At 41.5% G+C, this 288,358-nt stretch overlaps 7 protein-coding genes, 3 long non-coding RNA genes and 1 pseudogene across 20 annotated transcripts in view; 5 read left to right on the forward strand and 6 right to left on the reverse strand.

The window, feature by feature from the left end:
- Positions 1–3,209: 3,209 nt before the first annotated feature.
- Positions 3,210–107,922, reverse strand: LOC109431185 (ubiquinone biosynthesis monooxygenase COQ6, mitochondrial). Of its 2 annotated transcripts, XM_062844151.1 has the most exons (7): positions 107,178–107,922; positions 40,090–40,371; positions 39,831–40,024; positions 39,488–39,770; positions 23,994–38,984; positions 8,665–8,768; positions 3,210–8,264 (listed from the first exon to the last, which is right to left on the reverse strand). In XM_062844151.1, exons 1-5 carry the CDS (start codon positions 107,808–107,810, stop codon positions 38,955–38,957), a joined length of 1,422 nt encoding a protein of 473 aa, XP_062700135.1. In that variant the 5' UTR covers positions 107,811–107,922; the 3' UTR covers positions 3,210–8,264; positions 8,665–8,768; positions 23,994–38,954. The 2 variants fall into 2 exon arrangements, with proteins under 2 accessions (XP_062700135.1, XP_019562944.3); XM_019707399.3 differs by lacking the exon at positions 8,665–8,768.
- Positions 9,005–10,396, reverse strand: LOC109412261 (uncharacterized). The gene has a single exon (XM_019685912.3). It carries the CDS (start codon positions 10,264–10,266, stop codon positions 9,877–9,879), a length of 390 nt encoding a protein of 129 aa, XP_019541457.1. The 5' UTR covers positions 10,267–10,396; the 3' UTR covers positions 9,005–9,876.
- On the forward strand, positions 50,347–81,663 carry LOC109431184 (transient receptor potential channel pyrexia). The gene is made up of 6 exons (XM_029854863.2): positions 50,347–55,890; positions 77,349–77,433; positions 77,505–78,049; positions 78,105–79,311; positions 79,371–80,009; positions 81,271–81,663. The coding sequence occupies exons 2-6, from the start codon at positions 77,407–77,409 to the stop codon at positions 81,622–81,624; spliced, it is 2,772 nt and encodes a 923-aa protein (XP_029710723.2). The 5' UTR covers positions 50,347–55,890; positions 77,349–77,406; the 3' UTR covers positions 81,625–81,663.
- On the reverse strand, positions 88,939–95,419 carry LOC134284826 (uncharacterized). Its single transcript, XM_062844150.1, has 2 exons — positions 93,918–95,419; positions 88,939–93,175 (listed from the first exon to the last, which is right to left on the reverse strand). Exon 2 carries the CDS (start codon positions 93,166–93,168, stop codon positions 91,714–91,716), a length of 1,455 nt encoding a protein of 484 aa, XP_062700134.1. The 5' UTR covers positions 93,169–93,175; positions 93,918–95,419; the 3' UTR covers positions 88,939–91,713.
- Positions 107,923–108,710: 788 nt separating the features above from the next.
- Positions 108,711–110,355, forward strand: LOC109411990 (heat shock protein 83-like; annotated as a pseudogene).
- Positions 110,356–126,798: 16,443 nt separating this feature from the next.
- On the reverse strand, positions 126,799–128,907 carry LOC115262637 (uncharacterized). The gene is made up of 3 exons (XR_003895376.2): positions 128,470–128,907; positions 127,786–128,410; positions 126,799–127,672 (listed from the first exon to the last, which is right to left on the reverse strand). It is a non-coding gene; the product is annotated as an uncharacterized LOC115262637 (long non-coding RNA).
- A 6,512-nt stretch (positions 128,908–135,419) lies between these two features.
- LOC109412269 (NKAP family protein CG6066) lies at positions 135,420–136,989 on the forward strand. The gene has a single exon (XM_019685919.3). It carries the CDS (start codon positions 135,553–135,555, stop codon positions 136,849–136,851), a length of 1,299 nt encoding a protein of 432 aa, XP_019541464.3. The 5' UTR covers positions 135,420–135,552; the 3' UTR covers positions 136,852–136,989.
- A 9,705-nt stretch (positions 136,990–146,694) lies between these two features.
- LOC134288087 (uncharacterized protein K02A2.6-like) lies at positions 146,695–150,957 on the reverse strand. The gene has a single exon (XM_062851810.1). The coding sequence runs from the start codon at positions 150,955–150,957 to the stop codon at positions 146,695–146,697; it is 4,263 nt and encodes a 1,420-aa protein (XP_062707794.1).
- A 9,827-nt stretch (positions 150,958–160,784) lies between these two features.
- LOC134284817 (uncharacterized) lies at positions 160,785–164,203 on the reverse strand. Its single transcript, XR_009995953.1, has 4 exons — positions 163,869–164,203; positions 161,507–163,784; positions 161,354–161,436; positions 160,785–161,283 (listed from the first exon to the last, which is right to left on the reverse strand). It is a non-coding gene; the product is annotated as an uncharacterized LOC134284817 (long non-coding RNA).
- Positions 164,204–168,706: 4,503 nt separating this feature from the next.
- LOC109412265 (nuclear factor of activated T-cells 5) overlaps positions 168,707–288,358 on the forward strand; it is a 379,626-nt gene continuing 259,974 nt past the window's right edge. For 6 of the 10 annotated variants that reach the window (XM_029855644.2, XM_029855641.2, XM_062844139.1 and 3 more), the window contains exons 1-2: positions 236,960–238,752; positions 256,053–256,452. In XM_029855644.2, coding sequence (XP_029711504.2) covers positions 238,206–238,752; positions 256,053–256,452 — 947 coding nt within the window. In that variant the 5' untranslated portion in view covers positions 236,960–238,205. Of the gene's footprint in view, positions 168,915–203,625; positions 204,548–236,954; positions 238,753–256,052; positions 256,453–288,358 lie in introns of those variants that run through there. The other 4 variants (XM_062844140.1, XM_062844137.1, XM_062844136.1 and 1 more) reach the window with 4 other exon arrangements.
- The window catches only part of LOC134284831 (uncharacterized), an 18,999-nt gene continuing 17,970 nt past the window's right edge, over positions 287,330–288,358 (forward strand). The window contains exon 1 of the long non-coding RNA XR_009995959.1: positions 287,330–288,358. This exon is cut by the window's right edge and continues 14,554 nt beyond it. This is a non-coding gene — a long non-coding RNA (uncharacterized LOC134284831).

Below are 288,358 nucleotides of genomic sequence, written 5' to 3' on the forward strand. Positions count from 1 at the left end.
GTTCGGAGTATCGATGAATCACAGAAGAAAAATGACGTTTATTGCAGGATCAAAATCAGCCTTGGTTGGTTGGTTGACAAATTTGTTAGGTAACAGATGAATCCATTGATGGTACGGAGTTCATCGCCTGGCTTTTGTTGGGGATTGAACATTGCTTATAGCTATCACGAGCCTTGGATGTCCTTTGAATTTTGCAACTTGCTTGACGGCACTCGTTATCAATTACTGTTGACATTTGAGAATGAACCCATGGAACGCGGTGTTCATCTCTGAAGATGTTGAACTTTACATATTTTAATAGAAGATTCACTTCATATTCACTTATAACTTAAGTCTTTGAATGGAAATAAACTGATCACATGATGATTTCATCAACTGGAAACAATAATCACAACTTTCGCTCTCATGAATCGTCCATTGCTTGAGAATGAAACCCATTGGAGGCGGGAATTCATCTCACTAGAGCGGTACTTTGAAACTTTAATTCCAGGCTGGGAAGCCTTTTCACTCAAACTGATTCCAAATAGTAGAGTTGATTGCGCCTTCGCTGCTCGATGAACTTTGGATTTCTACTGGTGCACCGGAATGAATCCCATTTGACGCGGGAGTTCACTTCAAGGGAAAATTTTCCCGGTCACTTTAACGTTGAGAATTTTTAGATTTTGCCGCTGCATACGTTACTGAACGAGAATGAACCCCATTGGACGCGGGAATTCATCTCTTCTCACGGGTACATTTGTCTGCACTGTGTTGCCAAACTCGGATGAGTTGTTGGGCGCGCTCGGCAATGAACCCCATTGGGTGCGGGAATTCATTCCGGCGATGGAATGCCGAAGGTGTACGAAAATGAAACCCATTGGACGCGGGAATTCATTTCGACAGCCAAAACTGATCTGCATCGATGTTGCCATGTTCGGATGAACTTTTGGTTGGTTTGATTGAGTGAACTCCATTTGACGCGGAAATTCATCTCGACACTAGCTCTCGGTTGAGAAGCTCAGCATTCACTGCAGAGAATGAACCCCATTGGGTGCGGGAATTCATCTCGTTTCATGTTGCTCGGCCACTAGAAAATCTGCTCGAATCGAGATTCTGATCATGTTTTCGAATTCTTTTGCACGATGCTGACCGGTTGAAGGGAATGAATCCCTCTTTTATCTCTATCGCGCGAGAATGAATCCTTCGATTGACGTTGGAATTCATCTCGGACAGTTGACTAGAATATCACACATTTTGTTCGTAGAATTGGTTGACTATTCGATGGATAGATTGTAACGATGAATGCTAGCGATTCAGCGAGAGTGAAATGCCATTGACGTTGGAATTCATCTCGTGCACGCTTTGAATTGACTACTGGTGAACTCGTTGCCTTTTCGATTGTAGAGATAAGGTCCCTTTAACGATCCAATTGACTTTTATATCGGTTACATTCATTCTGCCGAAATTTTCCGGACAGATGATGAACTTTTCCTCGTTCTAACGATGAATCATGTTGATCAAAATCAGGAACTCTCTCACTTTCTCGGAAAACAGCCTCCACAAACGCATCAAAGCCCTTTGGTCGGCTGGTCGAAACTCATTTTGTCACATTTTCACTTTTCCTCAGGGGGGTGCAAAGCTCCTCATCTCATCGGGGGGAAAAACTCTCCTCGTTCTCGCATTTCTCACTGTTCATTCTCACTTCACTGCTCCTAAATCTCGATGCCCACAAGTAGGGGGATTTTCCTATCTCTGCTCTCCAGGGGACATTTTCCTCGCCAAAACTTGTCATCATCGGGAATTCCACTCAAAAGAGGGACGAACGATGCCAAATCGGGTGACGCAGCCATCAGCACGTAGCCAGTAAGGTAGTACGGATGATGCCACGGTTGAAAAATCGGAAAAAATCTCACAAACACCATGGAGCCAAAGCCTACTTCGTGGAAAAGGGATGACCGGATGGACCGCCGTCGTCAGCCTACGAGCGGCGTCGAAAACCCTCGGATCGTTCAATCGATCGTGTTACCCAAGATATCAAGGAAACCCAGTCTCTCACGGGAGACGCGTGAATCAGACACTATTCATTAGTGAACGTGCACAATAGCCCATCTGAAAATAAAAGAAAGAACCCGCTTCCCACATGGTTATGCAAAAACAAAAGGGGCGTTACCGGATATTTGTGTCTCGCTTTCGGGCGTTCGCCGCGAAGTCTCTTCGGAAGTATTCGTGCCTATTCGTGTGGTCAGTATGTTCGGAAACTGCGCTGAACCGATCCCGTTTGGGGTGCGTTTAGGTCTTCTTGCGGTGCGTGCGTGCGTGCGTGGATGACATCCATCATCAGTGTGATAAAAGGGATGCAACAGAAGACGGAATGTTTTCGTGCAAGGTCTGCCCGGGCCGGCCTCGGCCTTCGTGGGGTTGGGATGTGAACCAAGTATGAAGAAGTAGTAGCAATAGTAGTAGTAGCAGCGGTCTAGAGGGTGTTCGCAAATCTCTGCGCCAAACCGGAAGGAAGATAGAAGCGGCTGATGTGTAGGGTCACGGCCACGTCCTCGCAGTGCGATGCGACGACCGGCTTACTTGGATGAATCACAGATGCTTGCGGGCGTATGTGAATGGTTGTTGTGTATGTGGTCTACTTGCTTTTACGTAAGGCATGCTCCAACTTTATACGATATTAATATATAATATACACTTGTTTGCGCAAATGTGAATGTGCACTAAATGGCATTACAATACTTCAGAACAGTATAAATGTTATGAATGGGGGTTACAATTTCAAGCTTCGATCAAAATCACATAATAGCATTGGGAAAAGAACAATAGCACTTCTTCTCAGCGTATTAAAATCACATCACTATACATTTTCCTCTAGGTTTTCCGCTCGTTTTGAGCAATAGGAATAAACAATTCAATAAACATTCATAAAAACATACATTTCCTAGAACTTTTTAGTTCAAAGTCACAATACAATACAATGCAATCATTTCGCTTTATAATACAATGAAATTTGTTACACTTTTCAAAAGCATTTTACAAAAGAAAACAGTACACTAGAAAATCACAAATTCAACTTTCAACTTTGGCTGGCAGCAACTCAGCTGTTAAGAAACACACTAACACTAGTGTAAAAGGTAAACATAAACATCATTCAATGTCAACTTCTAGAAACACTGGGACAAATCACAAGGGTAAAACGGTACAAACTGTCAACTTTGTTACAATTTTCCATCTTTTTTCTCAAAGCTGGGATATTCACAGAACACCGAGCACAATCATAACAATAACATTTGAGCGTGTTTTCTACAATTTCGCTACTCCGGATTTGCTGGATGCCCATGGGACACCGAGCGAGAGTAGCCGCATCAGTTCCACCGCAAATTTCCTATCCATGCTGGGCGTTGCAGAGCAACACCGAGCGAAATTTGCCTTCCACTTTCAGTGTATTTTCACACATATTTTAGTTGCTCTCTTCGCATAACTTTTTGTTTTCATGAAGCCGAAAACTTTAAATTTGTTCGTATCTTTAATAACATTCAAACTTTTTCAAATCACATATACATTCCAGTAAGCTTTTTGGTTCGCTTCAAGCGCAGCACAATTCAGCTTCTTATCAGACATTTTTCCTTCTTGTCACATTAGATTTTCTCTTCATGGGGTTGGTTTTCCACCTTTTGCAGGTTTTTTTTTTCTTTGGTTGCAAGCACAATAGAATATAGGCGTATTACATCGATCGGTGTCAAGGGGTGTTAGTTATGCGATAGAAATATGAACAAACTACTACAAGTCAGTCACTCTTAGGTGCTAGAATCTTCGATTTCGTACACAGTTGCACTTGGGGGGAGAAATGAAGTTACATTTTTTTTTGTTTCAGTGCTCTTAACACACAAAAGCATTTCTAGATGAAGAATAATAACTTTTTTCCGAGTAGAATATACACAATAGAGGTTAAGCATAACACTTTCTAGTATAGAAATGGAACCACTTATGTGTGTAAATGTATAAATGTATATAATATAAAATAATGTTACATAAAAGCCCAAAACATAGCCTTAGTTCAAGCGGGTTGTACAAATATTCCGTACTTCTAGATCTTAAGATGTAATTTCACAGCCAGTATACAGTAAAACCAATAACGGATAACCACTTCAAACACTATAGTAGTAAAATTAGAGTGTAGTAACAATTGCCGTTCACTTTTTTATGTCTGCGAAAAGATAAATTATGTGTTTAATTATAAAACAAACCCCGCTGCTCGACAAACGTCAACGCAGCGGTTAACTTCTACCACAAAGTAAATCACTAAAACGCACTACTAGGTGAATTATTAGATCGGTTTAAAAAGACGTAAACAGTAGGAATAAAAGTTACAAAAAAATAGAGTAAACAAATTAGCATAGCTACCACCACATGCTCTCCCAAAAACTCTTCCGGTACTGGGTACTTTCTTCCGCATCGCAGTAGGCGATATTCGCTTTTCGCTCCGCACACTTAGGTTACAAATATCCCCGCGTAGGTATATTAGAAGCACGCATACGACGCATTTGCCTGAGAACGTCACAAACAAAGAAGCCAGATGTTTCTGCTGAAGGTGGTGGTGGTGTTGGTGGGTTGGTGGGCTGGGGGTTGAAGGTGGACCGCCAAAAAGGCCTAACACGCACACGCACGGATCTACCGAGGGTCACACAATTTCGAAAAACCTCCACACGATTTCGGTCGATTTGCTATGTAGGTACCTAATTACACACACGTGATTCGTTCTGCAAAAGACTAAAACTCTGGTTGTCGGGGGAAATATTTCAACACTGGTTTACCGCTAATAGGTGCTCCAAATTTAGAGTGTACCGTCGGGAACGTCGTCGCCCTTGGCAACTGCGCAATTTATGTGGCGGCATGGCCTGCCTTGTGTCGACGCAAATTCTAGTTTTTTTTTTGTTTCGTTTATCAACTTCTAGAGCTGCAAAGTAGGAAAATTCTGGTTGTCGGGAGAAAAAATGCAAATTGCTTACGTTCGTTCAAGGATGAAACGCGTAGCGCCAAACAATGTGTAGCTGCGATGCGTCAAAATTCTGGTTGGCCCCAAGTCTGGTTGGTCGCTCGAAATCGCCATTTCCAATTGTTTACTTTTCTGCAAAAATTCGCAAATTCTGGTTGTACGAACTAATTCGGGTTAGCTTACGGTTCGGTGGCCTAGATGATTGTCGCTCGCTTCCCCGATCGATGGAATCGAATCCGATGCGGGGCTAATGAGAAAAAAAGACAAACGCACAAGTCGACTGGTTGGGCACAACTGCAAAAGAAAACGGAGATTCTGGTTGCGAAGGTATCTGTTGTCAAGGTTACCGCTAATTCCGTCGTCGTCGTTGAATCACACACGATGCCTACTGCGTCGTAGCGAGCTCGCTGATTGCTGATCTCGTTTCGTACTGTGTCTCTCTCTTCTTCTTTTGTCTCCCTGTGTCTTTTGTTACCTCTCTCTTCCTCTCTTGTTCCTATCTCAGTGATAGCTGTTCCTTATTTTTGATGGTGGGGGGATGTTTGTTATCGTTTGCGTAAGATTGCGCATTAGAGGCAGCAGATGAGTAGTAAAAATAAGAGAAAAACAAAAGAAAAACACAGAAACTCGGCTGGTTATGAGAGCCGGACCGGAGTTGGGAAAGAAAAGCGCCGGGGTTCTTAGACGAGAGGGGTCTCTTCCGGGCGGTCGTGTTTGCGCCATCCGATTGATCTCCGATCGCGTCCAGTTCCGGTTACGGACTAGGAGTTATGGGCCCAGGTCTTCTCCGGATTCTATCGTCCCGATAGTGTTCGTTCGGTTCGGTTCGGTTCGATTTGGTTTGGGGATAGATTGTGTCAGAGAAAGAAAGCAAAACAAAAACATAGAAACTCGGCTTCCGTCGGGGTGGACAGCCGGACCGTCGTCGGTTCGAGAGACTGGAAAGATGCAAACTCGGGTTTGGCGAGAATAGTATGGTACGCTTTCGATTACCGAGTTCCAAGAGTGGTGTTGGTTCGCAACAATGCGCGTCAACAGTGTCTCTGTCTCGCTCTTTCCGCGCGGAAGTGTTCCGTCGTCATCCAGGTAGAAAGGAGGGAATCCAAGCGGTCCCGGTCCAAGATCATAGGAAGAATAGGATGAAACAAAGTGCGAGAAAAAAAGTAGAAACAGAGAAACTCGGCCACCGTGGCCGGACCGGGAAAGAATCGGATCCGATTGGTCACGTCTCTCGGTCGTTCGTTCGTTCGCTTGCTCGCTCGTGGCAGCGCCCTGTTTCCGGGGGTTCTATTGCCGTACACACACGGACATCATCGCGGGACGTCCGGAAGGGGTGAGGAACACAAAAGAACAGAAACAATAAACAGAGAAACTCGGCTGAGCGTAGCCGGACCGTGTTTTGGTGCGCTGCAATAAGATGAAAACTCGTGGTTTTGCAAGTCGATTTTAGGATCTTTTACCGCCATGTTGGTCTTTGATGAGGGAATCGATCGCCTACTGGGTTTTCCGTGAGGTTACGATGCTCTACGTAGATAGATGGATAGAATGGATAGAACAGTCTCGAAGCCAAGCTCAAGAAGTTGCTGCAAATAGTCGAAAAGTTCTGGTTGTTTGTTATGATAAAGCAGGGCAAAGCCTGGCATGCCAGCTAATCAAGCCTAGCAAACGGAGACGGGGCCTTAACTTTCGATTTCAGTGCCTGTAATGGTACAAACTGGGTTTCGCCTTCTTCGAGTCGTTGAGGGGTACTAACTCTCTAACAAATTCAGCCTTAACTAGCTTGAAGCTCAATTTCCCGTTTCTGTAAGAAAACAAATGCGTGCGTTTGGAGTGTAAACGTATGTTGCACTTTACCTCATATCGTCTTCTGCGCGAGTTACTAAAATGAAAGTAAATTTCTCTTCCTGTGTCTTTCGCATGACGGCCTGCTTTGATCGGACGAACAGAGCACGTCCAGACACGTTCACAGCTCAGGGCCTACTTCGGTTGAGTGGGGGAGCCGTTATTGGAAGACATGCATCGCTATGGATGCTCTCGCGCGCTCTCTAGCTTCACTTATCCATGTGCCCCGTACTCCTCCTCCTACATGATTCGCTTCTAGAAATTCCGAAAAACTCTGGTTGCAAATTGAAAAAAATCAACGCTAGTTACCGCTATGCGTTTCAGTTTCAATCGACGCTTTCAAGCGTTTCGATTTCCTTTCTCCTACTCTGCTGCACCGCCAGCTGACCTCATTTACTTTGCTTCTCTTTCTCTCTCTTTGCTACGTTGTTTGTGTTACTTCTTCACCTAAAGCCCACTTCTTTACACATTCTCTGCGCTGCGCTGCTGTTGAAAGTGCATTGTTGAAAACGCAAACCTGCCTGCTGTGAAGACTGTGGTGTGCGTGTTGCATAAGCGCGCTGTGTTGTTTATGTGCCTTGGCTCTTCCGCGGCTACATGGAAAATAGAAAATCAGGTTAGAAAAAACGCCTGGGCGTCTCGGCGGTCAAATCCCCGCCGAGAGCCACTTTCCATCTCTCTATCGCACACGTATAATCGACGTGTGTTCGCATAATACAAAAAAATACCGTATACAAATCTTAAAAATGCATGCTGTCACGTACTCACTACACTGAAAACACTAGAGGAATCTATACACTCTACACGCTCCTGTCAGTGACTTGCGTCCTAGTAGGCTGAGCACTCGCGGTCGTTGCCTTGACGCTGTCGCCGCTTGCTGCCGTAGTTCGTTTCAGCTCGGGCCCTTCGAGACGTGGAACTTGAGGGTTTCGCTTGTGGATCCGTGTGTTGGTGTGACGCTTGCACCGCCATGACGCGCTGCACGCTCGACTCGACGGAAGACTCCCGAAGGAGCCGGGTCCTTCCGCAACGGAGAGGGCGCGACAGTTGGCCAGTTTGGCAGCCAGGTTCATTTGTCACAACTCGGCATCGGAAAACACCAGCTCGACTCACATACAGCACTAGCAGCGGCGGTCAGCAGCCCGAAGGCAGGTCTCCCACTAACTCTGACTCATTTGCTTGTTCGCTCTCGTTCGCTCATCGTTCTCGCTCTCTCATCGCGATCTCATTCTCGAGTACTCGAGTACGTGTACACCCCGCGCTGCTCGGACGATCGGACGACGATGACCATGACGGATGAAGCCAGATGATCTTCTCCGAACCCACACCGGGGATTGTCACAGTGTTACTCATTTTCTTTCTCACAACAAGGATTGTGATAACGCTTGGTGACGCTTCTCTAGGTACGCCCCCTTCAGAACTCTGCGACGAGAGTTCTATCTGAAAGCTGTAAATAGATACACATCACCAATTAGTTGTGCCTTACATGCTACGGTAAATGATAAAACAGGAAGTTTTCAAATTTTTACGCAACAAGTTAATAGTTTATTTACACAAAATTTCTCGGTATCTTTCGTTTTCGGATTGCGAACAAAAACCAAAACACAGAAAACAAAAAATATAGAAATCTATACTTTTTTAGACAATTTTTTACAATGCAAGAAAATCAAGTGTACTTCAAAAGAGGGTTAAAAACTACTCGCGCGATTCAATATGAATCAAAAACTAGTTTGCAACACGCTCCGAGAGGAACGCATTCTACCGAAAGAGGGTTTTTTGTTTTGCTTTCTTGCTTACTTAAGAGTTAGAGTGTAAATGAAAATAATAAAAAGTGACACACTACGAACCAAAATCAAGATTAGGTTTCAGTTTCCAGACGACATCCAGCCGATTGAGAGCATGGCCCCGATGGTCGGATGGTCGGAAAGGTGCATCACTGTCTCATTTGGTACTGGAAATGAAAAACTTGATTAAAGATACACTGTCTTACTCTAGGTTTGTATGTATAAAAATGGTTGAGTTTTTTGATTTTTCATGTTTTCTTCCCTAGCTCCTAACAGTACGTTCATTTTCGTCTCTCGTTTCGTACATTATACAGTTTGTTTCCTACTACGAGACTCGTCGGAGGATGACGACGAAAAAAACTAAAATACATAAATTTTGTACAACTCAGCTTTTTACAAAAAATATTCGAAACTTTTATCCATCACATCGAAACTTGTCTCATCACAACGTAGCTCTCGGTATCATTGCTCTTTCACTTATTCGCTCATCAGTCCATCATCATCATCAAAGTATGCCACGACGATTGCATCGGGTGGAATTTTCTTGATTCGAAACAAAGACCTATCCTATCGCCACTCACCTTGACGCGCGCTCAACGTGAAACCTTTCCCCCCGTCGCAGCCCAAAGCAACCCGAGCGCGAGCACCACTCTAAATTCAAATCGCGCGACCGACGGTGGCTACTTGGATCGATTGGGTGGGGAGAACCCAAGGCGAAACGAAAACATTGCACTCGAACCCCGTTCGTTCGTTTTTTTTTTTCGCTGTCGCTTGTTTGGTTCACTACTGTTTCGGGAAGGGAAAGTTACGTGTGTACCCGTTGTTCTCGAAACCGAGAGCTGCTCGGTCACACAGACACGAACACACAGCAAGCGATCACGAGTATCTCCATGACATCACATTGGCCGACGCCATTGCGTTTCATGTTGGACTCGTGTTCGCGCATGACTACTGTGATGTGAGCGTGTGTGTGAGTGAGAAATCGGATCGAGTCAGCAGCGAGTGTGATGAAAATTTTCAATTTCAAAATGGCGACCGACGTTTTTTCGCAACTTGTGTGTTTGGGTTTTTCGGGCGATGGGAATACGTTTCACGGTGACGCTTGCGGCAAAGTTTGGCTCCCTAGCACTCTTGATTGCACGTTTGAAAAGTTTTATATCTACCGAGATCGACAGTTTGTTCCCTACTCGAAAAAAAAACCAAGAAGGAAGTTTCTAGTTCCGATTGATTGTAGGAAAGTTAAGTTCATGCTCTGGGACTGGCCCCCGTTACGTCTTATCGGCTCAGGGGAGTCTTGATACTGTTCAGTTCCGTTATGAAATTATTGATTCCGTTAAAGTCTTCGCTCCAGATGGCGTTGGACGCGTTACGGGCTTTTTCTTCCTCTTCCTCCTCCAGGTCACAGTACATCCGCGGGGGTTCGGCTAACCGGGATCGGATCCGGGCCCACTTAATGGCCCTATCTTCCTGCTTCCGGATTTTCTCACGCCGTAGACATTCTTCGGCGTGAGAAAGCGCTCCGGTAAGCATGGCCAACACTCGCAGGTCCTGTCCGCGGGTTTCACGCTTGACGACGAATTTCTTGTTCTTGATCTTACGGATCCAATCGTCTAGATTGTCTGATTTATCAAACCGGGACGCGATTCGGTGTTTGGTAGCCACCATTTTTTCATTCAACTAACTTTTACAAGACTCTAAGCTACGAATATTTGCGTTTTCTTCGCATTAAACTGCCTAGGCCTTTCTGTCTCCTGTGTGTTCTAGGTTCTAGGTCCTAATACTGCTGCTGCTTCGTACACACCTGCTTTAGGACTCTCGCACTGCAGTGTTCGAACCGTGAAAAACGAAAACGATCGGACGAAATAACTTTGATCAGCTTCCACACTATTTGCACTTTCCATAAATGGAAATTACTGACTTGAACTTTTTTGCAACTAAAGCAACTACAGACTACACACTTCAGAATTTGCCAGAGACTCTAAAAACAGTACCACTCTCAACGACGGCGAAAACCTTTCTGATCGAACGCAGCAGGCCGCGGTCGGTAGCTAGCCTCCGACGAAACGGTGAGCCATCGAACTAGAGCGGGGCACCAGTCGAGGCCACCACACTCACACCAGCGCTGTAACGTACGCTTATATACCACGTAGCGTACCTGCACTCGCCGCGGCAGTGTGAGTGTGTTCGTCGCGTAGTTCCGCATTCACCCTTCGCACTCGCACCGCCTGCTTGGACCCGGGTACGGCCAACGGCGACGATTTGTGTCGTGTGAAAGTTGATTGCAGAACAGAATCAAATCCACAATTTTTACTCGAAAATTTTCTGGAAATGTTTTGTTTCTGCATAGAATCGAAACAAATTTCGCTTGCCAGTTGAGTGTTTTTTCGAAAATTCGGAATCAAACAGTGGAAAATTGAGGCCACCAATTAATACGTAATTTCATGCAAGGGGAAACGGCTTACCAACACAAACTCTGCTCTATCGGGATTTATCACTGCTGCAAAGCTCGTTCAAACAAAAAGAGAAGCCCCCTACCAAACAGGAAGAAGACATCGCATTTTTCAGCTCAAAAGATGAAAAATCGTTCTTCTTTGGAAATCTGAAACGTAGCAAGCGTCGGTGCCCAATATGGCGTTGAATTTCGTTGAGGAAATCGCCCTCCTCAAATTCGTTCCATTCGAATTGAACATCGTTCGCATTGTTCTGATCGTGAATTTGAAATTTCGACATTCGGAAATTATCTCACAAAAGCGTCGCACCGAAATTGACGCATTTGTTTTTGCTTCGACCGCACGGCCTGCGGTTCGATAAGGTTACCCAACAAGCGGAGGCACTACCACCTCTACAGGAACGCAATCATTTTACGTTCCCTGTGTCCCATTCGTATCATCATCGTAGCAGGCGACTTTCGTATACGATATGTAAACGTTTCAACTAGAATTCTAGAAACCCTCCCGTGAGAAGTAATCACCTGAGTGGTACGTTATCTTTATGGGAATTCCAAGCTATTCAACCGCCTATCGGAAACTTTACCGCGACGTCATTCGTCTCTGATGACGAAAGTCACGCTTCCGACTCTGTTTAGCAAGCAAACAACATTGAAAAGTTCGCTAAACTCCTGTCTAAACATGGAGGAACGCGTCCTTGCATTAGCGGAATCGTTCAAATCCCCCTAAAGTAGAAGTCTCTGCCTCTGGACAGAAAAAAAAAACACATCATCAGCATCGCAGTAGCCCTCGCCACCACCTCCACCGCCAGGTAGATGATGCACGCGTCTTTGAACCTCGCCAAGGCCTACTGCTTTGTGTGCTCGCGATCGATCTAATCACGTTCGTCGATTGATTCAAACAACGAAAATCATCGCCATCATAGCAAGCGAGCGCGCTCGCTCACTTCACAACAAAGTGGTGCATTAAAAGTGGCTTGCTGCTGCAATCGCTCGCTCGGTGTGATTGAAATGTCACAGTCACACAATGATGAACGAAGAAAAAAAACTGCGATGGTGTACGTGTTGCCGGCGAACGACACGACCGCGTGCTACCAATACACCGACACACCGGACGGACAAGTCCACGAACAGATAAAAAAAAATGCCAAAATAAGTAAATGGTCGACCGTCGCGTTCACGATGGCTGTGCTGTGAAGGGGAAATGTTATCGTTTGCTTTATGAATGCGACAAAATTAAAACGTTTCAAATCGTAGGAACCAGTTTTGCATTGTTCCCATTAATTTGAGCAAAAGAAAGAATAATGCAACCAAGGAAGGGGCCGATTCAAAACGAGTTCACAGCCTACTTTGACCGTGAAGGTTGCATTCGGCAAATTTGGGATCGAAACGAGTCTGGACACGTTCGAGGGAAAAAAATGCGTCATCTCCCCCTGTTCATGTGCGAAAAGTCTCACGATTCTCCCTATTCAAAGACACAGCATTACATCTTATTGCATTTTTCCTTGATCTAGCGGGAAATTCCCATCACTCGCAGAAACCAAGAGACATCTGCTCGAACATTCCGGAAGACAACAACAACAACAACAACAACAACAACAACAGCACAATTCCATGATCATCAAACAAAACAGAGAAGTCTAATGCGCAATAATTCGTCCCCTGCTGCATCCATAAGCAACATGTCTTCGCGTTGGTCTCTCGCCGGTCCGAACTTCTTTTCTTGCTTGGTCTTGCTGCTGTGGTCTTGTTTTCCGATAACCTTGAGGAGAATCGAGAAAATTTGAGATTCATTGCGCGATACGACGAAATTGGCTGTTTTGGAACAACAAATCATATTTTTTGGTCGTTTCATCAAAAACAGCAACAACAACTGTTCTGATCGGATCGATCACCGATCGATCGAGCGAACGATTGAAAATGTTGTTTCTTCAGGTGTACTCGCAGCGGCAGCTACTTGTTTGTTACCAAGCCGCGAAACTTTCAAAATATCCACCGATCCAAGCAATCGAGCCCACAGAAACTAGCCGTAGCCGTGTTTAAAGCACGTAAGCAGTAACAGAAGAAAGAAAAAATATGACAACGTCTACTAAACGTTGCTTTATTGGAAGTTGGTTGAAGGAAAACCGAGGTAGGCCGTGTGGTGGACGGCCGCAGCAGCTTACTGCGATCACATGAATACATACATAGAAGACACCATGAATGTTGTTATTCTTTTGAATTGCTCACGTACGCACTTCGGCTTTGGTGCTTGTTGGCTGTTCACCTAGCTGTTCACCCGCACCAACCGAGCGGTTTGGAGCGATGGAAGACGCAAAAGGTGTATGTCCAAATATGCTGGAAATGCACGTTTTAGCTGATAAAATGGATGGACAACTCTTGGTGCCACATCGGTTTCCTGTCTTCAATGGAAATAGTAGCTAATGCGATGTTAAAACTAGTTGGCTCTGTAAGAGTAGCTAGTTGACTCTTGATTAGAAATTCTTGACGAAAAATAAAAATCAACTGAGCAACATTTACGTGAAAAACCACATGATTTCTAATTAAAAAAACACGAAAATATTGTGATTTTCAAATAACTCAACGTAATATGTACAGATAGGTAGATAATTGGTTAAATAAGTAAAAAAAAAATCCACAGCTCAGGTGAGATTTGAACTCACGACCCTTATATCCTATTTTTCACACAAGAGTAGTCAACAAATGAAAATTGTAAACAATGCATTGCGGAGCTTTACCTTGAAATTATTCGTGAAAGAGTACTTGGCATATTTGATGAACAATAGTGAATTGTTTCATCACACTCTTATTTTATTTCACTCACAAAATTCTTAAAATATTCAATTTTCCTCACAATGTAGTAAATAAATCAAATTTTATGGCAATGAAATGTAGTTTTTGTTATCAATAGGACTTTTCGCCATTATACTTATATTTTGTTTTACTCAAAAGCAACGGAAATACCCAGTTTTTCACACAAAATGGCTGTTCTCATTCAAATCAAAATTTTAAGCGATGACATGTATTTTTTGGACTTGAATTATTTTCAGCAGTTTACTGAACTTACTTTAGAAATGATACTGATGATGTTTGCATTACACTCATATTTTATTCCACTTAAAAACTCACACAAGTAGTTTATTTTTCACACTAAGCAGTCAATAAATAAAAAAAAGTAATGCGTAGTAGTTTTTGTTTCGAAACTGTTCGTCAGAAAGTACTGGATATGTTTGTGAAAAAAGAAATGATGTCCCAATCTCCTCGACGAATCCTTTCGCGAATTTTTGGAAGATTTTCTGAAGAAATCCTCAAATAAATTTTCTGAAGGATTACCTGAAGGAATATCTCGAGAAGCACCAGAATAATCCTCTGTAAAGATCCCTATAAAATTCTCTTGAGATATTTTTCAAAGAATTTCCAAGAAATTTTATGTAGAAATTCGTAGGGAATATTTCCGGAGCAGTTTATGAATGCACTTCTGAAATAATTCATGCAAATATTCCAAAAGATATCCGTTGGGAAATTCTTGAGAATTTTCTAGAAAAAGTACCGTCTTACCCCGCTGGTTCGACACGTTTTAATACGACACTTTTTAATTCGTACCCCGCTTATTCGACATACGTCGAATTAAAAAGTGTTCAAATGTCACAGCGATGTACACTGTTAATTCAAAACAGTTTGATATTGCGTTTATACTCGCACCCGCAGCAGCTCCTCTTGCAGCCGCTAATTCCGGAAGTTCTTAGCTGGTGCTATTCGACACCCAAACCGCCTGGAGACCAACCGGAACTATCATATAAAGAACGAGCTTTTTATTCGTACCACCGCCTTTTCAGTTGACAGGTTCGTGTATGCCACTGTTTACAACTGCCAAACAAAGGCGCAAACACTGAACTGTCATTTTCATAGGAGAACTGTCAAAGGCCCCCGAAATCAGCTGATTTTCAACGTCATCTGAGTAGGCCTGTATCTGTTAAAAATATGTTTCAAAACAAATCCGGAAATCAAAACAAAAACAAAAATAGAGTTGCCAAATTTCAATGAGCATGCTGTTGTAGGGTGACCAGTTTGTCGAATTGAAAGTTTACCCCGGTTATTCGACAACAGTCGGTGTCGGTAATTCCAAAAATAATCTCTGCATGAATTTCTGCAAGGAATCTCTAAAGAAATTCGTACTGAATTCCCTGAATGAAATCATTGAGAATTTCTGGCAAGAATTTCCGGAAGCATTTCTACACATTACAGTTGAACATTTGGAATGGAACAAGTGGAGAAATACACGTGAACCCAAGGGGTTGGTCATTCAGCACACTTCATTTGTGCCGTGATTTTTGAGCGTGTGCCAATATGTGCCTAAACTGTGCCGGTTGTTTTTCAGTGTGTGCCGAAGTGTGCCGAACGTGCCGGAGGTGTGCCGAATGTGCCCAGTGGAATATTTTCTTAGAATGTTTTTGCGCTAATTATAATCCTGTCTATTTTTGGCGAATGTTATTGGTCTAGTCGGTGTTTACCGACCAAATTCCACCCAGAACACTTGTCTAGAATCTGTATGAAGGGATTTTTTTCAATCGTAAGTATAATGACAGTTTGATTCCATACCGCAAAGTTGGATTTCTATGTTGTGCCCATGTGTGCCGGATTGTGCCGAGATGTGCCGGCATGTGTGCCGAGATGTGCCGGCATGTGTGCCGGGCACAATGTGCCGAGTGACCAACCCCTTGCGTGAACCTTGGGGGAGTTCGTGAATACCTGTACGAATAGGGTCCTAAAATTGAAGACGAAATCTCGCTTTCATCGAGTAATACGATCAAGCACTGTATTCTAATCGGAAGTGTACTTTACTCGAAATCAAAACACGAAGGAATAATGAGAAAATTCATAATAAGTAAAATGATTAATAGTACTAGTTTGACATTTGAGGTCAACCTTGACGTGATGAAACTCGACATTTTCGTACTGGTGTTTCAAGAATATTTCTATCTGACATACACGGTGAAAAAAAAATCACCCAAAGTATATAACACTAGAGGCGGGACAAAAGATTTAAACATTAAAAATTCTGTATTTTCAACCACGGCCAATAAAAATGTCAAAAAATAAGTAAATATGCACTCTTGGATAAAATTTTGTGGTTTAAACCAAGAATCCAGATTGAGCTTTGGGAGCCTATTGTTGAAGGAATATTTGGAAGAGTTCAGAAGGAACCACTGGAGGAATTTCCGAAATAATCCTTAGAAGATTTTCTGAAGGAATCTCTGGAAAAATATTGAAGGGATTTCTTGAAAAAGTTCCAGAATTCAGCTGAATTCCAGATTTTTTTTTCAAAGAAATCCCTGTAGAAATTTCTAAATGTATACATAGAAGATTTTTTGTAGGAATTTTCTGGAAAAAGATGAAAAAATGTCAGAATAGTATTTGAAGGAATTTTTGCAGACATTTCTGACACATTTCTGAATTTTGGAAGTATTTCTGTATTTTTTCTTTATATTCTGAAGAAATCACTGCAAGAATTTTCGGATGAGTAATTTCTACTAAAATGTCTAGAAAAGCTTTTGAAGCAATCCACGGTAGAATTTCTGAAGCAATCTGCGAAACATTTAATAAAGAAATCTGTGGTGGATATCCTAAAACAATTCATGTACGAATTTGAAAAGAAATCCATGACTGAAGTTCTAGGAGATTTTTCTGGAGGAATTTCAGCAGGATTTTCGGAATGAATTCCTGAAATAATCTGATAGAAAGAAGGAATTCTCAAGATTTCCATCAGTAATCACCGGAAACACTTCAAATGAACCTTTGGAGGTTTTTAAGGAATCTTTGAAGAATCTCTGGAATATATGTGAGATTGTTTTCTGTTGCACAGGAGCTATTAGTTATGTAATTCCAACCCAATGCTAGAATAACTGAACAACTAATCGTGTGCAACCAAAAACTTGCGCTGTCGTGACAGTTTTTTGACATACACGCTGCTCGGAGAGGAATCTCTAGAGGAATTTGTGTAAGAAGCTCTCGAGGAATGTCTATTATAGTAATTTGTGGAAACATTTCTGAAGCAATCCATCGAATGTTCTTTCCAAAGCATCCCTCGAGAAATATAACTTCTAGGTATCGCTGAAGAACTATTTGAAAAAATCCGTGATGCGATATCTGAAGATTTCCCTTAAGAACCACTCGAGGAAATTCTTGAGGAACCCCAGGATTTTCTAGTGAAGAAATAATATTTCTGAAGAAATCCCTGGGAAACTTCATAAAACCATCTGGAGAAATTTCAGAAAAATTCTCTGGAGAATGTTTTGAAGAAATTTCAAAGAATTCCTCGAGAGATACATATACCTTAGGTATGCCTGAAAAACTATTTAAAAGAATCCGTAAAGAGAACTCTAGAAAAAAACTTGGGAAATTTTCTAAAAGAATCGCTGAAGAAATTTTTGGGGAATCCTTGGATATTCTAGTAAAGAAATATCAGAAGACATACCTAGAAAAGTTCATAAAAACATCTGGAGAAATTTCTGAAAAATTCCCTGAGGAATTTACAGAAGGAATCCATGAAGATTTTCTAAAAAAAAAGCTTCTAATGTAAGGTTTTCAGAAGATTTTTTTCGAGAAATTTCCGGAGAAATCTTTAGAAGAATTGCTGTAAAAATCCCTAGAGGAATTCATAAAGAAATTCATGAAAACATTCCGAAGTGATGCAGGGTTTATCAACATATTCGTTTCAGTAAGGCTGACACAAATATCGATTTTCTCTTATGTCATGAAGTTTATAAATTGTTATTTGGGCTTACTCGAAGAATTTACGAAGGAATTGAGATATTCAAAACAATAACCATAGAAATTTTGAAAACGGATGAATCAATTTGTAAAGGAATTCTTTAAGGGATTCTTAAAGAAAAACTATAAGAAATTCATGTTAATTTAGAAATTCCCAAAGATATTGCCGATTGCCTAATCAGTTTCGAAAGGAGTTATCAAGAAATTCTACTAGCAATTCCTGAAGAAATTCCTGAAGAAATTACGATACATTTTCAAAAATATTGACCAAATTCGATCTCAACATGAATTGTCGAAATATATTCCAAAGGAGTTGCCGAAGAGTTGCCAGAATTCACAAACAATTTCTCCAAGAAACATTCCGAAGAAGTTTGGGAAGGTATTTCCAAAAGAATTGCATGTGGAGTTTCCTTACCGAGCGATTTTTCAACGACCATACCAGAGAAGTTCTTAAAGGAATTGTTGGAGAAATCATTAAATGAATTCCTGAACAAATTTTATAAAAGAATTATTCTAAAAGGAATTGTCGAAGTAAATGCCAAGCCAATTTTGAAGGAATGTTCAAAAGGATTCTGAAACAGTTCCGAAAGAATTGCCGAATTTTTGTTCAAAGAAATCCCCAAAGGAAATCTTTTGAAATTTCCGAAGTAATAACCGAAGAGCCGAAGAAGTTTTCAAAGTAATAATCGAAGATGTTTCCGAAAGATTTGTCTGCGAAATTTCCAAAGAAATTGCTGATGAAATTCCCATAGAAATTTTCAAAGGAAGTTACATCGGAATTGCCGAAGGTATTCTAAAAGAATCTGTTGTTAAAATTCCTAAAATAAAAAAAAAACTGAAGAAATTGTGAAAAGAATTCATAGGAATTAAAGAAGAGATTCATAAAATAGTTGCCGAAGGAGTTTTCCAACGTGTTTTGTAACAAATTCCAAACATATTACATCTCTGACATTCGACGAGAAATTTGCATTTTCGTTTCTATTACCTATTAATGAAAACTGTTACGCAGTATTGGAATACCAAAACTACGTTTTGTTAGTTGCCCGACGTTTCGACAAGGGATTGGAGTCTTCTTCAATAGATTTCTTGAAGATTTTTGACCAGGAAATAATTGCAAAAATCTGTTGTTTTCTCTTGACTTGTGTATAATTTCTAGCAGTCAGATTACAATCTAGAGATTGCATTAGGGAAATTAAATAGAAATTAGTCTAGGTTTTGACTAGGAGCTTTCATTTTTGTGGCACTCTTTCGGAATTTTCGCTAGTAATTCCCTTGATAATCTTTGGAACACTCTCAGAAATATCTATGATTGATATCTAGGCTTATAGTAAAAACGAAATAGCACTGCTTATACAAATCACAGGAGATAAGGATGAATTTGCCCCTGCACTAACCGGAGGAAAAAGGTATTTTAAGGCGACAGGATGCATTTCGTAATTTTTTGGTTTTTGATTTTTTGTTAAATAACGGGGAAAACAAAAAAAAAGGTTACCATGCTCATTTCTGTAGAGAAATGATCAACGACTCTTCTCTTTTTTTTCCTGGTGGAAATTTCGTTTAAAAATGGTTTCTGGAAAACGGGTTAACATTTTCCACCAGGAAAAAAATCAGGAGAAGCCTTGATTCACTCAGAGTTTATTCCAGCAATTTCTGCAATAGTACTTCTAGGTTTTTTTTCAACAGGTAATCGCGAAATCATTCCCCGACTTTCTCGCGGGAATTGGATCCGGAATTTACTCAAAACGGTTCATCTAAGGATTTCTACCAGAGAGATTGGGATTTCCCAAGGAGTTTCTCACGGTATTTCTGGAGAACTTTTTAGCAGTTATGTTTTCCACAGATTCCTCCGGTATTGCTCCAGAAGTTTTACGCGGGAATTCTCCCGGAGTTTCTTTCAGTGCTCCTTCCGTGATTTCAACCAAAGTTTCTCATGGTACTTAACCGGAAGTTTATCCTGGGGTTTCTTCCATTCTAGTTCTCTCGGAGTTTCTCCAGTTTTTCTAAGAGGATCTCTATGAACTTCTTTATGAGTTTCCAAGTGGTTTTTCCATGTTTGTTTTTCGGAGTTCTTGGACTTTTTCCAGAGTTCTGTTCCTGATTTCTTTATGACATGTTTACCTATTTTCCCTGGTTTCCAAAGCTCCTCCCAGTTTTTTCATGAAGTTTCTTGCTGAATTTTATCCGGATATCATCTGGATTTCAGTTCTGGATGATTCTTGGACTTTCTCACGGAATTATCCCTAGAATCCCATGGAATAAAATTTTAATTTTTTACCCACCGATTTTTCGAACCCTCTAAGCAGAATACCCTCTTCGAATGAGTGTAATCAGTTATTGTACCATTTAATTCCGCCCCCTTTTGCTTATCCTTTGACAGATACGCGTATTTCAACTACCACTTGTAATCTTTTTCAGTGTCAGTTATCCACTTCCACAATTGGGATCTCATCTGCAATCTACAATTTCCTTTGGTATCTGGGAACCCATCAAGGATCTGAAATCTCATCTGGATTCTTTTCTGGGAACTCATCGGAAATCTAGGATCCCATCTGGGATCAGGGATCCTCATCCTGATTCTGGGATCTTATGTATGATTTAACCGGGAATCTGCATGTCATATAGAAATAGCATCTGCAATCTGAAACTTCATTTAGAATCTGGAAGCTCACCTCTAATTAGGAAATTAATCTGGAATCCTATCTGAAACCTGGAATACTATCTGGTATTAGAGATCCAATCCGTAATCTCGTTTAAAATCTGGTATCCATTTTGGGATTTGAGATCCACTCTGGGATCTCATTTGAAAAAGGTCGATTTTTGTGTGACATAATTTGTGTATCACCCCTTATAACAGATCTCATCGGTAATGTATGATTTCATCTGAAATCAGGAATCTCATCTGGAATCTTGGAAACACATCTGGAATCTGAGAACTCATCTGCCTATTGCGATATCTTCTAAAATTTGGAATCTTATCTTTAATTAGGGCCCATTCATAAACCACGTAGACTTTGGGGGGGGGGGGGGTCTGGCCAAAGTCTACGCTCCATACAAATTTCAAAATTTTTGTATGGACGAAAGTCTACGAGGGGGGGGGTCTGAGATGGCCAAAATTTGGTCTACGTGGTTTATGAACAGCGCCTTAGGGATCTAGTCTGGAAACCAAATTTGAATCTGAGATCTCACTTGGGATCTACTGGCATCTCATCTGAAATCAGGTTTACAATCTGGTATTCAAGATCAAATTTGATATCTCATCTGCTCCAGCGTGCACAGCTTTTTCTTTTTTCTCACTCACTCTCGTAAACAAACACGAGAATGAGAAAGATAAAAGAGGGGGAATTTCGCCTCCTCTTTTATCTCGCTCTTTCTTGTGAATGAGCGAGAAGAAAGAAAAAGCTGCTCACGCTAGTGCTCATCTGGAATCTGATAACTAGTCTGAAAGCTAGAAACTCATCTGTGTTCCGAGATCCATCAATAGATCTCTTCAGGAATTTGTGGTTTCATAATTGTTCTTGAAAATCTTGGATTTTATTATAAATCGATCCTGGAGTTTTCCTTCGTTCAACGGCAAAAAAAAAAATCTCGAATTCTGGGATTTTTTTCGAATAATTTGTCACAGTCAGGCATCAAATGTTCCCTCACTCACGGGAGTAACGATCTATCACACAGCGATATTATCTGGATGAATCAGTCCGTGATATTTTATTTGCACCCATAGACGATTGAAAAGGCTCTCGATCACGATCAATTCGATCAATTCTGACTATACATGTCAATGATTGCTCCTCCGTGATTGATCTGAACTGGTATCAATTGCACTGAGATCCAACTGAATAAGGGGCTGGGACATTCCACTTATTCTCAAAGTGCAATTTTAGCAGCTCATGCATATTTGATCAATAACGGTGCCGGCCAAGTCCTTATAGTCAGCTGGGAAGGGAAAGGAATGTTAGAGTGAACTGGTTGTTGCTACTAGCGACAGACTACTACTACACAGCGATATTATCTGGATAAATCAGTCCGTGATATTTTATTTGCACCCATAGACGATTGAAAAGGCTCTCACTCACAAATCGCTTGTTCTCGCAGGAGAAAATGGTTGCTCAATCTGCACCAATCCACGTTTTCACCCGGTTGACGTTTGAGCGGTGCCGTGTTATCTAGATGGCCATGAAAACAAGTACATTTTATGTAAACACGGTACCACTAAACGTCAAATAACTGATCTCGTACATCACTGGAGACGTTATGTGACTCGCAGACGGAGTGAAAAATTGGATTTTTTTTTGTTTATCCGCGAGTTGTGCACGGAGAGAAAGAGAATTATCGTGAGTGCTGGAGTGAGAGACATTTATTTTTCATCCCATCCAATAACAAATCATGATCGCGGAGATGGATAAAGCTGTGGAATTTCATTACGCGAATGAAAAACTCGATACCTGGTCATAGTTTTCCTCATTCGAAATTCCTGACGATATCAACCCAAAAAAGCGTAGTCCTATGTCAAAAATCCTTAAAAAAAAAAAGAAAAAATAATGGACAGAATTCTGCCTACAATATTTCCAACATCTTCCAATAATTTCCAAGAGTTAGGCTATCAGTTTCGGTATCGCCACTTAAACATTACCGAGCCATCTTTGTTGATTAATTTCAGGTTTTGGATGAACGAAAAAACCGGCAAAATTAATTTGCGTGATGAATTTCCAGATTTTACCATGTAAATCGATCCAAATTTCAAAAACCTCAATGTAGTGAAAGTACTTTATCAAAAATTTCATTTGCTCTTCTTTAACAGATAAGAATTTTAGAACTTTAGAAAACAATTTTACAAAAAAAAAAAAACGCCGAGGGCTAAGGACCTCCTCGTAGATTATTATTATTAGCTTTAACTTTTTATAAAATTCGTAAAAATAGGGTTTTTAATACAAATTTGCGTTTTCCGAAAAGCTGGCTCTGCTCAGTATTCTTAATCTTGTAAGAGATATTAAAAAAATTGTTCAATTTTCCAACCTGGAATCCGACGAAAAAAAAAACAAAGTAAAACAATCTAAGAACACGTAAGAAACAAGAAAACTAACGTTTGCCAACACGAAGCCTTTACAAAATGATTCTTTTAACACAGCAACCCAGTGGACTTATCCCACTACACGTCCCAGCAATCCTTCAGTTGGTCTCCCACCAAAGCAGAGCCTACTACTAGCTCTTCACACCACTCCACCACCCGGCCTCTCATGCAATCCTCCTGACCAATAACAGGCGACGACGAGATCGCGACGAGGCCGTTATTGTTGCGGCATTTGGAATCAAATGGTATATAACTACAACTGCGTAGTTGTAGTAGTGTAAGCAGGGAGCGGTGTGTACCAATGTGTTAGTGCAAGCGGTGATAATAATTAGCACAGCTGCAGCGCAAAAGCCCCATCCCTTCCCGCCTCTGTGTGCCTGTGCCTGGCCTCTGCCTGTCTGCGTGCCTGCCTGTTTGCATACGTGCCACCGCAAACGGGTAGGTACAGTCGATTTTTTCAATAACATTACGAAATCGCGAAGCTTCGGAAAAAAATCTCCGATTTCGGAATGAAGTTGAAAAAGATAAAATTGCTGAAACCGGAATTACGTCTTCTGTTAAAATGGATTCATTTCCGATAAATTGATTGTAGTTCTGTATCGAAACATCTTCAATTCCTAAGCGCTACTGGAAATTTCCATGAACATAATTGTTTAGATCTAAAAACCATATTGCGCTGCAAAAATGGTGAGTTCGTTTCAATAAATCTAAAAATAAAACCTGTTTTTCAACTCTTAAGTAAACAAGAAAGTTTCAGTAAACAGTTGATAAAAGTTCTAAAAATAGACAAACGGTAATAATGCGTCATTTAATGGCGATTCAAGGCTTTTTCCTCTGAAAATTTTCTAGAAAAATCGCAATCTTAAATAATTTCTCCACCTTTTTTTTGGAAATTGCGCATTAGATTTTTTTTTCAACAAAAGCCTACTATTGCTGAAATCTAATCATAACAACATTTTTTCTTCGCAATCTTCTGCGTTTTTTTCGCATCCAGAAAACGAAAACAACAAAAAACCAGCTCTTCCATTATCCGATACGGTACGTGCCCATGCAGAGACACACACGCTCACAGAAACCAAAGAGAGATTCGTTTTGCGAGGTACTTACTTGGGCTACCTTCGGGGCCAGCGCGCTTCGGCGGCGCCCGGGTTCGACACCGCCGCCACCTGAGTTCGACACTAGGACTGCTGTTGGAAGTAGATGAGTTTCCCCGCATTCGCAACAGGATCCGGTCTTGGTTGGTTGGTCGGTCGATCGAACTGCGTACTAGGTAGGTACGTGCCAGCTGCGAGCATTACAAACACACGCGAGCTCTCGTTGCACTACACAATCAATGAATGGCGATCGGAGTTTGCCGTTCGGTACCCTTTATATAGACTTTCGTATATAATGTACGACGCAATAATGAAAATGAACGAACGAGCTCACCAATACACGCATGGCGCGAGCACGCAACGGCGCACACTTGGATCGAAGACGTGCTCGATGCGAGGTCGTGTGCAAAAAAAGCATGTGCTCACGCGCACGTATGCAAGCGTGCACAGCGGAGAACGAGCTGATCGCTTCCTGGTATGAATGCGAACGAAGGGGGGATGTAGCGGCGATGGCACCAATACAGAGACACTAGGACATAAAAGCGATGCTGCGACAAAGGGAAAGCAAAACAGGGCATGTTTTGAATGATTGTGAAACTCAAGTTCTGAAATTTTGATTGAATTTTCCATGAGAATCGTCTTGGAAACGTTTGTTTCGACATTTCGAAGTTATTTTCTAACTCAGGATTTGATTATTCCAAGAAATTCATTGTCAAAATCCTTAAAACAATAATACTGTTCATGAGTATTAGCCTAAAACAAAGCTAACAACTGAACAACGTAATTCAATGGACCATTAAAAACTTCCAGAAGCTTCCATCGCTTCAGATTGAGCTCAGATAAAATGTCAGCTGAATATGGTTGGGGAAAACTGCTTAATTTTTTCCACCCAACAACAGGTTATCGATTGCAGTCTTCCGTTGCACCAACCAAACAGCTGATGATATCCGTTGATGGTTGTGGTGGAAAGGAAAACAACAACAAAACCAGAAACCACAAGAGTATGGGTAAAATGCTGGTTGGGTAATGGTATACATGGCGGCGATGAAAAACGTCGCGTCTGTTTCTCGAGACTGTGATGGTGATTCTTATCTTTTGTGGATTCTGGAATTGATGGGCGATTTCACTGTTCTTGAAATTTAGAAAAAAAAACTTTAAATTTTGAGGACATAAAGCGTAGAATTCCATTTCATGAAATTCTGTCCAAAAAACAAAATTACACAATGAATTTTGACGATCATGTTTCTGCGTTCTTTATAAAACATGTTGAAGCTTGATTGTTGAAGCTAGTCTTGAAAGTGAGGCACTTGTATGCAACATTGTATGGTGTTATAAAGCATCTTTTTATAGCAAAAGCTGGCTCTATAGCAAGCACGTTGATTTTTTCCAGGCGATTCAGAATCTAACTCATCATCAGTTTAAGTATAAGTCAGAAATTATTAACATTATCCAGAACATATTTTAAGAAATATTATGGAACGAGCTCACCAAAATTCAGTTAGATTTTTTCGTAAGGTTCTCTAGAATCTAAAACTATGAACCTTTTTGGTAAACAAGTAGGCATTTGCCACGAATGCATCATGTTTTCCATAAACATATTTGAAAATAACATGGAACAAGCTCACAAAACTTTCACAGCACTCCCATCAGCAAAGTTGCAAGCAGGAGAGCGGAGATCCAGTGACCAAAGGCATAGGAGTGCGATCCATCCAGGTGACGTGACAGCTGAATCATGCCAGCGGTAGTGCACACCATCTTGATTTATCGAAGGTCCTATTCGGATTACCATTTTAGAATTCCGGACATATTCTCCATACTATATATGCACATATTGTATGATTTCAGAGCCCAAAACTCCACTAAACAATCGCCATCTTGTATTTGGAGCCGCAATCCTGGATATTTTGGTCGTCACAACTGGACTCCTGACATCTTCCCCATACAAAATATACCCATATTGCATGATTTTAAAGCCTAAAATACATGTAGCCGCCATCTTGGATACACTGGTCACCATTTTTTAACTCTGGACATCTTCCCCATACCAAATATACACTTATTGTGTGGTTTTAGGGCCTAAAATACCATTAAACAGCCACCATCTTGAATTTGGAGCCACCATGTTAGATTTTAGACCGCCATCTTGGCCAGGGCCAGGCCGTGACCAGAATACACTATTTTTGGACTGCGGGCATCATATCCATATCAAATTTACCGATATTGCTTGGTTTTACAGCCTGAAACGCCATTAAACAATCGCAATCTTGACTTTGGAACCGCCATCTTGGCTTTTAGACCGCCATCTTGGATATCCTAGTCACCGTTTCTGGAGTCCACACATCTTCCCCATACTAAATATACCCATATTGAATGGTTTAAAGGCCTAAAACGCAATTAAACAGCCACCGTCTTGACTTTGGAGCCGCCATCTTGGATTTTAGACCACCATCTTGGATATTTTGGTCGCCATTTTTGGACTCCAGACATCAGAGCCTAAAAAAACATTGTACAGCCGCCACCTTGAATTTGCATACGCCATATTGGATTTTGAATCGCCATCTTGATGTTCTGGTCGCCATTTTTGGACTCCGGACATATTCCTCGTACCAAAAATACCGATATTGCATGGTTTTTGGGCCTAAAACTTTATTAAACTGTCACCATCTTGACTTTGGAGCCGCCATCTTGGATTCGGAGCCGCCAATCTGGATATTTTGGTCGTCATATCTTGACTCCAGACATATTCCCCATACCAAATATACCCATATTGCATGGTTTTAGGGCATAATACTCCATTAAGCAGCCGTCATCTTGAATTTGGAGCCGCCATCTTGGATTTTAGACCGCCATCTTGGATATTCTGATCACCATTTTTGGACTCCGGACATCTTTCTCATACTAAATTTACTGATATTGCACGGTTTTAGGGCCTAATACTCCATTAAACAGACGCCATATTGCATTTTGAGCCGCCATATTGGATTTTAGGCCACCATCTTAGATATTTCCTTCTTTGAGCTCCAGACTTTTTTCCCATACCAAATACTCCCATATTGCATGGTTTTAGGGCCAAAAACTCCATCAAACAGACGCCATCTTGAATTTAAAGCCGCCATATTGGATTTTAGGCCACCATCTTGGATATTTCCTTTTTTGAACTCCAGACTTCCTATCCGTACCAAATAAACCCATATTGCATGGTTTAAAAGCCTAAAGCGCCAAAAAACAGCCGCCATCTTGAATTTGAAGCCGCCATCTTGGATTTAAGACTGCCATTTTGGATATTCTGGTCACCGTTTTAGGACTCCAGACTTCTTTCACATACCAAATACACCCATATTGCATGGTTTTAGGGCCTAAAACCCCATCAAACAGACGCCATCTTGAATTTGGAGCCGCCATCTTGGATTTTAGACTGCCAATTTGGATATTCCGGTCGCCATTTTGAACTGCGGACATATTCTCCATACCAAACATACCCATATTGCATGGTTTTAGAGCATGAAAGTCCATCACACAGACGCCATCTTGAATTTGGAGCCACCATCTTGTGTATTAGGCTGCAATCTTGAATTTTGAGCCGACATCGTGGAACTTCCCGTCCGCAGTGTTGATTTTCGCACAAAATTCGTCAACCATGCTAAAGTTTACAAAAATCACCGCAGTTTGATGTGTCGCATGATGGGGCTTGGTTCAGTTTTATATACGGTCCGGTTCTAACGATGCTGGTCCGGATCACTGAAATGACCATAACTCCGGAACGCCTTGATCGAGCCGGACCATTTTGCGGTAAAATTCCGGTTCGATTCGTGCTAAAATCAGAAAAAATGGCCAATTGGAAGTGCCCTCAAAGTGCGTGAACTTTTTTTGCGCACAGACATACATACACACATACATACATACACACATACATACATACACACAGACATCATCTCAGTTCGTCGAACTGAGTTAATTGGTATATGTGACTTGACCATCAGAGCCTTCAATCGAATATTCGTTTTTTGAGTGAACATATAGCCTTTCAGTACCCTTAGATGTACGAGAAAGGCAAAAAAGCTTGAAAACTTCACCAGAACAGGTGAAGAATAAGTGAGCAATTTTCAGAAAATAAGAAGCGAGTCCACCAATTTTTCAAATGTGCAATAAACCTTCCCAAATATCACCCATCCATATGTCAAAATCGAAGAAATTTACGATGTTTCAAGCAAAGCTAGAACTTTCTTTCAGAATTTTTTTAAAATATGTAATATAAAACTGGATCTGGCCAATATTTCTGAATTAAATGACTACCGAATTTCGGTAAAGATTTAACGGAGACTCTTCTTTTTGTTTGTGACTTCACGGGCCCACAATCATTTGGCAAGTCGAGAAAATTTCACAACTGGAACGGAAATCGCACCCGCCGTTTCCGAATAAACAGTCCAAATCCTTATCCTCTAGAATAACCAGAGACTAGCTTTTTAAGTGGATTTCTTGCTTGAAACTAAGATTAAATTTTTCAAGAAGCAAAAATGTATGAACTATGAACTTCAGAGTACATTTGAAATAATATGGAACGAACTCACCAACTTTTAAACATGTATTATATGAGCCATTCCATTAAAAAATAGACTGCAAAATAAAAGTCACAGACAAACAGACGTAGCACCTTGAACGATTTTCATGAAAATCCATCGCCCAGTTTACACTACCATCACCTGGTGGAAAAGTTGCACGAATCACTGTGTTGTGCCATATCGTCAACAGAAGGCGCTAGTGTGAAACGTCAAACACATAGAAAAACGATACGCGCGCCTCTGGTTGTGAAAGTCTCAACTATGAAAATTAAAAATAATCGTTGAAAGCATGGTCGATGGAAATTTTGCAAGTGTTACGTCTGTTTGTCTGTGTAAAAGTGCTCCGATATTGCTCAAATGCAGTAGAAATGATCTTAACCAAAAATAATGACTCATATTTATTTTGTTTTGCCTTTAGGGTGGCCATTTAAAAATAGGGTGGTCCAAAAACACGACATTTCTCTTTTTTTCAATTTTCAAACCGTCATAACTTGTTCTAAATTCTAGTAAACTTAAACATTATAAATGATCAAAATATCAGTTTTTTATGGTTTTCATGTTAGACCACAACGACTATATTTTTATTTTTTTAACGAAAGTTTAACTATTTTTACATGACATTTCTGAGCTGCATTTTTTGAAAATTTCAAGTTTTGTGCTCATATTCATATGGAATGACCATGCGTCTCCATCACTTAAAAAAAGCCGTTTATTTTTTTAAATTTTATTATTCATTTATATTTACTTATATACAGCCATGGGCTACTGGTTAAACTTCAGTTAGTAAAAAAATCCAGCAAGTTCGCCTGCTGCAGAGTGATAATCTTCCATGAATTCCTTCAGGCATTCCTTTTGCATTCCTCCATAAATTTCTTCTGATTTTCCTACGAAAGTTTCTTCTCAGATTCCGCTTAGAGTTCTTTCTGAGATTTATTCAGGAGCTCCTTCTGGAATTGCTCCAGGAGTGCGTTCATAGATAGATCTAAGAGTTTTTTCTAAGATTTCTCCAGAGGTTCCTTCGATGGGCCCAAGGATGAGGTCCTACTGAAATTACCCTAATAGTTTCTTCTGGTGCCCTTCAGGAATTAAGTAAGGTAATTTTCAAGAAGTTTCTTCCTAGATGCATCCGAAAAGTTGGTAAAAGATGCGTCAAGAAGTTCCTTATAAATTCCTTTTCTGAGAATTCCTCCAGCAATTCCTTCTGGAAATTCATCAAAAGTTTCCTCTGTGATTTTTCACGGAGTTCTTTCTGAGTTTCCTCAAGGAAATTCTTGAAGTCTTTAGCGGGTTCCTCCAGAAACTCCTTAGAGAATTTCCTCAGGAGTTTCATCTGGAATTCTTCCAATATTTTGCAAGATTGACCAGGAGTTCCTTTGAGATTTTTTAACCTTCTTCGTGCATTAGCGTGGAGTTTCTTCTTCTAGTGTAATCTTCGGAGAAAGAATCCTAGAAGAAAGTATGAGAGACTTTCATGAAGGAATTGGAGAAATCCCGACAAGATTTTTAAGAAATTCTTGGCAGAATCCAGAAACATCTCCTGGATTAATCCAAGAAAAAACTCTTGAAGACACCTCAGAAGAAACTCCATGAGGAATCACAGAAAAGAACTCCTGGATAAATCCAGGTAGGTATTCGTAGAAGAAGCCCCGAATAAACTCCTGAAGAAATCTCGGAATTTTCAAAAGGAGGTAACTTAGAAGAAACTCTCTGAAAAATCCCAGAAGACTCTTGAAGAAATCTTTACAAAAAAGGTGTGAATTCCAGAAGGAACTACTGGAAGAATGATTCCAGAAGGGAAAACTTAGAAAAATCCCAGAAGGAGGTATTCGTAAAGTAACTCCTGAAAAAATCCTCGAAGGAGCTTCTGGAGGAGTCCAAGAAAGACTACAAGAAACTCCTTGAGAAATCTCAGAAAAAAATCATTGAAAAATCACAGAAGAAACTGTTCAAGTACTTCCATAAGGAACTGCTGGAGGAATTCCCAAAAAAAGAAATCCTAAAAGAAACTTCTTGACGAATCCAAGCGGGAACTTTTTGAAGATTCCCAGAATTAATTACTGGAGTAACACCAGAAAAAAAACTGTTGGAGTAATTTCAGTAGGAACTTCGAAGGAACCTCTGGAGAAATCTTTCTTCCAACAAAGTTGTTCCTAATAATAAGGTCCTTTTTCCAATGTATGTACATATATGGGTTGTCCATATTTTTTTAAAGACATTGGAAATCATTTTTTTATTTGCATTAATCACTATGTACATTTTGAGCAAGCTTTTGCTGACTACAGTGTTATGTAGTTTTAAAACTGAACGATCTAGAGATTTTTTTCAGTTTCAATTTCTCATTAAAGTATCACACAAGAAACATTTATAAAGCATTTGAAAAACAAAAAAAATGCTTGAAATTTTGCCCGGAACATAATCATAATAACATGGAACGAACGCACCAGCTCTTTTAAATTTGTTAAAGCAGCAACCATGTGTCAAAATTATAGATGTCGTAGAAATTTATTTAAACATCAGGAAAGCTTGATTTTTTTTCCAGAACGTTATTAAAATAATAGTATGGAACGAACTCACCAAATTAAAAAAAAAAAATGTTTACAATAATCTAGCCGAAATATTTGAAAGAACAAACGACAAGAACCGTGTAAAGAAATTTCTAAAGCAAATCCTCCTTATGAAAACTACAAACTTCTGATAAAACTTCTATGGATGATCTCGGAAAGATTTCTACCAGATACTCATAACCCGACTAGAACTTTCTAACAAAAATGTAACATTTTTCTAACGAATCCTGATATTTATAATTTATTGTGTTTTACTTCTGTTAGAAACATTTGGTGTACATAAATATTATTACACAAATATATCACATTAGGGAATCGCGCTACTTGGGCGGTGGCTTCTATATTCGTCTGTTTTCCACTATAACTCAGTCAAATTTGAACCAATTGACACAACTTTTGAAATGTGGTGAGATAGGTATAGTATCTACCCGTGTACAACATTTCAAGTCAATTGGTTCAAAATTGACTGAGTTATAGTGGAAAACAGACGAATATAGAAGCCACCGCCCATGTGGCGCGATACCCTATGTAATAAAATCTGATTTTAACTCATTGTAATATATTTAAGCTTCGATTTTTTGGCATTGAGATAGCATTGTTACAAAGTTGTATCAAATTATTATAGAAACTAGTTATTTCGAAGCTTAGATTTATATCACGTTTTGTTATAATTTCGATCTGTTCATAACACAATAAGTTATTTTCTTGATTACACCAGAGTACTTTTTGTTACAATTTTAGTTATTTTAACATCATGCTGCATTTAGTTTATAACAAAATAAGTTATTGAATTTTTTATACCATCGTAACACAACATGTTACAAACTTGATATAATTTTCTAGTCGGGAAGTAATGGGGAAAATTAAGAAAAATCTGAGAAATGAATTGTGATAATGTTACTGAAACTGTTGTTGGATAGATTTTAACAAATTTTTCAAGAGATACAATACGATGATCGTCTGAAGGGATCCCTGGGATATTTTTTAACCCTCCTTTGGCATTAGGGTCATTTTTGAACCAAACTGTACACTGCGTCAGCGAGCTGCTGTCAACGTGATGCAAAAGGATGTCTTAACCTTCCTTCAACGAATATTTGAAGAGATTTTATGAGGTTTCTGAAAAGAAATCGACGTGATTCCTGTTAGTCATAACAAAAAAAAATCGTGAGATTTGTGAAAGGAGGAACGACGAGATTCCTGAAGATCTCCCATATGGCCCCTGTGAGATCCCAGGAATGAATTTTCAGAAATTTCCTAATAAGGAATTTTCAAGAGATTTCTAATCAGATTCGAAAACAAATGTAAGGATATTTTTTGCAGTGAGTTCTATGAAGTTGAAGTGAAGTTGAAGTGAAGGATCCAAGGCGAAATCCTTGGTGATTTCCAAAAGGAAACCAATAAGATTCCTGGTGGATTTAAGAAAGGAATCCGACAAAATTCTCAGAGGCGTTTCAGGAGGTTTAGGAGGCTGTGTTGACTCTCAGGTAAACTCCAGGAGAGTTTCAGACGCGCTTTCAAGGCTCTCGATGAGCTTCAGAGGTGTTTCAAGACATTGTTGGATTCAGAAGGGGTTTAGGGGGCTCCATTGGTTCTCGATGAGTATCAGGGACTCTCAGAGACATTTTAATGCCTTTGAGGGCGTTTTAAAGATTTCCGAGAGGTTTTAGGGGACTTCACAGGTGACTTTTAGGAGGACTTTCAGAGGCGTTTCGAGGCGTCTCAGGAAGTCTCAGTAGGGTTTGTGGGGCTTCATAGGCTCTCGTCTCGATGAGCTCCAGGGGGTTTCAGGAGGTCTAAGAGATATTACAATGCCTTTCATAGCGTTATAGGATGTTTCGTAGGCGCTTTAGGGGGCTTCACAGACTCTCGGGTGAGCTTCAGGGAGGACGCAAGGCGGCTTAGGGCATTTCAGGATGATTCAAAGGAGCTTTATGGGGCTACACAGCCGTTCGATGAGCTTCAGGAATATTTTGGGGTGGGTTCAGAGGCGTTTCAGGATGTCTCAGAGGAATTTAGGCGGTTTCGTAGGCTCTTGATGAGTTTCAGGGGTCTCAGAGACGTTTCAATGCCTATGAGGATGATTCAGAGGGGTTTTGGGGATTTCACAGGGTCTCAGGTGCGGTTCAGGAGAGTTTCAAAGGCGTTTCTGGGCATTTCAAATGGTTGTAGAGGGCTTTATAGGCTCTTGATGAGCTTCATGGGCCTCAGAAGATTTCAGAGACAGTTCAATGCCTTTCAGGACGTTTAGAGGGTTTCACATACTCTCAGGTGACCTTCAGGGGTGGGTGGTTCAGGGGGAGGTTCAGGGCTTTTCAAAGCGTTTCAGGATGTTTCAGAGAGGCTTAAGGGGTTTTACACGCTCTCGATGAACTTCAAGCATATTTCAGGGAGAGTTCAAAGCATAGTTCAAAGGCGATTCAAGGGTTTTATAGGCTCTCCATGAGCTATAGGGGGTATCATGGGAGTCTCACCCAATAAACATTATTGCAGTACAAAGGCTGAATAAACCACTCTTAAGCTTGGTTTTAAAAATTTTGGCTGAATAAGCTGTTATTCAGCTATCATTGTTACTTGGGTAGCGACCTTTCAAAGCTTTTCAGGGCGATACAAGACATTCAGAAAGATTTTATGCGGATTTCAGATGCGTTATAATGCGTTTCGTGGCGTTTCAAGAGCTTCCAGATGGATTTTAGGGGCTTCACAGACTCCCAGATGAGTTTCAGGGGCATTTTAGGAGGGTTTTAAGAGGGTAGCAGAGACGTTTCAAGGCGTTTCAGATGGGTTTTAGGGAGCTTGATAGGCTCTCGATTTTCTGCGATGAGCATCAGAGGCGTTAGAGAGGCGTTTCAGGTCATTTCAGGAAAAGTACCATGAATATCAGTGGGCATCACAGGTTCTCAAGCGAGCTTTAGGACATTTTAGGAGATTTCAGATGACTTTAAGGGCATTTTATACTGATTGCATTTGCATTTGCATTGCATTTATATGCATTCAGAGTGCAGCGAATTCCGATTCGACGTGGAAAGTAATCACGAGATCTAAGAAGAAAATGATGTTATAGTTATATTTAATTGTATTTGGAATGACCCGACACGAATGCACTTTGAGTGTAAAGTGTCTTTAATAAATAATAATAATAATAATAATAATTACATGAGGGAGTTCTTTGAAATCCTCTACCAAAGATTGAACTTACCACTTGACAGCACATAGATGCAAGAGGATGTGTAAGCATGAATTTCATCCATAATGCTCCAGTAGATCACTGTTTACGCTCGTAGATTCAAAGGCCTAAGCTCAAGAGTGTTCTTGGATACTCTTGGGCGATCAATGAACTCAAAGCTAGATAAAATATAGATGTATGAGTCTAGGTATAAGACATATTTATTATGCAGCGGGTGGTCACTAGCTATGCATGTAGATCTGATGAATTATGCTCGAGAAAGTTTTTGTAGACCCTTAAATGTCCCCAAATTCTCCTTATTCCTTATCTCTGAACACACCCTGAACGCCCATTAATTGCCCTTGTTGCTTCCTCTAAACCGACCTTGTTTCTAATCTTAACTATTCGAACTGCTCCGTAGTACTCCATAGAATTCCGATGATACCCCGTTTGGCATATGAAATGTTTGATTTGCAGACGTTTAGCCGAAAGACATTTTGACCGAATGGACGTTTGGCCGAATAAAGTTTGGCCTAACACTAAAGAGTAGAGTGCCATTGCATAATGCAGATCAATAACCTTAATGTCAGGGTTATTAACGCCATTATCCCGATATATTCAATAAAAATATTTGCATGTTGTCGCGAATGACAGAATAACTTGAAAGAAAGCCTTATTTGACAAAGAAGGATAAACATACGACTAAAAATATTGGCAGGTATCAATATAATTTTAATGACACTTAACCTTCTTCATACATTAGCAGATGATCACCCCGCTAACGTAGTGCTTGCTCAGCGTACTTCTCTGGGTCCCTATGCCAAACATCCAAATGAACATCCTGCCCTGCCTCTTGGCAGTGCTGTGAATTATCACGACAATCACGTGGAAATCGTTAGATTTGATTTCTGCAATCACCCTTTCCAAGTGATATAAACCAGGAAGCATATCACAGCAAACTGATAGGCATTTTGTGGTTTTCAACACACATCCATGCCTCTTTCCGGAGTGTATTTCAGGCGGGGTGCGAGAGAATCGCCCTACATGACGGGCAAAATGGGAGCGTTTGCAGTAGACAAAGCGCATTGCGTGGCGCGCTATGTGTGTGTATGTACGTTCTAACTTAACTATGTTAATCAATATGCATTGTTTCGCATATCGTTGTGCGTAACGTAGCTTCCTGTAGCAAAAGGTGGAGATGAGAGTAATCAGTCATGACAATCATATTCATGTCAGTGGTGATGGTCGCAAAACGAAGGTTGCGGCTGACGTGTGTGGGAATCATAGTTTAGTGTCTTTGCTGTTAGCGAATGTAAAACGAGTGTGAATCAGAAATATCAATGACAAAGTGATACAAGTTTGGTTTTTGTCAGCATTGATGTTGCTAGTACCGTGCACGGTATACAACAACACAAGGCATGATATTTACCTATGTAAACATCAATTTTGAACGTAAACATGTGACGTCATCCTTATCGTCCTTCTACGAAGATCAAATTGATGTAGAGTACTAGCACCGACGAAACTAGATCGTTTTGTTCACGCCCGTAAACGATTTGAACTACGTCATCAAAAAACTGTCAGTTTTCCGGAACATATCCCGAGCAAAGGCAAATAACAAAACGATAACAAGTTCTGTTACCTGGTTATCATTCCTTTGATAATAAAATTTGTTATCATCTGGGTTGAATAAAGAGCCAACATAATAAAATTATAACACGGATTTACTCCATGAATACCAATATGATAAGAAATTACGTTATCATTGAGTTCAAGTTGATAACTAGATGTGTTATACAATATTTTATTCCATATTACATTTAGTTATCAACATGAAAAAAGACAGGTGATTGATAACACAATTAGTTATCATTCAGAGCTACTTTATCGCCCAAAATAATAAAAATCTACTTTATCGACACAGTTAGCAGTTGAAAAAAGTTTCTTTTAATGTATAACGCCTGTTTTCAACTATTGCACCCAGTGGGTCTCGCACCCTGATCGAGTGATTACCGGTCGCAGCCGATAGCCCCTATACCAACGGGACTCAGCGAGAGGGAGAGTGCTTGAAGGCTATGCTTTCGTACTGCAGTCGCATTGAAGGTGGAAAGCGGAATCTATTTATAGATTCGAGCTCTATCAGACCCTCAGTTTTGGGAAAGCTTAAGCAAATTTGAAATGTGCGTTTGGAAACTGATAACATATTTTGTTATCATTTAGTATTTTTATGTTATCGCGATAGACCAAAATTATTGATAACTAGATTTGTTATCATCTGGTTATCATCAATTGGAAAAGATGATAACAAAAATAACCAAATGATAACACCGATAACACCAGTTTATTATCTACGATTAAAACGGCTACGCAGGCTTTTGATTTGGAAAAACGAGGTTTATTATTTGCCCGACGTTTCGACACTGTGGTTTTGTGTCATCTTAAGAAGTACGCAAATCCGTTGCAAAACATAAGACCAAAAACGAAAAATTAATTACCCCTGAAGATGACACAAAAAACCCAGTGTCGAAACGTCGGGCAAATAATACACCTCGTTTTCCCAAATTAAAAGACTGCGTAGCCGTTTAAATCGTAGATTAAAATCCTCAGTCGATCCTCCAGAAGACAGTTTATTATCAAAGTGATATCACTTTGTTATCCGCCTTTGCTCGGGTAGTGCTCTATCCCAAGGAACAATCACTCATTTAACCAACACTGTAACGACTTTTTTATTCCACATTTAATTGAATAACAGTTTAACATTATTTCATCACAGCTTGTAAGCAGGCGTTGTTCAAACAAAAGTGGAGAAGTTATTGAGCAATCTTTTCTGCAAGCGCGATAGAGGCTTTACAGTAGGAAGTAATCTGCGTTATATCAGCCTCATATTAAACTTGTATTCAGCTATAATAACCTGCTGCGAAAACAGAAACAAATTGAAGTGCGAGGTGCACTCATAGTTCAATCATGTTTATTTGTCGCATCTAAACGCATTTATAACACACAAGCTGTTCTAAAAATGTCTCAACTTGGGATTTGAACTCGTGATCTGCCAATCACCCGTCGCATGCCTTACCGACTACGCCATCCTGGAATTGGCAAGATGCTCGCTGAGAGTGATACATCTTCACAAAGTTGTGAAAGAAAAATCTTCAGATTTTTGAAAGGTTGTAAACATTTATTGAAAAAAGTTGTGAAGATGATTACAACTTTGAAATTGCTACGAAAATTAGCAAATGTTTCGAATATTTCGCATTGATGTGCAACAAACATCAATACATATTTAATAATGAGGAACGTTCCAATACTGCTCTATTATAATCACTTTGATCTGTTGTTTAATCGAAAAGTGATAAGCGAACAAATAAATCATAAATCTGTTTATATAGCTTACTGTTAAACCATTATTGAACGTTCCCACAATAGCTGAAGTAATAAACATCAAAAGCATTTTTCAATTTATGTAGACCACAATAATCAGCTTTCGGCAACTGTGGAACATAAGCTTTTTAACGCGTAGAAAAAAGTTCTTCTTCAGCTTATGTTAAAGCTAGTAAGAGCAAATCGAACAAACAAAAACGGCTAACGTTTGTTAAGCTTATAATTAAGTTGATGTTCACATACGTGCCAAATGTTGCATTTTGGCTTATTTACTATGTAAATAGCATCATTTCAGCTTATTATTCAGCATTTGGTTTTGTTCAGCTGCGAATGTTGTAAACCAGCAATTGTTCAACATGCATGCTTATTTATGACTTTGAATTGTTCCTTGGGATGATAATCCATGGCACGGTTTTTAAGAGTTCTGACGACATTGCTTAAGAGTACAGTGTCTGTTTGCCGAATGGTTATCTGCTTATATTCTGGAGGTTACGTTATTTGGCCTCCGGAAAACACAGAAGAACCCTTAAAATGGTCAATTCTCAAATCTCGACATAGAACACCCAAGTTTTCCTAAATCAATTGTTCTTCCTACCTGTGAATGTATTCATGTGTTGGACTGACAACAGACCGTAAATAATCAAGTCGAGCTACATTTTAAGTCGCATGGGCTCAGGCGGAGATCAACAGAACCATTATAAAACCAAAATAAAATCATTGGCTTTTTTACTGCCTTCAAAACCGCTTCAAAATAAATTTGGCTTTAAATTGTTACTTGACGAAGGACAATTGTTCTCATATTTTCCTAATAAAGTGGACCTTTTTTTAATATGGTACATAGTTACAAATATACTTCCATAAGACTAGCATTCACTGGGTTTAAGACTATAGTTAGTTAATATCCGAACATCCTAATACTAGAAGTTCAGCTACACACTTCAAATTTATTCACTGATACCTTCCTCGCAAAAAAGTTTGCACTTAGGGCCAATTTCTTCACCTCGGCTTAACTCGTAAGCCAGGCTTACCCATATAGTTAAACCTGGTTTAGCGCCTAAGCCAGGGTGAAGAAATCGGCCCTTATTGTCCTCGCAAATCACCAAACAAGATTATCAACCTTACCTCTTATTCGTCATCCATCCACAGTCCATCGACGACAGTCAGTCCGTCTCATGTGTCTCCGTTACTCATTTAGCCACCTACCTTACTCTTTTTCGGTTCTGCGGTGACGGCTGACAACGCTGATGGGATGGCGGCGCGGTGGTGAACTCTGTCACAAGCGCGCGCCCGCGGAACGACATCTCGCGGGATTAAGACATGGCATAATTCATCAAGAATTTCTACATGATGGAAAAAAAGAAAAGGAAAGCATGTAAATGGCGCGGTTTGATTTATCTTACTCGCACATATAATATGCAACTCTGTGGTGCCACATTGAGAGGGCATGCCACGAGGCGGAGATGAAATATGGAATCAATTCGCAGAAGTGTTCTTTAAAAAATAATAAAAATAAAGATAAAAAATGTAAATGCACTAAAAGAAGTAATTACTCATAGCGTATAATAAAAAAATATCAACAACATAATTGAAAATAAGGACAATGAACAGTACTTATTTAAACAGGAATATTGAAAGAAAATACATTTAGTTTAGTTAGTTTAATAAACAAGGAAATCAAATAAATAAAATAACAAAAAAAAATAAAAAAATAAAAAGATGAAAACTGACAGAACAAAAAAAAGTTTGAGAAAAAAACAAAATCATAAGAACTTTTTCTTATTCATAGCGTAGCGCCCCAACTGGGATGAAGCCTACATTAACAAAAACTAATTTATTGACGTACCTTCACCGGCGGGAGCGAATTGGTGATCGTTAGCCCGATGCTTCGAAGGCCCACGATCGGTGGGAAATCCGTGGTATACAACCTCTGCAGGCCGTGCGTTGTCAGGATGACCGGAACGTTGTGCCGAAGGCGTTCCTGTTCGTACTTGACCAGCTGTGCGATGTTGTTCAGGCCCAGCCCGCTGTAGTTGGACTCTGCCAGGACATCCGTTAGGCACTGGACGTCTCCGAAGCCCAGGTTGACACCCTGACCGGCCAGAGGGTGTACGCGATGGGCGGCGTCACTGTAACCAGGCGGAGTTATGAAACTTCGAAACATACAAACATGCATTTTCAGTAGTTACCCGATCAAGCAAACGCCATGTCCGACGTAGGTGCTGGTGTGACCCAATCCCAGAGGGAATGCCGCGCGGGATTTCTCGACCACGGCTTCCACCAGCGGCGGTGGTTCCAGACGTTGTCCCGTGGACGACGAAATCAACGAGTTGACGTTCTTCAGGACATCCTCGATGATGTTGTTCCGTGGATAAGTTTTGGTCTAAACACACAAAGTTCACCATCAATTTCAAATTCCTAAATCCTCTAAATAACATGAACGCATACCAAGGCTTCATTAAGTGCCGCCACAAAAGCGTGATCATCCAGGTGCAGCAAGCGTTTCGCCTCCGAAACGCTGGTGGACCACACCAGGGAGCTCATCTCGTCGTTCAGGGGTAGCAGAGCAACAGGTCCTGTCGGAAGGAATCGTTGCCATGCTGTGACATTGTTGGTAGATGGGCCAGCAAGCTTTAGGGTTGCCACGACTCCCATCTGGTCGTAGGCCAGGGTGAAGTTATCCACGCCCATCGTTCGCCGGACGAGGGAGTTGTATCCATCGGCACCGACCTGTAAATTGTATTCAAACGAGAAACAATGCGAACATGAGCGGAAATCTATGAAAACTTTCGGTAATTGAGTTAATTTGAAAATGTATTGACCGGACATAGTAAAATACACTCATATTGCCATATAATTGCCTGTCTAATGATTTCCTAAGTGATGTATGTTGGCAACAAACACTCTCCAATAAATATCACAAAGTCGAGTTTCAGTAGTAAAACAATGCTAAAATCACGAAATGAAGGGTGCGAGACAAATATTCTGTTGAATGCTAATTGCAGTAGCAGTTGCTTATCATGGTAACAGTAGGATTACCCAATCTAACAGAATAAATAGCTTCACGGAGGATGCGAAATTCCGAGGTACACCGTCTGACTGAAATCAAGATATAGGGCACAACTCTAACCAACAGGTCATTCAGGACATCGTTTCCAATCCATAGAATAACAAATTTTATATATAGTTGCTAGGCTATCAATTTTTTTTCCTTTTAAATTAGAATAACAAATTAAATAGTACCAAAAAATACATGTATGATTACCCCAAAGCTGAAGTGCATGAAGGGCAGACCACTTAATAGTTGTTAAAACCAAAAAACAAAATGAAAATAAAACGAATTTTGAGTAAGTAAGTAAGCCAGTTAGTCATTCTTCAAAAAACATCAATTATTCAATACGTTATGGGCTCAGTTTCGCCCACCGAAGAATCATAAGCCAATCAAATCGGAGAAATTGAAGAGCCTGACCGATACCAACTGAGACGTAGAAAAAAATGGATAATCTGAAACCTGAAGCGCCGTTGAAGTTCGTTCGAAAATCGAATCCGGGTGCAAGAATAACCCCCAGTGCGAAAAAGGCTGAAATAGTTCAATTCTCGGGAGACGGGCTCGACACCTGGAAGTTCCGTGTGGAGACCCAGCAGTGTTCGGAACAACATTACGGTTGATCTACCAGCGAATGCGGTGTCCAAAGATTTCCGGGAGAAGGACGACAGAGCGGAGGCGTTGCAGCTTACATTCATTGCCAATAGTCACCTGAAATACGTCCGGAAAATAAAAACGGGTCAACCCTAGGGACAACCCGACAGAAAAGACCATGTGCGGCAGCAGAAGGACTGCACAGTGGGAAAAATTGAACCCGAAACACGACTAAATTCATTTTCTCTGCTGGGTAACGGGTTCTGCCAACGGCTGAGACCATTTTCGCTTGGAAAAAGTGTGCTGAATCGATTGGTGGGGGTCTCATTGGCCGGCGGCCTCACCCTGGCCAGCTAGAGGGCCGGAATCAACCCGAGTTCCTTACGGAAAGCAAAATCATTGTCATCCAAGAATACTTTCGCACCCGATATTTATTCGGAAGCCTTAAATCAGAAGTCAACCGCACTCCGGATAATATCAGTTGCATATTATGGTCCAATTGTGGCTCCGGAACAATCCGGGACAACCCGGAACATTAGGGTGGGGCTAATTTAAATCTCTCTGGGATATGATTTCTCAAATGGAAATCGATCTACTAGTCGAAATAAGTAAGCTGTACAAAAATGAGTGATTTTGGTTGATCTTTAGAGGTGGCGCAAAGGGTTTCAGGGAATTTTGTTTCTAGAGCAAACCTTTAAAAACATTTCAAACTAAATTTTCAAACATAATTTTTCTAGACTAAATTGGTGATTTTAAAACCCAGTTGGGCCAAATTTGTGCTCAAAATTGTGATATCTCTATTGGTTTCTGAGATATTTGAAAAAAAAATGCGTACCTATTTTGGTATTTTTTGGGTTAGATACCAAAATATGACTTTCCTGTTTCCTCCTGTGATGCCTTCAGATTTCTAAATGAGTGCTTCCAGAATCTTTGAAACCTGGAAGTGGCCCTTCCAGATTCCTTTTAGGATGCTTCCAGAGTTCTTCTGGGATGGTTGAAGACTAATTTCAAGAATTTTTCTAGAATTCCAGATAGATTTTGGAAGCATACTAGATGGATTCTGGAAGCAACCCAGACCGTTTCTGGAAACATCTCATAAGGAATTTGTAGGCATCCTTGAAGCAACTTGAAAGCATCCCAGAAGGTTTCTGGAAGAATACCTGAAAGATTTTTGAAGCATTGAAAACGAAATTTGAAGAAGGCATTTTAATGGATTTTTGAAGCATCCCTGACGAATTTTAGAAGCACCCCAGAAGGAATCTATAAGTATTCCAGGAATAGTTCGGGTGCATCCCAGAAGAACTCTGGAAGGATCCCAGAATCTGAAAGTATCACAAAAAATCTGCAAGCAATTCTGAAGGCATCCCAGAACGATTCTGGAAGCTTCCCATTAGGAATTTGAAAACATCCCAGAAAGATTCCGAAAGCAATCCAGAGGAACTCTTGAAGCATTCATAAAAGAGTCAGAAGAATCCTGGAAGCATGATTCTCGAAGTATCCCTGATAGTATGTAATAGTAGGATTCTGGCAACATACCTGAAGGACTTTGGAAGCATCCCAGGAAGGTTTTGGAAGCTTCCCATGCACAGTGTTTTATTTTGCCGATTTCGTGCGCTTTTTTAATAACGTTTCAACCGATGATTTTAGCGATATAGTTTCTTCGGAGAAGTTTCTACATTTGACAAGGTGCATCTTTTGACATAATGAGTTGAATGATCAATCCACCTATAAGTGAGATGAAAAAAATATTTTTTCAAAAAATGCAGATAGACGTTTGATGTCTTCGGCAAAGTTGTGCAAAATGCAATTTTGAACAACTTTGTCGAAGACGCCATAATGCTGAATCTCATACTTTACGAGATATATTGCGTTGTATGTGCATGACCCCTAGAAATCATATATTTCATCATAACTTTTTAACGGGATTTTTTAGATTTTTTGGGTCTTCTACAAAGTTGTTTGGAATGTAAAAATACATGTTTTTGCTGAACATCAAAAAACGCTAGCTTTTGAAATAACAAAGTTATTCACAAATTACTGATTTTTATAGGGTAAATTTGAACTCGTCTAACTGCTTTCGGCGCAAAATGGCGCAGAGAACAGTTTTGAATAATGAAACAACTATATTTCTACTACATCAAAATGGCCTAAACTTTTGTATACAAGTGTATTCTTTATGTGTTATGGTAAATAAACGAACAATTATCAAATATTGAAATTATTAAATAACTTCTTCATTTAACGAGATAGAATGTCGCAATGTTCAGCAAAATTGTGTATTTTGATATGCTCAAAAACTTTCTAGAACATGAAAAAATTGTAGAAAATCTTGGTAAAAAGCTATGATTATTTTAACGAATTATATAAAAAACATATTTAAAAATCACTCTGAAATTGATTTTTATTATAACTTTCAATCCATATTTTTTACATTATTTGCATGTTCTGCAAAGTTGTTGAGCATATCAAAATACACAACTTTGCTGAACATTGCGACATTCTATCTTGTTAAATGAAGAAGTTATTAAATAATTTCAATATTTGATAATTGTTCGTTTATTTACCATAACACATAAAGAATACACTTGTATACAAAAGTTTGAGCCATTTTGATATAGTAGAAATATAGTTGTTTCATTATTCGAAACGGTTCTCTGCGCCATTTTGCGCCGAAAGCAGTTAGACGAGTTCAAAGTTACCCTATAAAAATCAGTAATTTGTGAATAACTTTGTTATTTCAAAAGCTAGCGTTTTTTGATGTTCAGCAAAAACATGTACTTTTACATTCCAAACAACTTTGTAGAAGACCCAAAAAATCTAAAAAATCCCGTTAAAAAGTTATGATGAAATATATGATTTCTAGGGGTCATGCACATACAACGCAATATATCTCGTAAAGTATGAGATTCAGCATTATGGCGTCTTCGACAAAGTTGTCCAAAATTGCATTTTGCACAACTTTGCCGAAGACATCAAACGTCTATCTGCATTTTTTGAAAACATATTTTTTTCATCTCACTTATAGGTGGATTGATCATTCAACTCGTTATGTCAAAAGATGCACCTTGTCTAATGTAGAAACTTCTCCGAAGAAACTATATCACTAAAATCATCAGTTGAAACGTTATGAAAAAAGCGCACGAAATCGGCAAAATAAAACACTGTGCCATGACGAGTTTGAAAGCAACCCAGAAAAAAATTTTGGAAGCAGCCAAGAACAATTCTGAAAGCATCTCAGTAAAAATCTGGTGGCATCCCAGGAAGAATCTGGAAGAATCCCGGGATTCTTGAAGCAACCCAGAAGGATTCTGGAAGAATACCTAAAGTATTCTGGAAGCATTCCAGAAAGCTTTTGGAAGCATCTTAGAACGAATCTGCAAACATCCTATAAGGAATCTAGAAGTATTCCAAATTCCAAAAGAAATCTGGAAGCATCCCAGAAGAATTTGGAAAGCATCCTAGAAGGAATTTGGAAGAATCGCAGAAAAACTCAGGAAGCATCCTTAAAAAACTGGAAGCATCCCAGAAAGATTCTAGAAGCAACCTAGAAGATATCTGGAAGCAACTCAGAAAGATTCTGGAAGTATCCCAGAAGGATTCTGGAGTTATCCTAGAAGGAATCTGGAAGCATCCCATAAGAAATCTGAAATAATTCCAGAAAAATTTTGGAAACAAGCCAGACAGAACCTGAGAGTATCTCTGAAGAACTTGGGAAGCATCTTTAAAAAAAAATCTGGAAGCATCGTAGAAGTTTTCTGGCAGTATCCCAGAAGTATGTTAGAAGCATCCTTGATGGATTATTAAAGCATGCCAGAAGAAATCTGGCAGTATCCTAGAAGAATTTTTGAAGGACATTCTAGAAGAATTCGAGAACCATCTCGAAAGAAATCTGAAAGCATCCCTGAAAGATTCTGCGAGCAACCTCGAAGAATTAGAAAGCAACCCAGAAAGAATCTGGAAGCATCCCAGACTGTTTCAGGAAATATCCCTGAAGGATTATGTAAGTATCCCTGGTAGATTCTAGAACCATATCTGAAGAAATCTGCAAGCATCCCAGAAGGAATCTGGTAACATCCAAGAAAAACTCGGGAAGTGTTTCAAAAGAAATCTTAAAGCATCCCATAGAGATTCTGGAGGCAACCCAGAAGAATTCTGAAAGAAACTCAGAAGAAGCACAGAAGAATTCTGGAAGCATCCGAGATGGAATCTGAAAGTGTCATGGAACAATTCTGGAAGTATCCCTCATGGATTCTAGAAGCATCTCAGAAGGATTCTTGTAATATTTCCGAAAATCTAGGAAATGTTCCAAAAGGAATCTGGAAGCACCCCAGATGGAATCTGGAAGTATCCCATAAGAACTTGGGAAGCATCCTGAAGGAAAACTGAAAGCATCCCAGAAGCGTTCTGGAAGCAACCCAAAAGGATTCTGGAAGCATCGTAAAAGGAATATGGAAGCATCTCAAAAGTATTTTGGAAGTAACCCAGAAGGATTCTTGACCCAACCTAGAAGAATTCTGGAAGCATCCCTGAGGGATTCCGGAAGCATTCCGGATTGCCGTTTAGTGGTCACCAATATAGTTTTGTCCAACCTGAATTGATTGTGAATTCTGTATTTTATTAAGCTGCAGCATTGTAGCTATACAAAGTATAGGTATTCAGAGGAACTCGGAATTATCAGTGGTCACATCTTACCTTTTAACTGGCTAGTATTATCCAGAGAGTAAAAAATTCGAAGATTCAAAATGAAAATTGACATTCTCATTTTTTAATTCGTGCTTCACCACATTCATTGTCAGCTGAATACCTCTCTATTTTCATTCATACTTTCAATATAGGTATGAATGTAATGTAAACATCTATTAGAGTAAGTCTTCTGTATACCCGCTTATACGGATGTTCTGGTAGGGTGGGGCTTATTTTAAAAAATCTCTCCAGGATATGATTTCCCAACTGGAAAGTGATCTATGTACTAGTCAAAATAAGAAAGCTGTACAAAAATGAGCGATTTCGAATGATATTTAGGGGTGCTAAGGGTTTAAGTGAATTTTTTGCTAGAGCAAACCTTCAAAAAACGTTTCAAATTTAATTTTCAAACAAAATTTTTCTAGACTTAAGCGGTGATTTTAGAACCCAGTTGGGCCAAAATTGTGTTCAAAATTGCGTGATAATTGGTTTCCGAGATATTTGAAAAAAATGTCATATTTTGGTATCTAATTTTTGGGTTACGACATTTTTTTCAAATATCTCAGAAACCAATAGAGATATCGCAATTTTGAGCACGAATTTGGCCCAATTGGGTTCTAAAATCACCGATTTAGTCTAGAAAAATTATGTTTGAAAATTTAGTTTGAAATGTTTTTAAAGGTTTGCTCTAGAAAAAAAAAACCCTTAAACCCTTTGCGCCACCCCTAAAGATCAACCAAAATTACTCATTTTTGTACAGCTTACTTATTTCGACTAGTAGATCGATTTCCAGTTGGAAAATCATATCCCAGAGAGATTTTTTTTAAATTAGCCCCACCCTAATGTTCCGGGTTGTCCCGGATTGATCCGGAGCCACAATTGGACCATAATATGCAACTGATATTATCCGGAGTGCGGTTGACTTCTGATTTGCGGCTTCCGAATAAATATCGGGTGCGAAAGTATGGATGACAATGAGTTTGCTTTCCGTAAGGAGCTCGGGTTGATTCCGGCCCTCTAGCTGGCCAGGGTGAGGCCGCCGGCCAATGAGACCCCCACCAATCGATTCAGCACACTTTTTCCAAGCGAAAATGGTCTCAGCCGTTGGCAGAACCCGTTACCCAGCTGAGAAAATGAATTTAGTCGTGTTTCGGGTTTAATTTTTCCCACTGTGGACTGTCATGAAGAAGACGACCAAGATGCTGAGGAAATCATATTTAAAAAATCGACTGGTGAACTGAGTGTATGGAATCAAGAGCATCAGCACTCCCATCACAACTTGATAGGAGTAACTTTCAGACTAAGACTACTCTAAGGATTAGTGGTCAGCAGAGATGGCATTTCGCCGTAGCCATTCTATTGGGCGTCGGTTTATCGACCACACCGAGAAGTCAGTTTTTTTCGTCTTCGGTGGTGAGTCGACTAAGTGCTGATGTGTACCGGTGCGCGTTTGCCTAGGATCGAGTGTGGCTCACTCTTTGTTACAAATAAAAAAAAAATAGAACAATTATTGACGCACGTTGGGTGCCATATTACGAGCAAACAATAATGGAACCCTACAAATGTGCTATACAATATTACATCACAATCTGACACAACACAGCACAAAACATAATTATGCCCTATTATCCAGATGGACAATATCTTCCGATCGATGACGAGGTTTCATTAATTGAGTTGGGTCCATCGGTTATCCCGGAATTGTGTTTTATTTGGCAGTTCATTCAATGCTGCATTCATATTTAGCTTGATTTATCTAGGAATACTAATCTTAATTGAGCCACCCCGAATCGAGTTTTGCAAGACGGCTGCATTTTGATGTCCGTGTTAGGGAACTTGTGGCGCTCTCTCATGTTTTCACCCAGCAGTCATCGAATCAGTACAATGGTGGCACTGCGGCAAGAACTTTCCAACGTTTCACTGCAGTGCACTCTCTGGCGCAAAAACCTCACTGGGGTGCGCACTGTGGTGATTTTTGCACATTCGCTAGAGAGAATTTAAAAGCGCTCTCAGCACACTGTTACTAATTGTGTGGTCCAGTGTCGATTCCGCCCACACAATGATTTACGATATTTGGTGGCTGGGCAATGACGGTTCAGAAGATTGCAATGTTTTAGGGGCGTTTTAGGGAGTTTCAACGATTTTAAGTAACGATTTAGGGGGTTTTGGCCTTTTGAGGGAATTTCAGCAGAGTTTTTTCAAGATATCAAGGGGGCTTCAGAGCGTTTCTATAGGTTTGAGGGGCGTTCCAGGGAGTTGAATGAGTGTCCCAGGAACGTTTTAAGGTCTTTCTGGGAGCTTTTGGAGCATGTTAGAGGCGTTTTAACCCTTCGGTACCGGAGGGATGAGCATAGATGACCACTAGGCCAGCGGCATCATGGTCGCATTTTTTTTTTCCGCAGTCAAGTTCGCAGATTGTGAACAATCCTCGGTACCCATTACGTAATTTATGTTTAGTCCTTTTCCTGTCAGATCGGTGTAACACGCTAAATATAATATACACAAAAGGTAATACAAAAATTGGAAATGTTATAAGTTCGTTGTTGGAAAATGATCGTTTAAGCTAAGAAATGATCGTGTCAAAATTTGAAGTCCGTATCTTAAGGCTAAGTGGTCCCTCGAAGGGTCTAAAGTTCAAGTTAAAGTTTTCGACTAAAAAAATACACTATTTTACTATGTGCTTAGAATTGCGATATCTCCACTCGTTTAATTTGCAAAATAGGGTAAGTTTCCTTCGGGATCTAAAATAATGGTCAACAAAGCAGATTTTTTGGTTGTTTTTTGACAATAACTCAAAAACGAATAGATATCGCAATTCCAAGCACGAAAAAAAATTCATGTTTTTTAAGTCCCATAGAATTTTTGACAACTTTTAGGTACTCTAATCAAACTGCTCAGAAGAACAGAACTTCATATCTACACTTATACCGAAAGGATTCATATTCATTATGCAGAGTAACGTTGCTTAACTTGCCAGCTGTGATCGCTGGACCTATGAGACTGACAGATATGGTCATATTCTTATGGGGCGTTCGGAGTCAAACAAACTGTACTGAAGTTTATGATATCTACAGCCGGTATAGTAGATATTTGAACTATAAACTGTAACATCACATATCCAACCATAATCTAAAACCCCCTTGGAATTGTACGAACTGTTACAAAGTTCTTTTAACACTCGCGGCCCCGTGATCGAAAATTAGTTGTAACTAAATATTCAAATGACTATATCTCAGCGATGGATCAACCGATTTTCAATTTTTTTTATGGATCTCTTGTCCAAATCCTAAAGTTTTACATTACTGAACAGAAATCATTCTAGGGATGTTCAAATTTCCTATAGAAAAGTACAACCGATACAATTTTTTTGTCGACGTGCTCATTTGGTTGTAAACGTTCTAAATATTTCAATAAACATCATAAATCTTAGTGATTCAAATGAATATAGTATAAGATAACTGAATGCACACCGTAAGTCTAAAGTATAAAAAATGAACATCCCTTGCGCTTTCGGCATAGTGACTAGTTGGAATTCAATATTCAATTGGCTTTATCTCAGCGATGACTCAATCGGTTTTCAAAATTCTTTTACCAATCTTTTGTCCGAATCTTAAAGTTTCAAATAATTTCATAGAAATTATTTTAGGGGTGTTCAAATTTACTTTATAACAGTACAATCTCTACAGATGTTATTCTGCATGCTTTTTTGATTGTGAACTTTCAATATCTTTCAATAAACATCATAAATCTGCGTTGTTTACATGAATATAGATAACAGATAACTGAATGCATGTCGAAATTCCATCAAAAAATGTTTTTGAACATCCCTAGTGCTCCCGGCGCAATGAATAGTTGCAATTAAATGTTCAACTTGATGTTCAATTGGCTGTATCTCATCGATGGCTCAACCGATTTCCAAAATTCTTTCGCCAGTATCTTGTCCGAATCTTCAAACATCCAACAATGGACTAAAACTTATTCTAGGGGTGTTCAAATTTCTTTAAGAACAGTGCATTCGATATTACACTGAAACCTCCATTTAAGTCGATGCATGGATGATCGAAAATAATGTTTACCGTACAAACAGTGACAAAACTAAAGACTTTTATATTTTTTAACACTTCGCATGACAAAGGAGATCTGTCAAAAAATATAAAACTGTATAGTTTAGTCATTGCCTGCACGGTAAAAAATATTTTCGATCAGCCATGCATCGACTTAAATGGAGGTTTCAGTGTATTTTTTTTATATGTTTACCTAATTGTAAACGTTCTAAATGTTTTCTTACACATAATTGAATTGTGAGATTAAAATGAGAATATTTTTTAGATAAAATGTGTTGAACATCCTTAGCGCTCTAGGTAATCTAAAACTAGTTGTAACTATAGTTTTAATCAGCTGTATCTCTGCGGTTGCTTTACTGATTTTTAAAATTTGATTACCGATATGTTGTTCAATTATTCAAGTTTCAAAACTATTTTGCCAATCTTTTGTTTAAATCTTCATGTTTTTACTACTGAACGCTATGCGGCTGCACTAATAGGAAAATATTTCAACAAACAATATATTTTTTTTATTTCAAACATATGTTAGCTGAGTCAAATATTTTTCAAAAACCAATATAATAATATATATTAATCATTTGAATACAAAATTTAATTTCATTGGGTTCCGATAATCATGAGATGTAGCAGTTTATTGAACGGTAATGTCATTTGAATTATTTTACTGGAAACGATTTAACTTCGAGTTGAGTCAACCAATCAAGCTCAAAAATGTACCAATTATAGCTAACTAGTGTTCCCCAACTAGCAGTCAAAATTTGAGAATTTTCGATGCACTATATAAAATGTTACAGCTTGTTTAACATTTTTAAGTCACTTATTTAAATGTGTGTGCTCATGCAAATCTGCAACTAGCGTCATCTGGTGGCCGAAACTAGTAATTCAACTGAAAGCTCTTGATCTACCACACAACTTTTCCGAAGACACCATGTTTCTTGAAAATCAGGTTCCTGAGATATGCGGAATTTAAAATTTGTTTGCACTCTAGCGCCGCCTAGCGGTGGAATTGAGAATCCACCCGAAGACGTTAACACTCCAAGTAATAGAGATTCTGACACATATGAGATTGCAATTTCGTCATCTATTTGTCTGTGGTTTCTATGATATCAAAGACAAGTAGGCGTAACACTGACAATATTTCCATCCCGTATACATCCGGATCCTTATTGAAAATTGGCAAAAACATGCTAAATTAAGTCATTAGTTAGATAATGTTAAACAAGCTGTAACTTTTTATTAAGATCACCGAAAATTCTCAAATTTGTCCTGCAAGTTCCTTTACTAGTTAGCTATAAATCGTAAAAAAATAGGCTTAATTGGTTAACTCTACCGGAAGTTGAAATGTCTTCAGTAAAATATTTATAATTTCAGTGCAGTTCATAAAACTAGATATAGTAGTTGGGATAAGTGAACCAAATTTAATGAAATTTTGGTAATTTATGACTAATAAGTTGGTCTTTGATTACCATTTGGCTTACCTCAAATATGTCAAAAGAGAAAAAAGTGACAGCTTGTTAAACACATTTTTAGAAGTTCCAATCATTTGCAAGCTATTGTAAATTTGTTGTTAGCGCAGCCTAGTGACAAAGTTTTGCATCAAATGGTAAACAAACTGTAAGTCCTTAATTTACATTACATTTTGGCAAAGGAACCATCTTTATAAGTAAACAGCAACCTAAGATATTCAAAAACTAAAATTTGAAAGCATCGCCTATTGGTTGAATTTCAAATCAAACATTCCATGATTTGCACAACATATTAGTAAAAAAAATCTAAAATCGGATGAGCCATCGCTGAAATACATTCAAAATTTTGTAACAGTTCAATTTCAATTCCGGGAGCTCTAGGGATGTTCAACATCTTTTCTGTGAGGTTCATTGAATTACGTTAATTTATGATGTTTACGGAAGTATTTGGAACGCTCACAATGCAGAAAAATCATTCTAAAAATTCGTACTGTTGCATTGCTTTGGAAGAAATTCGAACACCCCTAAAATATTATTTGTTCAATTGTTCGGAATGTAAATACTTTGACAACATACATATTAGTAAAAAAATTTTACAAAATCGGTTATGCCATTATGCAGAGATACAGCTGATTGAAAATATAGTTTCAAATAATTTCTGATCGCTGTGTCTGGAGCGCTAGAAATGTTCAAAATATTGTATCTAATACAAATCTCACTTGAACTACACAGATCAAGGGGTTGTTAAACATCTTCTTCTATAAGTTTCACTACATGTTTTTCTTAGTCTTATACTATTTACATTTGAAGCATGTTGAAATTTTAAAACGCTCATAATATAGAAATAATGGTCGAGAAAAAAATCATATCAGGTGCATCGATTGAACGATCGCTGAAATATATTCAAAGTTTTGTAACAGCTTCATTTCAATCGTAATTCCGGGTGCACTAGGGATGCTTACCCTTTTTTTTGTGAGCTTCAATACACTGAAAGACAGCTTGCGGTTGAAATTACTATTTTGCAGGGTCAATTTAAATACACAACGCCACTAAATCTGTGCAGACTGAATTTAGTTTTATTTCAACAGATTAATGTTTTCATTTTTACCATGGACCCGATTTACAATTAAAAAAAGTTTGTGTTGGCAACCGGATTCGAACCAAGAACCTTGAGATCACCAGGCCCGCACGCTACCACTACGCTATCAACCCGGTTGAAATGCACACAAGGAGCGTTTGTAAGTCGATGATCACGTTTAACCGTGGTAAATTTGAAAACATTTTTATGGTGGTAATTACCGCAAGCCGTTTGTCAGTGTAGATGTAATCGGGAATCCAATGCTGTTCTTGTTTGAGCCACTTAGATTTATGATATTTAGGGAAATATTTGGAACGCTCACAATGAAGAAAACATGGTTGAACAAAATTCGTGAATATTGGGACAACATATTAGTAAAAAAAGAAAAAATAGTTAATCCATCGGGAACAAAACTATAGGAAAACGTTAAAAAAAATATATAATACACACTTTAAAAAATAAGAATTTACACGTGACGAAAACCATCAACGAATGTAAACATTTCACGACTGAATGGCAAATATGACTCAATTTTACATCCATCCTGTAAGTTTAAGTTGGCTGCACAAGATGTCAACAAACCTGTCTGACCAGGTACGTAAAAATAGTTTCACATGTATCATCTTCAGGGTACGAAAAACGGATCACGCCGAAAAACAAACGCTTTGTCCTAAGCGGTGCATGTTGGTAACAAAGGCGCTCCGCAACAAACGCATGTCAGGCAATGAGAGTAATAAAACAAACATCGCTTGCCGTGCGTGTGCTGATATTCCGGCTTTTCTGCTGAAATTTTCGACCCACATTATCGAAATCATAAGCATTTGGACGAAACAAGACTCTTGCAAACCTAAGAGTTGAGTTTTAGTTGTAAAACAATGCGAAAATCACGATGTGAATAGAACGAGACAAATATTCCTACCGTTTTTGTTGTGAACAAACTCGGGAGCGATTTTGTCATTATCTGCTAACGAAAAAACAAAGCGTTGTTGCCGTGTCTTCTTTGTTGCCTATTTTTCGCTTGCGGTGGCATATTCTGCGTACACTGATCATCTTACTTTCAAATCGGTGATATGGCCGAAAGGTGTAGTCCGTGCCTCTCATTCAGCGGACCAGTGTTCGAATCCCGTTCAATATTTAACTTTGATTTGTTTTACCTGTCGATTCAGTTCTTGCGATTGCTAGACGCTAAAAACAATCAAGTTTTATTTTGGGGTGTCCTCAAAGACGTAAATTTACATGTTTTGACCTCTAAATTTGTGTCTTTGAAGACGCTCGTATATGTCAGGTTCAGGACACCTAAAATTACATGATTTCTTTTAGGTGTGTAACACTTGAAAAACTTCAAGCCTTTATCGGTTAAGAGGGTTTTCTTGGACGCTGCAGGGGGATTTAAAAAAAATAAAGAAGCATTTCAGGGGTATTATGTAAGCATTTACGTGGCGTGTAGGGGGTTTCGGAAGCGATTCTGGAGTTTTCACGGGGCCTCAGGATCGTTCCAAAGGGTCTCAGAAGAATTTCGCTTCCGTTTCAAGAGGCTTTAGAGCAATTTAGAAAGATTTCAGGATGCTTCAAGTGCTTACATGGCTATTGTTTCATAAGAAAGATTCAGGGCAATTGTGGCGCTGCCTGACCCTGGAGCTAATTAACACCCAATGTAACCCCTGGAACTTCCCTGGAACGTCCTTGAGACGCCCTCTAAACCGTCTCTAAAATTCCCTAGTTCCCTCCTCAAACGTTCCCAAAAACCTCTTGTAACCTCTTAAAACATCCCTAAAAACCACTTGAAACCTTCTGAAACGACCCCCGAACCCCTGAGACGTTCTGCAACATCCCAAAAACCATCTAAAACCCCCTAAGTAAAACACCCCATCTTGATGATCTAAAACATCGCTAAAGCTCCAAAAAAACTATTGTATCTCAAGTTTGACAACATTATTTTTATAGTGTAAATGATGATTTCGATGATTGTTACGCAAGCGCAAATAGATGCGCAATCGGACGCGCAGGTGTTCTGGGAACACTGCCGTCATTCTATAAATGAAAATAAACGAACCGAGCAGGTTCTCTTTAGTGTTCGTACTTTCAACCAGTAAACACGCGTAGTGCTCATTATCAGAAGAAAACCCCCCCGAGTGTTAATATTACCTTTAAAGTAAAACATAGTTCGGAAGTAGTCCGGTAGTCCGGTGGTTGAGTGGTTCGAGGAACGAGCTGGCCCATCCCGCCAATTTAGGACCGGATACTCAGAATTGTGCAAAAACGTCGTCTGCAACCCCCTGAAACGCCACTAAAATCTTAAGAAATTCCCATGGATTTATTCACATCCTGTAAAGGTTATCAAAAAAGTTTTTTTAACCATCCCAACCAACATTTTTTAGACTCTACTAGGAGAGGTTCTTAGAACCATCATAAAACCAAAATAAAAGTAATAAGATTTTATTTTATTTAGGTTTGCAAACCCTCCCCAAGACTAATTGGTAGTAGGTACAAGCTAAAAGTTACATTTCATTGATTGATTTGTCTTTATTATAGAGACTTTCAGCCCTTGGCTGGTTCGACTCTAAAAAAAGTTACACTGTTGTAGGAAACAGTGACACTTTAGTCCATAATTCTTTTCTTTTCGGTCAAACGACAGTCGGTCAAATGACCCGGAACCTAAGAAACAATGTAATGAAAACGTTTCGCACATTATCGCCTTGTGATTCAATATGTTCATTTCCCTAGTAGTTTTGTTCGGATAAGTCACATCAACAACGTTCAACTAAGATCGATTGAAATAACCTGTAATTTCATTGCAGCCTGAATAACATAATTCAAAAAAAAATTCTTAAACCCTCGTCTAAACGATGCTCGAAATGCTGCAACTGGATTGTTTCACTTCTTCCGAAACAGAAACGCTACTCCATATCGCACAGGTAAGTGAGTGAATCCAAAAGCATCGCATACCATGCGTCTCCATTTGACTCGCTCGTTCTGTCTGAGTCAAATACGGTGAATTTCAAATCCGAAAAAGAAACCCCCAAAGTGCTCTCTTTCATAATTGGCTCCATCCTAGCGAATGAGTGTGCGAGAATCAATGCTCACAGAAGAGCAGCAGGGACTTCAGCCAGGTGATCTTTCTCCGGCGGTCCGGACGTTCAGTTTTCCACACGCCGGCGAGCACGGATCAGTTTCCGAGCAAATTTCCACCGATCAACACCGATCTCGAGCGCGCGCGCCCAAAGCACCACACTTGTGGAAAAATCAGAAAAACCATAACCATAAACTAATTAACACTTCGTATAGGAAGATCGTGTATGGGGAATTTCCCAACCTTCGGTTAGTTTGGAAAAAAAAGTGCGTGCTTGATCCAGCTGTTGGGATCACGTGACCTCACGCGCCGCCTTGGATTACTATTGGAGTGATTTGGCGTTACCGTCTTGGGAAAGTGATCGTACGCATTCATCCAAGTACACCGCGAGAACCAGTGATTACCGGATTTCCATGCAATAATGCTTAGAAACGTTACGAATGATGCATACGTTTTTATGCAGAATTCCCATTGTCGTTCCCAGAATTTATTAGGATTTCCTGTGGACTTTCCACCGAATCAGTTTCTGAATGTTGTTTCAAAAAATTCGCGTAACAAAGGTGTGACAGGTGTTGTAGCATACTCCAGCCGTTAGTCATCGTTCGTTTTAAGACGAGTCCTGCGTCGTCACTTTCGGGTTGCGTCGATCGTCCGATCCAAGTGTGCCTTGTTGAAGAAAAAGCGCGATCGAGAGAAGATTCGCGTGCGATGCGAAGGGAGGTGTGCGCATTGTTGTTTGTTTGAATTATATTGAGAATAATGTTCTAATTTTCACCCCCGGTTTCGTTCGTACTGTGCGCCGTGAGATGTGAGAATATCCAGTCCAGTTGTTGAAGGTGCGGTACGGTACGGTCGGAAAGGTGGATGAGTGGGTGGCGTCGCACCACCCCGCCGCGCACTGGTGTGATGTTCAGGTGTTGACGTACTAAGCGTCCGGATCACACAAGTGGCCTACTAAGATGAAGATGATGAGCACATAGAAAGAGGAGCGAGTGGATAAGAAGCGTGTGCGGAGAAAGAATTTCTGCGAACATCAGCGTTGCATCAACTCGGCGGTGGTGTCAGTAGTGGCGGTGTTCGTCGGAACATCGCCATCCGTCATCGCTCGGAGTGTTCGGAGACGGCTGGCGGTGGCAGAGGTCTAAGTAACTGAGACGGCATTTGAGACACGACGACAACGGAGGATTATATCGGATCAAAAATGATCCTCTAGATAATTTGGAGTTCAAATGGTGTACACGAAAAAATCTTGTTTCTTAGAAAGTTAATGTCATACTCACTCTCCATTATGTAACGATAGAATGATTTATTATTTCGTAGGTAGACTTCGAGTACACTTCTTCAAGTCGCAAAATGTGCATTGCTTTGAGCGATCATAATCACCATAATCTGAAAAGTAAATCTTTTCTAAATTAGTAACAATGGTGAACGTCCGTCGAAATAGTAGTTTCGTGTCCTTTGTTCCTTGTGTGTACCGAACCACACGCTTCAGTGCTTGTCAGTGTTGAGTAGCAGGGTTTTTCTGGAAACGGCCTAGGCATTCAACCGGAAATCTGGCCGTACGCACAGCATGTGGTACATCAACGATCTTAACAGTTCCCGGTGTGGTTCATCGATGCATTGTCATTCGGTGACAAACCTCTCTTCATCGATATTCTGACCAGATTGCAGTCGCTAATCCCGAAACATATCATCAGTCGATCAATGCCTGTGGCTTGTGAAAGATGCATCACTCCAGCTTTATAATCGTTGGCAATCTTGATTCCTAGGAAGTGACGAAGTTCTCCTCAGTCAGACATCTTGAAAAACTTGGCGAGTTCTGGTTTCAGCTTGTGAATCGAATATAAATTTCGACCTGCAACCAACAGATCGGCCACGAACATGACAACAATCAGCTCATCATTGTGGTCCGGCTTTGTGAATGTTGCGTAACTCACAGGATCAATCCGTTCCCAGCCATCTTAATAACAATAAACTATATTCACACCCCACAAGCTTGGTATAGGCAATACTAATGCTTCGATCTAGTAACCCAAATGATAGCTGAATAACAGTTTATGCAGCCATTCTTTTAAAACTAGCTTAAAATCAGTTTATTCAGCTGTTGAACGACATCCATTTTTGGTGGGAAATCCTATTCTGTCAAGCTCGCCGTTGAAGCGCTTATTCCAGCATCAAGGTGATTGTTTAAAACCGTATAAGTAGTTGAGCAACCGGTATGCTTGGCCAGGCTTTGCTTGAACACCAGCCGGAACATCCATGTAGACGGTTCCTTTGAGACGGGATCATGCAGGAAAGCAGTGCATACGTCCATTTGATGAAAATGAGACTTGCGGTCATCCCCGACAGCTTGAACAACTCGAATCGTTGCCAACCTTACCACAGATGCCTCGAAATGTCGTCCTGGCTTCCGAAGCCTTTCGTTCTAAACGGCCGGCCGTTTTCGTTCTCCTTCAACCAGAATCTCGTGATAGGTTTGTGGGATATCTCTGTGTAAAGTGAACCGCCAGAAGCTGCTCCGTAACCCACAATGTGATCAATAAACTTCCCGGAAAAAGTGCACTTTCATTGGCTGCGCCTCACTAACGTTTATTCGCCGGACTCGCAGTGTTCTGGATGACGAGAAATCTTATCAGGCATTCCTGGAGGAATTCCAAGATAATGACCCCAAAAGTTTGTCCAAACATTTCTCCTGGAATTACTCTAGGAATGCACGATGGCATTCTTTAGAAATTCCTGCTAGGATTTCTGAAGAAATCCCTCCATAGATTCCTTCAGGAATCCGGCTGAAAGTTTCCCCAGTAATTCGTCAGGGAATTCTCCAAGGATGTCTCCATGAACTCCTCCAGAATTCTCGTTATAATTCCTTCTGTGATTTCTCCAAGGATACTTCCAGAAATTTGCTTTAGGAATTCCTTCAAGAATACCTGTTGGCATTCTCCAGGAATTATTCTTGTGACACCTCAATGGTTTTCTTCATGGATTCCTTCAAGAATTTTTCTGGCATTTCTGAATTCCTGCAGAAGTTCCTTCTGTGATTTTTATAGGGACTTTTTCAAAGGATTCCTCTTTTATAGTGCAGTAACTCCTCCTAAGATTCCTTCAGGGATTATTCCAAGGATTCTTCGATGAATTCCTCAGAGATTACCTCAAACAACTCTTGCAGAGATTCCTCCAGGCAGGGATGTTTTCGATCACCTGGCAATCGTTTGACTCATTTGTCCATAACTCAGTTCAGAAATCTAATATTGAATTGTGATGTTCGGCAAAGTTGTAGATTAGTTTTTTCCTACAATTATCACCAAGGATGCCATATTGTAACTTTTATATATACGAAGCTAGAGCGCTAGTACTACCTACTCATACTAAACGATCGAAAAATCCAATCGTTTAGTATGAGTAGCTGGTACTAATACTTTGACGACGTAAATATTAGAGTTAGAATATAGCGTCCTTGGTGATAATTGTAGGAAAAACACTAATCTACAACTTTGCCGAACACAACATTCCAATATATGGCTTCTGAGCTGAGTTATGAACAAATGAGTTAAACGATTGCCAAGTGATCGAAAACATCCTTGCCTCCAGGTACTCATGATGGGATTCAATCTAACAATTCCTGCTGTAATGTTTCATGATTTCTCCAAAACTTCGTCCAGTAATTTTTCGAAGGATTTTTATTTCAGGAATACACATTCTTCCAGGTATTCATCGTAGAAAATCCTCTTGATTTATTTAAGGAACTCTTAGACTGATACTGGAATTCAAATTCATCCCGATTTCTTTTCTCTTTCAGGGTTCCCCACACACTTAGAAAAAATGACGGATTACGGTAAAATTTTACCGTAATCTCAACAGCTGAACGTACGGTAAAAAGTTCGGTGATTTTTCAAACCACCGAACGTACTGCGAATCTCAGGAAAACGCATCTGTCAAAATTACCAGAACATTCGGTACTTTTTACAAATTTACCGTAAAAATCGCAGAACGTTCGGTATGTTTGTTTACAAATGAATTCTCAATATCACTGAACGTACGGTAAATTTTACAAATTTACGGCGATTTTATGCGAGCACAAAAAAAAACAATATTTTCATAAAAAAACGTCGATGACGTCGATACATGACCTTCTGATCAGGAACCACACTTGCTGCCACTGTACAAGAGAGTCTTGCTTGGAGATGAGGCGCAAATTCAAATAGAACTGATGCTCGAAGCTGCTGGCGTGGCTGTCAAACGCATTTTACAGTAGTATGGTAAAATCACCATCACCGATCTGTTCGGTAAAATATTCACAGGTCTCCTGTAAATTTTTCTGATTTCAACGATTCTTCGGTGATTTCTTAGATTTCGCCGATTTTCTCCTGCAATTTCATCGATTTCGCCGTAATACTGTAGTTTGCTTGTTTACAGTCCAGTTTCGGTGATTTTTTTCACCGAATACTGTAATTTATTCTAAGTGTGCATGTAGTAACTACACGGAATTTACCAAGTACTACTGAAGGATAAAATGACACATATTGACCATTTTACTGGCACTATTACCAGATTTGCTGGTATGTCTGAAACATACTGGAAAAACTTGTAATTAGAAGGCACGAAATGTTGCTAAGGCGCTGTGCATAAACAGACTCAATTTTGGCAATTCCAACAGCATTTAGGAAGCAATTTCAACAAAAAATCCCAAAGAAATCTCAATAGGACTCCGATTAAGAATACTTAGAGAAACTTGAAGAAGGAATTTTGAAGCACATCCTCTGCTACAAATCCATCCTGACTTCTCCAAGGACACCTATAGACATAACTACAGTCTTTTTTCGCATGATTCCTCTTGGAATGCCTACAGAAATCCTTACTAGGATTGCTTCAGAAACTTCTTCTAGGATTTCTTCAAGAATAGTTGCTGGTGTTTCTCAAGCATTCCCAGCTGAGATTTCTCCAACAATTCTCTTGTAAGTCCCACAAGGTTTTCTGGAGGACTCCCAACAAGAAGCCTGAGGAATCCCAACAAGACTTCCAGGTGGATTCTACACGACATTCCAGAATAAATCGCAGCAGCATTTCTAGAGCAATCCCAGCATTAATTTCAAAAATAATCTTAAAGTGAAAATCCCCTGGACTTGTGCCAGCAGATGAATAGGATCGCGAATCGTAGGTACCCTTTACTCCGCAGGTTGGATTTCTAACGTTGAATAGTAGCAAAGATATCCGATAGTAGGTACAATAGTAACACAATTTTATCGCGAACAGCCTTCTACAAAATAAACCCATTCGAACCAGCCTTCCATCGCCGTCGGCCGTGCCTGTTATGCTTTGGTTTCCAGACACACGCTGAGCTGCTCTGCTGTTGCTAGTGCACTGCTAACCAGCCGTATGGCCATGCACGGAGTGCGAATTTTGTTGTTTTTGGCGAAATTCCTTGCATGCGCCGGGTCTTCCAATTAGAGAACCAGACCAGAACCGCCAACAGTACGTGGCCAACTTGGATGGCCACTTGTGGCGGTTTGCTGTTGCTTTCGTTGTTTTTTTTTTTTTTGTGTTTATAAATCGCCGAATGGCATCAGCGCCTACTTTCTCTCTAGCGTAGCCTGCTGGATGTGATGATGAAGGGATTCGTGCGCGAAAATGATAGACGCTGATGAAACGAAATAAAGGCAACAAATAAGAAAAGTGCCGGCGCGGCGGGTGAGTGGGTGGACGAATGAAAACAGAGGAAACACACGTCCCATATCAACTCTGACCGATTTAAGCGCTTTAAGATGTTATAATGATCTTGATCGCGTGTTGTTATTCGACCGCGGAGTGGCCGTTTTGTATCATAAACATCAAACACCGGATGTGTCGATTTGGTGTGGGGTGCTTGAGTTTACAAGAAACCACGGGTAATCGGGCAGAAAAAGAAGCGAAAGCAGCAGATTGACGTGAAGGCCGCGATACAATGGGACTGGACTTCGGAGATGAATTTCGGGAACGTATTTTGAAATATAACAGAAACAGCAGTCCGAAGGCTGCTAAGACATATATATTATCAAAAAATGAACCGTTTCGCATTTCCATTGATCGCACGTAAAACGTTGTCCTTCACATTTTCAGTTGAAATCTGAGCTTTGATATGTAAGTATTTTTATCCTATTTTAGGTAGCTCTCGTGCTTATTGAATCATTACATTTTCTGGAACGGATCGATTGAAATTTCCTTGTTTTTTTGGGGAAAATGTTGTTCGGGTACAATCATTGTACTCTGATTGGTCAACCCTAGTCTTCACAAACACATCCATTGAAAGAGTACTTGAAAATTACAGAATCGACTACTTGCGAAACCTTTATTGTCAATATTGATGCTTGCAATACATTCAAGATGTAACACTTCATTGAATCGGCCTGGCCTACTGTGCAGCGTTATATTAAAACCGAACCTAATTCTACATTGAAGTCATAGAACGTAGACATTGTAACGGTTCTTCGTCACTGGGTCAGAAAGTCATAACAGCTGATTCCACTTATGCGCCAAGTAAGTAGGCAAAGTCCACTTACATGTGGATCAGCAAGGTTTACCCCGGCGAGACTCCTCAAGGCGAGTCGTTAGCAGATCTTAGACAAATCCCGAACCAATCGCAAAGCAAATGCCGTTCAAAAAATATCACCCAACAACGAGGATCAACTTAGAGGGCAAAACGGTTCCAACTCACGAATCAATGAACGATCAAACTTTCTCATTCCTCTCATTATATTTAGGCCTATTCTGTAGTTAAAATTTACTTATTTTCTAAGCTCTAGAGCGTAATTTTCAAAACCAAAATCTACCTATAATCTCTCTTTGATGTTCTAGGATAAGGTGATTGCGAATGTGTACATCTTAATCTATTAGATCTGACCTGGTTTTAGCAGCATGCTGGCGGTTCCTCAGTGGTTACTTTACAGTGGCACGGTGGGGGCGCCCCTGTCCAGGTTCACACGACGACGATAGTGGAGCTCAGTCACCCACCAACAGTGGATCTTCGGCGACGGTGAGCGGTGAGGGACAACGTCTCAAGGGTGGCACTCACTCTCAGCAAATACACGAGCAAGCACTTGGGTGGCTGCTCTACCACGTAGCCGATCGATACAGCGGCACAGCAAGGTGAGATCAGTAGGAACAGTGCTGATTATTGCGTCACTGTTCGGCGGCTGTCCGTTCGAAGCCGATTATACGCCCCGCCCACATGGAGGGGTTTCCTGGTAATTCCCTTCGAGGCCGAGGAGTTAGATGCGGAGTATTGGCGACCGACCAACTCCTAAAAGGCGTGGATGACCTTGGGCCCTAGGACACGCGAGGGTCGAATGCTGGCTCGACGACGAGGGCAGGCCTACAAGCCGCCGGGCTTCGGATTCGTCCCTAGGAATAACGATTGCGTTCCGTTATCCCCTGTGCCCTGCACAGACACCTTCACTTGAAGGATGAGGGTGTCCTGGTCCTCGAGGGAATTCTGCGCCTGCAGTACACTAGTACGCAGTTTTTTTCAGTTTTTGATGCACTATTTGGGAGCTCTATACAAAAACTTTTCCTAGGGCCTATCAATATGGCTAACAGTTTTATCCACAGTATCTATATTTCAATTTTGCTTTTATTTTTCATACACTTGGTTTTAGTTTTACTCTCGGTTTCACTTTAACTGATTTTCCAATTTTTGTTGGCGAACGTCCAACTATTTCAACGATAGAACTGAGAATCCTTGATCGAACAAATCTCTATACAATTGTCACCCGACGCGAAGCCCCAAACCTATTGTATTTTCTGATAAACAGCTCATCAGTTGGGCATCTAACTGATGAGCCTGATGATCATCATTCTTAAGTGATGAAATGAACATAACAACTTACCAAGCGAATGATTTAAATTATTGGTTGCATCTCCCACCACTAGGGGCGCATATTAAAATTTAGAACTTATCGTTTAACCCTTGCTGGTCCCATGTGCAAACTTAGTTTTTTTTTTAAATAGCGTAAAAAATGAAATCGTGTTATAAAATTCTGAACTGGTGTTTCTTGTAACCACGTTACAACATCTTATACGCTGGGAATGACTTGGCTGGGTTGGAACAAATTTATTACTTCTGTAGCATATCGATATTAATATAGATAAGTGTAGAGATAGATCATAGAAGGCTTAGGGCTGAGAAGTGAGTTAGTGGAAGTCAATCGAACTAGTGGGACGAAATCTATAGCGTGTGTTTAGCGAGAATGGTGCAATAAATATTAAGGAAGTGTACCTAAATCGATATTTGCTGTTAATTAATGTTCATTGTGAAATATCTATTATTTATGGCTTCCTTATATCCTGGCTTGTATGTCTAGGCATAACGCATGTCTATTTCTATACGACAGTACTTTTGACGTGAATCTCGCGGTATTTTCAAAGGGATTCCTCTCGGGAATTTTTCCCGAGATTTCTTTTGAAATATTTTCATGGACTCCATGGATTCCTCCCAAGATTTTAGATTCTTCCCAGAGAGCCTTCATTGATTCTCCCGAAAATCTTTCAGGGATTTCTTCTTGGATTCTATTAGGATTTTCTTTGAAGATTTCTCCAGAGACTTAACCAGGGATTCCCTTTGGAATTACCCTTTGATTTGTTTTAGAGATCCCTTCTGGTGTTCTTTCAGATCCGAGATTTTCTGCAAGGATTGCAACCACGATTCCATTCGTTTTTTTCCAAAATTCTTCCAGGAATCTTTCAAATATTACTCCAGGGATTCATCAGCATTTTTTTACCCTTACTTACTAAATTTGGGGTCTCTGAATTCAAATATGTTGTCCTAATTCTTACAAGTTATGTACTTTTTGTGTTATTTTAAGATTAAAATCCCACAAACCGAGAATAACGCCTAAAGGTAGGCAATGGCTTCAGGAATTCATAACCTTTTTCAAATAAGTCGTATATTTTATTGAAAAAGAGCATTTTCATACAGGTATGGTTCGTAATTACTTGTTTTGCTATTAAAACCGCACTTGATTGCACTTCCTGCGCTTCCACTAGTTCTTCGCGAGAAACAGCTCATGAGTGTTTTTGTTTTGCTTTATGCTCATGAAATAAGCGGGTGCGAATAAAATCACACATGGTGCCGTTGTACCCATAACTGTTCCATGTTGTATGGAAATCACAATCAACATGGGACAATTATGCGAAGAACTACAGTTCAGATATCGCGCCGAAATCTTTGATGAAATTCCATGAGAAATTTTTGAAGGAATCCCAAGAGGAATATCTGAAAGAACCGCTGAAGGAATTCCGCAAGCAATACCTGGAATCCTGGAGGAATTGCTAAGAGAATCTCAGAAGAGGGAACTATCATTGAAGTGATCCCGATAGCAATCCCTGAAAAAAAAACATCAAATAATTTCCGAAAGAATCCCTTAAGGCAAAACTGGAAGCATTTGCTCACTTTTTGGTTTTTGATTTTCTATTAAGCAACGATGCAATATTTTCAAAATCGGTTTTCGTATACATGTAGAGTATGGATCAAGGTATCTTCTGATATTTTTTTGTAGTGGAAAATGTCTTTCGTTTTTACAGAAACCATTTTGAACAAAATTTCACAAAAAAATGGTTTCTGAAGAAATGGAAAACATTTTCCACCTCAAAAAAAAATCAGAAGATACCTTGATCCATACTCTACATCTGCACGAAAACCGATTTTGAAAATATTGCTTCGTTATTTAATAAAAATCAAAAACCGAAAATATGAGAAAATGCTTCCAGCTTCGCCTTAATCCTTTGCAGCCGGAGGGATCATATATGACCCCGACGATGAAACCAAGCATAACAAACGTGTTCGATACGACGTTGCGGTAGCAATGGCAAAACAATCCAACTCCTAAAGGTTGACGAAGCTTCGGGAAAAGTCACTGATGAATCGGGAAAAGTCGCGATGAATCGGGAAGAAACTCCTGAAAATAACCCAAGAGAAATCTTCTACAAATGGATTCCTACCGGGATTCCTCCCAGTATTTCGCCAAGGATTTCTCCCGCGATTCTATCAGGGAATTTGTCGAGGTTCTCCTGCCAGTGTTGTAGCATCAGAGACTTTTTCCAACGGCAAAAACTTCATCGAAATATTCTTTGAGCCTCGTGGTCAAAGATGGGAAATGTCACTGAATGTCACGAAAAAAAAAATATCATTTTCAACCATTTCCTGTACAAATTTCTGTCCGTGAGTAGAGGAAAACTCAATAATAGCACATACGTTGATATGAAGACCAAAACGTGATATTGGTTTGATTGATATGAGAGATAAAAGTACAGAAAATAATATTTCAAATTTACTTCTAGCAAATCATCATCATAGCATGCAGCAGCGAGCTATTCGTTTGATGTTCAAATATCAAACTTTCTTATTAAACAGATGTTTCAGGAACAGTTTTTCATATTATTTTCAGATCCTTTATCTCTTATATCAATCAAACAAATATCACGTTTTGATCGTCACTACTTTTTCTCTACCCGGGTACCTATCTATAGAGCTGTTTAGTTGTGGGAACATTTCAGGAGGTGTTATGGGGCTTTCATGAGTGTTTCAAGAAGTTTTAGGAGTGTACTGGGAAGTTTTAAGAAGTTTCTGGAATGTTCCAGAGGGTTTCAGGTTATTTCTTGGGTTTTCAAAGGGCATCTGGAGCGTTCCAGATGATTTAGGACCGTTCTAGGAGTTTTCAAGAGATTACAGGACTGTTACAGGGAGTTTCAGAATGTTTCAAGGGTTTTAGGGCGTTCCAAGAGTGTTTCATAGGGGTTTCAGAAGGTTGAATGGGCGTTCCAGGGGATTTCAGGCCATTACATGGTATTTCTGGCGGTTTCAGAGAGTTCCAGGAGGTTTCCAAAACTCCATAGATAGTTTAGGAATGTCAAAGGGTTTCAGGGGGTTGTAGGGGTGTTTAAGTGGATTTCAAGTGGAAAGCTTCCTGAAATCTCCGGAAATCACTTCCATACCTCCTGAAACTACATGAAATTTCCGCCTTGAACTGCCTGGAGGAACTGAAAAACTCCTGTAACCTTCAAAACCCTCTGAAATGCCCCTGGAACCTCCTTGAGAATATTTCGCAACCTCCAGAAATACCTTTCAAATTTATTTATTTATTTATTTATTTATTAGAAACACATGACTTAAGACTACTGTCTTTTCTTTGCCAAAGCGGTTAAAATTACATACTTAAAACTTTTACAAAACAGTTTCTTACAACACGTGACAATCATACATTGCATTTTTTTAAATTTACAATTGGTTGAAAAATGTAGTGCAGCCTTTCTTGAACATTGCTTCCGAGCAAATACGTTTTAAATCAGGTGGTAAGGAGTTCCAAAAAACCACACCCTTCACAAAAAATGATTCACCGTATAGCGCAGTGTTGTGCATAGGGACAGATAAGCTCATTGTTCGTCTTCCTTGAAGTGATGTAAGCTTAGCAAACAGATAGTTTGGTGCTCTCCGATTTAACAATTTGTGCAAAAAAGACAAGCTCGTAATCCATGAAAATTGCGAAAGGGACAGCCCAATAGTGTTTTCTGTAGATGACGAACAGATGTCCATCGATTAATGTTGTAAACGTACCTAACGCAATCGTTCAAAGCAACTTCAAGTTTAGAAGACAAGGTCGTATTCATATTCATGTAAACTATATCGGCGAACATAAAGTAGGGCAACAGCAATGATTTGAACAACTGTAGTTTTGTATGCACTGGCAGTTCCTTCGTCACAGCTCTCAAGGTCCGCAGTCCGCAATAGATTTTTCCACATTGTTGGGAAACAGCTTTGTCCCATTTCAGATTATTTTGAAAAACTAAGCCAAGATTACTACCATCTGAGGTTAATTCAATCAGGTTGCCATCGATGTTTACTGCTGGAAGACTAGTCATTTCGTGCCTAGTTCCACCAAACAGCAATGCTTTACTTTTGCTGTGGTTGATACGTAGGTTGTTTCTCATTGCCCAACGATGGAGTCTAGTTAAATCTTCATTTACTAAATGCAACAATTCAGCAGGAGATTTCCCCGGGCATATACAAACTAGTTGGACATCGTCTGCAAACAGCTGGGCTCTACAATACCTCAACACATTAGGAAGATCGTCAATATATAACGTAAATAAGACTGGTCCAAGCACAGAACCCTGCGGAACTCCAGAAATCACAGCAGCACTTTTCGATACCTTATCGTCACACACGACCACCTGTGTTCTGCCTATCAAGTAGGATCTAATCAAATTAACTGCCGTGCGACTAAAGAAATAGCGATCGTACAACTTGCTGCACAGTTTTGAATGGGAAATAGTGTCGAACGCTTTCGAAAAATCCAACAACAGCAATACAACTTTATTGTTGTTATCAACGGCAACTGCGATATCATCGTAAACTCTAAGCAAGGCTGTTTTGACACTTTGGCCTTTCCGAAATCCCGCTTGTTGATCCGAAAGAAGATTGAACCTTTCGATATGAGCAACCACCTGCCGTTTCAGAAGTTTTTCAAAGACTTTGGATAAAACACAGAGCAGGCTTATTGGACGTAAGTTTTCGATACAATTCAAGCGTTTTTTCTTCCTTAGCGGTAGTACTTTAGCTTTCTTAAAAGCGGAAGGAAAAACTGCCGTAGATATGATATGTTGAACATCCAGGTAACATGATCAATAACCAACGGAAGTATAATTTTCAAAAATTTCATCGATATACCGTCTACACCTGCCGCATTAGATTTGACCTCGTAAACAGCATCCACAACTTCATAATTGAGAATGGGTTTAAATTCGAGCCTATTTTCGTCGTAATCCGAGTTTTCATGTCGGGAGAAGGCAGGTCGTGAATCTTGTGAGGACAAAAAATGACTGGAAAACACAGCATTTATAGAATCTGGATCGAAAAGACATTCTTCGTTATTTCTTGATTTACCCACACCCAGTTGCTTGATTTTCTTCCAAAAGTCTTGCACTGTTTGCCTGGAACCGAAAAGATTGTTAACGTGGTGAACCTTAGCACGACGGATTAAAAGGTTGACTTTATTCCTTAATCGATTGTAGACAGTCTTCAGAAATGCTTTACGTTCTGATGGAGCAAACTTCCAATCCTTGTAAGCAATATCTCGAGCATACATAGCACGCCTAATGTCGACGTTGAACCACTCGTTATGCTGCTTACGTTGCTTTGCTACTCGGACAGGAATACACGCATCATGAATGGATGAAATGCTGCTAATAAAAAAGTCCATCTGTCGATCAACATCTCTTTCAGCATAAAACTGATCCCAAGAAACACATTCTATAGCGGTGCGCAAAGACATGGAATTAAAGTTCACATAATCACGGTATGTTGTTTGCGGAGAGTGAGATCCTACCTCGATATCCAACGAACAGAAAATAAGATCATGTTTCGAAAGAACTGACATTGCAACTTGATCGAATACAACTACTTCATCAGGCTTATTAGTTATCAACAAATCCAAAAGTGAGCATCCACTATCATGGAAGTGAGTTGGTTCACTACCAATCACTTCCAAACCATATGTTTCTAGCGTAGATTGAAATCTTGCACACTTGTTGTTTCGCAATAAAAAGTCAGTGTTAAAATCACCCAATACCACAATATGCTCATACATCGAAATGATGCCCGACAGCTCCGATTCAAAAAACAAAGAACAATCACTTTCAGGTGGGTTGTAAACAGTGAGCACAAGAACAGTGATAGCACCTATATTGATTTCTATTCCAAGGCACTCAGTTTTCAACGTGAAATCATCACTGATAGAATTACAGTACACTGTTTTGCTGCGAACATGTTCCTTGATATAAACAGCAATACCGCCTCCTCTTTTATACAAACGATCATTTCGTATTACTTTATAGCCGGGTATCCTAATCGTACCATCAGGTATCGCCTCGTTCAACCAAGTCTCCGTGAAACAAGCTACTGTTATTTTGGACATTATCAACAGTTCTTTCACTTCTTCAAATTTGCTCAACTGTTGTGCACACAAGCTTTGGACATTCCCATGACAAATATTTAGCTTCCCATTTTTTAAAACAGTATTTAACACAATCTTCGGAATCGTGTGTGAAGGAGTGGCATCCGAAAAACTAGACATTATCACAGCAATGGAAAACAATGAACAAGGGCTGCATATAACGGTGACTTAACAAGCAAATACATTCAAATACAATCTTCATAGCACTTATACAAACACAATATCGAAAAAAACATAATGAATAGACAAAAACACAATCTTGACTACAACTGCCCCCTGAAGTCCACTGTAACCACTCACAAAGCCCTTCAAACCTAACTGGAAACCTGCTAAAATCCCTTGAAACCACTTAAAACGTCTTGAAATGCCTTAGAACTCTTCTGAAAACCTTTTAAAGTTTCCTTGCTAGCATCGAAACCCTCTGAAAAGTCTTGGTACGTATTGAAACTACTCTGCAACATCATTGAAACCCCTCTTGAAAGCCCCATGGATCCCCAGGAGTTCCTGCAGAAACAAAGACCTTTTTGATACAAACTGAAATATTCCGACACGCTTGAGACTCCCCAAAACATTCTTGAGACCTCCTGGAAAACATCACTTAATTCCATGAAAGCCCCTGAAACTCCCTTTAACGCTCTTTAATTGACACCAAGTTTCTAGAACCTCCTGAGACGCCCCTAAAACCCCCAGGAACATCCAGGAACCAGCTGGAATCTCCAAGGTTACATCTGAAAACCCCCAGAAACCTCTTCAGATTGCTTCAAACGCTTTGGAACTCCTTACAAAACCTCATGATTCTCTTAGACCCCCTAAAACTTCCAGATGGTTTCAGGGGTGGTCCAGAAGATTTCAGGGGGTTTTAGAAGCGTACCAGGGTCGATTTCAGGGATGGTCCAGGGGTTTTCAGGGGCGTTCCAAGAGCTTTCAAGAGGCTTCAAGAGCGTTCCAAGGGTGTTCCAGAGAATTTCACAAGCGTTTCTAGGGGATTTCAGAATTGTTCCCAGGGATTTCAAAGCGCTACAGGATTGTTTTAGAGGTTTCAGGCGTCGCAGCGATGTTCCAGGAGATTTAAGAGGCGTTACACGGTGCACCGAGCGCTTCTGAAACCATCTGAGATTTTAGTTTCAGGACAGTTTCAGGCGCGTTCCGAAATCCCCTTAAACCTCTTGAGACTTGAATTGTCTTGAAACATCTGTGAGATTTTAGGAGCTTTCTGAGGGTTTCAGAGGCGATCGGAGGATATCAGGAACCACACGCTAAGGGATTCCATGGGGCTTTAGGGGGTATCAGAGACGTTTCAGGGAGATATAGGAGATTTGAGAAGTTATCAGACGCGGAGTAGCAACTACGAATTGTACGGTCATCTATGCTGTATAGAATCGGTAATTCCATGTGTTTTGAACAAACAATCACTGATAGACTACCTTTAAAATGTGTCCAAAACTTCAAATGAAGAATAACCAGGGTGATATTCCAAGATTTAGTATAAAATAACAAGTATTAATCATTAGTCATTGACAAGTTGGATTTTTAAATAAAACCACCAAAAATATCAGAACAGTTGCTATATAACAATGATTTTGAGTGCAAGTCAATATTAATTCGTTTGACCGGCCTGCAGTAATAGTGACGGTGGGGCAATATCAGTAAGTAACTGACATGACTGATATTGCGCAGCTCTGCTTAAGACCCTTCTGAAACGCCATTGAATTCCTGTGAAACTCCCTGAGACCTTCGTAAATCCTTTAGGGTTCGTGAAACACACTTAAAACCCTCAATCTACATGTGAACCTCTGAAATTCCATGAACCAACCCTGAAATCCAAAGGTAACTCACTGAAACCTCCTGAAATGCTCCTGAAACACCCTCAAAGGTCCAGGAAATCCCCTGAAACCTCCAGGGCCGCATCTGAAAACCCTGTTCCAGAATCCACCATAACCATTAACCCTTTGAAGGCGGATTGTTTTGCCTCAGCTGCCGCAACCTTGCTGGCCTCGAACACGTTTCTTATGCTCAGTTTCATCGCCAGGGTCATATTAATCCCTCCGGTTCCAAAAGCTCCAAAACCGGTCGATGCCCTCCGCGACTTCTTGCGGATCCCCGAAATGCCCTGAAATAAAAATCCACTGAAACTCGCTAAGACCTCCTGAAACGCCTTTAAAGACCTCTTTGAATCGCTCGGAAAACGCCCCTGGAAATTCCTTAATTTCCCTGCTAGCTTCTAAAACTCCTTGGACCTTTCCTGGACCCGATGGAAAAGCCACGAAACTTCCTGGAACCTACAAGACCGCATCTGAACGCCCCCAGAAACCTCCTGAGACTCCTGAAAAGAATCATTCAGCCCTCCTTAAACTTCCATGAAGTATTCGTTAAGGTGAAGGTCTCTTGCGTCCAGTTTCTAAATAGTGCATTTTGCCGCAAGATTTTGTCAGAAGAAATCTGTCGAACGAAGCGAACAGAAAATGTAACTCAATGTTCATTGCGAGTGAGCAATCACCAAGTGGCATTTTCAGTCTTGTTGGCCTGCTAGATAATCCGGTTTGTGCTCTTGGAAATTGCAATGAACAGCAAGGCGGCCATCTTTGGATTCTAACAACCCCCTTGCATTCTAAGACCCCTTGCGACCCCTTCTGAAATGTCCAAATATCTCTAAAATCCCCTTGAGAACATCTGAAACTCCCGGCGAACCCCTGAGATCCTTCGAAAAGTTCATAAAAATCGCATGAACACCCCTGAAATGACCATAAACTCACTGATATGTCCCGAGATGCCTTGGAAACCCCTGAAAATCCTCTGAACCTTCTTGAGACCTCATAAAACGCCTCTGAATTGCTTTAATGCAGCTGAAAACCACTTAAACCGTTTCAACGTTCCTGAAACCGCATCGAAAGTCTCTGTAATGTCCCTAAAAATTTCTTTGAGATCTCCTGAAACCCCCTGCGATCTCCTGAATTGTCCCTAAAATAACCCTGAGACCTGACCAGGGGTGTTTCAGATTGCCTCAGGGGCTACCCAGGGGTGTCCCAAAAGATATCGGAGGGTTCCAAGAAGCGTAATGGATATTCCAGAGGTGTTTCAAGTGGTTTCAGGAGCGTACCAGTAACTTTCAAGAGGTATTCAATGAGCTTCAGGGGCGTTCCAGGGGATTTCAGCAGCATTCCAGGCGTTTTGAAGATTTTTCAGGGCGTTTCTGGTGGTTTCAGAACGTTCCTGGGATGATCTACACGTTTCAGTAGGTTGCATGGGCATTCTAAAGGATTTCAGCGGTGTTCAAATGACTTTCCGAAGCGTACCAGGGGATTTCAGAGGCGTTACTTTCAGGAGGTTTCCAGGGTGTTCTAGAGATGTTCTAGAGGTCTCAGTGGAAATGTTAGAATATTGCAGGGGCGATTCAGGGTATTTCAAGAAGCTTCAGAAGCGTTTCAGTAGTTTTCAAGGGATTTCAGGGCTGCTTCTGGGGGCGTTGTGACGTTCCAGAGGTGTTCTAGACATTTCAGTATGTTGCATAGGCGTTCCAAAGGATTCCAGCGGTGATCATATGACTTGCCGAAGCGTTCCAGGGGATTTCAGAGGCGTTACAGGGTCTAGCAGACGGTTTCAGGGAGTTGCAGGTGGTTTTCGGGGTGTTGTAGGGATGCTCTAGGTCTCCAGTTAGCCTAGTGGTTAAGTCTATGGATCGCCAATCCGGAGACGGCGGGTTCGAGTCCCGTTCCGGTTGGGACAATTTTCTCGACTCCTTGGGCATAGTGTATCATTGTACTTGCCAAACAATGTACAAATTCATGCAATGGCAGGCAAAGAAATCCCTTCAATTAATAACTGTGGAAGTGCTCAAAGAACACTAAGTTGAAGAGAGGCAGGCCAAGCTCCAATGCGAACGTCGAGCCATAAAGAAGAAGAAAAGGGGTGCTCTAGGGATTTCAGTTGGTTTCAGAAGCTCTGTATGGGATAATAGACGATCCTGAGTAGTTCAAGTGATTTCAAGAGCATTCCAGATGAAACAGGACGTTACAGGGACGCTTCAAGGAATTTTAAGGGGATTTCAAAAGAGTTCTAAGGATTTCAAGAGGTTTTGAAAGCGATTTAGGGGGTTTCAGGGACTTTTTGGGGGTTTCTGGGCGTTCATGGCGATCCCAGGGGAATTCAGAGTCGGGCTTCAGGAGGTGTTAAGCATGTTTCAGGGGAATTCCAGGGTGCTTGAGGGGTCCTCTGATCCCACCAGAAATGCCTTGGAACGACATGTAACTCCTCTGGAACTCGTTTTAAAACTCTCTTGAAAATTCTGGAGGAACGACTTGGAACTTCTCTGAAAACCTCCTGAAACATCATTGCAAGCTCCCTAAATCACTCCTCAATCCAACGGAAACCCCTTTGGAACCCTCCTGAATCCCCTGGAAAGTCTTGATACGCAAGAAACTCCTTTGTATTGTCTTTGAAACCCCCCTTGGAAGTCCTTTGAATGCCCCCTGGAACCCTGGAACCCTTCAGAAACTCCAATGAAATTTGAATATAAAAATCTGACAAATTTGTAAAGGACTAACTATAACTGATAAATACAGATTTTGGGAAGTCCAAGACAAAACCTCTTGGCTTCGTAAGGCATGCTCAAATTCCAATAGTAATTCCAAGTAAACATTCTGCGTTGTTGGGAAAATCGAGACGTCTGATTCACCTCAAGAATTGGATTAACAATAAACATCTGCTTAACGTACTCGAAAATCATCCTCCAACAAGGACCTTGCGTATGACGGAATCGTCAAAACTCTTCCCCTTCGAAATGCCGATCTACATTTTTTTCAGAAGGCGAAAATCGGAAAGCCCGCGTAATCGATACTGATTGTTTGTTTACGCCAAAACATCAGACTCGATCGTCGTCATCCATCCATCCAGATGATGATGATCATCGGTGGCCAGCGAAACCGGGGCGCGCTTTCCACTTTGTGTAACTGATACCACGCTCTCGGCACCACTTCCAATCCCATCAGCATCAGACAGCAGTCTCGGTCTCGACTCGACCGAAGTCGAATCTATAAATATTTTCCGACAGAAAACATATTTCCGAATATGTCGACATGCCTCGTCTCGCTCTGCTTCCTGCGTGCGTCGATTGCCAATGGCAACAAACCACTTCGGGATAAAGATCACAAACGACAGATCTAGTGCATCCAGTGTTGCTTTGGAGAAGCTGGACGTAGTGTGTTAACGATCAACGTTCCGCGTGTTGCGAGCATGACCTCTTGGGTTGCGATCGCGACGCGATCGCGATCGGATAAGAACCTTGAACCTGCGCGTCCAAAGATCAAGATCACTTTTTGAACAATTTATCGCCGAAGATCGTCGGATGAGTTCAACCGGAACTTCCATGAAGGCAAAACCGTGAAACATCATCATCGGTGAAAATATTTCGCGCGCTATTTGTAGAGGCGCCAAGTGGTATGATGCGGTGTCTCGTTACAAACAGCTCTCTCGTATAGGATTCATGTGCGCGAATCTAATTGATTTTCGGGGCCTACTAGGCGTACCTTGATGACGATCGCACGCGGCACTGTTGTTGACGAGTGCTAACCAAGTACGCGGCGTTACCATAACTACCGTTGACAGGTATCTACAGTGCGAAAGTGGGCTATTTCTGTTCTTCTGTGCCAACTATGATGCCGATTGGTCAGCAGTAAATCTGGACGATTTTCAATTGATATTCAACAAATGTCAATTGAAACTCAATCAATTTCAAATGACACTGGATGATTTTCAACTGACATTCAGTGGATTGAAAGTCGAAAATTCAAGTTGTCAAGTGACGATCACGAACAACTGGGTGTCCACATTTACCCTCGGACAAACACTTCACACGTCAGCGACTATTCGCGGAATACAATTTGCAGCCGGTCACCGTTTCACCGGCGCAAGATCAAGATCGATTGTCACATGGCGGCGGATGATACTTTTCTCGGGCGAGACACTCATCGTGAGTTCACACCGAACGAAAATTGCAATCGACATTCTTGTGGCAATGACTCAACACCTCGCTTCTCGCTTCCCTCCCGCATTGTTCTTCGCACCTCTCGTGCATCGTGAAATATCCATTCCGCGTATAGATTTATGATCGTCACGTTCGGCGATCCACAGCGAAGATCACGACCACAAGGGGGAGGAGGACAAGCTGCTTTCGCACACGCAAAAATCGGGATCGGAAACGCATGTCAAGCCGCGCTTACCTCCGTTTCTTCGTAAAACACGCGATCGCCCAAGTGATCCTCTTCAGTAAGAACGCGATCTTCTCTCGAGAGTTTGTTTACTTTTCTTCCCGCGCGGCGTCTGTTGGATGCTATGCCACCCCTTGTGACCTAACCTCTCTCGTTCTCTCGATCGTGGACTGGATGAATGCGTATGCCAATACGGCTCAACGATCACGTCAAGTTAATGGCCCGTTTACATATGTGATAATAATACGTGACAATATTCTGTCGGACAATTTATTCCACGCTAGTATCGTTTATTGGAAATAAAAATACAGGCGAGGCTTTGTTCTCCAAACCCAGGCACTGACTGATATTGCTACCAGCGCAGTGTCTCTCCTTTATTCAATCTAGGTATAACTTATTTACAATTTATTTCCATTTACCTACCAGTTGATACCTAGCTCTCCACTGAGCTGTGTGATGCTCCTCCAAGGATGTACCTACCATTCAACACTCCTCCTCATCACACACTCTCAGATCCGACGCGTCCCGAGCATCCGAGCACCGTACTCCTCCAAAGCCCGCCGAGCTCCTAATAGCACTTTTGCTCTACACTACCGAGCTACCTTTGCTTCCAAGCTCCTCCTGGCTCGAAGCTTCATCCGAGTACCTTCCCGCCATCCAGCTCCAGCGTCCCGATCAGCCAGCACCCCCTGCCTTGACCTCTTGGTTCCAGCGCAGGTCCCTCAAGATACTAGATCCTCACCGCCTCTCGATATCTCAACGACTATTAGCACCAGGCCTCATCGCATCTTGATACCTCATCGGATATTGGATGGTACCGCATCTTGATCTCCTCGCTTCCCGAACCACCGCCAGGGCGTCCCTGGGCCCATAACCTGTTGGAAATAAAAGCACAGGCGAGGCTTTGTTCTCCAAAGCCAGGCACTGACTGATATTGCTACCAGCGCAGTGTCTCTCCTTTATTCAATCTAGGTATAACTTATTTACAATTTATTTCCATTTACCTACCAGTTGATACCTAGCTCTCCACTGAGCTGTGTGATGCTCCTCCAAGGATGTACCTACCATTCAACATCGTTTACATTGCCGCTAAAAATTTAACTGCTAAATCTGGGACAATAAATTGTCCGACTGTGTTGGTACCAAACTATCGTAATGTAAACACTTCCCTATCTGCCAATAAAATTGGCGTGATGGCATAATTAGCTGACAATTCGTCTAGCAGACCGTTTACATGATGCTAATTGTGTCGGACAATCTAATATCCTCATTATTGTCCACTAGTTTTAGCACCGAATTCAGAAGCTTCTGATTTTGTCATGCTAAATTTATTGTCTGCTAAAAAGTGTTTACATTGCGCTAAATTGACGCCAATACTGCTCGAAAATGAACTGTCGCGTAGAATTAGCAAATATGTAAACGGGCCATAAGAGACGGTGATCGCGATAATTGGTTCTGGTTATGGTTTTTGCTTACGCTCACATTTCTACCCGGCGATCGATGACATCGACACGCACTGTGTAGGAAAGTCGGAAGGTCATGAACGGATGCTACTGGACGCACTGAAGTCCCTTTCGAAGATATGGAGGCAGTTCGCTTTTCGATCATTGTGAGTCGCGATCGAGACCGATCGAGAAGATCTTCCACAAAGTTCTAATACTCTGTTGATCCTACTTTCAGGAAAAGGAAATGAAATGGGAAGACGAATACCGGATGTACTGCCAGGACGACGAGGCAGACGAAGAAACGGGCCCGCTGGACGATCGCTACCGGATGAGTATATCGAGCGAGAGCGACGTCGCCGGAGTGGAGATCTCGTCGCCGAATCAACCGAACGACCTGTGCAGCGGCAGCCGCGAAGGCCAAGACGAAGTCTGGGCCTATTCGGAGCTGGAGAGTTCGCTGAAGGACCTGCCGGACGCGGACAAGATTGCTGAGCTGCTGGAAAGTCTGCTTCCGGTGGATGACCTTCCGGCGAACTACGGCTACGATCTGGACAGTACGCTACTGTTGGCCGTTTGGGCGAGCAAGCATGCCTTGATGAAGCAGCTGCTTGCGATGGCCGACGTCGATCCAAATGCAAGCGATCTATGGGGGCGAACGGCTCTTCATCTGGCGTGCTACATTGGAGACTACAGAGCGGTTGAACTGCTACTTCAACGAGGAGCGAAGCCGCAGGTTTGGGACAAGGAGAAGAAAGCTACGCCGTTGCACTGTGCCGCGAGGTAAGTTCTTCACATATCTACGTAACATCCTGACTTACCCCGTCCCGTTTTCCAGCTGCGGAAGTATCGAAAGCATCGCCCTTCTCCTGGCCAAGGGCGTCGACATCAACGCCGGTATCGAGAAACATTCCGCCCTGCACTACGCCGTCCAGCGGAACAGCAAACAGTGCGTTGAGTTCCTACTCAAGAACGGTGCCAACCCCAACACTCCCCAAGTTTACACGCAGACTCCGCTGCACGTGGCCGCTGCCAACGGGTTCGTAGAATGCATGGACCTCCTCCTAAACTACGGAGCCGACGCACGATCGCAATATGGCCAGAAAAAGATCACCTCTCTCCATCTAGCAGCCTCGGAAAACTACCTGGACTGCGTCAAGTTACTTATCGCCGCCGGTGCGGACATCGACGCCCGCAACCGCGATCAGCAAACTCCTCTCCACCTAGCCTGTCTATCCCAATGTCACGAGACCGTCACCTACCTGATCAGTCGCAACGCGGACGTCCACGCAATCTACCGCGACGGTCGAACAGCTCTGCACGCGTCCATCGTCAAGGAGTCCCGCTTCTGGGACTGCACTCTCAGTCTGCTCAAAGCCAAGGTCGACGTCAACCGGGCGGACAACTTCGGCTACACTCCCCTGCACATCGCCGCCCTGAACGAGTTCAGCAGCTGCGCCTTTCTACTCATAGAATACGGCGCAGACATCACCGCACGAACCAACGGCGGAGTCTCGGCCCTGTCCTTCATCATCCGACGCACCCCGGAGATCATCCCCAAGTACATCGACAAGCTGGACACGGCCATCAGCGTCAACAGCATCCACGAGATCGGCGACGTGGACTGCGAAATCCGTCTGGACTTCCGACCCCTCGTCCCGAACAACGATCGAGGCGAGACGGAACTTCTACTTGCCTTCATCGAAGTCGGGCAGCGGCGCATCCTGAAGCACCCCCTTTGTGAAACCTTTCTCCTCCTCAAGTGGAGACGAATACGGAAGTTTTTCCTGTTCAGCTTGTTCTACCACGGACTGTTCGTCCTGCTGTTCACCGCGTACGTGCTCGGAGTGTACGTCAAGGACTGCCGGGTACGATCGTGCCGAATGGCCGCGTACGTTCCCATCGTCGGCTACAGCGTGATCTTCCTCAACGTGATCCTGATGACGAAGGAAATCTTCCAGATGATGCACGGCTTCCTCGGGTACATCCGCTACTGGGAAAACTGGTTGCAGTGGAGCATTGTCATCGGGATATTTCTGTGTACGGTGAGTTAACGTTACCTCAGATAGTGTCCAAGAACCCTACCGTCTCCGTTCCATTCCAGCAAAACCCATCCGGGGAGATCAGCGACGTGCCGACCTGGCAGCATCACGTGGCGGCGATCGTGATCTTCCTGGCCTGGCTCGAGCTGATGATGCTCGTCGGACGATTCCCGGTGTTCGGCCTCTACGTCCAGATGTTCACCACCGTGGCGGTCAACTTCTCCAAGTTCCTGATGGCCTACTGCTGCCTGCTGGTGGCCTTCGGGTTGAGCTTCTGCGTCCTCTTCCCGAACTACATCTCGTTCAAGCGGATCCTCCGCGGTCTGCTCAAAACCATCGTCATGATGGCCGGCGAACTGGAGTTCGAAGACATCTTCTACGGAGAGAACATCAAGATCCTATATCCGGGGACGGCCCACGGGATGTTCCTGGCATTTGTACTGCTGGTGACGGTAATCCTGACCAATCTGCTGGTCGGTTTGGCCGTCAGCGATATCCAAGGGCTGCAACAGTCGGCCGGGTTGGACCGGTTGTCCCGGCAGGCGGAGCTGATTTCACGGCTCGAGGGACTGATGTTCTCGAGGATTCTACGCAAGGCCCCGATTCGGCTGTGGGTCATATTCCAGAAGATCGCTTTGCTGAAGACGTCTCGGCTGCGGTTGCACTTTCGGGTGAAGCCGAATGATCCTCGGGAGAAGCGGGTGAGTTTTGATACTTCATGGTCTTCAGATATTCAAGGCTTTGTCGATGATTTCTCAGTTATTCCCGAGAACATCGTGCTAGAAGTTCTGGACTTATCTGGGAAATTCTGAAAACTTAAATAAAAAGAAAATCGCGTTAAGTACTGTTCCTTTGAATTCCACTAAGAATTTGCATCCTTTGACAGATACGTATTTCGACCTCAACTGTAAGGTCGTCTTCAGTGTCTTGTACTTGACTCGACTCGAGTCAAGTCAAGACACTGAAGACGACCTTACAGTTGAGGTCGAAATACGTATCTGTCAAAGCGTCAAAGGATGCAAATTCTTAGTGGAATTCAAAGGAACAGTACTTAACGCGATTTTCTTTTTATTTACAGATATTCCCCTAACAAGCCCAGGTTAATCATCATCTGAAAACTTGTCTAACACTAGTCTGACAAGTTCCGAGGATTCGTCTGATGCATTCCCAGAACTTGTCTGTGCAATTCCGAAGACTTGTCGGGCAGATTCTGAGGACTTATTTGATAAGTTTTGAAACCTTGGCTGTTAAGCTGTTGTGTTTGCAAGGTTTCAAGGACTAGTCTAACAAATCCCAAGGACTTATCTGACTAGGCCTTAAGACTTTTCTACAAACTTCCGGGACTTATTTGTTATTTGAAGGACTTACCCGATCTAGCATCCAAGTTCTGGAACCTCGTTAGTCAGATTTCTAAGAATTGTCTAACAAGATCCGAGGACTTGTCTATTATGTGCCGATGGTTCATCTGAGGATTTTCTGAGGACTTGTCTGGCAGGTTCTGAGGACTTGTTTGATAGGCCTTGCATGTCATATTTTGAAGACTTGTTATTTAGGTTTCGAGGACTTGTCTACCGAATCCACAGGCCTTGCCTGGAACGTTTTGAAGTCTTATCTGGCAAGTTTGGAGATTCAGTCTACAAACTTCCGAGGATTTGTTTTGTGATTTCTGAAACGTTATCTGCCAAGTTCCGACGACTTGTCTTTCCTTTTGAGTTTTCTGGCAAATTCTGAGGATTTATTATCTAACTTCTGTGGACTCCTCTTGCAAGCTATGAGGACTTGTTTGTAAGTTCTGAAAGATAACCCAATGAATCTTAGGTAGACATTTTAGGTATTAGAGGTTTTAGAACTCTTAGAAGAGTTTTAATTCTTTGTGATTCGTCCAGATATTTACAAGCACAATGTTGAGCTAGTAGAACATCGTGACCTGAGCATGAATTTGACTCAACTTCCATCTTCCAGATCCCCAAGGAGCTCATCACCTCAATCTACAAGTTGGTGGCCGAGCGCCGCGAGCGAAACCAATCGATCAAGCGGAAACAAACCTACCGGAACCTGCGGGCATTCCAGGAGTTTGTGGACGAGGACGCCCAAGTCACCCTTCGGAGGCAGCGTTTCCGGAACTGTAAAAATCGGACCGTTTCGGAGAATCCCTACCTGACGACGGCCGCCAACCGTGCCAGTCAGTTCAATGGCCCGCGAACGTCCGGCGTTCAGTGGAAGGCCATCGAGGATACCCAGAAGCAGATACTTAAGAAGCTGGACGAGTTGGGCAAGGAAATTGATTGTCTTAACTCGCGGATTAAGAAGGTTTAGGTATGTTTAGTAAAGAAATAAAGTTCAGATTTGTACTAAGCTAAGTTGTTTCCGTTGAACTCCGACATCCTGTTCTCAAGTCCTGCATTTTGAACTTGTTCGTCAGTTACTACTTCTAAATCTCCTCTCAGCGCTCGTTGTTCGTAAGGATAAGTGATATCACAGAGTAAACTCGGCTGATCGGTTAGAAGAGCTGTCCCGACTCGTGTGTGCGCAAGCTTTTCAGGATCACGATTACTGCAATAACTGCTGACCAAACTTACCGCATGGCTGATGTCCGATCTTGAACACTGCGCAACGATTTGAAGTCCATCGAGTAGCTCTCGGAATGGTACACCTTTCATCTTTTCGTCTTCTTCTTATTCTTCTTCTTCATTTGTAGGACACATTTCCTTTGTAAGCCGCTGGTTCACATCGAGGGGAGTAGGAGCAATATTAGAATCGATCAAGTTGAACTTCTTCAACAGCTGGTCGATATAGTGTTCCAGGTCAATTGCCACGACGCCGTCCGACCTGGTCACCCGAAGCCCTAACACCTGTTTAACTGGCCCCAAGTCCTTTATTTCGAACTCGGGGCTTAGCTGTTGCTTAATACTGGCCACTACCCGCCGATCCTTCAAAAAAATGAGGGAATCGGCCACGTATGTATATGGCTATAATCGAACTTCGACCGCATAAACCCCCATCTGCTTGAGCTTCGTGTCCAACTTCCTGTTACACATTCTGCTGCTCTGCTTCAGGCCGTATAGAACTTTCTGCAGCTTGCAGACTTTCGTTGGTGCCCTGTCGTCGAGAAATCCTTATGGCTTCTCCATGAATCTGGCCTGTGGGAACGCAGTCCCCGCGTCCATTAGTTGCACTTCGAGGTCCAGCTTCGCCGCTAATGCAAAGCAATGATGCAACGCACTACTGCATAATGGACGACGGGAGAATACGTGTCCTGGCAGTCCACTCCTTTGACATGCGAATAGCCCTTGATCACCAGTCGTGCCTTCTACCGTTCGATGGAACCATCTGTGTTCGTCTTGATGTTGAAGACACAGTGAGTTGTTCCTCAACGCCTTTCGTCCCGGAGCTAGGTTGGCCAGGCGCAGTTGTCACTCAACGCACGGATCTCGCTTTCCATAGCGGCAATCCACCGATCACCATCAGGTCTTCAACGGTCTCTGTCTCGTCTCGATTCTGTGGACAACATGCCTCGGAAAGTTTGCTGTTGGTCACAGATTTGTGTCCCAGTCATTGTGCTCAGAAACCAGACCAACATCTTCATCTTTGGGATATGACGGGAGCGCGATGCTTCTTAAAAGCTGCTGGCATCGTCGCATTCGGCTGCCACAATCCTGTGAAGAGACAAGTTTCTGAGGCTGGACACTGTATGTGACCTTATAATCAGAATACTTGTCTGGTCGATGGCGCTCCCTCTCGTTGCGCCTCGGAGTAGGATAACCCCAGTCCCGAGTTGGATGCCGGTAGCACAGATGGTTGTACTGCTTCTTTCCCCAAACAATTTGCTTTCAAATCTTCAACTGCATCCGGCTCCAGTTCCATATCCATGACTTCAACGACCTCAGCTGGGTTAGTCTGAACCGAGTCACTCTGCAAGATCCCACCGGCATCTTTGCAGTACGGTGATACTTTCACTTCAGCATGGCTGGCTTGGCAGACCTCCGATAGTTTTATGATGTCCCTGCTAACGAAAACTTGCATTGTCACCGGATCAGACACTCTGTATCCCTTGGTATATTCCGCGTAGCCAACCAGAACGCAAGGAATGGATTTTGCGTCCCTTTTCGTCCTTTTAACGCTTTTCTTAAGAAAATTTTGGAACTGCTGGCCTACATAGGGTGACAATGGGTATTGTGCAGCTTGAATCTGTTGCTGGCAAACGGGGTGCGTCCCAGAGATGACTGATGTTTTGTTAGACGTTTGCGAAGCAAGGCTGACTTGATCGTTTTGTTTTTCCTTTTTAATTGTAGATGTTGGTTCATCAGTGGTTTGCAGTGCTGCTCACACCGGGTGATAGGATAATGTGGATTCACTATCACACATCCACCCTCTTCTCAGGAATGAAAATGAAAAGGGCATATTGATATTTAATATTTTTCAACTCATCACACATCCACCCTTTTTCATGGAATTTAAACGTTTTATATTCTTGTAGGGGAGAAAATTCATTGAGAAAAAATATCTTCAACACAATAGTATTTGCTTTCTTTATTGCCTTTTCTCGTAAATAACCTTCACTGCACTAAATCCCAATCCTTTGAGAGCAGATTACAGTACAACCGTATCATTTTAAACAAATGCTAACAATGCCATACGCATGTATTTGGCATACACAATTAACACGTAAAAAACATGATGCTTAAAAACTACTGATACAGTCGCTATTGTTCAAACAGATAGCGTCATTGCAGACTTGTTCTTCCTCTTCCATATAAGAACGAACGTATTCGTAAGAAAGATAAAGATGCCCTCAACTGCTAAATTTGTACTTAAAAATGGGGCCATATTCATACTTCCGATGAGTTTTTTTTTCAACTTTCATAACAGATATTTATTACGATGCATCAAACTATCGGTAATAAAAATAAAAAATAAAATCCTGGATCCACTGCCTTGCCTAATTTGATTCCAATGTAACAACTGCACTTTGAGTTTAATTGGAAGCTAAAATTTTGGCCTACATGAACTCACACTTCGATACAACTTGCCCGATCATGAACTATGAAGTTGAGACTGCAACTTACATGCGCTAGACAAGACTCCAAGCAGAAACACTAACGATTGAAAAAAATGGCTCCGTTGGTAGCTCTGAGACAAACTCTTAACGAAAAACTAATAAAACGAATAAATAATTCAACAAATATTTACAACAGTAATCAAAATAAACATCATATATAATCGTATTGGTAACTACACATTGATTTGTCATTCCTTAAGCATTGTTTGGTATTCAGTGCGAATTGCTAAAATTTTAGATAAAAAAAGACAAACAAATCCTTTGAAAAATCATATTCATTGTTATTCCAGTCATTCAATTCCACTTTAACTGCTCTATCATTTCTGAACACTTGATCAAGCAGTACGCCCTCCTTTAGTTTGTCACATCTATTTATTTCGATATATTTAGGAGAAAATCCATGCAGTTTTACTTAGAGACTATACTAATGTATATTTAGCCATGTTGAAATGCATTTTCCTACGCAGTTGATAGAAAACATCCCTCATAGAAAAATATGATACTACGTGCTTAACAACCCTTTCGGGCTATCATCTTGACCAGGCCTGCTAAATATCAGTGTCAATGCCTATTTTTCAGCCATTTAGGATGGAGACGAACCAGCCAAGGGCTGAAAGTCTCTTTAATAAAGACAAATCAATCAATATTTTTCAGCCGAAAATGAATGATTGCGGTGATCGTTTTCAGTTCCTCGATGTGAGAACTGACAGAGTCCGAGAGCTCCATTCGTGAGCGACCCAACAAGGTAAATTTCCAACCATCCACACACTACTCATGCTGACAGGCCATTCGTCTCAAGTGGTGGCTTGTGAGAGTGAGTGCCCTATACGCTACCACAGGTGAAAACACTCAACTACAGAAAATTGAATGGAAATTTAGCCCTGTCAGCTCTCGCTTTCAGCACGCTGCGTGCGAGTGTGAGTACCTATTTCATTTCGACCTATGTTGCTGATCGGAAAGCAACATTCACAGGAAAACCAAATCGAAGAAAATGAAACAAGCAAAATATCGCTATCATAAAGGCCTGTCGAAAAATTGCAGCACTGATCTTGACCATACACAGAATAATACAATCATTCACCCAATCGCCTATGTATAATACATTTTTATTAGGGACTAGCTGTCCCGGCAAACTTTGTCTTGCCGTCTTGTGGTGGTTTGACAACTGTTGAGCTCAAAATAGCACCGCACTCTAGATTGATTTCATTTCGGTCGTGTTGATTTCCTTTCCAGCTCATAGAAAATCAGTTCTTTTTCAATTTTGTTACTTTTCTAGCTGATTTTCGTAGCTTTTTGTACATATAAACACAGCCACCACGAATACAAACCGAACCGTGCAAGAGTCATCCTGATCGGTTTAGCCGTGCTTGAGTTTTGTTGCCTCAAAGGGACTTCAAACTCATTTTTATATATATAGATGAATTCGCCGACAAAGGACTCCTCAAATGGTCTCAGTCTGTTGAACAGAACACGCGATAGTATCTTATACGCCGTGAAACAAAAAAAAACCGTCACAATTCCTCTGTATATTTCCTTATGTATGTATCGAGGCTATAATTTTCTCCAAAAAAATCTTGTTTAATCAAAGTTGTGTACAACCAGATGTAGTGAAAACTGCTTTCGCTTTCATTATTTAGTGCTAATGCGCGAGCATCTGGACGTCTTAAACTTTATTTTTAGTCGCCAAGAGACTTTTTTTCTTGTCTCCAAGAGACAATTTCAAGGGTGCGGTCATCCGGACGCGCTGTGGGCCTATTCCTTTTTTCGCCAAGATACAATTTCAAGGGTGCGGTCCGGATACGCTGTCGACGTTTTTTTTTCATTGTCGCCAAGAGACAATCACAAGAGTGCGGTCATCCGGACACGCTGTGGACTATTTTTTTTTAATTATTTTTGCCAAGAGACAATTACAAGGGTGCGGTCATCCGGACACGCTGTGGACTATTCTTTTGTTATTGTCGCCATGAGACAATTACAAGGGTGCGGTCATCCGGACACGCTGTGGACTATTCTTTTGTTATTGTCGCCATGAGACAATTAAAAAGGTGCGGTCATCCGGACACGCTGTGGGCTATTCTTTTGTTATTGTCGCTACGAGACAATTACAAAGGTGCGGTCATCCGGACGCGCTGTGGTCTAGGGTGCGGTCATCCGGACACGCTGTGGACTATTCTTTTGTTATTGTCGCCATGAGACAATTACAAGAGTGCGGTCATCCGGACACGCTGTGGACTATTCTTTTGTTATTGTCGCCATGAGACAATTACAAGGGTGCGGTCATCCGGACACGCTGTGGACTATTATTTTGTTATTGTCGCCATGAGACAATTAAAAAGGTGCGGTCATCCGGACACGCTGTGGACTATTTTTTTGTTATTGTCGCTACGAGACAATTACAAAGGTGCGGTCATCCGGACGCGCTGTGGTCTAGGGTGCGGTCATCCGGACACGCTGTGGACTATTCTTTTGTTATTGTCGCCATGAGACAATTACAAGAGTGCGGTTATCCGGACACGCTGTGGACTATTCTTTTGTTATTGTCGCCATGAGACAATTACAAGGGTGCGGTCATCCGGACACGCTGTGGACTATTATTTTGTTATTGTCGCTACGAGACAATTACAAGGGTGCGGTCATCCGGACACGCTGTGGACTATTCTTTTGTTATTGTCGCCATGAGACAATTACAAGGGTGCGGTCATCCGGACACGCTGTGGACTATTATTTTGTTATTGTCGCCATGAGACAATTAAAAAGGTGCGGTCATCCGGACACGCTGTGGGCTATTCTTTTGTTATTGTCGCTACGAGACAATTACAAGGGTGCAGTCATCCGGACGCGCTGTGGTCTAGGGTGCGGTCATCCGGACACGCTGTGGACTATTCTTTTGTTATTGTCGCCATGAGACAATTACAAGGGTGCGGTCATCCGGACACGCTGTGGACTATTATTTTGTTATTGTCGCCATGAGACAATTAAAAAGGTGCGGTCATCCGGACACGCTGTGGACTATTTTTTTGTTATTGTCGCTACGAGACAATTACAAAGGTGCGGTCATCCGGACGCGCTGTGGACTATTCTTTTGTTATTGTCGCCATGAGACAATTACAAGAGTGCGGTCATCCGGACACGCTGTGGACTAGGGTGCGGTCATCCGGACACGCTGTGGACTATTCTTTTGTTATTGTCGCCATGAGACAATTACAAGGGTGCGGTCATCCGGACACGCTGTGGACTATTATTTTGTTATTGTCGCCATGAGACAATTAAAAAGGTGCGGTCATCCGGACACGCTGTGGACTATTTTTTTGTTATTGTCGCTACGAGACAATTACAAAGGTGCGGTCATCCGGACGCGCTGTGGACTATTCTTTTGTTATTGTCGCCATGAGACAATTACAAGAGTGCGGTCATCCGGACACGCTGTGGACTAGGGTGCGGTCATCCGGACACGCTGTGGACTATTCTTTTGTTATTGTCGCCATGAGACAATTACAAGAGTGCGGTCATCCGGACACGCTGTGGACTATTCTTTTGTTATTGTCGCCATGAGACAATTACAAGGGTGCGGTCATCCGGACACGCTGTGGACTATTCTTTTGTTATTGCCGCCATGAGACAATTACAAGGGTGCGGTCATCCGGACACGCTGTGGACTATTATTTTGTTATTGTCGCCATGAGACAATTAAAAAGGTGCAGTCATCCGGACACGCTGTGGACTATTTTTTTGTTATTGTCGCCATGAGACAATTACAAGAGTGCGGTCATCCGGACACGCTGTGGACTAGGGTGCGGTCATCCGGACACGCTGTGGACTATAGGGTGCGGTCATCCGGACACGCTGTGGACTGAGGGTGCGGTCATCCGAACACGCTGTGAACTAGGGTGCGGTCATCCGGACTCGCTGTGGACTAAGGGTGCGGTCATCCGGTTACGCCGTGGACTAGGGTGCGGTCATCCGGACACGTTGTGCTGTGAACATGTCATTGCATTTTAAAAAGAACAACTCTATCGCTACTATTTCATTCAATGTTATTAGTTATGGTATCAGTATCTGAACCAACTTCATGCAACTTCATTAGATGAAAAAAAAAAGGCGTTCCAACAAAATCTAAGTCATGTGCAGATCACAAAATATGTATGCGCTGCCTTTTTTTTTCAGGATAACAAAACAAGTACTGTTTTTTAAGATCCTCTTCTTAGAAAGCATGCTGTTCAAAGATCAAAATCTTTGGGAAGATCAATCCCGGGATGTGTCAATCACTCGAAATGAACAATTGAAATTGTATTTTTTCTCCATCCAATCTCCATTATTCAAAATCAAGGGATTAACGTTAAATTGTTTAAGAATACTGAGATGCCCAATAAGGTCACCTTCCAAGAGGTTCACAGATCTCTTGATCCTTAGCGCACACTTTTCAGCTTCTAGTTGCAGAAATTGATGCAATGGTAGCAAGCAAAGCAAAGCATCCAATGCTTTGGTTGGTGTACTCCTCATTGCACCAGTTATTGAAAAAGTTGCTAATCTCTGAAGCTTTTCTAGCTTTTTTTGAGCCCCTTTTTCTTCAGTTTTTCTCCACCATACCAATGAAGCGTAGGTTACCCTGGGTCTCACAATTGCCGTATAGATCCAATGGATCATTTTTGGCTTTAATCCCCATAGCCTACCAAAAGTTCTTTTACTTATCCATAGAGCATTTGTCGCTTTGGTAATTGCTTGCTCTAGATGAAAGTTCCAGCTTAGCTTGCTGTCAAGGTATACCCCAAGGTATTTAACTGTATGTGAAAGTTCCAGAAGTGTACCTTTCAATATAATATCTTTTATTACATATTTTCTCTTTCGCGTGAATGGTACAATAGTGGTTTTAGAAGGGTTTATGTTTAGTCCTTCCCTATCACACCACGAAGAGACAAAATTTAAAGCACTTTGCATTCTGCTAGTGACGATACAATCATATTTGCCTCGAACTAATATGACTATATCGTCTGCGAAGCCAATAACTTCGAATCCCTGAGATTCTAAATTTTTGAGAAGATCATCAACTATTAAAGACCACAATAGAGGTGATAGTACGCCTTCTTGTGGGCACCCTTTTACTGCTTTAATACTAATAAAAGAGTTTCCAAGGTTTGCTGATATCTCTCTCTTAGATAACATCTCGCTAACCCAATCTATGATGCATTTGTCAAAATTACGATTTGTCATTGCAGATATCATTGAGTTATGAGATGAGTTGTTAAATGCTCCCTCAATGTCAAGGAAAGCCGCAAGTGAAATTTCTTTTGCTCCCAAAGATCTTTCTAGTTTTGTAACAACTGCATGTAACGCTGTTACTGATGATTTGCCTTCCTGACATGCAAACTGCAGGACATTGCAGGGCCCATATAGCCGAGGCGGTAAACGCACGGGTATTCAGCATGACCATGCTGAGGGTGACGGGTTCGATTCCCGGTCGGTCCAGGATCTTTTCGTAAAGGAAATTTCCTTGACTTCCTTGGGCATAGAGTATCTTCGTGCCTGCCACACGATATACATATGCAAAATGGTCATTGGCAGAGGAAGCTCTCAGTTAATAACTGTGGAAGTGCTCATAGAACACTAAGCTGAGAAGCAGGCTTTGTCCCAGTGAGGACGTTACGCCAAGAAGAGAGAGAGAGACATGCAAACTGATATTTGCTGAGAGGAATTTTGGCCATATATGATGATTTTACGTATTCATCAATAATTTTTTCCATAGTTTTAAGCAGAACTGACGATAAGCTTATCGGCCTGAAGGATTTTGGTGAGGTTTTATCCTTTTTATTTGCCTTTGGGATAAAAGTTACCCGCACTTTTCGCCAATCTTCTGGAATGTAGCCTAATGCTAAACTTGTTTGAAAAAGTTTTGTTAATATGGGTGTTAAAATCGCCTTACCCTTCTGCAGTAGTACAGGAAAAATTCCATCTCTACCTGGCGATTTGAAGGGTTCAAAGGTGTCAATCGTGAATTCACATTGAAAATTTTTTCGGCCAAGGTAGAGGCATTTGTCCTGGATCTTTCTTGCCCAGTCGTTTCATTCATTGTTGTATGACTGATCGTCCTGGTATTACAGATGCCAGTTCCTAATGCAGATGTACTTTGGTCTTCATTTGAATTAATAATAGAATAGGGGAAGTGAGTTCTCATCATTAGTTCTAAAGTTTCATTAGCAGTTGTAGTGAAAGAACCATCTTCTTTCTTTAAAGTACCCAGCCCATTAGAGTGATCTTTAGCAAGGATTTTTTGCAACCTTGCGGTTGCAGGAGTATTTTCAATGTTTTCACATGTATGCCTCCAGTGTATCCTTTGCGATCTTCGTATTTCTTTATTATAAGAAGTGAGGGTTTCTTTATATTGAGCCCACTGTTGTGTTCGTTTCGCCCAGTTAAAGAGTTTCCTGGTCTTTTTACGAAGTTTTTGTAATTTGTTGTTCCACCATGGTACATCTCTATTTGTAGACTGTTCCTTGACGGCGCAACTCTTATTAAATGCACGCATAATCAAATTTGAAAATTGTTTTGAGGTTTCCTCAAACGATTCAATAGTGTTTGTGTTAATTGCTAACGTGCTATCCAGTGCTGCTAGCTCTATATTATACATATCCCAGTTTGTCTTTCTGGGATCTCTAATGGTTTGTATGAGTTGTTGACCAGCATCATATTCAAACAATATTTGCTTGTGATCAGATAACGATATTTCGTCTGACACATGCCAATTTTTGATCTTATCTGTGATAGTTGGACTACACAAAGTTAAATCAAGAACTTCTCCTCTATTAATATTCATAAAAGTTGGGACATTTCCTCTGTTGCATACATCTATGTTATTGTTGGAAATATATTCTAAAAGGTACTCACCTCTGTAGTTGATGTCCGTGCTTCCCCATACAGTGTGATGGGCATTTGCATCACATCCTATTATAAATGCCTTATTTTGCCGTCTGCAGTATTTGACAAACGCCGCTACTTCTGGTGGAGGCACCTCTCCCAGGTCTCCAGGAAAATAAGTAGATGCAATGCAAATTTCTGTTTTCCCGTGAGTTGTTGGTACCTCCAACATAACTGCAACGATGTCCTTATTTATGAATTCTGTAATTGGAACTATTTTTAAATTTCCCTTTACTAAAATTGCAGCTCTTGGAACGAGCTGCCCATTATCGTAAATCAACTTACCAGAAGTTGTAGGAATTCCTAGTATCCTACTCTTATTTGCCCACGGCTCCTGGATGAAGGCAACATCCAGTTTGCTCTCAGTGAACCTTTTACAAAGTATAGCGGTTGCTCCCTTTGCATGGTGAAGGTTCACTTGGACGAATTTTATATTTTTAGGGTTGAATTTGATCTGGTTCACCGCTTAGTCGGGGATTTAATGCTGCCCCAACATTGGTTCTGCGGCTACCTTTACTTGAACACTTCGCTCCTTGGATTTTCAGGTCTCTGTATCCTAGTGCTGATTCTTCGTTTTTCGTTGTGTTTGTATTTTTTTCGATACCGATACTTGTAGCGTGGCCAGAGTTTTTAGGGATTTTTTGTGCTCTCTTAACACCACTGGGTCCTGGGATTTGAGCACTTTGATCTACGACCATTATGCCATCTCCAGTACTTGTATGGGTCTTGTGAGAATCACAACCATCCCGTAGCTCTGGTCTTTCACTACTGCCTTCCTCATTCCTCTTTTGATATTTTTTCCTGAGGTTAGCATATCCGAATTTGAAGTCCAAACTAAAATCACTTTTTTTGATGGAGTTCAGAGATCCTCCGTCAACTGTGAAAACTAGTTCAACATGTTGGTTTTTAACGTTACGTTGGAGTACCCTCCACGTATCGACAGCCAACCCATCATTTTGGCTCTCTAATAGAGCCAGAATCTCTTCGTTGGAGTCTTCTGCACTCAATGGAAAGAAACCAATAAGTATCTCTGGACGGGGGATATCCTTTTCTTCCACCGCTAAAAGCTCCGCCCCTGCCCAGGGATTAACTGAAGGAATAATGCTTTTTAACCAGTCTGCAGTTTCTTGATTTTTGCAAACGATGATTAAATAGCCTGACTTGAGCACACAATTGCCAAATTTAGGTTTAAGTAACTCTTTACGTTGGCCTGCCACTTTTTTCCATATATCTTTCTGAATAGCAGTCAGTTGTTCAGTTGAAAGCTCTATATCGGGGTATCCTTTTGGGAGTACCCCCAGCTTTACATAATTCGTGACATCCCGGTATGATGGCTTGATCTTGCCTTCAAATCCCTTTTGGGGTATAGGAAGTCCCGATCTAGCCGCGTCAAGCCGGTTTTGCACATTGCTGCTGGTCACCTGAGGTTTATGGGCACCTCCGTTGTTGCGCGCAATTTTAGCTGGCGTTGGATTGCCGCTGGTATTTGATCCATTCAAGTCCGTATTTCTTTGGCGCTTGGATGAATCGTTAGATGGTATTAAAGCCAAAAGATGAGCATCTTTTCGGCTATACCCACTCTCGACGAGCCTCTTGAAGCGTTTTTGACCCGCTCTTCTTAGTTTAATTTTAGTTGTCCTCTTAATTTCCTGTGTAGAGGTATTTAATTGCACCTCAGGGTTTAGGGGGACCGGAATTGATGGCGGAGAGGATAGCAGGGTGACGTTGATTCCATCTTCGTAGTCGTCATCATCATCGTAGCTATCATCATTATCGGCGCCATCGTTATCGGTGTTGAGGATGGATGAGGAGACGGAGGGTGTTGATTTGCTTTGGAGTTGCAAATCATCTTCCTCATTTTCTCTATCAATCTCCATCTTTGATCCACTCATGATATCGCTAGAACATAAAAAATAGGACGATTGCACGATAAAAGCTTCAATAAATAACAATAAAAAAAATAATAAAAATAAATAAATAAATAAAAATAACTAGCACGAAATATAAGCAACAAACGTCAATTAGTAATTTAGGTATAATAAAGAGAAGAAAAAGGAAGATTAAATAACACAATAATAATTTCTGTAAGTAGAATAACACTTAAATTTGGATTAGATCACACACAAAAAAAATAATAATAAAAAATTAACAAACAGTTGAGTATTTATGTAAGAAGCATTTATCCCCAATCTCCCCCGAGGACTGCAATTTTGCTTTGTTTGCGGTGTATACACACCACCGGCATTGTGAGTGTGTTACTCTCACGTATTGAATTTCAACAGTTCCCCCCGCAGTTCATACAAGTGAACCGAGAAGCACTGAGAAGGCAAAGACACCCGAACGGATTTATTTTGCCGTTAAATTGCTTTTAGGTTTTAATCGTATCAAAACGGCAGCCCAGCAAATTTCGGTACTTGTGGGATATGTGTTGCACTTTTTCGCCACTTGATTTTTTTTTTTATCTGGATTGTTATTCACACCACCTCACTTTCCATACAGATGGTAGCATAACTTGTATGCAAGTTGGGCTTTGTCTTCCACACACACTGCACACTTATATTGTTCCGTCTCATTAGTCGAAACCGCAAGAAACTAAAACTGCTATTTTAGCACACAATTTGCAATTTTGTTGATTACTCACATAAAAGAAGTAATTCTTAGCACTTCGGACTTATGCACTTTAATCACTCGCAAAATTAGGATGCACTTTCACCGCGAAAAATCCGAAAAATTTGGGAGCTGATTTCCAGAACACTTGCGAAGCTAACAGAGTTGCCAGTAAACTGACTGCAAGGGGTTACTTTACGGTATAAAATTAATTTTATAGTGCCGAATTGCAAAAGGTCATTTGAATCTACAAGAATAATTGTATGTGTTTTCGCCATAAATAATAGCATTACATAATCTACTGGGATCCGTCAAGCTCTTGAAATCTACGAGGTCATTCATAGACATTATAGGGCTATTCCAGGTCAGCCAAATTACCTTGGAGTTCAAAACTTTAGGTTTACACTAGTAGCAGTAGCCATATCTGTTACACCAAAACCTCCATTTAGGTAATGGGTTTGGGTTTAGGGGGCGTATCTCAACATTGCGTCCCTCCTCCTCTCCCCCATATACCCTTAACACCACACACTACTTCTTTCCCGTAAACCAGCCTTATACCTAGTCTCAAGTACTCCAACTGATCTGAACACAATCAAATTCCATTTAGGTAACGTTACCTAAATGGAGGGACCTAAATAGATTTTACCTAAATGGATCCTACCTAAATGGAGGTTTGAGTGTATACTGAGTAACGTTGCATAATCAACCGCAGTTACTAAACCAACCTGACATCTACTTGATATTATTATAAACCTTTGGAACATTCAGAGTCGTCCAAACTGTCCTATATTTGTTGGAAATAAAAACAGCAAGTGTGGCTTTGTTGCCTAATCCCAGGCACTGACTGATATCGATACCAGAATATGCCTACAATCCAACACTCGTCCTCATCACATACTCAGATCCGACGTTTCCCGAACCATCATCAGGGCGTTCCTGGGCTCATAACCAGAGTTTAAAATTTTAATTTTCAATGAGTGAAATTCAACGTGAATTTTGAAAATTCTCAACTGAGGGATCAAAATAAAATTCATTTTGGTGAATAAATTTTTCACCTATTCATTCATTTTTCTGTCACTGACAATTTTCATTGAGAAATAAAACTGGACCGTAACTCCCGATTATACTTCCAATCACCTCAAAACTTGTGTATAGTAGTTAATTAGAATATTAATTATGTGCTCTATTTGTCAATTAACTCGGATTGTGCGTCTGTTAACAGAAATAGGACGTTTTACGACGTGCAAAAAAATATTCGTGACAGAGAATTGAATGAAAAAAGAGAGGCATTCAGCTGACAATGAATGTGGCCAAAAACGAATGAAAAAAAGAGAATGTCAATCTTCATTTTCAATCTTCGATTTTTTTACTCTCTGCTCATAACCTGTTGAAAATAAAACAAGGGCGAGATTGCTTGTTCCACTCCGCAGGCACTGACTGATATCGTTACCACACACTAATTTTCATTCACCGAGCTCGGCTGTGCGGATCTCGGTTTCTGAATTTTAACCGAGACTCAGCTAACAAACTAGTAGGTTGCTTGGCAACGAGGCATGTTAGGGGCCGTCCATAAACCACGTGGTCATTTCTTTGGGACTTTTCAACCACCCCCCCCCCTCGCGTGGTCATTTGTCCATACAATACCCCCCCCCCCCCCCTGGACCACGTGGTTTATGGACAGCCCCTTATACTGATTCTCGGCATTTATTAACTGAGATCTCATGAAAACATTTAACTGACTACTCAGCTGTGCAAATCTCGATTTACGTATGAGATTCGGCACTATAAATTAAGTGTGCAGGTCAGGCCTCTCATCATATTTACGTACCAGTTATACCTAGCTCCACTGAGCTGTATGATGCACCTCCAAGGATGTACACTGTGGTGCATAATTGATCGGACAAACGCCGATTTTCATACAAAATGGCCAAGTTTGAGATGCTGTAACTATGGTTTGCGTGTAAATCAAAGGGGTACCGCTGTCCGATCACTTTTGCAATATTTTCAACGCCTTGCCACGCCCAGACCTGTGAACGAAAACATGAAGACACATCCTCGTGAAAAACAAACAAAATCATCAAATCATTTGATTTGTGATCCTGACAAGTGAACAACTGGGAATGAAAAAGGCCACATCTACAAAATTCATCCTTTTTTCAAACGAGCTCATACTTAAATTGCACTACATGGAATACAGAATAAAAAAAACTTGGGTGAATCCGCATAACTACAACACAGAAAATCCTGACATTTTACGCTTTTGCAATATGTGAACGAGAAAATCTTTTCCTTGGAATGCTACTGTCAACTCACATTCAGAGTTGGCATTAATCACAATATTCACGATACACCGAACGCTTTCAACCATTTTCACTTGGCTGTTTAAAACAACATCTGCTACCATGAAAAGTTTCATGCAGAAAAATGCGTCCAAGGAGGGATTAGGTAACGATGACGATTTTTTTTGTCAGTCAATTATCAATTTTATTGAAGTTCGCCAGTTATTACGTAGACTCTCAGGGCTATACAAAACTTGAATAATTCCTCTTTAGACTGTAATTAAACAGGCAGCAATCAATATATTTGCACAAGCCGAACATTTTGAAGTTTCAGAGCTGAATTTTCTAGCTGCCATTAGTAGCACTGACTCAGGAGACAGTATTGTAAAGCGTTAATCACAACACGAAGCGTCAGACCTTCGTAAAGATTGGTCATGTTTCGGACTTTATGAAGCGTAACGAGGCTTTAAACATGACATTCACCAGCGTACTGACAAACCCTGTTACTATTTGTATCGTTTAAATCAAGAATATATGCCCACTATGTGTAAAACACAATTACTACCCAAAACCCGCTTCAAAACAAAATTAAAGTCTCCGTCATGATGCCATTGCGAAAGAACAAGATGACGGTCACAAATATGCATTTCATCTTGCGACAGTAAAAGGGCTATTTTTTTCATATCATTTTTGTTTTCATGTAAAAGGCCTCGACAAATAAGAGCGCTAATTGGGAATAAGGTGGTCGATAAGCTAAAAATACATACTAGCAACTTATTTCTTTTTTTTTTGTTCAATTGCGGCAAATTCCAACAATAACTGGAGAATATGGCAGGGCACTGAAAGCACTGCACACTGACGTACTTCTTGCGTGGGCATTGCCACCAGCACTCACTCATTACCATTGAAGAAAATCTCGGGAGTTAATACGGATAATTTTACTCGGAAAACTATTATCAAACCGCCTCTCAAGCGCATCAAAATCTATGCTACAATGCAAAAGCTGTAAGCTACCGTAAAACTTTGCAATTTGCAAGGCAGTTGACCCTCACGATTCCCAACTCTGCTAGGTTCAATGTTTGAAACATTTCATTAACATGTCCTATGGGTACTACAGTCAATCGTTCAAAAATGCCCATAACCCGCAACACTCACGAGCTGGATGATTCAACAAAATATATTATTGGTTACGCGTGACGGTCAACGATGAGTAATGCCATGCTTACTCACATTCTATTCCTTTTTTTAAATATTTTATTTGCGAATCACAAAAATACGCATCAAAGCAAGCTGTCGCTAGAGCACGACTTACGCACCACAACCGTTTTGCTTTGTTGCTCGAATGACGACACATGGTAACGTCAAACATGCCCGTTAAAGCATGAAAACACGAACACAATTTGCCATTGATACTTGTTTTTTTTCTGGGCTAGTAAGCACATTTCAAAATAACTTACCCCGTTTAACCAATCACACCAACAAATAGTAGTCAGAATGGAAGAATTAAAACTCTTTTACAGGCATGCCTTTCACATGTTTTTTTTTTTTACAAGTTTCTTCACAGCTGATTCTTACGAGTTACACAAGCAGTTGCCTTAGTTTTCACTAACATATCACTACCACCAAAAAAGTGACTCTTCTTTCAAACGAGATTTCGACACTATTCGCACACTTCCAATTACATTTCTCTGTGAACACCACCCCGCTTGCCAACGAACAACTGGTTCCGCTGAAATAGGAACATTTTACAGTGAAAAACCTGGCAGGATCGCCAAATGTGCAGCTTGAATCTGTTGCTGGCAAACGGGGTGCGTCCCAGAGATGACTGATGTTTTGTTAGACGTTTGCGAAGCAAGGCTGACTTGATCGTTTTGTTTTTCCTTTTTAATTGTAGATGTTGGTTCATCAGTGGTTTGCAGTGCTGCTGACACCGGGTGATAGGATAATGTGGATTCACTATCACACAGGTATTATCGGCAGGTTTGTTCTCTTCGTCATGGGGGGTTTTTGTCAGCCAAATTGCCTAAAACTTGGCTATATAATTCAGCTTAGTTGGGAAGGATTTGAGACCAACTCTGAGTTCAATAGGTTGCAAAAAAGCCCCTTAGACGAAGAGAACAAAACGGCCGAGAATAGGTAATTTCACCTACTTCAATCCATTATCAGTTCTCAAGCATTTGATTGTATTTCCTATTTTTTTTTTTTCAACGCGGGCCTTGAATTCTTGAAATGCACTGAATGCATCGGTTTCGGATTTCAGGAAGTACGCAAATGTCAGTTTGATAGCATCGTCGATGAAAGTGATCCAGTACTTGTTGCCGCCGTGCGATGACTTCTCCATCGGTCCACACAGCACATCCTTCGCCCGAGCTCTACTCGATTTGGCACACAGCTCCGCATCGTCGATCCGTGGATTTCGATACGCTGTCGATGTTGAGATGCACCAATCGCCGATGCCACAGTTCTAGGGTTCTAGATTGCCACACGGTTGTGCAAGGAACGTTTCATTCTGCTCAAAAAGATCAGGTCTGTATCTTCTCTTTGCTGTGGCAATGACGTTGCCTGTTGACTCGTGTTCAACTTCACACGCTTTGGAGGTAAACATGACTCAATACTGTTTCTTCCAAATCTCGCTCGCAGACATGCGAGATCTGGAACGCATAAAACGTTAGTGATATCGAGATCAGTGTACGCACCTTCTGCACTAGCGGTAAGCTTCAAACTTCCAGGGCTGACTGCGATCGACACATGTTGCGTCCTGCTCCAGAATCCGGGATCCAGCTCTCCTTCTGCTATACCGACGTATGCAGTACCAGTAACGTCACCTGCTTGTGTGACGGCCAGAGCCTCCGACGACCTTCGACTTCTGTGGGCAATCAGATGCGAAATGGCCTACCGTTTGGCTTCTGCTTCTTGTTGCCTTGTCTGTTGCGTAACAGCAACGCTCCGGCAGAATGTCCAAATCTTTCATCTCTTTCGCAAGTCACATCTTGCAGGATCTTAGACTTGACTACATCTGCCGTTAATTGGACTCCAGAGGCGTCGAACCCGATGATCATGGCCTCGGTAAACCCATGAGCAGGATCAGCGAAAGCCACTCGTCTTCCAACTTGAACCCGATTCCATGTGGCTTGCGGACATTATCTCGTCAAATTACTCTTCCACCGACGAACAATCTTCTAATTTCAAACGTGGCAGTTTGCGTAGCAGGTTGATCTTCCGCGTCCGCGTTCTCCGGAACGACTGGTATTGTTTCTTCTGTCTTGAAAGATCTTCTAAATCTTGAGTGTAAGAAAAATCTTCGACTTGTTGATCGGCCGTTTCTATGGTTACTCGTACTACGGCCCATAACCTGATAGTAGAGTAAACTCGATAAAGCAACAGTTGCATGTCTTCTGGAACTCCAGGAATACGTAACCGCTGACAGATTGCCTCGTCTCCGGATTGTTCGCCCAGTCGGCGTCGCAGTATCCAGAAAACGCTGGATCCGCATCTTTACTGTAAGTCAGCTTGCACTGCTTACATCGCAAAATCCTCTTGGCCGCTGTCCAGTGTGGAAGGCATCGCTTCAGAACGAACTTACCACGCTTACCGCGTAACTGATGCATGGCCTTGTGCACTGTGTGAAGATCCCCAATGAGCGAAAAAGAACTTCCATCATCCTTTCACGTTTCCCCTCATTTCGTGGGCTCATTACCTTCAACAACCGCTGGTTTGCAGCCAGCGATACTGGATTGCAATATACGATATTGAATTTCTCGAGAAATTTCTCGATGTACCGCTTATGGTCGATGGAAACAGCATCGTCGGTTCTGGTAACACGGTGCTTCATCCGGAATTCGTCGCACAACTGCTGCTTCACATCGTCGACCATATCTTGATCGTCGGAGAACAAAAAAAGTCGTCAACGTAGACCGCCATGATGATGATCTTGCCACTTTCCATCCTATAATACACGCATGTGCCGTACTTCGAGCGCTTCAGTCCCACCCGCTTTAGCTTCTGGTCCAGCTTCCAAGCTCTGCTGGCCTGTTTGAGGCCTTGTTCAGTCGGCATATCTTCCTGGGCTCGGCTTTCCTCCGGTTGCTCCATGTATATCTCCTCACCGTCCAGATCACCTTGGAGGAACGCCGTAACAGCGTCCATCTGGACAACAATGAGATTCAGCTGCACGGCCAGCGCAAGGAGGTGTCGAATGGTAGCATAGCGGTCAACGGGAGAATACGTCTCGCTGTAGTCCACTCCATTCACTTGCGAAAATCCTTTCATCACAAGTTCTGGCTTGTGGTCAAAATTTCATCCACGTTCTCCTCCGCGGAAGAACAGTCCTCGAGTTCCAACCGCATCAACTTTTGCAGCAGGCTGATCTTCCGATATTTCCCGCTGTCCTGGAGAGCGGTCTGAAGGCTGTGCCAAGCTTCTTTGGCTGTCCGGGCATTTTGAACAAAGCTATAATTATACCTCTTGTGGTGTTTCTCTCTTGACAGTTCTGTGTAGGGCTGTTTTGCCCATAAATAATAAAGTGTAACAGATGCTTAACACGGGCGAAAACAAGCTACATCTCTCCTCTGTTCGCCCGGCGATCAGCACTGTCAGTGTGTTGGTGATATCCATTCACCAGGGATGCCAGATGTGAAGACATATCTTCAAATTGAAGACATTTAAAGTTCTGTGAAGACATTTATTTTTGTGAAGACATATGGAAGACATTTCAAATTTTGTGAAGAATTTTGAAGGATTTTGAAAGCTGAAAAATAATATTTATTTATGTTGTTAATCTAAACCATTGATTCAAATCTTGGAATAATTTCAGATGAAATACGATTTAATTTTGTAGATAAAATTTTAAACCTTAAATTTACAAATTTCTAATTTTTCGGTCTTCATATTGGCGGAAATTTTGAAGCAGTTTTTAGTTAAAATACGAAACAAATTAGATGACCACCACTTTATGGACATTTTAGGAAATATGCTGAATTATTGAATTAATTTTTCATCAGCAATTGTTCATAGAGAATAAAATTTTCATCAACAGAATTCCTCTGGGAATACAACTGGGTATTCTCAAATTTTTCAAAATCTCCATTGCTTCTAGAATATCAGCAAGGCTTTTTTTCGCAAATTCTGCACAGAACTTTGTATTAATTTTAAACAAGAAGATTTGTCCAAGCAATTTAAGATTTCTCCAATAGTCCCTCGAGAATCTCTCTAGAAGTTCCATGGGAATTTCTTCAGGATTCCATCAGGAATACCTTCAAAATTTTCTCAGGAACTCTTCCAGGTGCTCCTCGGATATTTCACTGGAGTACCTCAGGAATTCTTTCAGTTCCTTGGGAAATCTTTCAGGAGTTTGCCGATTTTTTTTTCAGTATAGCCTCGGAAATTCCTACAGGAGTTCCTAAGGAATTCAACCTGAAGTTCTTCGGGAATAAGGTGTTCCTCGAGAATTGCATTGGGAATTCTTTCAGCAGTTTCTCGAAAATTCCTCCAGGAGTTCCTCTAGAAATCCTTTCTCGAAAATTTCTCCAGTACTTCCTCGGGAATTCATCCTGGAGTTCCTCGGGAATTTCACCGGGAGTTGCTCGGGAATTCCTTCAGAAGTTCCTCGAGAATTCCTTTAGGTGTTCCTAGAGAACTATTTTAGGAGTTCCTCGGTAATTGCTGTACCACTTCCTCGGAAATTCTTCCAGGAGTTTCTCGGGAATTCCTCCAGAAGTTCCTAGAAGTTCCTAGGGAATTCCTGTGGAGCTCCTTGGAAATTCCTCTACAAGTTCCTCGGGAATTCCTCTTTGGGTTCCTCAGTTAATCCTCCAAGAGTTCCTCGGAAATTCTCCCAGAAGTTTCACGGGATTTTTACCAGGAGTTTCTCTGGAATATATCTTCAAGTTATTCAAGATTTCCTTTAGGTGTTTCTTGAGAATGTTTTTAAGAGTTCCTCAGGAATTCCTACAGGAGTTCCTCGGGAAGTTCTGTATGAATTCCTCGGAATTTTCTCCAGATGTTCCTCGGGAATTTTTCTAGGAATTTGCCATCTACTTCTTCAGGAGTCCCTCAGGAATTCCTTGAGAGTTTCCCTATGAGATCCTCTAGAACTCCCATAGGAATTGCTAGAAAATTCATTGGAAAATTGGTCCATGCATTCCTCGGAGTTCTTCTAGGTGTACTTGGCCATTCCTCCTGGAGTTCATCGGAATTTTTCCCAGGAGTTTTTTGGGGATTCGTCTAGGAGTTACTCGGGTATTCTTTCAGAGTTCCTTGGGAATTTATCCTCTAGTTGCTCGGAAATTCTTCAAGAGATTCTCGGGTATGCCTCTCCAGGAGAATACCTCTAGGAGTCTCAGAAATTCCTGCAGGAATTTCTTGATAATTCTCAAAGGAGTTTTTTTCGAAAATTTCTCTAGGAACTCCTGGGAATTCCTCCAGAAGTTCATCGAGAATCCCTCTAGCATTTTCTCGAGAATTCTACCAGAAGATTCTCGGGAAATGTTTCAGGAGTTTATCAGAAATTCATCTAGATATACCTATGAATACCTCCAGGAAATCATCGGGAATTCTCAGAAAACTCCTGAAGTAGGTTTTCTGGGGACTATGAGGAAATCCCGAGGAACTGCCGGAAAAGAACTTCAAGAAACTGTGAAGAACTGCACGTGGAATTCTTTGAGGGATTCCCGAGAAGCATGTAACTGCTCTGAATATTGCCGAGGAATCCCAAGAAGAATTCCCAAGGAACTCCTGAAGGATTTCCCGAGAAACTTTTTAAGGAATTCCTGAAGGAATTTTCGATGAACTTCTGGAGAAATTCCCGAGGAACTCCTGCAAGAATTTCCGAAGAACTCCTAGAAATTCCGGAGGATCTCTTAAAGGGACCCCTGAGGATCCTTGAATGAATTCTAAAGAAACTCCTGGAGGAATTGTTGAGGATTCTCGTCGATGTCCTTCATGGATCGTCTGAGCGAATTTCCGACAAACTCCTGGAGGATTTTTCGATGATTTCGATGATCTTCTGAAGGAGTTCTGGAGGATCTCCTGGAGAAACTCTCGTGGAACTCCTGGAAGAATTACTGAGGAGCTCTGGGGGGAAGTTCCCGAGCCACTCCTGAAGGAATTTACAAGAATTTCGTGGAGGAACTCCCGAGGTCCTTCTGCACAAATTCCCGAAACTCCTGCAAGAATTCTTGATTCGATTCGATTACGATTCGATTCGACCTTCTAGAGGAATTCCTGATGAAATCCTAGAGAAATTCCCAAGAAACTCCTGTAGGAATTTCCGAGGAACTCCTGGAAGAATTGTCAAGGAATTCCTGGACGAATTTCCGCGGAACTTCTGGAAGAAATGCCAAGGAGCGCTTAGAGAATTCTCGGGAAACTTCTGAAGGAATTCTTGCCAAACTCATAGAGGAAATCCCTAGGAACTTTTAGAAAAATTCTCAAGGATCTTCAGAAGGAATTCTATAAGATTTCCCGAAGATTGCCTGGAGGAATTTCTGATGAATTCCTGGAGGATTTGCTGAGAATCTACAGGAGGATTTCTCGACAAACTTTTCAAGGAATTCATGAAAGGATTCCCGATGAGATTCTGGAGGAATTCCCGATAAACTTCTGGAAAAATCCCGAAGAACTCCTACAGAAATATCCAAGTAATTTCTGTAAGGATTGCCGAGGACTTCCTGGAGGATCTCCAAGGATCTCCTGGATGAATTCTCGAGAAACTCCTGAAAGGTTTTTCGAGGATATTCTGGAGGAATTCCCGAGGATCTCCTGTTGGAATGCCTAAAGAGCTCTTGGAGGAATCTCCTTTGAACTCCTAGAGAAGCTCCCGAAGATCTCGTGGAGGAATTTCCTAAGACCTCCTTGAGTAATTCCCGAAGAACTCCTGGAGGGATTCCTTAACAGCTAGTTGAGTTGGCTCCCCCTCCCCATCCAGGAGCTTGAGCCCAACGGGTAGTCTATGCACTAGCCAGGGCCCGAGCCTCCGGGGAAGAGCGAACAACTTAAGGCGGTAGCAGGTGGAACGCTTACCATTAGAGTGTACTCATTGTACGAAGTCATCCCCCCTGGAGGAATTGTCGAGAAACTCCTGTAGAATTTTCCGAGGAACTCCTGGAGGAATTTGTAGAAGAATTCCTGGGAGAATTCTCGGGAAACTCAACTCCGAAGTAATTCTCGGGAAACTTGTGAAAGAATTCCGGTGGAACTCCTAGAGGAGTTTTCGAGGAACTTCTGGCAGAATTCCTGAGGATCTCCTGGAGGAGTTCCTGATCATATTTTGTAGGAACTGCCGAGGATCTGCAGGAGAATTTGCTGAGGATCTTCTGCAGGAATTCGCGAGGAACTCCTGCGGGAATTCTCGAGGACCACTTGGGGGAGTTTCCGAAGATGATTTGGGTGAATTCCCGAGAATCTCCATGATGAATTCCCAGGGATCTTCTGAAGGTATTCGCGAGGACTACCTGGGAGAATTTCCTAGGAATTTGCGAAGGAATTCCTAGAAAAATTCTCGGATGTTTTGGGAACTTGTGAAAATAAATCCGAAGAACTTGTTTGGGAATTTTCGGGAAAACTCCTTAAAATTGCCTTGGAAATTCTGGAGAGAACCATGCATTATTGCTGGATGACCTCACGGTATATTCCTTCATATAAAGCCAAGTAAGAACATGGCATAAATTTTGACTTCTAACATTAATTTTATACTAAAGCCACAATATGGGGTGTGAAGACATGTGAAGACATTTTAGCGCGCCTTGTGAAGATATTTGAAAATTTCACCTGGCATCCCTGCCATTCACATCCGCTCAACGGCGCAAGCAATTGCCATCTTATCCTCACACTCGACTCGCAGCTTCGGACAAGGTAAGACGTGGTAACGCGCGACAGGCGCTGGGTGATTTCCTCTACGCTTATCGAGTATTCACAAGTTCTACTAATAATGATCGTTCCAACACACCGTCAACTCAGCGGTCTGTTAAACTACCACATCTCCTTTTCTTCAACGAAAGATGTTTATTTTGCGACTGGTTTCCTATCAAACACCGAGGAAGAAATACAGCAGCAATTCTTCTCCAGATCTTCTCACGGACATACTTCAGATGAAAAAATCTTGCAGACTTCTTGAGGAAAAAAAAGTTTTCACGTTTCGGCTTGTTGTTTGTCCGGTTGCTAGGCTACACCAGTCGGTAAGAGCTATCCTGGGCCCATAACCGGATAGAATGAAAAGCTTCTGACCTGACCAGGTGTAGTGACTAACAAAGAATGATTTATTGAGGGGATACAAATTCAATGCTTACTGTGTTAACAGTTTTTTTTTCCATAATCGAAGGCACCGGTCCAGGCAAGGATTGAAAAGGAATCAGTAGTGTGGTGTTTCTCTCTTGACAGTTATATTACTAATGATCTTTCTAAACACACCGCCTACTCAGCGGTATGCTGAACTACCACATCTCCTTTTCTTTAACGAAAGATGTTTATTTTGCGACTGATTTTCTTCTAGCAGTAGTTGCATGTTAAACACCGAGGAAGAAATGCAGCAGTTCCCTTCTAAGACGAGCTCCTTATCTAATTTTCCGCCGGACTCAACAGATCGCATCTGTTAGCCATTCGACGGCGTTGTAGTGTCTTTGACTTCCGCAGGCCTCCAGCTGCTCATATTCCTGTACTAATAGCTAGCTCGTGCTGAGCCCTTCCAACCGTTCCGAAGGCACGTCGTCGCACACACTGTAGAACGCCTTGGTTAGGAATTTCTTTTCATGCTCTGAGGGAGTTAGGACGTGGCGTTTCATCTAGAAAAGATTTGTGTTATATGGCACTAACGGCGGTTAATCGGACAAGATGAATGGATTCTTCATGGTGATGCTATCAGCACTTGGGTACATGGTACATACTTCCATTTGAACTTGGAATAAGGTCGCAAACTGGATGCCTGTTTGCCACGCTTGGTTTTGCCGCTGCGCTTTTTGCATTTGCTGTAGGACATAGCCAACCCGTCGACTCCGTTAGTTGTAGAAGCAACGAAATTAACACCACTCGAATCGTTAACACCATCGTCGACGCCGTGGTAACAGATTCTCTCGATCGTGTTTCTCCCAAAGGCCCAAAGTGTTAGTTCAATTGGTTTCCGCATTGACTGCTACTGTTCCATCCATTTCGGCTTCTACGGCAGTCTCTCGCTGGACCCAACGGATCGAATCCGTCGCTTCAGCAGCTCCCTTCGAAAGGCGTGCTTTTTTTACAACCACCGGACCCGACAATTCGAAACTGTCGCTTCGGTTGCTTCCTTCTCCAGGTAAGCATTCTCTCACTCCCTTCGAAAGGCGAGCATCTCCTCTTTTCTGACAGCCTGACCCGATGGATCGCATCCACCGCTAAGGCAAGTTCCCTTCATGAGGCGAACTTTTTACTTTTTACAACGACCGGACCCGACAGTTCGAAACTGCCGCTACGGTTGCTTCCTTCTTGGGTAAGCATTATTTCGCCGGACCCGACAGATCGTATCTGTCGCTACAGCAGCTTCCTTCTGAGGTGAGCTTTTCCTTTTCGCCTGCACCGGTCAGATTTTCATCCGCCGATTTAGGCATCTTTTCCGTATTTTGTCTGACCCGGTCAAATACTATCCGCCGGGATCGGACAATAAATATTTACTACTTTACCACGCTGGTTCATATTTCGAGTCTAATTTCAATCAGCTTCGATTTTCTACGCTGGGTTCTTGTTTCTCGTCGTCAATGTGGTGTTTCTCTCTTGACAGTTATATTACTAATGATCTTTCTAAACACACCGCCTACTCAGCGGTATGCTGAACTACCACAAGTAGGTATAAATTTAGCGCTGAGTAGTGTAGTACAGAGAAGTACATTTGAATTGCTTTTTATAATAAAAGTATCTGGGAGCGGGACATTTGGCATAAAGTTAATTCAGAAAAGTGATAACAAATCAATTAAATTCTTGGCTAGAATGAGCAAGTTCATCCTTTAAAAATTATCTCCTATCCCAATAATATGTAGATTAAAACATGTACTCACCAACAGCTCACACTGCAGCCGCTCTCCGCTGCTCAGCCGCACCGCGCTCATCTCCGCTCCGTCCCGAATCAACTCACACCCCTCCATCCTCGACCCGTACCTAATGTCCACATTCCGAACCCCTTCCAACTGCCTATAAACACTCGCCAGCAGGACATCGTTCTCCACGATCCATGAAATGTTATCCGCCAAGTCGTCGTAATTGAACGTAATCATCGCATCCGAACAGGCATCCCACACTTGCATCTTCAGCACCGGTTTCACCCGGGTGGCCTCAATCTGCTCCCACGCTCCAATCGCCCTCATCAGCCGGTGCGTTCCCTTGCTGATGGCCGACACCCGATTGCTGTAGGAGTCTGTGGAAGGCGGCTTAAACCCGGCGGCCGCCTCTAGCAACAGGATCCGACGATCGGCCAAACGCGGATTCTTACCCAAGGAACAGGCCAGTGTCGTTCCCACCATTCCTCCACCGGCGATGATTATGTCGTAGAATTCGGCCGGCTTTTCATCACTGCTGCTGCTGCTGCTCGGTGATGAGTGTGGTGCTGCGCTACTCGCCAGACGCCACTGTAGAACGGCACATCGCACTCGCGGCAAAACACTTCGCGATACACTGTTCAGAATCGAGGACATTTTGAGCGTTTGCAGATTAATAAAGTGGAGAAATTGAAATAAAATTCACGATTTTCTCACGCCGCGAACGAACGAAACACCCGCACTCACACTGTTGATAAATAAACGTTGCGCAAACAAACAAAATCGAGGAGCTGCGTCAATTGACGCCGATCAGCTGGTGAAGGCACGGAAAAATAAATGAATCGAAAAACTACCCAAAGTTCAGCTCGAATTTCAAACGGAACCTAAAATCTACCCATTTTTTTAGATTTTACTCAATAGCACGGGGGTGCATCTTCATCATGAAAAGAGTCGCTCGTTTGATTGCTGGACACTAGCGAACCTGGTGGTGGAAAGCAAGCTTTCTTGTACAGCGAGCATAGGGCGGGAGCGAGGCTCGCTTTGATGATTTTTTATTGCTTTTTTTGCACCGTATTCGACCCCCTGCAAATTTTTTTTGTCACACCACAATATGTTCCCACCAGTTTCAGCATACATTGGTTCGTTTCGCTGCTAGAAATTTTAAGCATCGGTTACACTTTTTGGGTGGTGCATGTGATAATCGGTTTGTTTACTTGCTACTTTCTTTGGTGTTTGACGTGTGAACAAATATTTTAGACCAGCGGTTTTCAAATCGTGCACCGCGGTGCACTTGGTGCACCGCGAAGCAATGACAAGTGCACCGCAGCACTTCAGGAAAGTCTTGCGTATTTAAATTTATATTCATTACACATTTCATGAAAAAATATTCGAGTTAATTAGAACAACTGAATTATTGGAAGGCGCTCCAAGGGATTGAGAGCAAAATTTCCATTTTCTCCAGCCGACGTGTCCCTTGAATCCAGCAAACACAGTTTCAGATATTCGCGAAGAATCATGGAACAAGTCTGCCAAAACTTTCCTAATAAATGTTGTGATAGTCGAGTTGATCTGGGATGATCACAGCAACCGGAGAGTAGAAGAGACTGATAGGAGTGTGTGGATTACAGTCATCGATAGACAGCAAATACGTTCACCAGTGATGCTGCCTTAGTATAAATTAGAATGGATTAATCAGTTCCTAACTAAATTATATCAATAAATACCACATAATGGCGACGAAAATCAGACTCACGTGTGCACGGGCCGCTGGAGTAAGTATTTTGCTTAAAAAAAAAAACATCTCGCCTCGAAAGAGGGGGATGCCTGACGGTGGATGCAAATCTACTGGTTCAGGCAAGAATATCTCGCCTCGAAAGAGGGAGATGCCTTTGCGGTGGATGAAAATCTAACCGGTGCGGGCAAGAATACTTCGCCTTGAAAAAGGGAGGTGCCTTTGCGGTGGATGAAAATCCGCCGGTGCGGGCGAAAATACTTCGCCTTGAAAAAGGGAAGTGCCTTTGCGGTGGATGCAAATCTAACCGGTGCGGGCAAGAATATCTAGTCATGATAAAAGGAGGTGACTTGGGGCGGATGAAATTCCGGCCAGCATACATGGTAGCGGATAATACCGACTACACCATAGCGTAACAATACAAGCGATTTACTTAATAAAAATGATTGGTGTAGGTACAAGCTGGGCAATGCAGACATCAAGAGTTAGGCCGCATCTGTGGCCGATAAAGTAGTGATATTGACTGCTCCGGAATTGCGGCGAATAACTCTGAAGAAATTCAATGTAAAACTAGTCGATTTTAAAAAAAAATCGTAAATTTGCATTTGTCCATTCAAGGATTAGAAAACATGCAGGTGGTAATCTGGTGAGCAGAATCAAGGGAAAGTCTGCGGACAACCAGATCGGTAACTGGACCCATGAACGGATGGTCACTGATCATTGAATGTGGTAAATGTGGAAACGTTTGCCTGCCTTGAGCCATGTCATTGAAAGATTGAAAAGAGTTGAAAATTTAATGACAACTACAAAATCGAGTCTGGTAAATTCATTGAGAAGAATATGGTTCATATAAAGAGGATTCGTGCCTTAGATCGTAATAATGAAATCGGTGATGTTTTGAGGGATCGGTTGTACCGGATCTTGTCCAAGGCCGATCTGGTCAGCAACCTGCGAAGGATCGAATACGGAAAAAGCCGGAGACGTCAGCATGATCGTTCTGTTCTGGTCTGGCTTTCTACTCGTCCATGCTGGACGTCCAACAGCAACGACTATAAACAGTACGTGTGGGAATCATCCGCTGGAGGTAGCTTCACCGTCCGTCAGAACACCGGAGAACCCCTCGGCCGTGGTACATACCAAGATCGTCCTCCACATCAATGAATATCAGCTGGAATACATAGAGGAGAGCAAGATCAAGACGTGGATGAACACTCGCAGTTCATTGGATACCTAATCAAAATTCCGGTAGAAAAGGAACGCAAGAAGGAGGTAAGTGACGATGAAGCGGAAGAAATGGACGAGAAAAAGCAGGAAGAAGGCAAGAAGAAGAAGAAGGCCGTCAACGTTTAGTGTACCAAACTCTTGTCGTCGCCTTCAAGGTAAAGTGTACCTAACTCTTGTCATCGCCTGACACGTCCATCGTGGCAGCAATATTACATCATTCATTCTACTGGAGACACAGAGTCCTTTGTTTTTGGAAAAAAAGGAGATGTGATAGTCGAGTTGATCTGGGATGATCACAGCAACCGGAGAGTAGAAGAGACTGACAGGAGTGTGTGGATTACAGTCATCGATAGACAGCAAATACGTTCACCAGTGATGCTGCCTTAGTATAAATTAGAATGGATTAATCAGTTCCTAACTAAATTATATCAATAAATACCACAAATGTTATATTTTTCCAAGAACTCGTTAATGGAAGGCATTTCAAATGTATCTTTAATTATTATGCTTAACAATTCTCAGAAGAAATCTTACTAATATTTCTGTGGCTTTGCTTGATACCAGAGAAGGAATCAATCGAAATCAGTTAACCAGGAATTCTACTGCTAACGTGCTTATAATTTTCATATAAATTTCCTTTCGAATTGACAAGAGTGCCTGGATGGAATTTATCAAAAATAATGTCAATATGTATATGCCAAATTTCTGAAAATAAACCTTCCAAGTCTCTTGCTAGAAATTTTTAAGAAATTCAGTAAAAGTCTTGGAAAAACGTCTATTTAAAAAACACACTAGAAATAATACAGTAGTTTTCGAAGAACTTAACCGAGGTTCTTGAAAACAAAATAGCACTAATTCGGCTCAAGATTTCATTCAGCATTTATTTATAAAGATCTTGTCTGAAATTTTCCAAAAACTTTCTGAGCAAGAAATATTCCGAGTCGAATAACTATGTCACATTATAGACATAGACACTCCGATAGTGAGGAAAAAACGTAAGACAGTGGTGAAAAAAAATAATGACGAGTACATACGCCCCTTGGAATTGCTATGAAAAATACGACAGTTTTTTTTGACGAATTTGAAAATTTGAAACAATAATGAACATGTGCACCGTGGAGCAATTTATTTCCAAAAAGTGCACCGCGAGCCGAAATGCCTGAAAACCCCTGCCATAGACTAATTTCAAGACCTCGATGTACCAAAGAAAACGATCAAATTTTCGGTGACCAGTCCGGTACCCAATAAGAGCCGATGCACACGGGCGGCGCGTCGACGCAGCGTGCACGCAAGTGCGTCCTGAGTTACACGCAATCAAATGGGAGAATGCACACGACACCGCAACGCAACCGCACCGCTACCGCGCCGCACCGTGTGCGTCACGCAATGTCAACGCATGCCCCACAGGAACGCTGCGGCGACGCGCGTTGATTCACGCTGCGTGCACGCGCCGCCCGTGTGCATCGGCTCTAAATATTCATGACCGTGTATTTTTTCCGTGTAAATTGTCTTTTGTGTAAATTTTATTAAGCGTGTTACACTGATCTGACAGCTCTGACAGTAAGGGACTAAACATAAATTACGTAAAGTGAGTACCGAGGATTGTTCACAATCTGCGGAAAAAATTGCGACCATGACGCCGCTGGTATCACCGTGAAAAAAATCATAAACTTCTAATTAATCATTGTTAAAATCTCAAAAGTGTATTGAAAACTACAGTGGCGCTTTCGTCAACTATGCGATTAGGGGCAGAACTGCTCCTACGATTCTACTCTTCACCCCCTCTCAGTTGAATGTCTCCAATCCAATCTTAGACCGCAATGTACTTAGAGTTGGGGCTGGTAGGGGCTTGGTTAGGATGTCCGCCTCTTGCTGTTGAGTTGGCGGCACGTACACAAGCTTTACTTTTCCTTCTTCTACAGCTTCTCTGATGAAGTGAAACTTGACGTCAATGTGCTTCACGCGTTTAGTTTCCTCCTTTTCCGCCATGGCAATGGCCCCTTGATTATCCTCGTGTATTGGTACCGGGTACAAGTTGTATTCTCCCAAGTCTGTCAATCCAGCTTTTTACGCTAACGCGAGGGGTGATTCGAATATGACGTTTCTTGCCGACAACCGATTCAATGCTATCCTAGTAGACTGTTAGAAAGTTTGTTGATTGAAGTGTCAAAAATTTTCACGGTATTTGTTTTGTACCAACAGTGTTCCTCAGCGTATTTTGAAATGGTGTTTTCTATTTATTCTGCAGGACAAATCCTAGTTTTTTTTTACTTTTTAGGTCAGATACAAGAGGACTCAATGCATATTGACTAGAGTTGTATGTGAAAATTCGTTAATATACCCTCCTGATACTCTTGACGATTCAATCTTGCCCACACCGTGAATCACTTTCCATTTGGCGGTGTCCAGTGGAAACAAGCCCAAACTAGCGTTTTTTCCTTAAATGATCTCGTATACAGCAGAATGTCGTTTAAATCTCGATCTAAATAAACCACAAGTAATGCGAACGGTTAGGGATAGTAGGGATCGGAAGCCTATGGTCAATATTTGTATATGTAGTAATAATTTAGTCTTGATTAAGTTAATCCGGGAGCGGTCACGTCGTGTATTGAGTACACGCACCATTGAAAATGCATGCTTGTGATACACAGCGTGAGAGTGGGCCGTTGAAGGTGGACGAAGACGTGACTGCTCGAGGGTTAATAAAACTAATTCGTCTGTTGATAAGAAATATTTTCCATTCCGTTTCTCATAATGAAAACATATTGTTCAGATCTAAATAATGCATCCAGATCAAATCCAGGCATAGGCAATATGTTGCCAAAAGTAGAAATAGCTTTTCAACTGCGTCACCAAAAACGGTGAAATCGAGTGAGTGCGTGAAAGTTTTCGCGAATTCAGCCAATTTGAACTCTCGGACTTTTAATTAAATTGAGTTACATCTGCTCTCAGTTGACCTAAAAAAGAACCAAAATCTAGATTAATTGAAGTATAAATAGAATACATCATTTCAAAATACGCTGAAGATGGCTGTTGGTGCGAAACAGATCCCGTGAACATTTTTGACACTTTCATCAACAAACTCTTAAACAGTCTACTAGGATGGCGATTGAACTGAAATTCGTATGTCGGCAAGAAACGTCATATTCGAATCACCCCTCGCGTTAGCGTAAAAAGCTGGATAGTCCGCTAAGCCAAATTGTTTCGCTAATTGAACTGCTCATTGCAATATATTCAGCCTCCATCGATGACATTGCCATTGAAATTAGTCTATGGCGGAAGTCGTAAAATTTTTACTTGGAGAACTAGATTGGAATGAATTTCTTTGGAGAAATATTGCATCTTGCTTTGCTTTATAGATTACCGTGCAAATGTTCAATCGTCTATGGTGATACCACAGACGAATTTATACAGACGTAAGAGTGCGGTACAAACCACCTAAAATTTTCGGTACCATGTTTTCTTCTTCTTTCTTATTCAAAAGTTCACGAGGGGGCTAGTGATTACCATTTTTCGGTAGATTTTTATGCATTGGTTTACCCCTCTCGCAAAAATTTGACAGTTTTCGCCCTATTTCGCCGCGCCGAAACTTGTTTTGTTTATGTTTTTTTATAGAGCTTGCTGACGTTTATTCACCTCTCTCTTTCAAGCTTGCAGGCGGGATAGGATTTGTTTTCATCGGGAAACCTTTCCTGATGACAACAAATCCTATTCCGCTTGCATGTTTGAAAGAGAAAGGTGAATAAACGTCAGCAAGCTCTATGATGCGCGGTCCCATGTAAACATCATCCCGCGAGAAGCTTTTTTTTTAGTCCGTTAATTTCAATCCAAAACCAAAATTATTTATTAGATAAAGTGCGCAACGAGTGGTCAGTGTGGTGCGGCGGTGCGAATTACGCCGGACGAGCATCTATGCGAGCTGAACCAGTGTTTCCTGCCGAGACAAATCACCGAGTAGGGTAGCGCAGCAGCAAAAATAGCACCGGAGGTGGTCGGGCTAAACTAGCGGATCTCAGAATCGACGTTCTTCTGACACCCAAATGAATTGAGACGAGGCCGCAGTTTCTGTGTGCAGATGCAAGTGCGGGGAACACAAGAGGAAAATTATTGTGCAGGAGCTTGCGGAAAATACACTGTGGCCGTAACCGTTCATCGGGGGAGAACAAGCGGGATACTCTATTGAAAGTTGGACATTAGTTATTTAAGGCCGCTACTACTCGATTCCAGATTGCGAATGATCCTTGTGGGTGTGGCATTGGACTGTAAAGTGTGGGAGAATCTCTGTCCCAAGCCACAAGAAAAATGCTCAGAAAACGGAAAATTTTCTAGAATAAATTGCTTGCGGGCAGAAGATGGTATACCAGTACGCTGAACCCCGCATCCAAACGAACCTTGCAAAGATTTCTCGCAGTTTCCTGCCAAAATGGCCGGTGACGCGTTAAACTTCCTAAGTAGGGAAACCTTCAGGGTACCGGATCTGGACGGGATGCAGTTCGAACCGGTTGGAAATGAAAAGAAGAAACTGATCAAAAAGGCACCGATTTGTCACTACCCAATAAGTAAGTAGCTATTATTTTAAACCAAATCTACAACCCGTTTTATTTATTTTCCCTTATGACTTCTACACATTCATTGATCAATCCAATTATCATTCTATTTTTTGTTTTTCCACAGATCTACGAAAGAAGAAAAAAAAGTTGAAACAATCTGTCTCATCATCTTAGTAACAACAATCCCTACGGTGAATTTGTCTAGATCATTTTAGTCTGAAAAAAAAAATCAGTATCCGGCTGCGCTACGATACCCGCTCTAGTACGCACAGCACGTACTATGATCACAGGATGGAGAGATAAAATCACTCCAAATAAAACAAAGGGCGAAGAAGAACCTGCAAGAACCACCACTTCCACAACCAGTAGTTCTACGACTGTAAGATTCGCTGCCCGTTGGTGCAAATATCACCATAAGCACTAGCAGAAGTTTCTCATTCCCAATAAGATGAAGTATGTTCACCATGTATCAAGCGTGCAGGTATGTATTCATTTATGCATAAATAGATATTAACGGTATTCGTCTAATTGTGCATTTTGGTTATTCTTGAAAATAAACTCGTATTCTTGAAGAAATACGCAATAAAGAAAATACTGTTCTAAAAATTATCATATTATTATTATTATCTATTTATCACTTATCTTTATTAAAGAGATTTTCAGCCGGAGGCTGGTTCCTCTCTGTATAGAGAGAGGACATTACAGTAGCCCTCCTGGGCAGAAACATGAGTAAACGTATTATAAACAATGTTTCATTGGATAGTCCGAATGCGTTTACCAGACTCGTCACTATAATTTTGGTTCTGTTATTCCTTTGCTCCTTTTCGTTGTCCAAGTACAATGCATGGTCTTCAGCGAGTTTGTTGTTCAAATGTTTCGGTATAGACCAACATCTTTGAGATAGTCCTTTAATTGTATGATATTGTCGGTGTCATTATTTTGAGCACATAATATGCTGTCGGGGATACAGTGCGGAACATGATTCATGTTGATACTTTTGTGTACCCTGTACGTAGCCTGGTGAGGCTTTTCTGCTCTCTATGAGTTTCAGGATCGTCCCTGCGTGCTGTACTATTTTTTTTTAATTCGTAAGAAAAGATCTCTCGAGTTGAACCATTCGATTGACCTGGAGTTTCTTAGAATCGTGGTGATCCAATATTTCAGATCCCGCCCGGTACATCGTTTGCGAAGAAAGTTCTTCATTAGCTGCCAATTCGTCAGCCTTTTCAATGCCGCAGTGAATACCTTATCAGACTTAGCTTGCAACTGGATGGTTTAAATCCATGGGTGGCATTCTACGTCGGACGATAGGTTCGAAATGAGCTGTAGGTGATTGATCCTAGACAGGTCGAAATGACATTTTAACCCTTTCTTTCATACCTTGAACGACTTTTTTCTATGTCTAAAAAGCGTTTCCAAAAAAAAGTGATTTAACAGGAAGCGCTCGTCTAGCGAATTGGGAGTCGTTGGTTGAATTCCAGGATTTCTTTTCGCAATTTCAAATCTCAATTTAAGTTGGGTAGGTACATGAATCCTAGCATGCGCAAGGATTTTCAGTAGGGGGCACTACAACGATGGTGCAATACATGTATGATCATGATGCAAAATGGAATAATGGTTTTATCCATAATATGAATTCCCAAGAAGGGGTTACAACATACTGGGGTGCAAACATCGCCAAGTACTTCATATTGGGATTCTGGAGGAGGCTTCGGATGGTGATGATTTCAAAGTAATGCAAAACTTTAGTATGAAGTCATTATCTCGACAGATGCCTCCAGGAATTTCACTAGGTATTCCTCCAGAAATTCATCTAGAGATTTCTCCAGGAATCCTTCCGAACAAGGGCGTAGCCAGCTTTTCGGCCAGGGGGGGGGCGAGCACCCTTACACTGAAAACCACTTTGCAATAACAAGGAGTTCAAATACTTCATCATTTAAAAAATAAAATAAAAGTGAAATATGGGTGATTAACAGGAATGGTTCAACGGGAGAATCATATATGATTATAATCCTGAGGAATTCCTCAAGATATTGCTTCAGGAATTTCTTAACAAATGCCATCATGAATTTGAATTTATCCAGCAGATTCTCCAGAAATTTCTTTAATATTTTTCCAGGTTATTTTAATGTAGATATTCCAGCAGAAATAACCTTCGAAAAACTTGCAGTAATTCCGTTGGGAATACCTTCAGAAATTTCTGCAATAATTCCTCCAGAAGTTTTATTACGAATTTCACCATGCATTCTTTTGAGAATTTCCCCAGTAATTCTTTACAAATATCGTTCTTAATTCCACCAGAAATTCGTTTGAGAAGCTCTAGAAAATACTTTAAGAATTTCTTCGGGAATTCTTTCAAAAATTCCAATCAAACTAAGATTTCTTTCCTTGTGGAATACCCTAAGAAATTTTTGGAGAAATTTCTTCGAAAAATCCTTTAAAGAATTCCTTCGGAATTACCGGAAAAAATTCTTTGAAAATTTCTAAAGGAATTCCTTCGGAAATTCCTGGAATGCATTCGGAAATTTTTAAAGGAATCAATTAAAAAATTTTTTCGGGAATTTATTTCGAAAATCCTTAAGGAATTCCACTGGAAATTCCTTGACAAATTCTTCAGAAATTTCTTGAGGAATTCCTTCATTTCTAAAGCTTCTTGAGAAATTCCATAAGACATTCCTGCGAGAGTTCTTCTACGATTTCCTTTAGAAGATTCTTCGGGAATTCCTTGAGGAATTTCTTTGAAATAGATTTAGAATATTCCTTGAGGAACTCCTTCGGAGTTTTCGTGAGGAATTCTACCGAAAATTCCTTGAGGAATACCTTCAAAAATTCTTGAAGGAATTCATCCCGAAATTTCTGTGAGAATTCCTTCCCAAATTCCTGAAGCAATTCTTTCGAAAATATTGAAAAAATTCCACTAAAAGTCTCATGAGATATCCCTTCTGAAATTCCATAAGGAATTTCTTTAAAAATCTTTCAAAACTTCCTTGAAAAAATATTTCGGAAATTCCTGAAGAAATGCTTTTTGTGATTTTTTATTTCCTAGAGAAACTCATTCGGAAATTATTTGAAGAATTCCTTTAAAAATGCCTTGCAAAGGAAAATTCGGAAATTGTTAAAGGAGTTCGTTTGGATTTTTTTGACATATGTCTGAAATGTCTTATGGAAAACTTTCGGAAATTTCGTGAGAAATTGTTTGATAAGTTCGTTGAGGAATTTTTTCGGTTTTTTTTATAAATCTTTACGAAATTCCTCAAGGAATTCCAGCGAAAGATCCTTGACAAGTTTCTTCGGAAATTCCTCAGGAAATTCCGGGAGGGATTTCTTTGGAAATTCGTAGAGGAATTCCTTCGGAAATTCAGGAGAAAATCCTTTGAAAATTCCAGGAGAAATTCCTTTGAAAATTCCTGGAGGAATTCCTACGGAAATTCATGGACAAACTCCTCCGGAAACTCATGGAAGAATTCTTCGGGAAAATCCTGGAGGAATTCCCTCGGAAATTCTTGGAGGAATTCCTTCGAGAATTCGTGGAGGATTTCCTTCGGGAATTTCTTCGGAAATTCCTGGAGGAATTCCTTCGGGAATTTCTTCGGAAATTCCTGGAGGAATTCCTTCGGAAATACCTGGAGAAATTTCTTCCTGAAATTTCTGGAGGAATTCCTTCGGAAATTCATGGAGGAATTCCTTCAGAAAATCCTTGAGCGATTCCTTCGCAAAAGTCCTGGAGGAATTACTTCTGAAATTTATGGAGGAACTCTTTCGGAAATTCGTGAAGGAATTCCTGGAGAAATTCTTTCGAAAATTCCTGGTGGAAATCCTTCGGACATTCATGAAAGAATTTCTTCGGAAATTCCGGCAGGAAATCCTTTGAAAATTCCAGGTGAAATTCCTTTGAAAATCCCTGGAGAAATTCCACCGGAAATTACTGCAGGAATTCCCTCGGAAATTCCAGGAGGAATTCCTTCGGAAATTGCTGGAAGATTTCCTTCGGAAATTGCTGAAGGAATTTCCTTGAAAATTATGGAAGGTATGCCATAAGACATTTCAGACATATGTCAAAAAAATCCAAACGAGCTCCTTTAACAATTTCCGAATGTTCCTTATCAAGGCATTTTTAAAGGAATTCTTCAAAGAATTTCCGAATGAGTTCCTCTAGGAAATAAAAAATCACAAAAAGCATTTCTTCAGGAATTTCCGAAATATTTTTTCAAGGAAGTTTTGAAAGATTTTTAAAGAAATTCCTTATGGAATTTCAGAAGGGATATCTCATGAAACTTTTAGTGGATTTTTTTCAATATTTTCGAAAGAATTGCTTCAGGAATTTGGGAAGTAATTCTCACAGAAATTTCCGGATGAATTCCTCCAAGAATTTTTGAAGGTATTCCTCAAGGAATATTCTAAATCTATTTCAAAGAAATTCCTCAAGGAATTCCCGAAGAATCTTCTAAAGGAAATCGTAGAAGAACTTTCGAAGGAATGTCTTATGGAATTTCTCAAGGAGCTTTAGAAATGAAGGAATTCCTCAAAAAAATTTTGAATAATTTGTCAAGGAATTTCCAGTGCAATTCCTCAAATATTTTCGAAATAAATTTCTGAAATTATTTTTTAATCGATTCTTTTAAATATTTCCGAATGCATTCCTCTAGCAACTTCCAAAGATATTCCTCAAGGAATTTCCGAAGGAATTCCTTTAGAAATTTTCAAAGATTTTTTTTCCGGTAATTCCGAAGGAATTCATTAAAGGATTTTTCGAAAAAATTTCTCCAAAAATTTCTTAGGGTATTCCTCAAGGAAAAGAATCTTAGTCCTCGAGGAATTTCTTCGAAAATTCCTGAGGGTATTCCTTCGGAAATACCTGGAGGAATTCCTTTGGAAATTCCTGAAGGAATTCCATCCAAAATTCCTGGAGGAATCCCTTCGCAAATTCCTGGAAGAATTCCATCGGAAATTTCTGAAGGAATTCCTTCGAAAATTCATGGAGGAATTTCTTTGGACATTCATGAAGGAATTCCTTCGGAAATTCTAGGAGGAAATCCTTTGAAAATTCCAAGAGGAATTCCCTTGAAAATTCCTGGAAGAATTCCTTCGGAAATTCCTGGGGGAATTCCTCCGGAAATTCCTGGAGGAATTCCTCCGGAAATTCCTAGAGTAATTCCTCCAGAAATTTGTGGAGGATTTTTTCCGAAATTTCCTGGAGGAATTTCTCCGGAAGTTCCTGGAGGATTTCCCTCGGAAATTCCTGGAGGAATTGCCACGGAAATTCCTGGAGGAGTTCTCTCGGAAATACATGGAGGAATTCATTCGGAAAATCCTGAAGGAATTCCTTCGCAAATTTCTCCAGGAATTTCCGACAGAATTTCTCCTGGAATTTCTCAAGGAATTCTTCCTGGAATTTCAAAAAAAAAATCCTCCAGGAATTTCCAAAAGAGTTTCTCCAGGAATTTTCGAAGGAATTTCCAAAGGAATTCCTCCAGGAATTTCCATTGGAATTCTTCCGGGAATTTTTAAAGAAATTCCTCCAAGAATTTCCGAAGGAATTCCTCCAGGAATTTCCGAAATAATTGCGCCACGAATTTCAGAAGGAATGCATCCAAGAGATTCCGGAGGGATTTCTCCAGGAATTTCCGAAGAAATTCCCCTAAGAATTTCCGAAAGAATTCCTGCAGGAATTCCTCCATGAATCTTCAAACGAATTCGTCCAGCAATTTCCGAAGGAATTCCTCCCGGAATTTCCGAAAGAATTCCTCCAGGAATTTCTGAAGGAATTCCTAACGGGTTTTTTAAAGGAATTCCTCCATGAATTTTCGAGGGAATTTCTCTTGGAATTTCCAAAAACAAAATCCAAAAAGACTTTCCGAAAAAAAATCTCCAGGAATTTCCGAAAGAATACATCCAGGAATTTCCGAAGAAATTCCTCCAGGAATCATAAAAAGCATTCCTCTAAGAAGTTTAGAATGATTTTTTTCCAGGAATGTCCTAAGGAATTCCTCCAAGGATTTTGTCAGGAATTTCTCTATAGATTTCTGAAAGAATTTCTCCAGAAATTTCCGGAGGTATTCATCCAAGATTTTTCGAGGGAACTCCCCAAGGAATTTCCGAAGGAATTCCTTCAGGAATTTCCGAACGAATTCCTTCAGGAATTTCCGAAGGAATTCCTTCAGGAATTTCCGAAGGAATTCTTCCAGGATTTGCGAAGGGATTCCTCCAAGAATTTTGGAAGGAATTCCTTCTGGAATTTTTTAAGGAATTCCTCCAGGATTTTTTGAAGGAATTGCTTCAGGAATTTCCAAAGCAATTCCTCCCGGAATTTCCGAAAGAATTCCTCCAGGAATTCCTAAAGAAATTCCTTCTGGAATTTCCGAATGAATTCCTCCAGGAATCTCCAAAGGAATTCGTCCAGCAATTTCCGAAGGAATTCCTCCCGGAATTTCTGAAAGAATTCCTCCAGAAATTTCCGAAAGTATTCATCCAAGATTTCTCGAGGTCCTTCGAGGAATTTTCGATGGAATTCCTCCAGTAATTTCCGAACGAAGTCTTTCAGGGATTTCCGATGGAATTTCTCCAGCAATTTCCGAAGGAATTCCTCCCGAAATTTCTGAAAGAATTCCTCCAGGAATTTTTTGAAGGAATTTCTAATGGAATTTCCGAAGGAATTCCTCCCGGAATTTCCGAAAGAATTACTTCAGGATTTTCCGGAGGAATTCTGCTAGGAATTTCCGACGGTATTCCTCCAGGAATTTCCAAAAAAAATCTAAAAAGAATTTGCGAAAAAAATCCTCCAGGAATTTCTGAAGGAATTTCATCCAGCAAATTCCCGAAAGAATTCCTCCCGGAATTTCCGAAAGAATTCCTCCAGGAATTCATAAAGGAATTCCTCCTGGAATTCCAAAGGAATTCGTCCAGCCATTTCCGAAGGAATTCCTCCCGAAATTTCTGAAAGGATTCCTCCTGGAATTTCCAAAGGAATTCCTCCAGGAATTCCGCTAGGAATTTCCGAAGGAATTCCTGTAAGAACTTCAAAAAAAACTCCAAAAAGTATTTCCGAAAAAAATCCTCCACGACTTTCCGAAGGAATTCCTCCAGGACTTTCCGAAGGAATTCCTCCAGGAATTTTCAATTACAGTCATCCAGCAATTTCCGAAGGAATTCCTCCAGGGATTTCCACAAACATTCCTCCAGGAAGTTTGGAATTATTTTGTCCAGGAATTTCGTAAGGAATTCACCTAAGGATTTCCTCACGAATTTCTCTATGGATTTCTGAAAAATTCCTCCAGGAATCTCCGAAGGTATTCATCCAAGATTTTCCCAAGAAACTGCCCAAGGAATTTTTGAAGGAATTCCTCCAGGAATCCTTCAGGAATTTCCGAAAGAAATTTCTTCAGGAATTTCCGAAGGAATTCCTTCAGGAATTTCCGATGGAATTCTTCCAGGAATTTGAGATGGGATTCCTTCAGGAATTTTGGATGGAATTCCTTCAGGAATTTCCAAAGGAATTCCTCCAGGTATCTCCGAAGGAATACCCTCAGGAATTTTCGAAGATATTCCTCCAAGAATTTCCGAAGGAATTCCTGCATATATTAAAAAAAAATACGAGGATGCAGGAGAATTTTTTTTACTAGTCAAAAACAGCTCTGATCATCTAAGTTTTTCGATTAAGTTAGAATATAGTTGCTGGGTCAGGGGGAGGGGGACACGGCACCCCCTGCCCCCTCCCCCCCTTGGCTACGCCCTTGCTTCCGAAAAGTCCTCTAGGGATTCCTCCAGAAAATCCTCTAGAAGTTTCTGCTAGAATTCCTCCAAGATTTCCTCCAGACATTTCTCCAGGAACTCCTCCACGGATTCCACCGAAAAATCCTAAAAGAATTTCTTCCGGAGCTCTTCTAGGAATTCCTCGAGGGATTCCTCCATGGATTCCTATTGAAATTTATTCTGGAATTCCCTCAGGGTTCAATCCATGAATTTCTTCAGAAATATTTCGGCAGTTGCTTCAGATATTCCAGGTAGCCTAAAAAAATACTAAAATTCCTCAAAAAATTCTTTCAGAAATTCCTTCATGAATTTCTCCGAAAATTCCTAGAGCAATTCCTCTACAAATACATCCAGGAGTTGCTACAGGGACTTCTTCAGGGATTTCTCCATAAATTCTATCAGGGATTCCTCCAGAAAATATCTGCCAGAATTCCTCTAGAATTTTCTGCCAGAATTCTTCTAAGTTTTTCTCCAGGGATTCTTCCAGGCATTCCTCCACGGATTCCACCAGAAAATTCCTCCACGAATTTCTTCCGGAACTCTTTCCGAAACTTCTTCAGGGATTCATCCAGGAATTCATCCATGAGTTTTATCACAAATTTATTTAAAAAATCCGCAAGGAATTCCTTCAGAAATTTTTTGAGGAGTTCCCTCCAGACAATCCCCCCAGGAATTCTGCCAGGAAGCTTCAAGTATTTATCAAGAAATTCCTTAACAAATTCCTCCAGAAACTCCTCCAGGAATTCTTCCATAAAATCATCTGAAAAATGTGTGAGGAATTCCTCCAGAAATACTTTCAGGAATTCCTACAGGAATTTATTCAGGGGTTGATCCAGTAATTTATCCAGGAACTTCTTAAGAAATCCCTCCCGAGATTCATCCATGATTTTTTTCAGAAATTCCTTTAAAAATTCTCCTGAAATTTCTTCCCAAAATACCGGCCGCTGCCCAAGTGGTTTGCTATAGCATATATATAGCCTATCTTTCAACACATCCTTCCAATTTGCAAAGGGCCCAACTTACATTTTCAGCGCTATAAGCTTCAGTCATTTGCTTTCTGTTGTGTAACCATCGAGTAAAAGCAGTCAACGCTGAATAAAAGGAAAGCTAGTCAAATATAAATCGTAAGCTAATACACGACTGCAAAACAAGCATCATACAGCTACCAAACTCGGTTTTCAGAAATCCATTGCTTGTCACTGGGGCTGCCTTTACTCCACCCTATTCCAACTCCGGGAGATTTCCCGGAAGATGTGAAAACTTGAACACATCGAATAGGAGTCCCCACTAACAAAACAGCTGCTACTATACAGTACAATTCGTTATACCGACAAATCCCCAAACCAGCAGCGCTTTAAAGGCCGTTATGCGATTTCATTACGGCTAGAAGCTGTAATAAAGAAACTGTTGATTTACACGGCTTGTCGGATATAAACATTATTGTCAAAACAAACTTTAAGCGGGATATATAGCTACTACACAAGTTCTTTACAGCTATCCATATATGTGCTGTGAAATTATTCGGGTTGCTTTTATTGCACTTTAATTCAATGCCGGAAGATTTGCCGGAAGACGTGCAAATCGAGTAAGAGTCGCAGCCACTACAACAGCTGCTTTTATACAGTACGTTTTGTAATGTTGCCAAAACACAAAACAGCAGCGCTTCGTAGCCGTTTAAAGCACACTCTTTCAGCTAGAAGCTGTGAAGAAGAATCTGTTGGTGCAACCACACAGCTTGTTCAATGTAAACATTATTGCGTTTGACGTTTCACAAGCTTTTACAGCAAGATGAAGTTGGGTAAGGTTTCTTGTGGCACAATTATGAAGCCTTGTCTGGAGTAAAACAAAACGGGCTATTTTCTATGTTATTTATATATAGCAGTGTGGCAGCGAGGACATCATCGGGACCAGTGGATACGGAGATCGGGAGTTCGATTCCAAGTAGCGGCAAGTACTTTAATTATTCAATTTTAAAAGTGATAATTCCAGTTCCACATGTATTGCGTCACGGTATCCATAACCTAATTATATTTAATCGTTTAATTTGGGGATGCCGTAAAACTATTATTAAACAATTGCGAAAAGGCTGAAAAAGCGCCTTCTCAAGATGTTATTCAGTTAGTGGTTACATAGGAGCCGAGAAAAGAGCTATGACTAGGTGGCATAGAAGCTGATCGCACAGCATGTACAAGCTGATTAAGTTCGCCAGATTCATTGGTATAGGGCTTGCATAGAAGCTTCCGTCCATATGTACAACACAGTAACTTAGCATCAAGCCGTATTAAGGACGCTTTGCTGACGTTTACATTCACAATAAATGTTAGTTGGGTGGTGCAAAAAGGTCATGAAAATAGTAATCACATTTTTGCATGGTGAGGTGATGCTTCCTTCTGTAGGCTTATGACTACTTTTACCTACAGTCTAGATACCTCAATTAGGTACCTACAACCAGACTTTCGCTAGTACTGAGGGTTTTTGGACCATAGGGCAGATACTGCACAACCCTTGTTTTACAAGTTTAAATGGAACATCAGGGCTTTAAATTATTAAGGGGATTCACTTAACAGCGATTACCAAGGTAATCTTTAATTATTTCATTCGCAAAATCATGAAATATTTCAAATAAGCAGAAAATCATGGCTTACGCAGCAGTTTAATCTGTTTAGTGAGTACCCCTATTGTAAAAATTTTCAGTGTAGGATTTTAAATAAATAGAAGCTTTCGAATAGAATAGTTATATATACTGCCCTCAGTCGCACAGCAGTCCCGTATGAATAAGAAACCCAGCAAACATGGTACTGTTATGTGAATAGGGGCAGTATAATATTTGTGTAATCGCCGAGAAACCAAATCTCCATGTTGCTGTTTTATATAGTAATCTTCACTAAATGAAATATTTTTATAGTAACCTGTAAACATTGAAGACAATTAGATTTAATTTTCAAAAAGTTATTGGGAATTGTCGGAACCGCATTGTAATATCTAAATTACCTTTAGTTAATATATTAACTTGAATTAATTTCACATCTGTAATTCAGATTTTCAAATTTAATGTATTTATTGAAAGGTCATATAACACTGATCAAATGCAGCATATGGTTTTGAATAACGTTTTTTCTACCTTTTTTATAAGCCTTGGATGTATCTAATGTTTGTTAGCTCCGGCAAAGATAACGCAGCTTTGCTTTTTAACAAAACAAAAATCATTTAAACAGGTACAGCGACAATTTTAGAGGTGAACCAGCGTCTGGCTGAAAGCCTCTTTAATAAAGAAAAAAAAAATTAGCAATTTAAAAGATCAAGATAAAATGACTCCGCACGCACTTCACCCAATATGAATCTTATAAATTATTTCGTATAGTCAAAGTTGCTACCACTAATGCTGAGGACAACAACCTAATTTGATTCAACTTAACCCGGGAGCGGTCGCGTCGTGTACTGAGTACAAGCACCATGAAAAATGCACGCTTGTGATACACAGCGTAAACATGGTGCTTGAAGGTGGTCGGAGACGCGGCAGCTCGAGGGTTAACAACATTACTCAAAAAAAATCTAGATGAAATAATCAATGAAACACGTGCGTGCCGGCCGAAAGTAACTTGAGACACATTTGCAATTATTACAGAAAGATAAAGGACAGTTTATTTCGAAACATTGATCAGTATTATGTGAGCTTTCAATTAACACATTCACTTTGCAAATCTAAATTTTAGATGGGAAATATATTTGTGTAGTCGAACTTATTGAACACCGTGTATGTTAGAAAAAAAAACTATGTTTGATTCAGAAAATAACACGGGGAGGAACAAGTCTTCCCTAAAGGATTCGTATACTAATAAGGTTCACCATGTCAACCCAAATTGCATGGTGATTGGTGATGCAAGAAATCATTCTTAACTGACCTTTTTAACCTAAACTTCCGGAATTGTTTCAGAGTTCCAAGAAACTAAGCTTGCCTTACACTACCTGGTTCGGTTATTAAACGAGCACTTTTTTGTGTCGAAAAATCACCCCCGTGCCACAGGTAAAGGCGTTGGGGGGAAAGCGCTAAGAAAGATATACAAAACAGCGCGCAGCTGCGTAATATTGTAAACAGCGGAAGTTAAAGAAAAAATGTCGCTTATTCGGTTGTGCTGAAAACATAGTATAGCGCATTTAGTTCACCACTGGACTATCGCACTAGTTTACACGAGTGCGAAAACGCAAATAAAAGTGCGCGATTGCATCCAATCAACTTGGTGTCTTCAGAGCACTTATTCAGCATACATTAAAGAAATAGTGCGCCGAAGACATCAATTTGATTTGATGCAATCGCGCAGTTTTATTTGCATTTTCGCACTTATGAAGACTCAGTGCGCAGTCCAGTGGTGAACTAAATGCGGTATATTTTCAATTTTTTATTTTCGACCCTCCACACCACCATGGGTAATCGGGACTGAAATTCCGTAATGGTGTATAGTACAATCGGTTGACATAATGGCCATTTGTTCACTTGGTAAGGGAAGTAGAGTATCTAACAACATTTATATCGAGAACATCTGATCGCACAACAAAATCATATCTAATATTGCGCATTTCCCACCCTACTGGACCCCTTTCGCGATTAGTATAAGTGCGGGAACGTAAATAAAACTGCGATGTTGCATCGAATCGTGTCGGAGTCTTATGCGCACTGATGCATTACAAAGTGCTGAAAAGTGCACAGAAGACACCAAATGGGTTCGATGCAAAATCGCAGTTTTATTCACGATCCCGCACTTATACTAACCGCGAAAGGTGTCCAGTGGGGTGGGAAATGAGCAATAAATACTGAACCTCTACTAATTCAAAAACTGCATAGTTTGCTTCCAAAACTATTATGCACTATTACTCACTTTTTATAAGCGCATTTCTCAATAAGCTCATTGATATCCTGCCGGTAGACCATGGTTGGTTCTTTGGGCGCCTCGAACCGCTGCGCCGACGAGTAGATCTGGCTGGTTTGGTTTCAGGCCCACAGGATCCGGCTGCCAAAAGCCTTCCCAAAATCCAACTGCTTCTCGACTCACTTCGAACTGGTCAGCACACTCCGCACGAAGAACCAGTGGTACGGCATGCGCCCAACCGGGACCGACCGAACAACGGAAGCATTTTGATGGACCAGTGGTCGATCTTGGCTTTGACGAACTTGCTGCAGTGGATTTTCCGTTTGTCGAGTGGTGGACCACGATTTACCAGAGTTCCAGACACACCAGATGCATTGTATCGGTTTTTTTCTTTTCATCCTGGAAGCGGATACACAGAAATTTTATGAGAAAACAATGTATAATTCTTCTAGACAGATAATCGGAGAAATAATAAGGTGAGTATTTGAACTTGCCCTGTTATGGTGGCTTACCTCGGCAGAACTTTAATCCAATTTCCCCATATAAAACCCTCCGCGGCGATAGAATCACTTGAAGGTTCCTAATTTGCGTCCAACCTATCCCGATCGTAGTAGAACACATTACTCAGAAACACCGTCCGAATGCGTTTACCCTGGTCGGCCGTTACATCCATCGGCATCCGCGGTCGTTCCGAACATTCTTACGCTGGCCTGGCGCACAAATCTCGAATCCATCCGTCGGCGAGACGCGTTTTTTGTTGCAACTTTCAGTGACGCCACAGCGTCCATGAAACGATCGTTCGATTCGGATTTCTGATTGACGAATTAAGCCTCCGAAATAGTTGCCGTTAAAGTCCTTTAGTTCATGGCTGGATCTGTCAACGGACCAAAAGAAGTTGAAAAAACTGTCCTTTTCTATTGTCTTCGGGAAAATCAGGAAATCGCTATGTTTTTCCTCCCACAGAGCCTAGTTTATCGATGTCCGATACCTTGCGAACAGACTCCCTGTTCAACCGATTTTGTGAAACTAGATATTGCTCCGAGTTGGTCGACCTTACGGAAATTTGCTTAACTTTTCCGTAGGATTAGGTCAGAATGTACACCAAACCGACACTGACGGAGTGTACACATTAAACACCTGAAAATAAAGCTAATTTTGAATAATTGAAGTACATTCTCCCGATAGGGAATTCTCACCTTCAGAATAGCGTTTCCTGGTCGGATCACCGCCACTGCCAGCAGCACCAAACACAACTACAGCAGCTTGGAAATGATCTCCTGCCAGTCACTTTTGTTCTTTGCGAAGAACCCTCCGTCACACATGAGCAGATCAGATCCGCTCCCAGCCTTCCTGTTTCACGTACTCCACGAATGCCGCTATGTTATCCGGATCAAAAAAGGTCTGTCGTTCCCCCCGTAGCCGTATCGAAGCTTTCCGGAGGTTCCTTTTTCCCGGTGTTCCGAGATTCTACTCCGATTGCCTTATTGATCTCGCTGCAAGCAGCAGAGTCTTTCAATATTTGTAAACAAGCATGTTGTTGACAACTAGCTTGACAGTTCGCTAAGTTCGCCCGTTCAAGGGGCTCACCAAAGCGCGCAATTACACAAAACCAGAGGGGCTTGCGAAAGGATGAAAAAGAAAGTGGTACCGAAAAAAATGATTACTGCTCCGTCTGTATCTTCGTTTGTGGTGATACCTAGCTAGTGGTTAGATCTTGTGCTCTATTGAATAAAACTGGTCACAATTATGTATATTTGATAGATATTAGCTTGTGAGTGCTGACATTGTCAATGGTGGTTATTGCATCTTGCATTGCTTTATAGATTACCGTGCAAATGTTCAATCGTCTAAAATATTTATTCACACGTCAAACACCAAGGAAAGTAGCAAGTAAACAAACCGATTATTCCATGCACCACCCAAAAAATGTAACCGACGCTTAAACTTTCTAGCAGCGAAACGAACCAATGTATGCTTAAACTGGTGGGAACATATTGTGGTGTGACAAAAAATTTCTACAGGGGGTCGAATACGGTGCAAAAAAAGCAATACCTCAACTATGCGATTATGGGCAGCAGTTGACTAGTCACCACCCTGGTTACCAAGATGTTGTTTAGACCCAATCAACTACACTCAGGAAAATTGCCTCATACTTAATGGCAAATATCCATGTGCCAAACCACATCCAAAGTATATGCAACCAATACCCGATTACGCAGGCAAATTAGCACATGAATAGTATGTGCTCTAAATTGTATAAGTCGCTGCTGTATGGTGCCTCATCAAAAGTATGAGTCGCACTGATGAAAAACATTTGTTAACCCCCATTGCAAAAATCCATGTCCCCAACACATAGAAGGAATGAAGATTTTTTCCCAGTGTACAGAAAAAACATGTTATTAATAAACCAACCCTGTTACTGAGCACACGTCTTTCTCTAAAGGGGCCTTTTTGAAGTTTACCGACTCCGATCGCCCGAATCCGCTTCATCCTCCAACTTGTCCTCACTGCCAGATTCATGCTTCTCCTTCTTACTCGGTCCTCGTTTCCCGAATAAAAAATTACCATTCATTATATGGTAAATATTATTAACATATGACTGGTTTTATTGTTCACAATAAAATACACAGTAGATATATTGTTACTTTTTACAATAGAAATCAAGCCCATATAGTTCGTACAATAAGTGAACATTAGCTTTATTAGTGACTAATTGATTCGATTGTTTTTCAATAGTTCTATAATAATTTAAAGTTACTATCAGTAAAAATTAATTTAAGTTGTTTTATATAGTTGCAAAAGTTCTGCAAAAGTATTTCTCAATAACACTTTAAAGCAATTCGTAACAAATAAATAACAATAAATATAATTGTTGCTTGGATCATGTTTGTGTAATCAAATACAAAATCACTTGACATATTTTTTTATAGTTTTTGTTTTAAATTTGAGTACAGTAGATATTTCGGTTAGGGTAGAGGGCCCATATAGCCGAGGCGGTAAACGCACAGGTATTCAGCATGACCATGCTGAGGGAGACGGGTTCGATTCCCGGTCGGTCCAGGATCTTTTCGTAAAGGAAATTTCCTTGACTTCCTTGGGCATAGAGTATCTTCGTGCCTGCCACACGATATACGCATGCAAAATGGGCTTTGGCAGAGGATGCTCTCAGTTAATAACTCAGTTAAAGCTGAGAAGCAGGCTTTGTCCCAATGAGGACGTTACGCCAAGAAGAGAGAGAGAGAGAGAGAGAGAGAGAGAGAGAGAGAGAGAGAGATTTCGGTTATCGAATGTTATTCGCTGAAACTTCAACGACTGACAGACGTCAAGCCGTGTTGACAGAGGAAGCTCTCAATGAATAACTGAGGAAGTATTTATAGAAAACTAGCTGAAAATCAGGTTTTAGCCAAGTGAGGACGTTCGATAAGAAAAAGATGAACACTTATTTTTCTAATGTTTTCCAATAATTAAAGGATATAGTAAACTACCATTGATAACAATACAAATAAAATTAGTTTAATGGGGTCAATTGAACCGATGTTAAAATAAACATGCAATAATATTTGTTGTTATGTAAACAAATTTCGCCTTTGAAACCCCAAAAAATTCATATTTCTCGGTAACATTTTTCTCCAGCGTTTACAGATACTAATGGCCACATGAATTGTGAACGATTTATGGCATGGATCATACGACCTGAGGTTTGACTTGTGATATTTGGCAGTTATCTGAAAAGATTAATGATAGATCTTATCAACAGCTGCCAAGCAATACATACCAGACAGACATCAGTTTGATTCTTATCATAAAATGTCCATATCATTCTGGCGGCCTTTAGTGCTCGTAAATGCTGCCCAAGTAACCATGACGCTGGATATAGAGCATTAATTTCACTTTATAGTGCATTATATGACATGCGATATAAAGTTGTTTTATCATATAGGTACCATTAAAGTAGGTTTAATGTTGTGGCGCTACTATTGTTGGTTTAAAGCAAGCTTTACTGTGGTGATTGCTAAAGCATATAAAATGCTTGTTCCATATAGCTAATGCAATCAAATAGTAAGGAATGCATACTTACGGCAACATGTCAAAAAAGAAAAAAAGTATGTTTTTCATTTTTCTATCTATTTTTATCTTCTCATGCCTGCTCCAATACTCTCACTCTGATATTTTTTTTATTGTGTTTCGGGAATTGAACCTAGACTACTGAAACTGGACCACGATGAAACTCAGACGCGCTAACGCTGTGTGCTACGATTACCATGTATTTTGCACCTGGACAAATGTGCAACATAAGGTGACGTATACTTAGCTCGTACCTTATTGAGTTGTGTTTTCAGCAGCTCTAAAAAGTTGTGCTGGGGTCTGAATTCATCCTAATCGAAAACAAGCGATTACAGAACCGATTGATTCCACAAACGAGGATAATACTAAGATATAAATTCGTCTGCGTTGATTCTGTTCTTTTTGTTTTCATACGTGCTTACTTCTACCAAAAAATACAATAAATAAGAAATAATACAAACAGCGCTTTAATCCTTTCTTTGATAAAATCGGGGCGTTATGTTAAATAACCAAACCAATACCCCACATAAGTGTTGTTCCCTCGGCATATGATTGTTTTCGTGTCCCAGAAAACCATACAAAATATAAATTTTCAAACAGCACCGTCTGAGCTACGCAGCAATCCATGAACATTTTGGTTTGTTTTTCTTTTTTTTAATGGTTTTGTTTCTATAAAGGTTTTTTTCGAACTGAGGGGTATTCTTCTGTTTACAACGAAAGAAACTTTAGTAAAGGCATATATAAAGTAATAAATGCTTGCATTATTGTTTGCCATGAAGCTTTTAACATGGTAATGCAATGACGCATTAATCAACGGCCCTATAGAACTATACCGAACTGTCAAAATCCCATAATGCCTCAATGCTTTCATAATGTAGATTAAACGCTTCATTACTTGACAGATGTAGAATAAACGTAATCTTGCATTAGCTAAACTATAATATGATTGAATTAATGCTATGATATAATGCTTGTGGTTACTTGGGTGGATATAAATGTTAGCGGGAAATATAAATTCTATGGATTTTCAAAAGCGAAAACTGCTCATAAATAACAACAAGTATTATAGTATTTTTATTGTAACAACGATTCATTTGACGCCATTCAATTAATTGTATTTGTATTGTAAGAACAATGGAAAAACATTAAGATATATTGTTTTCTTTTGAAAATTGCCCTAAAAATGTCTCATAAAAACACAATACATTCTATTGTTTTTCGCGAAAAAGTGTATGAAAATTTTCTCAAAATTTTATGGTTAAGATACATAACGACCACCATTTTTTATTGTAAAAGTGTCATTTACCATTCGCCGAATGGTATAGAACAATAGGGGTGATGGTGAGTTTGCCGTGTAAATTACAATACGTTTAATGGTGAATATTTTTCGAAAAAATGGTGTTGTAACAATAAAATTTATCGTATTTTTATGATATTTTTTATCAGGGTTGACCGGACAAAATTATCTTGCTTTTATCTAATTCAGAAAAAAAACCTTTACCCACTGTCGTATCCATCCATTTTCGTTTGGGACTGTGAACTAAACACCAACGAAATTCCAAAGAAATTCACCATCCTTAAAACAATCACACACTTTACTACTTTCCGCCGAAACACGGTCCTCAAAAACATGCAACGCGCAACCATCAGTTACGAGCATCGTCAATAGACTGAATAAACATCGCGTTGTCGCTCCGCTTCAAACCATCCATTTACTCTCTACCTCTTTCAGAGTTTCTTTGCTCTTTCATTCACTCTTACATTCTTTGAGCGCACTCCACTGATCATCGTCTACGGTGTCTCCATAGACTAATTTCAAAGACACAGCTGTCAAACTCGGTACATCACCGTTCTCACCATCATCGTTTTTGGTACGGCGCGTTTTGGTACCCACTTTCTAGTCGGTACCCTAACTTCCCAACTAACAATCGCCAGCCGCAAACAAGCATGCATGCTGAATTGTTGCTTTATAATAGTAATTATAGCTGAACTAAAAATATGCTGTACATATTACTGTACAAATGCTTTTTCAATTGAAAAAGTAGCCAATGTTCAACTTTTCGTATTGGTATTAATAATGATAATTTAAAACACTTTTCAAGCGTTTAATAAGATTTTTATTCGACTCGCAGTAATTCCTTTACAACATAGTTTAACAAGACTTTTTTCTGCTTCTTGTTAAGTTCGTGTAAAAATTAGGACATGTATCTGAATAATGTGTTTTTCACAAGTCAAATAAGCGCTTTCGTTTCATCATACTTCGACTCAGAGTACATGATGAAAAACACGTGTTTTTTACCGAACAACAGCTGAACAATTCTGTTGTTCAGTCGTTAACCATAATGTTGTGCTAATTCACCACTGCTGTATAGAAGTCAGAGTCTGATCATTATAAAACCACGGGAAGTTTATGTTTTGATTTGAGCGCTGCAATTCATCATCTCTAGGATGGCGCAGATAGGAAGGCATGCGGCTGGCAATCGACGGGTCTCGAGTTCGATCCTGAATTTAGGTAAATTTATGTGTAGTTATTATTTCACAATATTTGTTCACAGCATTAAGCTCCAATCATAAACTCTCGTGGAAATTGAAAAATTTTGCATTTTTTTATTTTTAATCATTTTTGCTGAAGCTGAATAACAGCTTTACTATATATTTGTAAAACGATTTAACAACAAACATTTCAGTTGGTACACAACACTATGCTTTACAGTTTCTCCAAATTTGTGTGAACAAAACCCGAACAAAGGTTGTGCCTGAAAATTGTCCAAATGTTATTCAGCATCATGCTGAATCAATTCGTCGTAAAGGTGCTTGTAAAATGAGTGATTGTTAGTTGGGTTGCTCCTTATTTTCGGGTATGTGGCTCGTGTGTTGCTAGTGCTTGTTTCGGAAATTACACATTTCAAACGAAATTTTGATGATTGTTTCTGATAAAGAAACACTTTACACGATATTATTTATATGTAGCAGCGTAGCAGTGTCGATGTTTTAAACGTATTTTTTTCAGCAATCAAAACCAAAAAATTGGGCACCCTGTTGAATTGAATGTTGGGTTGCTGATTCTGGCCCTTCGTCATCCCCAAGGTCATCCCCCTGTTTACCTCCCCTGTAGGTACATTGAGAGGTACATAATCTCCGGTACCATTAATTCTGCTTGATTCAATCTGAGTAAAAGTCACTGAACATTGAAGTGAGATACTATGTAACCAAGAATGGTTGAACTGTCACCCTGTCATTCAATGTTAAAACTCACAGATGTACAAATCCTCGTACGAATCATTGATTGAAAAAGTTATTACGCGGAAATTTCAAAATTTGGATTCCGGTGCGGAATTAACGCGCAGAGGGCTATCCTCGCGTAGAAGAAAATGTGCCCAGGATGCCTTGATTTATCTAGGCAGTTTGAAAATTGTCATACCTGGTTGCAGAACATGAATGTCCGTGTGAGTGGATGTCGGTTGTTGAGTGAAATGCAGATTTCCCCGTAAATGGCCTGTTCTACAGTGCAAAAGTACTCCTCTAGAATACGACACTATGTTCCCACATTATGTAGATGATTCCGGAATAAGACACTGCCGATTACCGTCTTGCTTCATCTATTTTTTTTTTCGATATTAACCCAACCCCGCCGGATCATAAACGAACATCCAAAAATCTAAAAAGTTAGCGATCCCCTCTGTCCTCTTTAGACCACACATCGTCCAAGCTAATGATCAGGTTCTCCCAAGGGTTCTCCCAATCTGCTCGCTCAAATTGGCATTTTTCATGAGCTTCCGGGTTGTGTTGATTATTAACCTACCGAGTTTCCATTATGTCAAAAGATAAAACAACACTCATTGAGCATAGCTACCTACGATCGTTGTCCAGGAAAATATCTCTCCCCACGGGTTTGGATTTTCCTGGAATCAAAATTTTTCTTGCAACGCGTAATAAACAAACTTGAAAATTCGTCTCTGAGTAGTAGTAGTGCTACGTCAATAACTGAGAGAAACCTTTTTGGGTAATTATCAACGATCTTTTCGAATAGTTTCAATTCACAGTGCTGATGTGTCAGTTGACGGGTCGTGTCAAATTGATTGAAAGTGTTCGAGTCGTGTTTTGTTTACCGCCGTTTAGTCAAAGTTCGCGACGAAGTTGCTTCAAAAACGTCCTCAAAAATATTGAATTATTCTGCAATAATTAAAGTGTTGAACAGTGAAACAACCATAAAAATGCCCCGAAGTCGTTCGCGGGAGCGAACCACTAGTTCTCGTCACAAATCCAAGCGGGACGACGACCGAAGAAAGAAGCGTCGCGACTCAAGCTCCAGCGACTCCCGTTCCAGCAGCAGTGGCAGCGAAAGTAGCAGCAGCAGCAGTAGTGATCGCTCCAGGGATAGGAATAGGAAGCAGGGTAACCGGAACAAGTCAGATTCCCGCTCGCCGGTGAAACGGCGCCATCACCAGCAGCGAGATCGAGACCGCAGGCGGTCGCGATCCCGATCCAATTCCAGAGCGAAAAATCGTGACCGGAGACGGGAGCGATCCCGATCGCGGGACAAATCCCGCCAGAATGGTCACAGTTCCGGGGCTGGCGGCGCGGGAGGAGAATCTTCGTCTGGACGTGGTAGGTGGGAGCACGATATGTACCAGGAGGGGCAGTCCCGAGAGGATGGCGACCGAGGAGGTGGTCGTCGCCGAACCGGATTGGGTTGGGGGAAGGAACGGAGCGGTGGAGGAGGTGGAGGAGGCCCTGGAGGAAGCGGTATGAATGATGATTTTATGCAATCGAGGCGACTGCAGCGGGAGATTATCGGGGAGGAAGGTGCCCCGATAGCGTGGGCAGATTCGCCTTCCCCGAGGGAGTCGTCCGACGATGAGAAGGAACTGAAGGCGCTGGACAAGAAGGCGTCCAAAAAGGCCAAGAAGAAGAAAAAGAAGAGCAGCGATAAGAAAGACAAAAAGAAAAAGAAATCCAGCAAGAAGGACCGCAAAAAGGACAAACACTCCAAAAAGAAGAAAAAGAAGAAGGTTTCGTCCTCGGAATCGTCGTCGTCGTCTTCCGGAGAGAGCGGAGATGAGGGAGAAGAGTGGGTGGAGAAGTCGATGGCTGGCAAGTCCGGAGCTGGATCTTCCAAGGGAGAACAAGAAGAGCTGGCCGATGGCGTCGTGGGACCGATCAAAACCAGTGGCAATCTGAACCAGAAGGACTTTGGGCGGGCTTTGCTGCCGGGTGAGGGTGCCGCCATGGCCGCCTATGTGACCGAGGGGAAGCGAATTCCGCGCCGTGGAGAGATCGGGCTGACCTCGGACGAGATCGCAAACTTCGAGGACGTGGGATACGTGATGAGCGGAAGCAGACATCGCCGAATGGAGGCCGTTCGTATCCGGAAGGAGAACCAGATCTACTCGGCGGACGAGAAACGGGCGCTGGCCATGTTCAGCAAGGAGGAACGGCAGAAGCGTGAGAACAAGATCCTGTCGCAGTTTAAGGAGATGATCAGCGCCAAACTGGCCAGCGATAAGCGCTAGGCCGCGGCTTGCCGGATGGATTGGGCCTGGTGGAAAGTGGAAAGGATGGGGGCATGGTCGTTTGAAGTGAATGTGTAATGTATATAATCAATATAAACCTATGAAATAAACAAGCAAGAATTTGCAAAAACATTTAAATAGTTGACGGGATTCATTCTCCATTTAATAGGACGAACAGAAAACATTTCCCTGGGTGTAAGGAAATATTGATGAAGGGACATTCATAAATTACGTACTTTTAGGAGGATATACGTTCATACGTTCGATCATTCATTCATTCGATCATTCATTCATTTATTCATTTGATCATTCATTCATTCGATCATTCATTCATTCATTGATTAGATCATTCATTCATTGATCCGATCATTCATTCATTCATTCGATCATTCATTCATTCATTCGATCATTCATTCATTCATTACTGTAGGGTTTGTACTGGCATGCACTCTCTATGTTTATATTGAGTGTGCAGATGGTGCGAATTGAGCAGTTACGAATGAGCGTGTAGAGTGACAGTTGCGATAAAAGTGGAGCGTCGGCGGACGACGGACAGCGAACCTGTGGGAAGTCTGGTGAATCCGAACGACCGGAAAAAGCTACTGAACTGGAGAGCTGGAGTTTGCCGTTGCGAGAGTTACTTCCGGAAGTGGACCCTACAATTACATCATTCATTCATTCATTCATACGATCATTCATTCATTTGATCATTCATTCATTCGATCATTCATTCATTCATTCATTCGATCATTCATTCATTCATTCATTCGATCATTCATTCATTTATTCATTCGATCATTCATTCATTCATTCATTCGATCATTCATTCATTCATTCGATCATTCATTCATTCATTCATTCATTCGATCATTCATTCATTCGATCATTCATTCACTCATTCATTCGATCATTCATTCATTCATTCATTCATTCGATCATTCATTCATTCGATCATTCATTCATTCATTCATTCATTCGATCATTCATTCATTCATTCATTCATTCGATCATTCATTCATTCATTCATTCATTCGATCAATCATTCATTCATTCATTCATTCGATCAATCATTCATTTATTCATTCATTCGATCATTCATTCATTCGATCATTCATTCATTCATTCATTCATTCATTCATTCATTCATTCATTCGATCATTCATTCATTCATTGATTAGATCATTAATTCATTCATTGATTCGATCATTCATTCATTCATTCGATCATTCATTCATTCATTCATTCGATCATTCATTCATTCATTCATTCATTCGATCATTCATTCATTCATTCATTCGATCATTCATTCATTCATTCATTCATTCGATCATTCATTCATTCGATCATTCATTCATTCATTCATTCATTCATTCGATCATTCATTCATTCATTCATTCATTCGATCATTCATTCATTCATTCGATCAATCATTCATTCATTCATTCATTCATTCATTCATTCATTCATTCATTCATTCATTCATTCATTCATTCATTCATTCATTCATTCATTCATTCATTCATTCATTCATTCATTCATTCATTCATTCATTCATTCATTCATTCATTCATTCATTCATTCATTCATTCATTCATTCATTCATTCATTCATTCATTCATTCATTCATTCATTCATTCATTCATTCATTCATTCATTCATTCATTCATTCATTCATTCATTCATTCATTCATTCATTCATTCATTCATTCATTCATTCATTCATTCATTCATTCATTCATTCATTCATTCATTCATTCATTCATTCATTCATTCATTCATTCATTCATTCATTCATTCATTCATTCATTCATTCATTCATTCATTCATTCATTCATTCATTCATTCATTCATTCATTCATTCATTCATTCATTCATTCATTCATTCATTCATTCATTCATTCATTCATTCATTCATTCATTCATTCATTCATTCATTCATTCATTCATTCATTCATTCATTCATTCATTCATTCATTCATTCATTCATTCATTCATTCATTCATTCATTCATTCATTCATTCATTCATTCATTCATTCATTCATTCATTCATTCATTCATTCATTCATTCATTCATTCATTCATTCATTCATTCATTCATTCATTCATTCATTCATTCATTCATTCATTCATTCATTCATTCATTCATTCATTCATTCATTCATTCATTCATTCATTCATTCATTCATTCATTCATTCATTCATTCATTCATTCATTCATTCATTCATTCATTCATTCATTCATTCATTCATTCATTCATTCATTCATTCATTCATTCATTCATTCATTCATTCATTCATTCATTCATTCATTCATTCATTCATTCATTCATTCATTCATTCATTCATTCATTCATTCATTCATTCATTCATTCATTCATTCATTCATTCATTCATTCATTCATTCATTCATTCATTCATTCATTCATTCATTCATTCATTCATTCATTCATTCATTCATTCATTCATTCATTCATTCATTCATTCATTCATTCATTCATTCATTCATTCATTCATTCATTCATTCATTCATTCATTCATTCATTCATTCATTCATTCATTCATTCATTCATTCATTCATTCATTCATTCATTCATTCATTCATTCATTCATTCATTCATTCATTCATTCATTCATTCATTCATTCATTCATTCATTCATTCATTCATTCATTCATTCATTCATTCATTCATTCATTCATTCATTCATTCATTCATTCATTCATTCATTCATTCATTCATTCATTCATTCATTCATTCATTCATTCATTCATTCATTCATTCATTCATTCATTCATTCATTCATTCATTCATTCATTCATTCATTCATTCATTCATTCATTCATTCATTCATTCATTCATTCATTCATTCATTCATTCATTCATTCATTCATTCATTCATTCATTCATTCATTCATTCATTCATTCATTCATTCATTCGATCATTCATTCATTCATTCATTCATTCGATCATTCATTCATTCATTCATTCGATCATTCATTCATTCATTCATTCATTCGATCATTCATTCATTCATTCATTCGATCATTCATTCATTCATTCATTCATTCGATCATTCATTCATTCGATCATTCATTCATTCATTCATTCATTCATTCGATCATTCATTCATTCATTCATTCATTCATTCATTCATTCATTCATTCATTCATTCATTCATTCATTCATTCATTCATTCATTCATTCATTCATTCATTCATTCATTCATTCATTCATTCATTCATTCATTCATTCATTCATTCATTCATTCATTCATTCATTCATTCATTCATTCATTCATTCATTCATTCATTCATTCATTCATTCATTCATTCATTCATTCATTCATTCATTCATTCATTCATTCATTCATTCATTCATTCATTCATTCATTCATTCATTCATTCATTCATTCATTCATTCATTCATTCATTCATTCATTCATTCATTCATTCATTCATTCATTCATTCATTCATTCATTCATTCATTCATTCATTCATTCATTCATTCATTCATTCATTCATTCATTCATTCATTCATTCATTCATTCATTCATTCATTCATTCATTCATTCATTCATTCATTCATTCATTCATTCATTCATTCATTCATTCATTCATTCATTCATTCATTCATTCATTCATTCATTCATTCATTCATTCATTCATTCATTCATTCATTCATTCATTCATTCATTCATTCATTCATTCATTCATTCATTCATTCATTCATTCATTCATTCATTCATTCATTCATTCATTCATTCATTCATTCATTCATTCATTCATTCATTCATTCATTCATTCATTCATTCATTCATTCATTCATTCATTCATTCATTCATTCATTCATTCATTCATTCATTCATTCATTCATTCATTCATTCATTCATTCATTCATTCATTCATTCATTCATTCATTCATTCATTCATTCATTCATTCATTCATTCATTCATTCATTCATTCATTCATTCATTCATTCATTCATTCATTCATTCATTCATTCATTCATTCATTCATTCATTCATTCATTCATTCATTCATTCATTCATTCATTCATTCATTCATTCATTCATTCATTCATTCATTCATTCATTCATTCATTCATTCATTCATTCATTCATTCATTCATTCATTCATTCATTCATTCATTCATTCATTCATTCATTCATTCATTCATTCATTCATTCATTCATTCATTCATTCATTCATTCATTCATTCATTCATTCATTCATTCATTCATTCAGGAACTCTTCAAGGGATATTTCCAGTATTTCCTCCAGGAATTCCTCCATAAATAATTATTCCTCCAGGAATTCGTCCAGGAATTCCTCCATGAATTGCTCCATGAATTCTTTCAGGATTTCCTCCAGGAACTCTTCAAGGGATACTTCCAGGATTTCCTCCATGAATTCGTCCAGGAATTCCTCTAGGAATTCGTCCAGGAATTCCTTCCAGGAACTCTTCAAGGGATACTTCCAGGAATTCGTCCAGGGGCCGTCCATATACCACGTGGACAACTTGTAGGGGGGAGGGGGTTCAAGAAAAGTCCACGCTTGTCCATGGAGAGGGGGGTGGGGCTCTGTCAAATGTCCACGTGGACAAAATTAATCTAAAAATAAAACAATTATCATCAAGGAAACAATATCTCGTATCATTGATACAGTTCTCTTATTCATTTTTCTTTGAAAATCATTATCAAATGGTATTCTAAAAGTTCGAAATTTAGCGTAGACCATTAAAGCACAGACAAACAGACGTAACACCTTGAACGATTTTCATGGAAATCCGTCGCCCAGTTCACACTACCATCACCTGGTGGAAAAGTTGCATGAATCACTGTGTTGTGCAATATCGTCAACAGAAGGCGCTAGTTTGAAACGTCAAACGCATAGAAAAACGATGCGCGCGCCTCTGGTTGTGAAAACCACAACTATGAAAATTTAAAATGATCGTTAAAAGCGTGGTCGATGGAAATTTCGCAAGTGTTATGTCTGTTTGTCTGTGATTAAAGTGTTGTAGTATCTCGTAGACCATAACAGTGTTGTAGTATCTTTAAAATTGTCGTTAAATTTCTCAATGGATTACACTAGTTTACAAAATAAAACGAAAGTCGTGAACTTCTGGCAACGACCAAAATTTTTGAAGAATAATTTTGCGCCGATTTCGAAACCGTGCTTCAAAAAATTTAAAGTAGAACAGTTTTTAAGTTTTATCGAGTTTTACAACTCTTTAAAATATGGAATTTAATAAAATTCAAATATCTTCCTTTTTGTTCAACCAATTTTAAATCTTTTCCCATAAAATAAAAGCTGAATATAATATTATTCGATCATCTGAATGCAGGTTTTGCGTCAGATTGATGGATTTCAAGATATTGACGAGTTTTGAGGACGATCTCCTTAAATTTTAGCAAATTTTCCAAAAATAAATGAAGAAATGTATTTTTTTTCAATAAGAAAAATACAAGTTAAAAATTCTTTCTCAGCGTTTGTTTGACCTATCCGAGGACCTATCATATGTAGGCTAGTTACAGTAAAAAATTCAGCTCAATCGGAGCATTGATTACGGAGAATGAGATGTGTGAAGTGAGCGACTTTGCTTAAAAATAGAACAAAAATCGATTTCAAGTCATCAACCTTGTATGGAAAGTCGAAAAAAAATTTCCGCTCTACTGTAATTTTTTTCCTTCGCGTTTTCGAACTCAGGGCATGATTCTACACCAAAAACGATCATCAGTTAACCGAGTTCAAAAATGCTGTAAACTAGTGTTACTTGCAATTTCATATCAATTTTCAAAACTACTTCGAATTTTTAAAATACAATCTGAAGAAATATTCTAATCCTTCTAAATTTTGCAGATTTACTTCAAAATGTTGTTTTTTTTTTATTTCCCCAAATATGAAACAGACTAATGTCGTTTTCGTTTTTGCGGTGGAGCTACACCGGTGTAGCACTTTTGCACCGAAAATGTTCGTTTTTGATTTCCGTGCTACACCGGTGCAGCACTTTTTCTGCACCACGCAGGATAGTGTAGCACTCAAAAAATCGGGAGTGTAGCTGGTGCACACCGTGTCCACCAATCAGCGTTTGCAAAGTTGTCAATATTTTGGTGTTTATACACGCACACCAATGCAACTGCACCGAAAATGTTCGTTTATTCAGCGAAAAGTGTAGCACGAAGCGGTGTAGCACCGCCGCAAAAACGAAAACGACATAAATCTTTGCATTATATTGCTTTTTTTGCACCGTATTCGACCCCCTGCAGAATTTTTTTGTCACACCACAATATGTTCCCATCAGTTTCAGCATACATTGGTTCGTTTCGCTGCTAGCAATTTTAAGCGCCGGTTACACTTTTTGGGTGGTGCATGGAATAATCGATTTGTTTACTTGCTACTTTCTTTGGTGTTTGTTGTGTGAACAAATCTGGAGCTCGATTTGAATAGGTCGTATGTACATTTGTCGATATAAAATTCGATCAGTTTATTTTAGTCATTGTAGCAATATGGCAGATATTTTGCAAACTTTAAATGATGGAACAGAAAGCCTGTTTTGTGAGGATTCTGCTGTATGTATAAACTTTGCTCAATTTCAACGGTTTTCGCTATAAAAAGCGAATCCAACTGATCGAATTTTTAATCGACAAAAGCACATACGACCTATTCAAATCGAGCTCCAGAAATATTTTAGACGATTGAACATTTGCACGGTAATCTAAAAAGCAAAGCAAGAAGCAATATCATACGGGCGCTAGGGGCAAGACACTGTGCAAACGAGAGCAACTCTGAGAATGTCTGAGTAACTCTTTCTGTCGATGATCGACGAAACTTATTGAAAGACATCCCTAAAACTGCAATTTTCATTCAGCACACGCCACACTTTGCAGTTTGACATTGGTGCCAGATCACACTTTGGCATAAATGGGAGAAATTCTGAGGAACTGTGAGGAATTCTGAACAACACCTCGAACACAGATTTGCACTCGTTAGATCTGTCCTGCCCCTAGTACGGGCGTAACTACAATGATCGATTTCTCTTCATCGATTTTTTTTTTTTGGATTATTCCGGGCAATACGACCAATATTCGGATGATATCTCGGTGTGTTTCGATAAAGGACGACTAGGACTAGCATCTAAAACAACAAAACCGAAAATGATTGGCCGGCCAAGTTATTAACCAAAGAGAAAATCGATGAAGAGAAATCGATCATTGTAGATACGCCTGTATGATACTAAGCGCGAGAGATGCGAGGGGAGCGACTCTTCCCGATATCCTAGATTTTTGGCCGAAACCTACAAGGAATCACATATTTTTTCATAATTTCAACAAAACTGAAGAAATTAACAGAAAATCGATCAAAATCAACCATATCCGAAATATCCGATAAAATCGATTATAATGTTGGCTTATCCACATAAAATCGAACAAAATCGATGCACATCCCTGAACAAAAATGTCAAATTTTCTCGTTTTTGTTTTGTTCGCTCTGTTCTTCCGGATGGAACTTGTTTATAAACAACAGCTGATCACGGATGTGGCTGTTGTTTACATAGTCTACGCATTGTTTTAATCCTCAGTATGCCATTATGTAGCAAATATATCTTCTCAATAGCATGCATTTCCCATATTTCTGAGGTTATTCGTTGTACCATTCGCTAATTCCAGCAATTCCAACTGCTGAGCGACCAGCTGATGGCCGACGCCTCGGTCGACGCTGCTAATTGTTTACCGGGAAGGGTTGTCAAAATTTTTGACTTGGCGTCGCGACGTCGTAACATTTTAAGAGATGTTAGCCGTTTTCAGCGCCGATTTTCGACGATTTTCAAACGATTTGCTTCATTTTATTCGATTTTTCAGATATGTTCCATTTTTACCATTTTGCTGAAAATAAATAGCATAAAATCGATTTTATCTTGGAAAATGGCAGAAAATGAGAAAAATCCGATAAAATCGAACCGATGTTCAGTATAATGAAAACAATTATGAATAATTCAGAAAATCAAACAAAATTACGGCTTATCGCACGGTAACTGAAGCCAATTGATTACTGTCGACCCCCTCGGAGAGATGTCCTAAGAACTGCAGGTCCAAGCAGGGGTCCAAGAGATATGACGGGCTCGAGGGCGGGCTAGGTGTGTAGAGTGCGATGAGAGAAATACGAATGCAATGTAGGCCAACCCGGAAAGATGCAGGTCAGATTACCTTAAATCAGTAGATGAGTTCAACACAGTCTCCTGTCACCGCAATACTGCCCCACAGGAAAATAACGAGCCAACATCTCTGGTTCCCACTTCCAGCCGCCTCGTTGAACACAATAGCGGCTGCTCGGCGGCTTGGTTCCCCATAACATAATTCCAGGAGCAAAAATCAAAAGCGGCGAAACTTTTTTTCACAACCAATTTTTTTTTACCTTTTAAAATCGTTAGTTTAAGCGAAACATGATTTTTAATTTCGCAATTATTTATTTAAAAATGAAGTCGTAATAGTATCAGCTCGTCTTCGTCACGGGAATAAAGTTTCCATAAAATTTAGAATTGTTATTGACATGATGCAGCCACAGTCAATAACCGATCCTGGGTTTTGATGCTGACCTCAAAAACATGGCCGCGTGACAGGAGGCTGGTTCCTAGGGGCAGGACAGATCTAACGAGTGCAAATCTGTGTTCGAGGTGTTGTTCAGAATTCCTCACAGTTCCTCAGAATTTCTCCCATTTATGCCAAAGTGTGATCTGGCACCAATGTCAAACTGCAAAGTGTGGCGTGTGCTGAATGAAAATTGCAGTTTTAGGGATGTCTTTCAACAAGTTTCGTCGATCATCGACAGAAAGAGTTACTCAGACATTCTCAGAGTTGCTCTCGTTTGCACAGTGTCTTGCCCCTAGGGCCCGACAATATACAAATTCAATGTAGTAGTTCTTTAAATCTAGACAACAAAGAGAAAATCATTGCTTTTTTTTACGGTTTCGTTATTATTTGAGTATTAAAACTTGACAACACCTGGCTATATGGATCAACTTGGTCTGTGCCTAGGGGCAAGACACTGTGCAAACGAGAGCAACTCTGAGAATGTCTGAGTAACTCTTTCTGTCGATGATCGACGAAACTTGTTGAAAGACATCCCTAAAACTGCAATTTTCATTCAGCACACGCCACACTTTGCAGTTTGACATTGGTGCCAGATCACACTTTGGCATAAATGGGAGAAATTCTGAGGAACTGTGAGGAATTCTGAACTAAAGACACTGTATGCTAAAGACACGAAATCTGATGATTGTTGCTATTGATGATGATTGTCGCGTCATGACGATGATGATGTCGAGCAATGCTTTTAAAGCGCGTTTGACAGGTCTCCTGCTCGATTGGAAGGACATTGACAGCAAATTTGGAATTCCAATTGGAACATTTCGTGTCTTTGCATATAGTGTCTTTATTCTGAACAACACCTCGAACACAGATTTGCACTCGTTAGATCTGTCCTGCCCCTAGGTCTGTGCCAAAAAAGAGAAAAGAAAAAAAAAAAAAACATCTTGGTTTATAAATACTGTTTGTCGTGCAATGTTATCAAAGTTCATTGGATAAATAATAATAATTGTTGTGTTTCGGCCAAAAACGATGAATTTCGGAACCAGCCGAAACAGTGAAAAAAACGTGGTTTTACTAATTCAATTACGAGCTAATTTTATTAACGTCTTGACTTGACTAGAGTTCACCACAAAAGAGACCGAGTGAGGCTCGGGCAACGCGCAGGTTGCTGTGATGAAAAACGTGTTGCCTATGGCAACGAATTCAAATTTGAATTTTGCGCGGTGTGCTATGATCACACCTAACATCTCCCCCCTTTAGCTGAGATAGTACGGCTCGAATCTCGCTGGCAGCCGTGTTGTGCGTCTCGGTCTGTTGTTTACATTCGGTGGCGGTGCTGCAGCTTCTTCGGAACCGGACTCAGAAAAGTATTCCGAGTCGCCAGAATCTGGTTCGGACATAGCAGGAACTGTTGGATTACCCGGGCCTGGAATCGGATCACGGACCGGAGTCGGACAGGATAGTCCGAATTCATCCACGAAAACGGAGAGCGGTGTGGAATCGACCGTACGGACTGGATCAGCCGCACGCTTCTTCAGTTGGTTCGCATGTGACCGGATCAATCGTTGCCTGTCCACCAGGAAAACGTTATAGTTAACCTTCCCGATGCGCTCGATGACGGTGGCTGCTTCCCATTGCCAGGAGTTTGCTTGGTGAACCTGAGCGTAGACTGGGTCACCAGGTTCGAAAGTCCTTGCAATTGCACCGTGCTTCTTATTAAACGCTTCATTTTGTTTTTCAGACTTGCTCGATGATGGACTGCAACATTCGGTCTGCGGGAGTAGGAGAGACGAAATTGTCCGGATTGGCCTGCCGAACATGATTTCTGCCGGGGATTTTCCGTCGAGGTCGCTGGTCGGAGTGGTACGGTACACTTGCAGAAACGTTTGCAGTGCGCTGTCCAGTGATTCTCCCCCCGAACGGATTTTGCGAAGGCTCCGTTTGACCGTGTCGACGAAACGTTCCGCCAACCCGTTGGATTGCGGATGGTACGGTGCTGTTCGAAGGTGCTGAATTCCAAGGCTTTGGCAGAATGTCCGGAATTCGTGTCCGGCGAACTGGGGACCGTTGTCCGAAACGATGGTTTCCGGTATGCCAAAAGTAGCGAAGGATTCGGAGAGCAGGCGCATAGTGGTATTCGCTGTTGTCGTCCTGGTAGCGAAAACCTCCGGCCATTTGGAGAATGGATCCACCACGACCAAGAAATACACGCCATCGACAGGTCCGGCGTAGTCGATGTGTATTCTGGACCATGGTTTCGACGGTGCAGGCCAGGATTCGAGGGTTGTTTTGACCGGCGCTTTGCCAGCTACGCAGCAGGGATTGCAGTTGCGGACGAACTCCTCGATTTCGTCGTCGATGCCGGGCCAGTACACGAAACTGCGAGCGATTGCCTTCATGCGAACCACTCCTGGGTGGCCTCGGTGGAACTGCTTCAGGATTTTCTTCCGGAATTGGTCAGGGACCACCACACGGTCGTGTAGCATCACGCAGCCATTGACGATGCTGAGAGAGTCCCGCCGATTGTAGTACGGCAAGAGATCCGGATCGTTGACCGACTTCGAGTCACGTGGCCAGCCTTTCTCGATGAAACTCGCCACCGATTTCAGGACCTTGTTCTCCTTCGTCGCATGTTGTAACGCTGTGAATGAGACTGGAAGTTTGTCTAGCGAGTCGTTAACGATACTCACCATGTCTTCTTCCAGGTTGATTGCTGCCACGACGTATTCCTCTTCCGGACGGGCGGTCCGATCGATGAGCCGGGATAGCATGTCGGCGCAACCGAAATCGTTGGTGGAAATGTGCTGGATGTCGAAATCGTAGTTCAGCATAATCAGCGCCCACCGTTGCAGTCGGTTGGCAGTGTGCAACGGTATGCCCTTCTTCGATCCGAAAATTGCGAGTAGCGGCTTGTGGTCTGTCTGCAGGGTGAAGTGGCGTCCCAGCAGATATTTGTGGAACTTGGTCACCGCGTACACGAGAGCCAATGCTTCCTTCTCCGGTTGACCATAACCTTGCTCGGCTGGTGTGAGCGAGCGAGAAGCGTGCTGAACTGCCTTCATTCTGCCGTCCGGAAATTTGTGCAGTATCACCGCACCAATGCCGGTGTTGCAGGCGTCTGCTGCAACGATGATAGGCAGCGTCGGGTCGTAGTGTGTCAGCAGCAGCTCGGACTGCAGAACCGCTTTGAACTTTTCGAACGATTGCTGGCATCGGTCGTTCCACTGCCACTTGACATCTTTCTTCAGCAGCTGGTCCAGCGGGTGACGTAGCTCGTGGATGTTGCGTACAAACCTACCGTAGTAGTTGACGGCCCCGAGAAACGAGCGTAGTTCGGTCACGTTGGTTGGTGCTGGGATGTTGGCGATGGCTTGCAGCTTCTCTGGATCTGGGCGGATGCCATGACGATCCACGATGTGACCCAGATAACCGAGTTCGGTCTGGAAAAACTTGCACTTTTCCGCCTTGACGTGGAACCCGTACTGTGCCAGTCGAGTCAGCAGCTTGTTGAGTGACTCTGCGTGTTCCTCCCAGGTAGCACCAAAAACTATGGCGTCGTCGATGAAAGAGCGCACGCCTGGAATGTCGGCAATCATGCCGTCGACCAACCGCTGGAATGCCCCTGGTGCGGATTTCACCCCTGGAGCGAGGCGGTTGAATTGGAACAGCCCCTTGTGCGTGTTGATGGTTAGGAGCTTCTTCGAATCGTCGTCCACCTCGACTTGCAGGTAGGCGTCTGACAAATCGATGATGCTGAACACGCGACTTCCGGCCAACTGGGCGAAAATCTCCTCCGGCGTCGGCAGAGGATAGTTGTTCGCTTCCAACGCATCGTTCAGTCCAGTCGAGTAGTCCGCACAGATGCGAACACGTCCATTGGGCTTACGGACGGCGACGATCGGAGCGGCCCACTCCGAAAAATCGACAGGAGAGATGATTCCCATCGACTCGAGACGGTTGAGCTCGGCGTCCACCAATGGAGTGGTGTTGAATGGAACCGGGCGCTTTGGACAAAAAACTGGTTTTGCGTTAGATTTAAGAAAAAGCTTTACCTTCGTCTTGGTGCAGTGCCCCAGCGAGTCGTCGAACACGTCCGGATGGTCGCTCCGGAGCTTCTGGACTTCATCGTCGAAAGCTGGCTTGGTCGTCGAAGCGATGCTGTTGCAGATCGAATCGAATGGCAACGACCACAAGTCGAACATATCGATCCAGTCGATGCCGAAAACGTTGAGGTTAGGGGACGACGTGACAAAGCATTTGCCACGTTTCGTTGTTCCGTTGAGCGTGACGTCGCATTGGAACTCGCCAATGAGCCCCAGTGGCTCACCGGACGCGTTGACTGCATCGATCGACGCAGGTGTCGTTTCCGGTTTACCCAGCTGATGCCAGGTTTGCTCGCAGATAACCGTGATGTCGCTTGCGGAGTCCAGTTGCAGCGACGTAGTGACGTCGTTGATGGTTGTCGTCACGAATCTTCGCTTCCTGGAACGGTTTGCGATGTGGTTCACCACGGAGACTCCTCGGGTTTGGGAACTGGAACCGCCGTAATGCTTCTGCTTCTTCTTTGTAGGCTTCTTTGCGGTCGGATGAGCTGGGCTGGAATCACCGCCGGGCGATTTCTTGATGCAGCCGCAGTAACCTTCCTTGTGACCGACGCGATCACATGTCTTGCAGCGATGGTCGGAAAACGGGCAGTCACGGACGTAGTGGACCTGACCGCATTGCCAGCATGGTGTGGATGGAAATGGCTTACCTTTCGGCTTCGGTGGACGTTGAGACTGGTGCTCCTTTTTCTCCGAGACCGCGTGGACGGCTTGCTTCGAACCTGATGGTTTTTCGATGAGCGTCGTGTCCGCCTTGAGATTGACCAGTCGTTGGAACTCGTCGATGAGCGTCTGGAGAGTCACTGGTGCATCAGCCGTCTCGCCCTCCATGCGGGAAAGAAGTCGTGCTCGGATATCGGCGTAGCGTGGTGCCTTGAGACCACACACGAAAACCAAGCACTTGAAGTGATCGATGTTCACTTTCTCGAACTCGAACTCCTCGCAAGCACGGTTTACCTTCCCACCGTAGCTGATGATGTCGTCGGCCTCGTTTTTCACCAGCTGCAGGCACTGGAAGCGCTTGTTAAAAACGGATGTCGGTGTGCCGAAAATTTTCTTCAGCGTGGAAACCGTTTCGTCGAAATCGATGTCTTTCGGAAGCCTGGGCAGGATGTAGTTCACGTAGCGGCTGTGTGAAGCATGATCCAGCTTCCGCAGGAGAAGACGTACCTTGGCCGCGTCGTCGAGATTCCGGGCGTCGTTGTCGAAAAGATCCGAATAACGTGCAAACCACTTTTCGAAGGTGATGCCGTTTTCGGGGTCGTACACAAACTCGTTGATGTTCGTGGAGAGGGACTCTAGCACTTTCTCCTGGCTGATCGGCGTCGGCGTGGCCAATCGTTGGAGCAGTTGAGCCATTTGCAGAATCGCTTGCTGCATTTCCTCCCCGTGTGCGGAAAACGAATTTGTCGCCATTTTCGCTGCTGTGCCGTCGTGGAACTCGTTGCGTTTTACCTCGTCGCCAAAAATGTTGTGTTTCGGCCAAAAACGATGAATTTCGGAACCAGCCGAAACAGTGAAAAAAACGTGGTTTTACTAATTCAATTACGAGCTAATTTTATTAACGTCTTGACTTGACTAGAGTTCACCACAAAAGAGACCGAGTGAGGCTCGGGCAACGCGCAGGTTGCTGTGATGAAAAACGTGTTGCCTATGGCAACGAATTCAAATTTGAATTTTGCGCGGTGTGCTATGATCACACCTAACAATAATAATAATAATAATAATAATAATAAATCATTATAGCATCTCAAGTTTAAGTTTATGCAGTTATTATGCTTTTGGTCGAAATACAAAGTGATCGAACGTGCGAAAATTAATTTTTAACCTACTTAGAAATGTCGCAACTCAATTTGGATTAGTGCATATTGTTGCTCTCAATTAGCTTAATGATGCGCAACAGAAAAAATAGATGCAAATTTACTTCGCAGCTGCAACTTCGCATGTGCTTCTAGCGACGACTTCGATTTGGTGGTGCGACGATAATATATTCAAGGACATCTTGACATTTTTCTGGTGTCAATCCATGTTGTAAAGCTTTTTAGCGTGCAACTCAACCCACCGCGACAGCGGCGACGGTGAAGTCGTGAGCAGGGATGCCAGATGTGAAGACATGTCTTCAATGTGAAGACATTTGAACTTCTGTGAAGACATTTATTTTTGTGAAGACATATTGAAGACATTTCAAGTAATGTGAAGACTTTTGAAGACTTTTGAAAGCTTAAAAATAGTATTTATATTTTTGATCCACCCCAATAATTCAAATCTTGGAACAATTTCAGTTGAAATGCGTTTCAATTTTTGTTGATAAAAACTTACAGATTCCTTACCTAGATTCCTACAGTTTCTCGGGAATTTCTCCAGGAGTTTGCCGAGAATTTCTTCACAAGTGCCTTGGGAACTCCTCTAGTAGTTCCTAGGAAATTCCTTCATGTATTCCTCGGAAGCAGGAAAAGTTCTTCGGGAATTCCTCCTGGAGTTCATCGGGAATTGCTCCAGAAGTTTTTCGGGAATTCCTCCAGGAGTACCTCAGGGGTTCCTTGTAAATCCCTTCATGAACTTCTCGCGAATACCTCTAGGAGCTCCTCGCAAATTCCTCCATGAATTCCTCGGGAATTCCTCCAGGAGTTTACCGAGAACTTCTTCAGGAGTTCCACGGGAATTGCTCCATGTATTCCGCGCAATTCCTCCAGAAGCTCCTCGAGAATTTCTCCAGGAGTTCCTCGGGAATTCCTCTAGGAGTTCCTCGGGAATTTCTCCAGGAGTTTCTCAAGAATTCATCCAGGAGTTTCTCAAGAATTCATCCAGGAGTTCCTCAGGTATTCTTCCAGGAGTTCCTCGGGAATTCCTCCAGGAGTTTCTCAAGAATTCATCCAGGAGTTTTTCTTCCAGGAGATCCCCAGGTATTCTTCCAGGAGTTCCTCAAGAATTTCTCCACTAGTTCCATGGAGATTCTTCCAGGAGTTCCTCGGGAACCTCTTAAAGAGATTCTTGGCTATACCTCTAGAGGTCCCTCTAGAAAATTCCTCCTGGAGTTCCTCGGGAATTTCTCTAGGAGTTCTTCAGGAATTCCTCAAGGAGATCCACAGGAACCCCTTCAGAAGTTCGTCGAAAACTCCTTTAGGAGTTCCTCAGGAATTCCTCTAGGGGTTCATCGAAATTCTTTCCGGAGTTCCTCAGGAATTCTTTCAGGAGTTCCTCGGGAATTCTTCCATAAATTTCCCAAAAAATCCTCCAGGAGTTACTCAGGAATTGCTTCAGGAGTTTGCCGAGAATTTCTTCCGAAGTTCTTCGGGAATTCCTTCAGAGATTACCTGGGAATTCCTCTAAGATCTCCTTTACGAAATACTCGGGAATTCCTCCAGGAGTACCTAGGGAATTCATTGGCGTAGCTAGGGGGGGTTCCAGGGGTGCCTGGCACCCCCTAGAACAAATTTGGCACCCCCTAGAATTTTTCCTTGACAGTCACCTAAAATTTAAAACTTCACACAATGGAATTATTATTAATGGCACATTTGTACAAAACTTAAACACAGTAAGAACAATCATCAGACTTCTCCATAGATTCCTATAGAAACACCTCTATCTATTCGTGATAGTGATTTCTCTAGGCTTCCTTTATGGATTCCTCCCGATATTTCTTCAATAAACTTCCCTTAGGATACTCCAGGTAGTCCTGATGGGGTTTACATACTGGAAATTTCTGCAGAGATTGATCCAACAAATTCTGCTAGAATTTCTATGGACATTCTTACTATGAATATTCTCAGAATTCTTCTAAAGATTGCTCTATAAATTTCTATTAGGGTTTCTTCAGAATTTCTGGTGGAATTATTCAAGCAATCTTCCTGGGATCCTTTCAGTAGTTCCTCCGGTGATTCTTCCAGGAATTTCTTCAGAGATTTATTTCAGAGATTCTTCCAGAAATTTCTCATGGAAAATTCCTCCAGGCGCTTATATTGGTCTTCATCCGGGAATTGTGGCTTGGATTTTTCAAGCAGCTCCAGCTGCGATTCTTCCAGCAATTTCTCTTCTCCTCTAAAAATTCTCATTGTGATACCTTCTACTAGGAAAGTTCTTCCGCAAATTGTTCCGGAAGATCTCCCTGAGATTTTTCTATAAAATCCCTTCATTCATTCTCCCGTACATTTCTTCAATGATATATCTAGGACTTTCTACAGAGGTTCTTCCAGAAATTCCACAGGGGATTTCCTCAAGAACTTCAATTGATCTTCTTCCATGAATTAAAGCTGGAATTCTTCAAGCAATTCCCATTAGGACTCCTACAGAAATACTTCTAGGGATTTCTCCTGGCATACTTACTTGATACTTGATGGGCTACAACTCGTAGCGGTGAGGCTACGCCGATTGAAGTATCCGCCTTCACTGGTCTCGGTCCTGGGCCAATCGCTTCCAATCGCCCTGAACGCTTAGAGTCCTTAGGTCCTCCTCAACTGCAAAAGCCAACGTGTGCGCGGCCTTCCACGAAGCCGACGACCCCTTCCTGGTTCTATGCTGAATATAATTTTAGCTTGTCGTACCTCCGGCATACGAGCTACGTGTCCAGCCCGCCGCAGCCTGCCGTGTTGTATTCGCTTCACTATATCCATCTCTTTATATACCTGGTACAATTCGTAGTTCATGCGACGCCGCCAGATGCCGTCCTCCAGTTTACCGCCGAGTATTGTTCGCAGCACTTTACGTTCGAAGACTCCAAGGGCTCTCCGATCAACTTCTTCCAACGTCCACGTTTCATGACCGTATTAAGCGACCGGGAGAATCAGAGACTTGTACAACGCGAGTTTTGTCTTCGTTTGCAGCCTGCGGGACCTCAGTCCAATCCAGTAAGTCCAATCCTCACAGTCTCCCTCTTAAAAGGTACGAACGCCTCTTCCACGGCCCGACGGTCGATTCCGATGATGTCGGTATCGTCCGCGAAGCCCAAAAGTATATGCGACTTCGTGACAATGATTCCGCTCCTATGCACACCAGCTCTCCTTATCGCTCCTTCCAGTGCTATGTTGAACAGTAAGTTCGAAAGAGCATCGCCCTGCTTCAGTCCGTCAAAGGTTACGAACGATGACAAAATTTCATCCGCAACCCGTACACTTGATTTCGATCCGTCAAGCGTCGCACGAATCAGTCTAATCAGCTTCGCCGGAAATCCATGTTCGATCATAATCTGCCATAGCTCGTTTCTCTTCACTGAATCGTACGCCGCCTTGAAATCAATAAACAGATGATGGGCCTGCAAGTTGAACTCCCGAAATTTATCGAGAATCTGCCGCAGGATGAACATCTGGTCCGTTGTTGATCGGCCCTCACGAAATCCTGTCTGATATTCGCCGACGAAGGACTCCTCAATCGGCCTCAGCCTGTGGAACAGAACTCCGGACAAAATTTTGCACTCTGAATCCTGGCATACCTACCTTCGGCAATACTTTCGTCCAGAGATGCCTCCAGAAATTGCTCCTGCGATTCCATCAGGGATTCCTCCAGTATACTTCTACCGGTTCTTTCAAGGAGAAATGTAGGTATTCCTCCAGGAATCTGTTAGAGGAACTTCTCTTAAGATACCCCTGGCACTGCTGATTCTAGGGTTTCTCTAGAAATTACTTCTATGATAGCTCCCGGAGTTCTAGGAATTCCTCCAGATATTCCAGCTGTGACTGCTCAAGCAATTCATGCGGTTCTTCCAGCTATTCTTCTTCCAGAAATCCTAACTACGGTATTTCAGAAATTATGCTACGAATTCTTCTAGAGCTTTCTCCTGGCTTTTTTGCTGAGACTTTTCCAGGCAATATTCCTGGATTTTTTTTCAGAAATTCATTTGGTTGCTCCACCAGGGATTTCTCCTAGGACTCATCCAGATTTTATCCAAAGATTCCTCCAGAAAATCCTCATGGAATTCATGCAGGAACTTCTTTTGGCCGTTCTCCAAGAATACCTCAAACAACTCCTCCTGTGATTCTTCCAGCAATTCCTCCAGAAATTCTTAGTATGATAGGTCCAGAAATTCTTCCTAGTGTTTTCTATACGAATTTATCCTAGCATTATGGCTGGAATTCTTCCTGAGATTCTATCAGAAAATTCTCCTGCGATTCCTTCAGGGCCTTCTTTATAAATTCTTCCAGAATACCTCTACTGGTTCTTGCAGAGACTTCTCTAGGTTTTCCAAGGATTTTTTCTTTGGATTTCCCCCGGCATTCTTGATGGAGTTTCTCTAGAAATTCCAGTACAGTTTTCTCCAGCAATTCCCTCTAGGATTTCAGCTGAGGTTTCTACAGTGATACATCTCAGAAATCTTCTTAGAATAACTCCTGAGATTTTTCCTGTGATTTCTTCTGAAACTTTCCGGTGATTCATCCAGGATTTTTTAACCAAGATATTTTGTCCACGGATTCTCTCATAAATTTCCCGTGGGATTCCTACAAGAACTCCTCTTGGCCTTCATCCAGGAATCACAAAGAGACGAACCAGCCAAGGGCTGAAAGTCTCTCAAATAAAGACAAATCAATCAATCAATCACAGTTGGATTTCTCAAGCCATTCCTGCTGTGGTTCTTCCAGCAAATTCTCCTAGGACCACCACACCAGTCATTCTTACAGTAATACCTCTCAGAATTCTTCTAGGGATTCTTCTAAAAATTTCTCCAGAGATTCCTTCAAAAACTTGCTGGGATCTCCTACGAGTCTTGCAGAAGTACCTTTGGTGTGTCCTCCTGGAAATCCTAAAAAAAATCTGGGATTTCTCTAAATATTTCTTGTTGAGCTTCTCCAGGAACTCCTCCTAGGATTCCATAAGCGATTCCTTCTGCTTCTAATGTTTCAGGAATGCCTCCTACGTCTCCTCCAGATTTTTTTACTGTGATACCTGCAGGAACCCCTCTAGAGATTTCTCCTGGAATTCATGCCGGGATTCTTCTAGGCAATTTTCCTAGGATACTTCCATAAATGCCTTTGATTCTTCCAGGGATTTTTCTAGGAATTTATGGATTACTCTAGAAATTAATTATGGTATTACACCTGGAACTCCTCTTGGCCTTCTTCAATGAATTCTAGCTGAAGGAATCCCAATAGAAATCTATAGAATCCCTAAACGAAAAATTTCCTGACAAATTCCCAAAGAAATTGCCGGAAAAAAATCCATCAAAATTACCTAGGAGCTTTCAAGGTAGTTGCCGAAAGAATTAATATAAGAACTACCAGAGGAATTCCTGATGAAAATAGTAAGGCTTTTTTAAGAAATTGGCCGAATCCAATCTCACAATAAATTGTCAAAATATATTCTATAAAAATGTCCACAAACATTCACAAAAAAAATTAATAAAATTCTCATAGAATTTTCCGAAATCATCAAAGGAATTTCTGAGAAAATTTAGAAAGAATTCCAATAGTAATTGCAGTAACAGATTTTTCAAAGAACCACCAGAGATTTTTTTTCAAAGAAATTCCCGAAGGAAATCTCTAAGAAAATTGCCGAATAAATTTCCAAAAGAATTACCGAAGAAGTTCCTAAAGTTTCCAGGATTTCCAAAAGATTTGCTGATAAAATTCCCAAATAAATGTTCAATGGAAGTAACATCGGAAATGCCGAAGGTGTTCCGAAATCATCTGGTGCAGGAATTCCTTACATAATTACTGAAGAAATCTAGAAGAAATTGTCTAAAGAATTATTTTTTTTAAATTAGATAAGCGATTTATAAAAGAACTTCCGAAGGAATTTTCGAAGGAATTGGCGAAGAAATACCTAATAGCAATATAGTCCAAAAAATCGACGAAAATCCGAAAAAAAAGTAGAATGACTTGCCGGAGACATTTCCAAAAAAAATATGAGGAAGTTCCAAGAGTCAATGTCGAATGAATTACCAAAGGAATTCCCAAAAAAATCGCCTAAAGAGTAATTGGAGAATTTTTAAAAGCAAATGTCAATAGAATTGCTGACATTAACAAAACATCGCTTGAAATACTACTAAAAAATTGGCGGAGGAACTCCCGAGAAAACATTTCAAAAGATTTGCCAATGAAATAAAAAGCCAAATAAACTCCAAGGGGAATTTTCGAAGAAATTTCCGATGAAATTTTCAAAGGATGCGTAAAAGCTGTTTAGTATCAAATTCCAGACATATAACCAAATAATAATCCTTAAAGAAATTGCCGAAGAAATTTGCCGAATTCAAAGAAATTACTGAGAGATTTCTAAGAGAAGTCCTAATTAAAATAAATTGCAAAACAATTTCCAAATAAATTGCCGGGAATATTCCCTGAGGAATTACCGAACAATGTTTTGCCAAAATTTTTGAAGCATAATTTAGCGCTGATTTCGAAACCATGCTTCCAAAAATTTAATGTAGAACAATTTTTGAGTTTTAGTTCAATATCGAATTTTAAACTTTTTCAAAATATGGATTTTAATATAATTCAAATTTCCTGCGTTTTGTTGAAACATTTTTAAATCTTTTTCAATAAATTAAAAGCTGAATATAATACCATTCGATTATCTGAATACAGGTTTTGCGTCAGATTGATTAAATTCAAAATATTGGCGGGTTTTTGGAGGCGATCTCCTTAAATTTACAGCATTTTTGAACTCGGTAAGCTGATGATCATTTTTAGTGTAGAATCATGCCCTGAGTTCGAAAACGCGAAGGAAAAAAATTACAGTAGAGCGGATTTTTTTTCGACTTTCCATACAAGGTTGATGATTTGAAATCGATTTTTGTTCTATTTTTAAGCAAAGTCGCTCACTTCACACATCTTATTCTCCGTAATCAATACTCCGATTGAGCTGATTTTTTTACTGTAACTCGCCTACATATGATATGTCAAAAAAACGTTGAGAATAAATTTTTAAGTTGGTTTTTCTTAAAATACATTTCTTCCAAAAATTTTGGGAATTTGGCTAAAAATTTAAGAAGATCGTCCCTAAATCTCGCCAATATCTTGAATTTCATCAATCTGACGCAAAACCAGATGATTGAATGGTATTGTATTCAGCTTTCAATTGATAAAAAAAGATTTGAAATTGGTTTAACAAAACGCAATATATTTGAATTTTAGTAAATTACATATTTTGAAAAGTTGTAAAACTCGACATTGCGCTAAAACTCAAAAACTGTTCTACTTAAAATTTTTTGAAGGTCGGTTTCGAAATCAGCACAAAATTGTGCTTCAAACATTTTGGTCGTTCACAAAAGTTCACGACTTTCGTTTTATTTTGTAAACTTGCGTAATTGCTCTGAAAATGTATTCTTAACCATTGTATTCAATTCACAAAACAAAGGGGTTGGGATGATTGTAAAGTTCAAACTGAAAATACAAATTCCATGTATTATACCTAATCAAGTTATCAAGTTCTCAAACCTCACATGGCGGGGAGAGTGTTAAGTCAGTACAACGGTTTGGATTAGAAAAAACTGTTCTTTAAATTATAGCACGTTTAAATTTTCGGGCTAATTTGTCCCGCGATGCAGTATATCATTGTACTAAGAAATTGAGGGTGGATCGGTGTTTCTTTTTACAAAAAAAAAGCAAAACAACCTAGAAGCCACTGAAACTGGCACCCCCCAGGCACCCCCTAGGAAAAAATCCTAGATACGCCAATGAGGGAATTCTTCACGAGTTCCTCGCGATTTCTTCCAGGAGTTCTTCGGGAATCTCTCCAGAAGATTCACGGATAGACCTCCAGGAGTTTCTCGAGAATTCCTAAAGTTTATCCTTGGGAATTTCTCCAAGAGCTCTTTGGGAATTTCTCCAAGAGCTCCTTGGGAATTTCTCCAGGAGATCCTCGAGAATCCCTCTAGCATTTTCTCGGGGAAACTTCTACGGAGGAGGACTTTCAGGAGTTTATCAGAAGTTCAACTGGATGTTCCTATGGATACCTCCAGTTACTCCTGACGAAATTTCTGAGGAACTCATGGAGGAATTTTTGGAAACTTATGGAGGAATTCCCGAGGTGGAGTTCCCAAGGAATTTCTGGAGGAATTTCTGAGGAAATCCTGGAGGAACTACTGACGATTTCCAGAAGGAACCCTTAAGGATCTTCTGGAGAATTACCCGAAGATCTTCTTGAAGGATTACCCAAAGATCTTCTTGAATAATTCTCGAGGAACTCCTGCATGAATTCCCGAGGACCTTCTGGAGGAATTTCCGATGAACTCCAGGATGATTTCCCGAGGATCTTCTGGAGGTATTACCGAGGATATACTGGAGGAATTTTCGAGAGATTCCGGGAGGAATACCCGTGGAACACCTGGATGATTTTTCGGATTTCTTTGTAGAATTCATGGAAATAAATACGAGAAACTTCTTTAGGAATTATTTGAGAAAAACCACGAAAAGTACTAGGGAACACCTGGAGAGAACCATACATAATTGCTGGAGGAGTTCTTGATGAACTTCTGAAATAAATTTCATGGAAATTCTGGAGGGTATTTCCTGGGAAATTCCTGAAGAAATTCTCGGGGACTCTTGGAGAAATTTCCATGAAACTCCCCGTGGATTTCCTGGAAGAATTTTCCGAAGAACTCATGGCGGAATTCCCGAAGAACTCCTAGAGAAAAGTCCGAGGATCTTCTGGAAAAATTCCTGATTAACTTCTGGAGGAATTCCCGAAGAACTCCTGGAGGAATTCCCAAAGAACTCCTGGAGGAATCTTCCCGAGGATTTCTACTAGGAATTCCCGCGGATCTTCCCGAAATACTTCTGGAAGAGCTCCCGTAAAACTCCTGGAAGAATTCAAAAAGAAATTGTGGAACAATTCCCGAAAATTTCCTGACAAATTCCCCACACACTTCTGGAAGAATTCCCGAGGAACTTCTAAAGGAATATCCGAGAACCTACTGCAGAAATTCCCAATTATCTTCTGGAGGAATTCCCGCAGAACTCTTTGAGGAATTTCTTCTGAGCGCAAGAATGAATTCCCGAGGATCTTCTGGAAGAATTTCCGGATTTTTTTTTGAGAAACTCTTGGATATAAACCCGAGGAATTATGCATTATTGCTGGAGGAGTATTCGGAAGACTTCTGAAGTAAATTTCGTGGAAGTTGTAGATGAAATTTCCGGATAATTTATGTAGTAAATAAAACAAATGTTGAGAAATTCCCTGGGAAACCCCGGAGGGACTCTACCACAATTACTGCAGCAATACTTCGGTTGCTTCTAAGGGGATTTCCGTAATATTCTTGGGGAATTCATGAAGAGATTTCCGGGAAATTCCTGGAGAAATTCTCTAAACTCATGAAACTCATTAAGGAATTTCCTTACACGCTAAGGTCAGTTTACTCAAATATGGGTAAACTTTACCCATAATCGCTGAAAAGTGCACATTCGCATTTTATGGGTAAAGGCCCATTACTCATATATGGGTAAAGTGCTTTTTGTAAAAAATGAGTAAATCGATTTACTCATAAATGAGTAATTTCACCGTGTTTACTTTTCGACTTTTCTTATATTTTTGAACTGTTAACTATTTTGTATTTATCAATAAATTTATACAAAATTTTGCACATATTTTGTAGTTTATTGCAATCTAATTGTTAAACGAAAATAATAAATAAATTTTTACATATTTCAAATACTCTTAAATCATTTTCCTCCTGGAAAACAGACGTTCCGAGACGGAGCTCTTTGAAGTTTTCATAACGACCCATGTATGTAATTTTCCCCTCCGGCTGTTGTTCATCGGGCAGTTGTTCTTCCGTTCCCCGTTCTTCCGGCGGTTGAAGCCTTGGTGCAGTCGGAACTGTGGAATAAGACTGATATTTTTATTTTACGGTCGATAATGAAAATGATGCTGTCACTATGGAACTTACCTGCAAATTCCATGCTTTTGTAGCCTTTCTTGTAGCTCTACATGATGATTTGTTGCTCCTGCATTATCTTCGTGTACCAAACCCTGTGAAACGAAAAAAAAATCCATCGTAATTGAAAATTGAACGGGATCAATTTATCCAGGAAGTACTTACCGATCAAAATATCAATGTATATGGGAACCTCAACTCTAACTCGCGTGGGAATCCGATGGACGCGGTATCGGTCATTAAACCTGATGCTGAAGGACCTCGATTGGCTGGCGGTGCCGTGGAAATCAAAATATCTAAAATTTCCCGATAGTGTTATGATGGCGCACTAAGAGCAACATTAACGGGGGCTACTATTCGAGCAACCCGCGCAGCGCTACCATTTTGACTTAACCACCCTTTTCCACACCGGTAGCAATCAAATTAGTCACCCTGATTCGTATCGGGAGGGCTGTCATATTCCCATAGAATTTTTAGCAGCGCAACAGTCCCGCTACTATATTTGGTCACCCACCCATAGCGCTATTATTTTGCGAGCGCATCCAGCAGCGACCGGTAAAGTTTGCTGCAATGATGGAGGGCTGCCAAACGGGGTATAGAAGCGCACCGTTAAAGGTGCTCTAATGCATTCCGAGAAAAGTTGCTAACTTGAAAATTTTCATCCAAATATGGGTAAGTTCATTTACCCATATTTGGGTATAGCGATTTTACCTATAATATGGGTAAAATTTACCGTTTTTCGAAGGTATATTTTACCCATATTATGGGTAATGGATATGAAACCCAAATATGGGTTAATGAACTACCCATTTATGGGTAAACTGATCTTAGCGTGTAGAGCTCCAAGATACATTACACTCTCTGGGACTTTTGTTGAAATTGCCTGGAATTTTTGCAGGAATTTCTAAAGAACTGATGGTGGAATTTCCAAGGAACTTTTGGAGCAATTTCCAAGGGATTCCTGGATGAATTCGCGAGGATATTCTGAAGGATTTTTTGTAGAAATAAATCCGAGGAACTTCTTGAGGCATTTTTGGAAAACCCTTGAAATATTCGAGGGAAATCCAGAGGAAACCATGCATTATTGTTGGAAGACTTCTTGGGAAACTCAAAGTAAATTTCATGGAAGTTCAGGAGGGAATTTTCGAATAATTTATGTTAATATTTTCAGTAAAATCATGGAGAAATTCCCTGCGTAATCCTGGAGGAATTCTACCTCAAATGCTGCAAGAATTCTGCGAAGGTTCTTAAGGAATTCGCATGGTATTCTTGGGGAAGCCATGGACGAATTCCCGAGAAACTCCTGGAGAATTTCTCGAAGACTCCTGGAGAAGTATATCTGGAAACTTGGAAAGTAATTCCCGAGGTACTTCTGTAGGAATGTCTGAAGAGACTTCCCGGTGAACTTAATAAATTTGTTATGAAGCTTTGTCAGGAATCACAAAAAAAAAACTGGAGGAATCCCAGAAGAAACTCTTGAAGGGATTTCAGACTCTTGGAGGAATTACAACGCCTTTCTTGATATAAGATGTCATCATTAAGGTCATCACGCATTATAGAGCGCAGTGAGAACATAGCATAAATTTTGATTTTTAACATTAGTTTTATACCAAAGCCACAATATGGTGTGTGAAGACATGCATGTGAAGTACACTCAGAATAATTAACATATTGAATATAAGTGCCCTGCACTTGGATTCTGACCAATAGCTTTTGCACTTGAAAAATAAGTGCAGCCCTATCGAAACTTTGTCAATTCAGTCAAGATGAAATTTATGTGCAAACTTTTTGCATTTTATGGTTCAATTTATAGTATTTTAATCGTTAGGCGCATAGTTTCTATAAATAACAATGATGTTTTTTTTTCTTTAGAGGTTGGGTTTGAAATGAAAATAAACCAAAATTTTGAATAATCTGCGATCGAATTCGATCACAGATTGAGCCATACTTGATTTTTTATTCTACAGTAAATAAAGGGAACCATTGACGATTGTTTTGAAAAAGATTTATTTATAAGACTTTGTGTACATAATCTAGTATATATAATGTTTTATGGCCTTGGCCATTGCAGACCTATGGCCAGAACACCCATTCGCTTACCTTTCTTTCATGGTGGAAGGAGCCATTTCCAGCAGCGCGAAGTTGTACTCCCAGGTTGGGGTGAGCCAAAGAGTGATGACGTGCAGGGCGTGTCGAGGACTCGAGGTCCTTTACCGTTCGGAGGAACTGGAAAAACCACCGGTTGCATTGAAGTGCTTGTAGTTTTGGGGAGGTTAGTGCTACGTCCAATGATGGTCGACAGTGACCCACGCCCGACGAAGTGTTGGCTTCCGCCGAAGAGAGCTTCCATCAGGCTGTTATCCGGTCAAAAAGCATGTTCCAGTTTCAGCTTTTTCCGGCAGCTCCCAAGTTGTTTCCGCATTTGTCCTCCGTGACGGTGATTCTATGGATAATGCCGAAAAAAATACAAAATAAACGTAGAGTTTGGAGAGGTTTTCAAAGTTCGAATTAATAATTAACTACTCACCTTCAAAACAGCAAGCAACTCGGACGACGAATTTAATGCTTCAAAGCACCACGCGAGGCTCCGTTGGAAAAGAAATCTCGAAACTCCGAGTCGTAATGCGTCTTCTTCGCGCGCCAACTTCGTTTCGCGTTTGTTATGTTTGTGTTTAGATTTTAATGTTGACAGGGTTGCTTTTTATGTTGCTACACTCTAAATGTATTATTGGAAGAATGTAATTTAATAAATCAAGTTTTAATTTTCATTAGTCGCACATAGAATGATTTTTTTCTCTCTCGTTCGTAATCTATGTGCTTTCAGCACTTACATTCTATCATGAAATTAGTTTGAGTGTAGGGTGTCCCAAAATAAATAAAGTGTGAAAAAGTTAACTTGCTCACCCCTCAAATGATAGATTAAGGTGTCTGGATCAAAAGTGCCATACATGAAAACTTGATAAAAAAATATCTAGAGGTTGCACGCATCAATTTTATGAAAAAAGTCAATTTATTGCTTATTTTTTTAATAAAATGCACATAAAAGCTAAAAATTATTGAAAAACAAATGAACTAATACCCGTAGAATATAGTTGGATGTCACAGGAACTTACTTTGAGTGAATTTGCAGCCGAAAAAAAATGTTTTGTTCACCTAAAATAGCATTAAAAACCAAAAAAACACAACATTTTTGACTAAAAAAAAGGTTTATGCATTATTTATAAGGATTTTAAAATTTTTCATGCAGATGAGAATACCCTTATCTTGTTGCAAATTTTGTGTAGATAATTTTTGTAAAAAAAAGTTTCTGGATATCTACCTCCTGAGCAAAGATATTATTAAAAAGGTAAAAGGATAATTTAACAAAAAAAAGGTTTTTTCTTCAGAATGATACTTTTTGTCCCGTATGTACCTATAATGTAGATCTTATATAAATTGGCCACGCAAAGGGACGATAGGGGTGTTATGAAATGCATATTGATATTTATTGTATCGGATTACTCTGATTTTTATGCAAAATTTAATATTGCCTGGCAACATGTTCCAAAGTAAAGTAAATAAATGCCAACTGAAAATGGCACATCGTAGTGCTTCTTTGCATTATTGGGTTTCTATGGAGTCAGCGTCTGACTTTGAATATTCTGTAAAGTAGGCTTGGTTTAGAAAATGATTTTTTCAGCTCATAATTTGTTCAGCAGTGCTTGAGAGAAGTCAAGATGCCAAGGAAATTGAAAGACTTCAAGATAAATCGAACATATGTCCCCCCAAACGAAACCTGCCAAAAGAGCATCTCCCCTCGAAGCTGGATGTTCTTGCATATTTTCGGTATGAGCATGAAGTCTTGAAAAATACAATTGCGAAAAGTTGCCACAACGTTGCAAGTGCAGTACATGAAAGTTGGATTGCTGTTGGATTTATTCCACAGGTAATGAATAAAATTAATACTAATAAAAGAGTAAATTGAAGTTTTGTTTGTGGCTGAATATAGGCTGCAAGAAACGTTCTCCGGTCGACAATGAAGTTAGTTTCAAAGTGGAGGATGATCAAAAAACAGAAACAATCTGCCAGTGGTTCACTCGCATTCAGGAGGAGCATAACCGAAATTTTCGACGCGTCAAGTTATGCGATGGAAGCAAAGCTTAATGGAGATCGCTTGACTCTTTGGAAGCAACAAAAACTTTCAAATCATCCAATCAGTATGAAGCAACTGTCGATCAGAAGACATACATTGAACCGAAGTAATAAATTAGAGCTGATAAAAGAAACGGAAGATCTTGGAGAACCTTTGGAGGCCGCGGAAGAAATTGAATTGCTGCCTGAGGAAGATCCAGAATATGTACTAGCGTCAGTAGCATCTGTGAAGAAAACCCGCATCGACTTGCTGTCCAATATAGTAGTGGAGAATTTGGATAGGGAAAAAGTATCCAACCGTGGAGCTGTTGGTTTGGTTGGAGCGACTGCTGCATCCCTTGGCTACGGATTAGATGAGCTGAGTTTAAGCAAATCTACGTGCCAAAGAAATAGAAAGCAGGTTTGTACCTTTTCGATCGATATTTTGCCGTCTGCTTATGATTTTACGTTTTAAGGCTCGGGAAACGATTGCTAAAACCATCAGGACTACCTTCGAAAGCAGTAACGCGGTGGTCGTGCACTTTGATTCGAAGCAGCTTTTTGATTAAAAGCGAAAAAGGGAGAAGCTAGCCGTCGTAGTAACGGCACAGACAAACAGACGTACCACTCAAATCGCAATCATCGTACGATTTAACGGTCATTTTGAAAATTCAGTGTGGTTCGGACTGTGTTCGCATGTGTCATGGTGGCGCTGCTGTTTCTACATAACGTCTCACTTTTGGAGAGAAATGAACGCGACGCCCATAAATGTTTACATAAAATGACTCAATCATGAACTTTTGTTCATCTTTCATGAATGGATAACGCCAAGGGGGAGTCGTCACCTGCTAAATTATTACATCGAGCCGAGGGATAGTACACCAGCAAACGAATGCTTCGGATTGTGCATTATAGAGGGTGCTAGTGTGATGGCTAACGATGTTTTTGAAACAAATTTCTTCAAAGTAGTATGTCTGTTTGTCTGTGGTAACGGGAAATGGAGCACCAGAGCAAATTCTTTCATGTGAATTCATTAACCATGGAACCGGGCGAGCAGTAGCCGAGCAAGTAGTATCTTGCTTAAATGAGTGGAACCTGACCGACAAAATCAAAGCAAAGTCCTACGACACAACGCGAGTCAACTCTGGGGAGAGGAACGGAGCTTCCGTCATCATAGATCAGCTGCTTGGAAGGAAGCTGCTGGATTTCCCGTGTAGACACCACGTGTTCGAACTGATGTTGATGACGGCGTACAAAACATCCTTCCAAGCGAAGACTTCGTCTCCGGATGACACACTTTTCAAAAGTTTTCGAGACAAGTGGGAATATTTGGACCAAAATTCTTATCATCATCTTCCGGAAAGTGACATCAGAGCTAACGAGAGGCATTGTTTGATAGAAAAATTTGAAAAACTTCTGGAGAAGCCTTATCATAGAGAAGATTATGCCGAGTTTCTTCAGTTGGGGTTGATGTGTCTAACGCCAGCGAAAACATTCAAACTGCGTCCACCCGGAGCAATGCATCACGCTCGTTGGATGGCAAAGGGCATTTACAGTTTGAAAATGTATTTATTCCGTGGGCAGTTCGAAGGTGAAGGCGAATACCACTCTCAGCTGAAAAGGTTCGTATTATTCGTTTTACGAATATACATCAAAGTATGGTATGATGCTCCTTTGGCCACTTCAGCCCCTCGAAATGATTTAAATTTCATGAAATCTGTCAAACAATATCAAGATCCGGAGATCGGAAAAGCAGTTTCTGAAAAATTCGAAAACCACCTCTGGTATATTTCAGAATACAACATTGCGCTTGCTTTTTTTGATCAAACTGTATCACTTGAAGACAAGCGAAAGATGGTAAAGAGACTGTCACGGAAAAACGACAACAAGGTAAATTGCTTTACGATCTGCCTTATATACACTTTCACATAATATAATATTTATTCACAGAAGAATCTGATTCGGGTAAAGAAATTCAAGTCCTACGATATATCAAGCTACGTTACCCAGAACACGTTAAAGTTTTTTGAAACTTTAGAAATAAAAACAAGCTTTCTGTTCGAAGATACAATCCATTGGGCAGATAATTGCGATTTTCAAGCTGGGACGATGCTGTGCGATGCAATCTAGGGGCAGGACAGATCTAACGAGTGCAAATCTGTGTTCGAGGTGTTGTTCAGAATTCCTCACAGTTCCTCAGAATTTCTCCCATTTATGCCAAAGTGTGATCTGGCACCAATGTCAAACTGCAAAGTGTGGCGTGTGCTGAATGAAAATTGCAGTTTTAGGGATGTCTTTCAACAAGTTTCGTCGATCATCGACAGAAAGAGTTACTCAGACATTCTCAGAGTTGCTCTCGTTTGCACAGTGTCTTGCCCCTAGGATGCAATCAACGTTACAGGTCAGAAAGAGCAATATCGTTGTGTTCTTCATATAACAACGTTGGTCCGAAAGACGGGAAACAGAAGAACGAAATGATTATAGAAGTTGCACACAATAGGCGCAATCAGTGCAATTCACTCAAATCTAGTGTTAATCAGTATTTTACTTCAAAATAAAGCATTTTTAGTGTAGTTGAACATAATAATATTATTTGTTTAATATATAAAACATACATACGGGACATAAAGTATCATTCTGAAGAAAAAACTTTTTTTTTTGTTAAATTCTTCTTTTACCTTTTTAATAATATCTTTGCTCAGGAGGTAGATATCCAGAAACTTTTTTACAAAAATTATCTACACAAAATTTGCAACAAGATAAGGGTATTCTCATCTGCATGAAAAATTTTAAAATCCTCATAAATAATGCATAAACCTTTTTTTTAGTCAAAAATGTTGTGTTTTTTTGGTTTTTAATGCTATTTTAGGTGAACAAAACATTTTTTTTCGGCTGCAAATTCACTCAAAGTAAGTTCCTGTGACATCCAACTATATTCTACGGGTATTAGTTCATTTGTTTTTCAATAATTTTTAGCTTTTATGTGCATTTTATTAAAAAAATAAGCAATAAATTGACTTTTTCATAAAATTGATGCGTGCAACCTCTAGATATTTTTTTTTATCAAGTTTTCATGTATGGCACTTTTGATCCAGACACCTTAATCTATCATTTGAGGGGTGAGCAAGTTAACTTTTTCACACTTTATTTATTTTGGGACACCCTAATGTGAAGACATTTCAACGTGCCTTGCGAAGACATTCGAAAATTTCACCTGGCATCCCTGGTCGTGAGTTGAAGTTGAGCTGCTGCTAGCTCACCATCATAAAGTAAAACTACGACGTCTCCGGAAAGAAGTATAGTGTTGTGTTTGCTCGCGGTTTGTGCGTACAACTTCGGAGGAAACGAAACTTTTCGAGCGTAATTTTCGGTGTTTTCGGCGGATCTTTTCGTGGATTTTGCACCATTTTCGGTCGCGTGGCAGTGCTTTCCGTAGGTGGGAGCTGTTTTCCAGTGCGCGAAGGTAAGTGTGGTCGGCTAAATCTGGACCAATATTTTACGCATTTCGTTCCGCCGAGAAGATCGCGGTTGTGTCGTGACATGGGGGGAGAACTTTCGTTCGGTCCTGCTCATCCCAGTGTAGTGTAGTGTCAGTGGAGAAAGAACGAAAGAGACAGCGATGATGATGTCGATGTCGCCTTGACTTGCTGCTGGTGTGATCCAGTTTACCGTGAGAAATGTGCGCACGGTTGGTTGGAAAGCAGCAGGAAGGGAAAGCGAGTGTAGATTAGATAGGTGTGTGATTGCCTGCTGAGGACGTTCCTTACATGGTGGGCTGTGTACAGTCACTATATACACAGTCTGGCGGACTGTCACTTTCGACCGGAGCCAATCGAGCATGACGTCACGGTGTAGCATTTATCGGTGTAGACACTATGACGGCATGCTCGATTGGCTCCGGTCGAAAGTGACAGTCCGCCAGACTGTGTATATAGTGACTGTAGGGCTGTGTGGTTGTTTTGATATGGTATTTAATTATTATCATAAAACGATTACGAGCGTGGCTGTGTTGGTGTTGGAATCTATTGAGTTGTCCAAAAAAAGTCTCACGAAACCTACTGCAAGCCTATCCATATACGTGAGAACAAAAGATGTTTACAAAGTTCTTACAGATAGATTAACACGGGAAATCTGAACACAAACCACTACCACACAGGAATTTGGATTGGTCAATTAAATATTTCGTAACGGGCGCATACAAATGCAACCGCGACGCCCTTTCCTGTCGGAGCGCACACATGTTCTTGGCTGTGTGCGTGTGCTCACTGCGATCCCTTTACGCACACACATATGTCTCTACAAGGCCACGGTTGTTTTTGTTTGGTTTGCGTAGGGGTGTTCCAATAAAAAGTCGAATGATCCATTTATCAATGGGAATAGAGTTGGACACCGACACGTAGTTTAAAATATTAAAAGAAAAAAAAAACGGTGGCATGTATAAACCAGGCCCCCGACACGGCCTATATCAATGCATTGGAATTATGGTAGACAGGATGTCCTGGGCGCTAGTTGTTAGCATAGTAAGCCTTGCTTTTTATATGTAGAAATAAATCATTCTTTGTTCGCCCCTCTAACCGACCAGTCGAGTTTACTCTGCTATCAGGTTATGGGCCGTAGTACGAGTAACCATAGAAACGGCCAATCAACAAGCCGAAGAAAATTTTTTTCACTTCAAGATTTTTTCACGCTCGAGATATAGAAGATGTTTCAAGACGGAAGAAATAAAACCAGGCGTTCCGGAGGCGGTGGTAACCAAAACGGAAGCGGGAACCAAGCCAGAAGCGGACACGATGGTAACGGAAGACGAAGTGAAGAAGCTCGCGGAAGCGGTGGACACCAACCCGGCGGAGGACAAGCGGATGTTGCTCCGAGGCTTCCAGGCGGTGGTATGTCTCTCATACCGGTGGAAAAATTGAAAGGACGCGAAAACTACGTTTCGTGGGCGTTTGCCATGAGGATGGTAATGATCCGCGAAGGAACGTGGCGAACGGTGGACCCTCCAGAGGGTACCGAGGTGAATGCGGATCTGTCGGAGCGAGCTCTCGCGACTATTTGCCTCAGCATCGAACCGTATAATTACAGCCTGGTTCAGAAGGCAAAGACGGCGCAGGAAGCATGGACAAGTTTGAAGACGGCATTCCAGGAGTGCGGCAGGACACGGAAGATCAATCTGCTACGCAAACTGACACGATTGGAACTGGAAGATTGTTCGTCGGTGGAAGAGTACGTGGACGAGATAATGTCCACAAGCCACAAGCTCGAAGAAATCGGGTTCAAGTTGGACGACGAGTGGCTTTCGCTGATCCTGCTGATGGGTTTACCGAGGCGGTATGAACCCATGATCATGGGGCTTGACGCGTCTGGAGTCCAATTAACGGCGGATGTAGTCAAGTCGAAGATCCTGCAAGACGTGACGTGTGAAAGAGACGAAAGATCAGGACATTCTGCCGGAGCGTTGCTGGCACGCAACAAGAAAAACAAGAAGGAGAAGTCAAACCTACGCTGCTTCAAGTGCGAGAAGGTAGGTCATTTCGCATCCGATTGTCCACAGAAGTCGAAGGCCGTCGGAGGCTCTGGTCGTCACAAGCAGGCGGCGTTACTGGCACTGCATAAGCCGGTGCAGCAGACGGAAAGCTGGATCCTAGATTCTGGAGCAGGACGTCACATGTGCCGATCGCAGTCGGCCCTCACCGAGGTCAAGAAATCATCCGAATCCATTTACGTGGCCAATGCAGCGGAGATCCCAGTGGCGGCAGTTGGAAGCGTGAAGCTTACCGCCAGTGTAGAAGGTACGTACACCGATCTCGATATCGCTAACGTTTTATGTGTTCCAGATCTCGCACTGAACCTCTTGTCTGTGAGCGAGATTTGCAAGAAAGGGTATCGGGTCACGTTTACCTCCAAAGAGTGTGAAGTTGAACACGAGTCAACAGGCGACGTCATTGCCACAGCGAAACAGATGGATGGTCTGTACAAGCTGGATCTTGTTGAGCGGAATGAATCGTTTGTTGCACAACCGTGTGGCAACCTGGAACTGTGGCATCGGCGGTTGGCGCATCTCAACATCGACAGCGTCAAGCGGTTGACCACGATGGCCAGTGGTATCGAAATCCACGGATCGACAATGCCGAGCTGTGTACCATGTGCCGAAGGGAAGCATCGAAAGCAACCGTTCAAATCGAGTGGAGCTCGGGCGAAGGATGTGCTGGAGTTAATCCACTCAGACCTGTGTGGACCGATGGAGAAGTCGTCGCACGGCGGCAGCAAGTACTGGATCACCTTCATCGACGATGCTACCAAGATGACGTTTGCGTACTTTCTCAAATCAAAGGCCGATGCGTTCAGTGCATTTCAAGAATTTATGGCCCACGTCGAAAATCAATCTGGAAAGAAAATCAAATGCTTGAGAACTGATAATGGATTGGAGTATCTAGGCCAGCAGTTTCAAGATTTCCTGAAGAAGAGCGGGATACGGCACGAGCGGACAGTACCGTACAACCCGCAGCAAAATGGTTCGTCAGAGCGGATGAATCGTACGATTGAGGAGAAGGCACGATGTTTGCTGGCGGACTCGGGACTCGATAAACGTTTTTGGGCAGAGGCTGCATCCACGGCAGTGTACCTTGCCAATCGATCTCCGACCAAGGGCAGCCCAGCAACACCATTGGAAATGTTTGTCGGTAAGCGACCGAATCTATCCCATCTTCGAGTTTTTGGGTCTAAAGTGATGGCATACGTACCCAAGGAGAAGAGGAAGAAGTGGGACGCAAAATCCATTCCCTGCGTTCTGGTTGGCTACGCGGAATATACCAAGGGGTACAGAGTGTTTAATCCGGTGACAAAACAAGTTTTCGTTAGCCGGGACATCATTATACTATCGGAGGCCTGCCAAGCCGGCCATGCTGAAGCGGAAGTGGCACCCTATTGTGAAGATACCGGTGCGATCGTCCAGAGTGATGAAGCGAACGACTCGGTTCAGACCGAACCAGCTGAGGTCGTCGAAGACACGGATACGGAACTGGAGCCGGAAGCAGTTGAAGATTTGGAAGCAAGTTGTTTGGGGGAAGAAGCAGTTCAACCGTCTGCGCTCCCTCCGCATCCAACTCGAGACAGTGTTCATCCTACTCCGAGGCGCAGCGAGAGGGAGCGCCATCGACCAGGCAAGTATTCTGATTATAAGGTCACATACAGTGTCCTGCCTCAGAAACTTGTCTCTTCACAGGATTGTGGCAGCCAAGCGGGACGATGCCAGCGGCTTTCAAGAAGCATCGCGCTCCCGTCACATCCCAAAGAAGAAGATGTTGGTCTGCAACAAATTTCTGAGCACAGTGACTGGGAGCGCTCAGTCACAGGCAAGTATCCTTTCGCATCCGTAACAAACAGCAAACTTTCCGAGGCATGTAGTCCACAGAGTCGAGATGAGCCAGAAACCGTTGAAGAAGCGTTGGACCGACCTGACGGTGATCAATGGGTTAACGCGATGGAGAGCGAGATCCGTGCGTTGAGCGACAACGAAACATGGTGTCTGGTCAATCTACCTCCAGGACGGAAGGCGTTGAAGAACAAGTGGGTCTTCAAAATCAAGACGAACGCAGATGGCTCCATCGAATATAAGGCGCGACTGGTGATCAAGGGCTATTCGCAGGTCAAGGGCGTGGACTACCAGGACACATACTCCCCCGTCGTCCGTTATGCAACAGTGCGTTACCTCCTTGCATTGGCGGCGAAGCTGGACCTCGAAGTGCACCAAATGGACGCGGTGACTGCATTCTTGCAGGGCGACTTAGATGACGAGGAGATATTCATGGAGCAGCCAGAAGGGTTCCGTGATGACCGGGCACCAACGAAAGTCTGCAAGCTGCAGAAAGCTCTGTACGGCCTGAAGCAAGCCAGCAGAGTATGGAACCGGAAGTTGGACACGAAACTCAAGCAGATGGGGTTCAAGCGGTCGAAGTTCGATAGCTGCGTTTACCATCGGATCGTTGCAGGAAAGCTCGTCATTATAGCAATATACGTGGACGATTTCCTCATTCTTTCGAACGATCAGCGGTTGGTGGCCAGTATTAAGCAGCAGCTAAGCGCCGAATTCGAGATGAAGGACTTGGGACCAGTTAAACAGGTGTTAGGGCTGCGGGTGACCAGATCGGACGGCGCCGTGGCAATCGACCAGGAACACTATATCGACCAGCTGTTGAAGAAGTTCAACATGATCGACTGTAATAATGCTCCTACTCCTCTGGATGTGAACCAGCGGCTCACGAAGGAAATGTGTCCTGCAAATGAAGAAGAAAAGGAGAAGATGAAAGATGTTCCATTCCGAGAGTTAGTCGGTGGACTTCAATTCGTTGCGCAGTGTTCAAGACCGGACATTAGCCATGCGGTAAGTTTGGTCAGCAGTTATTGCAGTAATCCTGGTTCCGCACACTGGACGGCGGCTAAGCGGATACTGCGGTACCTAAGGGGTACGAAGCACGAAAAGCTTACGTACACACGAGCCGGGGACACGAGACTCTACGGCTACAGCGACGCAGATTGGGGAAACGATCCCGATACACGACGGTCGGTCAGCGGATATGTTTTTCTACAGAACGGTGGAGCTGTTAGCTGGAACTCGAAGCGACAATCTACCGTTGCACTATCGACCACCGAGGCAGAATACATGGCTCTGTCAACTGCAACGCAAGAGGCCATGTGGTGGAAAGGTTTCTTATTCGATCTCCATGGAACGAACGATGCTTTGGTGATTCATTGTGACAACAAGAGCGCTATCAACTTGGCGGAGCGTGAAGTTGGCTACTCAGCACGTAGCAAGCACATCGACATCAGGCACCACTATGTCCGGGAACAGGTCGAAGCTAAAACCATCAAGTTGGAATACGTGGCGTCAGATCTTCAGGCGGCGGACATCCTTACAAAACCATTAGCGGGTCCGAAGCACATTGAAGATAAGACGAAACTTGGGGTTTACGAATTTAGGCTTAAGGGGGGATGTTAGCATAGTAAGCCTTGCTTTTTATATGTAGAAATAAATCATTCTTTGTTCGCTCCTCTAACCGACCAGTCGAGTTTACTCTGCTATCACTAGTAAATAGCGCCCACTGTCAGATGGGAAAACATCAACAGCTTTTTGTTCAACATTTATTTTGGTTTGTTGTTCAATTTTTGGAATCATTTTTTGAACCTCTAATGATCACAAATCACTTTAAACTCGCATTAATATTATTGTACGGGTAGTAGAGTAAGCGATTAGTTGAATAAAGCAACCCAACAAACACGCAATGTGAAGATGCATTTCGTGTGTGGCTCACAACATTTAACAAAAGCAGCGTTTGTTCATTACACACTCCTTTCAATTTACACGAATATGAGTATAAAGCAGTTAGATGTTGGCTACGATAAAATTCATTGATGCCAGGGGCCTGGTATAAACAATGTTAAATTCGATGGAAAAATGTATCAAACCCGTATAAGAGAACGGTAAGAGAATAAATAACGCAATTTTAACGTAAGTGCTACAGCACAATGCATAATTTTAATTATCCAAAGGAAAAGACAGTGAGGACCCGATTTTGTCAGCCCCTATGCTACAAAATGGCTGACAAAATCGGGACATTTTTATCAATCAATTCTTTACTCATAAAAAATGATTCAGAGCTCGTGTAACACATGGTCTACCGAAAACAGTAGAAACCGATTAGCGCAGCTGGTGGCTCTGTTTCCAGCGCCTTTCCACTTCAATTACAAATAGTATTCTAAGCCGAAAACATCCCCTGCCACGTGTTCATGACGCACACGCCTTATACTGAGAGCGGTCACGGGAAAGCACGCTTTAGCACAATTACCAAAGGAATCCCTGGAGAAATTCATAAAGCTTTTCCTGAAAAAAAAAAACTAGAGGAATCTCTGGGAAAGAATCTGTTGCTGAAGAGAGGTTATTTTTTTTTGTGAAATCCCATTTCGTATTTTACTGATTAAGTCGTTCCAGATAATCTTTTTACCCTTCTTATTACCCTTCTTACACCCATACCGCTCGAAAAACCGACTTTCGATCCGTATACCAATCAACTCAGCTCGACAAACTGAGCAAATGTCTGTGTGTTTGTATGTGTGTGTGTGTGTGTGTGTGTGTGTGTGTGTGTGTGTGTGTGTGTGTGTGTGTGTGTGTGTGTGTGTGTGTGTGTGTGTGTGTGTGTGTGTGTGTGTGCGTATGTTACAAAAAAGTCACGCACGTTTCTCAGCCGTTTCGTCTGATATCCGATTTGGATTCTCTTAGTTGCAAATGAAAGCTACTACATCCTAGTAGAACCCTATTGAATTTTATCACGATCGGACATGTGGTTACCGAGATATCTTTCGAAGAGTACTTTAAAGTAATATAGGCTTGCTTTTTGAGAGATTTTTGACATTTAGCATATTGATGAATATCTCAGCCGTCTGTCAACCGATTTGAGTTCTCTTGGCAGCAAATGAAAGCTACAACATCCTAGTAGAACGCTCTGAAATTTTATTTCGATTGGACATTTGATTACAGAGATATCTTTCGAAGTGTACTTAGGATTTATTCAACTAAACTTTTTGAGATTTTTGACCAAGTGTATCATAATAAATATCTCAAACGTCTGTCAACCGATTTCGGTTTTCCTGACACCAAATGAAAGCTATAACATCCTAGTAGAACCCTATACAATTTTATTAGGATTGGACATTTGGTTATCGAGATATCTTTCAAAGAGTACTTGGGAGTAATACAGACTAACCTTTTGAGCGATTTTTGACCAAGTGTATCATAATAAATATCTCAGCCGTCTGTCAACCGATTTGGGTTCTCTTAGCACCAAATGAAAGCTACAGTATCCTTGTAAAAGGCCCTGAAATTTTATTTCGATTGGACATTTGGTTACTGAGGTATCTTTTGAAGAGTATTTCAATAAATCCCTTTTTTTACCCTTCTTACACCCATAAGAAGGGTATAAATACCGCTTGTTTATTATTATATTCGTTTGATATATTGCATGAGCTTTTGACCAGTCTATAGGAAATTATTGTTCAATCAATAATGCTGACCTCATATAAAGTGTATACTAGCAGGTTGTTGTTTTCAATAAAATTATAAGTAACAAATTACAAATAAACAGGAATTCTATGAAAACCAACAATATGTTAAATAAAAGCTTTGAATTTATATATTGTGGGAAAAATGCAAGAACTGGACAGCCAAAATAACTAGCTAATTCCAAAACTGATTAACATAGTAGATGTATCATTTTTGTCCTTTTTACACCATAACCATGAATACCAAGTACTTCGGAGCTAATTTATTCGACTGATTAAGAGATATTAGACAAAGTGTACCTCGCTGATTTTCTTATCCATTTGTTAATCGATTCAAGATCTTTTGGCAGTTAACAAAAGATACAATATTCCAGAATATGTAAGCTATTTTTTAAAAATTTCATACAAGATTCTAGAAGGTGTCTGGCATTTCTGGTAGTTTAGTCCATGGTCCATGATGCTATTTTGGAAAAAAAAATACACTAGATGCCAAATCCACAATATTTTCTAGAACTTTTGGTCCATCACACAAAATAAATATGTTAAATATAAATAATACAACAATAGTTTTAATAAGTGTAAGAAGGGTTCTGTTCACCATAGGTGGATTAAATCGTTTTTTTTTTTTGTGAAAACCAGGTAGAAAAATCGATTTACCGGTAAATTTACCAAAAAAAATGATGTTCAAACTGATGGGTTACAGGTATTTTCCTTTCAATCTTGTAAATTGTCACGACAACACCTCTACTTTTAATCGCCAATAGACAAACTTCCCAAGAGGAATCACTGGAGAAATTCTTGTTGAAACTTTTGGAGGATTCACTGCACAGAATTCGTAGAGAAGTATACTGAAATTTCTGAATAAATCTCGTTAGTAAATTCTGTAGAATCCTCAAGAGGAATTTCGTGAAAATTCCTTTTGTAATTTCTATAGGAATCCCTCTAGGGGCAAGACACTGTGCAAATGAGAGCAACTCTGATAAATTCTGAGTTACTTTTTTATCAATGATCGACGAAATTTGTTGAAAGACATCCCCAAAACTGCAATTTTTATTTAGCACACGTAACACTTTGCGGTTTGACATTGGTGCCAGATCACACTTTGTTATAAATGGGAGAAAATCTGAGGAACTGCGAAGAATTCTGAACAACATTTCGAGCACAGATTTTCTCTCGTTAGATGTGTCTTGCCCCTAGGAATCCCTATTACAGTCTCCTAAGAAATCTCTAGAAGAATTCATTGAAAAAATCCTGGTGCAATTCCTTGAAAAGGCACGGTAAAGGCTGGGAATGTTGCGCAATTCAGATCCCATTGAGATCCACTAGCCTCTGCCCAGCAACTCCTATTCCTACCTCCTCGTGGTACCGGCCGAAAACTATGAGCAACCTTAGGGAAGATCGGGTAACCAACCCCGGTGGGAGCTTTGGTCGTAGGCTGACAGGGAAGGCTTCTGCAAACCTGAGCGTCTGCTATCCAGAAGGAGCGGCTCACAACAGCGTCTGATGCCCATGTTAGGGGCGGCTGATCAACGTCCGAGTGCCAGGGAAGGACTCTAAGCTCAACTGTGCACTATGGTCCTCCGGAAAGTAGGGGGTTGGTGTCAGGCCCTACGAGCCAGCCGTAAAAAACCATTGTAACGGAAAATCAGAAACAGAATAATACGATACACTGATATATGTTGCCCTTTACTGGCATTTACCAGATTTTGCTGGTATGTCATAAACATACAGAAAAACTTGTAGTTAGAAGACACAGAATGTTGCTAATTGACAAATTGAGGGATGAATTTTTGAAAAAAAAATCGCGTTCTGGTGGGATTCGAACCCACGACCCCGTATTCGCTAGACCGGTGCTTTAACCAACTAAGCCACAGAACAGGTGTTAATTCTGCGGAATAGAAAGCCAAACTGAACCCGAGCCCTCACCATGAACATTCACTTTTTCAAGAACCTTTTTCGTTCGAAATAAGTGCTAGTGGGTCGCAAAAATCTATACCAACTAAAAGTGGGTCGCAAGGAAGAAAAGTTTAAGAACCCCTGGTTGTCTATGTAACAATGAAATCTAATGTAAACCAATTGTAATCATTATAAAGAATCAAGTTTTAAAATATACTGTATAATACATTAGACAATACATTACACAATAGAAAGCAATGTTAACATAAGAATCTATTGTTTTTCAATTGTTTTGCCCATAGCCTTCATTGTTCGTTTTTGTACGGGTAGTGTTAAATTGGGCAACATAGCCTAGTCCGTCTAAACATTGGTCTTTGTAGAGATGAAATTTGAATAATAGCCTTCACGGAGAGATGAAACTACCCAAACTTGAGTTTTTTCCACCAAACTTCGGGGCTGCGTGCGTCAAGCCAATCGATATTTATGTTGGGTTGTTCGCGCTTGCTTCCATGCACTAGCGTGCACCGGGGAGGCAAGGGGGGGCACTTGCCCCCCCCTTCTATAAAAAAAATATATCTAAGAAATATGGTGCAAACGTCGAAAGATGCAACTTTAATAGTAATATCGTACACCAAATTGTAATCCATGAACCTAATCCATGTTGGCTTCCGTACCACATTAAATTCTATGCACCATTTTTGCAATTCTTGCACCTTGCATCTACCCATGCAATGTTGAGAATCACTGAATCATGGTTGCAACTATTGCACCACATGTAATTTCTTAGTATTCCATGCCCAACAATGTCGTTCACAGAATCATCTAGGCATCCATGCTGATCTCACGCACCATCTTTTAACTTATTAGTGATATCAGCACCACATTTGAACAACATGCACCATTTTGGCATTTTATATTCCAAAACTGTATTCCATGTAATGTGAACCATGGCGACTTCGGCACCACATTGAATTCCGAACACCTTTTTTTGCCATTCATGCACCTAGCCATACAAAATATCGAGTATCACTTAATAACGGTGACGACTTAAATAGTACACTAACACCATGCACCTTTTTCAAAGCTTTCAATGCACCATCATGATGACCACAGAATCATATAGGTATTCACGCATTATGCTGATCTCATGCAATGTCTTTTAATCAATTAGGTATCTAATGCATCATACTGATATGCACCATGATGAAATTTCATGCACCATCAAAGCTTTTCAAGCACCATTTCAGCGTTTTTCATATATAATGTTGATAATCACTGAATAACGGCGACAACTAATGCAGAACACTAGCATCATGCACTTTCTTCAAACCTTTCCATCTTATGCACCATTATGATGTGGTTCACATTTGAATCCCATGCACCATTTTGGCATTTCGAATACAAAATAGCATTCCATGCACCTGGACCATGTTGAATTCTGTGCCATATTGAGTTTCCTGCACCATTTTTGCAATTTGTGTACCTACATATGGAACATGTTGAGTATAAAAGAATCATGGTGATACTAATGCACCATACACACATCATGCAGCTTGTTTGCATTCCGTGCACCACCATGATGTTCACAAAAACACCCAAGCACCATCTCACGCGTCATCTAAGCATTTAATTCACATTTGAATTTTATAGGCTCAATTTTAGCGTACGTTAAATTGTACTCCTTATACCTGATCCATGTTGACTTCCGTACCACATTAACCTTCCGTAACTCGCGCGGTTGACTACCTGCGTCAGCACCACGCTAATGCTGAGTACAAAAAGCGAGATTTTTTCACCGTGTTGTACAAAATACAACAGCGCGATCGCTCGATGGTTAAATTCTATGCACCATTTTTTGCAATTCTAGCAGCTTACATCTAACCACGTGGCAACTAATGCACCACCGACACATACAATTTCTTAGTATCCCATGCACCACCATGATGTTATCAGAATCATATAGGCATCCATGCTGATCTCACGCACCATCTTTTAACTAATCAGTAATGTCAGCACCATATTTGAATAACGTGCACCATTTTGACATTTCGTAATCGAAACTGTTTTCCATGTACGTGAACCATGGCGACTTCGGCACTGCATTGAATTCCAAGCACCATTTTTTGCAATTCGTGCACCTAGCCATAAATAATGCTAAGTATCGCTGAATAACGGTGACGACTAATACAGCACACTCACATCATGCACCTTCTTCAAAGCGTCAACAGAATCATCTAGGTATCTACGCATTATGCTGATCTAATGAACTGTCTATTACTCAACTAGGAATCATACTGCATCATACTGATATGCACCTTAATGAAATTTCATGCACCATTTTAGCGTTAATAATATTATCTAGGCGTGTGATGCACCATTATGGTGTGAGCATCACATAAAATATCTTTATTTTTGTATTCTTTGCACCATTTGTAAAATGTGTGCACCTAGCCATGCAACATGATAATAATCTTTGAATAACAGTGACAACTAATGCAGCACACTAGCATCATGCACCTTCATCAAAGCTTTCCATGCTTCATTTTGGCATTCACTATATTATGTAGACACCATTATGATGTTGTTTACATTTGAATTCGATGCACAATTTTGGCATTTCGCATACAAAATAGCCTTCCATGTACCTGGACTATGTTGATTTCTGTGCACCATTGCACGAATTGAAAGTGCACCTTAATATGAAACATGTTGAGTATAACAGAATCATGGTGAAACTAATGCACCATACTGACATCATGCACCATCTTTGAATTCCATGCTCCATATCAGCATTTTGTGCACCATCCCAATGATCTAAGGATCCCTTACACCACGGTGACATCATGTACCTTTATTGCCGCACGCAATTTGATTTTTATGCAGCAGCTATTTTAACACCATCTCCAAATCCCCTGCTTTAACCCTTATGTGGCCGACAGGGTACCCGGGTACCCAGCGCCCATTTAAAAAGCACGGTGTAGAAAAAAGCAAAAAATTTGTCGGACACATAACGGTTAACTAAGCATTCTATATATCGAACTGCAACTACTTGCCATGCATGCACTATCTTGACGTTCCCTTGATCATTAAGGTATATAATGTACCACACTCACAACACATACCTTTTTAAAGTTCCATGTACCTTCTTGGTGCTCATCAAGGTGTTCATTGTATCATCCAGGCACCCTATACGCCACAATTAAATTTTATGCCATTTTTGTAATTCGCGTATCAAAATACCATTCCGTGGATCATTTTGAGAATCGCTCTACCACCTCGAGGAATTCCTTGAGAAATCCCTGGAGGAATTTCAGGAGGAATCCCTGAAGGACCTTCTGGAGGATTCCCTGGAGGCATTACTGAAGGTGTGCTTGAAAGAATTCATGAAGGAAACTCTCAAAAACTGTTGGCGGAGTCTAGACAAATTCATGTAAAATTTCCAGGGGGAACTATTAAAGGAATTGCTGACGAAATTTTTAAAGAAATTCCTTGGAGAAATTTCATGAGGAAACGCTGGAGGCATTCCTGAAGAAATCCTTGAAGAACTTCCTGGAGCAATCCGTAGAGGAATTCTTGGAGGAATCCATAGAGGAATTCCTGGGTGAAGTCATAGAGGAATTTCTGGAAAAATATTTCGAGAAATTCTTGGACAAATTTCTGGAGGAACTGCAGGTGGGGTTCATTGACCAACCCCTGGAGGAATTCCTGGAGTAAACTATGGAGGAAGCCTTGGTAGAAACCATAAAGAAATTCATGGAAGAATCTCTGGAATAATTTCTGGAGGAATCCCTGGAGGCATTTCTGAAGGAATCCTTGGAAGTATACCTGGAGTTTTCCGTGTACAAATTCCTGGAGGATTTTCTGGAAGAATGCCTGGAGGAATTTCTGGAGAAATCCCTGAAGAAACTTTCTAGGAGTTTAGGAAAAATTCCTGGAGGAGTTCATTAACGAATCCCTGCAAGAATTCCTGGAGAAATCTCTAGAGGAATCCTTGGAGGAATTGTGAGAAAAAAGCTTGTAATAATTCTTGGATAAATTCCTGGTAGAATTCGTCGAGAAATTCCACGAGGAATTCTAGAAGAAATTCCTGGAGGAATCCGTGGAGGCATTCTTGAAAGAATCAGGAGGAGTCCGTGGAGAAATTCCTGGAGGTTTTCTTTTCAAATTCCTGGACGAATTTCTGGAGAAATTTATGAAGCACTACTTGGAGGAATTTCTGGAACAACCCGTGGAGGCATTCCAGAATGAATTTCTGGAAGATTTTAAGGAGAAACACTTGAAGGAATCCCTGGAGGCATCCCTAAAGGATTTCTAGGAAATCCTGTAGAAAGCTTTGGTAAATTCCTGGAGAAATCCCTGCTGTAATCCTAGGAGGAATTCCTGAAGGAATCAGAGAAGGAATTTTAAGATATATCCCTGGAGAAATTTCAGGAAAAATCCCTGAAGAATTCCAAGAGAAATTTTTAGTAGTATCCCTGGAGGAACGCTCTCCTTATCAACTCACCGTTTTGCAGCCCAGGATTAATCTCTGGAGGATCCCCTGGATAATTTCATGGAGGAATTTCAGGAGAAATACCTAGAAGAATCTCTCTTGAATTTCCTATAGGTTTTTATGGAGAAATTCCAGAGCAAAATATGCAGGAATTCCTGGAAGAATTTCTAGAGAAATTCCAGGATGAACTCTTTGTGGAATTTCTGTAAAAATAATTGCTGCTTCCTGGAGCAAAGATTGAAGGAACTCCTCGAGGAATTTCTGAAAGAATCCCTATGGGAATTTCTGGAGGGATTTATGAAAAGTATCAGAAGAAATTCATTGATGAATCCCTGGGATAATTCCTGAAGAAATTCCTGGAGAATTTCCTGGGAAACATTGTGAAGAAATCAATGGAGGAATCCCTGGAGAAATTTCTCGAGGAGTTCCTACAGAAACTGTTCTGGTAAAGTTCCAGGAGATTTTTTTTTTTAATCTTCTGGTGAAATCCGTGGAGAAATTCGTAGAGGATTTTCTGATGAAATAACTAGAGAAATTCCTGGAGTTATCCCCGGAGAATTTCTTATGAAATTCCTAGAGAAATTCCAGAAAAAACCTGTAAAAAATCCTGTAGAAATCCATGGAGGAATCCGTATAGGAATTTCTCGAGGAATTCCTGGAAGAGTTCCGGGAGAAATTTTCTGGAGAAATTCGAGGAGGAATTTCTGGAGGAATCCCTGCAGAAAATTCTGGAGAAATCCCTGTAGAAATTCCTGGCAGTATTTCAGAAGGCATTTTTGGAAGAATTCTCGAAGGAATTCTTTGAGGTATTTTTGGAGAAATATTTGAGATTCATGGAGAAATTCTTGAAGAAATTCCTGGAGAAATACCTGGAGAACTTTCTGGAGGAACACCTAAACAGTTCCTTGAGGAATCCCTGGAGAAATGCCTGGAGGAATCCCTGCTTGCATTCCGAAAGGTATTTCTGGAGAAATTCTTGAAGAATTTTTTGGAGAAATTCATGAAGGAATTACAAGAGGAATTCCTGGAGGAATTTTTCAAGAAATTTCTGGACAAATATCAATAACTTGCTGGAGGAATGGCTGGTGGAACTCCTCGAGGAATTTCTGAAGTATTTTTTTTGGGGATTTTCTGAACAAACTCATGGATGAATCCCAGGAGGGATTTCCGAAGAAATTCCTAGATACAATTCCCGGAAAAAAATCCTAGAGGAAGTTCCGGAAAAGTTCCAGAAGAAATTCCTTAAGATTTCCGTGGAACCCATGGAAGAATTTCTAGAAGAATCCCTAAAAAATATTGGAGGAACTGGCAAAAATTCCTAGAGAATTTTCTGGAGGATTTCCATGGAGGTACATATCCCTGGAGAAATTTCCAGAAAAGTTCCGTGAGAAATTAATTATGGATTATCTGGAGGAATCCGTGGAGAGGTTTTTGGAGGAATCCTTGGAGAAATTCCTTGAGAAATTCCTGGAGAAATTCCTGGAAGAATCCGTGGAGGACTTTCTGAAGGAATTCCTGGAAAAATTCCTGAAGAAATTCCTGGAAGAATCCATGGAGGTATCTCTGAAGGAATTCTTGGAAGAGTTCCGTGAGACATTCCTTTACGATTCTCAGGAGGAATTCTGGCAGAAATTCCTAGAGTATTTTCTGGGAGAATCCCTGAAAGAATTCCTGGAGGGATTTTTGAGAAATCCCTAAATAAAATCCTGTATAAGGGATCCATCCTTTCCTGAAGAAATTCCTTGTGAATTTCCTGGAGGACTCCATGAAGGAATACCTGGAGGATTTTTTAGAGGAATTCCAGGAAGAGTTCCGGGGGAAATTCCTTTAGGATTTTCTGGAGGAATCCTTGGAAGAATTTCTGGAGTATTTATTGGAGGAATTCCTGGAGAAATTATTAGAGAAATTCCTGGGAAAATATATGAGGCTTCTCTGAGAAATTTCTGGAGGAAAGTCTGAAGGAACTCCTCGAGGAATTTCTGAAGGAATTTCTGGAGATTATTTTAGTAATTTCTGAAGAAAATCATAAATGAATTCCAGAAGGAACTCTTGAAGAAATTCCTGAAAAAAATCCTGGAGGAATCCGTGGAGGATTCCCTGGAGAAATTCCTCGCGGAATTCCTCGAGGAATTCCTGGAGGAATTCTTAAAGGAGTTTTGGGAGACATTTTTTTAGGAGTCTCTGGAGGAATTCTGGCAGAAATTCCTAGAGAATTTTCTGGAGGAACCCGTGGAGGAATCTTTGGAGCAATTCCTGGAGAAATCCCTAGAGGAAATATTGGAGGAATTCTTAGAGTATTTACTGGAGGAATTTCTGGAGTAATTATTTGAGGAAATACTAGAGAAATTATATGAGGCTTCCTGGAGAAATTTCTGGAGGAATGTCTGATGGAACTCTTCGATGAATTTCTGAAGGAATTCCTGCAAAATTTTCCAAAGGAATTTTTTGATGGATTTCAGAAGAAAAACAATAATAAATAATGAAAGTTTTGTGGTCTGAAGGAATTTCTGGAGGAATTGTTTGAAGAATTTCTGAAAAAAAATTGATAAATCCCTGCACGAATTCCTGAAAGAATCCCTGGAAAAAATCCTGGAGAAATTTCTGGAGGATTCTGTGGAAGAATTTTCCGCGGAATCCCTTGAGAAATTCCTGGAAGAGTTCCGGGAGAAATTCTTTAGGATTTTCTGGAGCAATCCATGGAGGAATTCCTGGAAGAAATCCTTGAAGGCATCTTGGAGGAACGTCTGAAGGAACTCCACGAGAAATTTATGAAGGAGTACCTGAAGGAATTTCTTGAGGAATTTTCTGGAGAATTTCTGAAGAAGTTCATTAATAATTTCATGGAGAGATTCCTGAGAAGTTCCTGAAAGAATCCATGGAGGATTCCCTGGAGGAATTCATCGAGGAATTTTTGACAGAGTGCCTGTAGACCTTCCTTAAGGATTCTCTGGAAGAGTTCCGTGAGAAATTCCTTTAGGATTTTCTGGAGGAATCCGTGGAGTAATTCCTGGAGGAATTTTTGAGGAAATTATGTAGAAATTTATAAATGAATCCCCGGGAGAATTCCTGAAGGAATTCCTTGAGAATTTCCTGAGGAATCCTTGGAGGAATTTCTCGAGGAATTCCTGGAAGAGTTCCGTGAGAACTTCCTTTACGATTTTCTGGAGGAATCCGTGTAGGAAATATTAAAGGAATTCTGACAGACATTCCTAAAATATTTTTCCTAGGAGAAATTTCAGGAGGAATCTCTGGAGCAATTCTTGAAGTATTTACTGGAAGAATTATTTGAGGAATTTCGTGAGAAATATATGAGGAGAAATTTCTGGAGGAACATCTAAAGGAACTTCTCGAAGAATTTCTGAAGGAACTCCTCAAAGAATTTCTGGAGGAATTTTTTGAAGAATTTCTAAATAAATTCATTAATGAATCCCTGGAGAAATTCCTGAAGAAATTCTGGAGAATTTCCTGAAAGAATCCATGGAGGATTCCCTGGAGAAATTCTTCGAGGAATTCCTGGAAATGTCCTGGAAAGAACTCCTTTAGGATTTTCTGGAGGAATCCTGGGAGGAATTCCTGGAAGAAATCTCTGAAAGCATCTTGGAGGACATTCAGGAGGAATGTCTGAAGGAACTCCTCGAGGAATTTTTGAAGAAATTCTTCAATGAATCCCTGGAGGATTTTTTTTTTGAGGAACATCTGAAGAAATTCATTAATGAATCCGTAGAGGAATTCCTGAAGAAATTGTTGGAAAAAAATGTTGGAGAAATACGTGGAGGATTTCCTGGGGAAATTCCTCGTGGAATTCCTCCAGGAATTCCTGAATGAATTCATGGAAGAGCTCTGGGAGACATTCATTTACGATTCTCTGGAGAAATTCTGGCAGACATTCCTAGAGGTTTTTCTGAAGAAATTCCTGGAAGAATTTCTGGAGTTCTTCCTCGAGAAATTTATGAAAGAATTTTTAGAGGAATTTTAGAAGGATTTCCTGAAGAAATTCATGTATGAAACTTTTGAGGAATTCCTGAAGAAATTCCTTGAGAATTTATTTTATTATTTTCTGGAAAAATTCATGGAAGCATCCTTGGAGGAACTTCTCAAGGAATTCCTAGAAGACATCCGTGAGACATTCCTTTAGGATTTTCAAGAGGAATCCGTGGAGCAATTGCTGGAGGAATCCCTGGAGGAAATATTCGGGGAATTCTGGAAGGAATCCGTGTAGGAAATATTGGAATTCTGGCAGACATTCCTAAATTATTTTTCCTAGAAGAAATTTCAGGAGGAATGTCTGAAGGAATTCTTGGAGTATTTACTAAAGGAATTATTTGAGGAATTTCTGGAGAAATATATGAGACTTCCTGGAGAAATGTCTGAAGGAACTCCACGATGAATTTCTGAAAGAACTCCTCAAGGAATTTCTGAAGGAACTCCTCGAAGAATTTCTAAAGGAATTTCTGGAAGAATTTTTTGATGTTTTTCTGAAGAAATTCATTAACGAATCCGTGGAGAAGTTTCTGAAGATATTCTGGAGAATTTCCTGGAGGATTCCCTGGAGAAATTCCTCGAGGTATTCCTGGAAGTGTTCCCAGAGAAACTCCTTTAGGATTTTCTGGAGGAATCCCTGGATGAAATCTCTGAAGGCATCTTGGAGGACATTCAGGAGGAATGCCTGAAGGATCTCCTTGCGGAATTTTTAAAGGAATGCCTGGAGGAACTTTTTGATGAGTTTCTGAAGAAATTCTTCAATGAATCCCTGTAGGATATTTTTGAGGAACATCTGAAGAAATTCAGTAATGAATCCCTAGAGGAATTCCTGAAGAAATTCTTGGAAAAAAGGTTGGAGAAATCCGCGGAGGATTTCCTGGAGAAATTCCTCGTGGAATTGCTCCAGAAACTCCTGGATGAACTCTTGGAAGAGTTCTGGGAGACATTCCTTTAGGATTCGCTAGAGAAATTCTGGCAGAAATCCGTGGAGGAATTCCTAGAGGATTTTCTGAAGGAATTCCTGGAAGAATTTCTGGAGTTCTTCCTCAAGAAATTTCTGAAAAAATTTCTAGAGGAATTTTAGAAGGATTTTCTGAAGAAATTCATGGATGAAACTTTTGGGGAATTCCTGAAGAAATTCCTTGAGAATTTCTTGGCTAATTTTCTGGAGATATCCATCGAAGAATCCTTGGAGGAAGTTCTCAAAGAATTCCTAGAAGACATCCGTGAGAAAATCCTTTAGAATGTTCTAGAGAAATCCATGGAGCAATTGCTGGAGGAATTCCTGAAGCAAATATTCGGGGAATTCTGCCAGACATTCCTAGAAGATTTTTCCTAGAAGAAATTTCAGGAGAAATCTCTGGAGGAATTCGTGGTGTATTTGCAGGAGGAATTTCTGTAGGAATTATTTGAGGAATATCTGGAGAAATATTTGAGGCTTCCTGGAAAAAAAGTTCTGGAGAAATTCCTGGAGGATTCCGTGGAAGGTTCCCTGGAGGAACTTTGCGGAATTTATGGAAGAGTTTACGGAGAAATTCCTTTAGCATTTTCTGAAGGAATCTGTGGAGAAATTCCTGGAAAAAATCCCTGGAGGCATCTTGGAAGAATTTCTTGAAGAATTTTTCGTGGACTCAATCTATAAAGTGTTCTCTAATTTCAATACCATTAATTGTCCAAAATTGGCATTCTTCCATAACGACATTTTTTTGTATAATTGATTATTTTCTCGATATTTTCCATTGTATGTGATAAGTTTATAAAATTTTATAAGAATCGAGATAATGACATCATATTAAAGTTTCACATTACCTTGAAATCATCACCATCCCAAGTCTTCTTCAGTACTCGGCGATGTAGGCACCACTGCATGTTGAACATTGGCGGAGCCAGCATTTTCTTTCTTCTTACTCACTCTCCTAAGCATACACGAGAAAGAGAAAGATGGAAGAGGGGGCAGCTTGCCTCCTCTTTCATCCCGCTCTTTCTCTTGCATGTTTAGGAGAGTGAGTAAGGAAAAAGAAAAAGTTGGCTCCGCCAATGATGTTGAAACACCTTCTTCGGAATTTATATTGCGTGTAATACCATGATTCTAGTTTGCACCATGATCATATATTGCACCATCATTGTAGTGCCCCCCCTAAGCAAGAACCCTGCGCACGCTAGTGCTCCATGTGAAAAAAATACCTAATTTTAAGTTTTTTTCACCCAACCGAAATTTAGACTAGGTTGTATTCACTCAAATTTGAGTACTGTGCTAGAAACTCAGTGTTGGATTGACGCACTCGAACTGCAAAACTTGGGCTGTTTCTCTCTTCACGGAACCGCCAAACTACCCAAAATTGAGTTCTTTTGACGCAATCCCATAGTTCCGCCCAATAAGCCAAATTTGAGTAAATCGATTAAACTCACACTAGGTAAATTGCCTTTACCGCCAGCAAAAAAATATACTTAAGAGTAGGTAAATTCAACCCAAGACCCCCCTCATTCAACCCAAATTTGAGTATACCTACATTTACTCAAATTTGGCTTATTGGGCTCAAGGACCCCCATTGGGTAGATGCATCTCTGTTTGTTTTTGACAACATCGGTGGGGGAAAGAGGGAAAACAACCTAATTTTGGGTAACTAGTTTATTCGATATACTCAGCTTTGAGTAAAATCGACCCAAAAATTAGGTAGTTTGATTTCTCCGTGTTCACTCTCTGACAACAATAGAACACGGAGACAAATTTCGTTCGTTTGAAACAAAAATATTCATGTTTATTCGGTAAACTGACAAAATATTTAAAACTAAAATATTAATTTTTAAAACAAACTCAATTACATATTGATTTCTACAATACCCATTGAAGAGCCCCCCGTTCCGCCGTCGAGAACATAAACAAAACTCAAGTTCCAGCTGCATCACCAAAAAAGATTTCCTCTTGCAAAAAAAGCAAGTTTCACCAAAAGTTTCCTCGAAATCCCATTGATTTCGGGAGCGTATGTTATCTACATGATGTTGGCATTGAAAGTGCCCCGCGGGAAGTGGATTTTCCTAGAGAAGGAAATAATTTTGTCAATTTAATTAGAAAACAAATATTTCCGTAGGGCCGACCTGCCACAAAAAACAAAAATTTTTACATTTGTTTCTAACATAACCAGTCAGAAAATACATGTTTGTTTCAAAAATGGATTGAATTTGCTTCAAATGTGACGTTTGATTTGCTCCAAACAGTTTTATTTTTGTTGCCAGAACAAATTGACAATTTATTTGAGTTTACCTGAAATATTTTTGATTTTACCATGCTTTTTTCTGCGTGAAAGAGCGCATGAAAGGGAGATGAAAAAGAACTCAAAATTGAGTTTAAAAGTACCTAATTTTGAGTTTTTCAGTTTCTCCGTGTTGACAAACAAGCTGTCACGCACAAGGGGTTTCCAACAAGTTTTTTAGTGACAAGTAATCAATGATTACTTTCGATTTCTCTGAGTAATCATGGTAATCACAAGTAATCATGGTAATCAGAAGTAATTATTAGTAATCTAAGGTAATCAATGGTAATCAGATGTAATCAATGATAATCCATGGTAATCAAAAGTAATCAAGGTAATCACAAGTAATCATGGTAATCAGAAGTAATCATTAGTAATCCGAGGTTATTAATGGTAATCAGATGTAATCAATGATAATCCATGGTAATCACAAGTAATCAAGGTAATCACAAGTAATCATGGTAATCAGAAGTAATCATGGTAATCAGAAGTAATCATTAGTAACCCGAGGTAATCAATGGTAATCAGATGTAATCAATGATAATCCATGGTAATCAAAAGTAATCAAGGTAATCACAAGTAATCATGGTAATCAGAGTAATCACAAGTAATCATGAGTAATCACGAGTAATCATGAGTAATCACGAGTAATCACAGGTAATCATATGGTAATCACAGGTAATCATGAGTAATCAACAGTAATCTAGGTAATCAAAAAATAATCATGGTAATCCGAGTAATCACGAGTAATCACGAGTAATCACGGGTAATCAATTGTAATCATATGGTAATTACAGGTAATCATGAGTAATCAACAGTAATCTAGGTAATCAAAAAATAATCATGGTAATCAGAGTAATCACAAGTAATCACGAGTAATCACGGGTAATCAATTGTAATCATATGGTAATCACAGGTAATCATGAGTAATCAACAGTAATCTAGGTAATCAAAAAATAATCATGGTAATCCGAGTAATCACGAGTAATCACGAGTAATCACGGGTAATCAATTGTAATCATATGGTAATTACAGGTAATCATGAGTAATCAACAGTAATCTAGGTAATCAAAAAATAATCATGGTAATCAGAGTAATCACAAGTAATCACGAGTAATCACGGGTAATCAATTGTAATCATATGGTAATCACAGGTAATCATGAGTAATCAACAGTAATCTAGGTAATCAAAAAATAATCATGGTAATCAGAGTAATCACGAGTAATCACAAGTAATCACGAGTAATCACGGGTAATCAATTGTAATCATATGGTAATCACAGGTAATCACGAGTAATCAACAGTAATCTAGGTAATCAAAAAATAATCATAGTAATCATGGTAATCAGTGAGTAATCAGAGTAATTTTTTCGGTAGTGACAAGTAATCAATTTTGTTGGAAACCCCTTGGTCACGCAGCTCTAACTGAAAACCCATAAAAAAATTAACTAGGCTTTTTTTATCGACCTAACTGATATCGGTCAAATGGCTTGAACCTACATTCAAATCAATCACCATTTATCAAGTGTAACCGTTTGACCGCAAACAAGCGTTTGCGTCAATCCCCCGCGGGAACCGTTTCGATCCGTTTTTGACAATCTAAGCCCCATCATAAGCAATAACAGTCTTCTTGTGCATCAGAATGTATGTACTAATATCAGCAGCAGCGCGCCTATCTCGGCTACACTCCGGTTTGCGTACAAACGAAGCACGCTTTATCTGCACCTGCCCCTGGTCTCTGGTCACCACGGGGCGATGCACACTGGAGTAACAAGGTCCAATTCATGGCCAAAAAGTTTTAACACGTTTTTATGGTGTATTATGTATGTACTACCGATAAAATTGTGAATTTAGATATTGAGGAAGCATTTTGGATTATAAATAGCCATATTAATCCACTTAAAGGCTAGAAATGATTTCTTATAACCTCTCCAAGGACAACGTTTATTTTCACTGCCAAAAATCGCTTGAAGCGTCGAACATTTTTATTTGACAACAGAGAACTGAAAAATAATTATATTTCCTTGAAAATAATTGTTTGGACACAAGGGCCACCTCGTTTCATAGAAATTCTCCTAGAAGTGTGGGAGAAATTCAATTCTTTTATAAGTGTAGATAACGTGTTTATGTCTTCAGCAAAGTTGTAAGAAGTGTCATAATTGGGAAACTTGTTGAACAATTGTTCTATCTTCACAATTTTTGGGAATATGGGCTGTTATTTTTGAACGGTCCCTTAAACTCAGTTTAAATGTCGTACCTTTTTCTAGATATTTTGGGAATCACATTTTCATTTTGGGGTAACTTTTATAGTACCCTGGAAAACACATAAAAACTCAAAAATTAATCATGGATTGAAATTTTAGGAGTTTGAACATGATGATAGAAGCCGTGTGGAATATATCAGTTTGAATTTGTCTATTAAAACATGACATTTTAACACAACTTTATACATTAAAGTAAGTTCGTGGAGTACTGAGTGAAAAACTCAATGAGTTTAGCTATAAAAAACAATATTTATCTGAAAATATTTTCTTAACGGTGCATCAACATATGATTACATGCTACACATAGTGAGCTCTTTATTTGAGTTGTTTTTGATTTTTTTATAACAAATTTTGAACACAACAGTTCTAGCTACATTAGATTACTACTGCATTGCATACATTTAGGCGTTAATCGGTGTATGGAGATTCCTGCCCAAATTTACTAAATTAATTCCATTTGACACATTTTGTTAAGAGATAGAAGACCAGATTTGTATTCTGCTATGATCTATCTACCGAGAATAAGTGGGCGTTCATTGAAAAAGTAGTCGAAACGAAGTTGTTATATCAAAATTAAACATAAATTGTAACTAAAAACTAGTCAAAAAGGTGTAAATTTCAAAATGATTTATTTTTTCGTCTGGTACTTTCTGGTACCCGTTCTCTTGCGATTCACAAAGGATATGCCTTATATTTTATTGTAATGTTATCCAGATCGCGGAATGCTGCAGAATCTGAAAACTTTTTGAATGCTGAAAATGGTTCAAAATTGACAAAAAACATGATTTTGAAAACTCTTCTGTAAGAGAGCAAAATAAATGAAACCAGGTGAAGTTTTTTGTTAAAACGATACACTCTTATCAGGAGGACTGTGATACATACTCAGTTATTTTTTCAAATTGCCAATATTTTGATAATTGAAGTTCTTCCAATCAGTTATGATGCAAATGAAAAAACAGTAGCGAAAATCGTCAAATTTCGGCATTTATTTTTAAAAAAAATATGCATCCCAAAGTATTTTATTGATTGCCACATGATGAAGCATTACTTCATTTATCTTTAAAAAATATTAGACTCCGGAAAACCCTGAAAAAATTGTTCGACTTATGGCCAGGAATTTGGCCCATTTACGCCTGTGTGCGATGATGCATTGTTCTTCGAAAGTGGCATTATCTCCGGAGATGATTGTGGTGACACGCTGCTTCTTTACCTATTGGCGTCATACAGCGGGGGAGCGCATTGTTTGTTCCTATGTATACGAGCGAAGGGGTCCGTGCTTCCTCTGCCAGGATTTTCGACGGCTAAGAGATGGATTGGTTTTTGTGTTATCTATATAGCCCTAAAAAAATCACAAAATTCGTGTGATATACGCCTTGAGAACAAAAACGAAGTTCATAACTTGTCTTCTGTGTGATTAGATGATAAGGACCACAAATGAAGCGAATCACTGATCAAATATAAACAGACTGGTGATAAGCTTCGAATAATTTTGAATGAATAAATAGCCTGAGAGCAAATATCGGGTTCTCCTTCTGCTTAGCGTACCGTCCCAACTGGGACAAAGTGTGCTTCTCAGCCAAGCGTTGTATGAGAACTTCCACAGTTATTAACTGAGAGCTCCCTCTGCCAATGGCTATTTTGCAAAATATTGGCTTTTTAATCAACCATACATAGTTTTGCAGACAAAAGATTTCGATCGTAACAAAAATGCGAGATAAGTAGTGGTTTATTCGTTATTTAGCGAGAATTACTAATATATGCCAAAAACTCCGAGCCTTTTATCGAAAACTCAATTTTCATGCAATTTTTATATGTTTTGGTACATTTTGGTATAACATTCATATAAAAATAAAATAAAAAAAAATTTGCTTCGATTTTATGTAAAATTTGATTTTATAGACATTTCAAAAATTGAAATGTCCACTAAATCGAGGTATACCTGTACTGGGGAATATCAGGACCTCAGGATTTTTATGTCTATTCAAACATATTAAATATCATTTTTTTTTTCAGAATGCACTGTCTCAACGTTATATCCATTTTCGAATCAGAATCGTCGAATGTTGGATGTGCAATCTCAAATTTGACATTGAATCTATTTAGACAAATAAAACATATCATGAACTTGAGCCATATGTAGCAAACGAATCATTTAATAGTTTTGTCACAGACAAACAGACGTAACACTTTGAACATTTTTCGATTCAAATCATAGTCACGGAAACATATGCGCCCAATGCTAAAATGACTAAGTTTGGCCGACCATCAACTAGGTAGCGGTAGTGAGCAAACGTCAAACTCGAACAAAAACGATGTGAGCGCCACAGGTGGATAGTTGGCCAACTATCAAATTTTGAAAAAGATCGTTAAATCGAAGTACGATGGGAATTATCGGAGTGTTACGTCTGTTTGTCTGTGGTTTTGTTATATTTTATAATGTCGAATCGATGTGAAAACATCGATTCAAAGCAATCGATTAAATCGGTGAATCGATTCTGCTGAACCGATTCGAATCGATTCACAAAAATCGATGTTTCAGCCAGATTTGCCCAATGCTACTGTGCATACATTGGTTTACAAAGGTTGAACAACAGCTGCTAACGCCGATCTGCCATCTCGATTGAAGAACTGTCAAAACCCCGAAAAATCAGCTGATTCAAGACGTCAAATGAAAAGCCCCTTTCGATGGGCCTTTTCGTTTGACGTCTAAAATCAGCTGATTTTGGGGGCCTTTGACAGTTTTCCTATGAAAATGACAGTTAGTTCAGCGTTTGCGCCTTTGTTCGGCAGTTGTATTGTCTATCCGGTTGGAATCAAGACCGACATTCAATTAAAAATTGCCATTTTCTTGGTCCACAAGTGTCGCAACTGTTTCGCATCTAGTGCGCTGTGTTGCTGACAACAACGGGAAGGATGCGCACTACTTTTGACATGATTAAAAAAACGTCGCGAGCATTGGCGTAACTAGGATTTTTTCCTGGAGGGGGCCCAGGGGGGGCCTGACTTGAGATGAATTTTAAGCGGGATGGGCGCCCGATATGTGAATATGCAAATCGGTATGTAGTTTTGAGTAATCAAAATGACTGTTTCAGATTTGTTCATAGTTTCGTAAACTATATGAGTACGAACAATTCCTCCAAGATTATTTTCCATAGCTTGCTTCAGTGATTCCATCATGGCTTCTTCCAGAAATTCAATCAAGAATTCATCTAGGGATTCCACTAGACATATTTTCGGGGATTTTTCCTGGGATATCTTTAGAGGATCCTCCAGTAATTGTTCCAGTGCTTTTTTCGAGGTTTTCTTCAGGAATTTCTCCAGAGATCCTTTAAGGTATTTTTGAAGGTATTCAGAGATTTCTACATCGATTTCTCCATATATGCCTTCCAGAATTCCACTAGAGATTGCTCCAATAATTACATCTGGAATGATTCGAAGTATTTCTGCAGGAATGTATTCCAGAAATTCTTTTAGTAAATTTTACTTAGAGTTTCTAAAAAAATACTCCAAGAATTGCTTGAAAAATTTGTACAAAAAAACCTTTAGGGAACCTAGTATTCCTTCAACAATTACTGCAGACATTGATTTCTTCATTTTTTTTATCCAGGAATATTCCTACAAAAATTCTTCCAGGTATTCGCTAAGAAAGCTCTGCTGTGATTCGATAAAGAGTTCCTCATGGGTTGCTTTCGGAATTCCTCATCGGGTTTCTTCAGAAATTACTTCAAGAGTTCCTCCAGGGATTAACCGGAATTTTTTTTTGTTATTCTTTCAAAAACAAATTCCGGGATTAATTTAAACATTTCTGCAAGAACTCTTGTTTGGATTCCTTCAGAAACTCCCGCAGGAATTAATCCAGGATTTCCTCAGGAATTTCAGCGGTTTCTTCAGTATTTCCCCTGAGAATTCTTCAGAAATTCCTCCTGGAATTTCCTCAGAAATCGAACTTTGTATTTCATCAGGAATGAATCTTGAGATTCCTCCAGGAACTCCTCAAGGAATTTCTTCGGAAATTCCTCCCGGATTTTTTTCAAGATTTATTCCTGGTATTCCTTCTGGCATTCCTCTAGGATTTCATTCAGGCATTTCTGCAGAGACTCCTGCAACAGTTCTACCAAGAATTTCTCCAGGAATAACTCCAGGTATTTCCTCAGGAATTACTTCAGAAATTTATTCAAGAATAGATCCAGGATTTCTTCCATGAATTCCTCCGAAAATTCTTCCAGGGTTTCCTCCAAGAATTAATCCAGGAATATCTTCTCTAGGGTCTCCTCTGCACATTCCTCCAGGATTTATTTCATGGATCCCTCCAGAAAATCCTCCTGGAACTCCACCAGAAATTCCTTTCTGAATTCCTCTAAAAATTTCTGGATTCCTTCCAGAATTCCTCTAGAGATTCTTCCAGGAATTCATTCAGGGATTCTCAAGGTGTTCATTTAGGGATTCCTCCTGGAGTTCTTCCATGAATTGAATAGTTCCACGGAATTTCCCCAAGATTTTTTTTATAGAGATTTGTCCAGCAATTCCTCCTGAGGTTCTTCCAGAAATTGTTTTAGGGATTCCTGCAGGTTTCTTTTGAAACGAGGTGGTCAATACTATCAGTGCCGGGCCGATTCAAGACGCAAGATTTCTCCGGCAATCCCAGGGTCGGCTAGCTACTGGGTAATCAAGGGCACATTTCTCGATACAAAAACACTACACCAAGAACTTTCACCCAGGGATTCTTCCAAGTAATTCTCTAGAAATTTCTCTAAGGATGCCTCCAGGAATTCCTCAAGAGGTTTCTTAAGAATTACCCTAAGAATCCCTTTAGAAAGTCCTCCAGGAATTGAATAAGGAACTCCCATAGGAATTCCTTCACAAATTATTACTGCAATTCCTTCAGGAATTCCTCCTCAAATTCCTCTGGGAATTCCTCTAGAAATTTCTTCAGAAATTTCTCTTGGAGTTTCTTCAGAAATTTCTCTTGAAATTTCTGCAGAAATTTCTTTTGGAATTTCTTCAGAATTGCGGAAATTGTTTCAGGGATTCCTCAAGGGATTTTTCCAAGAATTTTTCCAGGGATTCTTCCAAGAATTTCTCCATAAATTTCTCTAAGGATTCCTATAGGAATTTTTCAAGAGGTTTCTTCAGAAATTTCTCCTGGGAGTTTCTCCATGGACTCATCCCGGGATTTCCCCAGGAATTCATTTAGAGATTGCTCCGGGAGTTCTTCTAAAGGTCCCTCCCAGAATTTTTCTAAAAATTCCACCAGGAACTCATCTAAAAATTTATCCAGAGATTGCTCCAGGCATTAGTCCAGGAATTTCTCCAGGGATTCTTTGAGGAAGTTCTCCAGGGTTTCCTCCAGGGATTTCTTAAGGAATTTCTCGAGAGATTCCTCCTGGAATTGATACAGGCATGTCTCCAGGAATTTATCCAGGGGTTCCTCCAGGCATTCCTTCAGAGATTTATATAGGGATTCCTCCAGGCATTCCTCCAGGATTCCTTCAGAAATTACTACCGCAATTTCTCCAAGAATTTATCTAGAAAATCCTCCAGGGATTCATTAAGAAATTATCTCAAGAATTCCTCCCGGAGTTTATCCAAGAAATAATCCAATAATTCTTCCTGAAATTCCTGAATGAATACCTTCTGAGATTTCTCTAGGAATTCCTTCAAATATTTTTTCAGAAATCCTCCAGGAAATCCTCAAGGGATTCTATTAAAAATTTCCCCAGAAATTCTTTCCGGAATTTATTCTAGAATTATTCCAGGTATTCCTCCTGGCATTCTTCCAGGATTTTATCCAGGCATTTCTCCAGGGACTCCTCCAGGAGTTCTACCACGAATTTCACAAAAAAATACCCCAGGTATTTCTTCAGCAATACCTCCGGGAATTTATTCAGGAATGGATCCAGGAATTCGTACAGCAATTCCTTAAGGGATTCTTCCAGGAATTCCTCCAGAAATTCCACCGATGATTCCTCCAGTAATACTTCCAGAAATTACTTCTGAAATTGCTCCTGTAATTCCTCCAGAAATTCCTCTGGAAATTTCTCCTGGAACTCCATTAGAAACTCCTCTCAGAATTCCTCTAGGAATTTCTCTAGGAATTTATTCAGAAATTCCTCAATGGATTCCTTCCAGAATTCCTCTAGAGATTCTTCCAGGAATTCATTGAAGGATTCCTCAAAGAATTAATTAAGGGATTCCTCCTACAATGAACAGTTTCATGGAGTTTCCCCAGGATTTCCTATAGAGATTTATCCAGAAATTCCTCCTGAGATTCCGCCTGGAACTTGTCCGGAAGTTCCTCCAGGAATTCCTCCTAAGGTTTCTCCAGAAATTTGTAGCAGGGATATCTGCAGGGTACTTTCCAAGAATTCCTCCAGGGATTTTCCAAGAATTTCTGTAGAAATTTCTCCAAGAATTTTTGCTGGAATTCCTTAAGAGGTTTCTTCAGAAATACCCCAGGAATTCCTTCAGAAAGTCCTTCGGGAATTCATATAGGAATTCTTTCAGGAATTCCTCAGAAATTACTACCGCAATGTCTCCAAGGGCTCCTCCAGAAATTCCACTAAGATTTACCGCAGGTATTTCTTCAGAAATTGATCCAGGAATCCCTCCAGGAATTTCTTCGGAAATTCCTACAGCACTCTTCCAGGAATTTCTGCAGGAAATCCTTCAGAGATTGCTTCCGATATTCTTTCAGGAGATTCTTCAGCAAATTCTATAGGAATTTCTGCAAGGGACTCCTCCGGAAGTTCTTGCAGGTTTCCTCGAGGAATTAATCCATGAATTTTAACTCCTCTAGAAATCAGTCCAGGAGTTATTTTACGGGTTCTTCTAGAAATTCCACCAGGAATTCCTCCAAGAATATACCAGAAAATCCTGTAGGGATTCCTCTAAGGATTCTTCCGTGAGATTCCTCCAGTAATTCCTCCAAGAATTCCTCCTGGAATTCCTCCAGAAATTTCTCTGGGAATTCTTCTAGAAATTGATCTTGGAATTTCATCAGAAATTTCTCTAATGCTCCAGGCGTTACTCCCGGAACTTCTCCAGGGATGCCTCCTTCAGAAATTTCTTCATTAACATCTCCAGGGAATCCGCCAGGAATTTATCCAGAAAATTTTCTAGGATTTCTTCCAGAAAAACATCTAGGAATTGCTGAGAAAATTTGCTTTTGATTTCACAAAAAAAATGTGTCTATGATGCTTCGTTTTAGAGTTATGATTTTTCAAAGTAGGTGGTGTCTGTGGAAAATGTTTGTTTTTCACTAGAGTTTTCCGGAAAATTAGGCGACCCTGATTTTTTTAGTTTAGGGCCTGAATGTTGGCAATCGAAATAGGATTGCGAGCCCCTATTCTGTTAGAGCCCTATAAATGTGCATTAATACTAGGAGAATATTTACAAGTTAAAATAGCACATTTAGCACAAAAATAAAACTTGTAATATTCTCCCGGATTTCCTCCAGAAATACATATTGGAATTCCTCCTGTGGTTTCTCGAAGAATTTCTCCTGGGATTCCTCCAGGATTGCATCCAGAAATTTCTCCAAGGATTAATCTTAAAAAAAATCTAGTAATTTCTACAGGGATTTCTGATGCGGATTCTTCAGACTTTTTTCCTGAAATTCCTCGCATAATTGCTCTTCGGACTCCTCCAGCAATTCATCCAGGGATTCCTCCAGGTATACTTTCAGAAATTATTCCAGGGATTCCTGCAGGTATTGCTCCGAGATTTCTTGTGATGATTACTTCCGACATTTCTCTCGGGATTTTTTCAAAAATTTATTCAGCGATTAGTTAAAAAATATCAGTATTCCGTTCATAATGTTTTTCAGGGATTCACCCCAGGTTTTTTTTTGGATTAAAGCCTGTATCCGCAATAATCGGGACACAGAAGTACGTCAGTAGCTCTGTAATGAATCGGTAAAATAAGCCAAATAATTGGCTGAGAACTTTTTGGTGTATGTTTATTATTTGTGCCAAATTTCATAAAAATCGATACATTACTTTAAGCTGTGGATGAAAAACAAACAGACGTGGTTTTAAGCATTTTGTACAATCACGACAAATTTTCATTCGCATGGTAGATGGTTCTTTTACACTACAGTTTAAAGTTCTGTGATGATAATTATGAAATTTCGTTAGCAGCTATGATACTTATAGAGACACTTTCTTGCAAAATTTCATCAACTTTTATCCATTGGTTTGAAAGCTACTGGTGTTGATAGGGGTGAGTGTAAAAGAAAAATTTTCGTGTTTTTCATGTACGATGTTTGCCTATTCATAACTTTTGAATTTCTCTGCCAATTTTCATGAAATTTTCACAGAAGGTAGTTGTTTATGTGTATATTATGTCTGCAAAATTTTATGATTATTGGTAAGATACTTTCAATAGTACAATCGAAACAATAAAGGGTGGTGACTAATTGCTGTCTGAGGGGCTAAAATCACGTTCAGTCCCAATACATGTTTCAACTATAAAATTGTTGATAGTGCATCGATGTTTTTGAAATTTTGCCTATAAAACAAATGTAGATTGAGAGGTTTGTGTTCAAAATTTCAGCCATTTCCTTTGCCAAATTCATAAGTTACAGCGCTGACAAGCAAAACTAGGGGCTGTACAAAATTCAATGGCGCACATTCTACTCTTTCATCGGTACAACAAAAAGTACTGCACCGATTCACATGAAATTTTGTAGGTAAAATGCACACATCTTAAAATGTTATTGGGCCAAATTTGAGCATTTTTAATGTATCTCGTGCAGAGTTACTGCTGCATTTCTGTGTCCCGATTATTGCGGATACAGGCTTTACTTGTAGATTTTCTAAATAATTTGAAGGATTTTTAGAGGAATTCGTCCAGCGATTTGTATTGAAATTCTTTTAGATAATTTAAGAGGGACACAGAAGTCAAGAAATTCTCCAATAAGTCATCCCTAAATTCTTTCACAATTATCTCATGAATACCAAGTCTTTCACAAGTCCAATCATGAATACCTTCAAGATTACCCCTTGCAGCACCAGCTTTTTAATATATTAAAACTTCCTCAATGACCATTTGAATTTGTGCGTTGTTTGATAGACGCAAAAATACCCCTGGTCCACGAAATAAAAGAAATTATTAATTATGTGACATCTATTCTCACTAGGGATTCAAAAACTTTTGCTGGAATTCCATTGCAAATTCAACCAGATTTTTTTCCCACATGATACTTGAATTCCATAAAGAAGCACTTAACCGAATTTTGCAGCAATGCTGCTAGGAGATTCAAAGATTCTTAAAGATACTCATCAAGGAATTCCTGGAAATTATCATTTAGATTCAATTTCTCATCGATTTAAAAAAGAAGATGTACAAAGTATTGATTTTTATATAATTCTGGTTATATAAAATTTCAAAACAAAACTAACTTATTACATAGACCATTTTGGACAATGATCTTGTAAAGAGTGACAAGTTGAGAATTGTCTCTAATAACTGTCAATATAAACACATATTATGCCAAATAAATGTCTATTATAGATCTATGTTTGTCACCACGACTGTGGTTTTCAGATTTTTTCTAATTTCCATAGGGTATCGCGCCACTTGGGCGGTGGCTTCTATATTCGTCTGTTTTCCACTATAACTCAGTCAATTTTAAACCAATTGACTTGAAATGTTGTACACGGGTAGATACTATACCTACCTCATTACATTCCAAAAGTTGTGTCAATTGGTTCAAATTTGACTGAGTTATAGTGGAAAACAGACGAATATAGAAGCCACCGTCCAAGTGGCGCGATTCCCTATATGAAGTCATAAAAAATTTCTGGGGGGGGGGGGGCTGGCGGATTCTGGGGGGGGCTGGCCCCCCCTCTAGTTACGCCAATGGTCGCGAGTTGGGTCGCGTCGCGACTTGATTGTGCGAAGTCCGGTTTGGTGGCGGCCCGACAATAAAAATAGTGGCATATATGGACCTGGCGGGAGGGGGAGGTGGATCTAGCGTAGTGGTTAGGCTTCTGACTGTTAATCAGAAGGTCATGGGTTCAATTCCCACCCACCCCCTCCAGGGGTGAGTGGGTAACAGTCTACGGCAGGGGTTCCCAACCTTTTTGAGGTGGCGACCCCCTTTAAGAATTCTCAAAACATCTGGGGCCGTATGAATTTTTTTAGAAAAAAAATATGAATTTAATGCTCGAAACCGAGTTTCGACGAAGCCAGAAATTTACTGTGGGAGGGATTTTCGACGATCAATGACACGTTTTTTCATTCAACACTCACATTTCGTAAACAATGATGTCATGTACATTCAATTTGAGTCGTAGCTGAAAAATAGCGGCGCAGCCGAAAATTTTTTCTAACGAAGGCGTTTTATACTGAAAATTTATTCCTCAAATTGTGGCTTTTGGGGGTGGCGGTATAAAAAACACCCCCCTGGCGGTATAAAAAACTAAAAATTGGTATAATCTGCACAAAATAGAATACAAATTGAACATTTTTTTTGGTAACATCGCGGCCCCCCCTGGACTGGCTTCACGGCCCCCAGGGGGCCGCGAACCACCGGTTGGGAACCCGTGGTCTACGGACTATAAAATAATAATGCAGTCTTCGGACATTTAAATGAAATGTAAAAGTCTACGGGCTAGCACCACCCCACAACTGTCATGTTAAAAATACAGTCGATAAAGAAGATCATTGTAAACTCCACGTAGTATAAATAGAAATAGGTTGGACATATGGCCTGCGTTGCCGGTCCATAGAGTTTTGCATAGAAAGTTAACCTCAATTTTCTCCCTGAGAGAGAAAAGAGCGGCAACGAATGGGAATCAAAACAAACCACCGGAAACTGTCAAAATGCATGTGAGAGGGAAAAGGAAGAGACGAACGAGAATGAACTGAACGTTCATTCGTGACGTCATCTTGCAAAATGTTATTAGGAAGGTGAGTGCGCAAAAGAAAAGAAAGTACCACCGATCAGAAGAAGAAGATACATGGACCTGTCAACTGAAAAGCCCCATTCAATTGAAGAATTGTCAGACATGATCCAATGAATGTTAGAATGACTTATTTCTAGCAATCTCTTAGTCACGCCATTCGTTGGAGAATTTCCTCCGAAGTTGCATCAGAAACTGTAAAGACATTCCACCCCGCCCATCAATTCCAATTAATTCAACCTTCTTTAAAATCAATATCACACCCCAGGAAGTCACGTCTACCGGTTTGTTCTAACGCCTTGTTTCAATTTTCCTCCCTTTTCTCCCACAGAAAGTGCACGGCATCTTGTGAAGGGCGGAAAAAAGCGAAAGTTTCCGGTCATTAAAAGTTGTTGTTCGATTCGACAGCAACAAGTGGTGTAACGTGAGGCGAACTTGAAAAAAAAATCAGAGAAGAGAGCATTGGTAAACTTTCAAGAAGAGAGAAGAGGCGGAGAAACCGTGTGGAGAGAAGTACATATAGGTGAAGGATAAGAAAGGATCTCGTCTCCAGTGTTGACAACCATCTGTGGAAGTGTGTGTATGCGAATATCCTTTTAGAGCGCACGTGTTAGTGCGCTTTTGACGCAGATCGCGTTTGTATGTGTGTATTGTTTACAAACGAAGAGAGAGAAAACATACGGCTTCAGGTAATTACTGATAAACGCGCAAGGTCGTTTTTCGGGTAGCAACCCAGCAGAATTGATAAGGAACGGTCCAGGACGAGTGATTCGTTTCTTTTTCGGGAAAATTCAGTACGGTGAAGAAGCTCTAGTGCGCGAAGGATCGTCACAGGAAGAACCGTGCGAAGAAACGTGTGAACGGCCGCCTACTGTTACGAATCGTATTGTGGAAACTGTGTGTAATACAGCCTACTATTTCTAGTAATTTTGTCTCGCGAAACCCAGTGCGTGTAGAGGGTTTTCAAACCGAAGAACGAAGCATGCTTTTGAAATGTCAAACATCGGCCTCGCTTAAACGTGTGTCGCAGCAGGCGGGTCAGCCCGGTTCGGCAACAGCTGGTAGCTCTTCGAGTAGCGGTATCGGTAGCAATCAATTCGTATCCGGATTCGGTGCCAGCCGTCAACCAGCTTCGGGCAAGGGTAAGGGAAAGGGCGGAAAGTGTATACGGAATGCTGGTAGTGTTGGTGGCACAAGCAGCATTAGTATTGGTGCTCCCCAAAGCTTAGTCAGCCCCAGTGTCGGTGTAGCAGGTAAGAAGACCTTTGACTTTTGATTGTTTTATTGTATTTGTTTCCTAAGCTGCGAACAAGTCTACGCAATTGAACTTTCGTACGCTGCAAGGATATCGCAACAAAGCTGTATGTGAGAGATGAGTAGGATAATTGTTATCAGTGTGGGAATCTCGATGATTCACAACCTTACGAATCGAACCGGTGATATCGGTGATATCTACTCATGACTGAAACATAAATACTTGAAACCGTGTGTGCTAGATGGGCTCACAAATCTCATACATCTTAAGTTTTTTTTTCTGGATAACACAATAATCATGACTCAAGAAAGTTCAATGCCAATTCACAATCCACAACATTAGGATTCGATGCAAGCTGTGAGCTACGTTGGCTCCAGCAGTTTTATCTACACTCAGCGAAAAAAAACTAACGAAATTCATCGAAATACCTTATGAATTTTTGCTATAACTAAAAATTATGGATGAAATAAAAATACTTTATGAAAAACATCTTCAAATGACGCAGACTGGATTCGATCCATGAACGTCGGGATCACTGAGCTCGTGTTTTATCCACACGGCTACCGACGCTTGGGGATACCATGTTGCTTAACATATATAAAAGCCAGGCTGTGAGACGATTCTACGTCATAGTGCGACCTTGTGAAATTCATTCACTCATGAGTTGGGCCTTATGGAAATCCTAAGTTTATTTGGCTGAGTGTACACGTAACTGTATAAGTCGTTTCAAAACTTCCATAATTTGTGTCATATAAATCTTGAAGGGATTCAAATTATAGGCAGTGAGCTCAATTGGCACCGATGTCTGAATTGCTTTATTTCATTATTTTATTGATATATCGTTATCAAATCATTCGAAAACTTAGGAAATCTCAGTTTGTTTATCAAATAAAAACATCAAGATTTCAGGTAAAGTTGGTAAAAAGCTAAAAGTTCATCAATAAATCAGACTGAACTGACTCCGTTTCTCAAGGACTTTTATCTTATATTCGTGTGACATAATGGGTCGTATGAACAAAAAATAGTTAACTTAAATTAACTACATTTTTGGTAGTAAACACTACTTGTGGAACATGTGCATAAGAATAAAAACGAGTTTACTACATTACAGCTTTCAAACATACTTCAAACAAAGCGTTCGGTACGAAAGTATAATTTATTACTAGTTTTGAGTAGTTCTTGGGGTGTGATATTGATTTTAAAGAAGATTGAATTAATTGGAAATGATGGGCGGGGTGGAATGTCTTTACATTTGCTGATGCAACTCAAAGTTGCTAAATCCTCCCAGGATTTCCACTGAAATCCTCCCAAGATTCTCACTGAAATCCTCCCAGGATTTCCGCTGAAATCCTCCCAGGATTTCCACTGAAGTCCTCCCAGGATTTCCACTGAAATTCTCCCAGTATTTCCATTGAAGTCCTCCCAGGATTTCCACTGAAATCCTCCCAGCATTTCCATTGAAATCCTCCCAGGATTTCCATTGAAATCCTCCCAGGATTTCCATTGAAATCCTCCCAGGATTTCCACTGAAATCCTCCCAGGATTTCCACTGAAATCCTCCCAGGATTTCCACTGAAATCCTCCCAGGATTTCCACTGAAATCCTCCCAGGATTTCCACTGAAATCCTCCCAGGATTTCCACTGAAATCCTCCCAGGATTTCCACTGAAATCCTCCCAGGATTTCCACTGAAATCCTCCCAGGATTTCCACTGAAATCCTCCCAGGATTTCCACTGAAATCCTCCCAGGATTTCCACTGAAATCCTCCCAGGATTTCCATTGAAATCCTCCCAGGATTTCCATTGAAATCCTCCCAGGATTTCCATTGAAATCCTCCCAGGATTTCCACTGAAATCCTCCCAGGATTTCCACTGAAATCCTCCCAGGATTTCCACTGAAATCCTCCCAGGATTTCCACTGAAATCCTCCCAGGATTTCCACTGAAATCCTCCCAGGATTTCCACTGAAGTCCTCCCAGGATTTCCACTGAAATTCTCCCAGTATTTCCATTGAAGTCCTCCCAGGATTTCCACTGGAATCCTCCCAGCATTTCCATTGAAATCCTCCCAGGATTTCCATTGAAATCCTCCCAGGATTTCCATTGAAATCCTCCCAGGATTTCCACTGAAATCCTCCCAGGATTTCCACTGAAATCCTCCCAGGATTTCCACTGAAATCCTCCCAGGATTTCCACTGAAATCCTCCCAGGATTTCCACTGAAATCCTCCCAGGATTTCCACTGAAATCCTCCCAGGATTTCCACTGAAATCCTCCCAGGATTTCCACTGAAATCCTCCCAGGATTTCCACTGAAATCCTCCCAGGATTTCCACTGAAATCCTCCCAGGATTTCCACTGAAATCCTCCCAGGATTTCCACTGAAATCCTCCCAGGATTTCCACTGAAATCCTCCCAGGATTTCCACTGAAATCCTCCCAGGATTTCCACTGAAATCCTCCCAGGATTTCCACTGAAATCCTCCCAGGATTTCCACTGAAATCCTCCCAGGATTTCCACTGAAATCCTCCCAGGATTTCCACTGAAATCCTCCCAGGATTTCCACTGAAATCCTCCCAGGATTTCCACTGAAATCCTCCCAGGATTTCCACTGAAATCCTCCCAGGATTTCCACTGAAATCCTCCCAGGATTTCCACTGAAATCCTCCCAGGATTTCCACTGAAATCCAAGGATTTCCACTGAAATCCTCCCAGGATTTCCACTGAAATCCTCCCAGGATTTCCACTGAAATCCTCCCAGGATTTCCACTGAAATCCTCCCAGGATTTCCACTGAAATCCTCCCAGGATTTCCACTGAAATCCTCCCAGGATTTCCACTGAAATCCTCCCAGGATTTCCACTGAAATCCTCCCAGGATTTCCACTGAAATCCTCCCAGGATTTCCACTGAAATCCTCCCAGGATTTCCACTGAAATCCTCCCAGGATTTCCACTGAAATCCTCCCAGGATTTCCACTGAAATCCTCCCAGGATTTCCACTGAAATCCTCCCAGGATTTCCACTGAAATCCTCCCAGGATTTCCACTGAAATCCTCCCAGGATTTCCACTGAAATCCTCCCAGGATTTCCACTGAAATCCTCCCAGGATTTCCACTGAAATCCTCCCAGGATTTCCACTGAAATCCTCCCAGGATTTCCACTGAAATCCAAGGATTTCCACTGAAATCCTCCCAGGATTTCCACTGAAATCCTCCCAGGATTTCCACTGAAATCCTCCCAGGATTTCCACTGAAATCCTCCCAGGATTTCCACTGAAATCCTCCCAGGATTTCCACTGAAATCCTCCCAGGATTTCCACTGAAATCCTCCCAGGATTTCCACTGAAATCCTCCCAGGATTTCCACTGAAATCCAAGGATTTCCACTGAAATCCTCCCAGGATTTCTACTGAAATCTTCCCAAGATTTCCACGGGAATCCTTCCAGGATTTCCACGGGAATCCTTCCAGGATTTCCACGGGAATCCTTCCAGGATTTCCACGGGAATCCTTCCAGGATTTCCACGGGAATCCTTCCAGGATTTCCACGGGAATCCTTCCAGGATTTCCACGGGAATCCTTCCAGGATTTCCACGGGAATCCTTCCAGGATTTCCACGGGAATCCTTCCAGGATTTCCACGGGAATCCTTCCAGGATTTCCACGGGAATCCTTCCAGGATTTCCACGGGAATCCTTCCAGGATTTCCACGGGAATCCTTCCAGGATTTCCACGGGAATCCTTCCAGGATTTCCACGGGAATCCTTCCAGGATTTCCACGGGAATCCTTCCAGGATTTCCACGGGAATCCTTCCAGGATTTCCACGGGAATCCTTCCAGGATTTCCACGGGAATCCTTCCAGGATTTCCACGGAAATCCTTCCAGGATTTCCACGGGAATCCTTCCAGGATTTCCACGGGAATCCTTCCAGGATTTCCACGGGAATCCTTCCAGGATTTCCACGGGAATCCTTCCAGGATTTCCACGGGAATCCTTCCAGGATTTCCACGGGAATCCTCCCAGGATTTCCACTGAAATCCTCTCAGGATTTCCACTGAAATCCTCCCAGGATTTCCACTGAAATCCTCCCAGGATTTCCTCTGAAATCCTCCCAGGATTTCCACTGAAATCCTCCCAGGATTTCCACTGAAATCCTCCCAGGATTTCCACTGAAATCCTCCCAGGATTTCCACTGAAATCCTCCCAGGATTTCCACTGAAATCCTCCCAGGATTTCCACTGAAATCCTCCCAGGATTTCCACTGAAATCCTCCCAGGATTTCCACTGAAATCCTCCCAGGATTTCCACTGAAATCCTCCCAGGATTTCCACTGAAATCCTCCCAGGATTTCCACTGAAATCCTCCCAGGATTTCCACTGAAATCCTCCCAGGATTTCCACTGAAATCCTCCCAGGATTTCCACTGAAATCCTCCCAGGATTTCCACTGAAATCCTCCCAGGATTTCCACTGAAATCCTCCCAGGATTTCCACTGAAATCCTCCCAGGATTTCCACTGAAATCCAAGGATTTCCACTGAAATCCTCCCAGGATTTCCACTGAAATCCTCCCAGGATTTCCACTGAAATCCTCCCAGGATTTCCACTGAAATCCTCCCAGGATTTCCACTGAAATCCTCCCAGGATTTCCACTGAAATCCTCCCAGGATTTCCACTGAAATCCTCCCAGGATTTCCACTGAAATCCTCCCAGGATTTCCACTGAAATCCTCCCAGGATTTCCACTGAAATCCTCCCAGGATTTCCACTGAAATCCTCCCAGGATTTCCACTGAAATCCTCCCAGGATTTCCACTGAAATCCTCCCAGGATTTCCACTGAAATCCTCCCAGGATTTCCACTGAAATCCTCCCAGGATTTCCACTGAAATCCTCCCAGGATTTCCACTGAAATCCAAGGATTTCCACTGAAATCCTCCCAGGATTTCCACTGAAATCCTCCCAGGATTTCCACTGAAATCCTCCCAGGATTTCCACTGAAATCCTCCCAGGATTTCCACTGAAATCCTCCCAGGATTTCCACTGAAATCCTCCCAGGATTTCCACTGAAATCCTCCCAGGATTTCCACTGAAATCCTCCCAGGATTTCCACTGAAATCCTCCCAGGATTTCCACTGAAATCCTCCCAGGATTTCCACTGAAATCCAAGGATTTCCACTGAAATCCTCCCAGGATTTCTACTGAAATCTTCCCAAGATTTCCACGGGAATCCTTCCAGGATTTCCACGGGAATCCTTCCAGGATTTCCACGGGAATCCTTCCAGGATTTCCACGGGAATCCTTCCAGGATTTCCACGGGAATCCTTCCAGGATTTCCACGGGAATCCTTCCAGGATTTCCACGGGAATCCTTCCAGGATTTCCACGGGAATCCTTCCAGGATTTCCACGGGAATCCTTCCAGGATTTCCACGGGAATCCTTCCAGGATTTCCACGGGAATCCTTCCAGGATTTCCACGGGAATCCTTCCAGGATTTCCACGGGAATCCTTCCAGGATTTCCACGGAAATCCTTCCAGGATTTCCACGGGAATCCTTCCAGGATTTCCACGGGAATCCTTCCAGGATTTCCACGGGAATCCTTCCAGGATTTCCACGGGAATCCTCCCAGGATTTCCACTGAAATCCTCTCAGGATTTCCACTGAAATCCTCCCAGGATTTCCACTGAAATCCTCCCAGGATTTCCTCTGAAATCCTCGCAGGATTTCCACTGAAATCCTCGCAGGATTTCCACTGAAATCTTTCCAGGATTTCCACGGGAATCCTTCCAGGATTTCCACTGAAATCCTCGCAGGATTTCCACGGGAATCCTTCCAGGATTTCCACGGGAATCCTTCCAGGATTTCCACGGGAATCCTTCCAGGATTTCCACGGGAATCCTTCCAGGATTTCCACGGGAATCCTCCCAGGATTTCCACTGAAATCCTCTCAGGATTTCCACTGAAATCCTCCCAGGATTTCCACTGAAATCCTCCCAGGATTTCCACTGAAATCCTCCCAGGATTTCCACTGAAATCCTCCCAGGATTTCCACTGAAATCCTCCCAGGATTTCCACTGAAATCCTCCCAGGATTTCCACTGAAATCCTCCCAGGATTTCCACTGAAATCCTCCCAGGATTTCCACTGAAATCCTCCCAGGATTTCCACTGAAATCCTCCCAGGATTTCCACTGAAATCCTCCCAGGATTTCCACTGAAATCCTCCCAGGATTTCCACTGAAATCCTCCCAGGATTTCCACTGAAATCCAAGGATTTCCACTGAAATCCTCCCAGGATTTCCACTGAAATCCTCCCAGGATTTCCACTGAAATCCTCCCAGGATTTCCACTGAAATCCTCCCAGGATTTCCACTGAAATCCTCCCAGGATTTCCACTGAAATCCTCCCAGGATTTCCACTGAAATCCTCCCAGGATTTCCACTGAAATCCTCCCAGGATTTCCACTGAAATCCTCCCAGGATTTCCACTGAAATCCTCCCAGGATTTCCACTGAAATCCTCCCAGGATTTCCACTGAAATCCTCCCAGGATTTCCACTGAAATCCTCCCAGGATTTCCATTGAAATCCTCCCAGGATTTCCACTGAAATCCTCCCAGGATTTCCACTGAAATCCTCCAAGGATTTCCACTGAAATCCTCCCAGGATTTCCACTGAAATCCTCCCAGGATTTCCATTGAAATCCTCCCAGGATTTCCATTGAAATCCTCCCAGGATTCCCATTGAAATCCTCCCAGGATTTCCACTGAAATCCACCCAGGATTTCCACTGAAATCCTCCCAGGATTTCCATTGAAATCCTCCCAGGATTTCCATTGAAATCCTCCCAGGATTCCCATTGAAATCCTCCCAGGATTTCCACTGAAATCCACCCAGGATTTCCACTGAAATCCTCCCAGGATTTCCACTGAAATCCTCCCAGGATTTCCACGGGAATCCTTCCAGGATTTCCACGGGAATCCTTCCAGGATTTCCACGGGAATCCTTCCAGGATTTCCACGGGAATCCTTCCAGGATTTCCACGGGAATCCTTCCAGGATTTCCACGGGAATCCTTCCAGGATTTCCACGGGAATCCTTCCAGGATTTCCACGGGAATCCTTCCAGGATTTCCACGGGAATCCTTCCAGGATTTCCACGGGAATCCTTCCAGGATTTCCACGGGAATCCTTCCAGGATTTCCACGGGAATCCTTCCAGGATTTCCACGGGAATCCTTCCAGGATTTCCACGGGAATCCTTCCAGGATTTCCACGGGAATCCTTCCAGGATTTCCACGGGAATCCTTCCAGGATTTCCACGGGAATCCTTCCAGGATTTCCACGGGAATCCTTCCAGGATTTCCACGGGAATCCTTCCAGGATTTCCACGGGAATCCTTCCAGGATTTCCACGGGAATCCTTCCAGGATTTCCACGGGAATCCTTCCAGGATTTCCACGGGAATCCTTCCAGGATTTCCACGGGAATCCTTCCAGGATTTCCACGGGAATCCTTCCAGGATTTCCACGGGAATCCTTCCAGGATTTCCACGGGAATCCTTCCAGGATTTCCACGGGAATCCTTCCAGGATTTCCACGGGAATCCTTCCAGGATTTCCACGGGAATCCTTCCAGGATTTCCACGGGAATCCTTCCAGGATTTCCACGGGAATCCTTCCAGGATTTCCACGGGAATCCTTCCAGGATTTCCACGGGAATCCTTCCAGGATTTCCACGGGAATCCTTCCAGGATTTCCACGGGAATCCTTCCAGGATTTCCACTGAAATCTTCCAAGGATTTCCACTGAAATCCTCCCAGGATTTCCACTGAAATCCTCCCAGGATTTCCACTGTAATCCTCCCAGGATTTCCACTGAAATCCTCCCAGGATTTCCACTGAAATCCTCCCAGGATTTCCACTGAAATCCTCCCAGGATTTCCACTGAAATCCTCCCAGGATTTCCACTGAAATCCTCCCAGGATTTCCACTGAAATTCTCCCAGGATTTCCACTGAAATCCTCCCAGAATTTCCACTGAAATCCTCCCAGAATTTCCACTGAAATCCTCCCAGGATTTCCACTGAAATCCTCCCAGGATTTCCACTGAAATCCTCCCAGGATTTCCACTGAAATCCTCCCAGGATTTTCACTGAAATCCTCCCAGGATTTCCACTGAAATCCTCCCAGGATTTCCACTGAAATCCTCCCAGGATTTCCACTGAAATCCTCCCAGGATTTCCACTGAAATCCTCCCAGGATTTCCACTGAAATCCTCCCAGGGTTTCCACTGAAATCCTCCCAGGATTTCCACTGAAATCCTCCCAGGATTTCCACTGAAATTCTCCCAGGATTTCCACTGAAATTCTCCCAGGATTTCCACTGAAATCCTCCCAGGATTTCCACTGAAATCCTCCCAGGATTTCCACTGAAATCCTCCCAGGATTTCCACTGAAATCCTCCCAGGATTTCCACTGAAATCCTCCCAGGATTTCCACTGAAATCCTCCCAGGATTTCCACTGAAATCCTCCCAGGATTTCCACTGAAATCTTCCAAGGATTTCCACTGAAATCCTCCCAGGATTTCCACTGACATCCTCCCAGGATTTCCACTGAAATCCTCCCAGGATTTCCACTGTAATCCTCCCAGGATTTCCACTGAAATCCTCCCAGGATTTCCACTGAATTCCTCCCAGGATTTCCACTGAAATCCTCCCAGGATTTCCACTGAATTCCTCCCAGGATTTCCACTGAATTCCTCCCAGGATTTCCACTGAATTCCTCCCAGGATTTCCACTGAAATCCTCCCAGGATTTCCACTGAAATCCTCCCAGGATTTCCACTGAAATCCTCCCAGGATTTCCACTGAAATCCTCCCAGGATTTCCACTGAAATCCTCCCAGGATTTCCACTGAAATCCTTCCAGGGTTTCCACTGAAATCCTCCCAGGATTTCCACTGAAATCCTCCCAGGGTTTCCACTGAAATCCTCCCCGGATTTCCATTGAAATCCTCCCCGGATTTCCATTGAAATGCTCCCAGGATTTCCATTGAAATGCTCCCAGGATTTCCATTGAAATGCTCCCAGGATTTCCATTGAAATGCTCCCAGGATTTCCATTGAAATGCTCCCAGGATTTCCATTGAAATGCTCCCAGGATTTCCATTGAAATGCTCCCAGGATTTCCATTGAAATGCTCCCAGGATTTCCATTGAAATGCTCCCAGGATTTCCATTGAAATGCTCCCAGGATTTCCGCTGAAATCCGCCGAGGATTTCTTTTTAAATCCTCCCAGGATTTCCACTGAAATCCTCCCAGGATTTCCACTGAAATCCTCCCAGGATTTCCACTGAAATCCTCCCAGGATTTCCACTGAAATCCTCCCAGGATTTCCACTGAAATCCTCCCAGGATTTCCATTGAAATGCTCCCAGAATTTCCGCTGAAATCCGCCGAGGATTTCTTTTTAAATTCTCCCAGGATTTCCACTGAAATCCTCCCAGGATTTCCACTGAAATCCTCCCAGGATTTCCACTGAAATCCTCCCAGGATTTCCACTGAAATCCTCCCAGGATTTCCACTGAAATCCTCCCAGGATTTCCACTGAAATCCTCCCAGGATTTCCACTGAATTCCTCCCAGGATTTCCACTGAAATCCTCCCAGGATTTCCACTGAAATCCTCCCAGGATTTCCACTGAAATCCTCCCAGGATTTCCACTGAAATCCTCCCAGGATTTCCACTGAAATCCTCCCAGGATTTCCACTGAAATCCTCCCAGGATTTCCACTGAAATCCTCCCAGGATTTCCACTGAAATCCTCCCAGGATTTCCACTGAAATACTCCCAGGATTTCTACTGAAATCCTCCCCGGATTTCCATTGAAATGCTCCCAGGATTTCCATTGAAATGCTCCCAGGATTTCCATTGAAATGCTCCCAGGATTTCCGCTGAAATCCGCCGAGGATTTCTTTTTAAATCCTCCCAGGATTTCCACTGAAATCCTCCCAGGATTTCCACTGAAATCCTCCCAGGATTTCCACTGAAATCCTCCCAGGATTTCCACTGAAATCCTCCCAGGATTTCTACTGAAATCCTCCCCGGATTTCCATTGAAATGCTCCCAGGATTTCCGCTGAAATCCGCCGAGGATTTCCGCTGAAATCCGCCGAGGATTTCTTTTTAAATCCTCCCAGGATTTCCACTGAAATCCTCCCAGGATTTCTTTTTAAATCCTCCCAGGATTTCCACTGAAATCCTCCCAGGATTTCCACTGAAATCCTCCCAGGATTTCCACTGAAATCCTCCCAGGATTTCCACTGAATTCCTCCCAGGATTTCCACTGAAATCCTCCCAGGATTTCCACTGAAATCCGCCCAGGATTTCCACTGAAATCCTCCCAGGATTTCCACTGAAATCCTCCCAGGATTTCCACTGAAATCCTCCCCGGATTTCCATTGAAATGCTCCCAGGATTTCCATTGAAATGCTCCCAGGATTTCCGCTGAAATCCGCCGAGGATTTCTTTTTAAATCCTCCCAGGATTTCCACTGAAATCCTTCCAGGATTTCCACTGAAATCCTCCCAGGATTTCCACTGAAATCCTCCCAGGATTTCTACTGAAATCCTCCCCGGATTTCCATTGAAATGCTCCCAGGATTTCCGCTGAAATCCGCCGAGGATTTCCGCTGAAATCCGCCGAGGATTTATTTTTAAATCCTCCCAGGATTTCCACTGAAATCCTCCCAGGATTTCCACTGAAATCCTCCCAGGATTTCCACTGAAATCCTCCCCGGATTTCCATTGAAATGCTCCCAGGATTTCCGCTGAAATCCGCCGAGGATTTCTTTTTAAATCCTCCCAGGATTTCCGCTGAAATTCTTCCAGGATTTCCGCTGAAATCCGCCGAGGATTTCTATTAAAATCCTCCTAGGATTTCCACTGATATCCTTTCAGGATTTTTGCTGAAATTATCAGGCTTGTCTTTGAACTCCTCTTAGAATTTCCATTGAGATCTATGCTTAGTTTCCAATAAAATCCTCGCAGGATTTCTATTGGATTTCAATGGAAATTCTGAGAAGATTTCAGCGAAATTCCTGGGAGGATTCCAGTGGAAATCCGGAGAAGATTTTAATGGCAATGCTAAGAGAGTTTTAATCCTGATTCTGAGTGGGAATTTTGAAAGGATTCCAGTGGAAATTCCAAGAAGATTTCAGTAGAAATCTTGAAATTATTTCTTTGGAAATCCTTGGAAAATGTCAGTGGAAATCCTGAGAGGATTTCAATGAAAATCCTGCAAGAGTTTAAAATTGCCAGGAATTGCCAGGAATTCCGCTGAATTCGTCTCAGGATCTCCACTGACATTCTCCAAGGATTTCCATAGAAATAATTTCAAGATTTCCACTGAAATCTTCGCAGGATTTCTACTGCAATCCTCTCAAGATTTTCACTGAAATTCTTTCACGATTTCCACTAGAATTCTCGCACGATTATCACTGAAATCCCATAAAAGTAGACTCCACAGAACTGAACAAAATCAACAGATGTAGGTATCATCAACGCTGCAACGCAATACATAGCTGCACACAAGTTCCGCAGACAGTTGATAATGCTTGGAGATGTTCGGGCCCAGGTTTGTGGGAAATCAACAAACGCAATTTTACGTGAAATTTTGAAACGTGTTCCCTCGGAGAGAACACGAATCGAGCGCCGGAACGAGCGCATGAAACGAAACGAAAAATTCCAAGAGCAAAAAGATTGCTCACGATACGAGAGTAAGCACGCCTAAAAAGATGTACTCATTGTACGAGTTATGTTCGCCCATCGATCGAAAATCGCTTTGTCTTCTGACTCTGACTGAAGCACTGAGAATGTGCTGATCTATAGTGGTGCTCAAATATGAGTGAAAAGGCAAATAATTTTGCGACCGATGCGTGAAAGTTAGTACTGCAATGTGTACGTTTGTTTAAGGGTGTTGTGCATTGATTCGCTCACGCACGATTCGAAGAGAGCTACTCGCGCGCCAGTGCTAATTGAATGAGCGCTTCTTTCACCGCTCGTTGCGAGCCAATAATCACCTTGAACCCTATCCATGTGTCTTGCTTACTTACACCACTTATGTATAGCCAGAGGTGGAGAATGTGCCCATCAAACCCAGTCAAGTCGTGTTTCACATGTGAATGCGTTTTTTGTTTTCGATGAGCAAGAACAACAACAACAGAGGCATATGCTCCAGCTGTTTTGTATGCTCTCTTCTCTCGTCGGTATTGACTCCGTTGTTGTGTACCGGATTCGGAATAAGCCGAAGAAGAGGCACCAACGATCGGGTTTGGTCTGGTTTGGAGCAAAAAGTTGCAAGTCATCGTCGAAGAAAATTTGCGTGTTCTATCCTTACGATATGGGGTGATTTTCGCCTCTAGGGGAGGCGATCGTCAGCCGGCGGAGACGTGTGCGATGGATGGCATGAAGAAGGGAGCTGGCTATAAATAACAATTCCGTTGTCACGCGGTTTCTTATTTTGGGCATTCGTGGCTACAGGTGTAAATTGCTAGCGGTTGACCATTTCAATTGTTATCGCAGCGGGTTACGGGACGATAGCGAAATGCGGCGGCATGGCGCTATGTTTCACGGAAGCCGTATGGAAAGCAGGGATGGGAAATGTCACGGAATGTCATGGAAAAAATGTCATGAGTTTCACCATTTTCCGGCTCGGATTTCCATAACCAATTCATAATGCTGTTTTGTTAGGAAAAATAATGATTTCGTCGCTTAACATTTCATATTAAGGCTTTTTACGGCATCATCAGCATCGGCAGCCATGTTGGATATGAGCCTCAAAATTTCAAAGTGATAATTCTCTGCCACCAAAGCGAATATTCGTATGAAAAAGTATTATCCTATATGCTCACTCGCAGTGATTGCGATGATACTTTTTCTGCTGCGTTGCTGCAGAATTTACAGTTTTTTATCACTTCAAAAATGCGAGGCAAACAATCATTGAAAAGAAAAAAGTCAATGATTCGTTTGAAAACTTAGTGATGCAGTAAGACACCTTAACTAGTCGCAATGAACTTATCAGTATACCAAAATGACATTTTCATGACATTTCCCATCCCTGATGAAGAGGGAATGCAAAACAGCGCGAGATATGGAAACATTTTGCGTCGCCTTGATGGTGCCCGCACTTGAGCGATGGCATGATGTGCCCTAGGTACCCCTTATTTCTTTATTACCGCTCGACGGATATAAAGATAGGCTGACTTTTCTACGCACTTTCAAAAAGATATTCGCCTCGTCATTATTATTACTTACAGTTTTTATCCAATTACAGTAGGCACTGACCTTCGTTGCATGTCGAAGAATGAGAGTTGTTGAATTTGAAAGTCAGTTTAAATGATGACGATTTTAATTTTCAATGTAATAATTTTGTCTTATTTGTGCAACATTTTTTTTCTCGTTATGTTATATGTACCTTATTGAGTTACAAGGAAGATCTGGTAGCAAGTCGTGTGAAGAACTACTTGGATAAAAATACAGTAGAAAAACATAGGATTCTATTGTAACAGTAACATTGAAAACAATAGTTTGACAATAGAGTTCATTGCTATAATAAAAATAGAATGACACATTTCTTTTTTTTTTTGGTTTTACAATTTGGTTTTATTTGGTCAATTCATTAGTTACACATTAAAATTCTACATTTAGATGAAATTCAAAGCATCTACATCAATCCTAGCGTTACACGAGTTAGCAAAGCACGAGTGTAATGGCTGGCTTTTCGGGCCCGTATGAAGTTGATCATCAATGTTAAGAAGAAACTTCAGAGAATACAAATATGGCTGCCACAATGGCCGAATTGGACGCCTACTCACGTTTTTATGAGCACCAATCTTAAAAATTCGTAAACAAATGGAAAAGCTGCCTCTTTTTGCAAGTGAGCAAAGCAAAGCCAGGATAAACAAGTGCGGCTTGGAATGAGTGTAATCAGTTTCGTACCTTTTAATTCCGCATTCACCCCGCTTATATACCAAAATCCTACCGCTACTATTGTTAACTAAAAAACTACCTATACCTATAAATCTACCTAAACATATTTATTTTCTACCTCTATAAAAGTACCTATTATGTAGCTTATTAGGTACCTACGTATTCCTATCACGTGCACTGCGCTTAGGTATGAATTTAAATAAACGTGACTGACCGTTTCCCTGATCCTTGTTAAGAAGTAATGCCGCCCTTTCTTTGTGGATTTCTAAACTTCCCGCTACGTCAAGCTTCCAAGCTGAAGATGCATTTCGCAGGATACTAATGTTATCCTTTGTCAACAGGTGTTCATCTTGGAAAACATGTTCTGCCACTTTCGATTTAAATTCATACGCTAAACCCTTTTCTAACTCTTTACCCGCTTTTAACCTCTGCAATATGTTCTTTGAATCGAATTTCAAGCGTTCTTTTTGTTTGTCCTATGTAGATTTTATTGCAATGTGGACATGTTATCTTATAAACTCCCGCTTTGTTTAAATCACTTATTTTATCTTTTGTTGATCCTAATAATGACTTAAGTTGACAGTTCCTGCTACTGAAAACTAAATCTATACCTAAGTTTCTGAATTTTGATTTTAATGGTTTCGTAATATTATCATCAAAATTCACCGCAGCCCTTTTTAACTCATCTTGTTCAGTAGCAAGAGTTGTCATGCTTTTTTTCTAAATAAATCCCTCTTTTTCTTATCGATAATAGCCTTAACTGTACTATCGTTATAACCATTGAGCCTAGCCGTTTCAAAAATATAGTCCATTTCCTTTTGTTTGCCTATATCACTTAAAGGAAGAGTATGCATCCTGTGAATCATATGATGGAAAGCTGCCATTTTGTGTTGATAAGAATGATTAGAAGTTCTGGGGATAACCCTCATAGTATTCGTTGGTTTCCTATAAATTTCGAATACAAAGTTAGACGATTCCCTGACAATTAGTAGATCTAAGAACGACAATTTACTATCCTTCTCTTCTTCATGGGTAAATTTAATATCTTTATGAATGCCATTGATTGCTCCAAGTATCTCTGGCAAACTTTCTTTCTTAATGATGCTAAAAACATCATCAACGTACCTCCACCAACGCTTACGTAACAAATCTTTCTTTTTCAAAATATTCTCAAGATTTGCCATGAATAATTCGCTCAGAAAAGGAGACAATGGATTACCCATTGGTGCTCCTTTTGTTTGCTTGTAAAAATTCCATCGGAAACTGAAATAGTTTTCTTCCATGCAAAGTCGTGTCAATTTAATATAGCTACGAACTTTGTTTTTCCAATTCGACTCCTCATACTGGCTAAGAAGCCAATCCTCCAAAAGATTTATAGCTTCTTTTACCGGCACACTTGGGAATAAAGCAGTGACGTCAAACGAAACCATGATTTCGTCGTCTTGAATATCACCAGAGGCTTGCAGTTGACTTGCAAACTCCTGAGTATTATTCACCGAACGACTCTCCAAAGCTTTTGGCATGGATTGGAATTCTTTCACCAGCCATTTTGCAAGTTTATGGGTAGGGGACCCTTCCGCTTAAAATAATCTCTCTCATTTCGTTGCCCGGTTTATGTATTTTTGGTAGACCTTTGATTTTAGGTAGAACTGGATTTGATACTTTGAGACGACTAGTGTTGTCCCCAATGGTTGCCTTACATTCCTTAATCGTTTTATCTACATGTCTCACCATTCCAGGGAGTGGATCGACCCTTAACTGTCTATAGGGGCCAGTAGTAATTTTTCGTTCATTTTATTATCATAATCCTGTTTGTCCAAAATAACTACTGCATTCCCCTTATCCGCTTTTACATAATACCTCTTTTTCTTTAAGCTCTCTCAAAATCTTAACCTCCTTGCTGTTTCCTCCTTTTACTTGACCCCGGTTAACCTCTAGTACCTCTTCTGTAATATTTCTTGCCGTTTCCTGTAACTGTGTGGGTATTGTATGTGTTATGGCAGTCTCAACATCAATGATAGCCTGCTCCACGTCTGGTTTAGTAGTAACCGCATATGCTAATCCCTTGTTGAGAAGCGTCAATTGTTCTTCTGAGAACTGCTGCGTCGAACGATTAACCACAAAACCCTCAATGGAGTGTACCTTCGGAGATGCTTTGACTACTATATTTTGCGTGTTACTCTTATTTTTCAAATTTTGAATCTTTTTCATATGGATATCCTTCTTTCTTCGTGCCTCACATTCCTCTGCTTCTTTAACCTTGGTAAGAAAAAGAGGAAATTCCCAAGTATATTCTTTTGCCAACTTTAAATGTAAATTATAACATTGTAACGTCAGCAAATCCAATTTTGAGTAAAGCTTCTTGATACTAGATTTAATAAACTCAGATTCCATCTTCTTTATAATACCTTGTGGAACCTGCCCTCTAACCTTAATGTTATGACTTACTGGAGTAAGACTAATTTTTCGGCATTTACTAAGGAATGCTATGTCCTTTTTCGGCTTGGTTCGATGCTTCGTTCGTCAGATTTGTGCCTCTGAAGTTTGTATGCAAATTTGCAATGGGATTTCTTGATTTTTCACCTTAACTTCTTTTCCCGATCAGCCTAGATAGCTGTGTAGTGTCGGTAGCGGTTGGTTCAACTGGCTAAGAATAGCACTACGGACCGCCTGTCCCAGTGGTAGGAGTCCACTAATCAGGTGACCCCTAATTCAAGGTGTTATGCGGCTTTACGCTTAGCGTGCCCAAATAGGAATGAATGGTTAGGGGGGTCTCATAAAAACCTAATCGCAAACGGAGCCTGTGGAGTACCAGGGCACCCTCCACAGTATTTGCCCTTACTGTGCTAACCGAAGCCGGTGGACCTTGTGTTTCTCCGAGACAATCAGCTGCCCTTCTTCAATCTCATACTTGAGGCTGAATAAGGGCGGGATTATGAAGATGTTATTAATTAGTTTAGATTTTCACCTATATGGTTTCGCATTATGCGTTTTACACAGTGTATTCTGTGCATCCTCGCCTTTGGCGCACTCAAATCGATACCGATTTGGCTTTATTGTTGCTGTTATTTTTTGTGCTGTGATTGTTAAGAGTTTAATCTTGCCTAGTTTGGATAGTGGCTATGGTTAGGATAGCTCAGATCAATCTTCAGCACAAAAGAACAGCAACGATCAATCTTTGTAGACTTACGCAAAATGGTACAGCCCAAGTGGCGTTAGTCCAAGAACCTTACTTCCGTAAGGGGAATTTCTATCTAAGAAACCTTGTGAATCCGGTGTTTGCTACTTTCAGTAAAAATTAAATAGCAAACTCACGTGCCATGCCTCGAGCATGTGTGCTTGTCAGCAACGCAATCGTTGCCACACTCATCTCTGAACTAACCACCAGACATGTATGTGCTATCACAATCGATGTATCTGTTGGAAACCTCATCTGGAAATACGTTTATTGTTCGGTTTATTTACCGCATGATGAACCATCCCCTACGGATGCTTTCAAGCAAGTCATTGCATACTGCACTTCAAAAGGCCTTCCGCTAATTGTTGGTAGTGATGCTAATGCTCACCATATAATCTGGGGCAGCTCAGACATCAATTTGAGAGGCTCCAGTTTGGTGGAATACTTAAGTAGTTCAGATCTTGGATTACTTAACATAGGCAACCGTCCAACCTTCATGGTATCTGCTAGAGAGGAAGTGTTAGACATAACGCTTTGCTATAGTAGAATTAGTCACGAGCTGACCAATTGGCATGTGTCAGATGAAGAATCTTTATCTGACCATCGCTAGATCTTGTATGAACATGTGAAGGTTACTTCGCAAACTTTGCGTTTCAGGAACCCCCGGTCAACCAACTGGGATATCTTTACCGATTTGGTTGCAGCCAAATTTCATGGATACTCACCATCAATTGACACTCCAAGTGATTTAGATGATGCCGTTGATACTACAACGGCCTTCATCATGGAAGCTTTTGAAGAAGCTTGCCCTCTGCGGTCTGTGAAGATCACAAGAGGAACCCCTTGGTGGAACTCTGATCTGGCGAAGCTCAGGAAACAATGTAGAAAGAGTTGGAACAGACGACGTTCGGCTGGATCGGAGGCTTTCAGGTCGGCTCGCAAGGCCTACAGGAAAGCTCTCCGGTCTGCTGAACGATCCGGCTGGAAAAGCCTTTGTACAAATGTTTCCAGTCTGAGTGAAGCCAGTCGATTGAACAAAATCCTTGCAAAATCTAAGGATGTTCTAGTGAACGAACTTCGTTTGCCTAATGGAGATTTCAATTCCTCTGATGAGGAAGTTTTGGAATGTTTATTCAGTACACACTTCCCCGGATGTGTGGATATTACATCTTCGGATGAACCTGATGTCTTTTCTTGTAGTTATGATTCTGTAGCTTCGGCTCGGAGTATTGTAACTATAGAATCGATTGAGTGGGCTCTTAATAGCTTTGCTCCTTTCAAATCTCCTGGGGCAGATGGGATTTATCCTATTTTGCTTCAGAAGGGATTTGATTATTTCAAACATGTTTTGAAAAAACTACTTGTTTGCAGTTTCGCTACAGGGTATATTCCCAAATCCTGGCGGGATATTACTGTAAAGTTTATTCCGAAAGTGGGTCGTGCGTCGTATGAAGAAGCAAAGAGTTTCAGACCTATCAGTTTGACCTCTTTTCTTCTGAAATGCTTAGAACGCATTGTGGATCATCACATCCGTGATGTTCATCTGGCCAACGTGCCTCTTCATGCGAACCAACATGCCTACCAATCTGGTAAGTCCACTGTGACTCTTTTACACAAGGTTGTTTACGATATCGAGAAGGCATTCGCTCAAAAGCAATCTTGTCTGGGTGTTTTCTTAGATATCGAGGGTGCTTTTGACAACGTGCCTTTCGATGCCATGTTGGAAGCCGCACGGAGTCATGGTATATCTCCAATGATTTCCAATTGGATTCACCAAATGCTCAAAAACCGATATCTCTTCTCGACATTGCGTCTAGCAGGGATTAGGAAATTGAGTGTTTGTGGATGCCCCCAAGGGGGAGTCTTGTCACCGCTTCTGTGGAATCTCGTAGCAGATACGCTATTGAGGCAACTCAATAATAGCGGTTTTCCTACTTATGGTTTTGCCGACGACTACCTAACATTGTTAGTTGGTATGTGCATCAGCACCCTTTTCGACCTGATGCAAAGCGCCCTTCAGGTAGTTGAGGGTTGGTGTCGCCAATATGGCCTTTCGGTTAATCCGAGTAAAACATCTATTGTTCTTTTTACGAAAAGGCGAAACCGTGATGGCGTTCGACCTTTACGTCTCTTTGGTACTGAAATCGATGTGACTGAACAGGTAAAGTACGTTGGGGTTGGAGTCATTCTTGATTCCAAGCTTTCCTGGACACCTCACATTGAGGTCAGAATCAAGAAAGCTTGTATGGCCTTCGGGCAATGCCGGCGAACCTTTGGTACAACTTGGGGTCTAAAGCCCAAGTATATCAAATGGATTTACACAACTGTTGTTCGTCCAATATTGGCTAATGGATGTCTGGTGTGGTGGCAGAAGGGCGAAGTGAGAACGGTCCAATCAAAATTAGGCCATCTGCAAAGGATGTGCTTAATGGCGATGTCTGGAGCGTTCTCTTCAACTCCCATGGCAGCGCTCGAAGTTCTCTTTGACGTTGCTCCACTACACATTCATCTCAAACAAGAAGCACTTTCATGCACTTACCGGTTACGGGTACTCGATCTACTAGAGGAAACTCCTGTGAACCGCAGTTCAACACACACCTCGTTGTTTCCACTTTTGGTGAATTGGGACAAAATTGTCCTTGCTCCAAGTGATCTTACAATTGCTTGTAATTTTCCATATAGGACATTTTCCACGAATTTCCCTTCCCGGGAAGAGTGGACATCTGGTTATCTGGAGAGAAGTATTTCAGACGGCATCGTATGTTACACTGATGGCTCCCTTCTCGAATGTCGAGCAGGTGCTGGTGTTTATTCTCGTGAGCTAAGGCTGTATCTGTCTTACTCACTTGGTAGACACTGCACCGTTTTTCAGGCCGAAATCTTTGCTCTTATGTGCGGAGTGCAATCAGCACTTCAGCAGCACGTAATGGGCGAAGTAATATACTTCTGTTCAGATTCATCTGGATGAATTTCAGAAGGAATTGATGAGGAATTTCTGAAGATGTTCATGGATGAATCCATAAAAGAATTCCTGAAGAAATTTCTGAAAAAAAATCCTGCAGAAATTTCTGGAGAAATGCCTAGAGGATTTCGAGAAATTCCAAGAGAATTTCCTGGAAGACTTCCGGGAATTTCCTGGAAGTATTTCTAGAGGAATTCCTGAAGGATTTTTAGGAGGAATTTATGGAGGAATTCCTTGAACAATTCATGGAGGAATTACTGGAGAAATTTCAGAAGGTATTCTTTGAGGAATTTCTGGAGATATATTTAAGGTTTCCTTGAGGAACTCCTTGAGATGTTTGTGAAGGAATTTCTTGAAGAATAAATGTACGAATTTTTTTTGAGGAGTTTCTGAAGAAAAGCATGGATGAATCAACGGAGGAATTCCTAAAGAAATTCCTGGAGATATTCCTGGAGGAATCCATGAAGGGATCCCAGTTGGAATTTCTAGTGGAATTCCTGGAAGAGTTCCGGGAGAAATTCCTTTTGGGTTTTTGGAGGAATCTGTGGAGGAATTCCTGGAGGAATCCCTAGAGGATATTTTGGAGGCATTCATGAAAAAAATCCAAGAGGATTTTGCGGTGGAATCCTGGAAGAAATTCCTGGAGCAATCCATGGAGGAATTCCTGGAGATATTTCTGGAGGAATTCCTGCAGCAACATTTGGAGGAATTTATGGAGGAATTCCTGGAGGAAATTCTGATTATTTGATGAATTTCTGGAGAAATGTCTGGAAGAACTTCTCAAAGAATTTTGAGGGAATTCCTGGAGGAAAATCAGTAGGATGTTTCGAGTAATTTTTGGAAACATTCATGGGTGATTCCTAGGAGGAATTCCTCAAGAAATTCCTGGAGAAAGTCCTCAAAGAATACCTCCAGAAATTTATTTGGATTTATTTGGAATCGAAAAACGGCCATTTCTACCGGAGATTCCAAGGTCCCCAGAACCTGTTCCAAGATCACCGGGTGACCAGAGTCGATCAAAATTATTTTTCTTTGTTTCACTGGATTACGCACGGCATTCTGCGAAATTTGAGAGGTCGCATGATGGGATTTATTTGAAATCCCAAAATGGCGATTTCTACCGGAGATTCCAAGTTCTAAGGGTTTTCTGGAGGAATCCCTAGAGAAAATCTGGGAGGAATTCTGGCATAAATTCCTAGAGGATTTTTTGGAGAAATACCTGGAAAAATCCCTGTAGGAATTCCTGGAGGAATTACGGGAGGAACTACGGGAGGAACTCCTTGAGGAATTTATTGAGGAATTTCTGGGTTAATATTTGAGGCTTCTTGAAGGAGTTCTTGGAGGAAACTCCAAAAAGGAATTTCTGAAGAAATTTGTGGAGGAATTTCTGAAAAAAATCATAGATGAATCCCTGGAGTAATTCCTTTAGAAATTCCTGGAAAAATTCCTGGAGGAATTCTCGATGAATTCCTGGCAGAGTTCCGGGAGAAGCTCCTTCAGGATTTTCTGTAGGAATCCTTGGAGGGGTGGAAATCTTGGAGGAATTCTGGCAGAAATTTCTAGAAAATTTTCTGGAAGAATCCCTGGAGGAATTCCTGGTGGCAATTCTGGAGGAATTTATCAAGGAATTTCTCCTGCAACCCTTCTAGGAATTCCTTCAGGGATTCCTCCAGGAATTCTTCGGGGAATTCCCCAGGAATACCTCCAGTGATTCCTCCAAAACCCCCTTCAGGAATTTCCCAAGCAGCACACATGTCACAAAGAAGTGTCGACAGCGCAGGTTTTTGGTTGTGCAAGAGCTACATTCATGTAATTTTAACTCAAAGGCAAAATAACTTGAAAATGACTCGTGTGCAACCCAAAACCTGCGCTGCCGACACTCCTTTGTGACTTGTGTGCTGCTTGGGTTATCAAGGAATTTCTCCTGTAACCCTTCTAAAAATTCCTTCAGGGATTCCTCCAGGAATTCCTCGGGGAATTCCCCAGGAATACCTCCAGTAATTCCTTCAAAACCTCCTTCAGGAATTTATCAAGGAATTTCTCCATAAACTACTCCAAAAGTTCCTTCAGAAATTCCTGCAGAAATACAACCAGCAACTCCTCCAGGGATTCCTCCAGAAAATTTTCTAAAAAAAAAATCGTCCAGTAATTCCTTCGGGACCCTCCATAAACCCGTCCAAAAGATTCTTCAGAAACTCCTCCAGAAATTTCTCCAGGAATTCCTTCAGGTATTCCCCCAAAAAAAATCCTCTAATATTTCTGCCAGAATTCTTCCAGAAAGCCTCTGAAATATTTTTTGTAGGGGTTTATGGAGGGTCCCAAATAAATTATTTGACGACTTTTTTTAGAAAATTTTCTGGAGGAATCCCTGGAACCAAAACATTTTCCTTTGTTTTATTGGAGGTATTCCTGGTGGTATTTCTGCAGGAATTTCTGAAGGAACTTTTGGAGTTGTTTATGAAGGAATTTCTTGATAAATTCCTGAAGGAGGTTTTAGAGGAATTACTGGAGGTATTCCTGGAGAAATTCCTCGAGCAATTCCTAAAAGAAATTCCTGGAATTGTTCCAGGAGAAATTCCTTCGGGAATTCCACCAGTATTACCTCCAGGAATTAATTCAGAAATTGCTCCAGGAATTTCCTGAGGGATTCATCCAGAAAATCCTGAAGGTGCGTCTCCTGGAACTCTGCCATCTGATCTCTACATCTTAATCCTTTAGGAAAGTCCTTCAAGGCAAACCGCATTCATGTTTCATAAGTAAGTTTTTTAGAGCTAGTTTCATATAAAAGTATGTAAATAAAAACTGGGGAATTAGGGCAAAATGAGCAGGATAACGATCCGTGCGGTCTGTTTAACCACTTTCATTCGATTCTCCAGACAATTTTACGCCTAAAACCGTTTTGTTCCTTACAAAAACTGGATGCGTTCGTGAGATACAGAATTTAGTGTAGGTTTGCACTGTTTTTTTCCCACTGTGAGTGCTTTACGCGAAAATGTAACATAAATACTGGTTTTCTCTCCCGCTGACGCAATCTACCCAGATCTCCCCGGAACATAGCGCGACGGTGACGGTGACGGACCTGTTCTAGTATCGTGCCGCAGCGCCTGCTTCGTTCGCCCACCGGCATCGTGTGTCCACTTTTGTCGAGTGCGAGCTTCGAGAGCGAAAGAACTTTATCAGTGAATAATGCTGGTGCTCCTGAAATAGCTATTCTCATTTTTGCTTTTCTTTTCACACGCTCTTCGGCTCTCCGAAGTGGGTGTTGGATGGAGCCGCCGCCGTCTCGTGTTATCACAATCGGCTCGGCATGCAACGTTCGACCTTACCAGTTACCACCACCACACCACGCGCTACGGCCACCACCTGCATGCTGTGACCATAGCTACTGTGCCTACTTCGATGCGAGGCTCGATAATATACTGTGAGAATCTGTCTTTTAGCTTACGATATGATATCTTTTGTAGGTATACGCTTTGGTGCGTGTTCCACTGTCTCTTCTCAGTGATTAGGAGGAAGGGTCTTTTGTACGTTCAACTTAAGGCGGTATGTTATAAAGGGTTTCTTTAGTGGATTATGAATCGGAATCGATTAGAAGTGATTGCAGTGACTGCACGAATGTTATTATGCTCATTTTACCCTAATTTCCTGCATATATTGAGTTTTGTATGAAATTAGATATATAACTCGCAAGAAACTTAAGGTGGTATACTATAAAGAGTTTCTTAAGTGGATTATGATACAAGGAATCGATTTGAAGAGATTGTAGTGACCGCGTGAATGTAATTATGCTTATTTGACCCTAATTCCCCACATATGTTGAGTTTTGTATGAAATTAGCTCCACAACTCACAAAGAAATTATGAGTGGTATAAAATTTCTTTAATGGATTATGATACAAGGCATCGATTAAAAAATATTGCAGTTTCGTGTGAGTTTTATAGCTTTTAAAGACACAGACACGTTTTTTTAATGTTTCCAGTGAGCTATTTGCTCTTTGAAGGAAGCACGGCACACTAGACAACGGACTAGCATGTAACGCCCAGTGGCACAGCCGAAAACTTTTCCTGACAGCTGCGGCGGGAATCGAACCCGCGCTCCTTAGCACGATGCGACTAAAGGCTTGGTGACCTTAGCCGCACGACCACGAAGCCACGAGCTTATACCAAACAAAACTCAAAGCTTATACCAAACAAAACTCAATATAGGGTATTGGTTCCCTTCTAAAGCATGTGGCTCCCATTTTCATCCTACGAAAAACAAAGGATTGAAGCGCTGTTTGTTTTGTTTCTTATTTTTGTATTTTTTGTTAGAAGTCAGCACCCATGAAAACAAAAAAAAAACGGAATCAATCGGTGCCGTAATCGCTTGTTTTCGAATAGGATGAATATGGGAGCGTGAGATTAATGATGGAACACATACCCTATGTAGCGAAGTAGGGTAGCAGAACCATAATAACATTCATGCGGTCACTGCATTAACTTCTAATCGATTCCTTGTTTCGTAATTAACTAAAGAACTTTTTTACCATACCGGCCAGAGGTTTCTTGTGAGTTATATAGCTAATTTCATGCAAAATGCAATATATGTGGGGAATCAGCGTGATATGAGCATAACCACATATCGCGCGGTGACTGCAATTATTTTTAATCGATTCCATGTATCGTAACTCGCTAAAGAAACCCTTCTTACCAAACCATTGATAATTTCCTTGTGAGTTCTGTAGCTAATTTCATACAAAACTCAACATATGTGGGGAATTAGGGTAAAATGAGCATATTATGTAGTTAAACTACTTTCAAGCGGACACTGCCATCACTTCTAATCGATTCCTTGTATCATATAATTCACTAAAGAAACCCTTTATAAAGGGTGATACGGTCAAAATTTGGTCATACATTTTTTTTCATAACTTTAGACTGTGTACACCAAAACAGCTAATTTTTGGACCAGTAATGCTACATTATATGTAGCTTATACCATAAAATTTTCATCAAAATCGATTAAGTAATGGTTGATATATAGATAAAAACATCGACCTACCTTTTTAAAATTTTGTACAAAGGCGCTCCATAGTAAATTTTCGGAAATTTAAGGTCAGTAAAACACAACTTTGATTATAGAACTACCAATACTGCTCCGATTTTTATCAAAATTTTACAGTATAATACTATTATGTAAATATGTTCTTAGTAAAATTTTGAGCCATTTTGTATGAATACTTTCAAAGTTGTAGCAGTTTGAATATGAAAAAAACTGACCGGGTGCCACTTAAGCAAATATAACTTTGTAACTGCTGGATCAAATTGAATGAAATTTTTACATTACATTTTGATATGCATACTTCACATACAAAAAAAAATTCATTGAAATCGGTTAAGTATCTCTGGCTCTATAAATAAAACAGTAAAAATGTGTGAATCCTCTTTGCACAAAATTTTAAAATTGCAGATCCCAGGGTTCAACAATATCTCCGCAAATACTAGGCCGATTTTGATGAAAATTTTATGGTACAAGCTACATATAATGTACCATTACTGATCCAAAAATCAGATGTTTTGGTGTACGCAATCTAAAGTTATGAAAAAAATTATGTGACCAAAGTTTGACTTGACTTGACAAAATTTGACAAAATTTGACCACCTAAACAAATATAACTTTGTAACGGCTGGATCAAATTGAAAGAATTTTTTACACAACATTTTGATATGTATACTTTACATACAGAAAAATTTTCATTGAAATTGGTTCAGTATTTCTGGCTCTATAAATAAAAGAGTAAAAATGTGTTCTTATTTTTTAATCCTCTTTGTACAAAATTTTAAAATTGCAGTTTTCAGGATTCAAAATATCTCCGCAAATACTAAACCGATTTTGATGAAAATTTTATGGTATAAGCTACATATAAAGTACCATTACTGGTCCAAAATTCAGCTGTTTTGATGTACTCAGTTTAAAGTTATGAAACAAATTGTTTGACCAAATTTTGACCGTATCACCCTTTAACATACCCCATTATGTTTCTTGTGAGTTATATAGTTAATTTCATACAAAACTCAATATATATGAGGAATGAGGGTTAAATGAGCATGATTATATTCCCGCGGTCACTGCAATCACTTCTAATCGATTCCTTGTATCATAATCCACTTAAGAAACCCATTATAACATACCGCCTTCAGTTTCTTGTGAGTTATATATTTAATTTCATACAAAACTCAAATATGTTTGGGGAATGAGGGTAAAATGAGCATAATTACATTCGCGCGATCACTGCCATCACTTCTAATGGATTCCTTGTATCATAATCCTCCAAATAAACGCTTCTTCGCATACCACTCATAAGTTTCTTATGAGTTATAGAGCTAATTTCATACAAAACTCAATATAGGTGGGTAATTAGGGTAAAATGAGCATAACCACATTCGCGTGGTTATTACTATCACTTCTAATCGATTCCTTGTATCTCAATGCTCCAAATAAACGCTTCTTAACATAACACTTATATGTTTCTTGTGAGTTATAGAGCTAATTTCATACAAAACTCAACATATGTGAGGAATTAGGGTAAAATGAGCATAACTACATTCATGCGGACACTGTCATCACTTCTAATCGATTCCTTTTGTTATATAATCAACTGAAGAAACCCTTTATAACATACCCCATTAAGTTTCTTGTGAGTTATATAGCTAATTTCATACAAAACTCAATATATGTGGGGAATGAGGATAAAATGCGCATAATTACATTCGCGCGGTCACTGCAACCACTTCTAATCGATTCCTAGTATCATAATCCTCCAAATAGACGCTTCTTGACATACCACTCATAAGTTTCTTGTGAGTTATACAGCTTATTTCATACAAAACTCAATGTATGTAGGAAATTAGGGTAAAATGAGCATAACCACATTCGCGCGGTCACCACTTCTAATCGATTCCTTGTATCGTATAATCCACTAAAGAAACCCTTTATAACATACCCCATTATGTTTCTTGTGAGTTATATAGCTAATTTCATACAAAACTCAATATATGTGGGGAATGAGGGTAAAATGAGCATAATTATATTCGCGCGGTCACTGCAATCACTTCCGATCGATTCCTTGTATCATAATCCACTAAAGAAACCCTTCATAGCATACGACCCTTAAGTTCCTTGTGAGTTATATAGCTAATTTCATACAAAACTCAATATATGTGGGGAATGAGGGCAAAAAGAGCATAATTACTTTCGTGCGGTCACTGCAATCACTTCTAGTCGATTCCTTGTATCATAATCCTCCAAATAAATGCTTCCTAATATACTACTCATATGTTTCTTGTGAGTTATAGAGCTAATTTCATACAAAACACAATAGGGGTACTCACTAAGCAGATTAAATTGCTGCGTAAGCCATGATTTTCTGCTTATTCGAAAAGTTTCATGATTTGCGAAAGAAATAATCAAAGATTGCCTTGGTGATCGCGACGTTTAATCAGTTTAATCGGTTTACGCTATTTAGTGAATCCCCCTAATATGTGTGGGGAATATGGGTAAAATAAGCATAAATACATTCATGCGGTCACTGCAACCACTTTCAATCGATTCTCTACATCTTAATCCTTTAGAAAAGTCCTTCAAGGCAAACCGCATTCATGTTTCATAAGTAAGTTTTTTAGAGCTAGTTTCATATAAAAGTATGTAAATAAAAACTGGGGAATTAGGGCAAAATGAGCAGGATAACGATCCGTGCGGTCTGTTTAACCACTTTCATTCGATTCTGCAGACAATTTTACGCCTAAAACCGTTTTGTTCCTTAGAAAAACTGGATGCGTTCGTGAGATACAGAATTTAGTGTAGGTTTGCACTGTTTTTTTCCCACTGTGAGTGCTTTACGTGAAAATGTAACATAAAGACTGGTTTTCTCTCCCGCTGACGCATTCTACCCAGATCTCCCCGGAACATAGCGCGACGGTGACGGTGACGGACCTGTTCTAGTATCGTGCCGCAGCGCCTGCTTCGTTCGCCCACCGGCATCGTGTGTCCACTTTTGTCGAGTGCGAGTTTCGAGAGCGACAGCACTTTATTATCAGTGAATAATGCTGGTGCTCCTGAAATAGCTATTCTCATTTTTGCTTTTCTTTTCACACGCTCTTCGGCTCTCCGAAGTGGGTGTTGGATGGAGCCGCCGCCGTCTCGTGTTATCACAATCGGCTCGGCATGCAACGTTCGACCTTACCAGTTACCACCACCACGCGCTACGGCCACCACCTGCATGCTGTGACCATAGCTACTGTGCCTACTTCGATGCGAGGCTCGATAATATACTGTGAGAATCTGTCTTTTAGCTTACGATATGATATCTTTTGTAGGTATACGCTTTGGTGCGTGTTCCACTGTCTCTTCTCGGGTTACGTACAAAAGGCTGAATCACATAAGGCTGAATGATCAAAAGGCTGAAACACATAAGGCTGAATGATCAAAAGGCTGAAAGCGTCAAAAGGCTGAAAGACATCAAAAGGCTGAAAGATATCAACATGTTGAAAAGTTTTGAAAGTTGCAGGGAATCGAATGAAATGACATTTTGGACATTTATGGCTAATCTAATGGTCTTTGATAAATATTTGACTCAACTTGAAAATGATCATAGGAAACAAAAGAATCTTTGCTCGAAAGTACATTTGGTCAAAACCCATTTTACGGAAGAGGAAGTATATGACATTCAATCGATTTGACTATTCATCGAATGGACATCTGGTCACGTGAGCTAACTCGAACTGATGAAAAGACATACAAGTGGAACATAATCTTATGGATTTCGGTATCATAATGTTTATGTTATTGTACTTTCTTCAGTATCATATCGGCCAATACCCCGCTAATACTAAACTATTTTAGCTCAAAGTGACAAAGGATTTCGCCAACAATTTATTTCCACTCGTTTGAAGTATTATGTGTGTTAACTCGGAAACTAGGTTGAATGAGTCTTAGATGTAAACAATTGTTCGGGTAATTCGGGTAATAAACGGTAGTTGATGCAAAAACTATTGTACCTAATTGTTGCTCAAAAATGTTTGAACTTGGTTCAGTTCTATGTAAATTTATAACGCGTGCGAGCTCTAAATTTAACACTAGCGAAATCCGCGAAACTGAAATGGCCATACCTCCACCATGTTTCCACAGATTTCAAACATTTTGAGCTCATTAGATTCAGAAATTCTTCTGCTATTGGAACCATATCTGAGCGTACCAGTCCGGTAAACATTGGTTTACCATGGGTTTAAACCGATAGAGTCTGATCGTCGGTCCATCAGTTGGCCATTCCTGATTAAGTCCCTCAAGGAACTCCGGGTGACTAAACAGGTTTATTAGCATCACATATCGACAGAAACTATTTCCCCCAATGTTGTGCGCATAAGAATTCAGAACCGAATTGCAGCACTGCAGTGCGAACGCGTTCAATTTGCATTGAAGTTCATACTCGGCACACTGCGATCAAATATATTTGAACATGCAAATTGAACGCGGCATGAACTGGAAAGGACTACTGAACCCGTAGCATGCTGACTAACATGTTACCCTGGTATCTCTGATACTAAAATGGTCATATTTGCGCCATTTTAAACTTCAATTTTGGCAATCTTTTGGGCTAATTCAATCTCCTTCTATTGAAGAGTGAACCAGTCCGATCATCGTGTGTTTCGAAAAATCTAAATTCCTGGAGCTGTATTTCAATATCCGAGACCACAATGTCGTACAGGATCTATGATGCATTTCCCTGTGACATAACATAATAACGTCCAAACATGTAGATGCGGCACAAGGTTCTAGTCCTAGGAAAGAAGACACATAGGATTTAATGATGAAGATAAGCGCATGTGAACTCAGAGTCAAATGGGAACCGAGCGGGCGTTCTTAAGCAGCAAAAGCTCTGACAGGCAAGTTCAATGCTTTGTCGACCAAAAAAAATTAAAGTGCTCAGTTCATTTTTTGCTCACGTTCTGTTCGAATACAATACTGCTTGAAAGAATAGTCTATTTCATAAGAAGGAGAAACATCTGGTAAAAAGTAAGCAGCTTCAACACCTGAACTTAAATTATGGTTCTTTCAACATTTTAAAAGAAGGAAAACTTTTGATAAAAAAAGATGCAGCTATAACATTCAAACACAGTAAGAAAGGCCTATGTTCAAAAGAAGGGGAAATCTCCGATGAATCGTTTTTAAGGAATATGCGCACGCAGAAGCTCGCTGCATTTTACACATTGGTAAGAATGCCAACACTGAATATACACTCCCGTTCAAAAGTTTGGGGTCACCCCCTCAAAAACATGTCATTTTTTTAGGCCCATATCTCCGCCATTTTGCGTCCGATTTCAAAACCCTAGGTTTCATTCAAAAGATAATAAGTCAAAGAAACTTTGAACATGATTTAAAAGAAACTTTTTCAAAAAATTTTGTATGTAAACTTAACCCAAAGTTGCCAAATTTTCTAAAAAATGAATATAAACTTAAGGCAGTGTCGCTGGAAATTGGGTCGACCAAATTTTAAGATGAGAGCGGTAATATGACCCATTTTCTATTAGCTTTCAACTGCTTTTTACAGAACTTAGCTAAAAAATCTAGAAAAAAAGTTATTAAGTAAATTAATCCTTGATGTCATCGGCCAAAAGTTTGGGGTCGCCCCTCAATATGATGTATCGGCCAAAAGTTTGGGGTCACTTTCGTAAAACATGGTAAAGTAATTTGGTGATATCTTTGTCATCTATAGTTCAATTTTAATTATTTTTGGCTCATTTCAAAGATAATTAACTAAATTTACGTTTGATGTCTTCAACTTAACGTATTTAACGATTTTTGTATATAAAAATGTTATGTAAAGTTAGCACATTTTACCACGCTTCAAAAAATGAGGCAACTTTACGTTAAGTTTTAGTATGTAAATTTCAACAAATATGTGTGGTTCAATGTCTATGCAGTAAGAATCATTCATTTTGTTTCAAATAAGCCAAGAAGAATTAAAATTGAATGAAAGATGACAAAGATATCAACAAATCACTTTTCCATGTTTTACGATAGTGACCCCAAACTTTTGGCCGATACATCATATTGAGGGGTGACCCCAAACTTTTGGTCGATGACATTAAGGATTAATTTACTTAATAACTTTTTTTCTAGATTTTTTAGCTAAGTTCTGTAAAAAGCAGTTGAAAGCTAATAGAAAATGGGTCATATTACCGCTCTCATCTTAAAATTTGGTCGACCCAATTTCCAGCGACACTGCCGTAAGTGTATATTCATTTTTCAGAAAATTTGGCAACTTTGGGTTAAGTTTACATACAAAATTTTTTGAAAAAGTTTCTTTTAAATCATGTTCAAAGTTTCTTTGACTTATTATCTTTTGAATGAAACCTAGGGTTTTGAAATCGGACGCAAATTGGCGGAGATATGGGCCTAAAAATATGACATGTTTTTGAGGGGGTGACCCCAAACTTTTGAACGGGAGTGTATGCAAATACCTCAAAAGAACAGCCTATTTTTAATAGAAGGAAAAATCACTTACGGGAGAGTTATTAGTATGCAGATATTATCATCAAACCTTTCCGTTTGGTCGTTATACTGTACTATTTGCGGCCACAATACTTACTCTTCCATCAGAGATTTTTCCCGCTTTTTTAGAAAGGCTGTTCTTTCGAGGTAAATGCATAGATCATAATTTAACTATTCAACTAGGCTGCCTAGTAAACCTCCTTAGCATTCAAATCATTATAACCCATTCGCCTTAGTGGCATTTGAGGTCTAATATCCTTCGGCATAATGACACAGCACCAACGGGAATGACATTTCGACAAATGCCACTCCGGGGAATAGTATTCCGGAAAATATAATACCTTGTGTAATACCATCTTTTAAATCATTAAACCCTCAGCTCAGATTCTATAGAGTTCATTATTATGCATATTTCAAGTTTTGGAATTTGCCCTGTTTTCAGCCTTTTGTTATTTCAGCCTTTTGTAATTTCAGCCTTTTGTTACATATCCATAGTTTCAGCCTTTTGTATTCAGCCTTATGTGCATTCAGCCTTTTGAAATTCAGCCTTTTGTTACCATCCCCTCTTCTCAGTGATTAGGAGGAAGGGTCTTTTGTACGTTCACTGCTGCGCGCGTTCTCTCTCTCTCTCTCTCAGCTACAGCTGCTCCACCGTCGTTATCAATCGTCCCTCAATACTGGGTGATCGGGAGAGACACGAATCGGCTCCACATCGCTGACGGCCGACACGTTGCCCTCCACGCGGGCGGGAGCAAGCGGGTTCTCCTCAGTCTTAGTGGGAACCGCCTGTTGAACACACGTCCGTGCCGTTGCGTCTCGCGCGCGCGCCAACTGCGATTCAAGAGTGTCTGTTTCATTTTTTTTTCCTTCTTCTTCTTTTGGTGTGTTCTGGTGCGGAGCGCCTATTGCGGTTTTAAATAGCGGTGTCCCCTCTGACGGTGCGGCATTTTTTTTTTATCATTTACAGAAATAGCCGGCGTTCGTTGTCAACAATGGCCGTAGCTAGTCCGTAGTTTATGTGCGTCCCGTGTTCCGTTGTTACGTCGCCGATTGTCACCCCCCAAGTCGTTGTCTCCGCTGCCGTCGTTCGTCGCCACAAGTTGTAGGATAACCTGTTGTACTTTCTGTTTGTCCGTCGTGTATGTGTGCGGTGCGGGCATAATTCGCAGCAGTTCGTCGCGTCGCGCATTTCTCCCGTCCGCGATTCTGTTTTGATCGACCATTTCGCCGGAGGTGCAATACCGTTCCGCTGCGCTGTCGTCGCGGGGTAGTCGTCGCTCGACAACGTGCCCCGACCTTTCGCTTCACTTGTTTTCTGGAAGTGCAAAAAAAAAAAAAATTCAACGCGATGGCGAAACCGTAGGCAGTTCTGTACTAACGACTCACTCTCGGCAGCCGAAGAAGATTTCTGTACAGTGTGGTGTAACCGTGTCAATCGTAGATGTGTGTCCATCGAAGTGTGCGCCGCCAAAATGTCGAAATAATCTACGTACGACCCAGTGTGCCTTGGCTGTGATCGCGCTGAACGATCTGCGTGCTTTCGGGTGCAGCTATAGTAAGAAAATACGCAAATTCCAAACCACTGTGATTGATACTAGTCAAAATAGGTGCCAAAGTGAAACTTAGGGGGGGGGGGGACAACAGCGTCTAACAAGTGCATTGGTGTTGTCATAGCAATACCGATGCCTGCTCGTATCGTGTGCATATGCAGTGCGGAATAATTTTCGAATTAGGTGCATTACTACGCCGCGAGTGCGTCCTGAGCCGCACCACGGAGACGGGTCGACCGAAATCCAGCAAAGTGGAAGCTAAACGGACAATGAGACCAAACAGAACGCTGATCATAAGAAAGTTCAAGCGCAACCGTATCAGAACAGTTCAACACAGGCCTACTTCGGCAATCGGGCTCGATCTAGTAGTGGTTCGAAAGTATCTACTTCGCAAAGTCCCGTAGAACAAAAATATCTTGTGTGTGTCAATTTTCTCAGTGTGCTTTTTCCGTTGGTTTGGATTACCGTGCTCACACCATTATGAGCTACCTTGGCGACTGCAGCAGCAGCAGCACCAGCAGCCAGCATCAACAATCCGCTGGAGATGGTAAAGAAGACAACCAACTACCGCTGCAACCGTCTCCCTCGCCAACGCATCCACAGCAACCAGCGCAACAGCTTCTGCCGCAGCAATCGCAGCAATCACCCCAGAATCATCAACTGCAAAACCGCCTACTGCAGAGCTCGCAGTGGAGCAAAAGCTACGACTCGGTCATCAACTATTGGAACACTACGGGGACGTCGGCTGCGGTGGCCGCGACCGCCGGTTACCAGCAGAACTACGCCGGCGGCTACAGTACCCCCCGCCAATCGTTCCCCCCGACACCGTACTATTACGACCGGCTGGTGACATCGCCACTTTCGGCGTCCTCGACGTCCCCCGGTAGCCCGCCTCCGAGGACACAACAGCCCGCCGTCGCCGCTTCTGCCATGGAAACCGGTCCTCCTCCGCTCCAGCACCAGCCCGAACAGCGATATGCCGCCTCCGGTGAAGCAACGGCAACGGCGGCGGCCCGATCACCATCCGGTAAGCAGGAGGGTGGGGGGTTGCTGTTTTGTTTGCGACACATCCAAGTAGCCCGTTGTTTACTGTGAGGCTTGGCTTTTCGAGACGCTGTAGTCTAAACATGGTGCCCAATTTCGTCCGATAAACAGTATTATTTATATCGATTGGATGCGTGAAGGGACGGGGAAGCATTGTCCCGCTCATATGGTCGCTACTATCAGACGCACAGTGTTTCGAGTGTGATTGTGATTTTATTATTGTCCACGATGTGGATACCAAATTAGTTCGAGGAATTGTGTGGTGTCGTATGTACACTTTGATTTAACACGAAAATCAGCTTTTGAGTGGTGTTCCCGGGGGACTAGTCTCCCAGTTCGACGAACTTATGGCTACGCCTGTTTATATTGATGTGGTCGCTTCAACACCCGAGTAGGCGAAAACATCAAAATAATATCATAATTAGTTATTACTCAGTGAAGTACTGTGTAGATCATACAAGCTATTGGTGTGTTTGACATCTATATATTAAAAAATGAATTTCTGTCTGTCTGTCTGTCTGTCTGACCGTTATGCATTCGGAAACTACTGAACCGATCGGTATGAAATTTTGTATGTGGGTATTTTTGGGGCGCGGACGGTTCTTATTAGCTTGGTGTGAGACCTCTCCGGTCTCTGGAACGGGGGGGGGGCTCCCATATAGATGACTTTGCAGGGGATGTCCCTATTGAAATGTATGTCAAAAAACACAGTAGGCAGGCAGTACGACGTTTGTCGGGACAGCTAGTAAGAGATAACAATCAAAAATAATATCATAAATTGATATGGGGAAGAACATAATAACATCTCATTCAGATATTATAAGGCCAAACTAATATCTGGGCTGTTGTAGAATATCAAACCAACATCACAAAATGAGCTGACAGGACAGATGAATTAGAGTAAAAAAAAAAAGAAATATAGCCACGACCGGAATCGAACCTTTTGCATTATGATCCATGAGCAGTGACTTTAATCACTGCACTACAATCAGCCAAATGACCTTAGACTTTTCGCGTGGAGATGCCTCCTAGAATCTAGTGCAGATTCCCCCTGGAATCTTGTGGAATCTCATGGAGATTCCTCCTGGAATCTTGCGGAGATTCGCCCTGAAATCTCGTAGATTCATCCTGGAATCTCGTGGAGATTCCCTTCGGAATCTTGTGGAGATTCCCTTCGGAATCTCGTGGAGATTCCCTTCGGAATCTCGTGGAGATTCCCTTCGGAATCTCGTGGAGATTCCCTTCGGAATCTCGTGGAGATTCCCTTAGGAATCTCGTGGAGATTCCCTTCGGAATCTCGTGGAGATTCCCTCCGGAATCTCGTGGAGATTCCCTCCGGAATCTCGTGGAGATTCCCTCCGGAATCTCGTGGAGATTCCCTCCGGAATCTCGTGGAGATTCCCTGCGGAATCTCGTGGAGATTCCCTGCGGAATCTCGTGGAGATTCCCTGCGGAATCTCGTGGAGATTCCCTGCGGAATCTCGTGGAGATTCCCTGCGGAATCTCGTGGAGATTCCCTCCGGAATCTCGTGGAGATTCCCTCCGGAATCTCGTGGAGATTCCCTCCGGAATCTCGTGGAGATTCCCTCCGGAATCTCGTGGAGATTCCCTCCGGAATCTCGTGGAGATTCCCTCCGGAATCTCGTGGAGATTCCCTTCGAAATCTCGTGGAGATTCCCTCTGGAATCTCGTGGAGATTCCCTCCGGAATCTCGTGGAGATTCCCTCTGGAATCTCGTGGAGATTCCCTCTGGAATCTCGTGGAGATTCCCTCTGGAATCTCGTGGAGATTCCCTCTGGAATCTCGTGGAGATTCCCTCTGGAATCTCGTGGAGATTCCCTCTGGAATCTCGTGGAGATTCCCTCTGGAATCTCGTGGAGATTCCCTCCGGAATCTCGTGGAGATTCCCTCCGGAATCTCGTGGAGATTCGCTTCGGATTCTCGTGGAGATTCCCTTCGGAATCTCGTGGAGATTCCCTTCGGAATCTTGTGGAGATTCCCTTCGGAATCTCGCGGAAATTCCACCTGGAATGTCGTGGAGATTCCACCTGGAATCTCGAGGAGATTCCACCTGGAATCTCGAGGAGATTCCACCTGGAATCTCGAGGAGATTCCACCTGGAATCTCGAGGAGATTCCACCTGGAATCTCGAGGAGATTCCACCTGGAATCTCGAGGAGATTCCACCTGGAATCTCGAGGAGATTCCACCTGGAATCTCGAGGAGATTCCACCTGGAATCTCGAGGAGATTCCACCTGGAATCTCGAGGAGATTCCACCTGGAATCTCGAGGAGATTCCACCTGGAATCTCGAGGAGATTCCACCTGGAATCTCGTGGAGATTCCACCTGGAATCTCGTGGAGATTCCACCTGGAATCTCGTGGAGATTCCACCTGGAATCTCGTGGAGATTCCACCTGGAATCTCGTGGAGATTCCACCTGGGATCTCGTGGAGATTCCACCTGGAATCTCGTGGAGATTCCACCTGGAATCTCGTGGATATTCCACCTGGAATCTCGTGGAGATTCCACCTGGAATCTCGTGGAGATTCCACCTGGAATCTCGTGGAGATTCAACCTGGAATCTCGTGGAGATTCCACCTGGAATCTCGTGGAGATTCCACCTGGAATCTCGTGGAGATTCCCTCCGGAATCTCGTGGAGATTCCCTTCGAAATCTCGTGGAGATTCCCTCTGGAATCTCGTGGAGATTCCCTCCGGAATCTCGTGGAGATTCCCTCTGGAATCTCGTGGAGATTCCCTCTGGAATCTCGTGGAGATTCCCTCTGGAATCTCGTGGAGATTCCCTCTGGAATCTCGTGGAGATTCCCTCTGGAATCTCGTGGAGATTCCCTCCGGAATCTCGTGGAGATTCCCTCCGGAATCTCGTGGAGATTCGCTTCGGATTCTCGTGGAGATTCCCTTCGGAATCTCGTGGAGATTCCCTTCGGAATCTTGTGGAGATTCCCTTCGGAATCTCGCGGAAATTCCACCTGGAATGTCGTGGAGATTCCACCTGGAATCTCGAGGAGATTCCACCTGGAATCTCGAGGAGATTCCACCTGGAATCTCGAGGAGATTCCACCTGGAATCTCGAGGAGATTCCACCTGGAATCTCGAGGAGATTCCACCTGGAATCTCGAGGAGATTCCACCTGGAATCTCGAGGAGATTCCACCTGGAATCTCGAGGAGATTCCACCTGGAATCTCGAGGAGATTCCACCTGGAATCTCGAGGAGATTCCACCTGGAATCTCGAGGAGATTCCACCTGGAATCTCGAGGAGATTCCACCTGGAATCTCGAGGAGATTCCACCTGGAATCTCGAGGAGATTCCACCTGGAATCTCGAGGAGATTCCACCTGGAATCTCGAGGAGATTCCACCTGGAATCTCGTGGAGATTCCACCTGGAATCTCGTGGAGATTCCACCTGGAATCTCGTGGAGATTCCACCTGGAATCTCGTGGAGATTCCACCTGGGATCTCGTGGAGATTCCACCTGGAATCTCGTGGAGATTCCACCTGGAATCTCGTGGATATTCCACCTGGAATCTCGTGGAGATTCCACCTGGAATCTCGTGGAGATTCCACCTGGAATCTCGTGGAGATTCAACCTGGAATCTCGTGGAGATTCCACCTGGAATCTCGTGGAGATTCCACCTGGAATCTCGTGGAGATTCCACCTGGAATCTCGTGGAGATTCCCTCCGGAATCTCGTGGAGATTCCCTCCGGAATTTCGTGGAGATTCCCTCCGGAATCTCGTGGAGATTCCCTCCGGAATCTCGTGGAGATTCCCTCCGGAATCTCGTGGAGATTCCCTCCGGAGTCTCGTGGAGATTCCCTCCGGAGTCTCGTGGAGATTCCCTCCGGAGTCTCGTGGAGATTCCCTCCGGAGTCTCGTGGAGATTCCCTCCGGAGTCTCGTGGAGATTCCCTCCGGAGTCTCGTGGAGATTCCCTCCGGAGTCTCGTGGAGATTCCCTCCGGAGTCTCGTGGAGATTCCCTCCGGAGTCTCGTGGAGATTCCCTCCGGAGTCTCGTGGAGATTCCCTCCCGAATCTCGTGGAGATTCCCTCCGGAATCTCGTGGAGATTCCCTCCGGAGTCTCGTGGAGATTCCCTCCGGAGTCTCGTGGAGATTCCCTCCGGAGTCTCGTGGAGATTCCCTCCGGAGTCTCGTGGAGATTCCCTCCGGAATCTCGTGGAGATTCCCTCCGGAATCTCGTGGAGATTCCCTCCGGAATCTCGTGGAGATTCCCTCCGGAATCTCGTGGAGATTCCCTCCGGAATCTCGTGGAGATTCCCTCCGGAATCTCGTGGAGATTCCCTCCGGAATCTCGTGGAGATTCCCTCCGGAATCTCGTGGAGATTCCCTCCGGAATCTCGTGGAGATTCCCTCCGGAATCTCGTGGAGATTCCCTCCGGAATCTCGTGGAGATTCCCTCCGGAATCTCGTGGAGATTCCCTCCGGAATCTCGTGGAGATTCCCTCCGGAATCTCGTGGAGATTCCCTCCGGAATCTCGTGGAGATTCCCTTCGGAATCTCGTGGAGATTCCCTTCGGAATCTCGAGGAGATTCCCCCTGGAATCTCGCGAAGATTCCCTTCGGAATCTCGTAGAGATTCCCTTCGGAATCTCGTGGAGATTCCCTCCGGAATCTCGTGGAGATTCCCTCCGGAATCTCGTGGAGATTCCCTCCGGAATCTCGTGGAGATTCCCTCCGGAATCTCGTGGAGATTCCCTCCGGAATCTCGTGGAGCCCCCTCCGGAATCTCGTGGAGATTACCTCCGGAATCTCGTGGAGATCCCCTCCGGAATCTCGTGGAGATTCCCTCCGGAATCTCGTGGAGATTCCCTCCGGAATCTCGTGGAGATTCCCTCCCGAATCTCGTGGAGATTCCCTCCGGAATCTCGTGGAGTCAGTTTTTATTGCCCTTCTTGAGAACTTTCTTTACATTTTACGTTTTTACGTATATCGTGTGGCAGTGACGAAGATATTCTTGTCCAATGAAGTCAAGGCAAATGTCACCGACCGGGACACCCTTAGCATGGCCTTACTAAATAGCTGCGCGTTCTTTCTACGACATAATTAAATGGGATAATTTGAATGTAATATCATGATCATGATCAAATAGAGGAGAAACTTGACAATTTTCCAACGGCAATTTACATTGTATTACTCGTGGAAATTTTCTAGCGAGACGCTCAGAACGTCTTGGGGCAACGTGGTGGTGGCTTCCACCTGAACAATTTTTAAAAGAATCAATTTTGCCTTCCGCCTTTCATCTGCGATTGCCAAACAGGTGTGAGTGTTAGCGTGGTGCATCGATACTCTTTCCTTGCATAATGTATGGAAATTCAAAATGTGGGCCACTGCCAAGTGGCAGCCAGCCAGCCGATAGCCTGCAAGCGCAAGGTGGCCTACACTTTTATGAAAACCATTAAACTCTAAAAATGCAAAAGCTTGCGCCCTGAACGTGTTGGTTTGGATTTCCAGTAGCTGTGGAGAGAGTTTGAGCGAAAAAGATTTATAATAAAAAGGGCGCTGAACGAGCTTGAAGTTAGTATGGGAAAACTAGAACCGAAGGTATGCAGAAATCCCACGAGGCTTGCCGAGTTGAGTAAATACGAAGAAAATGTTGAAAAATCGAGTTTCGCGACGACTTGGAGGAATCCCTGGCGGAAAAAATCCTGTAGGTATTTCTGGAGGGATCCGTCGATGAATTCCTCGAGGAATGCATGGAGGAACTCCTGAAGGAATGCCTGGAGAACTTCCTAGAGAAATGCTTGGAGGAGTACCTGGAGAAATCCATGAAGGAGGAAATCCTGGAAATATTCTTGGTGGAATTCCTGGAGGAGTCCATGGAAGTATTATTGTAAGAATTCCTGGAGGAATTCCTAGAGAAATCCCTGCAGAGATTCTTGGAGGAGTGCCTGGAGACATTTCTGGATCAATTCCTGAAGGAGTGAGTCCCTGAAGGAATGCCTGGATGAATCCAAGGAGGAACGCCAGTAGGAATTTCTGTTAGAAGTCCTGGAGGAATGTCTGGAAGAATTACTAGAGGAATGCCTACAGGAATTGCTAGAGGAATTCCTGGAGGAACTCCTTGAAGAATCACTAGAGAAATTCCAGGAGGAATCCCTGTAGGAATTCCTTGAGCAATTCCTGGAAGAACTCCTGGAGGAATCCCTGCAGGAGTTCTCGGAGGAATCCCTGAGGAATTCCCGGAGAAAACCCTGGACGAACTCCTGGAGAAATCCCTGGAGGCATCCCTGGAATAATTCCTGAAGAAATCCCTGCAGGAATTCCTATATGAATGCCTGGTGGAATCCCGAGAAGATTCCCTAGAAAAATTCCTGGAGGAATCTCTGAAGGAATGCCTAGATGAATCCAAGGAGGAATGCCAGGAGAAATTCCTGGAAGAAGTCCAGGAGGAATGTCTGGAATAATTTCTAGAGAAATGTCCAGTAATCCCTGCAGAAATTCCTATATGAATGCCTGGTGGAATCCCGAGAAGATTCCCTATAGAAATTCCTGGAGGAATCTCTGAAGCAATGCCTAGATGAATCCAAGGAGGAATGCCACGAGAAATTCCTGGAAGAAGTCCAGGAGGAATGTATGGAATAATTTCTAGAGTAATGTCTGCATGAATTGCTTGAGGAATTCCTGGAGGGATTCCTTAAGAAATTCCTTGAATATTCACAAGAGAAATTCCACTTTTGCAATAAAATGGTACAAACAGCGTGGGTTATATGATTTCTTGCCTAATTTGCTGCTGTTTGAGCAAAACTTTGGGTAGCTGTGTTGTTGTATTATTTATTTCTTGCAACTTCAACAACACAGTTACCCAAACTTTTCATCTCTTCATCTTTTCATCAACTGATCATCTCACCATACAAAAATCCAGCTCACTACTTTCAATCTAGTACTTCACTGATTGCGCCCTATTCCTGGAGAAATGCCTGGAGGAATTCCTTGAAGAATCACTAGAGAAATTCCTGGAGGACTCCCTGCAGGAATTCCTGGAGCAATTCCTGGAAGAATATCTGCCGGAATTCTCGGAGGAACCCCTGGACGAATTCCTGGAGAAATCCCTGGAGGAATTCTAGAAGAATTTCTGGAAGAATCCCTAGAGGAATTTCTGGATGAATCCCTGCAGGAATTTCTGGAGGAACCCAATTAAAGAATTCCAGGAGGAATTCCAAGAAGAGTTCTTGGAGGAATCCTTGGAGGATTTTTTTAAATTATCCCTGGAGTGGTTCCCGAAGGAATTTCTGAAACAATTCGTAATGGAATTCCAGGGTAAATCCACGGAGACATTTCAAAGGAATCCCTGGATGACGTTCTGAATTTTTTGGGTCATTTATGCAAATAACGTTATTGTGTATGTCCATTGCTCAAAATATTGGCTTTTGAACCAACCTTAGATGTTTTTGGAGACAAAAGATTTTGATCGTAACAAGCTAGCGAAATAGTGGTTTATTCGTTATTTAGCGGGAATTAATTATTAGAATAGCCTTGATCTGTGTATCCTTTTCTGTCTGTCTGTCTATCTATCTGTAATGCTTGCATGCAAGTTGGTTAAATTTGCATACAAGTATTTACAGGTTAAGAGTGGTATACTAAACTCGATCCATTCAAAACAAGAATATAGCAAGCTAAGATATAATCATAACAAGATTATATCAAATTTTATTAGACTAAACTTGCAAAATCATAACAAAATTATGAGAAGTTCTGTTATATGTTCCAGAACAAATTTGTTACAAGTTTAGTTTTAAATCTCTTGGCTCGAGTGACCAAATAACAAAAATGTTTCAATCTTTTCGCAACAACACAAAAAATCGCATAAATTTTGAAATAATTTTGTTACAAAAAATATAACAAAGATTGTAATAAACGTGTTACGAAATTATGTTAGAGGCAATTATGTTACAATGCACAATATAACAAATGTTGTTATACATCTGTTTGAATAAATGAAACAAGTTTTGTTATAATTTAGTTACTAATATTATAACAAATGTTAATATAATTTTGTTATGGATATTCACATGGAAAAATCCTTATAACAGAATTAAATCAACAATAGTTATTTCTAACAACAGTTGTCAAAATTTTGTTAGGATCTTGTTATGTGCTTCTGATCGGGATAGAGGGTTAGGGTAGAGAGTAGGGTGAAGGGTTGGGTAGAGGAATAGGGTAAACTAGAGAGTAGGGTAGAGGGTAGAATAGAAGGTAGGGTAGAAGTTAGAAGGTAGAAGGTAGGGTAAAATGTAGGGTAGAGGGTTAGGGTAGAAGGTATGATAGAGGGTTAGGGTAGAGGGTATGGAAAAGGGTTAGGGTAGATGATGGGGTAGATGGTAGAGTAGAGGGTTAGGGTAGAGAGAAAGGTAGAGGGTTAGGGTCAGGATAGAGGGGAGGATAGAGTATAGGGTAGAGAGTTAGCGAAGGACGACATGAGATGAGATGAGAAATGAGAGATGAGATGAGATGAGAGATGAGACGAGATGAGATGAGATGAGAGATGAGATGAGATGACAGATTAGATGAGATGAGAGATGAGATGAGATGAGAGATGATATGAGAGATGAGAGGAGATGAGAGATGATAGGAGATGAGAGATGAGATGAGATGACAGATTAGATGAGATGAGAGATGAGATGAGATGAGATGACAGATTAGATGAGATGAGAGATGAGATGAGATGAGAGATGATATGAGAGATGAGAGGAGATGAGAGATGATAGGAGATGAGAGATGAGATGAGAGATGAGAGATGAGATGAGAGATGAGATAAGAGATGAGATGAGATGAGTGATGAGATGAGAGATGATATGAGAGATGAGAGGAGATGAGAGATGAGATGAGAAGTGAGATGAGAGATGAGATGAGAGATGAAAAGAGGAATGAGATGAGAGATGAGATAAGAGATGAGATGATATATGAAATGAGAGATGAGGTGAAAGATGCGATGAGAGATGAGATGAGGGGAGAGATGAGACGAGAGACGAGATGAGAGATACGAGATGAGAGATGAGATGAGGGGAGAGATGAGACGAGAGATGAGATGAGAGATACGAGATGAGATGAGATCAGAGATGAGATCTGGTTTAGGACATATCCCCGTTAAAATATATTTCCACTCATTTCCATAGTTGCGAGAAATTCATTTGGTCTTCGGATAAAAAGATTATCAATACTCTAATTTCGAGATATTCGATCGTTTGAACCTTGGTAAGAACTACTTCATTTTCATCTTCATATATTTTATAACTCGAGTGTCCCGCGGATATCGAACAAAATTCCGAAGGAATTGCCGAAATAGTTTCAAAAAAAAAAAATTCAAGAAAACCAAAAAAAACTTATGAAGTTTAGGATCTAATCCAATAACAATTGCTGACAGGATTTCCGAAAAATTTGCCAAAGAAACTCCGCCCAATGCATTATTCGTAACTTTTTTTGTTGTGCCATTTTGGTTTCACCTTAAGCTTTTTTTTTTTTGTTTTAAATACTTCGTTTCTGCAAAATATTTAAAGTCAAGAAGTTTGATTACGATAAGTTAATTAACAAAAGAGATAAACCCTTATAATCTGAACGTACGATTTGCATATTCAGAATCAGACTGAAAAAATCATAACTTTGTTATTTCTGGACCGATTTTGATCATCGACGTCCCAAAAGAACCGGCTAAATCTCTAGTTTCGATACGTGAACCAAAATTTTAAATTGGCCATTTGGTTCCGGAGTTGTTCCGGGACGTACTGGGGTATGTTTTTGGCCAGGCAACGGGACACTTTCGTTGGGTTTCCAAAACTCAGCATGCGACCTATCAATCTTCATGATTTTGCAAAACAAGATCTAAGGAGGTCATTTCGCAGATTTTTGGCCACATTGGACACGTTCCGGGATGTTCCGGGGACCTGGTTCTTCCGTGAAAATGCCACTTTTATGTTTCTTCTGAATCCCAGCATGCGTCATATCTATCATTAGGATTTCGCAAAATAAGATCGAAGGAAGACATTTCGCAGAATTTTGGCCACGTTGGATACGTTCCGGAATGTACCGGGAACCTGGTTCGTCGGTGATGGCCACTTTTATGTCCACGAGGAATTCTTGGAGAAATGTCTGGAGGAATTTCTGGTGGATGTTCCTGGAAGAATCTCTGGAAGAATCCCAGGAGGGTTTTTGGAAGAATCTCTGGAGGATTTCCTGAAGGAATCTCTGGAGGTATTGCTGGAGAAATTTCTGAAGGAATTTCGGGAGAAATTCCTAAAGGAATCCCTGAAGGAAATCCTTGAAGAACCAATGGAGGATTTCCAGGAGGGATCGCTGGAGGAACTCCTTGAGGAATCAATGAGGATTTCCAGAATGAATTACTTGAAGAACCAATGGAGGTTCCTGGAGAGATCCCTGGAGGAATTCCTGGAAGAATCTCTGGAAGAATCCTGGAGAATTTTTGGAAGAATCTCTGGAGGGTTTTCCGAAGAAATCCTCCAGGGATTCCTGCAGGAATTTCTCCAGGGATTCCTTCAGGAATTTCTTCAGGAATTCCTCCAGAGATTCCTCTAGGAATTGCTCCAGAAATTTCTTCAGGAAATCCTCCAGAGATTCTTTCAACAATTCTTCCTAGGATTCCTCCAGAGATTCTTCCAGGAGCAAGTATCAGGAATTCCTCCAAGAATTCCTCCAGGAGTTGCTCCAGAGATTTTTCCAGGAATTCCCCCAGGGATTCCTCCAGGAATTCCTCAGGGATTCCTCCTGGAGTTCCTCCAGAGTTTTCTTCAGGAACTTCCATTGGTTCATCAAGGAAGTCATCCTAGAATTCCTCAGGGATTCTTCCAGAAATTTCTCCAGGAACCCCTGGATTCTTCCAGGGATTCCTGCAGGAATTTCTTCAGGAATTCCTTCGGGATTTTTTTCAGAAATTCCTCCAGAGATTCCGCCAGGAATACCTCCAGGGATTCCTTCAAGAAATTGTCCAGAGATTCTTTCTAAAATTTTATTTTTTATTCTTCAATCACTTAGCCTAATTTACAGCTCTGCAGTCCACTAGGGCACTGCATGAGCGATTCCAATTGGCGGCTGCACTTACACTTTGTACAGCGCCTAAATGTATTCTATTCTTATTCTACTATATCGAACTGGTTGCGTTTGCACTGCTGTCACTTTTCTACCCTGTCCATGGTAGAATGATGAGCACGAGGATGTTGATGTGTGGCTCTTGTTCCTTTTCCAGTCCGATTGGGGGTCCATTATGAGTTGCCGTTAGCCGATATCCAAGTTTCCGGGTCCGTTAGAACATATGCGCAGAGGAGGGTCAGGTGTCAACCGCTCTCGGGGGGAAGAGCAACTGACGAAAAATTGCAAGTGCCGGGGCTGGGATCGAACCCATGACCATCCACTTATGAAATGAACGTATAGCCACTACGCCACGGGCCCCGGCTTCCTAAAATTCCTTCTGGGATTCTTCCAGAGATTCCTACAGGAACATCCAACAGGAATTCCTCCAGAGATTTCTCCAGGAAATCTTCCAGGGGTTACTCCAAGAATTCCTCAGGAATTCCTCCAGGAGTGGCTCCACAGATTTCTCCAGGAACCTCCATGGGTTCTTCAAGGAATTTATCCTGGAATTCCTCAGGGATTCCTCCAGGAGTTCCTCCAGGAACCTCCATTGGTTCCTCAAGGAATTCCTCCAGGGATTTCTTCAGGGATTCCTGCAGAAATTTCTTCAGGAATTCTTCCAGAGATTCCTCCAGCAATACCTCCAGAAATTCCTCCAGGAATACCTCCAGAGATGCCTTCAAGAATTTCTATTCTCCCAAAAATTCCTCCTGAGATTCTTCCAGAGATTCCTCCAGGAACATCCATCAGGAATTCCTCCAGAGATATCTCCAAGAATTCCTCCAGGGATCCCTCCAGGAATTCCGCAGAGATTCTTCCAGGAGTTCCTCCAGAGATTTCTCCAAGAACTTCCATTGGATCTTCAAAGAATTCCTCCAGGAATTATTGCGGGAATTTCAGGAGATTCCTTCAGAAAATCCTACAGAGATTCTTCCGAAAACTCCTCCTGTGATTCTTCCAGCGATTTCTTTTGGAGCATCTACCAGAGATTTCTCCAGGAATTCCTCCAAGGGTTCCTCAGGGATTTCTCCAGGAGGTCCGCCATTGGTTCTTCATCGAATTCTTCCATAGATTCCTTCAGAAATTTCTTCAGGAATTCTTCCAGAAATTCCTCCTGGAATACCTCCAGAGATTCCTCCAGGAATACCTGCAGAGAATTCTCCAGGAATACCTCCAGAGACTCCTTCAGGAAATCCTCCAGAGATTCTCCGAAAAATTCCTCCTGAGATTCTTCCAGAGATTCCTCTAGAAACATCCACCAGGAATTCATGCAGAGATTTCTCCAAGCTGATTGTGGAAACGACCGACGGATTGGCAGAGTTATCCCTCTATGACTGGTTTTTCGGTCCAGATAAATTATAAGCGGGGTGATACTATTTCATCTGACGTTTCGACCCTTGGTTTGGGTCTTCTTCAGGGAAGTTATAGGGATACCAGTTCAGTCTAAACGTCGTATATCTCACGTTCTGGACTTAGAAGGATACTATCTTCGGCAAAGTTGCTCAGAAGACTACGAGCTTTCTCATAGAAAACAATTTAGTTCAGGAATCACTCACTGCGTGGCGCTAGTGTTCTTAGGAGCTTCCAGTTCAGTCTAAACGTCGTATATCTCACGTTCTGGACCACTTAGAAGGATACTGTCTTCGGCAAAGTTGCTCAGAAGACTACGAGCTTTCGCTTGGAAAATGATTTAGTTCGCAAATCACTCACTGCGTGGCGCTAGTGTTCTTAGGAACTTCCAGTTCAGTCTAAACGTCGTATATCTCACGTTCTGGACCACTTAGAAGGATACTGTCTTCGCCAAAGTTGCTCAGAAGACTACGAGCTTTCTCATAGAAAACAATTTAGTTCAGGAATCACTCACTGCGTGGCGCTAGTGTTCTTAGGAGCTTCCAGTTCAGTCTAAACGTCGTATATCTCACGTTCTGGGCCACTTAGAAGGATACTGTCTTCGCCAAAGTTGCTCAGAAGACTACGAGCTTTCTCATAGAAAACCATTTAGTTCAGGAATCACTCACTGCGTGGCGCTAGTGTTCTTAGGAGCTTCCAGTTCAGTCTAAACGTCGTATATCTCACGTTCTGGACCACTTAGAAGGATACTGTCTTCGCCAAAGTTTCTCAGAAGACTACGAGCTTTCTCATAGAAAACCATTTAGTTCAGGAATCACTCACTGCGTGGCGCTAGTGTTCTTAAGAGCTTCCAGTTCAGTCTAAACGTCGTATATCTCACGTTCTGGACCACTTAGAAGGATACTGTCTTCGGCAAAGTTGCTCAGAAGACTAAGAGCTTTCGCTTGGAAAATGATTTAGTTCGCAAATCACTCACTGCGTGGCGCTAGTGTTCTTAGGAGCTTCCAGTTCATTCTAAACGTCGTATATCTCACGTTCTGGACCACTTAGAAGGATACTGTCTTCGCCAAAGTTTCTCAGAAGACTACGAGCTTTCTCATAGAAAACCATTTAGTTCAGGAATCACTCACTGCGTGGCGCTAGTGTTCTTAAGAGCTTCCAGTTCAGTCTAAACGTCGTATATCTCACGTTCTGGCTGGACCACTTAGAAGGATACTGTCTTTGGCAAAGTTGCTCAGAAGACTAAGAGCGTTCGCATAGGAAACAATTTACTTCGCAAATCACTCACTGCGTGGCGCTAGTGTTCTTAGGAGCTTCCAGTTCAGTCTAAACGTCGTATATCTCACGTTCTGAACCACTTAGAAGGATACTGTCTTCGGCAAAGTTGCTCAGAAGACGAAGAGCGTTCGCATAGGAAACAATTTACTTCGCGAATCACTCACTGCGTGGCGCTAGTGTTCTTAGGAGCTTCCAGTTCAGTCTAAACGTCGCATATCTCACGTTCTGGACCACTTAGAAGGATACTGTCTTCGGCAAAGTTGCTCAGAAGACTAAGAGCGTTCGCATAGGAAACAATTTGGTTCGCGAATCACTCACTGCGTGGCGCTAGTGTTCTTAGGAGCTTCCAGTTCAGTCTAAACGTTGTATATCTCACGTTCTGGACCACTTAGAAGGATACTGTCTTCGGCAAAGTTGCTCAGAAGACTAAGAGCGTTCGCACAGGAAACAATTTACTTCGCAAATCACTCACTGCGTGGCGCTAGTGATCTTAGGAGCTTCCAGTTCAGTCTAAACGTCGTATATCTCGTGTTCTGGACCACTTAGAAGGATACTGTCTTCGGCAAAGTTGCTCAGAAGACTAAGAGCGTTCGCATAGGAAACAATTTGGTTCGCGAATCACTCACTGCGTGGCGCTAGTGTTCTTAGGAGCTTCCAGTTCAGTCTAAACGTCGTATATCTCGTGTTCTGGACCACTTAGAAGGATACTGTCTTCGGCAAAGTTGCTCAGAAGACTAAGAGCGTTCGCATAGGAAACAATTTACTTCGCAAATCACTCACTGCGTGGCGCTAGTGATCTTAGGAGCTTCCAGTTCAGTCTAAACGTCGTATATCTCACGTTCTGGACCACTTAGAAGGATACTGTCTTCGGCAAAGTTGCTCAGAAGACTAAGAGCGTTCGCATAGGAAACAATTTACTTCGCAAATCACTCACTGCGTGGCGCTAGTGTTCTCAGGAGCTTCCAGTTCAGTCTAAACGTCGTATATCTCACGTTCTGGACCACTTAGAAGGATACTGTCTTCGGCAAAGTTGCTCAGAAGACTAAGAGCGTTCGCATAGGAAACAATTTACTTCGCAAATCACTCACTGCGTGGCGCTAGTGATCTTAGGAGCTTCCAGTTCAGTCTAAACGTCGTATATCTCACGTTCTGGACCACTTAGAAGGATACTGTCTTCGGCAAAGTTGCTCAGAAGACTAAGAGCGTTCGCATAGGAAACAATTTACTTCGCAAATCACTCACTGCGTGGCGCTAGTGTTCTCAGGAGCTTCCAGTTCAGTCTAAACGTCGTATATCTCACGTTCTGGACCACTTAGAAGGATACTGTCTTCGCCAAAGTTGCTCAGAAGACTAAGAGCGTTCGCATAGGAAACAATTTACTTCGCAAATCACTCACTGCGTGGCGCTAGTGATCTTAGGAGCTTCCAGTTCAGTCTAAACGTCGTATATCTCACGTTCTGGACCACTTAGAAGGATACTGTCTTCGGCAAAGTTGCTCAGAAGACTAAGAGCGTTCGCATAGGAAACAATTTGGTTCGCGAATCACTCACTGCGTGGCGCTAGTGTTCTTAGGAGCTTCCAGTTCAGTCTAAACGTTGTATATCTCACGTTCTGGACCACTTAGAAGGATACTGTCTTCGGCAAAGTTGCTCAGAAGACTAAGAGCGTTCGCACAGGAAACAATTTACTTCGCAAATCACTCACTGCGTGGCGCTAGTGATCTTAGGAGCTTCCAGTTCAGTCTAAACGTCGTATATCTCGTGTTCTGGACCACTTAGAAGGATACTGTCTTCGGCAAAGTTGCTCAGAAGACTAAGAGCGTTCGCATAGGAAACAATTTGGTTCGCGAATCACTCACTGCGTGGCGCTAGTGTTCTTAGGAGCTTCCAGTTCAGTCTAAACGTTGTATATCTCACGTTCTGGACCACTTAGAAGGATACTGTCTTCGGCAAAGCTGCTCAGAAGACTAAGAGCGTTCGCATAGGAAACAATTTACTTCGCAAATCACTCACTGCGTGGCGCTAGTGTTCTTAGGAGCTTCCAGTTCAGTCTAAACGTTGTATATCTCACGTTCTGGACCACTTAGAAGGATACTGTCTTCGGCAAAGCTGCTCAGAAGACTAAGAGCGTTCGCATAGGAAACAATTTACTTCGCAAATCACTCACTGCGTGGCGCTAGTGTTCTTAGGAGCTTCCAGTTCAGTCTAAACGTCGTATATCTCACGTTCTGGACCACTTAGAAGGATACTGTCTTCGCCAAAGTTGCTCAGAAGACTACGAGCTTTCTCATAGAAAACAATTTAGTTCAGGAATCACTCACTGCGTGGCGCTAGTGTTCTTAGGAGCTTCCAGTTCAGTCTAAACGTCGTATATCTCACATTCTGGACCACTTAGAAGGATACTATCTTCGGCAAAGTTGCTCAGAAGACTAAAAGATCTCGCATAGGAAACAATTTGGTTCGAGAATCACTCACTGCGTGGCGCTAGTGTTCTTAGGAGCTTCCAGTTCAGTCTAAACGTCGTATATCTCACGTTCTGGACCACTTAGAAGGATACTGTCTTCGGCATAGTTGCTCAGAAGACTACGAGCTTTCTCATAGAAAACAATTTACTTCGCGAATCACTCACTGCGTGGCGCTAGTGTTCTTAGGAGCTTCCAGTTCAGTCTAAACGTCGTATATCTCACGTTCTGGACCACTTAGAAGGATACTGTCTTCGGCAAAGTTGCTCAGAAGACTAAGAGCGTTCGCATAGGAAACAATTTACTTCGCAAATCACTCACTGCGTGGCGCTAGTGTTCTTAGGAGCTTCCAGTTCAGTCTAAACGTCGTATATCTCACGTTCTGGACCACTTAGAAGGATACTGTCTTCGGCAAAGTTGCTCAGAAGACTAAGAGCGTTCGCATAGGAAACAATTTACTTCGCGAATCACTCACTGCGTGGCGCTAGTGTTCTTAGGAGCTTCCAGTTCAGTCTAAACGTCGTATATCTCACGTTCTGGACCACTTAGAAGGATACTATCTTCGCCAAAGTTGCTCAGAAGACTAAGAGCGTTCGCATAGGAAACAATTTACTTCGCAAATCACTCACTGCGTGGCGCTAGTGTTCTTAGGAGCTTCCAGTTCAGTCTAAACGTCGTATATCTCACGTTCTGGACCACTTAGAAGGATACTGTCTTCGGCAAAGTTGCTCAGAAGACTAAGAGCGTTCGCATAGGAAACAATTTACTTCGCGAATCACTCACTGCGTGGCGCTAGTGTTCTTAGGAGCTTCCAGTTCAGTCTAAACGTCGTATATCTCACGTTCTGGACCACTTAGAAGGATACTATCTTCGCCAAAGTTGCTCAGAAGACTAAGAGCGTTCGCATAGGAAACAATTTAGTTCAGGAATCACTCACTGCGTGGTGACTCTGAGAATTTCATGTTCATTATCTTCTATTGAAAATGTTTTGAATCGGTTACAACGTTCCGAACCCACAACCTTGTCAGTGTTCCTAATCGTTTCGTTCACTTATCTCCCAATCTCTCTTCCAGCGAAACTATCTCTCAGTCCCAGTTCGACCATCACATCCAAACTACACCGCAAAGTATTACGGATACCGTCGAAGCGCATTCCGGGCCGAGTCCACTCGGGAAAGCTCGCATCCGTGGCCGGTAAGCTGACCGCCACCAAGCAGCATCTCCGGCAGCAACAGCACCACCAACTTCAGCAACATTCCCAGTTCGGGTTGCAACCGGCACCGCCGCAGCATCCCCCAACGGCAGCCACCAGCGGTGATAACTCCAACGATTCCGGCCTTGGCTTTGACCGGGGCATCGACAGCACCAGTCACCACCATCACCAGCAGCAGCAGCAACAGTCAGCGACGACGACGACGACCACCTCGAGTGGTTCGCTTGGCAGTGCAGCAGGTCGGCCGATCCATCACAGCAGGTGAGTGTCGCGTCGACTTTCTTTCGCGTTGGTTCGATCTGGAACAACTAAAACCCTCTCCCGGGAGCGGGAACTTTCCGCAACAGAAGCGCAGACTTTGCTCGACGAATACCTAAAGGTACCTACTGAAGTTCTCCGCGATCGACCGCTTTATGCGCCGTGAATTGCAGTTCGTGAGGTCTGCTAGCAGTTGCAGTATTACTATTAATTTATGCGCCACCGCAACGCGGAATTGTGGAAGAATTCGTTACGTTTCCGCCGCTGCTACTTATAGCTGAATGTCTAGGTGGGGGTCCCGCCCGAAGGGGGATTTTGACACGCGTGTGAAATTGTTTACGATCCGTCCGCGTCGCGTCCGTGAGGTGGTGCAATGCGGGGCGAGGCCTGGGACATTGAAAGTGCAATGTAATTCGAACGGTGCTTGATGCGCTATCAGAACTTGTTTCGTGCACATCGCGATGTTTGACATGAAAAGGCATAGTACCTCGGACAGTCATTGGCGTAGCTAGAGGGAGGGGGGGAAGGGGCTGGAGCAGTCCCTGGAGAAACGCCTGAATGGAATCCTGCAGGAATTCCTGGGTAAATTCCGGGAGGAATTCCTGGATAAATTCCGGAAGAAATTCCTGGGGTTATTCCTGGAAGAATCCCTGAAGGAATGCCTGGAGGAACCTCTGAATGCAATCCTGTAAGAATTCTTCGAGGAATCTCTACAGAAATTCCTTGAGAAATCTCCAGAGGAATTCTTGTAGGAATGCTTGGACAAATTCAATAAGGAATCCTTGGAGGAACTTCAGGAGGAATGCCTGGAGGTATTCCTATAAGAATTCCTGGAGGAATTTTTAGAGCAATCCCTAGAGAGTAATTCTTGAAGGAATGCCTGGAGGACCCCTGGATCAATTTCTGGAGGAATTCCTGGACGAATCCCTGAAGCAATACCTGAAGTATTTCCGGGGGGTATTCTTGGTGGAATTCCTGGAGGAGTCCCTGGAGAAACGCCTGGAGGAATACCTTGAATAATTCTTGGATGAATTCCGGGAGGAATTTCAGGATAAATTCCTTCAGGAATTCCTGGGGTAATTCCTGGAGGAATTTCTGAAGGAATTCCTGGAGGAACCCTTGAAGACAATCCTGTAAGAATGCTGTATCCCTCTAAAATTATCTTTAAAAAAAATCCAATACTCCTGAAGGAATTCCTCTAGAAATCCTTCAAGTAAATGAAAAAATCTTCAGGTAATTATGGAAAAATTCTTGGATATATCCCTGAAAAAGATGATGGACGGATTTCTAAATTTTTTGAAAAGATCCCAAGAAGAATTTCTAAAGGAATCACTACAGGAACTCTCGGAACAATCCCTGAAATAACTTCTGCAGCAATTCCTGGAACAAAAAATCCTGGAGAAATCCCTAGAGGAATTCCTGCAGGTATGCCTGGAGTTAACCCTGTAGAACTTCATGGAAGAGTTTCAGAAAGTTTACCTGGAGAAATCCTTAGAGCAATTATGGGAGGAATACCTGGAAAAAATTCTGGAAAATCGCATGAGGGATCCCGGGAGAATTTCCTAGACTAATTTCTGGAGGAATTTTTGGACGAATTCCTGGAGGACTCCCTAGAGGAATTCTTGGAGAAATCCCTGAAGCAATTCCCAGAGAAAACCCTGGAGGAACTTCTGGACAAATTTCTGGTGGAATTTCTGAAAGTGTACCTGGAGGAATTCATGGAGAAATTGCTAGAAAAATTATAGGAGGAATCCCTGGAGGAATTTGTGAAGGAATATTTGGAGGATTTCCTGCAGGCATCCCTGGAGAAATTCCTTGTGGATTCTCTAGAGGAATTCTGAAGAATTCCCGGAGCAATCCCTGGATGAATCTGTGAAAGAATTCCTAGAGGAATACCTGGAGAAAATCCTGAAGGAATCCCTGAAAGATTCCCTAGGGGAGGAATCACTGGAGAATTTTTTGAAGAAACTTTTTGTAAAAATCCTGGACGAATTTCTAGAGGAAGATACTTCTCAGGAACCTCAGGCACCTCTGGGCAAATTCCTGGCGTAATCCTAGGAGGAATTCCCTGAAATTCCTGGATAAATTCCTGGAGGAAACCCTGGAAGAATTTCCGGAGAAATCCCTGATAAAAATCCTCAAGGAATTCCTGAAGAAATTCCTTGTGGAATTTCTGGAGGAGTTCTGAGAATTCTGGAAGAATTCCTGGACCAATCGCTAGGTGAATTCCTAAAGAAATCCCTGGATGAACTCGTGAAGGAATTCCTAGAGGAATACCTGGAGAAAACTCCGGATAAATTCCTGGAGGAAACCCTGGAAGAATTTCCGGAGGAATCCCTGACAAAAAAATCCTCAAGGAATTCCTGAAGAAATTCCTGAAAGAATTTCTTCAGGAATCTCTGGAGGACTTCTTGGAGAAATTCCTGGAGGAATTGCTGTAGGAATTTCTAAAAGAATTCCTGGATCCATTTTTGAAAAAAATCTTGGAGGAATTCCTGAAGAAATACGTGGGGTATTCTTGGTGGAATTCCTGGGGGAGTCCCTGGCGAATGCCTGAATGAAATCCTGGAGGAATGTCTGGGGGAATACCTTAAATTATTCCTGGAGTAATTCCTGGTGGAATTCTTAAAGGTATTCCTGGAGGAGTCTCTGAATGGAATCCTGGAGAAAAGCCTGGATGAATCTCTGGAGGAACTCCAGGATGAATGCCTCGAAGCATTTCTAGAAGAATTCCTGGAGGAATTCCTGAAGAAATACCTGTGGTAATTTCTGGAGGTATTCTTGGTGGAATTCCTGGAGGTGTCCCTGGAGAAATGCTTGGATGGAGTCCTGGAGAAATGCCTGGAGGAATACCTTGAATAATTCTTTGATGAATTCCGGGAGGAATTCCTGGATGAATTCCGGGAGGAATACCTGGATGAATTCCTAGAGGAATTCCTGGATTAATTCCGGGAGGAATTCCTGGGGTTATTCCTGGAAAAATTCCTGAAGGAATGCCTGGAGGAACCCCTGAAGACAATCCTGTAAGAATTCCATAAAATTACTGAAGAACTTTCAGGAAAAATCCTTGGAGGAATCCCTGATAGAATTCCAGGAGAAATTACTGGAGGAATCCCTGGTGTAATCTTTAGAGGAATTCCTTGGGATATTTCAGGAGAAATCCCCGAAGGAATTCCTGGAGAAATCCCTAGAGGAATTCCTGCAGGTATGCCTGGAGTAAAGCCTGTAGGAATCCCTGGAGGGTTTTCAGAAAGTATACCTGGAGGAATCGCTGGATGAATTCCTGGAGGAATCATTAGATCAATTATGGGAGGAATCCCTTGCAAATTTTCTGAAGGAAACGCTAGAAACATTTCGGGAGGAACTTCTAGACAAATTTCTGGAGGATCCCTTGGAGGAATTTCCGGACGAACTCCCTAGAAGAATTCTTGGAGAAATCCCTGGAAGAATTCCAGAAGAAATCCCTGAAGCAATTTCTTGAGGAATCGCTGAAGGAAATCCTGGAGGAACTTCTGGACAAATTGCCTAGACGAATCCTGGGAGAAATCCCTGGAGAAATTTCTGAAGGAACCTCTCGAGAAATTCTTGGAGGAATCCTTGGAGAAATTTTTGGAGATATTTTTGGATGCATCCCTGGGGGAATTCTTGACAAAATACCTGGAGGAATTTCTGGAGAAAGCTCAGGCGGAATGCCTGGAGGAGCTTCTCAACAAAGTCTCAGCGAAATCCCAGGAGGAATTCTTGAGGTAAATCCATGGAACTATCGCTGGGAGAATTCCTGGAGAAATTGCTGTAGGAATTTCCATAGAAATTCCCGGATCAATTTCTCGAGAAATTCCTGGAGGTTTTCTTGGTGGAATTCCTGGAGGAGTCCCTGGAGAAATGCCTGGATGAAATCCTAGAGGAATGCCTGGAGGAGTACCTTGAATAATTCCTGGACAAATTCCGGGAGGAATTTTTGAAGGAATCCCTGAAGGATTTCCTGGAGAAATTGCTGGAGAAGTTGCCGCAGTAATTTCTGAATTTTTTTGTGCACAAATCAGCCTATTCTACACACATCAGCGTGGTGCTGGCAGCGGTGGCCAACTTCTGGAAGATAGGTGGATTTTTTTTACTCGTGTATTGTTTCTTGGGAGAATTCCGATAGAGTCTTTTCTGGGCGAATTCCTGAAGAATTGTTTGGAGAAATGTCTCAAAACGCTTCTAGCATATAAGAACTTGTATGGTTGAAGTAAGTCACAGCGACTGCAAAAGAATAACAGGATATATTCCTGAATGAATCGCAGGAAGAATTTCTGAAGAAACTCCTTTGTAGGAGCTGCAGGGGTATTCTTAAAGGAATTCATGGATGGATTCCTGAATAAATCGGTGAACGAACACCCTTAAAGATTCATTCCTGGATTTCTTCTTGGTGGATTTTCTGACTCCCTGTTTGCTGTATCCCTCTAAAGTTATCTTAAAAAAATCCAATACTCCTGAAGGAATTCCTCTAGAAATCCTTCAAGTAAATGCAAAAATCTTCAGGTAATTCTAGGAAAAATTCTTGGGTAAATCCCTGAAAAGGATGATGGACGAATTTCTAAATTTTTTGAAAAGATCCCGAGAAGAATTTCTTAAGGAATCACTACAGGAATTCCGGGAGCAATCCCTGAAAGAACTTCCGCAGCAATACCTGAAAAAAAAAAAGAATCCTAGAAAAATCCCTAGAGGAATTCCTGCAGGTATGCCTGGAGTTAACCCTGTAGAACTTCCTGGAGGAATTTCAGAAAGTTTACCTGGAGAAATCCTTAGAGCAATTATGGGAGGAATACATGGAAAAAATTCTGGAAAATCGCATGAGGAATCCCGGGAGGATTTCCTAGACTAATTTCTGGAGGAATCATTGGAGGAATTTTTGGACGAATTCCTGGAGGACTCCCTAGAAGAATTCCTGGAGAAATCCCTGAAGCAATTCCCAGAGAAAACCCTGGAGGAACTTCTGGACAAATTTCTGGTGGAATTTCTGAAAGTATACCTGGAGGAATTCATGGAGAAATTGCTAGAAAAATTATAGGTGGAATTTGTGAAGGAATATTTGGAGGATTTCCTGCAGGCATCCCTGGAGAAATTCCTTGTGGAATCTCTAGAGGAATTCTGAAGAATTCCCGGAGCAATCCCTGGGTGAATTTCTAAAGAAATGCCTGGATGAATCTGTGAAGGAATTCCTAGAGGAATACCTGGAGAAAATCCTGGAAAAAATCCTGAAGGAATCCCTGAAAGATTCCCTAGGGGAGGAATCACTGGAGAAATTTTTGAAGAAACCTTTTGTAAAAATCCTGGACGAATTTCTAGAGGAAGATACTTCTCAGGAACCTCAGGCACCTCTGGACAAATTTCTGGCGTAATCCTAGGAGGAATTCCCTGAAATTCCTGGATAAATTCCTGAAGGAAACCCTGGAGAAATCCCTGACAGAAATCCTCAAGGAATTCCTGAAGAAATTCCTGAAAGAATTTCTTCAGGAATCCCTGCAGGACTTCTTGGAGAATCTCCTGGAGGAATCCCTGGAGGAATTTGTGAAGGAATAATTGAAGGATTTCCTGCAGGCATCCCTGGAGAAATTCCTTGTGGAATTTCTGGAGCAGTTCTGAGAATTCTGTAAGAATTCCTGGACCAATTCCTAGGTGAATTCCTAAAGAAATCCCTGGATGAACCCGTGAAGGAATTCCTAGAGGAATACCTGGAGAAAACTCCGGATAAATTCCTGGAGGAAACCCTGGAAGAATTTCCGGAGGAATCCCTGACAAAAAAATCCTCAAGGAATTCCTGAAGAAATTCCTGAAAGAATGTCTTCAGGAATCTCTGGAGGACTTCTTGGAGAAATTCCTGGAGGAATTGCTGTAGGAATTTCTAAAAGAATTCCTGGATCCATTTTTGAAAAAAATCTTGGAGGAATTCCTGAAGAAATACGTGGGGTATTCTTGGTGGAATTCCAGGGGGAGTCCCTGGCGAATGCCTGAATGAAATCCTGGAGGAATGTCTGGGGGAATACCTTAAATTATTCCTGGAGTAATTCCTGGTGGAATTCTTAAAGGTATTCCTGGAGGAGTCTCTGAATGGAATCCTGGAGAAAAGCCTGGATGAATCTCTGGAGGAACTCCAGGATGAATGCCTCGAAGCATTTCTAGAAGAATTCCTGGAGGAATTCCTGAAGAAATACCTGTGGTAATTTCTGGAGGTATTCTTGGTGGAATTCCTGGAGGTGTCCCTGGAGAAATGCTTGGATGGAGTCCTGGAGAAATGCCTGGAGGAATACCTTGAATAATTCTTTGATGAATTCAGGGAGGAATTCCTGGATGAATTCCGGGAGGAATACCTGGATGAATTCCTAGAGGAATTCCTGGATTAATTCCGGGAGGAATTCCTGGGGTTATTCCTGGAAAAATTCCTGAAGGAATGCCTGGAGGAACCCCTGAAGACAATCCTGTAAGAATTCCTAGAGGAATCTCTCCAGAAAATCCTTGAGAAATCTCCAGAGGAATTCCTGTAGGAGTCCCTGCATAAATTCCATGAGGAATCCTTGAAGGAATCCCTGGAGGAACTTCAGGAGGAATGCCTGGAGGTATTCCTATAAGAATTCCTGGAGGAATTTCTAGAGCAATCCCTAGAGAGGATACCCTAGAGGACCCCTGGATGAATTCCTGGATCAATTTCTGGAGAAATCCCTGAAGAAATACCTGTAGTATTTCCGGGGGGTATTCTTGGTGGAATTCCTGGAGGAGTCCCTGGAGAAACGCCTGAATGGAATCCTGGAGAAATGCCTGGATGAATCCCTTAAATAATTCTTGGATGAATTCCGTGAGGAATTCCTGGATAAATTCCGGGAGGAATTCCTGGATTAATTCCGGGAGGAATACCTGGATAAATTTCGGGAGGAATTCCTGGTGTTATTCCTGGAGGAATCCCTGAAGGAATGTCTGGAGGAACCCCTGAAGACAATCCTGTAAGAATTCCTAGAGGAATTCCTAAAGCAATCCCTAGAGAGGATTCCCTAGAGGAATTCCTGAAGGAATTCCTGGAGGAGTCCCTGGAGAAATGCCTGGATGGAATCCTGGTGGAATGCCTGAAAAAATACCTTGAATAATTCCTGGATAAATTCCGGGAGGAAATCCTGGATAAATTCCGGGAGGAATTCCTGGGGTTATTCCTGGAGGAATCCCTGAAGGAATGCCTGGAGGAACCCCTGGAGACATGCCTGTAAGAATTCCTGGAGGAATCTCTTGAGAAATTTCTAGAGGATTCCGTGCATAAAATTAATGAAGAACTTTCAGGAAAAATCCTTGGAGGAATCTCTGATAGAATTCCAGGAGAAATTTCTGGAGGAATCCCTGGTGTAATGTTCAGAGGAATTCCTTGGGATATTTCAGGAGAAATCTCCGAAGGAATTCCTGTAGAAATCCCTAGAGGAATTCCTGCAGGTATGCCTGGAGTAAAGCCTGTAGGAATCCCTGGAGGGTATACCTGGAGGAATCACTGGATGAATTCCTGGAGGAATCATTAGAACAATTATGGGAGGAATCCCTTGAAAAATTTCTGGAGCAAACGCTAGAAACTTTTCGGGAGGAACTTCTAGACAAATTTCTGGAGGATTCCTTGGAGGAATTTCCGGACGAATTCCAGGAGAACTTCCTAGAAGAATTCTTGGAGAAATCCCTGGAAGAATTTTAGAAGAAATCCCTGAAGCAATTTCTTGAAGAATCGCTGAAGGAAATCCTGGAGGAACTTCTGGACAAATTGCCTAGAGAGAGGTTCTGAAGGAACCTCTCGAGAAATTCTTGGAGAAATTTTTGGAGATATTCTTGGATGAATCCCTGGGGGAATTCTTGAAAAAATACCTGGAGGAATTTCTGGAGAAAGCTCAGGCGGAATGCCTGAACAAATTCCTAGCGAAATCCCAGGAGGAATTCTTGAGGTAATTCCATGGAACTATCGCTGAGAGAATTCCTGGAGAAATTGCTGTAGGAATTTCCATAGAAATTCCTGGATCAATTTCTCGAGAAATTCCTGGAGGTTTTCTTGGTGGAATTCCTGGAGGAGTCCCTGGAGAAATGCCTGGATGAAATCCTAGAGGAATGCCTGGAGGAGTACCTTGAATAATTCCTGGACAAATTCCGGGAGGAATTTTTGAAGGAATCCCTGAAGGATTTCCTGGAGAAATTGCTGGAGAAGTTGCCGCAGTAATTTCTGAATTTTTTGTGCACAAATCAGCCTATTCTACACACATCAGCGTGGTGCTGGCAGCGGTGGCCAACTTCTGGAAGATAGGAGGATTTTTTTTACTCGTGTATTGTTTCTTGGGAGAATTCCGATAGAGTCTTTTCTGGGCCGAATTCCTGAAGAATTGTTTGGAGAAATGTCTCAAAACGCTTCTAGCATATAAGAACTTGTATGGTTGAAGTAAGTCACAGCGACTGCAAAAGAATAACAGGATATATTCCTGAATGAATCGCAGGAAGAATTTCTGAAGAAACTCCTTTGTAGGAGCTGCAGGGGTATTCTTAAAGGAATTCATGGATGGATTCCTGAATAAATCGGTGAACGAACTCCTTAAATATTCATTCCTGGAAATCTTCTTGGTGGATTTTCTGACTCCCTGTTTGCTGTATCCCTCTAAAGTTATCTTAAAAAAATCCAATACTCCTGAAGGAATTTCTCTGGAAATCCTTCAAGTAAATGCAAAAATCTTCAGGTAATTCTAGGAAAAATTCTTGGGTAAATCCCTGAAAAGGATGATGGACGAATTTCTAAATTTTTTGAAAAGATCCCGAGAAGAATTTCTAAAGGAATCACTACAGGAATTCCGGGAGCAATCCCTGAAATAACTTCCGCAGCAATACCTGAAAAAAATAATCCTAGAGAAATCCCTAGAGGAATTCCTGCAGGTATGCCTGGAGTTAACCCTGTAGAACTTCCTGGAGGAATTTCAGAAAGTTTACCTGGAGAAATCCTTAGAGCAATTATGGGAGGAATACCTGGAAAAAATTCTGAAAAATCGCATGAGGGATCCCGGGAGGATTTCCTAGACTAATTTCTGGAGGAATCATTGGAGGAATTTTTGGACGAATTCCTGGAGGACTCCCTAGAAGAATTCTTGGAGAAATCCCTGGAAGAATTCCTGGAGAAATCCCTGATGCAATTCCCAGAGGAATCCCTGGAGGAAACCCTGGAGGAACTTCTAGACAAATTTCTGACGGAATCCCTGAAGAAATTCCTGGAGGAATTTCTGAAAGTATACCTGGAGGAATTCCTGGAGAAATCGCTAAAAAAATTCTTAGAGGAATCCCTGGAGGAATAATTGAAAAATTTGCTGCAGGCATCCCTGGAGAAATTCCTTGTGGAATCTCTAGAGCAATTCTGAGAAGGACCTCTGGGAGAATTCCCGGAGCAATCCCTAGGTGAATTTCTAAAGAAATTCCTGGATGAATCTGTGAATAAGTTCCTGAAGGAATTCGTAGAGAAATACCTGGAGAAAACCGTGGAAAAATTCCTGAAGGAATGCCTGAAAGATTCCCTAGGGGAGGAATCCCTGGAGAAATTTCTGAAGAAATCTTTTGAAAAAAATCCTGGAGGAATCCCTTAAGCAACTTCTCAGGAACCTCAGGAACCTCTGGGCAAATTCCTGGCGTAATCCTAGGAGGAATTCCCTGAAATTCCTGGAAAAATTCCTGGAGAAAACCCTGGAACAATTTCCGGAAGAATTCCTGACAAAAATCCTCAAGGAGTTCCTGAAGAAATTCCTGAAAGAATTTCTTCAGGAATCCCTGGAGGAATTTGTGAAGGAATAATTGAAGGATTTCCTGCAGGCATCCCTGGAGAAATTCCTTGTGGAATCTCTCTGGAAATTTCGACTATCCGGAGTGAAATGGTTTTTGGTGTCATCCGGGTAATCGAGTCGCACATGTATTGAGCTTTATTTGAATCTGCATGACCAGTGTTGCCGGCAGTACCATCTTTATTTTTTGTGTCGCAATGTAAAACAATGTACACACTTAATTTAGAATGCCGAGTCTCGGTTTACGAATGCCGAGATTTGCACAGCCGAGTAGTCAGCTAAACAATTTCATGAGATTTCAGCTTTTTAACTGTCGAGAATCAGTATAACACGCCTTGTTGCCAAGCAACATACCATGTTGTTAACTGAGTCTCGGTTAACATTCTGAAACCGAGATTTGCACAGCCGAGCTCGGTAAATGAAACTGAGTGTGTACTGCACTTGAGGTGCACTAAAACTTTGTCAAACATTTGAATTACCTATCTCACACCGGATCTGATATATTGAGCTCTATTTTATGGTCAGTGCTGCCAGCAATAATAGAATGTTTGTGCCGCAATGTGAAATAATGTACTGCACTTGAGGTGCACTATACCATTGTTGAACTTTCGAAGTGCCTATCTCACACCGGATCTGAGTTATTGGTCTCTATATTCTATATTCTATATGATCAGTGATGCCAGCAATAATATATTTTTGTGTCGCAATGTGAAACAATGATCTGTACTTGTGGTTCACTATGACATTGTCGAATATTCGAATTGCTTATCTCACACCGAATCTGAGATATTGAGTTTTATTTATTTATATGCATGGTCAGTGTTGCCAGCAATTACATAACATTTCATCGCAATGTGAAACAATGCACTGCACTTGAGGTGTTCTATAACATTGTGAATATTGAGCTATATTTGAATCTGCATGACCAGTGTTGCCAGCTACTGCAATAATTCTGTGTCGTTAAATGACGTCAACAATTTCTGTGTTTTCAAATGATCTTTGGCAACTTGACTTCGACATAATCTTAACGGAACAATCGAATTCGATATATTATCTCAAAACCGTGTTTGATATTATGCACTTATGCAGTGTTGCCAGTTGCAAAGATAATTTTGTAGAAACAAATTATACAAAGACAAGTACTCAAGCTAAATCTAGATGACTTGCTGATAATGTGTTACGTTACTTCAAACTACAATGAATATGAACACCATCCCCAATTGTAGTAAATTACATATTCAGATTTTTATTTACAGTACAGCAATGTTGCCAGCTTTAAAAAACAAAACTTCGTTTTTTCTATGCAACATGAAGTAGCGTTTGACGACGTAAATTATGTTGAAGAGTCTGATATATTGCAGACATTCATATGTATATATTCAGCAATATATGATTCTATTTGAACAGTGTTGCCATCTAACATCAGAAATAATGATATCAGGAGCTATCACTGGTTGGCCTTGGTTGTCCTTTCGAACTTTACTGAACATTACATGTGTATATTTAGAAAACTATTCAGGAATAATCTAAATTGGGGCTGCTGCCAAACCTCCAAAATGATCAGAGTGTGCCTGGATACAAGTTTGGTTTGCTTAGCCACGCTAAAGCAAGTGGAACTTTTATTGCTCACAAACTTTGCCATTCAATAGGAAAACGTTTTTCTGTTTAAGAAAATATGTGTAAAACTTGCCCAAAGTTTGTAAATTATTCTTACAAGCCCTCAAGGACCAAATCAGCTGAATGCGCATACGTTTGCTGCAATAGATCTGTTTAAACTTTGTGTGGATGAGTTCGTGCGTGCACTTTGAAATTGATCTCCATAAACATAAGCAACTCAACAACGGGGAACACTTGATTGTGACAACACATTCGTCGCCAATTTTAACAGTAAGCAAGTTGATTCAAGCCAGCAGGTTGCCCCTGCCCGAATCGCAGCAACCCGGTTTTTCCGGGCAGCATTGTTTTGCGGACACTCACTTACACGCTAACGCCGCTCAGCACAAAAGTGCATAATTTCCAGACTACACCAAAAATGTGTAACCCTTGCACATTCACAAAATCAGCTCCTGAGTCCGCAAAACCGTTAAATTCGCAAAAATTTTTGTACAGCAATCTAGCTAGGTTTACTAGTGACCTTGGAAAACAAAAAAAAATCGACATTTCGCATCTAGACGAATGTACGAGCTGTTTTTTGAGAATGTGTAACTGTAACACATTTTTGTGTGGTCTGGAAATTATGCACTTATGAGTAGGGCTTACACATTTTAGTGCTGAGCGGTTTTACTGTGTATGCCTCATGCCTTTCGTGTCTGACTATCTGTTCTGTTTACATGTTTGCCTACCTGCTAGATTGCTGGACAACGACTCGCTACGAGCGCTGAAGTGAATCACTCTGTTCTAGGGTGGCCCCCTTCGATGTGTCATTGTTGATAATGACGCTACATGAATTAGTGGGACCTCTCTTATCTGCCTTGCCGATGTTCTCCACAGTAGGCTGGTATAGCTTGCTTCTTGATTTGCGAATACAGTCAAGACTACTATTGGTGATTTATACAGTAGCCATCGCCTTCTAAGATACACAGTGCTGTATCGATGGCCATGTTATTTTCTTGGCTTTAAAGTGGATTTAACCGGCTTAAAACTCAATTGTTTTCGCTATAACCATGATACAGCCAAAGTACAACCTCGATAAAACTTTAAATGTTACCAGGATAACCTTTTTGCATGGTTGTAAACTCTACCGAATAGTCTATGACGTTTGCGGCCGAACTTTTCAACTGCCGCAAAAACTGGGAAATTATCAAAATACTTCAATATAAGTTAATGGCTAATTGTCGTCTCCACAGGCGACCAAACAGAAGTAATCATCGACGAATGAGAATTGCGTAGGGTAAGAGCCCATATATTACCTGAACTTCGCAATTCAGCACAGAATGAGTCAGAGCGATTTGCACCCTCCCCATGAACTGGAGTCATGCTTGGACGGAAATATTCACACCACAGTCAGTGGTCGAAGCCGCGAGCTCCCACCCTGCGACGGCGCCGATGAAAAACAGATTGTTTTCAATTAGTGTGTAATAAAGGGCGCGATTGGATGAGCGAGAGGGGGAACCTAACAAGATCTCCGATCGAGATAGCACCAAGCGATCGCACTGCGAACAACGTACTCTACAGCCAGACGGGACGGTGAGCGAGGTGCATGACTAGGCAAAAATAAAATACTTTCGCACACTGAATTGCTGAGATATGGATATCTTCCAAAAGGTGGGGAGGGGGAATCCTTGGCACGAGCGGAAATGCGAAACGGGAATCAAAATGATTAATAGCCTAATTTGCGCCACAACAACAACAGAACAGCATTTCATTCATGAGTCGAGTTGTGCACCGCGTTTGGATAATGACCATGAAGAATACTAATAGGTAAGGTGATGGCTACTGAAGTTGTATGGCAGGGGTGTGGTGAGATGCTCTGATAAAGCTGTAAATATTGACACGTTTAATTGATGTTTCTATTTCACCCGATTTGGAGGAAATAACAACATTGAGTCCAAGTAACATTTTGATGACCAATTAGTCTTGTAGAGGTTTTGAGAACCGTAATAAAACCTTGTACCTTCTATTTTGGTTTTATGATGGTTTCAATAACCTCTTCTAGTTTATTTGACTAAAAAATGTTATATGACATGTCAAACCTCCAAGTAGCAGTGTCAAAGTTCCTATCAAAGTTCCAGAAGGAATCGCAGAAAGAGTCCCCGAGGGAATTCTAAGAGGAGTCCCTGAAAGAATTTCAGCATGAATCCCAAAGGAATTCCAGGAGGAATCCCCAGAGGATTTCTATGAGGAATCATCTACGGATATCCATCAGGAACCCTCGAAGGAATGCCAGGAGGAATCCTCCGAGGATTCTTGGATGAATCCCCAAAAGAATTCCCGGAAGAATCCCCGAAAGAGTTCCAGGAGGAATTCCCGAAAGAATTCCAAGAGGAATTCCAGGAGGAGTACCCGAAACAGTTCCAGGACGAAGGCCCGTAATAATTTCAGGAGGAAACCCCGAAGGAATTCCAGTGGAAATTTTCGAAGGAGTTCCAGGAGGAATTCCCGAATGAATTCCACGAGGAATCTCCGAAGGAATTTCAGGAGGAATCTCCGAAGGAATTTCAGGAGGAATCTCCGAAGGAATTCCAGGAGGAGTTCCTGAAAGAATTCCAGGCGGAATCCCCGAAGGAATTTCAAGAAGTATCCGCGAAGGAATTCCAGGAGGAATCCCCGAAGAAATTCCATGAGGAATCCCTGAAACAGCTCCAGAAGGAAACCTCGAAGTAATTCCAGGAGGAATCTCCAGAGGATTTCTATGAGGAATCATCAACGGATATCCATCAGGAACCCTCGAAGGAATGTCAGGAGGAATCTTCGGAGGATTCTTGGATGAATCCCCGAAAGAATTCCTGGAAGAATCCGCGAAAGAGTTCCAGGAGAAATTCCCGAAAGAATTCCAGGAGGAGTCCCCGAAACAGTTCCAGGACGAAGGCCCGTAATAATTTCAAAGAGGAATCCCCGAAGGAATTCCAGTGGAAAGTTTCGATGGAGTTCCAGGAGGAATTTCCGAATGAATTCCAGGAGGAATCCCCGATGGTGTTCAAAGAAGTATCCGCGAAGGAATTCCAGGAGGAATCCCCGAAGAAATTCCATAAGGAATCCCTGAAACAGTTCCAGAAGGAAACACCGAAGTAATTGCAGGAGGAATCCCAAATGGAATTCCAGGAGGAATTCTCGGAAAATTCCCCAAGGAGTTCCAAGAGGAATCCCCGAAGGAATTTCAAGAGGAATCCCCGAAGAAATTCCAAGAAGAATCTCCGAAGGAATTACAGGAGGAATCTCCAACGGAAGTCCAGGAGAAACGCTGAAGGAAGTCCAGGAGGAATCCCCGGAGAATTCCAGTAGGAATTTTCGAAGAAGTTGCAGGAGGAATTCCAGGAAGAATTCCTGGAGGAATCCCCGAAGGAATTCCAGGAGGAATCCCCGAAGAAGCCCAGTTGGGCTTATATACTAACAGAGTTCTTCAAGGGTTAATTTTCGCGATTATAACCACCGCCGATTAAAACACAGGACTGTGATGTTCTAGTAATGCGGTAGATTACAATTCACCTGATAGGAGATGAAGATGGTTTCATACATAATTCTAACAAGCTCCTAGAGATATACCCGAAGGAATAACAGGATGAATTTCCAACGGAAGTCCAGCAGGAATCGCTGAAGGAAATCTAGGAGGAATCCCCGAGGCATTCCAGGAGTAATCCTTGAAGCAAATCTAGAAGGAAGTCCAGGAAGAATTCCAGGACTAATCTCCGAAGGAATACCAGGAGGAATACCCGAAAGAATTCCCGAAGAAATCGCTGGGAAAGAATTCCCACGAGAAGTCGCTGAAGGAATACCAGGAGGAAACCACGAAACAGTTTCAGGAGGAATGCCCAAAGGAATTCCAGGAGGAATCCCCGAAGGAATTCCAGGAGGAATCCCCGAAGGAATTGCAAGAGCAATTCTCGAAGAATTCTAGGTGAAATTCCAGGAAGTTTTTCAGAATCCCCGAATAAATTCCAAGAAGAATCCCCGAAGGAATTCCAAGAGGAATCCCCGAAGGAAGTCCAGAAGGAATCCCTGCAGGAATGATTTTCAGACGGAGTCGTTGAAGGATTTTCAAGAAGAACCCTTGATGGATTTCCAGGAGGAATCATTGGAAGATTTTCTGCGGGAATTTTTCCAGGAAGGGGGGAGGATTTCCAAAAGGAACCACCGGAGGATTTTCAGAAGGAATCCGCGAAAGAAGAATCCTGAAGATTCCAGAAGGAAATCCTGGAGGATTTCCTGAAGAAATCATGGATGCATTCCTGTAGGAACTCAATGTATCCATGGGTTACCCTTCAAGGAAATCCTAAAGATATGCCTCATTATAGTCCTAAGCAAATTCTTGTAGGAAGTCCTCAAAAATGCCTGAAGGAACTCCTGTAGAAGTTCCTGAAGCAATTTCTGTAGCAATCTCTGATGTAACTCCAGGAGGCATCCGAACTTTTCCTCTTGGAAAAGTCTCCCAATCCAGGAGCGATCCCTGAAAGAATCTCTAAACAAACTTCTCGAGGAATCCCATAAGGAATTGCTGAACTAATCGCTGTACGAGCTTCTGTAGGAGACCTTGAAGAAACTGCTGGGGGAATACCTAAATTCTCCTGGAGATAGGCTTGCATCTTCCTGCAAGAATCTCTGTAGGAGCTCCTGAAGAGATCTCTAAAGGAACTTCTGGAGGAATCCCTGAAGAAATTCAGGAGGATTTCTTCAAACATTCCTCTAACGTTCTAATCCAGGATTTCTCCAGAAGTTCGTTGAGAGTTCCCTTCACTTCAGATATGTCTCCAATTGTTCCTTCAGAGATTCATCCAGTTGGATTCAGGGATACCTCCCGGAGATCCATCGGTTATTCATCCAGAACATACTTTAAGAATTCCCATAGATGGTCCTCCAGAGATTAGTGTAGGAGTTCCTTCGTGGATTCCTTATGGAGTTTCCTTCAGGAACTCCTCTAGAATTTTAATCAGGGATTTCCTTTGGCGATTCTTTTGGGATCTCTCTAGGAGTTCCTTCAAGGATCTCTCTAGGAGTTCCATCAAGGATTCTTACAGGAGTTGTTTCTGAGATCCCTCCTGGAGTTACTTCGAGAACCCCTTCTGGATTAGCTCAGGAATTGATTCAAAAACTTCTGCAGATGTTTCTCCTAGGATTCCTTCAGGAATATTTTCACAAATTTCATCTGGAGTTCCTTATGAAATCTCTGCTGGAATTTCTTCAAGCATACATTCTGTAATCTGTTCGGGGATTTCTGTTGGAATTCCTTTGGGATGCCTCATGGAGATTTTTCAGAGATTATTACAGGAGTTTTTTGGGATTTCTCTTGGAATTCCTTCCGGTTTTCCTTCAAAAGTTTCTCCAGGGATTAATCCATGAGTTCCTTCGAGGATTCCTGCAGTATAGTAGCTCTTTAAGGGATTGCTCCGGAAGTTTCTTTCAGTGATTTCTCCAGCAGTTCCTTCAGGGATCTCCACGATAGCTCCAGGAGGATGCGATGCAGGGATGCCCCTTGGTGTTTTATCAGGAATTCCTTCAGAAGTTCCCCAAGCTATTATACCAGGAGCTCCCTCAGGTATAATTTTAGAATTTCCTTCAGAGATTCTTTCAGAAAGATTCCGGGATCCTGGAGATCCTTCAGCAATTTCTTCAGAAGTTCCTTCAGAAATTCCTAAAGGTGTTCCTTTAGGAGTTTCTCCGGGGATTCATTCTAGAGTTCCTTCAGGAATTCCTACAGAAATTTCTAGCGAAATTTCAGGAATTCGTGCAGATACTTTCGCAGAGATTGCTCCTGAATTTCTTCAGGGATTCCTCCAGAAGTTCCTTTAGAGATCTCTTCAGGAGCTCCTTCAGAGATTCTTGCAGGAAGATGCAAGCCTATCTCCAGGAGAATTTAGGTTTAGCAGTTTCTTCAAGGTTTCCTACAGAAGCTCGTACAGCGATTAGTTCAGCAATTCCTTATGGGATTCCTTGAGAAGTTCCTTTAGAGATTCTTTCAGGGATCGCTCCTGGGTTCGGAGACTTTTCCAAGAGGAAAAGTTCGGATGCCTGCTGGAGTTACATCAGAGATTTCTACAGAAATTGCTTCATCAACTTCTACAGGAGTTCCTTCAGGCATTTTGAAGGACTTTCTACAATAATTGGCTTAGGACTATAATGAGGCATATCTTTAGGATTTCCTTGAAGGGTAACCCATCGATACATTGAGTTCCTACAGGAATGCATCCATGATTTCTTCAGGAAATCCTCCAGGATTTCCTTCTGGAATCTTCAGGATTCTTCTTTCGTGGATTCCTTCTGAAAATCCTCCGGGGATTCCTCTTGGAAATCTTCCCCCTTTACTGGAACAATTCCCGCAGAAAATCTTTCAAGGACTCCGTCTGAAAATCATTCCTGCAGGGATCCCTCCTGGACTTCCTTCGGGGATTCTTCTTGGAATTCATTTGGGGATTCAATCTGAAAAACTTCCTGGAATTTCACCTAGAATTCTTCGAGAATTCCTCCTGTAATACCTTCGGGGATTCCTCCTGGAATTCCTTTGGGCATTGCTCCTGAAATTGTTTCGTGGTTTCCTCCTGGAATTCTTTCGCGGATTCCTCCTGGTATTCCTTTGGAGATTAGTCCTGGAATTCTTCCTGGACTTCCTTCTAGAATTGTTTCGAGGATTACTCCTGGAATGCCTCGGGGATTCCTCTTAGATTTCCTTCAGCGATTCCTCCTGGGCTTCCGTTGGAGATTCTACCTGTAATTCCTTCGGGGATATCTCCTGGGGCTCCTTCGGGGATTCCTCCTGGAATTTGTTCGGGGATTCCTCCAGGAATTCTTCCGGGAATTCCTCCTGCAACTTCTTCGAAATTTCCTACAGGAATTCTCTGGGGATTCCTCCTGGACTTCCTTCAGGGATTTCTCGTGGACTTCCGTTGGAGATTCCTCCTGTAATTCCTTCGGAGATTCCTCCTGGAATTCCTTCGGGGATTCCTCTTGAAATTCCTTCGGAGATTCCTCTTGAAATTCTTTCGGGATTCCTCTTGAAATTGCTTGGGGGATTCCTCCGAGAATTCCTGCTGGAATTCCGGTGGGGATTCCTCCTGGAATTACTTCGGGGTTTACTTCTGGAATTCCTTCGAGTCTTCCTCCTGGAACTGTTCCAGGGATTCCTCCTGGAATTCCTTCGCGGATACTTCTTGGAATACCTTCGGGGATTCCTCCTGGCATTCCTTCGAGGATTTCTTCTGGAATTCCTTCGGAGTTTCCTCCTGGAATTCCTTTGGAGATTCCTCCTGGAATTCTTTCGGGGACTCCTCCTGGAATTCCTCTTGGAATTCTTTCGGGAATTCCTCCTGAAACTCTTTCGGGGATTCATCCAAGAATCCTCCGAGGATTCTTCCTGACATTCCTTCGAGGGTTCCTGATGGATATCCGTTGATGATTCCTCATAGAAATCCTCTGGGGATTCCTCCTGGAATTACTTCGGGGTTTCCTTCTGGAATTCCTTCGAGTCTTCCTCCTGACGTTGAGAAAGATTACAAGTGGTAGTCGAAATACGCGAATCTGTCAAAAGGATAAACAAAAGAGGGCGGAATTAAAAGGTGCAAACCCAATCGATACATATCCATATTGCATGGTATCATAGCTTATGCCGCCATCTTGAATTAGAATCCGCCATCTTGGATTTCGGAATGGCGTCAAATGTCTATTTTTGAATTCTACTAATCAAACCCGATCGATAGATATCCACATTGCATAGTATCATAGCTCATGACCGCCATCTTGGATTTACAGTCTGCCATCTTGGATTTCAAAATGGCGTAAACATCCATTTTGACATCTACTTATCAAGCCCGATCGATGAATACCCATATTGCATGATATTAAAGCTCAAATCATCATTCCATGGCCGCCATCTTGGATTTATAGTCCGCCATCTTGGATTTAAAAATGGCGGCAAATATCGATTTTTGACTTCTACTCATCAAGCCCGATCGATAGATATCCATATTGCATGGTATCATAGCTCATGCCCGCCATCTTGGAATAGGGTCCGCCATCTTTGATTTCAAAATGGCGTCATACATCGATTTTAACTTCTATTTATCAAGCCCGATCAATAGATGCTCATATTGCATAGTGTCATAGCTCAAATCACCATTCCATGGCCGCCATCTTGGATTATGGTGCGCCATCTTGGATTATAGTCCGCCATCTTGAATTCTGAAATGGCGTTGGATATTGATTTTTGACTTCTACTCATCAAGCCCGATCGATAGATACCCATATTGCATGGTATCATAGCTCAAACCACCATTCCATGGCCGCCATCTTGGATTATGGTCTGCCATCTTTGATTTTTAGTCCACCATCTTGGATCCACCCAATCGATAGATACCCATATTGCATAGTATCTGTAAAAGATTTACCGTTAAATAGCATGCTTTCTGACGTTTTGGCCGCCATCTTGGAACCCGAGCCGCCATCTTGAATCCCAATACCCTTATAACCACCCCCTTAAGGCGAAACTGGAAGCATTTTCTCATTTTTTCGGTTTTTGATTTTTTATTAAATAACGAAGCAATATGTTCAAAATCGGTTTTCGTGCACATGTAGAGTATGGATCAAGGTATCTTCTGAATTTTTTTGAGGTGGAAAATGTTTTCCATTTTTGCAGAAACCATTTTTTCGTGAAATTTTGTTCAAAAATGGTTTTTGCAAAAACTAAAAACATTTTCCACTACCTAAAAAATTCAAAAGATACCTTGATTCATACTCTACATGTGCACGAAAACCGATTTTGAAAATATTGCTTCGTTATTTAATAAAAAATCAAAAACCCAAAAAGTGAGGAAATGCTTCTAGTTTCGCCTTAATACCTCATTCAGGTTGTAGGTATTCGGTTTTCCATACCTGAGTTAGTTATTCTTCAGCTATTTTCTCCTGCTCGGGTTGTGGGAAGATTACTGGCAAGCGGCACAGTTCGCTTGGTTGCATAACGTGTAGGCCCTATATGATAGATTTACACTTTGCTATGAAACGTGGAAGGAAGGGGATTGTTTTTTTTAATCCGTTTCTAGTTCTAGCGATGGCTATGAACATAGGTTTATACATGAGATGTATATGTAAAGCTATGTTCATTTAGAATCCGGAATGACAAAATCACGTATATCTTAGGGATGGAATAACAAACATAAAAGGTGAAGCCCTCAAAACAAAGGTTATTTATTGTACTTTCATGGAAAAATATCATTGAAATTATTTATTTTTATTTTTCACACATTTTCTCACTTTTTCAGTGTTGACCTCTCTAGAAATCTGCACAACGGTGGTAAGGGAAACGGAAGGAAGGGAATTGTTTTTTGCCTTTCTCGTACACTAAGTGTACTCGAAAGGCTATATGTTCACTCCAAAAATGACTTTTTGATAGGAGACCCGGAGGGTCGAGTCACATATACCAATCAACTCAGCTCGACGAGTTGAGGTGATGTCTGTGTGTGTGTATGTGTGTGTGTGCGTATGTGTGTATGTGTGTGTACAAAATAAACTCACATCACTTTTAGGCAGTAAACCTCAACCGATTTTATTGACCGATGGTTCATTCGATGCGGAATCTGGTCCCATTGTTTCCTATTGAAAATGGTTCGGATCGGTCCACCGGTTCCAGAGTTATGGCCATTTAGGTGTTCCGGACCGGTACCCCAGGAAGGGGCCAGATATGAAAAAGCTACAAACCCATCCATCCGGCACCTCAAACTACGGCATTTTCGTTAACTTGATGAATGGTTAGCAAAAAAATGGTCTCAGACCATATCTGAACCGGTAATGTCCCGGAACCGGTTCCAGATGTCCCGCCGGAGGTGGCCAAGTATAAAAGTTACCCAAACCTATGCATGCGACATATCAAATAGTGGCTTTTTTGATATCCTGATGAACAGCAAGCAGGAAAATATTCTTAAAACATATCTGATTCGGTAGTGATCCGGAACCGGTTCCGGGTGTCACGCCGGAAGTGGCCAAATATAAAAGTGAACTAAAAGCATGCATGCGACATATCAAACCGCGTCTTTTTCGATAACCTGATGAACAGTAAGCAGAAAAACATTCTCAGACCATATCAGAACGGTAGTGTTCCGGAACCGGTTCCAGATGTTCCGCTGGAGGTGGCCAAGTATAAAAGTAACCCAAACCTATGCATGCGACATATCAAATAGTGGCTTTTTTGATATCCTGATGAACAGCAAGCAGGAAAATATTCTCAGACCATATCGGAACCGGTAGTGATCCGGAACCGGTTCCAGGTTTCCCGCCGGAAGTGGTCAAATATAAAGGAGAACCAAACCCATAAATACGACACATTAAATGCCTTTTGAGGTAACCTGATGAACAATTAACAAGAAAAAAAATCATAGACCATACTTTGGAAAACCATTAGTGTGCCAAAACCGATTCCAGGTGCCCCGCCGGAAGTAGTCAAATAAAGAACGGAACTAAACACGGTACATCAATGCGCGACTTTTCAGGAAAACTGATTGACAATTTGCATGAAACTAGTCTAAGACCACATCAGGGACAATCGGTAAGTGGTAGGGTATTGTACCATTTGGACAGGTGTACCTATTTTAGGTACTTGTCGCTTTAATTAAGTCAATTTCAAACCGATTGATTTGAAATTTTGTATAGAGTTAGGCACGAACAGTATCTAACTCTGTACAAAAATGCAAATCAATCGGTTTGAAACTGACTTAGTTATGGCGACAAGTGCCCAAAATAGGTACACCTGCCCAAATGGTACAATACCCTATAATGTGAACCGAAAGTGGTAAAATGTGAAATTGAACCAAACCCATAAGTGAGGTACCACCCTAATTCGACAATTGTTGCTGTCAAATTACCTGGGTAAACTTTTAATTCGATAAACTAACTCTATTTTAGTTTTTGTTCAGATTGTAGGAATTTTTTTTGAACACAAATCCTACAGATATTTATTAGGGTGATACGAATTGATAACTTGTTCATTTTTCGATTGTTGGCTTCCGAAGTTCACTGCGGTTGATCATCAAACGGATCAGGTGTCGGAATGCACCACATTTGAACTTCCGGAAATAACAGATGCACGAGGAGCCGCTGCGGGTGTGTGCAACAGAACAATATCGGATCGTTCATATTTACAGAGTATTACACTGTGACATTTGATCATTTTTAATTCGACAAATGAGTGACCCGCATAAACGATAACCATAAGAAGTGCTTAACCACCCATTCGGTATACAGTTCGAACAGTATGCGGTATTGTTGAACCATCTATGTTACGGTCCGTGTATAGTGTTGGTTTATTAGGGGAGGTACGAATTAAAAAGTGTCGTATTAAAGAGTGATAAATACGCGGTGTTTGACAGTACATCAAATAGCAGCTTTTTTGTTAACACGATGATCGATTCGTAAGAACATAGCCTTAGACAATATTTTAGATAACCGGTAGTGTCTCGAAACCGGTTCTGGGAACCACCTGGCCACGTTACAGATTCCACGCCTTCAGGGAAGCGGCCAATTACCGACCTGAGCTGAACCCTAACGTGCGACCTATCAAACTTCATGAATTTTCAATGCCAGCTCGTTGGTGATCATTACAAGGATGACCCTTCTATGTGGAACCACTTGGCCATGTTCCAGACTGAAGGCCACGACCCCGGGGAAGTGGCCAATTACAGACCTGAACCAAACCCTAACGTGCGACCTATCAAACTTCATGAATTTTCAGTGCCAGCTCGGTGGTGATCATTATAAGGATGACCCTTCTTTGTGGAACCACTTGGCCATGTTCCGGACTGAAGGCCACGCCCCCGGGGAAGTGGCCAATTACAGACCTGAGCCAAACCCTAACGTGCGACCTATCAAACTTCATGAATTTTCAGTGCCAGGTCGTTGGTGATCATTACAAGGATGACCCTTCTTTGTGGAACCCCTTGGCCATGTTCCGGACTGAAGACCACGCCCCCGTAGAAGTGGCCAATTACAGACCTGAGCCAAACCTTAACGTGCGACCTATCAAACTTCATGAATTTTCAGTGCCAGCTCTTTGGTGACCATTACAAAGTTGACCTTTTTTGGTGGAACCATTTGGCCATGTTTCCGACTAGAGGCCATGCCCCCTGAGGCTACTAACCGACCTGAGCCAAACTTCATGAATTTTCAGTGCCAGCTCGTTGGTGATCGTTACAAGGATGACTTTTCTTTTCGGAACCACTTGACCATGTTCCGGACTAGGGGCCATGCCTTCAGGGAGGTGGCCACTCACCTACATGAAGCAAACCCTAGTATGCGATCTAACAAACTTCTAGAATTTTCAGCGCCAGCTTGTCGGTGACTATTACAAGTATAACTTTTCTAAGTGAAACCACATGGCCATGTTCCTGAAGTTCCTTTAGGAATTCTTTTAGATGTTCCTTCAGAAATTCCACTGGGGTTCGTTCCCGAAATCCTCTGAAATTTCTTTCAAAAATTTCACTGGAGGCCTCTTCAGTAATTCCTTTGGATGCTGCTCCTGGAATTTCTCTGGAAGTTCTTTTAGTAATTCTTCTGGAAGTTCCTTCAAGAATTACTGAAGAACTACCAGAGGAATTCCTGAAGAGACTTCCAGTGAAAACCCCTGAAGGAACTTCCAGAGAAATCTTGAGGAATTCCTAAAGAAATTTCATGATCAATTCCTGAAGGGGTTTTCAGTGAAGTACAAGAAGGAACATCCGTAGAAACTTCCTGAAGAATTCCTGAAGGAACTTTTAAAGGAAAAAAAAAAAATAAAATCTAGGAGAACTCCCGAAGAAACTCCCTGAAGAGTTTATGAAGGAATCCTCAGAGGAATTCCCGAAGAAAACTCCAGAGGAATTCCCGAAGGAAATTCAAGAGGAAATTCAAGAAGAATTCCCGAAGAAATATTCAAATAAATACCCAAAGATAACCCAAGAGGAATTCTCGTAGGAAATTCCATAGGAGTTCCCGAAGGAAATTCCAGAGGAATTCCTGTAGGAAATTCCAGAGGAATTCCTGTAGGAAACTCCAGAGGAATTCCCGAAGGAAATTCCACAGGAATTCCCGAAGGAAATTCCACAGGAATTCCCGAAGGAAATTCCACAGGAATTCCCGAAGGAAATTCCACAGGAATTCCCGAAGGAAATTCCACAGGAATTCTCAAAGGAAATTCCACAGGAATTCCCGAAGGAAATTCCAGAGGAATTCCCGAAGGAAATTCCAGAGGAATTCCCGAAGGAAATTCCAGAGGAATTCCCGAAGGAAATTCCAGAGGAATTCCCGAAGGAAATTCCAGAGGAATTCCCGAAGGAAATTCCAGAGGAATTCCCGAAGGAAATTCCAGAGGAATTCCCGAAGGAAATTCCAGAGGAATTCCCGAAGGAAATTCCAGAGGAATTCCCGAAGGAAATTCCAGAGGAATTCCCGAAGGAAATTCCAGAGGAATTCCCGAAGGAAATTCCAGAGGAATTCCCGAAGGAAATTCCAGAGGAATTTCCGAAGGAAATTCCAGAGGAATTTCCGAAGGAAATTCCAGAGGAATTTCCGAAGGAAATTCCAGAGGAATTCCCGAAGGAAATTCCAGAGGAATTCCCGAAGGAAATTCCAGAGGAATTCCCGAAAGAAATTCCAGAGGAATTCCCGAAGGAAATTCCAGAGGAATTCCCGACGGAAATTCCAGAGGAATTCCCGACGGAAATTCCAGAGGAATTCCCGAAGGAAATTCCAGAGGAATTCCCGAAGGAAATTCCAGAGGAATTCCCGAAGGAAATTCCAGAGGAATTTCCGAAGGAAATTCCAGAGGAATTCCCGAAGGAAATTCCAGAGGAATTTCCGAAGGAAATTCCAGAGGAATTCCCGAAGGAAATTCCAGAGGAATTCCCGAAGGAAATTCCAGAGGAATTTCCGAAGGAAATTCCAGAGGAATTCCCGAAGGAAATTCCAGAGGAATTCCCGAAGGAAATTCCAGAGGAATTCCCGACGGAAATTCCAGAGGAATTCCCGACGGAAATTCCAGAGGAATTCCCGACGGAAATTCCAGAGGAATTCCCGACGGAAATTCCAGAGGAATTCCCGACGGAAATTCCAGAGGAATTCCCGACGGAAATTCCAGAGGAATTCCCGACGGAAATTCCAGAGGAATTCCCGACGGAAATTCCAGAGGAATTCCCGACGGAAATTCCAGAGGAATTCCTGACGGAAATTCCAGAGGAATTCCCGACGGAAATTCCAGAGGAATTCACGACGGAAATTCCAGAGGAATTCACGACGGAAATTCCAGAGGAATTCCCGACGGAAATTCCAGAGGAATTCCCGACGGAAATTCCAGAGGAATTTCCGACGGAAATTCCAGAGGAATTCCCGATGGAAATTCCAGAGGAATTCCCGACGGAAATTCCAGAGGGATTTCCGACGGAAATTCCAGAGGAATTCCCGACGAAAATTCCAGAGGAATTCCCGACGGAAATTCCAGAGGAATTCCCGACGGAAATTCCAGAGGAATTCCCGACGGAAATTCCAGAGGAATTCCCGACGGAAATTCCAGAGGAATTCCAGAGGAATTCCCGACGGAAATTCCAGAGGAATTCCCGACGGAAATTCCAGAGGAATTCCAGAGGAATTCCCGACGGAAATTCCAGAGGAATTCCCGAAGGAAATTCCAGAGGAATTCCCGAAGGAAATTCCAGAGGAATTCCCGAAGGAAATTCCAGAGGAATTCCCGAAGGAAATTCCAGAGGAATTCCCGAAGGAAATTCCAGAGGAATTCCCGAAGGAAATTCCAGAGGAATTCCCGAAGGAAATTCCAGAGGAATTCCCGAAGGAAATTCCAGAGGAATTCCCGAAGGAAATTCCAGAGGAATTCCCGAAGGAAATTCCAGAGGAATTCCCGAAGGAAATTCCAGAGGAATTTTCGAAGGAAATTCCAGAGGAATTCCCGAAGGAAATTCCAGAGGAATTCCCGAAGGAAATTCCAGAGGAATTCCCGAAGGAAATTCCAGAGGAATTCCCGAAGGAAATTCCAGAGGAATTCCCGAAGGAAATTCCAGAGGAATTCCCGAAGGAAATTCCAGAGGAATTCCCGAAGGAAATTCCAGAGGAATTCCCGAAGGAAATTCCAGAGGAATTCCCGAAGGAAATTCCAGAGGAATTCCCGAAGGAAATTCCAGAGGAATTCCCGAAGGAAATTCCAGAGGAATTCCCGAAGGAAATTCCAGAGGAATTCCCGACGGAAATTCCAGAGGAATTCCCGACGGAAATTCCAGAGGAATTCCCGACGGAAATTCCAGAGGAATTCCCGACGGAAATTCCAGAGGAATTCCCGACGGAAATTCCAGAGGAATTCCCGACGGAAATTCCAGAGGAATTCCCGACGGAAATTCCAGAGGAATTCACGACGGAAATTCCAGAGGAATTCACGACGGAAATTCCAGAGGAATTCCCGACGGAAATTCCAGAGGAATTCCCGACGGAAATTCCAGAGGAATTCCCGACGGAAATTCCAGAGGAATTCCCGACGGAAATTCCAGAGGAATTCCCGACGGAAATTCCAGAGGAATTCCCGACGGAAATTCCAGAGGAATTCCCGACGGAAATTCCAGAGGAATTCCCGACGGAAATTCCAGAGGAATTCCCGACGGAAATTCCAGAGGAATTCCCGACGGAAATTCCAGAGGAATTCCCGACGGAAATTCCAGAGGAATTCCCGACGGAAATTCCAGAGGAATTCCCGACGGAAATTCCAGAGGAATTCCCGACGGAAATTCCAGAGGAATTCCCGACGGAAATTCCAGAGGAATTCCCGACGGAAATTCCAGAGGAATTCCCGACGGAAATTCCAGAGGAATTCCCGACGGAAATTCCAGAGGAATTCCCGACGGAAATTCCAGAGGAATTCCCGACGGAAATTCCAGAGGAATTCCCGACGGAAATTCCAGAGGAATTCCCGACGGAAATTCCAGAGGAATTCCCGACGGAAATTCCAGAGGAATTCCCGACGGAAATTCCAGAGGAATTCCCGACGGAAATTCCAGAGGAATTCCCGACGGAAATTCCAGAGGAATTCCCGACGGAAATTCCAGAGGAATTCCCGACGGAAATTCCAGAGGAATTCCCGACGGAAATTCCAGAGGAACTCCCGACGGAAATTCCAGAGGAATTCCCGACGGAAATTCCAGAGGAATTCCCGACGGAAATTCCAGAGGAATTCCCGAAGGAAATTCCAGAGGAATTCCCGAAGGAAATTCCAGAGGAATTCCCGAAGGAAATTCCAGAGGAATTCCCGAAGGAAATTCCAGAGGAATTCCTGAAGGAAATTCCAGAGGAATTCCCGACGGAAATTCCAGAGGAATTCCCGACGGAAATTCCAGAGGAATTCCCGACGGAAATTCCAGAGGAATTCCCGACGGAAATTCCAGAGGAATTCCCGACGGAAATTCCAGAGGAATTCCCGACGGAAATTCCAGAGGAATTCCCGACGGAAATTCCAGAGGAATTCCCGACGGAAATTCCAGAGGAATTCCCGACGGAAATTCCAGAGGAATTCCCGACGGAAATTCCAGAGGAATTCCCGACGGAAATTCCAGAGGAATTCCCGACGGAAATTCCAGAGGAATTCCCGACGGAAATTCCAGAGGAATTCCCGAAGGAAATTCCAGAGGAATTCCCGAAGGAAATTCCAGAGGAATTCCCGAAGGAAATTCCAGAGGAATTCCCGAAGGAAATTCCAGAGGAATTCCCGAAGGAAATTCCAGAGGAATTCCCGACGGAAATTCCAGAGGAATTCCCGACGGAAATTCCAGAGGAATTCCAGAGGAATTCCAGAGGAATTCCCGACGGAAATTCCAGAGGAATTCCAGAGGAATTCCCGACGGAAATTCCAGAGGAATTCCCGACGGAAATTCCAGAGGAATTCCCGACGGAAATTCCAGAGGAATTCCAGAGGAATTCCCGAAGGAAATTCCAGAGGAATTCCCGAAGGAAATTCCAGAGGAATTCCCGAAGGAAATTCCAGAGGAATTCCCGAAGGAAATTCCAGAGGAATTCCCGAAGGAAATTCCAGAGGAATTCCCGAAGGAAATTCCAGAGGAATTCCCGAATGAAATTCCAGAGGAATTCCCGAAGGAAATACCAGAGGAATTCCCGAAGGAAATTCCAGAGGAATTCCCGAAGGAAATTCCAGAGGAATTCCCGAAGGAAATACCAGAGGAATTCCCGAAGGAAATTCCAGAGGAATTCCCGAAGGAAATTCCAGAGGAATTCCCGAAGGAAATTCCAGAGGAATTCCCGAAGGAAATTCCAGAGGAATTCCCGACGGAAATTCCAGAGGAATTCCCGACGGAAATTCCAGAGGAATTCCCGACGGAAATTCCAGAGGAATTCCCGACGGAAATTCCAGAGGAATTCCCGACGGAAATTCCAGAGGAATTCCCGACGGAAATTCCAGAGGAATTCCCGACGGAAATTCCAGAGGAATTCCCGACGGAAATTCCAGAGGAATTCCCGACGGAAATTCCAGAGGAATTCCCGACGGAAATTCCAGAGGAATTCCCGACGGAAATTCCAGAGGAATTCCCGACGGAGATTCCAGAGGAATTCCCGACGGAAATTCCAGAGGAATTCCCGACGGAAATTCCAGAGGAATTCCCGACGGAAATTCCAGAGGAATTCCCGACGGAAATTCCAGAGGAATTCCCGACGGAAATTCCAGAGGAATTCCCGACGGAAATTCCAGAGGAATTCCCGACGGAAATTCCAGAGGAATTCCCGACGGAAATTCCAGAGGAATTCCCGACGGAAATTCCAGAGGAATTCCCGACGGAAATTCCAGAGGAATTCCCGACGGAAATTCCAGAGGAATTCCCGACGGAAATTCCAGAGGAATTCCCGACGGAAATTCCAGAGGAATTCCCGACGGAAATTCCAGAGGAATTCCCGACGGAAATTCCAGAGGAATTCCCGACGGAAATTCCAGAGGAATTCCCGAAGGAAATACCAGAGGAATTCCCGAAGGAAATTCCAGAGGAATTCCAGAGGAATTCCCGACGGAAATTCCAGAGGAATTCCAGAGGAATTCCCGACGGAAATTCCAGAGGAATTCCAGAGGAATTCCCGACGGAAATTCCAGAGGAATTCCCGACGGAAATTCCAGAGGAATTCCCGACGGAAATTCCAGAGGAATTTCCGACGGAAATTCCAGAGGAATTCCCGACGGAAATTCCAGAGGAATTCCCGACGGAAATTCCAGAGGAATTTCCGACGGAAATTCCAGAGGAATTTCCGACGGAAATTCCAGAGGAATTCCCGACGGAAATTCCAGAGGAATTCCCGACGGAAATTCCAGAGGAATTCCCGACGGAAATTCCAGAGGAATTCCCGACGGAAATTCCAGAGGAATTCCCGACGGAAATTCCAGAGGAATTCCAGAGGAATTCCCGACGGAAATTCCAGAGGAATTCCAGAGGAATTCCCGACGGAAATTCCAGAGGAATTCCAGAGGAATTCCCGACGGAAATTCCAGAGGAATTCCCGACGGAAATTCCAGAGGAATTCCCGACGGAAATTCCAGAGGAATTTCCGACGGAAATTCCAGAGGAATTCCCGACGGAAATTCCAGAGGAATTCCCGACGGAAATTCCAGAGGAATTCCCGACGGAAATTCCAGAGGAATTCCCGACGGAAATTCCAGAGGAATTCCAGAGGAATTCCCGACGGAAATTCCAGAGGAATTCCCGACGGAAATTCCAGAGGAATTCCCGACGGAAATTCCAGAGGAATTCCCGACGGAAATTCCAGAGGAATTCCCGACGGAAATTCCAGAGGAATTCCCGACGGAAATTCCAGAGGAATTCCCGACGGAAATTCCAGAGGAATTCCCGACGGAAATTCCAGAGGAATTCCCGACGGAAATTCCAGAGGAATTCCCGACGGAAATTCCAGAGGAATTCCCGAAGGAAATTCCAGAGGAATTCCCGAAGGAAATTCCAGAGGAATTCCCGAAGGAAATTCCAGAGGAATTCCCGAAGGAAATTCCAGAGGAATTCCCGAAGGAAATTCCAGAGGAATTCCCGAAGGAAATTCCAGAGGAATTCCCGAAGGAAATTCCAGAGGAATTCCCGAAGGAAATTCCAGAGGAATTCCCGAAGGAAATTCCAGAGGAATTCCCGAAGGAAATTCCAGAGGAATTCCCGAAGGAAATACCAGAGGAATTCCCGAAGGAAATTCCAGAGGAATTCCCGAAGGAAATACCAGAGGAATTCCCGAAGGAAATTCCAGAGGAATTCCCGAAGGAAATTCCAGAGGAATTCCCGAAGGAAATTCCAGAGGAATTCCCGAAGGAAATTCCAGAGGAATTCCCGAAGGAAATTCCAGAGGAATTCCCGAAGGAAATTCCAGGGGAATTCCCTTCGGGAATTCCAGAGAAATTCCTCTGGAATTTCCTTCGGGAATTCCTCTGGAATTTCCTTCGGAAATTCCTCTGGAATGTCCGTAGGGAATTCCTCTGGAATTTCCTTCGGGAATTCTTATAGAATTTCCTACAGGAATACCTCTGGAGTTTTCTTCGGCAATTTATCTGGATATTTCTTCGGGAATTCTTCTTGAATTTCCTCTTGAATTTCCTTCGGGAATTCCTCTGGAGTTTTCTTCGGGAATTCCTCTGAGGATTCCTTCATAAACTCATCAGGGAGTTTCTTCGGGAGTTCTCCTAGATTTTATTTTCTATTCTTTGAAAGTTCCTTCAGGAACTCTTCAGGATGTTCCTTCTTATATTTCACTGACAACCCCTTCAGGAATTGATCATGAAATTTCTTTAGGAATTCTTCAAGATTTCTCTGGAAGTTCCTTCAGGAATTTCACTGGAAGTCTCTTCAGGAATTGCTCTGGAAGTTCATCAGTAATTCTTGAAGGAACTTTCATAAGAATTACTTAAAGAACTTCCAGAGAAATTCCAGGAGCATCATCCACAGGAATTACTGAAGAGGCCTCCAGTGAAATTTTTAAAAGAAATTCCAGAGGATTTCGGGAACGAACCCCAGTGTAATTTCTGAAGGAACATCTAAAAGAATTCCTAAACGAACTTCAGGAATATGGCCAAGTGGTTTCACATAGAAAAGTTATACTTGTAATAGTCACCAACATGCTGGCGCTGAAAATTCTAGAAGTTTGTTAGATCGCATACTAGGGTTTGTTTCATGTAGGTGAGTGGCCACCTCCCTGAAGGCATGGCCCCTAGTCCAGAACATGGTCAAGTGGTTCCGAAAAGAAAAGTCATCCTTGTAACGATCACCAACGAGCTGGCACTGAAAATTCATGAAGTTTGGCTCAGGTCGGTTAGTAGCCTCAGGGGGCATGGCCTCTAGTCGGAAACATGGCCAAATGGTTCCACCAAAAAAGGTCAACTTTGTAATGGTCACCAATGAGCTGGTACTGAAAATTCATGAACTTTGATAGGTCGCATGCAAGGGTTTGTTTCA

This window comes from Aedes albopictus, chromosome 1, assembly GCF_035046485.1.
Source record: "Aedes albopictus strain Foshan chromosome 1, AalbF5, whole genome shotgun sequence".
Classification (NCBI taxonomy): domain Eukaryota; kingdom Metazoa; phylum Arthropoda; class Insecta; order Diptera; family Culicidae; genus Aedes; species Aedes albopictus.

What these genes read in the sequence shown, in the direction of transcription:
- LOC109412269 (XM_019685919.3), top strand. Translation starts at nt 135,553, where the DNA reads ATGCCCCGAAGTCGTTCGCGGGAGCGAACCACTAGTTCTCGTCACAAA.
- LOC134288087 (XM_062851810.1), bottom strand. Translation starts at nt 150,957, where the DNA reads ATGGCGACAAATTCGTTTTCCGCACACGGGGAGGAAATGCAGCAAGCG.
- LOC134284826 (XM_062844150.1), bottom strand. Translation starts at nt 93,168, where the DNA reads ATGAGTGGATCAAAGATGGAGATTGATAGAGAAAATGAGGAAGATGAT.
- LOC109431185 (XM_019707399.3), bottom strand. Translation starts at nt 107,810, where the DNA reads ATGTCCTCGATTCTGAACAGTGTATCGCGAAGTGTTTTGCCGCGAGTG. An exon ending in GGCTGCAGTGTGAGCTGTTG is followed by an intron (nt 40,372 to 107,177) that starts GTGAGTACATGT and finishes TACAATTTACAG; the next exon opens with GTCGGTGCCGATGGATACAA. An exon ending in CGGCACTTAATGAAGCCTTG is followed by an intron (nt 40,025 to 40,089) that starts GTATGCGTTCAT and finishes TTGTGTGTTTAG; the next exon opens with ACCAAAACTTATCCACGGAA.
- LOC109431184 (XM_029854863.2), top strand. Translation starts at nt 77,407, where the DNA reads ATGGAGGCAGTTCGCTTTTCGATCATT. An exon ending in CAGTTCGCTTTTCGATCATT is followed by an intron (nt 77,434 to 77,504) that starts GTGAGTCGCGAT and finishes TCCTACTTTCAG; the next exon opens with GAAAAGGAAATGAAATGGGA. An exon ending in TCGGGATATTTCTGTGTACG is followed by an intron (nt 79,312 to 79,370) that starts GTGAGTTAACGT and finishes GTTCCATTCCAG; the next exon opens with CAAAACCCATCCGGGGAGAT.
- LOC109412261 (XM_019685912.3), bottom strand. Translation starts at nt 10,266, where the DNA reads ATGGTGGCTACCAAACACCGAATCGCGTCCCGGTTTGATAAATCAGAC.